Below are 288358 nucleotides of genomic sequence, written 5' to 3'. Positions count from 1 at the left end.
AAGCCGGTCGGCATAGGGCATCTGCTTTAGGCCTGTGATTCTTTTAGTGAGGTATTTCTGCGGCATTTCCAGTTTTTGCAGATGTCTTGAGAGGTACATAACAAACAGGGTGTTGTATTCTATAATGGGTCTAATGAGGGATGAGTACAGTGGGACAATGACCTCCTTTTTCCTGGATGAAAAGCCCTTAGTGATGAGGTGTGCCACATAGAAGGATTTCCTGACTGTTGTGATGATGTGGTTATTGAAGGTGAGACCACTGTCCACCTGTGTCCCCAAGTTTCTTATCACACTTTCAGTATTTAGTGTACTGCCACCTATGTGGTAATTCATGGGTGCATGTTTTTTTCCCAAAGGGGATAACTATACATTTCTTGGCATTGAGCTTGAGCCCATGGTTCTGGCACCAAGCATCTGTTCTGTAAGGCCCTTTTGTAGAGTATCCACATCATTTGGAGATTCAATAATGGTTCCCAGTTTTTAGTCATCTGTGAACATTGTTATCCAGAGTCCCTTAGTGTTGGCCTGTACTTCAGAGAGGTAGATGCCAAACAAGACCGGTCCCAGGACTGAATCCTGAAGTACTCCAATTGTCACTTGTCTGGAGCTGGATTTGGAGTCAGCTACTTTTGCAGTGTGGGTTCTGTCAGTAAGCCAGTTGGCAACCCATCAAGTGACATAGTTTCATAGTTTCATAGTATAGTACTAGGCTATCTGCCCTGGGGCATTTGTAAGCCTAGCCATAGTGATGTGGCTTTTGCCACCCCATGAAATGGTACAAAAATGTACAGAATAAATCTAGAATACTGTGCCTCTGTCTAGTAGTGACACAATGAAGGTCCCCTTATATAATAGAATTAGTTTACTGTGCCCCTGTCTAGCAGTGACACAGATGTGACCCCTGGGATAAACTTACGATCTCCCATCCACTCATCAAGATTTCTCTTGAAGAGAGTCAGTGAGGCGCTCTGCCTAATATGAACTGGGATCATGTTCCAAAGCATGGGAAGCCTCTGGGTTACGAATCTATCCCTCCAGCATGTCCTATTCATACTTGTGCCGAGGTTTAAGTCTTTAGCTCTCGTGGTCCTGATGGATTTGGATTTTTGAGGTGGAGCATATCCATCAGATCCTGACTGGACATGGCCTTGTACGTCAGGCAGAGATCACCTCTGAGCAGGCGGTATGCTACTGAATAGAGCTGAAGTTTCTTTAGTATGGCAGAATAAGACATATGTTGGAGACCCTTGATCCTTTTGGTGAGGTACTTTTGTGGTCTCTCCAGCTGTTGCTAATGCCAGGTGAGGTACATACCAAATGGGGCATTGTACTCAATCATGGGTCTGATGAGGGAGGAATATAGGGGTACAATGACATCCTTGGATCTGGATGTGAATCCCTTCATGATGAGGTGTGCAAGGTAGAATGTTTTTCTAACCACTTTGGCAACGTGGGTGTCAAATGAGAGGTCACTGTCTACTTGGGTCCCTAGGTCTCTGATTACTTTTCCATACTCAGTGGGTTGCTGTCTATGTGATAATTTGTGGGTACTTTGTTTTTCCAAAGGATGACTATACATTTTTTGGCATTTAGTTTAAGGCCGTGACTACGGCACCAGTTGTCCGTTTCAGTGAGGCCTTTTTGTAGGATGTGTGTCTGCTGGTGTATCGACTATGGCGCCTAGTTTGCAGTCATCTGTGAACTTTGTCAGCCACAGCCCTCCCATGTTTGCTTTAACATCTGAGAAATAAATGCCGAACAAGAGGGGTCCCAGGACAGATCCCTGTGGGACACCACTTGTGACTGGCTTTGAGTCTGACATTGCTCCAGCGATTTTAACTTTACGGGTTCTGTCCTTTAGCCAGTTTGCAACCCATCTAGTGACATAAGGGTTTACTTTTAAGCTGTTTAGCTTATCTATGATGCCTGAGTGGGGTATTGTGTCGAAGGCCTTAGCCAAGTCCAGGTATGCTGTATGGACTGCTTTGCCCTCATCAATGGCTCTAGTGACTGTTTCGAAAAAGTCAACCAGGTTTAAAAGGCAGGATCTGCCCTTTACAAAGCCGAATTGGGTGGGGTCAAGTGTCTGTAGGTCCCCTATGTCTCAGTTTATGAGTTCCATAATGATTCTTTCCATAGCTTTGCAGACCAGGCTAGTTAAGCTTATGGGGCAGTAGTTTCAGGGTCTGTAGAGGCACCCCTTGTGGAGTGGGACCACTGTTGCTGTACGCCAGTGTTCAGGTACATATCCCGAAGTAAGGCTAAGGTTAAATAGCATTTTTATGTGTGGGTTTAGCTCCTCTTGGAGTTCACGTAACACACACCCCGGGATACCGTCAGGTCCAATTGATGCTGTGTTTTTTGCTTTGTTTAGGGCAGTTCTCACTTGGACATCTGAGATGACAGGGAGATTACATTCTGCTGGGATAAGTATTTCTTCTTTTGGGGGTGAAGGAGGGGAGAAATTTGCACTGAACCTGTCAGCCAGAATGCTGGCAATATCTGTGGGTTCAGTGTATTTTTTGTTGTTGTGAACCAACTCTGAGCATATCTGAGGGTTTCTGCCCAGGTTTCTAACATAGCTGAAGAAGGCTTTGTGGTTATCTTTAGTGTCCTTAGCGATTTTTCTCTCAAAGTTTGCCTTGGATGTTTTTATGAGAGAACATAGTTTTCTGCTAATGTTGATCAGAGATGTCTTCCCTTCATGGGATTTCGCTCTGACGTGCAGTAGCTTCCTTCTTTTGTTATACAATTTGTTTATGGCTGAGGTCCACCAGACAGGACGCTTACATTTGGTGGAGAGGGACTTGGATTTGTTTGGGATTGCATGATCCATGCATTCTTGGAGATGTCCATAGAAAGCATTTGTGAAGGATTTGGCATTGTGGGATGTGGTATCCACTGGCACAGTGGGCTTAAAGGATACCATTTCAGTCTTAAGAAGAGTGAAGTCTGCTTTTGAGAAGTTTTTCACTGTGGTCTTTTGTGCTGGGGGTGGAGGTGAGATATGTATATCCAGGGTGATTAGTTTGTGGTCAGATCTCACTAGTGAGGGGTATACTTCCGGTGTGGAGCATTTTGTCCCCATGTTTGTGATGATCAGGTCTAGTATATTATCTCCCCTAGTGGGAGAGGTGACTAGTTGTTCCAGTGCATTTGAATTTATGAATTCCAGGAACCTTTGGGCTAGGATATTAGTGCTAGAATAATGTACCCAATCTATGTTTGGGTAGTTGAAGTCTCCCAGTATGATGGTATTTTGTGATACATTCATATCCTCCAATGTCTTCAGGAAGGCTGAGTGGAGTTCTTGAGATTGGGAGGGTGGTCTGTAACATGCTACCAGTTGTATAGCAGTTTTGCCTATTGTTAGTTGCACCTGTATGGTCTCTGATGCTTCATGTGTTGCTACTAACCTGGAGGTGTGGGTGTCCTTTATGAATATGGATACTCCCCTCCTTTGTGGTTCAGCCCGGTTTTGGGGCCGAAAAGCATGATACGAGGTATAGCCTGGTAGTGCTGGGGTGCTCTCAGGAGCCTTGAACCAGGTTTCAGTTACTGCACAGGATACCATTTCTGTCTTAAGAAGAGTGAAGTCTGCTTTTGAGAAGTTTTTCACTGTGGTCTTTTGTGCTGGGGGTGGAGATGTTCTCCATGTTGAGGAGTGCATCAAGTGCCTGCATCTTGAGATTTAGACTTCTGGCGTTGAGCAGCATTACCCTTAGTTTTTTTCCATTTTTGTTTTCTAAGGAGGTGGGTTTGTCTTTTGAGCCTTGCCTAAAAAAGGCACTATGGGGGTGGCAAGAGCCTTAGCCAATATCCAGAAGCCCAGTGGTGACAGGTGTAAGCCATCCCTTGCGAAGCAGCGTGGCTTGTCCAACATATCATCCCAGGCAGACAGACATTGGATCCCCTTAGAATGACACCAGTACTTGAGCCAATTGTTAAAGCTGATCATATTGTCTTTGTATTGTGGTATCATTCTTGGTGAGGGCAAGATGCTGCTCAGGGTCAGGGTCATACCAGCCTGGGCTACATAATCGGAGAGCTCCTCTATGTCTCTTTTCATGTAGTCCAGGAGATACATCTCAGGTCATTCACACCAGCATGGACAATGACGGAGTCATATTTGTACTTGCTTTGGAGTGACCTGAGTGCGTGTGTTATGTGGTGGATCCTAGCTCCCGATAGACAGCTCACAGTCACCTTCTCCTTGTTCAGCCTGGTCAGTGGGACATCAGTGTGTCTGACTATGGAGTCACCTATTACTAGTGTATCAGGCAGGGTGTTTGGCCTTAAGGGCTGCGATTGGTCAACACACTGATTTATTGAAGTATGTGTTGCATGTGTTTTGTTTTGAGGTGGTGGATTTTTGGATGTCTGCTTTAGGAGCCTCTGTTGTTTTGGTAAGTTTTTTATTAGAGCCTCCGAGTATGTCTTTGTGTTTTTATGTGTTTGGTTTGCAGTTGTGTTAGGTCTATGTGGGACTGGGATTGTTGTGTATGTGGTTGCCATCTCCTCCTGTCTGGTCATGCCAGCCCTGAGTTGAGAGAGGTCAGCCTCCAGTTTGGCTATATAGTTGCATCTCTCACATGTATTTGTGTTTGTTGGGAGGAGGAGAGGGTTGTCTGTGTACATGAGACAATTGTAGCATTGTCTCAAGATACCCAGATTGACCAGCTGAACTGGAGACAACGCCAGTAATCTACCACTCGACATGCTAGAACAATATAAGGGAGTGGTATACCTTTAAGGGAAGTGGATATTCACAGGGGTGGTAAGTAGATGTAGTGCTTTACTTAGTACGAGAGTGCTTACTTAGTAGAGAAGTATTGAGAACAAGTGCTAGGCTTATACTACAGTGAGTAGTCTGGTTATACTAAGAGTAGAGCTTCCTTAAGGGAAAATTTGAAGAGCAGACTTGGCGGAGCCAGGAAAAAGTTTAACCTTATTTAACCGGCGCTGCACTATGCGCACGACTGTGCAAAGCCGTGCAAACGCGGATTTTAAACAGTGAACTACAAAAGAGCTAGAAATGGTCCCAAACAACCAATTACTACAGCTTCTTATGCTGAGGTCACTTCCCCCAAGGACAGGTAGGCTGCTCAAGGTTCCCCACTCCCACTGATGAGCAAAGAAACTTCCTTCTATCCAAGTAAGGTAATGGACAACACAGGAACTACACCACAGCCCAGAATACAGCAATGTCTGTAAACTGGTCTAAACTAGTCGAGGAAGGCGGGAAAACAAGGATTATTTTTTTGTTTTTTTTGGTAGAAACATGCAGAAAATGCAGAAACAGTGATAAATTAGTTACACAGGCTAGAACACTTTAGTGGGCAGCCTCCACCGTTAAACAAACAAGCAAACTTTCGATCAAATTCGACTAAAATGTAACTTTAAGTGCAGATTTTAAAATAATGCAGCAATCAGTTAAAAAAAAGTTCAGGCTAGTTCAAGGTAATCTACAGAAGCTATTTCAAGTGAAAAAAAGCAAAGATACTTAAATCCAGAAGGTAGTCACTTTTCTGAGTTCCCTGCTGCTAGGACCACTCTGTAAACCCACGTGGAGCTTGTCTGAGCAGTATAGCCAGAAAAAAATGCCCAGAGGTGGATTTTAAACAATGAACTACAAAAGAGCTAGAAATGGTCCCAAACAACCAATTACTGCAGCTTCTTGTGCTGAGGTCACTTCCCCCAAGGACAGGTAGGCTGCTCAAGGCTCCCCACTCCCACTGGTGAGCAAAGAAACTTCCTTCTATCCAAGTAAGGTAATGGACAACACAGGATTAATGCCCAGGTTAGTAAGTCTATCTATGATTCCAGGGTGGGGGATGGTGTCAAAGGCCTTAGTGAGGTCAAGATAGGCTGTGTGGACTGTCTTACTCTCATCCACGGCTCTGGAGACTGATTGGAAGAAGTCAATCAGGTTCAGGAGACAAGATGGTCCCTTCAAGAACCAAAACTGGGTGAGGTCCAGTGTTTGAAGGTTGCCAATGTCTTTGTTGATAAGTTCCATGATAATACGTTCCATGGCATTGCAGATCAGGCTCGTCAGACTGATGGGGCGGTAGTTCCCAGGATTCAAGGTGGATTCCCCCTTGTGGAGTGGGATAACTGTAGCTGTGTGCCACTCAGTGGGCATGAAGCCTGAGGTGAGGCTATGATTAAACATGACACTTAGATGAGGTGCCAGTTCATTTTGTAGTTCATGTAGTAGACAGCCCGGGATGTCATCTGGTCTCATGGATGCTGTATTCTTAGCTTTGGAGAGTGCGTTTTTTTTACCTGTGTGGCCATTATTACATGAATTTGACAATCTTCTGGTATTGAGATGGGCCATTTAGGGGATGAGAGGGGGGTAAAGTTGGCACTGAATTGATCTGCCAGGATATTGGCAATATCCTTGGGATCAGTATATTTAATGCCATTCTGTGGTAGCTCAGAGTAGATCTGAGCATTGCCATTTAGATTCTTGACATAGTTATAGAATGCCTTGTGGTTGTCTTTGGAATTTTTGGAAATTTTATTTTCATAACTAGCTTTGGAGGATCTTATGAGGGATCTCAGATTCTTACTGAGGCTGGTACGGGGGTTTTTTGCATCCTGGGATTTTCCTCTTTTCTGCAACCATTTCTTCTTTTTGTTGTAAAGTTTGTTTATGGCAGGGGACCACCAAATTGGCTTCCTTTTTTTGGAGGAGAGCATCCTGGTTCTATTTGGGATGGCACGATTCATGCATGAGTGGATATGTTCGTACAGTGCCTTAGTGTAGGATTCAGCAGTCAAACTTTCAGTTCCCATCTGCATGGCTGTCATGAAGTTTTTCACTTCTGACTTGTGTAGCATGAAGATGGCTTTGGAGACTTTTTTTAATGAAGGTTTCCTTACTGGGGGATGAGGGTGGGATGCGGATGTTAAGGCTGATTAGCTTATGGTCAGACCTGACCTACGAGGGGATGACCCTAGGTGTGGAGCATCGATTTCCCATGTTGGTAATGACCAAGTCTAGGATATTAGAGCCCCTTGTGGGACTATGGATTAGTTGATCCAGGGCACTGGAATTTATGAATTCCAAGAACAGTTGGGCAAAGGTGTTGGTACACGAGTAGTTTTCCCAGTTAATGGCAGGGTTGTTGAAATCACCCAGTATTAGGGTGTTTGGTTGTATCTTAATATTTTCCAGTATGTTTAGAAAGGTGTAGTGAGAATCTTGGATTGCTGTCTTACCTAGTGTTAGTTGCATCTGGAGAATTTCAGACACATTGTGTTGGGCAACTAGCCTGGTGGTGTGAATATCCTTGGTGAATATGGACGCTCCTCCACCTTTAGTGTTTCGGTCCTGGTTTGGTGGCCGAAAAGTGTCGTAAGAGTTGTAGCCTGGTATTGCAGGGGTGCTCTCTGGAGCCTTGAACCAGGTCTCAGTTACTGCACAGATATTGATGTTCTCCATTTTTAGGAGTGCCTCCAGAGAGTGCATTTTGAGGTTTAGACTTCTAGCATTGAGTAGCATTACCTTCAGAATTTGCATGCTTGTACCTGTTACGGTGGTGGTTTTGTCCTTTGAACTTTGCTTAAAAAAGGCACTATAGGGGTGGCAAGAGCCTTAGCCAGTAACCTGAATCACAGGGGAAACAGGTGCAGACCATCTCTGGCAAAGCATCGTGCTCTGTCGATCATGTCATCCCAGGCAGACAGATACTGTATCCCCTTTAAATGACACCAGAAGCTTAACCAATTGTTGAAGTCAATCATTTTGTCCTTATATGGTGGTATTATTCTGGGCAAAGGCAGGATGCTACTCAGGGCTAGGGTCATACCTGCCTGGGCCACATGATCCGAGAGCTCTTCCATGTGTCTTCTCATGCAGTCCAGGGTGGTATGTCTCAAGTCATTCACTCCAACATGGACAATGTCAAAGTCATATTTGTACTTGCTGTGGAGTGACTTGAGTGCATGCTTTATGTGGCGGATCCTGGCCCCCGACAGGCAGCTGACTGTAATTTTCTCCTTGTTCAGCCTGGTGAGTGGGACATCAGTGTGCATGACTATAGAGCCACCTATGACTAAAGTGTTAGGTACATTGTCTTGCCTTAGGGGCTGTTGCTGGGTGGCACACTGGTGTTGTGAGCTATGTGACACTTTGGTTGTTATTGGTGTGTGTTTGCATTTCAGCTTCGGAGTTCCTTGTTGCTTGGGCAGGTTACAGTTAAGGGCCTCTACATATGTGGATTTAATGTTGCTATGTGTAGGTGTTGGTAGTGTGGGTTTATAAGGGCTATGTGTTGCTTGAGGTGTAGTGAGGGTGTTAACTGTCTAGCACAATCTTGGGTGGAAAGAGCTTTGCTTCCAGTTTGGCTATGTAAGTGCATCTCTCACAGGTTGTAGTGTTGGGTGGTAGGAGGAGATGGTTGTCTGTGTACATGAGGCAATTCCTGCATTGCCCCAGTATGCCCAGATTCACCAGGTGGACAGGAGAAATCACCAGAATCTGACCCTTGGACATGCCTGGTTTGGTGCTTTTTTTTTTGTAATGTACAGGAGCTGTTTTCCCTTGCCTTAGCAAGGTACTTTGCAATTATAGGCTTAGTGCCTACAATTAATTTCTCCTTATTAACAAGAAGAGTTGAGTGTTTGTATCAGTTTAAGGCTTCCTAGTGCTTTCCAGCAGATATTAGAGCAATTGCTAGTCACAGGGATGCTTAAAGGTAAGATGAAAAAAAAAAAAAAAAGATTTATCCTAAACACTGCAGTGTGCACTAGATATGTTAAATGTGAAAGTAGGTAACTTAAGTTTTACCTGTCTAAAAAGTTAAGTTTTAGTTTAGAGTCACTATTTTTAAAACAGCAAGATAGATTGAAAGGGGGTGGTCACTTTTGTATTTTGGTATTTATGGAATACAGTAGGATGGCCAACAAATTTAAATAGTTGAAGGGGAGTGATTTCACAAAATGATAATTTTGTGCTTACTCACACAAGCCAGTGAAAGCAGAATGAGATATATGGTCAAATTAACATAAGAGACAGGTAACTAGAAAGACAGTGGTATTTAAGAACATGACAGTAACTGGGTGGGTGGTGGGGAAAAAAATTCTGCCTGACTCACAAGAGACAGAGCTGTGGTTTCTTTTGAAGTTTTAATGTGCAGTTAAAAGCAGAATACATGTAAAACACAAGGTAAAGAAAAATCACAGTATTCAAAATATAAAAAGGCAATAAAGTAATACAAAAATACAACAAATAATAAGCAAACTAACCTTTACTTCACAGCAAAGTGTAACAGAGTCTGGTGAGCTTTTCTGGTAAAGCTCTAAAATGTTTTATTTTAACAAATAGAAGGTTTAGTTCCTAGTTCCACTCCCTCAGTTTGATTATTTCTGACCTAATTCGAGTTGCACCACATAGATTTACTGATGACTGTACTAATTTGAATTTTATATGAGAAAATAAATTAATATAGCAGTGACTTAAGGCCATATATCTTGTACCACTAACTGCACCAGGACTAGCTTTTTTTCTGGCTTTTATTCATGAATTATGAATACATAGCCAGTTAGTTCCCCTTTCTGGTCATTATATTATTACTTAAGACTGGTATTGCAATTTGTAATATATTAATTTTGATGTTACTAATACTAACCCAGCAGTTGTGCAGTCTTCCACTAAATGTTGATTACTAAACATACTATAGATTCATTGGTTTACTGAAAGGCTCAAAGCTTTTTGGCCATCAGGTAGCTTGAGTATATTGATCTTTTATAGGTACTTGCAGGGCCATGTAGTGATACAATCATTTCTTGAAAGTATGAATTGATAAGCTTGGTTTAACTGCTAGAATAATTGTAGTCCATAGAAATGGAAGTAAGTATTTAATATGTGGAATTTGGAAGATAATGCTGTGAAAGTATGCACAGCATTTTTAGAACAACATAAGCTAGTATCTAGAAGTCCTTTAGATTAAACATATAAACGGAATGCACTCATTACTAGGATATATATTTTCTAATATGCGTCTAATAATGGGCGATTTCAACTACCTCACCATTAGCTGGGAAAACTACTCATGTACCAACTCCTTCGCTCAATGCTTTCTGGAATTCATAAACTCCAATGCCCTAGATCAACTTATCCACACCCCCACTAGGAGCAACAATATCCTAGATCTAGTCATTACCAATATGAGTGACCGGTGTTCCACACCTGAAGTCAATGCCTCATTGGTCCAATCCAACCATAAGCTAATTACCCTAGATATCCACATCCTGCCTCCACCCCCCATTAAGGAAACCATAATAAAACATTTCTCCAAAGCCAACTTCATGCTTCTTAAGACAGAAGTGGTGAACTTCATGACACCCATGCAGATGGACAATACAGTTACGACTACTGAATCCTACACAATTGCACTTTATAAGCACTTACATGAGTGCATGGATCGTGCTATCCCAAACAGAACCAAGACGCTATCCTCCAAAAAAAGGAAGCCAATCTGGTGGTCCCCTGCCATAAACAAACTGTACAAAAGAAGGAAGAAACTCTTGCAAAAGAGAGTAAAATCCCACGAGTGGAGGAGCTCCCTGGTCAGCCTCAGTAAGACACTGCGATCCATGACAAAATCCTCCAAAGCTAGTTACGAAAACAAAATCATCACTGATTCTAAAGACAACCACAAAGCATTCTATAGCTATGTCAAGAATCTGAATGGCAGCACTCAGATCTGCTCTGAGTTACAGCATAATGGCACTAAATATACAGACCCAAATGATATTGCCAACATCCTGGCAGATAGGTTCAGTGCTAACTTTACCCCCCTCTCACCCCCTAAAGAGCCCATCTCTATACCCTAAGAATGCAAAGTTCCTGTAATCACAGCTGCACAGGTAAAAACCACACTCTCCAAAACCAAGAACACAGCATCCATGGGACCAGACAACATCCCAGGCTGCGTTCTACACAAACTACAGAACGAACTGGCACCCCACCTAATTACCATGTTCAATCATAGCCTCACCTCAGACTTTGTGCCTGCTGAATGGTGCACAGCAACAGTTATCCCACTCCACAAGGGGGGAGCCACCACGGACCCCGGGAACTACCACCCCATTAGCCTGACGAGCCTGGTCTGCAAGGCCATGGAACATATCTTCATGGAACTTATAAACAAAGACATTGATAATCTCCACACTCTGGATCCCACCCAGTTTGGGTTTGTAAAAGGCAGATCATGTCTCCTAAACCTGATAGACTTCTTTGAAGCAGTCACCAAAGCCGTAGACAAGGGTAAGGTGGGTCACACAGCCTATCTAGATCTTGCCAAGGCTTTTGACACCATTCCCCACTCTGGAATTATAGATAATCTCACTAAACTAGGTATAAATCCCTATGTCACAAGATGGGTTGCCAACTGGCTCACTGACAGAACCCACACTGTGAAAGTAGCAGACTCCAAATCCGACTTCAGACCAGTGACAAGTGGAGTACCACAGGGTTCAGTCCTGGTTCCTCTCCTGTTTGGTATCTACTTCTCTGAAGTACAGGCTAACACAAAAGGTCTTTGGCTAACGAAGTTCACAGATGACTGCAAACTAGGAGCCATAATCGAAACTCCTAATGATGTTGACATCCTACAAAAGGGCCTCACTGAGACAGATGCCTGGTGTCAAAGCCTTGGCCTCACGCTCAATGCCAAAAAGTGCATTGTCATCCCCTTTGGTAAAAACTCTGTACACATGAAGTACAACATAGGTGGTAGTATACTTAACACTGAAAGTGTGATAAGAGACCTTGGGACACAGGTGGACAGTAGTCTCTCCTTTGATAATCACATCGCCACAGTAGTCATGAAATCCTTCTACGTGGCACACCTCATCACGAAATGTTTCTCATCCAGAAAAAAAGAGGTCATTGTTCCCCTCTACTCATCCCTCATTAGACCCATTATAGAGTACAATGCCCCTTTTGGTATGTACCTCACAAGACATCTCCAACAACTGGGAAGGCCGCAGAAATACCTCACAAAGAGGATTACTGGCCTCAAACAGATGCCTTACGCTGACCGTCTCAAAAAACTCCAGCTTTACTCCATCGCATATCGCCTACTCAGAGGTGATCTCTGCCTAACATACAAAGCTATGTCAAACCCAGAGCTGTTGGACATGCTCCACTTAAAGAAATCCCAATCCCTCCGAGCTAGGGACCTAAACCTTGTCACCACAATAAACAGAACATGCCGGAGCGATAGATTCCTCTCCCAGAGACTTCCCATATTCTGGAATAAACTACCTATCTATATTAAACAAAGCTCCTCATTAGCACTCTTCAAGAAAAATCTTGATGATTGGATGGGAAATAGGAAATTCACCCCGGGGATCACTTCTGTGGCTCTGCTTGACAGTGGCACAGGAAAATAATTTTCTTGGGTGGCAAAAGCCAGGGTACCTTTTTGGCTGGGCTTGTATAGGCCCCAGGGCCGATAGCCTAGTACCTACCTATGAACCTATGAACCTATTTGACCCTTGAGGTCATCTACTACTGAATGAATTCTCTGAGCACAGATTAATTATGGTTGAATTACAAATTAGTAATATTAGCATTCAACTTAAAACAAAGCAGTATAATATTTGATAAGATTTATATCACAAATATGAAGTTCAGAATTATGTCAAGATGTGAAAAGAAAATTTAGGCTTCAATTTTCATACAACTGATGGTTAGAATAGTGGGTACAGTAAAAAAAAAAGTTGTACATGAATACAAATGGAGGATTTGTGTAAGAAAAACTACATAGATAAATAAACTTGCTTCATTAACTCAATCTTATAATGATGCCATTATAGAGAAAAGAAGTACATTACAAACGGAAATACAACTTCAAGTAAAATTGTAAGATAATGTTCAGCACTTATTATGGCAAAAAAGCATTTGAAACAGAGAATAATTTTACTGATTAATATGCTAGTTGATATTGCAAAAAGAATGGTGCCAGATGTAATGGATGAATATATTAAATGAGAGAAAAACTTGTATGCAAAACTTCTAAACTAGTAGAAGTAGTGAGTGAGTATTTTTTTTAGGAAATAAACGGATAGATGTGCTGATTTCTTTATGATAAAACTCACTAAGTGTTTTCCTTGCTTTCAAAGCCAGGAAAACACTTAGTTTCTTTCCCCTGTAACCAGTAGTAATGGAACAGATAATCCTCCATGCACTAAGAAGAATTATGATCGGGTCTCCAATCATAACCATTATTATGTGTTCTTGACATGGATGCTTCACTCTCAAGGTGAATTTCTTGGCATCCACGTTACAAATTCATTATAAGCTGGTTATGATCCACAACCCAATCATAATCCTCTTTGAGTATCATATGATGGAGGATTATTGTGATGAATGGATGCAGTAAAGCATATGATTCTGTTTTTTTCTCTCTTTTGTTTAAATTAGGGTTGTGCTATTAGTTTATTAGTTGGCTTACTGATAATCTTTTCACTAAGCATCATGGGACTTTTTACATCCACAAACTCAGGCAGATGATGCTTTAGTTTAACATCTCATTTGAAGGACAGTGCACTCTGGAGTGCAGTACCTCCCTTATGGTCCACTGCAGTATCAGTACTGGAAAATAATCATAGTACCTGTGGTTAGTAAAACAGCTCACGGTCATCTGATCCTCCAGCATCAAAGGCAAACAGACTACTGGTTAAGCCACTGCATTACATAAAATGGGTGAAGAGCTTTGCCACTGGTTTATGTAAATATCTACATCCCACATACTTGATTTATTGGGCCCAATTAATAGAAATTGTCAGTGAGTATCAAATAATGTATTATCTAAGGACTTGTTGAAGCACAGGTGCCCAGTAGGAAGGTAGCTGGAATAAAGAAGCTGAACCACGGCAAAGTAAAATCTTCTTTTTTAATACAAAATGGTGAGCACTTTTGCAATGGTAACCATTAGTTAACCAAGGGCAAAACATAACCATAGTAATTAATTGATTGCTGAGTGCTGAATTGATTTTGAGTGGTAGGATTGGTTGTTCTTGTAATGAATTAAGGTATTTAAGTGTTGTTGCCCTTTGAATTAACTGACTGATGAAGCAATGGTTACCATTGCGAAAGTGCTCACCATTTTATACTAAAAAAAGAAGATTTTACTTTGTCGTGGTTCAGATTCTTTATTCCAGCTACCTTACTATTGGGCATCTGTGTTTCAACATTTTCAACATTTGGGCTGGTTTGGATTTATTTATTATCTAAGGAGCCTGAGTGGAAGAAATATGGAGATTAAGAATTCATGTCTTCCTGGCATTGTAGGATAGGAGTCCATAGAATTAAGATGCAGATGTTAGGCTAAAAAGTTACAGGGAGATAGTCTTTTAAGTTGAGTCAATGAAGACACCATCTATGGCATTGCAACCATTAATTGGTTAAGTAGACATTACTGATGCCAGAATCAAAATAGCATCAAAACCACAATATATCATAACACAATATGCAACATTTGCCACTATTGTCAGCTGGTGTAACCAAGCTTTTTTTGGCTAAAGATCTTGATCTGGGTGCATAACCCAAGCTACCTCAGACTAACTTATAAAGACCGTTTGGGCTTGCCTTCCAGCCCAAGGACAACTTGCCTTGTCTAAGTCTTTATACTCAAACCAGCCTAACCCAAAGTAGAGGCCAGTGAAATATATATGGGAGGAACACAAGGGGTTGAATGCTGCAAGAAGGTCACCCTTGAAATAAAATTTTAACCAGGGGATTGTGGGTGATATCCTGTGAGCCACTGCTGAAAATGGGTCTTTGCTCAGGGAAACTTGCCTAAATAGGGCATGCTTAATGCTCTGTCCCACTGCTCAGACTTGAGGACAACCAGGCTTACAAGTAAGTCACCCTTATCCACTAAGCTGATACACCATCTATGCCATTTTGACAATTTCTTTGTTAAGTAGACAATATTACTGATGCATAATGAAAATAACATCAAAACCACAACATAACAATAATATGTGACATTTGCCACTATTGTTGGGTGGCATAATCAAGCTTATTCCAGCTAAAGTTTAAAGTCTCTGTGATTAACCCAAACTGCCTTGGTCCTGCTTATAAAGAGTCTTTAACCTTGCCTCCCAGACCAAGGACAACTTGCTTGCCCAAGGCTTAATTCTCAAACCAACATAACCCCATGTAGAGACAACTGAAATACAACCAGGGGAAAATGGTGTGGGGGGGTACAAGGCAGCATCTCACCTGCATGCAGGCCATGCAGTTCCTGTCCAAAAAATCATCCCTATTAGAACTGAATCAACATCCCACAGCAGAGGTAATATCAAAACCATTCTTTAAAGAAATCCTCAATTGAAAAAGTAATGTCCAGATTTAATAAACCAAAACCAATGTTGTTGAGGCATACTCTAAAAAGGATATAGTAGTCTTTATCAGCCTTATCCAGGTCTTTGTATTCAATTACTTTGAAAACAATCTGGTCAACCACCCAGGCCACTATGTGGTTAATAAATCATCTGGAAATTTCTGCAGCTGCATTTCTTCTAGCTCCTTTCCAATGGAGATTTGGCACAATTGAGGATCAAAACAAAATTAAATCAGGATACGGCAAATGAAGTCTGTGCAGGTCTGACTACGAGAATTTCGTAGGGGGTTATGGTTAGATTGTTCCCCCTAGATGAATAACCAATATACTGGGTAACACTATTCCTGGCTCCACAAAGTCTGCTCTTCACTTTTTCCCTTAGAACTGCTCTACCTCTCAATTTAAACACCATATTCTCATTCTAAGGCCCTTCACTGGTCCAATTAAGTAATCCTACAAGTTAGCACTATTAAACCATAAGCACTACTTACTCTTATAATCTCTACGATCACCCTGTCCTCTATTGGTCCATCTTAAATTCAGTTTCCCTATTACTCTAGCATGTCCAAAGGTCAGTCAATGGTTTCCTCTCCAGTCCAGCTGGTGAATCTGGGAATTTTGAGGCAATGTTACAACTGTCTCATGTACACGGACAACCCTCTCCTCCTCCAAACAGGTTCAAATATATGTGAGAGATGCAACTATTTAGCCAAACTGGAGGCTGAGCTCTCTCATCTCAAAACTGGTGTAACCAGTCAGGAGGAGAAGGTAACCTCACACAACACAATTCCAGTATCACATAGTCCCACCACATCAGCGAACCAAACACATAAATACACAAAAACATACTCGGAGGCTCTAAATAAAAATCTACCTAAGCAACAGAGACCTCCAAAGCAGACATCGCTACCTCAAAACAAAACACACACAACACATAACCCACAAAGTCAGTGTTGAATAACACACTTGATACTCTTGTTATAGGTGACTCTATTGTCAGACACACTCACCAGGCTGAATAAAGAGAAGGTCACAGTGAGCTGCCTGTAGGATCCAGCACTCAGGTCACTCCAAAGCAAATACAAATATGACTCAGTCATTGTACATGCTGGTGTGAATGACCTGACCTCCCTGGACTACATGAAAAGAGACATAGAGGAGCTCTCTGATCATGTAGCTCAGGCAGGTATGACCTTGACCTTGAGCAGTATCTTACCCTCACCTAGAATGATGCCACAGTACAAAGACAAAATGATCAATTTTAACAATTGGCTAAAAATTTGGTGTCATTCAAAGGGGATCCAGTGTCTGTCAGCCTGGGATGACATGCTAGGGATGGCTTGCACCTGTCACCACTGGCTGGATATGCCACCCCATAGTGCCTTTTTAGGCAAGGCTCAAAAGTCAAACCCACCCCATAGAGAGCACAAGGAACAAGAAACTAAGGCTCAAGATGCCTCAGTATGGAGAACATCGATATCTGTGCAGTGACAGAAACCTGGTTCAAGGCTCCAAAGAGCACCCCAGCACTACCAGGCTATACCTCATATCATGCTTTTCGCCCGAGTTTCCTATCAAGGATATCCACACCTCCAGGTTAGTGGCATGGAGACCATCCATGTGCAACTCACAGTGGGCAAGACTGCTTTTCAGTTTATAGCATCCTACAGACCACCCTCTCAAAGTCAGGAATCTTTCCTGAAAACATTGGAGAACATGAAGATCTCAACTACCCAAACATTGACTGGAAGCACTACTCAAGCCCCAGCACCTTAGCCCAAAGATTCCTGGAAATTATAAACTCAAATGCTATGGAACAACTAGTCACCACTCCCACAAGAGGGGACAACATACTAGACCTGATCATTACCAACATGGGGACTCAATGCTCCACACCAGAAGTATATCCTCATTGGTAAGATCAGACCATAAATTAATTTCACTGGATGTCCACATCCCAAACCACAGTGAAAAACTTCTCAAAAGCAAACTTCTCACTTCTCAAAACCGAAGTGGAATCCTTCAAGGCCACAGGGCCAGTGGAAACTACAGCCCAAACTGCAGAATCCTATATAAATCGTACAGACATCTCCAGGAATGCATGGATCATGCTATCCCAAACAAAACCAAGACCCAATCATCCAACCAGTCTGGTGGACCATAAATAAACTGTACAACAGAAGGAGGAAGCTACTACATGATAGAGCAAAATCCCTAATAGGAAGGCATCTCTGATCAGTACTAGCAAAAATTACAATCCCTCATAAAATCCTCCAAGGCCAGCTTTGAGACAAATTGCACAGGACACCAAAGGCAATCATAAGGCTTTTCAGTTATGTTAGAAACTTGGGATGCAACTCCCAGACTTGTTCTGAGTTGATTCTAACGACAAAAATACACTGAACCCACAGACATCGCCAATATCCTGGCAGACAGGTTCAGTGCAAACTTCTCCACCCCCCCCCAAAAGAGCAAATATCTATCCCGGCAGAGGGCTGCCTCCCAAACATCTCAGATGCTCAGGTGAAGGCTGCCCTCTCCAAAAAAAAACACTGCTTCCATGGGACCAGATGGCGTCCCAGGTCATAAACTACAAGAGGAACTAATCCCTCAAATAAAACAGCTATACAATCTCAGCCTCACTACAGGATATGTGCCCACAGAATGGCGTACAGCAACAGTGGTCCGACTCCACAAAGGTGGAGCATCTATGGACCCTGGAAACTATCGCCCATAAGCCTGACTACCTTAGTTTGCAAGGCTATGGAGAGGATCATCATGGAGCTCATAAACAAAGACATTGGGGACCTACAGACACTAGATAGTTCGGCTTTGTCAAGGGCAGATCCTGCCTTTTGAACCTGGTTGATTTCTTTGAAACAGTCACCAAAGCCATAGATGAAGTATCTGGACCTTGCAAAGGCATTTGACACAATACCCGGGCATCATAGATAAGCTATCCAGCTTAAATATAAACCCCTATGTCACAAGATGGAACTGGCTCAAAGACAGAACCCACAGAGTGAGAGTTGCTGGAGCCATGTCAGACTCAAACCGGTCACAAGTGGCATCCCACAGGGTTCTGTCCTGGGACCACTCTTGTTCGGTATATACTTTTCGAGGTACAGGCAAGCGTGGGAGGACTATGGCTCACCAAGTTCATGAGCGACTGCAAACTGCGCCATAGTCAACTCTTCAGCTGACACAAACATCCTTCAAAAAGGTCTCACAGAGACAGATAACTGGCCAGCGCCATGGTTTAAAGCTAAATGCCAAAAATGTATAGTCATACCCTTTGGCAAAAACAATCTGCCCACAAATTACCACATAGGCGAAACCCATTAAGTACAGAGAAAGTTATTAGAGACCTGGGGACCCAAGTTGATAGCAATCTCTCCTTTGAAAACCACATTGCCAAAGTGGTTAGAAAGACCTTCTACATAGCCCACCTCATCACGAAGGGTTTCACATCTAGATCAAGAGAGGTAATCGTGCCTTTATTCATCCCTCATCAGGCCCATCATAGAATACAATGCACCTTTTGGGATGTACCTTACCCGACACCTGCAGCAATTAGAAAGACCCCAAAAGTATCTCACCAAGAGGATCAAGGGTCTCAAACAGATGCCATATGCTGCTCGGTTAAAAAAACTCCAGCTCTACTCAGTTGCATACCGCCTACTTCGATCTATGCCTGACATACAAAGCTATGTCAAATCCAGAATTAATGGACATGCTCCACCTCAGTAAATCTAAATCCGGGACTTGAACCTCAGCACAGAAATAAATAGAACTTGCTGGAGGGACAGGTTCATAACCTGGAATAGAATTCCAGTTCATGTGAGGCAGAGCACCTCACTGAATCTCTTCAAGAAGAATCTCGATAAGTGGATGGGGAGGGATTACTCCTGTGTCACTATTAGACAGAGGCACAGTAAACTAAACCTTAAAGGGCACAGTATACTCAAATCAAGGACTGAATCGGGAGGGCAGATAGCCTAGTATGAACCTATGAACCTATGTGCTACCTTCTACTTTCAAACCTCCTAAAGTTGGAACCAAGACAGCCCAGAAAAAAAAAACACAATGGACTACCCAATGACTATGTTCTAATGACCCTTTATGATTGGTTGTGTGAGACAGTGCTTGTCAGGCTGCTCTTTGGATGAAGGAATTTACCAGGATCCAAAGCATTTTCCTCCCAGTTTCAAAAATTCATAGTATTATTTATTGCCTAATATAAGAGAAAAATGTGTCAGACAGCCACCATCCTGTTCTTTTCAACACTCCTGTGGAATGTGCCTTCATTGCTAAATCAGATGTACGCCATTTACAAAAAGAATGTGAAGAGTCCTGCTGGGAAGCTACACTTTGACATGAAATGCTTTAGATGTATTAGCCTCTGCTAACTTAATGGACCTACCCACAGATGAAGTAAACACAAGCCCAACCACCATTACCTTGTGAAGTATAGTATTCAGCAAAGTAAACTGATGGATTGGGCAAATAACTGTGGCATTGACTTGTCTATGTGGATATGATGTCCTTTACCCTTCTGATCAGTCTTGGATTTACCCACCCATATCAGCAAAACGACATTGTGGGTAATCACAGCTACCAGACTCTGATCGGACAAAGCTCTTTTAAGGGCAAACATACTCATCTATTTGTTTTTCAATAAAGAAGTTTTGATTTCTAAACAAGTTAGAATTGATTGATTATTTTGAAGTCCCAACTGAGCCTGTCTACAGTGCATGGTTCTTTCTTTCGTGATTTTTTAGGATTCACAGCCAGCAGCTTTGTTGCTCACAGTACCAGTTTCCCTGTGGTCTGTTGTTTTTCCTTATGGGAGGTAGACATCTTGCCACTCTAAGGGTGGAAAACTGTTGCACCTCACTACATGGACCTGTGCTTTATATGTATGTATATAAAGATATATATATATATATATATATATATATATATATATATATTTCATATAAAATAACCCTTTACAATTCTTAAGGCCACCAGCATAAGTTCTAGGCTGCAGAAAGTGTATTGCTTCCACAATCACTACTAATTACCTAATGTTAAAATCAGTACAGCAGGTGAGCACCAACTGGTACCAAATATCAAGTCGTAACTCTACCTGTCTGAACTACCTGTACAAATAACGAATTTTGACAGAAACTTCAACATCCATAAAGTAACCTGTCCATGGCATCTAAAGAGAAATGTGGTAAAACATCTATGGTATTTGAAGAAACAACCCAGCTGTATTCACTTCATCTTGGTGAATGAGTGCTCATTCCCACTCCTGACCACCAGGACTCAATTCAACCAAGTTTCATCTCTGTGGGTGTTCCTGGACAAACCAAACCACCCTTGAGTCAAGAATTGCCACACTCATGCAAGCTGTGCCAAAAGAGATGTTTCTGCACAACCAGATAAATACATTGAAGCAATTAAAATGCAATTCTTAAAACTGTCTTTGCTGTTTAAATAGCACCAATAATTAGGAAATAATGCCTAAAATGTCACTGGAAAAGAAGCAACATTGCGTTCTCCTTCATGAACTTTTTTTAAACCTAAAATCTTACCATTATGTAATAAGTGACCTGTGAGAGCTGTAAATATCTACATAGCATACCCACTTAATACTGCACTGATCTGAACCTACATGCACCCAAATCAGCATTGAGCCTTGCCACTCTTGTGCTTAGAAATACTGGCACAAGTGAAAGACAAACAAGCCAGTCCAGCTGACAATCTACAACAGTCATCATCTTTAAACAATTCCCCCAACAGCCTTACAACACTGCACAAGAACACTCAGTGACATAACCATGGGATAAGGCTTCTACAGCCTCGAATCACAACCTTATTCCCACTCCCTCAAACACAAGTGTAAGAAAAGCATCATCTAATTTCATTCACCATATCTGGATGTTTGAAACAGTGAACACTGTACTCTAACCTGATTGACCACTGACAGATGGCTCCATGCATGCATATGTGACAACTCTCCTAATCCTACAAGCCACTGCAAAAAGTGAAACTTTGTTCAACGAAAGTCTTCGAAATAGAGGAAAGCTTAACATTCCACCTCATCACTCAGCTCAAGGGTAACCAAGCTTGCAGGTAAGCCATCCTTATATGTTTTTCGCATTTTTATCACTACATGCAGGCAGGTAGCAACTCAGTCAAAATATAAAATGCGGCTAACAACAACGCATCATTGCACTTTAGGTTATTATTATCTTCATTATTATTATTATTTCTAACTAGACCTTTTCTATTTTCTTCATGAGATAAGACTACAAATGAAGTTATAAATTTAAAAGAAAGCTGGAAAAGGGGGATAATATAGTAGGTACTAGAATGTTCATAAAGTAGATGACATACCTATCAACCTCTTAATGCAAGAAATCTGAACAAAACCAAAAATAATGAGAGGGCAAAGGTCAAAACTTAGGGACAGATTTTAAATATTGTTCTTATAAACTTAGAACGTTCCTAGAATAACAGGTTTTGTGTAAGCATGCATTTCCTGATGGAAATGAGGTCTGAAACATAAATGTCTGCCAGTGCTTCATGACTTCAGTTTTCAATGGTTTTCCTGAAAAACACAAATTTTATAAAGAACTTACCAAAAATATGAGGCCAACATCTGGACATTATCTTCAGCTTGCTTGTCCATCAGGGCAGTATTTGCCAATCAGGAAGCAGCATGCCAATATTTGATGGTAGGGGGAGATCAGAAGGCTGGGTAGCCTGTCCCCATATTAACTGCTTCTATTCTTATTCCAGTACTGACACTGTAGTGCATCATAAGAGAGGGTGCTGCACTCCTGAGCTGCCATTGTTTAGCTGAGATATTAAGCTAAGGTTCCACCTGTTTGAGTTTTGGTAACAGAAGAATCTGTTTAACATCCCACAATAGTTATCCAATCATCATCATCATCATCATCAGCCCCCTTTTTCCCATTTTTTCTACATTGGGTTGGGGTATCGTTTTAACTGTCACCAGCTGTCTGAATTCAGTGCCACACTCCTGCCTTCTTCAACATGCTCGCTTCCTCTTACCTTCTTCCTGTCTGTCCCAAATCTTCCTCACCAGATTGTCTTCTGCTTTTCTGCACATGTGTCTGAACCACTGTAATCTGTTCTCTTTGATCTTTTCTACAATTGGAGCTACTTTGGCTTTTGCTCTTATGTCCTCATTTCTTCATCTGTCCCACAGTATGCATCCTACCACCCTTCTCAGGCAATTCATTTCCATCACCTCTAGTTTCTTCAGCTGTTCTGCCTTTACTGCCCAGGTTTCTGTACCATACAGTAGTACTGGTTGCACAACTGTCTTGTACACCTTACTTTTCAGCTTCTTTGGTATTCTTCTGTCATACACTACACCTGACACACTATGCTATTTGGCTGCGGCCCCTCTGATTCTAGCTTTGATCTCTTCATTCAAACATCCTTTCTCCTCAACCACCCCTCCCAGATACTTGAAGCTGTTTACCTGTTCCACTATCTTCCCTTCTATCTCTATTCTCAGCTTCTTCTGATTTCCCCAGTTTGTTGCCATTACCACCATCTTATCTGTGCTTACTTTCATCCCATGTGCCTTGAGTTTTGCATTCCATTCTTCTATACTTTGCTGAAGTTCTTGCTCAGAGTCTGCCTGCAATGCCATATTGTCTGCATACAGCAACTTTGTTGATTTGTCCCCTCCATTCTGTGTGCTAATGTAGTCCATCACCAGTATGAACAGCAGTGGGCTCAGAGCTGAGCCATGGTCTACCCCCACTCCCACTGGGAACCCCTCTGTGAGGCTCTGCACTATTCATACTTGAGTCATTGGGTCCTTGTACATAGCCTGCACTAATTCTACCAATGTTTCTGGGACTTCAAACCACCGCAGTACTGCCCAGATCAGCTTTCTTGAGACCTTCTCATATGCTTTCTCCAAGTCTAGGAATGCCCAGTTGGACTCTCCCCTCATCTTTAACTTCTTCTCAAATATCACTGCAAACATCAGGTCAATTGTATTACAACCTGATCTGAATCCAAACTTCATCTCCCATCTTACATTCTACTACTCTGCTTATCCATTTATCAATCACCCTCTCCAGAACTTCCATGCAATGTGATAAGAGTTTGATGTCTCTGTACTGGCCACAGTTCTGGATGTCTCCTTTGTTCTTGTACACTGGCACAAGTATGCTTATTCCCCAGTCATCTGGAATATGCCTTTCTCTCCACACTGCTATGAGTACCCTCAAGAGCCATTTCTCCCCTATCTCACTCAGCATCTTTATCATATCTGTTATAACCTCATCTGAGCCTGCTGCTTTCCCTGACTTAATTTTTCTTAGTGGTGTTCTTATTTCTTCTAGGGTGGGCTCCTCTTCTTTGCTCATCATAGGCTTTTTCTGTGGCAGTACAACTTCTGTGGGGTTTTCTTCATTCAGAAACTGCTGGAAATAATCCTTCTATCTGCCTTTGATGTCTTGTGGAATGGTGAGCAGGTTGTTGCTGGCATCTCTTATGAAGGGTGTCTGACTATCTTCTTTATCTTTCTGTCTTTGCCTTGCAAGCTGATATAGTTTCTTTGTCTTTGCCTTGCAACCTGATATAGTTTCTTTGTGCCACTTACTGAGACACTTTCCAGAAATTGGTACAGTGCCTCCGATGCCCTGTTCTTTGCTATTGCAACTTCTTTCTTAGCTTCTTTGTTAGCCAACCAGTAGTCCTTCCTAGCCTGATTAGTCTTTTCTGTCTCCCTCTTCTTCCTATACTCCTTCTTTCTTTTGATGACTTCCTGGCCTTCTGCATTCCACCACCAGCTTTATGTACTTTATTTCTATACCTGGCTTGGCCACATATCTTTTCTGTAGTCCTAACACATGCTGTTCTTGCTCAACTCCACCTATTTCCTCCTCTTCTTGGGGTGCTAAAGTCCTGAGTAATTCCTTGAACTGCTGTAGGTTCTTTCCGGTCAACTTCCAGGTCTTCAGCCTAGTCTCTGTTTACCTTAGAGGCTTCTCTGAGCACTGCTTACAGCTGATTATGGCAACTAGTGGTTTATGCTGTGGGCCAACTGGGGATGACTTGGCAATCATGGATTCCACCCCAGTGTTTTTCCTTACTAAGATGAAGTCTACCTGAGTTGCTTGTTGGCCACTCTTCTTTGTGACTGTCTCTCTTTCTGAACCATGTGTTGGCTACTATCAAGCCATTTGCCAGATAGAAGTCTAGAATGGCTTCTCCTTCTTTATTCCTGTTGCCCCAACCATGTGGACCAAGGCAATCCTCATATCCTGTTCTGTCTGCCCCTCATATCCTGCCCCTCATATTCTGTTCTGTCTGCCCTGATATGTGTATATAAGTCAAGTCACCCATTATTAACACCAATTCATGTTGTCCTGCTTTATCTAGTAGGTCCTGCAACTGCTATCTGAATGCACTCTTTTCCTCACTATCACAACCCTGCTGTAGTCCATATGCTGAGATTATGAATACTGCCCTATCATTACACTGGAGCCTGGTTGCCATGAGTCTGTCATTAATTCTGATGATATACCTCACTGCCTTCTGAAGCCTCTCTCTCACCACAGTTCCTATACCATTTCTAGCCTGTCCCCCTTCTGAGTAGTAGAGTACAGATCCCAAGCCAAGTGGTTTGCTGCACTGCCCTTCCATCTTGTCTCTTGGATATATAGGATGTCCAGCCTCCTCCGTATCATCATGTCATCCACTTCCAAGCTGTGTCCTGTCAGTGAACCTACATTAAGCATAGCAATTCTCAGTTCATGTTTGGCAGGTTGATTGATTTTACATCCAGCTTTTTCCTAACAGAGCTATCCCAGGTAACACAGGCTGGGCAATTAGACACCAGCCAGCCAGTAGCTGGGTTTTATGGCAGGAACACACTGGCCAGTAGGGGCACATATCCCTCTCACTGTTAGCATGGGTCCCTGGTGTAGGTCAGAGTAGGCCAGGTCCTCAACACTTATCACCGTTAACTACCCATGCCCATTTTGGAGGCATTATTCAACATGACCAAATCACCTAGAGCCATATTTCGCACCTTCGAGTTGCTAGCCCTGTGATCCATTTTCTCCTATCTTGAGGATACTGCACACCACAGTAGATGCCCCAAAGTGGTTGGTCTGTACAACTCTTTCCCCTATAGGGCACCATGTAGAGTCTGTGCTGCAGTCCACAGCTCCATTCATTGGTGAGTTTGAGATGGAAACACTTAGCATGTTTTTTGGACATGGGAGGAACCCAAGAGAGACACAGGGAGTACATGTAAGCTCCAAACAGGCATTGGTCGGAGGTTAGGATCAAACCTTGTACGTTGTGCATGGGAGGCAAAGAACTTAACCATTATGCCAACTGGTCTGAATTATCCAATCAATAGGGACTATATTTATACATCACAAAAATACTTCAGCGTACCAAAATATAGAACAACAAAATCAAGCCCAAAATCAAGCAGGCAAGTATTTTCTCACAAGAATATACATTTCTAGAACAGGAAATAAAACAAAAATGCAAGTCATTTTAGAGAGGATGTCAAACCATAGATTTTAAAACCCACTTCACAGGACTTGGACAGGTACCCAAAAATTTAGCTCCTAATGAAAAAGTTATTTTATTTCTGCTTAAATATTTATACAAGACACAGCTGTCATGTTCCATCAATGTGATACATATTTTATTCAATCTGATGTTCAGAACATCTTTTGTCTACAAAACCAACCCATATCTCACAAGCCACATGTTTTACAAAATGAATAACCTGTATATTTGTTTATAATAGTTTTCTTCAGGGAAACCATAAAAAATAATATCATCATCTAACATTGACAAGATTATTTTTAATTGAGTAGACTGTAACTTATATTTCAATAATGTTCAAAACTGATATGCTATTTTACATTGTCAAAAAAAAAAACATACTATAATCTCAGATTCAGCACAAAAGCACTTCTGTTTGCTCATGCAGTTTTAACATATTTGTCCTTTTCCTGGGAATTTCTAGTTCAAGTCTCCACCAGAAATCTTAGCTAGGATTCAAAAAGGCCTACAAGGAGAGGTATGCCATAACACAAGGGGCCAACTACTCATGAACACCCTTTCCGATTTAAAAAAAATTCCTACTGCAGTGATTTTACATAGTTGATAGAATTAACACAGTGGGCCATCTTCACAGCCACGCTACTTGCTAATGAGGGAGTGGATAATGCTAATTACCCACTTGATTTACCTCAGCAATACCTGTGGGAAGGGACTTCTGCAACCAAGCAATTCAACAAATTGCTCAGCTGTGTAATTTGGAATAGATAGTCATGTTAATTGCCACAGCCTAATACCCCATTCCCACATTATTTCCAGTGGAAGAGACAACATTGAAAGTTAAGTGTTAGGTAGTTCAGCAGAGAAGTAGTGTTGAGGGGTGTTTGAACATGTGAGTGTGTGGTTGTGTATGTGCATGTGTGTGAATGTGTGTGTGTGTGTGTGTGTGTGTGTGTGTGTGTGTGTGTGTGTGTGTGTGTGTGTGTGTGTGTGTGTGTGTGTGTGTGTGTGTGTGTGTGTGCATGTGTGTTTGCATGTATATGACTGGTGAATACGTTTGTGAGTGCAATTGATTGGGGGGTGTCATGTACAGTGAGTGTGTGGGGTGTGGGGGTGGATGTCTGTAAATGTTTGTGTGTGTGTGTTTGTGTGTGTGTGTGTACATGTGCACATGTGTATATGAAGGTCTCTGTGCATGTGTATGTGTGTGTGTGTGTGTGTGTGTGTGTGTGTGTGTGTGTGTGTGTGTGTGTGTGTGTGTGTGTGTGTGTAGGACAGTGAAAGAGAGGGGTGCCTATGCTTACAAGATGCATGCACTACCAGTGGTAATTGCCTCTGAAAAGGGCTGTTTATCACTGGTGGTAATTACACCCATTCAAGGACATACAGATTAGCCGATAATGTGATCTTTCTCATTGCAGCTAAATCTCTCTAAATCGAAATGTAAGCTGTTATGTAAACTGCGGCTTGCTGTGGTTGCAGCTTACTTGAGCATAAAAGATCCCTTCTGAATCTCAGGGATTGTGTATAAATCTGCTTCAGCCTTTTACAAATACACTTCTTTATATCTTGTCTAAAACATCCAATATAGCTATTATATGTATTCTTTAGTTATTTATGAGGCAGGCAAATGCCAATATTTCATATTTTTTCTCAACATTTTATACTTTTATCTTCTTTTCCTTAATGCCCATCCAATAATGCAAAGTCACATCTGAATTGTATAGTATCTCTACGAACAGCTGGCACCATCTATTGAGCTTATTCAACATGCAGGGAGTTGAAATCGAGTGCCATGTTTTCTTCTATTTCATTTAAAGGACATATGTTTTTCTCACACAACATAATGCATTTTTTATATCATCTACAAAAAGTGTGACGATAAGATAGCAAATTCTCAAACTGACAAATGTTGTTCATATTGATCACTGCTGTAGTAGCCTTAGCTATATGGGTTATATCCTGCAGGCCAGCTTCCAAAGCCTCAGGGTACCTTCCATGTGTCCAATCTGTTAAGGGCTCGAGGTGAGCTGACTAAAAGACAAGCTTCAGTGAGAAGCCCTTCAGAGTTTTACTGCCACTGAAGAGTTCACTCCTCTGAGACTTTTGAGGATCGACAGTTAGCTTGTGCTTTCCTTAGCAGGGCAGATTGGTTTCTTTTGGGAGAACCTTCAATTTTCTTATTTTTTACTGATGTTTTATTACTTTCCTCTTCAGGAAAGTTATTTTAAAGCTAAGAGTGTTGTATTTTGTCTCAGGACTGTAATATACTTTTAAATGGAGCACTCATTTCTGTACGTTTAAAAGTGGTGTTATCTAACTGATACACTGCTTTCTATGGAGAAATTAGATACACCCCAACATCAGTCATCTTGAGTTGTCTGCCAGGATGATAGGGTCTTAACTCATTTTAGGCACCTGGTTTCTGAGGATGTGTAGCAGCTACTAATGGAGGCAAGAAAGCCTGCTACTAAAAAATCATATATTAGCAAATGGAAATAGTTTTCTAATTGGTGTAAACAACATAACCTGCACCCATTCAGGATTAGTTGCTCTCTGTGTTTTATAATATTTATGTGAATTTCTATCCTATGGCCTTTCTTATTCTTCTATCAAGGTTCATTTATCAGCCATTTCAGCAAGGTTTCCCATGGATCCTCCTCTTTTAAGGCAGTCACATGTCAAAATGTTCTTGAAACAGATTTTGCATAAGAGGCCTCCAAGTAAACCAGTGGCCCCTCCTTGGGATCTTAATTTTGTGTCAGATAAACTAACACTTGTTACATTTGAACCAGGTAATCTGTCTGACTTGAGTTTTTTAACATGGAAAATAGTTGTATTGATTGCTCTAACCTCTGCAAGAAGGATATTTGAGTTGCAAGCTCTTATGATGAGTCAACCTTATCTCATTTTCCACAAGGACATGGTTTCTTTGAGAACTAATCCTTCTTTTATGCCTAAAGGGGTATCTGAGTATTCTTTAAATCAAACTATATTCCCATTTTCTTTCCTGAACCTAACAATGAGGGGGAAAGGACACTCTAAACCCTGGTTGTCTACAGACAATGGAGATACTATTTTGATAGAGCTAAATGCTTTAGCTTATTGGATTAATTATTCATTTCTTATGAAGGTAAGAAGAAAGGACAACCGGTGTCACAACAGACTATTTCCAATTGGTTATCTAATGCTATTAACTTTTTTTATACTCACCATGACAAATCTATCACAGACAGGGTCAAGGCCCACTCTAATAGGACCTAGGCTTCTTATATGGCTTTTTGGAAAGGGTTGGATTTTAGAAATATTCTAGAAGCTGCTAGTTGTCCTGATGTACATACTTTTACAAATAGCACTATAAGTTGGATTCCTTCTGTGGGTCTAGATCATGCTTTAAAGGCAACATTCAAAACATCAACAATAATAATGAATTTATAAAGTCCCTTTGGGTAGCATCATTGTATTTATTTAATATTATTTAATATTTTTTATTCATTATTATTTTTAATTTAAATATGATATTATCACAAAGCTTAATCGAATATTTTAGTTAATAACTTAATTAAGTTTTTAATGACTTAATACAAGTCATGTGATTATAGATTCACTATTTAATAGGAAGATATGGTTATGTCAGAAATTATACCTTCAAAAAGCCTGGTAGTGACTGGGTGAAAGCGCTTGGATTATATGTGTGTACATCTTGTTTGTTTTTTTATTAAACGCTTGTGTTTTATCATCAAAATGTTCTGGCTCTGGGTCCTGTTGCCATTGGATTTATCACTTGTTACTAGATCATGCTTTGCTACTACCATTCTCTAGGTGCTCCTAGACCCTTCTTCTTCCACCTCCCAAATATGCTTAGCTATGTTAACCTACCCATATAGCTAATGCTAATGCAGCAGTTATCATAAATAGTCTTGTTATTTTTTGCACTAATTGTATGTGTTTTCCACTTCTATGTCCTAACTCGTTGTTTTGTTTTTATATCAATTGGGTATATCATATTTTTTTAATATTAACTATTAACATAATTGTTTCCCAGGAACTTTCCTCCCTAGACTCCACTGAAAAGGGGTTTTATGCCCAGCTGGACTTTCCCAACTGTAATAAATAAAAATAAGATAAATATTCTCTTTTATCTTTAGTGAGAGAAAGTATTCTTTAAGTGGTAGTGTTTAAAAGGCTACCTCCCCCTCCCAAAAAAATTAACCTACTTTTTTTTTGTTTCAAGATCTTCTGGAATAAAAAACTCAAATAACAACCTTCTCTAGTTAAATATGTTTTGCTCATAAAATGATATGATTTCTTATTAAGAGACAATAAAAATAGCTATATTGCACATTATGTAATAACATGTTCCATTCTTAGCTATTTGTGTCATCTTGACCAAATTTTATATGTAGACATTCACATTTATATAAGTTAAATTTCTCTAGTAACTTCATCAATACCAAATCCATCACATTTCTTTTATTAGTACCCAAACCATATTTTAAATCTGAAATTGAACCTTAACAATATTATTTTGCATATATAAAATTAAATCATCTGAGTAAGACCATATACTAGGAAGCCCATTTACTTCATGGTTTCATACGCAAAAGCCTTTATACTTCCATACAACTAGGAAAGGATTAAGTTCATCCACAAACCAAAACGAATAACATTTAGTGGATAACCCTGCCTTATTCCTTTATAAAAATGTATATAATTTCCTGTATACCGATTAACCACCAACCTCAGTTTAACTTTTCGGTATTCCTCAGATACTCATTCCTGAAGAAACACTTCCAAAGCCATGCATGTCTTAATAGTCTTTCCAGGCTGAAATCATCAAGGTAATCATATTTTTGTGTCTGTAATCCAACTCTATCTACTTATTTTAGAAATTCGTATTTTTATACATTCTTTAATCAGCCATAAGACCTCTTATTTAGTAGGTTCCAGACTACTATCTGCTAGCACATCTACTACATTTATTATTAAAAAACTTGGTCAAAACAGAATTGCAAAAAGGATGCGTACTTCAAGACAAAATAAAAGCAAAAACAAATGAATATTTATGCACTTTTGTTCCTTTTTATTGATCACTGGAACTTATTCAGAAAACTTAAAACTGTTAAAGATTATTGTGTATTTATAACCTTGAGTATATTTTGCTTTATTAAATATGAGTTAATAAATAATAGGAAGGTTTCTAGGAAATTACATAATTTTTAGATTTTTCCGCTGTGGCTACCCCAAAAGCCGAAAGATACAACAACATTTGTACTGTAATTGGTTCGATTTTTTTTTTGGGGCGGAAAACGTTTTAGATATATATATATATATATATATATATATATATATATATATATATATTGAAGTTTTAACAGTTTTAAGTTTCCCGAAGAAGTTCCAGTGATCAATAAAAAGGAAAGAAAGTGTTTAAATATTCATTTGTTTTTGCTTTTATTTTGTCTTGAAGTACACACCCAGTTTCTGATTCTGTTTTGACCAAGTCTTTTAATATTAGTGCTTGTACTACGGTTTCAGGTGTTGTTCATTAGTTATATCTACCATATTTTTTTAACTTGCAGACTGATTTCCTTCTTAAAACTTTCAGTAAATAACTTATAGACACAGGTGATTAATGATATTGGTCACCAAATGTCTATGTTTAACATTGTTCTGAATGATCAAAGTTCTTTATAAGCACTTACATGACTGCATGGATCATGCTATCCCTAACAGAACCAAGATGCTATCCTCCAAAAATGGAATCCAATCTGGTGGTCTTCTGCCACAAACAAACTCTACAACAGAAAAAAGAAACTGTTGCAAAAAAGAGTAAAATCCCATGATTAGAGGAACTCCCTGGTCAGCATCAGTAAGAAGCTGAGATCCCTCATAAAATCCTCCAAAGCTAGTTATGAAAACAAAACCGCCACTGATTCTAAAGACAACCACAAAGCATTCTATAGCTATGTCAAGAATCTCAATGGCAACACTCAAATCTGCACTGAGTTACAGCACAATGGCACTAAATATACAGAACCAACTGATATTGCCAACATCCTGGCAGATAGGTTCAGTACTAACTTTACCCCCCTCTCACCCCCTAAAGGGCCCATCTCTATACCAGAAGAATGCATAGTTCCTATAATAACGGCTACACAGGTAAAAACCTCACTCTCCAAAGCCAAGAACACAGCATCCATGGGACCTGACAGCATCCCAGGCTGCATTCTACACAAACTACAGAATGAACTGGCACCCCACCTAAGTACCATGTTCAATCATAGCCTCACCTCAGGCTTTGTGCCCATTGAATGGCGCACTGCAACTATTATTCCACTCCACAAAGGGGGAGTCACAACAGACCCTGGGAACTATCACCCCATTAGCCTGACGAGCCTGGTCTGCAAGGCCATGGAACGTATCATCATGGAACTCATAAATAAAGACATTGGTAATCTCCAAACTCTGGACCCCACACAGTTTGGGTTTGTAAAAGGAAGATCATGTCTCCTAAACCTGATAGACTTTTTTGAAGCAGTCACCAAAGCCATAGATGAGGATAAGGTGGATCACAAAGCCTATCTAGATCTCGCCAAGGCTTTCAACACCATCCCCCACTCTGGAATTATAGATAAACTCACTAAATTAGGTATAAATCCCTATGTCGCAAGATGGGTTACCAACTGGCTTACTGACAGAACCCACACTGTGAAAGTAGCAGACTCCAAATCGGACTTCAGACCAGTGACAAGTGTAGTACCACAGGGTTCAGTCCTGGGTCCTCTCCTGTTTGGTATCTACTTCTCTGAAGTACAGACTAACACAGAATGTCTTTGGCTAACTAAGTTCGCAGATGACTGTAAACTAGGAGCCATAATCAAAACTCCTAATGATGTGGACATCCTACAAAAGGGCCTCACTGAGACAGATGCCTGGTGTCAAAGCCATGGCCTCAAACTCAATGCCAAAAATTGCATTGTCATCCCCTTTGGTAAAAACTCTGTACCCATGAACTACCACATAGGTGGTACTCTACTTAACACTGAAAGTGTGATAAGAGACCTTGGGACATAGGTGAACAGTAGTCTCTCCTTTGATAATCACATCGCCACAGTCATCAGGAAATCCTTCTACATGGCACACCTCATCACAAAAGGTTCCTCATCCAAAAAAAAAGAGGTCATTGTTCCCCTCTACTCATTACCCATTAGACCCATTATAGAGTACAACGCCCCTTTTGGTATGTACCTCACAAGACATCTACAACAACTGGAAAGGTTGCAGAAATACCTCACAAAGAGGATTACTGGCCTCAAACAGATGCCCTATGCAGACCATCTCAAAAAACTCCAGCTTTACTCCATCACATATCGCCTACTCAGAGGCAATTTCTGCCTAACATACAAAGCTATGTCAAACCCAGAGCTGTTGGATATGCTCCACTTAAAGAAATCCCAATCCCTCTGAGCTACATGCTCTAGGGACCTAAACCTTGTCACCACAATAAACAGAACATGCTGGGGGGATAGATTCCTGTCCCAGAGACTTCCCATACTCTGGAACAAACTACCTATCTATATCAAACAAAGCTCCTCATTAGCACTCTTCAAGAAAAATCTTGATGATTGGATGGGAAATTAGAAATTCACCCTGGGGATCACTTCTGTGGCTCTGCTTGACAGGGGCACAGGAAAATAATTTTATTGGGTGGCGAAAGCCAGGGTACCTTTTTGGCTAGACGTATATAGGCCCTAGGCCTAGGCCAATAGCCTTGTACCTACCTATGAACCTATGACTCTATGTACCCTAAGCATTCATCTTCTAAAAAAATCATTTCTTATTCATATAGCAAAGAATAATGTTCTGACCCATTCTGGAACTATTCTGTAAGAACTTTATTTAATGTATTACCCTCGTAGTCATTTAAGGTTTTATAACACTGCAAACCTATGCAATGCATGTCTAGTTTATTATCTTTATCGTCAGACCTAATCCACATTTTATGTCATTATATATGATTTCTTTGTCAAAATAGTGATTTCTTCTGTTGTAAAACATTTATAATTATCCCTGTGTTAACAACTGGATTCTTTCATTAATGGTTGAAACTTGTATCTCTGAAATGTCTTATTATATCATAAAATAATTATATTTTTTGTGAATGTAATCCAATCTCTCCAGTCAAGTTGAGTTCTCTTGTTCTTTCTGTTCAGTCCAAAAGACTAAGTAAATCATCTCATCATCTTTCCAGTGTGATGTCCATATATTTTCTTTGTTTCTTGATTATAATTATATCTACACAATATACCCCTCTTACAATGTTTATTCTGTGTTATTTAAACCATCCCTTCTTTTTCTGGCTTTTTGTCAACTCATAGATATCAAGCAATTTTCCTTTTAGAGCCACCCACCATTCCATTCAATCGTCTTTGAATAGTTTACATATAATTTATCCATCCAGATCCTATCCAATGTACAGTATAATTTTTCCTTGAATTTCTGAAGTCTAACACTATTTATGAAGTCCATGATCTAAGTGGGCTTCCATCACCAGTTTGCATATTTTTTCACAAATGTACTTTCTATTAATGTTTTATGCACTTCTTCTTTGATAATTTAGGACAATATTAAACGCTGATCATTGTCTTCAATTCCATCTACTTAAAGTGGGTTTTGAAGGACCTAAAATAAACACTTCAATTTGTTTAATTAATTATTTACATAACATACATCTTTGTCATTTGTCTTTCTACATTTTGTCCTAGATATCAGAAACATTTTTCTAAGTTATTTTGATTAGTAAGATGCAGTATATACGTTTGTTGTTAGTATGGTAAATTGCCCACTCAGCTGTTAGTATGATAATTTGCCCAGTCATTTTGGGTGATTAATGTTCCTCCTTGCACATTCTGTCTTTAATTGTGCTAGACTGTTAAGCTTTTTTTTCTGTTTAATAAGCACCTCTATTTAATTATTAACAGAAACTAAGAAGAACAAACTAAATATCACAGAAATGTCAGGTCTCATTCCTCAGCCTTTTCTTATTTATGTAGCCATGTTTTTACTTAATTTGTGATATCTCACAGCAAACAACTTACTAAGTCCAATATATCCTTTTTATATCCACATGCACAAAAACTAATTATATTCAATACAAAGAAGGACAAAGGAAAAAAGCAATAATAATTCCCCACTAAATTTGGTCCAAGTATTGATTGCAAGAGTGCCATCTGTTTAAAACTTTTTTTTTACTTTATCACTACCACTTTTTCCTTTCCTTCTACCAATGAAGTTATTAAACTCTCATTTTCTCTAACACTTGATGCCATCTCAGGTTTCCAATGCTGGGTTATAAGCCACTTTACAAATAACACACTTAACGATAGTAGTTGATGATTATGGCTAGATGTCTCCCAAGTCCAAGGAAAATAAATCACTAGGGTGAGTGTGAACCTTAACCCAAACACATTATTTACCAGTTCTCTAATATCTGAACATTTCCAGTTCTAGACAAGCCAAAAAATATTCATCCATTCTAATGATTTCTCCTTGATACATGTCCAACAAATTCCTTCAACTAATGGAAATATTCTAGCCAACTTAGCTAGTGAAAATACATATTTGTGGATGCAGTGCCAGGCCAAGATTCTGAACATTTGTGACTTTGTTACATATCTAGTCATGTTTTATATCTGAGTCCATGACTGTGACTGGATTTTCCTATTCATCAAGTTTATTAGGCTTGCTTTAACTTTTGGATTGCAGACACTTTAAAAAAAAAAACATAATGCTTATATACTATACCAATCTTATTCCTTATGCAAGATCATTTCTCCATAATTGAAGTCACCCAACTAATCATGTCTGGTTAAGTCTCAGAAGCTGACACAGCTCACAGTATACATTTAAACTTTTATACTACAGCCAACAACTTCAACTTGAGTCCCAGGTGAGCCCTATATTTTTCCTGCAGATGTTGCCATGTTACTCCACATTATCTTCTGCTACTTGACATCGATAACATAATACCCACCTCCAAAATACAGCATAATTGCAAAAATATAGTCTGTTTCCTCCTACTGGCAGCACATCCTTCAACTAATGCTATAACACTTTATTTGGGAAAAAAATCACATAAGTGCCTCATGCTAAGTAACCTGGAGTGAGGACTTTTTCCAGTTTTTTCCTAACTCTAGAAAAACAACTCCTACCAATCTATCTCTTGCAGTAGGCACTTTTTCTCATATACTATCAAGTCTCATCTAGCAAAATATGACTGTATCAATCTGACTACATAAATACATCAAAAAATGAATAGCTGTCATATAACTGGTATGTCAAGGGACCCTCAATCGTACATATTGCTTTAAAATTTAACCTTATGCCATATTACATTGTACTGTAGCCCTTCCCTAAGATGTTTGCCATCGTTTACTTCAGTCTAATTGGAAATATGTTTAGTAGACTATGGCAAACAACTTCTCTTACATATAACAATTGTGGTAATTAAACCAATTGCACTATTTGCACTTCCTGATTAATTTCTAATGTCAAATACACATAAACAGGAAAAAGAGAACACGTGGCAAGCATACCTTTCCATAAAAATGAAAATGTGTCTGATAATCTGGCAAAAACTTTCCACTGAATGGAGTAACCCCTACAAATATTCCTAAGGATAGTTATACATCCTTTGTTGTGTAAGTCCTAAGAAATCCAAAAGATTAGATAGTTGATACCAAATCAATCAAATTTATTTTTCTGCTTCCAAACCAACCACAGTTAATCATAAGCATTTACAGAAAATGATCAAATGTCTGTCATCCTTCCACAAAGTACACTCCAAATTAAGGAAAAAAACTACAATTTATTAAGTTCTTTCATTCACAAAAGTCGGAACTTCATCAGAAAGACACCATTAAAACTCACCAGCTATTTAAATTAATCACAACTATTAATTAATTAAAACCAACCAATAAAATCTGCTTATATAATTAAAATTAATTTTTATCCAAATGTTTGTCTACTATATAACCCCTGGTATCAAAAACAACCTGCTCCACAACATTAAGCATGAAGCCATGAGTAGGATGCTGTGCTATATGCCTATAAAGGGCATTTGTTGCTTACCCTTCCTAATAACTAATAAATGTTCATATTTCCTTTCTTTAAATTTTCTGGAGGGTTTGTCCACATAATATGCTGGGCATAAATCATAGCAAGCAATATATACAAAATGTTTTGAAATATATGTGCAATGCCCTTTAATGCTATATACTGCCCCTCCAATAATTAAAGTGGCAATTATGTTTGACTGCCACAAGCCCCCCTGGTTTAAATGACGCATGTTCTATAGGCCCCATTTTAAAGTTAAAAAGAATGGATGTGTAACGTAGTCTATTTTCGGCTATTTTAGATGGATTTTTTTACACAATTATGGACCCACAGTTTTTTTTTAACTATTTGAATTATGTAAGCAGAGTTTATTGGTTAGTTTTAATTAACTTAATTAATAGTCATGGTTAATTTAAATACTCAGTGAGTTTTAACTGTGTCATCCTTATGAAGTTCCTACTTTTGTGAATGAAAGAGTTTAATAACTTGTAGTTTTTATAAATTGTAGTTTTTCCTTAATTTGGAGTGTATTATTGTCTGCCCAACTACCAACATACCAGATTTACAGTTAGGTTGTGTTTTTGTTATCCCAAAGTCATGTTCATGTTTATCCTTCCACAAAGTCTCAATGGTCCACATGTATCAACTCTGGCAATAATGACACCACTCTCTCAGTGAGTGCTATACTGGTAACATTGTAGGTATGATTTAATGCTGAAATTGGTCTATAGGATGATGGTTGAAGTGGAGTTTCCCTTCTTTATTATAAAAGAAATTCTCACCTTATGCCATTTGTAACTGAAGTCATATCTGAATGATTGAATCATCACCTGATTTCCAGACCTTTATTATTAATCTCTCTAAACTCAAATATTGCCTGTCTAACCCATCTAAACCCAAACATTGCCTCTTTTGCTGTTTCATCAAAGCCTCTTTTAGATCCCCTAATGTTATTGGCAACATTAATAAACAGGCCTGCTCCATTGTTACCTTCAGTAATTCTAAATGTGCAGGTTACTCTGCAAACATTATTTAAATTAATATTGCTAAACTATGCAATATAACTATTTGAAAAAAATATCTCTAAATATTCATTATATCTCCTTAAGGTACCTTATCACCGTCCCTCTATTTCAATTTAAATGTCACCCTCTTGGCTTTTTGCTGTTCAAGTCTTATTGATTTTTAAGGCTTTATAAGAAATTTGCAAAATAGAAACACTGAATTGTCATGACTTGACAAATATATATGCGAAAATATCTAAAAAATAAGAAAAATTATATGCTCACCCATGCATCTTTGCATCTTCTGCTTCACTTTTTTGATTGCATTTTCTAATTTGGGTTCATTGCTGATATCTTGCCATTAAACATCACGAATTAGACTCTCTAAATCCCTGTTATTGTTATATTTCCTATAAACAAAACGTTTTCATGACATGTCAGCTAGGATCTATATCAAATTATCTCAAATTTAAAATGTTGAATGTCAAAAGAGCGAAAGTGCCGAAAACTCGAAGTTCCGTTTTTGAGATTGTAGTACAGTGAAGACTGGGATATCTGCCCTTTCCTCACTGTAGTGCAATCTCATCTCGGAGTTGGAACAGATATTTAGCAGGGGGTGTGGGGGCAATACAGAGTTCGAGTTTCGGCATTTTTGCTCTTTTGAGTGGTCGACATCTTACATCTTTGATAATATGATATAGATGCGTCAGCTATGCATCAGTGAATGCTATATGTGCCAGCTGCTTTATAATTAAAAATACCTTACAAATAACAATACAATACATTGCTGAACTGTCCTTCACTCCACATAAAGCAGAGTACTTTTCTTACTCTATTCAAATGAATGGGCAACACAAATCTAGTCCCAGTTTAGCCCTGCTCTTCAATACAGGAAGCATAATTTTATTTATTTTTTTCATTTTATTTTACATTTGTTTACTGGGAAAGTCCAACTGAACACATGTCCATTTTCATTGAAAGCTTGGGGAGAAAAGCTCCACATGAAATAAAAGACAATCGGAGGTAACATATAACAGTAGTTTACATACAGGTAGTATTTAGTCTTTCTGGATAGTACATTTGTAAGATCAGATTGTACACAAAGCTACAATATTTGATTCCTGAGTATAATTAACACCTAAGTATAAGAATCACCACATTACAACACATTGTTTTTCCTAGGAATAAGAAGTACAACAATATTAGACTTGATTACAACACAATGCTTTTCCTAGGAAATAGGTGGGGAAAAAGTGGCTACGTTGATTCAGAATTTCCTTGGCTCTAAAATGCACCAATTTAAGTGGTTTTAGTGTCCAAGTTCCTATGTAATACATAGGAGTAGAGGTTCTGGTTAGTCCAGATGAGAGGAGGGTGGTAATAAAAAAGAGATTAGTCATGAGCAGAACAAGGGTACAGCCATTTGTTTAATAGGTGTTTTTTTCAGGGTTGCTTTAAACTGGTCAAGAGATGTAATGGATGTCATATTTTCTGCCAGTGCATTCCAGATTTGAAGAGGGAGTCCCGTGCTTGTTTTTTCTTATGCTGATTTTTATATGGGATTTGTTAGTGGATCTTAACATTCTGTTGGTGGCATAGGGTTGAAGTAAAGTTTGTAGGGCAGGTCTTTTTTCAGGTTCTTATAGTATTTTGTGGGCCATAGTTAACTGTTTGTAATGAAGGAGGTATGGGAACACTAGCAAGTTGAGCTGTTTGAGAGCAACACAATGGTGGGCTCTAGCTGGAAAGTTTGAAGTGAATCTGGCAATTTTGTTATAGCAAGATTCAAGTTTTGCAAGCTCAAATTTCTTTAGGTTCATGAGTATGGGGTCTGCATATAGGACAGTAGAGATTAAATGGGCCTGGGCAATGGTAGCTTTAGTATTTTCGGTGAAGTACTGTTTGTTCTTGTATAGAGTTCCTAATTTTTTGTGTACTTTTTTAACTGTTTGCGAAATATGAATGTCGAACTTTAAGCTCCTGTCAATTTCGACACAGAAGAGTTTGGTGTGCAGAGTTGGGGAGATAATGGTATTGTTTACTGATATAATGTTAAAGGTTTTAGTGATTAAGGTTGATTTAGTGGGTTGGAAAATTAAGTTTTGTTTTTCTTGGGGATTTAAAATTAGTTAAGCATTAGTAAGTCAGGTTACATTAACATAAACTTGTTCAGCCCATCTTGGTATACCTGTGCTACAAAATATAAGAGTGAATTACCATGGGAATGTAAGGCTAGGTTTCTTAATATACTTTAAGATCAATAATCTAGTAAGTACCTAGGAACATGTTATCTAATTTGACCATCTCTTCCTTTTATTTCACCTAAGTGAAAATCCTTCTTAGCCAAACATACCAGAAGCTATTTAACTATGAACACTTAACCCAAATTATTTATATGACAGTAGTTCATTCTTTCAAGGGATGTACATCTCCTCATTTTTAACAACTCCATATTTGTCTTCTTCTACCAATGACATGGTATCAATGATACTTATGTAGCAAGTTACGATAAGTGCTTCACCCCAGTATGACAGGTCACCAAGGTCAAAATCCTATGCTTTTCTCCAACTCACACAATAATCATTGTTATGTAACTCAAATAAAAAACACCAGCAAATTTGATCAAATATTCCAGGCATATGATTCTGTAGGATGTTAAAAATATTTCAGGCATATCTTCAGTATATGTTTTAGCCTATGGATTCTGTATGCTGATCAATTTCATTATAAGCAATCAGATCCAACAATTACTGTTGACTAGATAGGCAATCAATTTTCTAATTTTCATTAGATGGAAGCACAAACTGTGAGTCTCATTTTAATAAAAATCAGAACTTTATAAATAATCTTTATTAATATAAAACATCTGCCATCCATATTATAATGTTGTAAATGTCTAGAAAAGCATACACTCAATGGCAGAGAAACAGTAATTTTGCCAAGTACATCTCTCCACCACTATGGTTAATTTAAATGTGATTTATTCTGCATAACTTACATAATTTATATGTGTGTGTGTGTGTGTGTATATATATATATATATATATATATATATATATATATATACATATATACATATATATGTGTGTGTGTGTGTGTGTGTATATATATATATATATATATATATATATATATATATATATATATATATAGATAGATAGATAGATAGAGAGAGAGAGAGAGTGTATGTGTGATACAAATGCAATTCATTCACAAGTGCCTTATAGCCTATGCATCGGTTGCCCATATGATAGCACATTGTTAACAAAAACAATAAAGTATGTATCAGTAAATCAGTGACTGCTCTGTGTTTGCTCATACTTGTATTACAGTGCATTATTCATCTAAGTCCTCTGTAGCCTATAAAGTCCATTTCAGCTGCAATGGAAAAAAAAATAATTTAATACATTAACAGGACATTTAGATGTCTTAATCAACACAGACTTAATAGTTACAGATTCTGTAGTCTCACTGGAGTCAATAAATTCTGTCTAACTTGTAAAGGTTGAGACCAATAAACTACACTTACAATCCTTTATACCTCAAACTCTGCAGCTGTTAAAATTGGACCACACTGTAAAAAATGAGTCAGCAAGCTGTATACTAGTGTTTCTACTCTTGTGATTAGAAATGTTTATACTTACAACTTTACTGCTGTGAGAACTGCCTGAACTGGCGCTACCCCCTGCTTCCTCCTCATGGCTCATCTCTATCATTTGCTGCCAGCCAAACATAATAAACCTGAGTAGTATTCAGGATTTAATGACATTAGCGCAGGTAGGGCCTCATTAGCATGCATAAAGAACTTAGCAACAGTTATGGGAAAAAACAAAACCTTTCAAAGTAGCTGAATAAACTATTTTAAAGTAGAGAACTTTGCTTTTACATATTTTAATTGCAAGAAAAAAGAGATCTCTTCTTATGGACATTTAAACTCACAGTTTGGTGTCTAGCTCCATTTTTACCATCTCTGTTTCTTGCTATTTGATGTTTTGGTGGTGTGCTACAGCTGCTATGGAGAACCTATTACATTTTGCTGTATGAACAGTCCTATAAGGCGGTAAACAATTATTGGAATCCCAGCTCAGACCTACTATTTTCAACTAGCTCTTCCCACAGCTGCACAGTTAAAATCCATGGGCACTTACTGTTACTGATGTATGTTATTACACTATATCTAAATTATGTTGTGCAGCCTACAGCTCCTAACACATTACCACACCTAATACCCACTCCCCGGCAGTTCTTCCATTACACTTTCTCTTCTCTGTCCCCCCTCCCCTGCACTCTTTCGTCTCTATTATCTCCTGCCTTATAGTCTCGTCTTCCCTTCCTTTTTCACTACCTCATTGCAGTTTTGACTCTACTTACCTTCTTCCAACTGTAATTATCTTGGCTTTTCTCTGTATTATAGTTTTGGTTTTGACCTTTTCATTCTCCAGATTGTTTTTTTTTTGAGTTAGTTCTGCCTGTTGTGTCCCCTGGTTCATGTGGGCAGTAACTTTCTTTCTTCACTGTCTGTGCGTCCTTCCACTTTGCATTCTAGCTTTCGCTTTCTCTCCCAGCATATCTTGCAGCATTTAAACTCACAGTTTGGTGTCTAGCGCTATTTTTACTGTCCCTGTTTCTTGTCATTTGGTGTCTTGGTGGTGTGTTACAGCTGCTATGGAAAACCTATTACATTTTGCTGTACGAACAGTCCTATAAGGTATAATGCTAATTGTGATGTTTAATACTGTTTATCTATATTTATTCTGTGATTAACTGTCTAGAAAATGCTATTTAGATTCTCTGAAATTCTTATGACGTCTGTACATGTTTGTGAATAACTGAGTTACTGAGCTGTTATTTGGTAATTGATTTTTGCTACTGCTGTTTCCTACAATATTTACTCTCTGCGGACTATTTTTTGTACTTGGGTGATATATCGACTGCTTCCCTTCACAGTGCTCTTCTGTACTAATGCAATGTGTTGAATTATTTTTTGGACTTCGTTCACTGTTTTATTTCCCGAGCTTATATATATATATATATATATATATATATATATATATATATATATATATATATATATATATATATATATATATATATATATATATATATATATATATATATATATATATATATATATATATATATATATATATATATATATATTATTCTGCAGTCCATGGTTGCTGTCTTACTTAGCTAGTGTTTTTCACTCTCTAGTCATATTAGCAGAATCTATGAATTGGCTCTCATCCTAGTAGATCAAATCAATACTCACAGCAATTGTGCTGTGTGTACTATGTCTTTTATACCCTATTTTATTTGATAGTTTGGGTTACCACTACTATTAATTTTTTTAATATATTTACTATATTATCTTCTTACCTTTTATTGTTACTGTCGCTTGTACTATATATATTGTGTTCCATTGCATGTTTTGTATTCAGACTGAATTCAACCTATCTCAGCACAGTTTTAAGAGGTATACATGCTAAATTGTTTTTGTACCTTTCTTATACATTTAAAGTGACTGATAATTACCTCTACAATGTAATATATTGTTATATGCCTGAAACATGATGTTTTATTTGATTAAATTATGTGTATCCTTTGAAGTGATGTGCAACAGCTGCAAAACTACTTTCCTTGTACATTTGTAATTCTAAATCTATAACTCATCCTCTACTTAATCTCTCTTTCTTACTCATACCCCCTTTCCTCTTCCCTCTCCTACTTTCTGGAGCTCTAGACTATTGTATGTAGATGTTACCTTTCATTTTTCTTTCTAGCACACTTTTACACCCTGCAGCTAATTGCACACCTAATTACTCATTTTATTATTTTATTTTACTTTTATTTAAACTTATTTATTTTTCCTGTTTCCTTTTTAGGCAGAAAACAATTATTGTAATCCCAGCTGAGACCTACTATTTTTCAACTAGATCTTCCCACAGCTGCACAGTTAAAATCCATGAGCACTTACTATTACTGATGTATGTTATTACAGTATATCTAAATTATGTTGTGTAACCTACAGCTCCTAACACATTACCACACCTAATACCCACTCCCCGGCAGTTCTTCCATTACACTTTCTCTTCTTTGCCCCCCTGCACTCTTTCTTATCTATTACCTCCAGCCTTAAAGTCTCATCTTCCCTTCCTTTTTCACTACCTCATTGCAGTTTTGAATCTACTTACCATCTTCCAACTATAATTATCTTGGCTTTTCTCTATATTATTGCTTTGGTTTTGACCTATTCATTCTCCAGATTTTTTTTGTTAGTTCTACCTGTTGTGTCCCCTAGTTCAATCCACTCCATTCACCCTCACTGTGCTCGGGCTCACTCTGCTCCCCTACCCCCATTTTCACCCACACCCATGCCAATTACATTTATACTTCACTAAACCCACCCAATCACTTTAGCAAATAGCATTCACTCTCATTAACCAACTGTATCCATTAACTAAATCTCACCTACATAGGACTACCAATCCCAACCCAGTAGCTATTAATTTCTCAGCACTATCTACTAGTACTTTCTTCTAACTAGCTCTACCCATATAGTACCATTTAGCAGCCTCCAAGATAATTTGATAACCAACCTATTCATTATTTATCCAACACTTGTACAATAAGGTCTGACTAGTATTTACTTTTATGTAATTTCTCCTCTGTGCTAGTCTAAGTTTCACTTTTCACTTACAAGTTCATTGTATTTTCTGATAAAATCTATCTGAAAGAGTAAGTTTCTCTACCTACTATCCACATTCTTTGTATTACTTATTAATGCTATTTGATTTCAAATCTGTAACACTTTCTACTTTCCCAAGTATCTCACTATACCAAAAATATGCTTCACCTGTATAAGATTCTCTCAGCCCTAAATACTACCTCTGCTTCTCTTCTTTTGTTTTTATTCTACCTCACTTCATTAAATTGCCTACAACTATCAGTCAGCAACCCTCCCTGGAAAACCACCTCACTACACCACCCAGACAACCCATTAAACTATACCATAGCTCCATGTCTGTTCTGTACCAACCACCTAGACTATCATGCAAATAAATTCTAACCCCCACCAAACACCTCTTGAACCTATCTAAAAACTGCCAACCTGCACTACAAATTCACTAAACTGCTTTTACACCTCTTAAAGCAATAATGCCAATTGGGTGACATTCACCTTAATCCTGGCCCCCACCTCTCTACCTCACACAGTTAATTGCCCTAGCACAACCAACTTTTCACAACTACATAATAAAAACAAATCCTCACTTCTCCTCCTTAATATGAATGTAAGAAGTATTGCAAAGTTCACAAACTACATGCTTTACTTTCCCTCTATGCTCCTGATATTGTAATATTAACAGAAACCTGGCTAAAACCCACCAATAACAATAATGAAATTGTCGGTCCTGGATACAGTATACTATGCAAGGATGGGATTACCAAAAAGGGAGGGGGTTGCTATCATATTCAAAGATCACCTAACACTAAATTACCTGGATCTAGACATCCATGACTTTGGAAATTCAGAACTAATCTTTACCAAATTAAAACCCATCCCAAAAACACATCAACATCTTTGCTAGTTATATACCTCCAGGTAATAATACCCCTACATTAGGAGACATACTACAATGGTCCTCTACTTTCCTGCCACAAGAAACAGTCCTGATGGGTGATTTCAATATTGAGTGGATGGACTACTCATCTCAGAATCCCAGATCTCATATTGACCTTCATGGGTTCACCCAAATTATTACATCCCCCATCAAAACTGATAAATCAACCAAGCAACAACCTATCCGTGACTGCATACTGGTTAACAATCCCTCCCTATATTCTCAGGCAGAATGTCTTACTGATGGTCTAAGTGACCAAATACCAACCTTCCTTGTACGTAATAGCACATATCACAATAACCAAACCACATACCGCACTATTAGAAACAAAAAAGACTTCAACTCACATAAATTCATCACTGCCCTTAAATGTTGTAATTGGGACTCACTCAAACAACTTTCTCTAGAAGATGCTGTTAACTCCTTTAACACTACATTTTTAAACATATTAAACTGCCACACTCACCCAGAACAATGAGAGTTACGGTCAACTATGCTCCCTAGCTAAAAAAGAATGTAGATCCCTTGTCAAATCTAGGGCAAGGCCTGGGAACAACATCACAAACATAAAACCCAAATTACTAAACAAGCATTCTTAGAACTATGAAACAAAGCTAAGAAACTTGTAAAAATAGTCAAAATCAATTGCTACCATACCTTTCAGAAAAAATATCACAACAACCCTCAAAAGTTTTGGGCTGCAGTCAATAGTATACTATCACCACGTAAAGCTATGACCCCCCACTCCAATCTCAAACAGCAACTCTGATAATATAGCAACACAATTTAATAAGTATTTTACAGAAACTATCTCATCCCTCACCAATTCTTATAACACCTCCAGTAACCTTGCCCCTGTTGCTCCCCAGCTCAGCAACACCCCCCAAAATAGCCCCTACCAATTTACATTACAACCAGTGTCTGTTGATACCATAAAAAAAACTACTGCCTAAACTTAAACCTAGTACCCTAGCTGCAGATAAACTCCCTGACAAATATCTGCAGATTGCCACTGAAGGGATAGCATATCCTGTAGCAATACTCATTAACAGATCCATAAAGGGAGCAATTTCACTGAACTTACTAACTTTTGATCAATTGCCATTCTATCTCCCTTATCTAAAATTCTAGAGAGAGTCATCCATACTCAACTCATGGATCACCTTCAAACTGAAGAACTACTTTCTAACACACAACATGGTAGTCGTCCCTATCACAGTACCACCACTGCCCTACTCTCCTTAACTAGTACAGTTAATTACTTTAGAAATCAAGGACAATTTGTATCTGTCTTATTTTTAGACTTGTCCAAAGCCTTTGATATGGTAAATCATAACAAATCTTTTGAAGTCCTCACTGCCCTAAATCTTTCCTCTATCACCTGGTTTCGAAATTATCTGTCTGGATGTCAGCAGGCAGTACTTTGGCAGCAGCACCTCCCCACTCCCCTATCAGTTGCCTTAGGGGTCCCTGAAGGCTCCATCCTTAGGCCGCTACTCTTCTCCCTCTTCACCAATAAACTTCACACCTCCAGTCCTCATACCTCTGTGATACAAAATGCAGATGACTCTACCCTTGTATGTGCAGCCTCCTCCCTACAAGACCTCCACATCATAACTCAAGATTCATTCCTATCTGTAGAAAAATAGCTTACCAACTCTCAACTTATTCTAAACCCCAATAAAACAAAACTTCTTATCTTTTACCCTTCAAGAGCTCCCTCTTCTTACTTAACTTTCAGTTTGGAATCCAAAAATAAAAGCATTATTGCTCCAGTAACACATGCTAAACTGTTAGGCATTGAAATTGACAATAATCTGAAATTTAGCATTCATATTGCACAAACTATTAAAAAGGTTCAGGAAAAATAGGCCTTCATTACAGAAACAAGCAGCTCCTAACTAGATCCACAAAAGCTACTATTGCCTGTATCCACCTCCTGTCAACACTCTTATATGCCCCCCAATACTAACCAAACTCCATAAAACTGACCTTACAAAACTTGAATCATGCTACAATAAAATTGCCAAATTTGCTAATGATGCCTCACATAGGTCACATCACTGCACTGCTCTTAAACAACTTAGCTGGCTAGAACTTCCTCAGTTGCTTCAGTATAAACAACTTATCTTTGCCCACAAAATCCTACACCAGCCAGATAAAATCCCTGCTCTCAACAATATTATGCAACCATATACTACTATTAGACCCCTACGCTCTAGTAACAAAGTTATGTTAAAGACCACCAAAGCTAACAACTTAGCTGGTGAATCTCTCTACTCAGATTAGTGGCACAGCATGATACCTCTGAGATCATCCATGTGCAACTAACACATCCGAACAAATCTGCAATGCAAATTGTGGCCTGCTACAGATCACCCTCCATGACCCAGGACCACCACTCCACCTTTCTGGAGACACTGGAAAACATGAAGGTCCTACCAAACACCCTGATATTGGGCTTATTTCAATTTACCATACTATTCACTGGGATAAACTACTTTCGAGTAGAAATTACTCCCGGCCCAGCACTTCCTGGAATTCATCAACTCAAATGCCCTGGATCAGCTAGTAAGAACTCCCCTACCAGAGGTGAGAAACATATTGGACCTGGTCATCACCAACATGGGCGCTTACAGGTGTTCCACACCAGAGGTCAACCCATCACTTGTTAGATCAGACCCTCATAAACCTTAATCCACTCTGGATGTCCACACCCCACCACCACCCCCTGACTAAGGAAACCACAGTAAAAAACTTTTCTAAAGCAAACTTCACCTTACTTAAGACAGAGGTGGTAAGCTTCACAGCCCCCACACTAAAGTATAATGCTGGCCAAGATGCAGAAACCTTTACAAATGCACTCTATGAGCACCTACAAGGATGCATGGATCGTGCCATCCCTAGCAAAACCAAGACTCATTCCTCTAAGAGAAGGAAACCAGTTTGGTGGACCCCTGCAATAAACAGGCTATACAATAGAAGGAGGAAATTAGTTCAGAAAAAAAGCAAACCCCAAGAAGGAAAGAAATCCCTGATCAGTATCAGTAAGAAACTGAGGTCCTTCATGAAATCATCCAAGGCTAACTTCAAAAGAAAAATAGCCAAGGATTCAAAAGATAACCACAAAGCCTTCTTTAGCTATGTTAAGAATCTAACCGGCAACTCACAGATATGCACTGAACTAGTGCAAAATAACACAAAATATACTGAACCTAATGATATTGACAACATACTGGCGGATACATTCAGTGCAAACTTCACTCCCTTTCACCTCCAAAAGGGCCCACAACAATACCGGAAAAGTGTACTGTCCCAAAAATCACAGACGCACAGGAGAAAACAGCCCTTTCCAAAGCCAAAAACACAGTGTCAATGGGACCATATGGTGTCCCACGCTGCATCTTGCACGAACTACAGAACAAATTAACCCCCCACCTAAACACGCTGTTCAACCTCAGCCTCTCCACAGGCTACGTGCCCATAGAATGGTGCACAGCAATGGTTATTCCTCTCCACAAAGGAGGGGCCACAACTGACCCTGGTAACTATCGCCCCATAAGCCTGACTAGCCTTGTCTGCAAGGCTATTGAGCGCATCATAATGGAACTCATTAACAAAGACATTGGGAACCTCCAAACACTTGGCCTGACCCAGTTCGGCTTTGTTAAGAGCAGATTATGCCTACTAAACCTGGTTGACTTCTTCGAGATAGTCACCAAGGCCATAGATGAGGGAAAGGTGGTTCACACAGCCTACCTTGACCTCGCCAAGGGCTTTTGACACCATTCCCCACTCGGGTATTACAGAAAAACTCACCAGCCTGAACATAAACCCCTATGTCACGAGATGGGTTGCCAACTGGCTTACAGACAGAACTCACACGGTAATAATAGCAGGCTCCAGGTCCAACTTTAAACCAGTCACAAGTGGTGTCCCGCAAGGCTTGGTTCTGGGACCCCTACTGTTCAGCATATACCTCTCAGAAGTACAGGCAAACACAGGAGGACTATGGCTAACCAAGTTCGCCATTGACTGCAAACTGGGAGCCATAATTGACTCTCCGGCTGACACGCACATCCTCCAAAAGGGCCTTACTGAGATGGACACCTGGTATCAAATAATGGCCTCAAGCTAAATGCCAAAAAATGCATAGTCATCCCACTTGGGAAAACAAAACATCCACGAATTACCTCATAGGTGGCAGCCCCCTTAATACAGAAGAGGTAATAAGAGATCTGGGGACCCAGGTAGATAGTAATCTCTCCTTTGACAATCATATTGCCAAAGTAGTTAGGAAATCCTTCTATCTGGCCCATCTAATTACTAAAGGGTTCACATCTAGAAATAAAGAGGTTATAGTGCCCCTCTACTCATCACTCATTAGACCCATCGTAGAGTACAATGCCCCATTTGGGATGGCCTCTACAAGACACTTCCCAACCAGCAGGAGAAGGGCTACAAAAGTACTTCACCAAGATGATTACTGGTCTCAAGCATATATGTCCTATGCAGCCCGACTAGAGAAAAAAACTCCAGCTGGCTACTCAGTGGCATATAAGCTTACTCAGAGGTGATCTCTGCTTTGATTTACAAAGCCATGTCCAACTCAAAATTGATGGACATGCTCCCACCTATAAGAAATCCAAGTCACTTTCTGAGCCACACACTCAAGTGAGCTTTTAAACCTCACCACAACAATAAAGCCTGCGGACATGCTGGAGGTATAGATTCCTGTCACAGAGAGACTCCCCCATGCTTTGGAACAAAATTCCAAATCACATCAGGCAGAGCCTTCACTCAACACTCTTCAAGAGAGAAAACCTTGACCGAAAGTGGATGGGTAACAGAAAATATACACCCCTGGGATCACTTCATTGGCTCTGCTTTGACAGAGGATCAAGTTAATTAATCAATGGGATGGTGAAAGCCAACTTACTCCTGGCTCGGCTTAAGAAATGCCCTTGGGCAGATAGCCTAGTTACCTACCTATATGAACCTATAAATGTTGATTCTTCCTAAGCTGGCTGGAACAAACTCCGTCAAGCATTTCCTCTCTAACTGCTCCCTTAGCACAATTTAAAAAGCTCCTAAATTCTTACTTCATAGAAAAACTTTAGCTCTGTTCCTGTTATCATCCTGGATAATTGTTAGCTCTTTTTATTTCTATCTTGATCTGTCATAGCCGTCTCTGTCATTTTCATATAACTCATTATTTTCCCACTCATTCTATACTTTAATTCCTTATTCTTGTTCAAATGCAACTAACATTTTTGTTATTATTTTCACTAGATGTTATATTGCCATTTTTCTGTTTTTGTTGTATTGGTATGCTACTTGAAGTTTTTTGTATTTTATCTTATCAACATGTTGTTTACTGTTTACTGGAGCTTATCTCCTTGGGTCTCCACTGACAAAGGACATGGGTCCAGTCAGACTTTCCCAGTGAATTAAAATAAATAAATAAATAAAATAAATAATAATGAATACTCTTATGTCATCACAAATCAATTATTTTATGGACCAGGTTATGCTCACTTTAAGATGTTATTTTTAGAACTTTCTTTTGATTTTTAACTCCTCCGGTTTTTCTTACTTCATTACTTTCTTCATGTATTACTTTTCCAAGATACCACATTTGCACTCTACATTTCCTGTGAACTAGTATCATTACAGTTTGCTGGGCTAATCTAAGGAAGGGCGAGTGGGGTTCCTGGGTTTGGGAGGGTGGTCTGTAGCAGGCTATAAACTGGAAGGCAGTTTTACCCACTGTTAGTTGCACATGGATAGTCTCTGATGCTTAGTGCTTTGCCACCAACCTGGAGGTGTGGGTATCTTTGATGAATATCGATACTCCCCTCCTTTTGCGGTTCGGTCCAAGTTTTGGGGCCGAAAAGCATGGTATGAGGTATAACCTGGTAGTGCTGGGGTGCTCTCGGGAGCCCTGAACCAGGTTTCTGTTACTGCACAGATATCGATGTTCTCCACGCTAAGGAGAGTTTCGCGTCGTGCATCTTGAGGTTTAGACTTCTGGCGCTGAGTAGCATTACTCTTAGTTTCTTATCCCTTGTGATACCTATGGAGGTGGGTTTGTCTTTGAGCCTTGCCTAAAAAGGCACTATGGGGGTAGCAAGAGGGTTTGCCAATATCTGAAAGGGCAGGGGTGAGAGGTGCAAGCCGCCCTAGAAGCATCGCGGCTTGTCGAGCATATCATCCCAAGCTGACAGGCATTGGATCCCCTTTGAATGACACCAGTACTTAAGCCAATTGTTGAAATTGATCATCTTGTTTTCATATTGTGGCATCATTCTTGGTGAGGGTAAGATGCTACTCAATTTCAGGGTCATACCGCCTGGGCTACATGCTCAGAGAGCTCCTTTATGTCTCTTTTCATGTAGTCCAGGGAAGTACGTCTCAGGTCATTCACACCAGCATGGACAATGACTGAGTCATATTTGTACTTGCCTTGGAGTGACCTGATTGCTTGTGTTATGTGGAGGATCCTAGCACCCGACAGGCTGCTCACCGTGACCCTCTCCTTGTTCAGCCTGGTGAGTGGGATGTCAGTGTGCCTGACGATAGAGTCACCTATTACAAGTGTATCAGGTGTGTTGTTTAGTCTTAAGGGCTGTGACTGTTTGGCACACTGCCTTTGTGAGATATGTGTTGCACGTGTTTTGTTTTGGGTAGCGGCTGCTTGGGTGTCTGCTTTGAGGTCTCTGCTGCTTCGGCAGATCTTTATTTAGAGCCTCCAGTATGTTTTTGTGTGATTATGTGTTTGGTTTGCTGTCGTGGTAGGTCTATGTGAGACTGGAATTGTAGTGAGTGTGGTTTCCTTCTCCTCCTGACTGGTTATGCCAAGTACTGAGTTGAGAGAGCTTAGCCTCCAGTTTGGCTATATGGTTGCATCTCTCACATGTGTTGGAATTTGTTGGGAGGAGGAGAGGGTTGTCTGTGTACATGAGGCAGTTGTAACATTGCCTCAAGATTCCCAGATTCACCAGCTGGACCGGAGGAGATTGACAACTGACCTTTGGACATGCTAGAATAATATTGGGAATTCCTTAATAATTGAAAACCAGGGCCAGTGGGGAGTGAGGATGTAGTGCTTTTAATTTTTAGTGCTGACTTATATAATTGCTTTAGTGAGCAAGTGCCAGGTAACTTAAGTGCAATGTGTTACAGGTAACTTAAATGCAAAAACGACAAACAGTAACTTTCTTTCAAGTGAAACAAGGAAATAAGTACAGTAAGCAATGCAGATATCACTAGTGATCTGCAGAAGCGCTGAGAAGCCAAGTATTAGGTGGAATTAGCGTTCCAGGGAAATAACAAGCAAACAAACAACAAGCATATAAACAAAGCTATATTCAGCAGGCCTGGATCTAGTCTATGCTACAGCAAACAAGGTGTACCAATTTCAGTAAGATACAGTTCAAATATTCAGGCACTATAAACCTTTAACCAGAAATTCCCAGCTCAGAAGGGCAGAGTCCAGCATCTTCTCCCACAAGAATGCAGACCACAAACCTTCTTAATGTAAAATAACTGGCCTGAAGCCCAAGTGCTTAAACCAGAACTAATACACTTTAAGAATAACAGACACTGGGCTCTCAATCAGCAGTTCCCAACTTAGAAGGATGAAAGCTACCTGTCCTGCCACCACAGTGCACGCCACAAACCTTCATATTGCACAAACTATTAAAAAGGTTCAGAAAAAATAGGTCTTCATTACAGAAACAAGCAGTTCCTAACTAGATCCACAAAAGCTACTATCGCCTGTATCCACCTCTTGTCAACACTCTTATATGCCCCCCAATACTAACCAAACTCCATAAAACTGACCTTACAAAACTTGAATCATGCTACAATAAAATTGCCAAATTTGCTACTGATGCCTCACATAGGTCACATCACTGCACTGCTCTTAAACAACTTAGCTGGCTAGAACTTCCTCAGTTGCTTCAGTATAAACAACTTATCTTTGCCCACAAAATCCTACACCAGCCAGATAAAATCCCTGCTCTCAACAATATTATGCAACCATATACTACTATTAGACCCCTATGCTCTAGTAACAAAGTTATGTTAAAGACCACCAAAGCTAACAACTTAGCTGGTGAATCTCTCTTCTCAGATTAGTGGCACAGCATGATACCTCTGAGATCATCCATGTGCAACTAACATCGGGCAAATCTGCAATGCAAATTGTGGCCTGCTACAGATCACCCTCCATGACCCAGGACCACCACTCCACCTTTCTGGAGACACTGGAAAACTGAAGGTCCTACCAAACACCCTGATATTGGGTGATTTCAATTACCATACTATTCACTGGGATAAACTACTCGAGTAGAAATTCCCAGGCCCAGCGCTTCCTGGAATTCATCAACTCAAACGCCTTGGATCAGCTAGTAAACTCCCCTACCAGAGGTGAAAACATTTTGGACCTGGTCATCACCAACATGGGCGACAGGTGTTCCACACCGGAGGTCAACCCGTCACTGGTTAGATCAGACCATAAACTAATCACTCTGGATGTCCACACCCCACCACCACCCCTGACTAAGGAAACCACAGTAAAAAACTTTTCTAAAGCAAACTTCACCTTACTTAAGACAGAGGTGGTAAGCTTCACAGCCCCCACACTAAAGGATAATGCTGGCCAAGATGCAGAAACCTTTACAAATGCACTCTATGAGCACCTACAAGGATGCATGGATCGTGCTATCCCTAGCAAAACCAAGACTCATTCCTCTAAGAGAAGGAAACCAGTTTGGTGGACCCCATGCAATAAACAGGCTATATAATAGAAGGAGGAAACTAGTTCAGAAAAAAAGCAAACCCCAAGAAGGAAAGAAATCCCTGATCAGTATCAGTAAGAAACTGAGGTCCCTCATGAAATCATCCAAGGCTAACTTCAAAAGAAAAATAGCCAAGGATTCAAAAGATAACCACAAAGCCTTCTTTAGCCATGTTAAGAATCTAACTGGAAACTCACAGATATGCACTGAACTAGTGCAAAATAGCCCAAAATATACTGAACCTACTGATATTGCCAGCATCCTGGCAGATACATTCAGTGCAAACTTCACCCCCTTTCACCTCCAAAAGGGCCCACAACAATACCGGAAAAGTGTACAGTCCCAAAAATCACAGACGCACAGGTGAAAACAGCCCCTTCAAAAGCCAAAAACACAGCTTCAATGGGACCAGATGGTGTCCCAGGCTGCGTCTTGCATGGACTACAGAACAAATTAACCCCCCACCTAAACACGCTGTTCAACCTCAGCCTCTCTACAGGCTAGGTGCCCATAGAATGGTGCACAGCAATGTTTATTCCTCTCCACAAAGGAGGGGCCATGGCCCCATAAGCCTGACTAGCCTTGTCTGCAAGGCTATGGAGCGCATCATCATGGAACTCATTAACAAAGACATTGGGAACCTCCAAACACTTGGCCCGACCCAATTCGGCTTTGTTAAGAGCAGATCATGCCTACTAAACCTGGTTGACTTCTTCGAGACAGTCACCAAGGCCATAGATGAGGGAAAGGTGGTTCACACAGCCTACCTTGACCTCGCCAAGGCTTTTGACACCATTCCCCACTCGGGTATTACAGAAAAACTCACCAGCCTGAACATAAACCCCTACGTCATGAGATGGGTTGCCAACTGGCTTACAGACAGAACTCACACGGTAAGAATAGCGGGCTCCAGGTCCAACTCTAAACCAGTCACAAGTGGTGTCCCACAAGGCTCAGTCCTGGGACCCCTACTGTTCAGCATATACCTCTCAGAAGTACAGGCAAACACAGGAGGACTATGGCTAACCAAGTTCGCCATTGACTGCAAACTGGGAGCCAAAATTGACTCTCTGGCTGACACTCACATCCTCCAAAAGGGCCTTACTGAGATGGACAACTGGTATCAAAGTAATGGCCTCAAGCTAAATGCCAAAAAATGTATAGTCGTCCCACTTGGGAAAAACAAAACATCCACGAATTACCACATAGGTGGCAGCCCCCTTAATACAGAAGAGGTGATAAGAGATCTGGGGACCCAGGTAGATAATAATCTCTCCTTTGACAATCATATTGCCAAAGTAGTTAGGAAATCCTTCTATGTGGCCCATCTAATTACTAAAGGGTTCACATCTAGAAATAAAGAGGTTATAGTTCCCCTCTACTCATCACTCATTAGACCCATCATAGAGTACAATGCCCCATTTGGGATGTACCTCACAAGACATTTCCAACAGCAGGAAAGACCACAAAAGTACTTCACCAAGAGGATTACTGGTCTCAAACATATGTCCTATGCAGCCCAACTGAAAAAACTCCGGCTGTACTCAGTGGCATATCGCTTACTCAGAGGTGATCTCTGCCTGACTTACAAAGCCATGTCCAACTCAGAATTGATGGACATGCTCCACCTAAAGAAATCCAAGTCACTGCGAGCCACACACTCAAGTGAGCTAAACCTCACCACAACAATAAATAGGACATGCTGGAGGTATAGATTCCTGTCACAGAGACTCCCCATGCTTTGGAACAAAATTCCAAATCACTTCAGGCAGAGCCCCTCACTAACACTCTTCAAGAGAAACCTTGACGAGTGGATGGGTAACAGAAAATACACCCCTGGGATCACTTCATTGGCTCTGCTTGACAGAGGATCAGTTAATTAATCAATAGGGTGGTGAAAGCCAGCACTCTCTGGCTAGGCTTATAAATGCCCTTGGGCAGATAGCCTAGTACCTACCTATGAACCTATAAATGTTATTCCTAAACTGTGGAACAAACTCCCGTCCAACATTTCCTCTAACTGCTCCTTAGCACAATTTAAAAAGCTCCTAAATTCTTACTTCATAGAAAACTGGCTTTGTTCCTGTTATCATCCTGGATAATTGTTAGCTCTTTATTTCTATCTTGATCTGTCATAGCTGCTCCTGTCATACTATATAACTCATTATTTTCCCTCATTCTATACTTAATTCCCTTATTCTTGTTCAAATGCAACTAACATTTTTGTTATTATTTTCACTAGATGTTATATTGCCATTTTTCTGTTTTTGTTGTATTGGTATGCTACTTGAAGTTTTGTATTTTTATCTTATCAACATGTTGTTTACTGTTTACTGGAGCTTATCTCCTTGGGTCTCCACTGACAAAGGACATGGGTCCAGTCAGACTTTCCCAGTGAATTAAAATAAATAAATAAATAAATAACAATAATGAATACTCATGTCATCACAAATCAATTGCTGACCAGGTTATGCTCACTTAAGATGTTATTTTTGTTTCTTTTGATTTTTTAACTCCTCGGTTTTCTTACTATTACTTTTCATGTATTACTTTCAGATACCACATTTGCCTCACATTTCCTGTGAACTAATCATTACAGTTTGCTAGGCTAATTCTCCTCCTCTTCCAGAATCACTTGCCTACACTCCATTATGACTTTTCCATATTATTTTTAGTTTTTCTTCTTCTACTTATCCAGTATCACTGACAAGTAATATTCAAAGTCTGACCTAAAGCACATCATTTAATCTCTTTCCTTGTATGATTTCATTTTCTTCTCCCTGACTAGTGGAGAAAGACAATGAGTGTTCTGCTCAAGGGAATACCACACCAAAGCCCTCCCTGTTAATATTATTGTCATGCTTTGTGGTATTCATAAACGTGGTTATGTTGGTTCTAATAAGGACTGCATTGCTCAGCCAAAGTGCCACTACAATTGTATGCCATCTGCTTTGTGGTGGTACACTAGGTATATATCAGTGACTTGTTATAAAAAGCAAGCCACAACAAAAAAGAGCCATTAAATAGCCTAGCTTCACACGAGTCCATTGCAGCATTACCGACCAAAAGCTAATTATAAACACATCTGAATACATGAACATAGATTGTCACCCCATCCCTCAAATTATAATAATCAAGCACTTCTATCCAAGTGGCCTGAAGTCTGGCCCAAAGAGACAGATACTGTATGTGAGCCTATTACTTTTCTAAGAGTAGAAAGCCAATCTAAGTGGCTATTCAGTGTTTACTTCTTCTTTTTTCCTTTTCATTGTTGGGCAGGCAAGATTTTCCCTCTTAGATCTAATAGCTTGATGCACAATATTTCATTTTTGCTGGCCACCTGACTCCTCTTCTGCAATACCCCACCATGTGAAATTTTCAAGATATGCTTGCGCCTTTCTCAGAAATCTCCTGCCAAACTTTGTTTGTTTCATACTATTGCCTTCTGGCCCACTGGTATTTTCAAATCATGTTTCTTGCCAGACTTTCTGTGCCACATCTCTGGTATGTGTCATCATTCTTTCTACCACCCTTCCAAAGCATTATCATAGAAATGTGACCTACGGAAAGCCTACATTTACTTGATCTATTAAACTTCTTCATTTCCCAAAGATACCTGTAACGTTCCTTGTATTCTACACGCTAGTAGGCCCTTTGACTATACCTTCCTCCGTTTCAAGTCTCTTCGGTAAAGCTTGCATAATTTTCATGCCTACTTTGTACCTTATATCTGCATAAATCATGTTTAAGAATTCTAGACAAAGGCAAAAGTAATGGAAGAAAAATGTCCAAAATCAGGGACAATTTTAGATATTGCACGAATTCAATTAAAAAGTCAGTAGAATGAGAGGTTTTGCATCAACATGCATTTTCTGAAAAATACTAAGTATGAAACTCTGAATTATGGCATTATTGACTAACTGTAATTCACAATAAGTGGCCATAAAATAAAAAAAACTATATGTGAGACAGAGAAAACATATTGGGTAAAATCAGTCTGGGACATTCTTTAAAAAAATGTAAGATCGGTGTATGGTAATTTAACTGTAACAAGCTGATTATTACACTTGCATCAAGCAGCTTGCTGTAGTCTGAGAGCAGAAGAGTTCTTTTTTCCTTTCATCTTCAAATTGAAGACCTTTTTTCTCTCCCTCCTTGCTCTTGAAGTTGGCAGAAGTCACAATTTGCTGGTGTCTATGGTATGGGCATACAATATTGGAATTTGTTAATGAATGCCAGTATTGAATGTGTGGCCACAGCTGAAACACTTGCTCTCTAGTAGGAATGTGCTGACTTTTAGTTCTAGACCCTATTCTAATGAAACATGAGCATACAGTTAGTGGTGCACGGGCTTACACACCTGTGTGTTTTCTGTATACAGTCACATTCCTTCTGGTGCAGTTTGTCTCCATTGCAGGCCCAATATCCCTGCTGGACATCAATGCCAAAATGTGTTGTCAGTAAACTGAGAAGAGGTGCTAGGCAATGTCCCTTTGAAATAACATGTACCCCTGCTCACCTGAAGCATCCCCTACAGACACTCTGGCAGTCAGAGTTTGAGATGCCAGGGCACTGAGTTACAGCAGTGATGTTCCTGGATGTCATTAATGCAGACAGTCATGCCAGAGTACATTAACTTTCAGTATACTCAGGGATATAATTCCTTCTGTATTCTGTGTTCCTTGCTTTATCATGCTCTTTCCCCCTGCAAAAATGGCAGCTACACTTTTTACTGCAGTTGAATGGGGCTCATGGCAAAGCTATTATACCTATGAGGTGATTTAGTGCGATCGCTTCTGAATCATACCAATAATGCAATGGATAATCACCTATATTCCATGCTATGACACCCAATCTGCCATCAATTAATGCACATGCTAGCAAGGAGCCAGGCTGGGCTGCTAAACATTGCATTGGCTAACGACCATGATCATTGCACTACTCAGCTGTCTTTTAGGGCTGTGCTGAGGCATATGGGTGGCATAGGGTGTAAGTACTTGTGGAGAACAGTTGCACAGCTGTCACCCACCAGTGCTACTGGTTATATGCATTGCACCTCTATAGACAGACATCATACTAGTGTCCTGTTCATCAATGAAGTCTATGCAACAAGTGCCATTGCAAACCAGCTATTATTTTTACTCCTGGTCTTCACCTAGTGAGTGGACATTACCTCAGCAGGATCAGACTCTGATAGGTCTCCCACATGGAGCAGGAGGGAAACCAAAATCTTTTTTACATCTGCTACACACACAGAGAATAGGGGGTGCCAGTTGGAAAACTATGATTTGCCCTTGTATAAGGTGAATTCTTGGCATGCACTCTGTAGTGCAGTGAGTGATGGAATAGTGTCACAGATTTTGGCAAACAGTAGTGGCATAAATATAGTAATCTGAAGTGGTGCAACTAGACCTTCTCCATCAAATGTAAGGAGAGGTTTTGCAGAGGCAGCCTCCTTATTACTGTACTTATCTGTCTTTGCTGAGTCATTTTACAGAAGGCCTGAAACTGTAAGCATACCTGCTGTCTAGTATCATGACTATGCTTTGCTCCTTAATGTGTTATTTCAGTTTTGTAGCAGAGGACAGAATAGCAGAGAACAGGCTCACCTGGAACAGGAGTCAGATCAGATGCTTTAGGTGGTGGGGTAAGTATACCATATTGCTGCCATTACTGTATCTATGTATAACTTGTTTGCCACAGCACTAGGCATTTTATTTTATGTTGCATTTTACTATTTCACTATTGCCTACTTGTTCATTGACATCATAGTTTGCTCTTTGCCATCCATTTTTACTATGCCAATATCCTAAACTGTGCCACTTATCCCTAAATTTTCCTAAATTTGCTGTGTGTTTAACAACTGTACTGAACCTGTGTGCCTCAGCAAGGAAGACTTTCTTTTCTTGGTTATTTACCCATCGCATAGCTGTTCCTTGTCTGTGCAGAATTTTAGTTTTTAGCCATGTTAGCTATACTACAGTTCTAAACTGCATCAGTTGCCCCTACATTTATCATTGTGAGTACAATGGCTGTACTGAACCTGATCACCACAGCACTGAATGTATTTTTTTTCAGTTTGATAATTTCAGTATTACTTCATTGCTCATTGGCTGTGCATACTGATTTGCATTTATACACTCTGCTACTATCCTACAAGCCAGTGGTAGTCAGACTGATATTCAAATCCTCTGCTGTTGTCCTCAGTCATATAATAGCTGATGTCCTTCTATATATCATCATTGGTGTATTCTACATAGAAGGGATCTCCCTCCCAGGGCAGTTCTATCCTCTGCCAGGATGCAAAAGCCTAAAAGATGCACCGTGCATCACACTTATGTTCCCCACGCAAAAATTAGAACATAAAAGGGACATATGGATGCATCTACCCAGAACTTCTTTACCACAAGTTTGAATGCCATTTTTGCCAGTTGGTCTGAATGCCTTGTTGCTGTACTGAATATTTAGCAACACCAGATAAGTGCCCCATTGTTTTTATTTATTTATTTATTTTTTGTTCTTTTTTTCTCGGTCTTGTATTTTATTTTCTATCTAGAGTTCATGTCATCCAAGGAGAGAAAATGGCAGATTCCCCATAAGGATAATCACAAACAGTCTTTTTTGTTCGGGTGCTTCCCACAACCATACCTCTTGCAGTATCTGTAAGTCATTTGTGCTTAAAACAGGCAGAAGCCATTTGTCTTCCTAGGCCATTTATCTTGAAAACGCATGCCCAAGGGTACCATGGCAGAATCCTTTAACCCTGAGATACTCCTGCTAGGTAAAAAGTAGGCTAAGAAGTCTCAGCTGGATTCTTTAGGTATCCAGCCTCCACTGGACATTCTTTTAGAAAGAGGTAATAGCTGTATTTGGCATTCAGCATCTATTTTGGATTCCTCTGCCGCAACCCCTTTGGATGCCAGCATGGTTCCGTCTTTTCACACATCCTGAGGCTTTGCAAGTATCTGCTCTGGATGTCAAGGGGGAACCATGATTGATTATCTTGGGGAGTCCTAGACGGATTCCATAGATAATGGTCAGACAGGAAGTTCCAGGTTCTATTATTGAATATCGCCAAGGGTCAGAACCTTTGTTAGGGCTGACATCCTTTCAAAGAAAAGACAAAAACTGAAGCATGTTTCAGTCCATCCTAGGGAATGGCACGAGTTTACTCAGGGCTTGTTTTCTGCCTTAATGGCCCCAAAGCCTTCTCAAGGGGTTTTGGTACCTGGTCCTTCTTGGACCTCTATCCTTTCTAAATGGCTCAGGGAACCAAGTTCCACAGATGAGATTCAGTGTCTGATGAGAGGTCTTTGTACTTTTTTCATAAATGCCTTTGTCTTTGGATTATGTTCTAACAAAAAAGTTCTCTGTTAACACTGAGTTTCCTTTCAAGGAATTATTCTTTGAGGGCACAGTTGCTAGGATGATGGAATTCTTTTGGTGGGATTCTTCTCAAGTGTCTGATATTCATAAAAGATATTATGAGTTGCTTCAGGTGGATACTCCTAAACCACTGGCAGTTCCTCCTGTGTTGGCTGCCTTGTTAGATACTTTCATTACTGTCTCCCTGTCTCCTGATTCTCAACCTCCTACTCCTAAGAAACCTGATTGGTTCTATAATGTTTCTGACAATTGTCAATTTTTTATTTCAATGTCCTTCTGCTGATCCTGAGGTGGTGTCAGTCCATTCTGACAAATCTTCTAAACTTCTGCCTTCTTCCAAACTTTTGCCTTCTGATAAGGATAACAGAGCAATGGAGAAGATTTGCAAGAATGTTTACACTGCTTCAACTTTGGCCTTCAGGGTTATTAATTACCATTCTCACATGACAAGATATGCCCTGACCTTGGTTGCTCAAGCTTGTCAGGTTATCTGTGCCCTACCTGATTCTGATGGCAAATCCTCTGCCTTATCTTTTTTATGTTCTGCTTCTTAAGTTGCTCACCACTCTATTAAGTGTGGCTATGACACTGCTGATGCATCTTCTAGGTCTGCAGCTTTTGGGTTTGCCATGAGGCATTATTCTTGGCTTCATCTCTAGTCCTTTTCTGAGGACATTAAGGCCGAGTTGTTGGATGGTCCTTTGGATAATACTCACCTTTTTGGAACTGCTGCTACTGACTTGTTTAAGTCTCTTCAACAGAAAGCCTTGCAGGACCTTAAACATATTTCTGACTCTCCTATCCCTAAGTTGTAGAAGAATTATCCTTCTAGGTCTGCTTTTATTTGCAGGCAACCCCACCAGGCCTCTAAGGGCAGGAAGGGTGGGATGCATGCCTCCTCTGCTAAGGCTTTTCAGATTTATGTGGCCCAGAAGCCTCCTTTATCTGATAAGCCTGCTTCTCTTTGACAATTCACCCCCTACCCTTCTTTTAGACCAGGTTCCTTTGTCCCTTTGTCTCTCTCTCTCTCTCTCTTTATCTTCTAAATTGGCATTGTATCACTTTAGACTCTTGGGTTCTTTGTGTCATCAGCCGGGGTTGCTTCATGGTATGGAAATCTCTCCCTCCTTTTTCAGGATTTCCTCAACCTCCTCAAGAGCAACTTCCTCATTTCCCAGAGGTTCTAGGGTCTCTGGTGAACCCAGGAACCATTCAACCTGCCCCCCCTTTCCAAGTGGGAAGGGGTTTATATTCCAGGATGTGCTTGGTTCCTCAAAAGTAAGGTACTTGGAGACCTATTTTGGATTTCTCCCAGCTCAACACCTTTCTTGAGGTCCCTTCTTTTCTGATTCTTACTCTTCAATCTCTGTTTCCAATTTTATTACCCCAGGTTCTCTGGTGCCCTTGGATCTATAAGATGCTTACCTTCATATCCCTATTCACCCTTTTCTCTAGAAGTTTTTATGTTTCTATCTGTCTTCTTCTCATTTTCAGTTCTCTGCTTTGCCCTTTGGTCTCTCTACTGACACTAGGGTATTCACAAAGTGCTTAGCTCCTGTGACAGCCTTCTGCAGGCTACAAGGCATTCAGATGTTTCCTTATCTAGATGACCTGTTGCTTCAGGTGCCTTCTCCCAGTTGCTTGTTACAGGATCTGTAGTTCACCATCTCTGTTCTTCAGTCTAGGGTTTACTACCAACTTCCAAAGGTCCATCTTGACTTCCTCTCAGGATCATGTGTAGCAGGGATGCGGGATTTAGATGGTGCCAATGTTGGCCTCTCTTCAACTTCCAAAGGTATTGTCGTTGACAGCCTTCTTTCAGTCTCTTCTTCCTCTGACTACCATGCTAGCCAAAGAGTTTCTTCAGGCCCTGGGATTCATGGCTTTTTCTATTCCAGTGCCTCATCTTACCTGACTACATATGCAGAAGCTTCAGTGATAACTCAAGTCAGTTTGACTACTGCATTGTCACCCTCTGGATTTCAGTATACATCTCCTTCTTTGTTTCAAGAAGGAATTTGAGTGGTGGATTCAACAGTTCACTTTATTTATTTATTTATCGGACCTTTGTTTACCGGGGTGATCTGACTGGGTCCACAGAACCTGTTTTTATCACAGCTGTGAAACTAGTGGTTTGGTTTACCTAGCTTTATGCCAAATGTGTCAGGCATTCTACTTAGGGAAAACTGAAAGAAAGCTTAAGAAGAGGATTTATGAACACACATATGACATACAGACTAGGAAAGACAATAATGCTTTGTATAAACACACCCTGGAATGTAAAGAAGCAATTTTCAGGTTTTATGTAATTGAAAAAATCAACAAGGACAAAAGAGGGGGTATGTGGGAGGAATCAATTGAATACAGAGAACTGTGTTGGCAAGTTACTCTTGATGCCAATAAAAGGCCAGGGTTAAATGAATATGTGTCACTTGCTCCACTTTTAAAATTAAGGGCAGCTAAGCTGTAGAAATTCAATTTTCTAATCCACTTGCCATTGAAACATAAGTATGTTACATTCTACTGTATTGTTTTATATATATATTCAACATGATGTATACAAATTAATTTTAAATTATTTATGTTTTTAATTTTTTATCTAATGTATAGTAATTCTACACACATTCCAACCTATATTTTATAACATCATATCTTGGATGCAATATTTATGCTGCTATTTTAATATTTATATAACTGAAAACTGAAACTAAAAAAATCAAAAAAACAACAAGTCAGCACCAAGTATCGTCAGGAAAGCAGTGTCTGTGCTTTGCTGATGATACTTGGTGCCGACTTGTTATTTTAATATTTATGTTACAATTTTAAACATTATGGTTTTAAATTAATTATTGGTTAATTGGCTTATGATGTCACCATTTCACATTATTCATTGAGTTGGTTTGATGTAGGCGCACATCTGATGAAGTATGTAAAATGAAAACCAAGTGCTGAATACGTTTGTGTCTTTATTTTTCTAGTTTGTGGCAATAAATTGTGTTTTTGTAACTGTGTTGAAATATCCAGTGGCATTATTGCTTCGCTAGTACGAGTTTCTTGGTTTTTACTGGAGCTGTTTTTCACTCAGTTTGCCTGCATTTGGATACATTGGGGTGTAGCCATGTTTCAGTAAGGGCTAGTATGTCAGGATTATTTCGATCATTCCAAGCATGCACTGGTGCTATTTTATCACACATGCTTCTAAGGTTAAGTGCAAGTATGTTTAAGTCTTTGGGTTTACCCTTGTGGTTAGCATTAGAGGGTGGGCCAGGGTTAGGATGTGTGTATCCACATTTGAGTAGATAGGTAATGAGGAATGCATACCATGGGAAGTGTTTTTATCCCTAGGTGAGAGTACTGGTGTCAAGTGTGGTTTCATAGGAGGTGAGGAGGCCAGTTTGTGGCTTGAATAGAATGGGAGGGTATAGGGGAAAGGCTGGGAGTGGATATGTGAGAAGCTGTGTGTTTATTGGGGAGAGGGTTAGAGGAGGTTGTTGATGTGTATTGATGTGTGGGGGTTATGCACAGATATAGCTGTAGTGAGGCTGAGAATTAAGAGTAAAGAGGCTGGGCAAGTTAGGAGGTGCATGTCAGCTGTGATAGTGGGTTTAACAATAGTAAAAGTGGAATTTGTGTGATTGAATTTAGTACAGTGTAAATAAAGATTGTTATCTAAACCCAGGCTGGTCCTTTAAGCCTCCAGTTCCTTCTCAAGAGCTGTTCATTGATATTTCAAACATGGGGTGGGGCTTCTCTTGATCACCTGAAATTTCGGAGTCTTTTGTCTTCCCATCAGAAGTCAGACCATATCAACATCAAAAAGATGAGAGCTCTGATTCTGGCCTTTCAGGCTTTTCACCCCATGTTCTCTTCAGCATCCTTGAAGGTGCACACAGACAACACTACAGTGATGTGGTATGTCAACAAGCAAGAGGGCATGAAATCTTATCTTTTCAGCAAGATGGCTCCTCAGGCTTGGGAAGTGTCTCTCAGTAAACAGTTAACTCTTCAGACAGTATACTTTCCTTCAGAGCACAGTCTAATGGCAGACTCTTTGAGCAGGTCCAAAACACAAGCTCATGAATGAATGCTTCATAGAGACGTGCTTCTGGATATTGTCCATCGGTGGGGTATTCCTCAGGTAGATCTTTTTGCTTCTCCTCTGAACAGGCATCTTCCTCTCTTCTGTTCCAGATTGCAGTGCCATCTGGTATGGAAGATGAACATTATTTTCTTTCCTTTCCTTGGAAGGGGATGTTTCTTTATGCTTTCCCTCCTCTTCCTCTACTTCCAAGAGTCCTGTAGATGATTCAGCTAGACTCCGCAGAAATTTTGCTAATCACTCCCTTTTGGCTGAGACAGTACTCAGTACTGGTTCCTTGTCTTACTGCATCTGGCCAGGGGCATTCATCACATGTAACCTCATTGGTTGGATCTCCTCACACAAGACAAGGAGTCTCTCATCCATCCCCACTTGTCCACTCTGCAACTGACACTCTGGGTGATAAGGCTTGGATCCCTTTCATGCATCGGTTTTCTGAGGATCTGCACAGAATTTAATAGGAGGCAAGAAAACCCGCAAACAGAAAATATATGTCCAAATGGAAAAGATTTTTGGTCTGGTGCCATGCTCGTAACCAGGACCTTTTTAGAAGGGGTCTTTCTTGTCCTGTCATATTTGTGCGAGTTGTTTCAGTTTGGCTTGGCTTATTCTTCTGTGAAGGCCTATCTGTCAACCATTTCTGCTTATCTGCCCTTGAATCCTCCTTTGACGTTTCATTTTGAGGTCAAACAATTTCCTAAATGTGCCCTGTTTAATAGGCCTCGCAGAAAACGTATTCTTCCTCCTTGGGACCTTAATTTTATTTTGGAAAAATTGACTCAGGTTCCTTTTGAGCATGCAGATTCTGCTTCTTTGCTAGATTTTACCTAGAAGACTTGTTTTACTGCTGGTTCTTACTTCTATTTGCAGATTTCTGAGCTTCATGGCCATCCCTCCTTTTTTTTTTTTTTTTACAGGGACAAGGTGTCCCTTCATACTAATCCTTCATTTCTGCCTAAGGTAGTAAATGAGTTGTCCTTGAATCAGTTGGTACAACTCCCTTCCTTTTTCCCTTCTCTTCAGTCAGCTATTGAGGGGGGTCCTGCATACCTTGCATTTGTATAAACAGCTCAGTTACTATTTGGATAAAAGTAGGACTATTTTTAAGTCTGATCAGCTTTTTGTTTGCTTTCATCCCATGTCTTTGGAGTTTACAGTTTCAAAGCAAACCACCTCCTCCTGGATATCTATGGCCATTTCATTTTGTTATTCTTTTCATGTCAAATCTCTTTCTACTTCTGTGAGACCTCATTTCATTAGGGCTGTTGTCTCTTCTGGTGCCTTCTTCAAGGGGTTGGGCACCATTTCCATCCTTGAAGTTGCTCCTTGGTCTTCCATCTATACCTCTTCTAAGCATTATAATTTGGATATGGTTTCTAGGTCCAGAGCAGGTTTAGTGGAAGCCATTTTATATGGATTTGATGAGGGTTCTCCTCAGATTTCCACCTTCCATTCTGTTTCTTGAGCTTTTTTACTCTCCCTTATATGTAGAATACTGCAACAGTGATATAGAAGGACATAGCTCAGTTGTGTAAAATCTTACAATAACAGTAGATATCCTCTTCACTGTTGCAGTATTTGCTCCCTCCACCCCCTTGTTTGTTTTGCATTTTTTTTCCTTCTGGATGCGCCTGACTCCTTTGTCCTATGGAAACTGTTCTCTTCTGGGGCAATTCAGTTCTGTGTAGTTGTGTCTGTTCATCCCTTTTATGCCCTGCATTCTGTGTGGGGAGCATACAAGTGACATAAGGAGCATACAAGATCTTTTAGGTTTTTACATACTGGCTGAGCATCAGATTGCCCTGGGTGAGATATCCCTTCTTTGTAGAATACTGCAACCATGAAGAGAATGACATCTAATGTTATGGTAAGATTTTGCACAGCTATACATTCCCCTGACATTATTCCACATTGTTGTACTGACACATTTTTCTCCTCCCGCAGGTTGCTTTAATAAGTGTACCACATCCAACTGATCTTTGTATCTCTGTCCTTTTCTGTCCACCTTTGTATTCTTGTTTTTAATTATGTTGCTTTGTTGTTTGAGTTTACCTCATTTATTTTCATTTCTTCTGCAGAATCAGCTGTGGAGCAGTCAGTGGTGAGACACCAGCAACTGCATTCTGCAGCATCCACAGTTTTGACTGCTGGTTTCCCAACAAACCATTGGACTGCCTCTTTACAAGATAATGATCCTGTGGAAGATGATTTCAATGGCTCACTGGTAGCACCTAGTGCTGCTTCATTAGTGGGTGGTGTAAGCTCATCATCATAGACTGGCAAGGATGGGCCCTACTATGTCACCTGCCATGAAGTTCAGTGGCTGGTGAGGTCTGAGGTTTATTGGCAGCTAGATGCCCATACTGGCATCCCAGAGCACCTCCTCTTGTGACTGACAGAGTCACATAGTTGCCTGCCCAGACCATCAGACTGACAGTCATGCATCCCCCTCCTGATGTCACAGATGTGACTGACATTTGGGTGTTCCCTTTTGGGATGGCTTGGCATGCTGTTGTCACTCCACATTATCCCTCATCATGATGTTCTCCTTCCTTGTGTAGTCCAATCCTCCTCATCACTACTTGTCGTTCCTCTATCATAGGTTCATAGGTTCATAGGTTCATAGATTAGTGCTAGGTTAACTGCCCTTGTGGGCCATTTTAAGCTTAGCCAATTATCTCATGTGAGAATCAAACCATGTACCTTGTGTCTATAAAGTAAACACTTTAACTATTATGTCAGCCTTCCACCCTATCTACATATCCCCATTGTGCTCACTTTTTGTCAGTACCTCCCCTGTCAGTCTTTGTATGAGTTATATGTTTCTGTCTGCCCCTACTGCCATCCCTGTACCCTCCATCCTACCAACAGCTTCCTCCTGCTCCTTTCTATTCTACCTTTCTTCCAAAGAAATGAAAAAATAAATGCAAAATAAAGGACTGCCTCTCTCATACCACTCTTTCCTTTCCTTTGTCCATCTGTGCTTTCCACTGGTTTCTCATCCCTGTTTCTGTCCATCCTTTCACCTTCTTTTGTTCATTTTTACAAAAGACAGCTTATTAGCACTTCACTGTACAACCCACACGTGTTCCCAGCTGTGCAGTAGATAAATGGCAATTTGATGGAAGTGGTTAGTCATGTGACCACTCATAATGCAACCCACTCACTTGTGCAGTGACTGCTGCTTTCAAGACTGCACGGCTTCAGTATAAAACATTGTCCCAGGTCTATATTGTCTTTCCACTTATGGATGCCTAATTCTGTCTGGGCTACAGAGTACCATCTTGACTGCTCTGTTTATTCATGCCTCATGCCACGTTCATGTCATAATTCTTCTGACTACCCCAAAAATGTGAAGAATGAAGCCCTTGATATTTAAGTATACACAAAAGAATATACAGTAACAGTTTTCTGAAATTCACCATTTCTGTATGTTTTTATTCTTTCTCCATTTAATCACTCTGTCATAAATATTTATATGCCCCCTTCAGTCAGCTTTGGACTGGCATTATGCTGTGTTGATGATGCAGTTTTTATCTTCTTTACTTGGTCTTTTTTCCACATAGATAAAACTCTTTTAAGTCCTAGGTATCACACTGAAATATTGGTAAATAGCTTCATGCTTTCAATGGCATATGTTATGCCTCCTTTTAAGTCACTGAAATCCTCCACCAATCAAAACTCCCTGTTTTAACAGCATAGCTAGGAGGTAGTCAGGCAAACTAGTACACCAACTCTACTTCCAACAAAGCCCATAAAAAATTAGTATTAGTGAAATAATATGGAGAAACAAATAGATTTAACAATATAAAATAAAAATAAAATTGAATCTGGTACAACAATGGCATTGCTGTTAGAGTGGACCTAAAATGATCAAACATTAGGCTGACTAAAAAAATAAGTTATCCCTTAAACTAGATATATTGTTTCAAAACTATTTAAATGTAAAGAAAATGGCTAAAAAATAACAGGTGAACAGAAGAAAATTATTCACAAGACTGTCCACACAGATTATGCAGTAAACTTTTGTAACTACAAAAATTATCTAACCTAAGAAAACAGTTAAAAATGCATAGATGAAACAACAAAATTGTTGAGAACATGGGCTATGTGATATTATAGCAAGGGCCAAACAAAACAAAGACAACCGTAAATTATCCCCTACAACCACAGAAGGTTATGGTTATTATTATTACTAAATGACATTTTTAGAAAATAAATAATTACTTTCTTTAAATGATTAATTGTATACTCTTTGCTGCCCCCCTCCAGCTGTCTGTCTGGTATTGTCTGGTATAGTTCTGTACGCGGCATTCATGATCAGTGCTTACATCAGAGGAATAGCAAAAAAGCAACGGAGACTTAAGATCAACAAGCAGCTCGTTATCCGCTATAGTTAGTTTAACATTAACACAGCTTGAAAAATAGCAAGCAAAGATCCGGCTATTTATTTTTTTAAGTAAAAGCCATCTAACCCATTTAATATATTTTATAGCGAGACAGGTTTAAATAAAGATACGGAGAGATCGTTTTTACCATTGTCGATACTGTCGAGTTTAGTATAACATACCGATTTTAAAAGAAAAGTTTAAAAAGCAGATAGAGTTTTTTTTTTTTTTTTATCCTGTATCGCATGTTAAACTCTTTAACATAGCGTAGATTATGTTAGCCGAATATTAACGTGAAATCGAACGAATCGGACCCTTTAGTAGTAGTATAGGATTTTTAACGCGGGCGCTGGTTGGGCTGGCCAATCAGCGTGCACGTTTTAGAGGAGGAATTGTATAATTGGAATATCTGCACTTTTTTGTCAAAAGAATAATTTTTATGATGAGTGGCAAGTCATAAAAGTGTTCCCTAATCCAACAGGACAGATGTTTCATGTATCACACAACCTAAGTAACCCTGTATTCCAATATTCAGTGTGTGCATAGTGGACTAGTGCTTAGTGTCAGTTCCTCTCAAGACTTGGCTGACCAGTTTAATTCTCAGACATGGCAGTTCTCAGTGCATTCTACACATTCATGTATGTGTGTGCTTGTTTTTCTCCTACTGAGTGTTAGTTTTCTACCACTCCAACAGACACATTGTAGGGGGAAACAGGTGATCCTTCAAACTGGATGTGGATACATATTCCATGGGCTATCACCCAGCCTCTGTCTTGTACCCAGTGAGTGCTAGGTTAAACTCCAGCTTCCTTGTAATGCTAGATTGGAATAAACTGGATAATTAATATAGTATATAGTATAGTATAATCCACCTATTGATATATGTGTGTGTGTGTGTGTGTGTGTGTGTGTGTGTGTGTGTGTGTGTGTGTGTGTGTGTGTATTGAATGTACAGCTAAGTTATTGACAACTACTTCTGTTCTCAACACTTGTCAAATGCACTTGCTGACAAGTGAATGACTGAACAAAATGTGCAACCTTGAATGTTGCTTTTACTGAGCAGATCTGTATATCATTGTGGTAAGTGGCAATGGGTGGTAATGCCAAAATTTTGGATATTCTGAATGTTTCAGCATTGAGGCTGAGAGTGTATGCATGAGTGTTCACTGATTATTTTGTTTTCTGGGCTGCCATTCTTCAGACGGAAAAAGTTACGTGTTTATATGATTTGACAAGGATTGGATTCCATCATTTTAGCTGACATTTCCTTTCATTAACTTACTGTGGCACTGCTATGAAACATGGACTTCTTAGTTTGTTACTGGAGGGAATGTTATTATTTCCTTTTTCACAGTGACACACTGATTTGTTTTAAACGTGAGGTATAAGAATGCCTTTTGTGGTACAAGTAAAACATATTTTAGTTGAAGCAGATTACCTACTTTTTCACTATGCTTCGCAAATTTTTATTTTTAGTGACATTATTCAGACTTCCCTGCAACATTTCTGCCTGAACCACTCATCATAGTGGTTTAATGTTTAAGATTCTGCCTTTCAGCCCCCAGGTGGGTCTAGTTTTAATCCTGAACTCTGCACAACTTCTGTGTGGAGTTTGAATGTTCTTTCCATGTTAATGTGAGCTTTTCCATGTGCTATGCTCTCTTCTTACTTCTAAAGATACTATGCTTAATTAGTTACTGTAAAATGTCCACATATATTTCACATAGTCGTATCCCTGTTGACCAAGTCATGGACAGAAATGAACCAGCTCATTTATCAGACTAACAAATGAATGAATTAAAAAAATGTATGGCAAACATTTCACACATTAGAGACCTGCCTGGGGTTTATCAACCTTTTAGTGTCCTTTCCAAGTTCCGCCATGTAGGCCAAAGCAAATTCCAATGTAAAAAAATATGCGGTAATCCAGGTGAATAAGGATTTTGGGATGTTAGCTATGTGCTTCCTGTGATAAAAAATAAAGAAATTATTAAGTAGTTAGTACTTTTTCATTGATAGGTTAAAACAAGTATTCATATGGAAAGAAAATATATTGGCTGAGGTGAAGTGCATTAAAGAGATACCCATATGGTTAAGTCTAGTTTCTCAAGCCATCAGGCATCAGATATGCAAATTCAAGGCTGAGGCATTACTTCCATCACTCTTTGTCTTCTGTGCTGGACAAGCAGCACTGTTTGGTGCTGGTCTGAACATGAAAAGTTCTCAACTTCAACACCTCACAATCAACTGTATGCCTCTCTGTCCCTTCAATGGTAAAGATGAACAAAAATGTCAGAGGTAAAACCAGACATACATTTATGTATCCTTCTAGCCATAATCACTTTCATTAAAAAGATTGATTAATCAAAGTCATTTTGATAAGATGCAAAAACTGAGCGACTAACCTGTTAAATAACTTTTCTGTTTACTAGCAGGACAAGTGCCTCCTTCTCCCTTGCAGCAGCTTTTATCTAGTTGTCCATTCAGCCTCTCAGTCCCAGGTGAGAAGGTTCCAATTAGTATGTCTTCAATGAAGTGTACAAATACCATGACACATTTCTCATTTATTCATCCTTTACCCAATTAAACCACTTAATCCAAGTCAAGGTCATGTGGACAGCTGAAGACAATTTTAGTACTCAATGGATGCAATGCAGAGGAAATAATTTGGAATGGGGAACTGCTCCTTTCACCCGGCACACAGATGTGCACACATGTGCATGCAAGCACACACGCAAACACATGAACTTGTGCCTGTATTCTCATATGGCACACAAATTTAACAACAATTTAAATGAATGCCAGTTCACCCACAGCACAGGTTTGGGATTTGAGATGAAAGTAAAGTATTTGGTAAAATGCACAAAGACACTGGAAGGATGTGCAAGTGTGCTCAGAAAGATCCCCACAACTAAAAGTTGAGGGAGATTATATATCTTGACTGGTCAGCTATCTGTTCTACTTATATGGCATATGAAGGCAGTTTCCCAGCAGTACACATGATGTTTTGTTTTGCAGAAGCAAATGGGTTAATTTAACTGTATTTCAATAATTATCATTCCAGCTGATATCCTGCTTGCCAAATAAATATTTTTGCAAACCTTACACAGATTCTTTTTATAGTAATTGGTGTAACCTAATGAAAGAACTTTTTATCTTTATCAGTTAAAACATAGAAACTGTGGAGTTTATTCTTAAATAGCGCACATATAATTTCAAGTAATCTAAATTAAATAATGCATTTTTGATAATAAACTAAGCCATCAAAACTGCATTCAACAAATGTGCCTGATTTTAAAAGGGACAAATTCCCCAAAGACAAGGACTGTGTCTTCTGTACTATTACAACTATTTAATTAGCTTCAGGACTACTGCTGCAGGGAGGTGAGGGATCCCCAGTTTCAGCAACTCCTTTTTCTGTCTATGTTCTTGACGATTTGATCAAAAGTCATGATCTGCTTAAATGACATGCATGAAACTTGCTTGAACCATGTGTATTACGACTTATCTTGGGAGTAGTGCATGACAGACAGTTCCCTTTGTGGAGTTTATCCTGTTCTCAAAGGATGTTTTTTTTTAACTAACAGTTTAATGGCATAAACATCCTATTGTTTGAGGTCTATGTGCTTACAATGTGGGCTACTTTGGAAAACTACTGGTCAGAATACAGGATCTGCACACACATCATCTGTTAAAACTTTTAACACTGACCCGTTTGGGACTTTCATATTAAGGTCTGTTAATAAATATGTTTGCATTTATCAGCAGCTCAGTTCCCTGGGCTACATGTGCATTGCTGGTTTTATACTATGTTATGAATTGTGTAATCATCCTATTAAACTCAGGTTTAATGTGACAAATGCATGTACCTGACATCTCGTTCTGTGATTCTCATAGTATACCTGCATATAGGGGGGAGACATGATACAAGCTGAAGTCATAATGCAAATATGTTAGTCCACCAAGGCATGTTGTATGTGGAACTACTCAGGACTTTAAGAGTTCCTCATCTTTTGCATTCTGTAGTTAGACATATTTCTGAAACATGAACACTCACATCTGCCCTGAGATTCAGAACAATTTGCTGCATTGCAATCATCATTATTGCCCATTACAACTGATTGTGTGCATTTCATAAATATACTAAGCTTGGGCGAGGTAAAACAAAATAGCTGCCTGTATTGTATTCTAATAGTGGTGCAATGCTGTGGTAATGAACAAAATTATTAAAATGAGGGACTTGGCAGTAGTGGCGCACCTAACATATTTGACAACTGGGACAGAGATTTTTTTTTAACACCCCCCCCCCAGAGATTTATTTTGAACACCACCTCTTCTATGACAATTTTTTTTAGTAATAATCATGAAATGAAACAAAATAATAGCCAGCAAGGAGCAAGCTTGGACCAGTGATCAAACTGACAAAAGACGCAGCCATCCTACAGAAAGGCTTGTCCCAAACAAATAACTAGTGCCAGAATAATGCACTAAAGCTAAATGTCAAAAATGGATTATTGTCTCCTTTGAAATTTGAGTACGACATTGACAACACACCCTTAAGAGCTGCCCAGTACATTGGGATTTGATAACTTATGTGGACAGTTGTGTCTATATTACATAATCGAACTTTTAAAAGTTCAATCGTCATATGCTCGACACCATATGGTTGAACTTTTAAAAAGTTTGAAAATGTAATAAAAAAAAAACAAAAAAAAAACAAAGAAAAAACCTACCTGAATGCCCCCCTCCCCGTGTGGGGAGTGGGACTCCCCACACCCCTCGCTCTTTAAATATACCAACTCCAAGATCACACTATAGTGCAGAAAAGGAAAATCTTCCCATTCCGCACTGTACGAAGATCTCCGTTGAAACATTTGTACTTTTAAAAGTTCAGTCATATAGTGTTAACCATATGATTTTCAAACTTTTAAAAGTTCAACAAGGTGATATAGACCTGGACAGTTGACCCCAAGTTCTATTAAGAACAGATGAAGATGAAGCAAACTTAGGGACATTCTGTAAAATCAAGAACAGCTTCAATGTGGTTTTACAGATACAGCACCCAGACAGAGAAACTAAAGACTGCAGCATATTTCATGCAAAGGCACACTAGTAATTTAAAGGCAGATAATAAGTTCAGCAAGCAAAATAAGATTAACTTGCAGACCCCCCCCAAAAAAAGCACAAGTATTCTAATTTAGTTCTCAAAAATGCACAATAGCCATCCCTTAAGACCAGTTTTTAAGCTCAACATTGAAAAGGATAAATTCCCATAGCACAGCTAACCACCCCACACACCCCCAAAAAATGTTGGTTTATTTCATACAAATGCACACTAGCCAGCCTTCAAAATAATACGAATGGGGCAAAGTTACTGCCCCCCCATAAAAAAGCATACCTATTCAGATTTATTCGCACAAATGAACCCTAAAGGTGGAATTTAAACCAACCAAGTAAAAAGGACAAGTTATATTCATCCACAGCACAGTTGGCCAACCCCCCATAAAAATATAAATATTTGCCAGCCTTAATGGCAGAAATTAAGTTGAACAAATGAAAGAGTAAGTTACTTTAACCCACAGCCCAGCTAGCTACCCCCACCCCACCAAAAGAAAAAATAGAGTACAGAAAAGTACAATGAAAAAAAAAATGCAAATATCCAATTTTAAAACATTTAAACAAATATGCACACACACACACACACACACACACACACACACACACACACACACACACACACACACACACACACACACACACACACACATACCACCAAAAGAAAAAATAGAGTACAGAAGAGTACAATGAAAAAAAAAATGCAAATATCCAATTTTAAAACATTTAAACAAATATGCACACACACACACACACACACACACACACACACACACACACACACACACACACACACACACACACACACACACACACACACACACACAGTAGCCTAGCCACCACACCTTCCCCCTTTCCAAAAATAAGAAAGAAAATCTGGTTATATTCACAGTGAAAAAAATGCTTACCTTCTGTCTGGTAGTCCACAATGCCATGGCTTGATTCACTTACATAGATTAATCCAGTTCACCACTTCAACTAAAAAAAAAAAAAGAATTTCTCCAATGCAAAACTCTCTATTGCATTGTATTACTGTACAACAAGAACTCTGCTGTGAATTTTAAAAATAACTTTGTTCTCTCTGGTCCTGTCTGTAGTTCCTTCTGTGTTTCCACAAATCCTGTACCATGTTTTTACCCATGGACGCATGGACACACACAAGAGAAGAAATTAAGTACAGCTGGATTATGGTCAAATGGGGCTATAGGTAGGGTAATGGATTGCAAATTAGGAGCTGTCATTGAATCACTTACTGATACAAATGTTCTCCAGGAAGGACTGACACAGACATACAACTGATGCCAGAGCCATGGACTAAAACTAAATCCCAAGAAATGCATAATAGTATCCTTTTGGAAGTCATTCATCCCTGATAACTATCATATTGACAACAAACCCCGAAGACTTGACCCAGTAGTCTGGGACTTGGGAACACACATAGACAGTAATCTAGTCTTTGACCATCATGCGTCTCCAGTATCGAGGAAATCATTCTATATTGTGTAACTTATAAACAAAGGTATGGCATCTAGGTCCAAAGAAGTAATTGTTCCACTGTATTACACATTCACCAGATCTATCATTGAGTACAATGCCTTATTTGGTGTGCACCTAACTAAGCATATCCAACAGCTGGAATGTCCACAGAGGTACATGGAGTAAGTAACATGTCATTTATGCACTCCATCGCAAGTCCCTGTCCCTCTATTCTGTCTATTACAGATTGTTGGGGAGGAATCTATGCCTGGTATACAAGGCATTTTCAGACCCTACTCTGATGGATGAAAAAAACAGCACCAGAATTATCCATTCTAAAGATGTAATCCTTGTTTGTGATATAAATAAGACCTGCTGGAGAGACAGCTATGTATCCCAGAGACTATCCCTTCTCTGGATCAGGCTCCACATTTGTGTGATGCAGACTTCTTCCCTAACCCAATTCATGTATAGCTTGGATAATTGGACTGGGAACAGAAAATCCATCCCTAGCTTGGCACGTATGTCTCTAATGGACACTGGCAGCCTGTAAATGGTTTATCACCCAGGCCCCTGCTTGTAAATGTTTCCCCTCCCAAGCCCCTGATTACACTTTTTCAAGGGTACTAGAACTTGTCAGAGATTAGGAATGCATGGCTAGGCTTAAAAAGGCCCTGTGGTCATTAGCCTAGTACACACCTAAGAACACACACACACACACACACACACACACACACACACACACACACACACACACACACACACACACACACACACACACACACACACACACACACACACTGCAGTCATTCCATTGTCCCATTACTTACTTATTTCTCCAAATTTACCATAAATACTTTTCAAACCTCACAGTGTGCAGACTATTTTCTTCTTTACTTCTGCAATGAATACAGATATTTGGATTTAATTTAAAACTTTTATTTCAAATTTTATAGCACAAACACTAATTGACATTTGCTAAACAAAAGAATACAGTGTCACTTTAACAGCAATCGTCTCTGCTCTTGAAAATGACATTCATTGAATCAAGATTGAAGCCCACATTCAAAGAAAATGCATATGGCCAGTGGCAGATAAAGTTTACCTTTGGGCTGCTTACAAAACATAGGTCCCTTGCACACATTTGCAGAACCATGCATACATGCATGTGTTATTTGATTCACCTTCCTGATTGTAATAAATTATATTCCCTGTATAATTAATACAGCACCACTTGTAAAAGGGTATTTTAAATTTATAGTTTTGGATATTTTTCCAGTAAGCAATGAAACAAAACTTGTGACCCAATAATGACAAAACTTCCCATTTCAGAACATTTCAACCATAAAATGCTACTCAGACTTGTCTCATTGCAATCCACTAATACTAGTCAATATACACAATCTCTTCAGAAGTAAAAGTCATCTGAATTATTCTACATTAAAAAGATCTGTAACTAATGAAGAGGTTGCTGCTAGCAAACAACTTTATATTTCAGTGTTTCATCTACAAATTCAGTGCCTGCTCTCCTTAAACAATAAACTGCCTATGTTACATAAAAAATGATAAGCTAGTAATATTGGAAAATGGAATGGATGGAAACCGACCTGTTCATATTTACTAGGCATCTCATCCAAAGGAGGACAAACTCAGGACTGAAACATCCACTGCCCCCTCCCCTTAAAGTACAATACAGTATCACCAATCCATCTAGATGCTGTGGGAATAGAACCCACAGCCTAGCCTTCTGCATCAAAAGCAAGTATGCTACTTGTTTTGTTATGACAATTTTCTAAACAAAATAGATGCACATTGAAAACAGACTTGGTATGAGCGGCAGTAAACCTGTATTCTCTTGAACAGCACAATTCCTTGCAAATGCACTGAAACTTGGTGTAGAGGATACAGGCTCTTTTTCCTGTAACTAAGGTAGAGGGTTTGAGCCTGAGGATATTAACTCATTTGTATAGCTCTCAACTGTTCAGATTTTCACAGAATGCCCAGATATTTGCCTCACATTTTTGGTTTGTTTTTCATACAATTTCTGTTTTATTCTGATAAATCACTGAGGAGTGAAGTTTCAAAATAATGGCACATCTAAAAGAAACCTCCTGCACGAAGGCAAATGCATGGCTCAAACCAAATTACCAGCAAACCAAAGAATAGACCCAGCATACTGTGACCTGAAAAACTTTTATTAATAAATAAACAACAAATGAACAGACGGGTTTCGGCTGGACAATATCACAGCCTTCCTCAGTGTGAAACAAGTAAATCAATCGTTGTTTAAATATACCCATCTCAGAGCTCATTGGTTCTTCCTAAAATTGTTCATTGAGACCAGGTGGGAATAATCCCCCTAGTTTAACAATCCACTGCTTTTCTTTAGCATTTAGAATGGAATGCCAACCTGTCTTATTGGATCGATTCCCTTTTATAATATCAATGACCATAAAAGAAAATTTGGCAGTTTTTTGTACCAATTGGTGTTTGTAAAGTGCATTATTAACCTTTTTGTTCTTGATATTGCTAATGTGTTCTGATATTCTTAGTCTTAGAGGACGGGAAGTTTGTCCAATGTAGAATGAGCCACAATTACATGTGGCCAAATATACAAGCCAGTCACTACTGCAATTGGCAAAAAAAGTTTAGATCATAAACCAGAGCACAATTTCTGCTAGTAAATTGTTTTGATTTACATACATGATCACTATTAGTGTAATGGCGACAAGGAAAACAACCCGTCAGTGGTTCACCAGTCAGTGTGGTCTGTAAAAACTTTGAATGATTATTCACATTACTACGTTTGTAATGACTGAAGCAGGAACTTAGACTTTTACCTTTGCAAAAAGAAAATAAACATCTGTCTGGTATAATACTAGCCACCTCATAATCACGTTGTTGGATATTCCAGTGTCTATGCACACTTTGGATCAGAGTATCCGAGTTTCTGGCATAGGTAGTTACAGACCTGATGGGTTGTGGTGCAGTAACTGTGTGATCCTTATAACTCAGTAATTCCTGTCTATCAAGTGCATTGACATAATTGATGGCCTTCACCACATGTCCCATACTATAACCACGGGATCTAAACCTGCTGGTCAAGTCCTTCCTCTGTTGCTGGAAAGAAGAATTGTGAGAGCAAATACGCTTCATTCTAATAAATTGTGATTTGGGCACATTGAAAACAGACTTGGTATGAGCGGCAGTAAACCTGTATTCTCTTGAACCTCACAATTCCTTGCAAATGCACTGAAACTTGGTGTAGAGGATACAGGCTCTTTTTCCTGTAACTAAGGTAGAGGGTTTGAGCCTGAGGATATTAACTCATTTGTATAGCTCTCAACTGTTCAGATTTTCACAGAATGTCCAGATTTTTGCCTCACATTTTTGGTTTGTTCTTCATACAATTTCTGTTTTATTCTGATAAATCACTGAGGAGTGAAGTTTCAAAATAATGGCATACATCTGAGTTTCAGACTTAATATTGCAAAGAAAATACATGGTAACACAAGTTCTGTTATAGCAATTAAGTTTATAAGAGCAATATTTAAAATCTATCCCTATTTTTGGGCTTTATTTCCCACATTGTTTTAGGCTTTGCTAGATTTGAGAGGTATGGTAAAGAAGACTCTACCTATGAATATTTCTGAAAAACTCTTTCCACGTGCTGTGGCAGTGGCCATAGTTGCACTTAGATGCTCACTCACTCTTATGAACTTACATGAGGACCTGCCGAGTGCAGTGAGCATACACGGGTGAGCCGATGACTTCAAGATGTACATTATGTAATATTGTTTTCCATCAGGAGCCAATCGAGGCACTACAGAGCAGTTTTGCTCTCCAAGCTATGGCCTCTGGAGGTAGTGCATAAATTTTATATGATTTCTCACACCATTATGTACTCTGACATGCCAATACTTTCAGTGCTAGAGTTCAGACACCCTACCACATATAACACTACTAAGATGCCCTATGGTGTGTGTACATGTTGTGAAGCCTGTGCCCTTGCCCAGCAATCAAGGAGCCTCAGTCCTCACCACTAACACCAGAGAAGGTGTCTCATATATGAGAAAAGGATAACAAATATGCATAGTAAAGTGCAATTTCCCTTAAGAGCACACAGAGATCACAGTCAGTCCGGGGCTGGTCGCTGCCTTGCTCCCCAGGTCCCCAATAAGACTCCCCACTGGCACAGCTATAGGCTCCAGATCACAGCCTAGGTGGGCAAGCTAAAATCTCCAGCACCCTCTCTGTCCAGCCAGTGCTTTGTGTCCCTGCCCAAGTAGCTGACGCACATACTTTGAGATATGAGTTTACACAACCACACAGACACTTCTGGGGAAGGCTGGCACAGGTTCTCCAGCTGTGCCCCTTTTTCCCAGACTATACAATAGAAATCACTGCCATCACCCAGCTAATAATTACCAGCTACTCAAAGGCCCTTAAAAGGGTGTCCAATTATTACTGTGCAATATTATTATCCAATTGGTTGTCTAGCGCACTGTTAAAGCTATAGGAGAGGCTTTGCACAATTTTATCAAAGGCATACAAGTACTCTAAAGAGCTTAAGCTATTTCTACACAAACCAGCCACAGTTAAATTTTTTTAAAATATTTAATAATAATTAATTAAAACCACAAGACAATACTTTCTACTAAACAGTGCTAGTCAGAAGTTCAGAGATCACACAGAAACACTTAAATCAGTAGCACAGTTCTGACATAACAGAAAAACACTTAGTCTAATATTTTCTAATGTCTAGCTACTTCTAGGAGAAAACACAGTTCTAACATACTACTTACATAAAGAGAGCATAATGCAGTGCTGAGTTGAATGTTTCAAGACAAAAATGCTTACTAATCTCTGGTTCTCACTGTTTAAATTGCTATTGCAGTTCTGATAAACATTACATCATCTTTTTACACTTTCCTGGTGTTCCCAGGCTGACAGAAACTGTATTTGCATTCTTTTACACTTAGAGCAATAAAGGACATTCCACATGTAAATTCTGGTCATTAATTTTAGCCTTAAAACAATAGACAGGATGCTTACTCCAGACTCATCGACTTCAAATTCTAACTTCAAAGGAACACACATAAAGTAATTTTAATTTCAAAGGGCCAACAAGAAATGCTTGACTTAGCTTTCTTTACAGCAGAGGGCAATGTTGTCACATTGCTTTAAGCTCAACATTTACAGTATTTACAAATGATAGAATTATGTACCAAATTCTATTTGACTAAGCTGGCAGCCTTCACCCATCTCTACCAGTCTTCACATCCCCCTCACCCCCCAGAGAACTCAAGCTAGTTTTTCAAGTGACACTTGAGAAATGCCACTTGAGAGGGTTAGGTCTGTCTGAGTATACCTACCCCATTCCCTGTCTTGAGAGCCCATCTGCATTGACATTGCTATTCCCCACTGTGGTGCTGCACTGACATATATGCTTGCAACTCCAGGCTCCATCTTAGCAACTTAGCATTTTGCTGACTGGCTCTGTTTAACCATGTTAGAGGGTTATGATCTGTCATAACAGTGAATTTCCTTCCATACAGATCAGGTTGAAGTTTCTGCAATGCCCACACTATGGCTAGACATTCATTTTCTACAGTTGCATAGCATTCCTGGGTACCTGTTATTTAATCAACCATCCTAAATGTCGAGTATTGGAAGATCAAATGGGGAAGTTCGAAAAATAGAAGTGTTGAAGCTGCGGAAATTTGAATTCTTTCCCAGGGAAAGAATTCGCTTGGCTGTTTCCACGGCTTCGATATTTTCTGTACTGTGGTGCAAATGTTACGGATCAGGTTAAGGTAAGTGAGTGAGTGTGACGGATGTTGGGGTTAGGGTGTGGGTAAGGTAAGTGTGCAAAAGTGATGGACATTAGGGTTAGGGCACAGGTAAGGTAAGTGTGTGATAGTGACGGACTTTAGGGTTAGGGAGCGGGTAAGGTAAATGTGCAATAGTGATGGACTTTAGGGTTAGGGAGCAGGAAAGGTAAGTGTGCGATAGTGACGGACTTTAGGGTTAGGGCGCGGGTAAGGTAAGTGTGCGATAGTAATGGACCTTAGGGTTAGGGCTTGGGTTAAGGTCAGTACATAGATAGTTGTGTATGTAAGGTGTAGTGTAGGTTTATTAGATTTTTGGTGTGCTTGTGTTGTGTGTGTGTTTTATGGAAAAGCAAATTTTTCCCTGGGAAAAAAATTGCTGTTCTGAGGTTTCGTTGTTGTCATCTTTTGAACTTCCAAATTCAAACATATGGTGTTCGAAATTTTGGAAGTTCGATTATATAACATAGACCCACATTCCTCCCTGGGTTGGAGCCTATGACTGAGATAAACCACTGGGTGTTCTTCCCCCTCTGAATAAATTTGACTAAGTACAGCCCCCACCCCATGGTTTGAAGCATCCACCTGCACAACAAATTATTTGCTGTAATCTGGACTGGCTAACACAGGAGTCCTGCCAAAGCTTCTTTAAGCTTCTGGAATGCCTGCTCATATACTGGGGTCCACACTGCCTTATCTGGCCTGTTTTTCCTTGTCAGGTCTGTAAGGGGAGCAGCTACGGTACTATAACTGGGGATGAACTTTCTGTAGTACCCTGCTGTCCCTAAAATGCCCTCACTTGCTTTTTAGTAACAGGTGCAGGCCATGCCTGAATGGCTTCCACTTTGGCAGGTTCTGGCCTTAGCTTACCACTCCCTACTCTATGTCCTAGGTAGGAGACCTCCACCATACCCACCTGACATTTGCTCGGCTTACTGGTCAACCCTACCCTCTGTGGTCTACCCAACACCTCCTAGACATGCTGAAGGTGCTCTGGTGCTAGGAATGGCTGTAGATGGCAATATCATCCAAGTAAGCAAGGGCAAACCTTCCAGCTCCTGCTAGTATAATATCTACCAGCCTCTGGAAAGTCACTGGGGCATTCTTTATCCCAAAGGGCATCTTTGTGAACTCATACAAGCCAAAAGGAGTCACAAAGCTGACTTCTTTCTAGCACTGGGAGTCAAGGGCACCTGCCAGTAACTCTTGGTAAGATTAATGGTTGTAAGATACTTAGCCCCTCCCAGCTGCTCTAGGTCCTCCTCTGTCCTAGGCATGGGGTAAGCATCCAACTCTGTGTGACTATTTAATTTCCTGTATTCCACACAGAACCTGGTGCTGCCATCCTTCTTTGGCACCAGCACTACTGGGGAGGCCCGGGGACTGTTGGACTCTTGAATCACCCCTAATTCCAACATCTCTTTTATCTCCTCCCTCAGGGTCTGTCTGACTCTCTCAGGCACCCTATAAGGGGCCTGCCTAATAGGCCTTTGGGGTCCTATATCCACCTGGTACTGCAGGTTTTCCAGTGTACATGTCCCAAATTCCTGCAACACTGCTTGGATTTCTTGAATCTGGGTAGGGGATAGTTGCTGGGACATTGCTACCCCTTCTACCGAGGTGTCAGCCCAAGCCTCACTGAGGAGATCAGTCCCCAGATCTCCCTCAGACTCTTCCTGCAATCCACTGCAAATGCTCAGCACAAGGCCTCCCTATCATGGGAAGGTTTCACCATGTTAAAGTGGTACAATTTGTGCCCCTGCTGTCTGCCTAGCAGTCCCACCATGTAGTTAACATCACTTACCTTTCTTACCACCTTGTAGGGACCCTCCCAAGCTGCTTGCAGCTTGTTGTGTCTGACAGGAATGAGAACCATTACCTGCTGCCCCACTGTATACTCTCTAGCTCAAGCATTCCTGTCATACCACACCTTTTTCTGTTGTTGGGCTTCTGCCAGGTTCTCCTGGGCCAAGCCCATGAGTTCCCTGAGCCTTGTCCTGAGGTTTAGGACGTATGCCACAACAGACTCACACTCACCTTCCCACTCATCTTGAATTAAATCTAGAGGTCCCCTCACCCTATGCCCATACAGCAACACAAAGGGTGAAAAACCTGTGGATTCATGGGGAACCTCTCTGTAAGCAATCAACAGATGGGGCAAATATTTGTCCCACTCCCTCTTAAACTGATCTGCAAATGCCCATAGCATGGACTTGATTGTAGAGTTTAACCTCTCAACAAGGCCATTAGTCTGGGGATGGTAGGGGGGGGGGTGGTCATCATGTGCTTCACCCCACAGGTCTTCCACAGACAAGCTAGCAGGTCTGACATGAAATTGACACCTCTGTCAGTCAGTATTTCTTTTGGGAAACCTACCCTGCAAAAAATCTGTAACAAAGTATTTATTTATTTATTTCCAGTTTGATAACCGGGGAGGTCCACTGGGCTCATAGGGCCCGTTTTCAGTGGAGGCCCGGGGAGAAAAGCTCCACATTAAAAACAATTGCACAAGTTAAACAATTAAGACAAGTAATTGCACAAATTGCAATTAAAACAAGCAAGCAAGGAATTATACATTTGTACAAATTGCATAGATTAATGCAGAAAAAAAACACATACAAATGAAATACATAAAATAATAGTTAAAATGAGAAGTAGTGTAATGAGGAGGAGAAAAAAAGAATAAAAAAGAGAGGTAAAGGAAAAGAAAAAGAACTAGAGAAAGATTCAAATTACGTTCAAGGTCAAAGAGCCATTTGCATGTAGAGCCATTTACAGAGAGTAGGGATGGGAACATATATACAGCATATACATAGAGTGTATACAGGGGAGAAAATTCATTATATGATGGAAGCTGAGGGTGGGGAGCTGTGGAACAGAAGGATGTAGAGGTGCTTGAAGGACATCATGTTTAGTTGACATTAGTGAAATTTAGGTAGGAAGAATACAATTACATTTCCAGTTTTGGGAGAGGTGGGAATGGAGTAGGGATTTGAAGTGTTCAGAGTTTGTAGTATTTCTTAGCAGGGGAGGGAGAAAATTCCATTTTTTGCTATAGAATAAGATAGGAGAGACTGGCCAGGGGGTCGTTTAGGTTTGTGTACTGAAAGTAGATTTTGATGGGCTGATCTTAGGGGTCTGAGCGGTGTGTAGGAAGGCAAGATATTAGTTAGAGCAGGGCATGCAGTGGGTTTAAAGATTAGTTTGTGGGCTGTAGTAAGTTGAAGATAGTCAAGATGATTAGGAAGTTCTAGCCACTGCGGAGAGGGGTGCAATGGTGGGTGGAGTGAGTGGATTTAGTAGCAAATTTGGCGATTTTGTTGTAGCAGATTTCAAGGAGATGGAGGCTGAGAGGTTGGTTAGAAGTGGAGCACCATACAACAGAGATGGGAGTAAATAGGTGGTGGCGAGGGTTTGTCTTGTAGCTGTGGAGAGAAAGTGAGCATTTCTATATAGCATACCAAGCTTCTGATGTTGTTTTAATATTTAGTTGGACACGTGTATTGAATTTTAGGTGTTCATCAATGGTAACCCCAAGACGTTTGGCAAAAGAAACAACTTCTATAGGGGAGTGGGTATGGCTGGTGATCTTGAAAGACTGCTTGTCAAGAGAGGGCTTTTGTGTGGGAGAAAAGAATGATTTTGGATTTATTGGCATTAAGGGAGAGATGGTTTTGAATCACCCAGTTCTCTGTAGTTGAGAAGGCCAGTTAGGTTTTGGTCTGGAGCTCATGAAAGCTAAGCGCAGAGTAGACTAAAGTGGAGTTGTCTGCATATTGCACTATTTGAGTGTTTGGAATTGCAGAGTGAAAATCATTGATGAATACATTAAAGAGCATTGGTCCGAGAATAGAACCCTGGGGCACCCCGGTAGGGGTAGGTAGGAAGGTTGAGGTACCAGTTTGCCATTTGACAGCTTGGGATCTGTCAGAGAGATAACTTTTGAACCATGCAAGTGAATCTAGGGAGAGATTGTGGTTAGCAAGGTGATTGAGAAGGTGTGTATGGGATATAGTGTTGAATGCCTTGGATAGGTCAAGAAGGACCATGGAGACAATTTCTCCAGAGTCACAGGCATGGTTAACAATGTCTAAGAAGGAGAGGAGAGCAATTATAGTACTGTGGCCAGGATGGAAGCCGTGTTGAGTAGGGGTGAGGAGTTGGTTATTGAGGAGGTGGGGCATAAGTTGCAGGTGGATACATTTTTCAAGAACTTTTGAAATTGGGGAAAGAATGGATATTGGGTGAAAGTTAGCTATGCTATTATTTTTGCCTCTTTAATGAAGGGGCAAGATGTAGGTGGCTCACCATAATTTAGGAACATAAGATTCCTGGATGGATCTATTGATGAGAATGCTGATGGGGATGGCGATACCATCTGCAGCAAGCTTGAGAAACAGTGAGGGAATATTGTCAGAGGCATTGGAGCATGGCTTAAGTTTGGAAAGAAGCTTTTTGATATAGGAGGTTGAGACAGGTTTTAGATAAAAAGTGGGAAGAGGATTAGGAACGCAGGATTGGAGAGAGGAGGGGGAAGGGGAATTAGGGGTATGGGAGGGGAAGCAGTTGGGAAAGGTCTTACTACATTCAGCTATAGAGTTAGTAAAGAAGGAGTTAAAAAGGGTTGCTATTTCTGTGTCAGTTTTACTGTTGTCAGGACAGGGACTGGATTTAGTACCAGGGTGCAAAAGAGCGTTGATGGAGTTCCAGAATTGTTTTGGATTTTTGGAGTGGGTAGACTGTAGTTTGGTGTAGTAAGATTTTTTTATCATCTGTGATAAGCTTTTTGGTTAGATTACGGAGTTGTTTATATTGAAGAAGGGTGGCTGGGAGTTTATGTTTGTAGTAGAGTTTCCATGTTTTGTCTCTTTGTAGCATAAGCGATTTAGTGTCCTTTGATAGCCAAGGGGCAGAGTTGTATTTTATTTGTTTTGTTCAAGGTGGAGCTTGGGAGTTTAGGATTCCTAGGAAGGTAGTATTGAAGATGTCTGTGGCTTCATCTAGTGGAAGTGTTTTTAGGATATCCCAATTTGTTAGTTTAAGGGTTTCGGAAAATATAGAAAGGTTAAAGTTAGTGAGGTTGCGAATGTGGGCATATTGGTGTTGGTGAGGGGTGTATTGGGCAGCTCGGTGAATGAAGGCTGGGATATGGTCACTCATTGTGTGTGGTAGTATACCAAAGTCAGAGATCTTATTAGAGTGGGAGACTAAGATCCAGTCCAGGATGGACCCTGGGGGGTTATTTCTGTTAGGTCTGGTAATGTCATTTATTAGTTGGGTAAAATTACATAGATTGATAGATAGAGTGGGATTACTGTTATTAATTTTATTCCAGTCGATGTTGACATCACCTAGAATATAAGTCTCTAGTTTAATGTTAGTTGAGGCCCATAAGAGAATGTTTTCTAGGGTGGAAGTATTGTCACCAGGGGGATATAGATGGCCATAATACAGATACGTTTATAGTTATTAATTTTGAGGATTCCTATGACTAGTTCAGCACTGTTGAACTGAGGAATGGGATTTTGGTAAGGGCAGAGGTTCAGTAGGCTGTTATAGAGTAAGGCTACTCCACCTCCTTTTTTGTTTTGTCTGTCAAATCTAGGAGCTTGAAAGCCAGGGGGTACAATTTTAGAATTAGTAATGTGGGGTTTTAGCCATGTTTCTGAGACTGCTACTATATCAGGTAGAGTATGATTTAGCCAAGCATGGAAGTTTATTTTGTTTTTTACACTCTGGGCATTAATGGTAATAAGTTTGAGGTATTTATGGCTGGTTCCATTTGAAGAGGTAAGGGAAGAAAGATTATTACTAGATGTGGGTCCAGGGTTAGGGTGTATGTCTCCTGCTAGAGCAAGCCCAGTAGAGCCAGAATAGAGGAGAACCTTTGGTTTGTGACGTGAAGTAAGAGGGAAAAACAGTTTTGATTTGGTTGCAAGAGACTTTAAAGAAATGGTTAGGAGTTTTAATCTAAAATAGTGAAGAGGGTTAGATTGAAGTAGGGAGGGGGAAATGTAGTAAAAATGGAGTGTCATTGGGTGGGGTTGGGAGAGAGTAGAGGAGGAGGGGAGGGAGAAGGAGGGTGGTAGTAAAGAAGAGGAATAGGAGGTTGCATTATAGACAGTTATTAGGAGAATACATATCGAAGAGGTGAGGGAAGTTTGTTGAAGTGGAAGAGCCTTGGTTAATTAGAGTAAAATAAGTTTAGTGGTTAATTAGAGTAAAATAAGTTTTAGTGGTTAATTAGAATAAAATAAGTTTTAGTGGTTAATTAGAGTAAAGTAAGTTTTAGAGGAGGAAACAGGGTAAATAGGAGAGTGATTATAAAGAAAGGAACAGGAGTATAGCTGAGAGTACAGGCTGGTAAGGGAAAGAGAAGGGGTGGGACTACCTATTGAATGGATGCAGGGAGGGGGAGGGGTAGAGTATGTGATTGGCTTTGGGAATGGGGAGGAGATTCAAGGTGAGAATAAAGTTAAGTACACTGGGGTTGGGTGGGAATTGGGAGTAGGGTAGGGGAGCAGAGTGAGCCCGTAGGGCAAACGGAGTGGGTAGAGCCACTGAAGGAGTAAGCCCTAGGAAAACAATCAGTGGAGAGCTGGTTGGTAAGGTAAATTTGGGTGGTATGGGTAGGAGGTAAGAGCCTTGGTAGTAGGGATTGAAGGCAGGGTAGATAAGTGAAGTAGAGTACAGGTAGAAGGAAAATAGTGGGGCTGCAGTTTTACACGTTGTGAAAACTGCAAGCCTAAGGGTTGTGTTTAAGTCAGTGGGATAGGTCTGGGAGAAGGGTGCCACCTAGTGGACAAATGCTATATAGCAAACAATAGCTTCTCATGGAAGGGTAGCAGGTCTAGGAAATATGAGGGGGCAAAGATTTCTGTTATAAACAGAGGGCACAAGAGGAGAAGGTATGCAAGTTGTTGAAGAGAAGGGCTTTGGCTACTGGTCATCCTAGCTAGGGAGTGTACATAAAACCTCGAGTATCTAAGCAAAAATAGATGTTGTACAGACTGTAGTTTTAAAACACATATTTTCTTTTCTTAGAGGGACTGATGCACAGTTTTAAAACACATACTTTCTTTTCTTAGAGGGACTGATGCACAGGGAGTATATTGCTTCGATTCCTCAGTTTAGGGAATGGACAGCAGTTGACATGGTGGGTTAAGGTTGTTGGTCAGCAACAAACAGGGCAATCTCCCACTGAAGAATAATACAAGCAGGTTGGACAGTTTCTTTTCTTAGAGGGACTGATGTACAGGCAGTATATTGCTTCAATTCCTCAGTTTAGGGAATGGACAGTAGTTGATATGGTGGGTTAAGGTTGTTGGTCAGCAATGAACAGGGCAATCTCCCACTGAAGGACAATACAAGCAGGTTGGACAGCTTATTTAAAGTATGGACTCCAAAGCCAGGGATGTACAGCAGCTTTGCCACCTTCTCTGCCTCAATGGAAAAGAAAACCACTGCCTCAGGGTATCATGTAGCATAATCCACTACCATTAGGATATACTTTTTCCCTGTGGAAACTGGGGTACTCAGAGGACCCACAATATCCATAGCTACCCTCTGAAATGGCTCCTCTATCAAAGGCAAAGGTGTCAAAGGAGCTCTCACCTTGTCTCTTGCCTTGCCTACCTTTTGGTACTGCTCACAGGTCCTGCAGTACCCTGTTACATCTCTGGAAATTCCAGGCCAATAGAAGTTCTGCATAATACGCCTCTTTGTACATTTTATGCCCATATGACCTGCAAAGGGAATATCATGGGCTATGGCTAGAAGCGCCAGATGGTAGGCTCTAGGCACTACCAAATGCTGTACTCTCACCTTCTAGCCCTCCCTCAGGGGTCCACTCTCTGTATAGTACCCCTTTGTCCCAGTATATAGATTCCCCCTTTCCTTGAGAATCTGGTGCCTCCCTAGCTACCTGCCTCAGGCCTTGCAATGTAGGGTCTGAGAGCTGAGCCTGTCTCAACTCTCTCCTTGTAACCCTTCCCAGCTCCCCTTCCACAGGAAGTCTGGCATCCTCTGACATGGGTGCCTCACTGTCAGCCTGGGTATTTCTATTCAACTCTACATTTGCAGTCACTCTGTCCAAGGGACCATCAGTACCCAAAAGCAGCTGTGGCTCACCTTCAGTTTCACTGCTACAGAGTAGCTCCCTCCCTGAAGTAACCACCTCACCAGTCCTGGCTGCAAGTATGCAGCTGGTCTGGGTGTCTCAGGCTACCAGACCCACATTCTTGTCCACTAGCCTCACTGCGTGTAACTGCATAAGCTCATGGTACTGCCTCATCCAAATCCTTCCCTTTCAGGACATCTTCAGGATGGTAGTTTAGTACCCCTGTTGTCTCAAGGCAACCTACTATTGGCATTTTGTCTTTCCCACATACTGGCTCCCTCACCTTTGGTTCCCCATCTTGCCTCCATGGACACCTGTATGCCACATGGCCCCCACTGGTTGCATTCAAAACATTTAACCCTAACCCCTGGATTTGTACCTGGACTAGTGGCTTCCCCTGTTACTGGAAGATTCTGTTGGGCAGTCTGTGCTGTCCACCATGGGTTCCTTTAGATCCATGAGCAGTACTGGGGGTCCCCTTCCTGTGCAGGGCTACCCTGCTTGCCAGGAATAGGTCTCCTTTCTTCCCCAACTCATCTGACGTAGCACATTGTCTATCAGCTAGCCAGATCCTCATGTCCTCAGACAAAGTGCTAAGGGCTTGTTCCCTCACCAAAAGGTCTGCCAGCCCTTCAAAAGTGGTGACCTCACATCCACTCACCCACCTATGGAAATAAGTGCTCAATTCAGCAACATATTTACAAACACTTTCATCTGCCTTGCGTCTATGTTCAACAAAACCTTTTCCTATACATTTCAGGTGTTAGCTTAAACAGTTCTAAAAGACATTTCTTTACAGCAGTATAATCAAAACATGCAACATCAGGCATTTTACATAATGCCATTACAGCTTTACCACAGAGTAAGGGGGTTAGGAACCATACCCAGAGCCCTTGGTCAACTTCAAACTGTTTACATAACCTCTCAAACATATGAATGAAACTATCAAAATTATCCCCCTCTTTAAACTGTGAAAGAAATTTACTGACCTTTTGTGTTTCTGGGGTCCAGTTACTCCCTTCCTCATTATCTCCATGACTCTGGTAAAGAGTTAGCATCTCCTTCTCATGCTGCCTCTGTCTCTCTTGTTCCTCATCTTGCAGACATAACAGCTTCTCATTCTCCTCAGCCTGAAAATGTTGCAGTCTCTCATTTGCTTCTAATTCTACATGCCTGGCCTCCAACTCAAGTCTCTTTAGCTCCAGCTGGATTTTTAAGTCCACTGCAGAAAGGTTGAGCTGTCCATTCTCCGAGGGAATTATATCTCCACTGCCAGTCTGATTGTCCTCCTGGTTGATGTTTTCTGATGCAGCTGTAACCAAGGCTGCAATCAGGTCTGCCTTAGTCAGGTTTCCATGCACCAGTCCCCTAGCCTGGCACATCTCCACCAGCTGGCTCCTTGTCAGCTTTCCATACTCCTCTGCTGACATGCTGCCTGCTCACCCTGAATAACTAAGCTAACAAAAGAAATAAAACAATTGTGATCTTTACTCTGAGTATTCACTGTGTGGCTGTTTTAAGAGTACAAAACACCTTCAAAGCTCACTGTACACAAGCTACAGGATTCACTCTACCCACACCACTACAAGCCAATTAGTATTTGCCAACTAATTAATATGTGGTGTGGATATCCCACCACTGCCAAACAATTAATATGTGAGGATATCCCAACCACTGCCACCATAAATATGATGTGGATATCCCACCACTGCCTCCAATTAATATGTGACACCCGTGCCCTGGCCCAGCAATCAAGGAGCCTCAATCCTCACCACTAACACCAGAGAGGACATTTCATATATGAGGAAAGGATAACAAATGCACACAGTAAAGTGCAATTTCCCTTAAGAGCACACAGAGATAACAGTCAGCCCTGGGCTGGTTGCTCCCTTACTCCCCAGGTCCCCAATAAGACTCCCCACTGGCACAGCTATAGGTTCCAGATCTCAGCCTAGCTGGGCAAGCTAAAATCTCCAGCACCCTCTATTTCCAACCAGTGCTTCGTGTCCCTGCTCAAGTAGCTGACACACACACTTTGAGATAAAAGATTACACAACCACACAGACACTTCTGGGGAAGGTTGGCACAGGTTCTCCAGCTGTACCCCTTTTACCCAGACTATATAGTAGAAATCATTGCCACCACCCAGCTAATAATTATCAGCTACTCAAAGGCCCTTAAAATGGTGTCCAGTTATTACTGTGCAATATTATTATCCAATTGGTCGTCTAGTCCACGGCTAAAGCTATAGGAGAGGCTTTGTGCAAATTTACCAAAGGCATACAAGTACTCTAAAGAGCTTAAACTATCTCTACACAAACCAGCCACAGTTAAAAGGTTTTAAAATATTTAATAATAAGTAATTAAAATCACAAGACAATACTTTCTACTATACAGTGCTAGTCAGAAGTTCAGAGATCACACAGAAATACTTAAAATAAATAAGTAGTACAGTTCTGACATAACAGAAAAGCACTTAGTCTAATCTTTTCTAATTCAGCCTGGCAGCCTTCACCCATCTCTACCAGTCTTCACACATGTGACAGCACACAATGTGGGTTACTGCAAGTGGCCAGCCATTATTCTTTAGAATGAAAACTAGAGTATGGCCATGGCTTCCAATGTCATGATGTCTGGCAGACTACTGTTATGATGTTGCAAGTTTTAAGAAATCTTCCATTATTTCCTGCAGAGGAACCACAGGGAGTTTCTGCTTGGTGAGATCTATGAGGGTCTCTGCTATAATGTGGATGCATAACATTGTCTTGCCAGAGCTGCCACTGATGCCACTAGCATATCTGACTCTGGTGAGTAGTGCAGACACCACTATAGTGACCTGCAGAAGTACCATCCTGACGTTCTAAGATGATAGGAAGAAAATATCAGAATAAGGTCACCTGAGATGAATGCATATGACCACTTCATGGGAATAATAATTGATTTCCTGCTTAATAAGTATAAGTTGTAAACAAGTAATAAAACTGCTTTATTTTACTCAAAAGCTCAGGACGCTTTACAAGAGAATCATCACCTATATTGGAGAGCCTAGCAAGGATTTCCAGGAATAGGGCTGTATATTACTTTGCATTCTTTATTTAAGTGTACGTAAGTATTAGAATAGCAAATTGCAGCCTAACACCCTTTACATATCAGACACCAGCAGTGTTTACCAGCTTTTTACTTGCTTTCAGCTGTACTTATATTGCATGTTATCATTACTGATATGTCTCAAGAGTTAACATGGATTTTATGCCTCTTTGTATCTCTCTCCCTTCCTTGTTTTGTTGCTATCCTTTTTTTATAAGTTACTTGTTTGTTATGCTATGTCTTTCCCTTTATTTTGGAATAATGTACAGCAGCAATCATGGCAGTTCTAGTGGCAAATCTTGGGTGCATCTTTTCGCACCCTGGTGTTGCTTCACCATCTTGGACCACCATCATTCCTGCAAGTGGGTCTTTCAGCTGTGGTGAGTTTGCTACTCATATGGAGGTAGTGGAGCTGTTGGAAGAACTGGTAGACAAGCAGCTAGATTCCAGCACTGGCTGCCTGGAATGGTTCATAATGAAACTAGTAGAACTGCATGTCTGCCCATCCCTGCCAGCAGCACCTTAAGCAGGACCCAGGCAGTGGGTGGTCACACTGCTGCCTCACCTATCCCTGGGGATTGCCCAGTGATTGTGGTATGTTAAATATGCCCACCCTATCCCCTATCCTGATGATGCCCTCCTTTCTGTGTCAATGCCTTCACCCATGGGTTGTCCAGTCCTTCTCCCCACCTGTGGGTTCTCTCTGTTAGTGTACCTCTGGTTCCACTGTTCTCTCATTCCTTCAGTGTGTCACCATCTCCCATCAGTCTTTCTTTCTGTTATGTGCTTGTGTGTTTGCCCCCATTACCTACCCTTGACCTCTTACCATACCTTCACCTTCTCTTATATCCTTTCCTATTTTCCCTCATGAGAAAAACAAAATAGAAAGCTTTCCAACACAAAAAATGTACCCACCCTCCATCCTTCTCCTGCCTTCCTTTCATACTTTCTCTGCTTTCATTGTGTATTCCTGCAGCTTGTTGTCCTCTATTTTCTACAGTCCTACATCCCCATTTCCAGCCTTTAATATGGTAAAAAAAAAAACAGATTTAAGCAGTGCACTGGCCCTTTAAAGTAGCATACTGCATTTCTTATATTATTGCTTCTTAGCTTCTTAGTCATGTACACCCGCACAGCCATTACTGTGGATCCCCCTCTCTCACTGCAGATTCTGCTCTGGGTGCACATAGGTCTACCTATTAGCTGCAGCTAGAGTTGCTAGCTTTCATTTTTTGTTTATTAATTATGACATCTGGCCCCCATCATGTCCAAATAAGTACCTAAAGAAAACAATGTACCATCATGATGAACATGTCTTTGAACCCAAGGGTTGCTGTTACTGTTGTGTTATCGTAACTCATTTAAATTTTTGACCTGGGGCAAAATGGATAACAGCAATCTCATAAAAATACAGATTTAGTCACTGTCTTGTGTACTATCAGCTACATTTCCAATTATTTTCAAAATCTATGTTGCTTCTTTGAGCAAACTCCAGTTAATGAAGAATTCAGAAAACCAAAATTGATGAAATAAATATGACGTCACAATATTGAAATATGTCTGTGGTCAGATGAGTCCAGCAAGTAAAAGTGATTCATATTGCATTCATTACTAATTTAAGTTCTTATGACTAAATACTATTGTAGATACTTTGATAAGCCAATCAGCTGTTGTTTTGTTTTATGTAGTTGCCTACCATGTCTAGCTGCATATGTCATTTTGTCCTTGTGCGCACACATATGCATTTGGCTTATTCTGTCATTAATTATTTCCTGCTTATCTGACCATCTTAAAGAAATGAAAAAAAAAACAGAAAATATGAGTGACAGTTGTTATCGTCCTAGACAAGTACTGCAGTATTGTGCATTGGGAATATTTAGTATTCAGATCATTAAATTGCTTATTAGGCAGATGTGAATAGAAACCTTCCCATGTCCCAGATCATATATTTTGATTAGATACACCTGTCTTTTGAAGTGTTAACTATCCAAAGATGTTTTGCTTTATGAACATAGTTTTGCAAACATTAGTGTAAGACTGGAATCAATAAAATATGTTTTAAAATCATTGACTTCAACTTCTAAGATGATTCTGTGTGTAATTTTTTGGCTGAATGGCATTCACAAATTGTATTCAAAAGCTTATAAACAACAGATGTAGTGAGAAAGTTTTGGAGTTATCAGGCATAACTCGCTCCTAATATAATTCTCAGTAGAAGAGTAAGCGGGGGTGAATTATAACAGTATGGCTACCTCTGCAGGGAACACTGAGAGAATGTACCAATAACATACCTTCAAAAGCACAGACATTTACTATCCAGATAGGAAATTCTGCAGTATTTTTCTTTCCAATGCCAATGATGTTGCCCTCCATTGCTGTGAGAGTGAAAAGAAAGGTGTTAGTGCAGCCTTTTTTCCACAGCCATAAAGCAACAGGGCAAATTCTAAACTAAAGTAAAATGCACTATATTTAAATTAATATTCAAGCATTATGAAGATGTTTCAGCTGTTTAGATTATGTATGCATGTGTTTATAAGTGTGCTTGTATATGTATGTATATGCGTCACGGTGTGTGTGGTTCTATACAGCATGAAATAATTTTGTGTGTGTGTGTGTGTGTGTGTGTGTGTGTGAGTGAAAGGGAGAGAGAGACAAAATACTTAAATATACTTAAAACAATATTTATATGTGATAAATACATCACATCTATGAAGTGGGCCTCCTGAATTCTAGTTTTGTCAGTGATGGTCATTATTTTCTGCTAAATCGTCATTCTTTTGTGTGTGTGTGTAATACACACACACACACACACACACACACACACACACACATATATATATATATATATATATATATATATATATATATATATATATATATATATGTATATAAATATATATATATATATATTTATGGCTCTATTTCTAAGTTTGAAGAGACCATAAGATCGAAGCTTTGAAACTTCAAACCATTTAAATGGAGATCACCTTACAGTGGGGGATGGCATATTTACCCTCTTCCTTGCTGTAGTGTAATCTCAGAGTTGGGATATTTAATTAGCATGGGGTGTGGAGGGGCGGCTAGCAAAAATAAAAACATAAAAATCTTTTTTTTTTTTTACATTTTTTTTTCAAATTTCGAACTTATGGTCTTGACCATAAGAAATTCAAAGTTTGAATCTCTGAAATTTAGAAGTACACCCATGCGTGTGTGTGTATATATATGGGTCTATATTATAACATCGAAGTTCAAAAACTTCGAATGTTATAATATCGAACCCAGTAGAGCGAACGCTTGAAATAGCGAAGCTGCAGAACACCGAATACTTTCCTAGGGAAAGTATTCAGTGGGCCATTTCTGCAGCTTCGCTATTTCCTCAACTGTGGAGCAAAGATTACGGACAGGGTTAAGGTAAGTGTGCGAATGAAGGTGAGTGTGTGATTGGGCATGGGTTAGGTGAGTTAGGGTTAGGGCGTGGGTCAGGTAAATGTGCGATTGTGTTTACTTGAGGGTTAGGGTGGGGGTAGGTGAGTTAGGGTTAGGGAGCGGGTAAGGTGAGTGTGTGATAGTTAGGGACCTTATGGTTAGGGTTGGGTTAAGATAAGTGGGTAGCTAATGGTGTATGTCTGGTTTAGTGTAGGATTTCGTGAAGTGTATGTGTGTGGATTATTTATTTTGGTGTGCTTGAGTTGTGTGTATGTTTGTTGGAACAGCAAATTTTTTTCCCTGGGAAAAAATTCGCTATTCTGACTGTTCGGTTTTCTGGTGTTTCAGTTCAATGGGGTCGATATTATAACATTCAATGCTTTTAGACTTCGATGTTATAGTATAGAACCATATATATATATATATATATATATATATATATATATATAAGTTACCTTCATTTGATCGACAGCCCATTTGACTGAAACCCATTTGATTGAAATTTCATTTGAATGACAACCAGTAATTCAGTACACTTCAAGGCAAATAACAGGGATTGGTCCCCCTCCCCAATGTCGTGTGACCCTGGAGTTGGTATATATAGTTAGGGGGGTTGTGGGGGGGAGGCTAAGCTCCCCATTTAGTTTCCTTCAAAAGAAGAAAATAACACAAAAAGTACAGATTTTGAATTAAAATAGGTGGGGGTCTTCACCCCCACACTCCCCTAACTATATATACCAACTCCAGGGTCGCACAACATTGGGGAGGGGGACAAATCCCCATTATTTGCCTTGAATACTGGTTTTCGATCAAATGAACTTTCGATCAAATGAGTTTAGATAAAATGAAATTTCGATCAAATGAAGGTAACCTCTACATATATATATATATATATATATATAAATTGTAGGTAAACGCATTGTATAACAACAAAATATGAATCATCTGCCAAGAAAGAATTGTGTGTACATAATGTAAAAAATCTGCTGTAGCATATATTAATATACAAAAAAGATTTGTCTATATATCTGTCATTCTCACCTGTCTTACAGACCCATCAAATGCAATTCAATGGCACAGTTCAAATGGGGTCATAACAGTACAAGTTCACGTTTGAAAGTGTATCCAGCTTCATGCTTAGTTCAGTTAACTTCTACAAATGTGCAGTGTTCACAAAGAAATCATTAGACATTCCACGTGCATACACACTGTCATCAGAGATTTTAAGATCATTTAAGAGAATACCTCACCAGGGCACTGAAAGTGGCATTTCGTTTCCAAATAATGAGCAGTATCTTTGAATCTATACAACAGTAACATTCAACAGCTGTGCTGTATGTCTTCTGGGAAACCATTACAGAAGGTAAATTGACCTCTTAAGTCTAAAACTAGCATGCTGCAGTCTGCTGATTCTTGTCAGTGAACCCAGAATTTAGCTTCTTCTATTACTTTTTGTGTATCTGTTCAGCGCCAGCACAGCTCAGTTAAATGACAGACTCTGAAAATACCTATTAGTTTTTTGTTGTTGTTTTAGACAATTTTCCAGATTTAATGGCCAAAAAATGAATTTGGTTCTAAATAGTGATTCCCATTCAGCTATTTCTTAATGCTGCTGGGTGTCCATTTAGATTTAAACATATTCTGCAGTGTGTGCTGTTTATTCCATAATGTACAGTATCGGATGGGTGATATGAAAAGACATGCTGCTCAGGAGAAAATAGAACCGTCGCTTCTCATTCATGTATGCATATTGTCTTGTCTGTAAAAATGCTATAGTTGCCAAGCAGAACTTTGAGAAATTACATTACTTCCTAAATAGAAGTAAAAATGCTTTACCTTTTTCCTTTATTATTGTTATTATTATTATTATTATTATTATTATTATTATTATTATTATTATTATTATTATTATTATTCAGATTAAGTGTACCTGCTATCAAAGTGTTTGAATCTTTCAGGAATACTTTAAACCTGTGCTTCCATTAGTTATTGTTACAAATGAAACATTGTATCATCAATTGTTTGTAAGTGCTTTACTAGTATTATGTATTCCAAGCTACTTGCACATAATAACTTGAACCCTATTATTATATGAGCTTATATATTGCATGTTTGGTTATGTTTCTCACCTGTAATTGTTGGGATTTTCCCCCGGGCATCCGCTGAAAAGGGTATTGCACCCAGTCTACCTAAGCTGGTTAACAAACATTAAATAAATAAATAAAACAAATCACTTCCAAATCAGAGCTGAAATTGTTTACTGATTTTTTAATCATCTATTTATGACTCCCTTTTCTTTTATCAGTCATCGTGTCTGTCAGGTTTTCAAAAGCCCATTTGCTCCTATTGGAATCTAGAACAGTGAATGGATCTTGTTTAAACATGTAAATGTGACCTTGCAGACTTTCAACTAATAGTGCCACTCCTTCCTCTAGAACTGCAATGTGAGAGCCTAGGACTGACTACCAGGCATGCTGCTCTGGGGATGTTATTTTTATCTAAATGGTTACCCTTACTAGAAGGAGTTAGGTTGATGTGAGCACCACCAGATGTGTCACTCTAGTCATCATTCTGTTACTTTTCTGTAGGTGATTGGCTTAGGAATCATATCACCCTCTACCAGTGATGTTCTTGATCACAGATTCCCTCCTCCCCTAAGATATTCACATCCATCCTTTCATGCCACAAAGAGCTGCTAATTTAACAAAAGTCAGCTGGGAAATAGTCAGGGTTTTATCCCTCTGTGGCATAGACACGCCAAATTGTTTACCATTTGAGGTAGAACAAACAGGTAATAGGCAGAGTATTAGTTAAATACTTTTGTGGCTCCAAAACCTTTCTCAAATCTATGTCATTTTAATAAGGTTGTATAAAAATGTAACTGCTTGAAGAATTATGTTCAGACTTGTCCAGGTTCCTGTTGAAAATCAAATGACTGCAGCTGTAATCTTGAAAATAGTGGCCTGAAGATATGAAAAGAGGAATAAACATGGTCTAGAGTTGCAGTAGCCCTGAAGAGTTCCCCATAATCTAAGGTGCAGGGATATTAGGGTATAGAAAGAGATACATCCCTTAATGTCAGAGAATGCAAGTGTTGAACCCTGACTGCTGCAACAACACTTTATCAGCAATGCAAAGAGTATATAGATTTTGCTGCATTTCATCCTCAGTCATACTTTTTTTATAATTCAGGAACTCAGCTTTGCATTAATGACAGTTCTAATAGGATGTCACCTTCTGTTGTATTCTTAGAAATTGTGATAACTGTAGAAAGCAATATTTATCTTTCCTGAAAATATATACTTACTATGTTGTTTTATGAGTGACCCTCTGAATTACAAGGAAACTACTCACCAAATCCCTATTGTGTAAAATTAAGCCCTTATTGAATCAGCTTGAACCCGGTTGAAATCCATTAAGCACCAAACAAGTTAAACTTTAGCCTGACACAGCTGCATGTCAGAGAGTAGAGGTAGATTTGAAGAAAAGAATAAAGAATTTTGTTAACACAGCTATTGTCATCAGTCTGACATCCAGTGGAATGATTGAATTATATGAGGATAACAGAAAAGGCTGACGCTGTGATAGAATTAGTCTACCCACCACACAAAGCAGTACCTGGGGTCCTCCCTTTGGTCTTTACTCCATACAGTTTTCCACTGATGGTTGTAAGTTGATTTTTCCATGTTTGGAGGCAGAAGGTCTGCTGCATCTATAGCTATTACTATCTGATTTTTTCATGTATCTGGAAATAAGCTGTGACCAAACTATAGCTTAGTGTATATTGAATTTAAGTCCTTGGTATAAACTTGGGTAACGTTTCATGGCTATCTCAGTCAGTTTCACATCTTAAATAAAATCATTAATTTCCGGTGAACCAAGATGAAATACTATCTACAGTGGTGCTGCAAAAAGACATTGAAGATAATCCAGTGTGTTTTTATGGAGTATATCTTGATGCTTGCTAGTAAAAGAAAGGATGAGTGTGTCACTACGCTTTGAGGACACTATATCCCACAGTACAGGGTTACTATCATTTCTAGATGGTTCTAATTATATATGGTGCCATGTAGAGTTGGGGGAATTTACATGGTGCACGCAGAAAAGAGAAATTAAGGGATGTGTTAAGAAAAGACAAGAAAAAATAGCAGTCTAAAATAAGTGTATTACATTCCTCACCAACAATAAGTGAAGGAATTTTGCAATAGATATTGTTGTTGTCATCAAGTTCTGTTTCATCAATGAGTCTCTTCTGCTAAGTTTGTAGAAATAAAACTACAAAAAGACTGCCATAAGGAAATCAAGGGATAACCCCCCCACACACACACACACACACACATACACACACACTCCCATGCAGAAGGTTTCACTCCACACATTCCTTTACTAAATGTAATCATCACTGAGGTTGCACCATTTTGTGGGGATAGGAGCATATACAAGAAAGTCTTCTGTCCATGAGATGGGATACTGTATAAATAGTCATAATTTCAAACTCTGAAATCTGATTGTGCATCTAACCCAGAGTAAATCACCCTTCAAAGAAGTATGATGTCAGATTGTACCCAAATAGTATAAAATGCATAAAGAGCAGTAGAGCATTATGTAACATTATAGTGTAAAACAACCACAAGTAAACTTTAATATCATTAAGTACAGAGTCCAACTATGCCATTAGGTAGTTTATAGAGCATGTGCACCACCAGGATATTACAGTATGGTACAATGCTGAATAAATTGGTAACTTAATTCCAGTTAACATGATATCTCAGTTTTATGTAGGCAAAACGGACATTAAGCACTATGGAATACATGGCAAAAAACAACAACAACATAACAGAACAAGTTTTTTGATCTGAAGCAAGTATATTTGAAAACATTTCTGTTAAGTATGGTTTTGAACAAGCTGGAATACATTCTAATTGGATAGTTTAGGAGCAGGTATAAAAACAGACAAGAGTCATAGTATGACAGCATGTTAGCAGCATTGTGAGGGTGTCTGTTAAGGGAAATTAAAGTAATAGTTCTTGCTAATTAATAAAACATAAGATATTAAGGAGTGTGTATTGCTCTCTAAGAAAAGAGAGTGGAGTGTATAGGATCACAGAATCATAGGAAGTTACTAGGCTAATGGTCCGAGGGGCCTTACAAGCATAGCCAAATTTACTCTTGTTACCACAGTCAGCACTTATTGCCCCTGTTTAGAGGGACACAAGTGAATGCCTTGGGTGAATTTGTGGTTACCCAACCAATCATTCAGATTGCATTTAAAGAGGGCAAATGACGTGCTCTGTTTGACATGAAGTGGAAGTCTATTCCAAACGTGTGGTAACCTCTGGGAGACAAGTCTGTTCCTCCAGCAGGTTCTATTGATGTCACATACCAGGTTGAGGTCCTTAGAGCAAGTAACCTGTGTGCCATCTGACTTGTGGATGTGCAGCATTTCCAATAAAGTGGGATCAGAGATTGCCTTATATGCAAGGCAAAGATCATCTCTGAGTAGTCTGTATGAAACAGAATAAAGTGACAGTGATATCAGCCAATCCACATAGGATAGCTTGAGCAGAATCTTTGTGGTCTCTCCAACTGCTGCAAGTGCTTTGAAAGGTATACACCAAAAGGGGCCAAAAGGGGCATTGTACTCAATTATTGACATAATGAGTGAAGAGTACAGGGAAGTGATAACTTCACATTTTCTTGAGGCAATGCCCTTACTTATGACATGATATATATTCTATATGTCATATAGAATGCCCTTCTTACCACTGTGGAAACATGGTGAGCAAAGGCAAGGTCGCTGTCAACCTGAGTGCACAGATCTCTCATCACTGAGTGTGTACTTAGGGTATTGGCATTGATCTGGTAATTTGCAGGAATATCACTCTTACCAAAAGAGATGATAATACACTTTTTTGCACTGAATTTGAGGCCATGACTTTGGCACCAATCATTTGTTTGCGTAAGACCTTCTTGAAGGATGTTGACATTGTGTGGAGATTCTGTGATCACACCTAGTTTGCAGTCATCAGCAAACTTTGTCAGCCACAGTCCCTTGGTTTTAGCTTGTGCTTCAGAGAAATAGATTCTGAACTGTAGAGGTCCCAGGACCAATCCCTGTTGAATGCCACTTGTTATAAGTCACAGTTTGAGGTGGATTCCCCTATTTTGACTGTATGGGTTCTATCAATAAGCCAGTTCTCAACCCACCTTGCAATATAAGGGTTGATATGTAGCTGGGAGGGTTTGCCAATGATGTCTCAGTGAGGGATAGTGTCAAATGCCTTGATTAGGTCTAGGTAGGTTATATGCACAGATTTCCCCTCATCCAGGGCCCTGACAACTGTCTCAAAGAAGTCCACCAAGTTTAAAAGGCATGACCTCCCCTTGACAGATTCAAACAGAGTAGCATCTAGTGTTTGGAGATTACTTATCTTTGTTAATAAGGTCCATGATGATTCTCTCCATGGGCTTGCAGATAAGGCTAGTTAGGCTAATAGGCTGACAGTTCCCCAGGTCAGTAGAAACACCACCTTTGTGCAAGGGGATAATGGTGGTTGTTTTCCATTTAGCTGGGATGAAGTTGGTGCTTAGACTATGATTGAAAAGAGTACCCAATGGTGATGCTAATTTTTGTTTGAGCTCATGTAGGACACAGCCTGGGATGTTATCAGATCCCATTGATGCTGTGTTTTTGGCCTTACAGGGAACGTTTATGACCTGCTCTTTAGAGATCCAAGGAGATAGAAGGTAGGGGACAGGTGGTAGGGATGTCATGAGGTATGTGTGGTGGGGACAGGGGAGTTTTAACCAAACCTGTCAGCTAACAGGTTAACTATGTCCACCAGCTCAGTATATTTGTTATTATTAACTACCACTTTGGCACAAATCTGGGCCTTACCTTTTAGGTTACAGATTTAGCTAAACAACGCCTTATGGTTGTCCTTTTTGGAGGAAACTAACATGGATTTGAAGTTTGCTTTGGAGGACTTTGCAAGAAATCTTATTTGCTTATTCAAGTTGAGGAAGGAGTGTTTCCAGTTAAAAGCCTGCTCCTTCTTACTCATAGACAGCAGTTTCTTCCTTTTATTGTAAAACCTGTTAATGGCAGTTGTCCATCAGGTGGGTTTGCTCTTCCTCAAAGAGCTTGTTTTGGTCCTAACAGGTACTGCCAAGTCAATGCAGTTATACAGGTGCTTGTATATGGCATTGGTGTAGAGCTCAGCATAGTTACCAGTTCCGTCTGAGGGGGGAAGTGCCATGAAGCTATTTATACCATCCCATAAAATGATATAATCTGCTTTGGAGAAGTTTTTCAGGCTAGTTGCTGCTGGGGGGGGGGGGGGTCACCTGTGATAGTAACTTCAAATGAGACCGATTTGTGGTCAAATATCACTAGGGATGAACTCACAATGAAGATGCTACTTTGGTCTCCCACATTTATTAGCACCAGATCCAGGATGTTGGCACCCTCAGTGGGGGTGTCAATCAGCTAATCCAGGGCATTGTAGCCGACAAAGTCAAGGAACCTTTGGCCAGGTGAGTATGAGCACGAGAAATTCACCCATTCAATGCTAGGGTAGTTAAAGTTGCCCAAAACTATGGTGTTAGGATGTATCTTGATAGACTCAAGTTGATTCAAATAGGCAGACTGGGAGTCTTGATTCATGGAGGGGGTTCTGTAGCTGGCAATGACTTGGATAGGTGTCCTACCAACAGTTAATTGCAACTGAAGTATCTCTAGGGCATCATACTATTTAACCAATCTGGAGGTGTATTTATCCTTGATTAATATTGATACATCATCTCCTTTAGTTTTCTTGCCTTTTGTTTGTGGTCTGAACGTCTGGGAGGAGGTGTAACCTGGTATAGTTGGGGTGCTCTCCACAGCCTTGAACCAGGTCTCTGTGTCTGCAGAAATGTCTGCATCCTCCAGGGAGAAGACTACTTCCAGTGAATGCAATATCATGTTAAGACTCCTAGCGTTTAGCAGCATGAACTTGAGGGTGCTTTTGGTTGGTATTTTTACATCTGCCTAAAAAAGACAGTACGGGAGTGGAAGAGCCTTAACTAATAGCCGAAATTCGGGGTCTATACCACGTTGTCAAACTCTTAAAAGTTCAAACGTCATATGGTCAAAACCATATGATCAAACTTTTAAAAGTTCAAACGTTTCAACAGAGATCTCTGTGCAGTGCGGAATGAGAAAATGTTCCTTTTCTGCACTGAAGTGCGATCTCGGAGTTGGTATATTTAAAGAGTGGGGGTGTGGGGGCTGCAGGGGGGCTCCCCCCCTTCTTAAACCATTCAGGTAGGTTTCTCTTTGGTTTATTTTTTTATTACATTTTCAAACTTTTAAAAGTTTGATCATATGGTGTCGACCATATGATATTCAAACTTTTAAAAGTTCGATGATGTAATATAGATGCAAAATCCCAGGGGTGAAAGATGAAGACCATCTCTGACAAAGCATTGAGGTCTGTCAATCCCCTTAAAATGACACCAAAACTAAGCCAATTATTGAAGTCAGTCATTTTCTGTTTGTATTGAGGCATCATTCTAGTTGAAGGTAAAATGCTGCTTAAGACTAGGGACATACCTGCCCAAGGCACATAGTCCAAGAGCTCAGTCATGTTTCTCTTCATATAGTCCAGAGAGGTACGTCTCAAGTCATTCACACCAACATGGACTATTGCTAAGGGAATTTAATTCCAGAGTTTGAGCATAAGAATCAACTTCATTTTCTCAGTCTGAAATGTACAGTTTCATCCTGTCATAGAATATGAAGGGAATGGGAAGTCATCTGCTTGAGATTCAGTGAGCAACATACAAATTTCCATTTAGCTGGATTAACTTGACAATAATGTCAAAAGGAAGGCTGGTATCAAAGGCCTTGGCTAGATCTAAATAAGCAATGTAAATCAATTTGCCTGAGTCTAATGCATTAGCTTAGATCTAGGACCTGTAGACTGCCCTCTGTCCTTGCTAATATGTTCCATAATGACACATTCCATTACTTTGCAGATTAGACTGGTGAGGCTTATAGGTTTAAAGTTTCCTGGATCAGTACTGGAGCTCCTCTTGTCGAGCAGAATGACTACAGTAATTCGCAGTTCCTTTGGCATGAATCCAGTGGAGAGGCTGAGGTTAAATAGGCTTAAGTACTGAGTCTAGTATACTGACAACGAAGTGGCCTGGCTCACTATCAGGATCCATTGAGCAAGTGATTTTGACCTTGGGGAGAACATTCAGGAACTGTTTGGAGGTAATAAGAGGAGGTGCTGTGGCTGTGAAGTTAGAAGGAGATATTGGAGTAGAGCTAGAGTTGAATTAGTCCTGTAATATATTGGCTATGTCCTCTGGGTACAAGTAAGTGCTGTTGTTATCTTTTAGCTCTAAGCATTGCCGGGCTAAGGTTTCTGGCACAGTTGAAAAAGGATCTATATTAGATCACCGAATGCTTAGGTAAATGAACGGTGATTAGTCAACCCCATGTAAGTGAAAGCTTACAAAACCAAACTGTCAGAACAGCGATTTATTTCCTAGGGAAAAAAAATTGCTGTTCCAACAAAAAAAAAAAAAAAGAAAGTAAACACTTTAAAATATAACATTAAGTGGGGGGCTTTGCCCCCCATATCCCCCATACTTAAATATACAAACTCCGAGACTGCACTACAGTGTCGAAAACGGCAAGCTACCAAAGCGGCCAAGCAAATTCCTTCCCTGGGAAAGAATTCGCTTATATGCTGCTTCGATATTTTGCCATTACATTGTTTTCAGTTCGACCAAGACGCATTCGGAAACATGCATCTTTGGTCTGCTGATAGGAACCCTTGAAGAAGGCTTTGTGGTTGTCCCCAGCGAAGAAAGTAATTCTCAATTCATACATACTTTTGTAGGATTTTATTTTATTTTTGAGCTCTTTTTTTAATTTTTTGACTTCATCTTTAGATAATTGTGTATAAAATTTGTTTTATGGGCTATGAGTTTCTTCCTGTTGTTGTATAGATTATTTATAGTAGGGTTTCTCCACAGGGGTTTATTCCTAAATTTGGCACTGTAGTTATGTCTAAGGAGGACACATTTCTTAATGCATATTTTGAAGTGGGCATCAAAATTATTACATCAGTTGAAATAAAAGTATGAATACAGCAAATGTAGTTCAAAATAAGTCTGAGAATAAATGTAAAATGCATTGTGTATAAATAGCAAATGTTGATGGGAAGATAATGCATACTATTAATAGGTGGGTACATTTATTAGCAGTTGGGATGACATTTTATAATTGCACATGGAAAACAGTATGGGGATTGACTGGAGTTATAAAACAGAAGATCAGATACTGGACATTTTCTCATAGTAACTTAGATTATGATACATAATGGAGGAAATAAATTAGAGAAACATATAATGGAAGGAAAAGAGAAAAGATGGAAGTAAACTGTTAGTAAAATAGAAAGTGTAGAGAAAAAAAGTAAGATGGCTCTAGTAGAGTTCGAAAAAAATGGGTTTGTAGTCGAGAGAGAGGAAAGGGGGAAGAGATTGAGGCACTGTATGACTGAAGGTGAGGGAGATATAGGGTATGGAGAAAAAGGGGTAGAGGATGGAAGTGGATTATAGTAAGTTTCTAGTTTTAAGGGATAAATCTTCAGTTAGAAGTGATAAGAAAGAAGTGTGACAGTGCATGGATAAATGCTGTATAGGCAACGGATGAAAAGGATACATGCATATTAACTGCTGCAATTATAGTTTATCCAGGGTCAGTGGCTCATGAGTATTGTCAATATGTTTCAGAAGTGATGTGACTTCAGTTGTTGATTGAATGTGTGCATGTTTTTCCGATGTCTGACACTCATTGGAGTAGAGTTCTGTAGTTTAGATACAAAGACAGAATGCAAAGCATCTCCAGCATTCAGCACTTGGAAACAGCCTTTTTTGCCTGAAGGTCAGTACAGGAAGAAGACCGAGCCCCCCAGTGCTGTAGTCCATAAGGTAGTTCAGCTGTGGAAGATAGGACCACTCTACATTTCAAGTGAAATGTATTTTTATATTTTGATGTTTTATCCAGTTATTTTATACCATACTGTTCTTAGCTGGAATGATCCTTGCTATATCAATTTAAAAGACTTTTTTAATATTTAGAGAGAAATACATGAGCAGTAGCAATAATATCCTTTTTATTTGCTAGTGATGGAATGAGTGAGACCATGGAACTTTGTAAAATCTCTTGATCTTGCTCTTCTGTAAAATGTACATGGGGGAGAGGGACTTGACCAAGCACTTCACAGATAGTGAGACCATAATAGGTTCATGCGTTCATAGGTTAGTACTAGGCTAACTGCCCTTGTAGGCCATTTTAAGCCTAGGCAATTACCCTGTGTGAGAATCAAACCCTGTACCTTGTGTCTGCACGGTATAACCATTATGCCAACCTCCCACCACCCCCAATGTGAAATAGCTTTTCCTTCTTTACACAGCTGCTAGTAGAGAAAAACATAGTGTCCTCTCTTGGGTTTGGATGGCAAGAGTGCTGTCACTTCTAAGATAAGTTTTGTGCTGTTTCAGAAATTTAAGTTGTTATTTTTTCCTTTGTGCTCTAATCAGCAGTTACTTGAAGGGTACTGATACTGGCTTAGTCAATATAATTTTTTTTTGCTTAGTTATGGAGTTCACCATTGTACAATTAAATCTCAGTACATCAGCCAAAATACAGAGGATTTATCAAATTTATAGCTTTTCCAGACAGTATCCCATTAGATAATCTAGGCTTTTTAATAGCAGGAGACTCCAGTTGTAGTTCACTCAAACTGCTGCAGTTTTATCATCAGACTATTTAGACAATTTAATTCAGTTGTCCTCCAAGTTTCTTACTGAAATAACTGGCAGCTTATTCCTGCAGATGCAAGGAAGAGAGGGGCCAAATCTATTGATGTTATTAGTTGTTCTAATACCAATTATCATTAGCAGGTATTTAACCCAAAAGAAGAATGTCAGAGAAAGTTTAATGTGACAAAGTATCCAAGTTGCAAAGGTGATAGGTGGTCACCACAAACATCAGATATGTTACCTGCAGCCTTGATATGAATATATTGTGATGTTATTATTTTATCCAGTAGATCACCACTAGTTTGTTGTATTTGAAATGGTGGATTTCTTAATGATATAGAGATGTTCATAGTTTAGCATGGCTAGTACAAGTGTTAATGTCTTGGCATTCCAGTTCCAATTTTCATCATTTACTGTGAGAAATTTTGAGAGGAAAAGTTTGCAACACCCATTTAAGGTTTACACTGAAAACAACTTAACTGGTTTCAAAAATGAGGTAACTGCCCACTAGAATGAGTGATATACAATGATATTGCTGAAGACTGATTATGTCCCTGGCTACCCAAAAGAGCAATTCTCCATTGGAAGGAAACTAATAAATTAATCTTTTAATCTTGACAGACAAGTAAACATCCTAAATCATTTGGCCACTTTATCACAACAGAAAAGCTTTGGCTTAAAGCAGATCTGTGCTACTGCAAATACACCTGGCTGCTAATTGGCTGTCTTGGCTATCAATGGGTCAGTTCATTTGCAGAAGTTTTTCATTCTTATGTGAATTATATGTGTTTCAGCAGGGATCAAAGGCAAGCAAACTTAATAAGGTTATCCCATAAGCCAGCAGTAGTTCTGTGGTTAGGCTGATCTTCATAACAGAACTAAATCCCTGTACATCTGAGGCCTAATTGCCATTTTATAATATAAATACATTTCAAGCCTGGCTTTTGACAAAGAGGATGGATCTCCTTCCTGCACCCCAGATGACCCAAGTTTGACTAGATGCATGGCTGCAGGAGGAGCTAGATGGGGAAGGGAAGATTGAGTGGGTGATGCTGGCTCACACATCCTGAGTGAGGTTTGTGGTTCATCTGGCTGCCTTGGCAATACCTGGATGAATGTTGTATCATTTGCAGCAATGTATCTGTCGATCCTACATTGCAATATTTGCAGCTTAGGAAGCGGATGGTATATTTACCTGTGTTCTGCACCAGAAGAAATTTCTATTTTACTGATTAACAGTTTAATTCCATATTTTCTTTTTTCCTTCCACACTCTTGTCTTGGTTGCCACAGACATTAAAAGCCACTTGTTACCCAGTCAGCTAAACATAAAGGTATTTGATTAAGGCAAATGGAGCAGAGACTTTTTACTGTGCTGACTGACTGGTAGATTACTAAATTGTGTATCCCTCTGTATACAAAGTAAGAAATTGATATAAAAAGAAGCAGTTGGTTTGAGAGACCACTACATGCATCAGTTGTACAATCTTAGAGGAACAATACGGAGCAGAGCTGAGTATTTACTGACAAGATCACCTAAAGGAATGCAGTGGAAAATATTGCACAAAATTAACTAAGGAACCCAGCAGGAATACCACATGTAGAAAAGCATACTCAAAAGAGAGGAGGGCCATAGAAGTCCAAACCGAGACTGTCATGCGGCATGCATCAGCAACACAGGCATCCAGCGCACTGATCATGTGGGCTTTAACTCATTGCAGTGTGGTCATATTTTCACAATGAACCTAATTAATAAATATCAAAGTGATTTGCCTTCCTTTATCAGACAACTGATACAATTCCAGGTGAGTAGTAACATTTAAACATACAGTTATTAGACAAGACAAGCTTTAGAGTGCAGACAAGAACCATCAAAAACTAATTACATATGAAACCTGTGGCTGCAGTAATGATGCAGCAGTCAGTAATCCTCACATTAATAGCTAGAATAGATTAAAAAAACAGTAAAAGCTAATTATAAAACAATAATCAGCAGTAACATATCATGACCCAACAAAAGTTAACTCCTGAAAAGAATCTGCGTACATTGCTTGCACTACCAGCCTGCTATTTGGAATTCGGCTCCTTAACATCTTTAATAGGCATGTAGTTTTGCTGATGGTATAAGCTTAGGACAAATATGATATGCAGCTATTAGACAGCATACCTCTGACAGGAGGTGACCATACATCTTTTAACTAGTTGTCCAAAGAACCTCAAATAAATCCTCACAACTATAAACTGCAGTTATTTGACTCTTAAGATCCATCCAGATTGTCAGAATGAGCAATTAAGTCCACCAACCTGACAAACAAACCTAACTTTTTATTACTTACATCTGTGGCTAGTGATGAGGATGGGGCACATAAAATGACTTGCAGATTAAGAACTTTTTTGCTAGCCTCAGGAGTCACTTTGTCAGAACCCATGCAATGTCTGTAGTAAACCCAACACTGTCCCAGTCATTTGGTAAGTCACAAGTACTTCCCTGATCTTACTAATAAACAAGATAGTGAGACAATATATGAATAAGGTATGGGTGAAAAAACATCAATAAATAAAGAAAAAACATGTAATGACTAACAGTGACTGGAAATTTTGTTAGAAGGCCTTAAAATTGCTTTTTGTCTATCAATCAAATGTGTTTTTAGCTATGATTTAAATTAGCTTTATAAGTTAATCAGATTACATTTATGGAAATGTGACCAGAGAAAGGAAAGAAATTATGTCAAGTATTGCAACTTATGTTTATGATCTATTAAATATATTAATTAAGCTATTCTCTGATGTCATATTTAATCTACTGTAGAATCGGGGAGGGTCTGAAGCCTATCATAGCATCCAATGTGCGACAGACATGGCAGATTATCCTGAATGTGATGCAAGCTACATGTTAACTCTCACACAATGTTAACCTGTGAGCAGTTTTGAATAATATTAATGCATCTGTATCATATCTTTGGGATGAGAGAACAAACCAGAGTGGTTGCCAAAAACACGTGAGAACAAAGGGAGCATGTCCAGCCTACACAGAAGGTACAGCAGCTGAGAACTGAACAGGAGAACAAAGCAGCATAAGGCAGCAATTCTCTCCATTGTAGCACAGATTTTGTGAACTGCACTTCAGGAAAGCACTATAATCCATTAGCCATGTGGCCACTATAAAGCATTTTAAATACCTTTTAAGGGACAGAAGGCTACACATGGAAAACTGGGCTACTTATGACAAGAAGTAGGAGCATGCCAAAAGTTTAGTACTGTTATTGAGTTGCGTCCAATGTTAATAGTTACATTAATATGGAGTTTGTTTGTGCAAATAGATCCTGCTGATTGTAGATGGATTCTTAAATGTTTGAAAATACTATTTTGCCATCACACTCAGGGTTTAGTTAAGATGCAAAGGCACTCCCGATATAACAAATAAAATTGTCCAGCTGAGTATACCTTTCATAGGTTCATAGGTTCATAGGTTCATAGGTTGGTACTAGGCTATCGGCCCTAGTGCTTATACAACCCTAGCCATAACAATTCCCTGGATATTTCTTCCCACAATATTTACTTCTCTGGACCCCTGTCTAGCAGGGTGACTGACATGATCCCTGGGGTGAATTTCCTATCTCTCATCCAATCATCAAGGTTCCTTTTGAAGAGGGCCAAGGAGGCGCTCTGCTTGACATGTATGGGCAGTCTATTCCAGAGTATGGGGAGTCTCTGGGTCAAGAACCTATCCCTCCAGCATGTTTTGTTCATTGTTATGACAAGGTTTAGATCCCTGGTGCATGTGGCTCTGAGGGATTGGGATTTCTTTAAGTGGAGCATGTCCAACAGCTCAGGGTTTGACATGGCCTTGTATGCTAAGCAGAGATCACCTCTGAGTAGACGATATGCCTCAGAGTATAGCTGGAGTTTTTTAGATGGTCAGCATAAGGCATCTGCTTTAGGCCTGTGATTCTTTTAGTGAGGTATTTCTGTGGCCTTTCCAGCTGTTGTCTTGTGAGGCACATACCAAATGGGGCATTATACTCTATAATGGGTCTAATGAGGGATGAGTACAGTGAGACAATGACCTCCTTTTTTCTGGATGAAAAGCCCTTAGTGATGCGGTGTGCCACATAGAATAATTTCCTGACTGTTGAGGCGATGTGGTTATGGAAAGTGAGACCACTGTCCACCTGTGTCCCTAAGTCTCTCATCACACTTTCGATGTTTAGTGTACTGCCACCTATGTGGTAATTCATGGGTACATGTTTTTTTCCAAAGTGGATAATTATACATTTCTTGGCATTAAGCTTGAGCCCATGGCTCTGGCACCAGGCATCTGTTTCTATAAGGTCCTTTTGTAGAATATCCACATCATTTGGGGATTCAATAATGGCTCCCAGTTTACAGTCATCTGCGAACTTTGTTAGCCAGAGTCCCTTAGTGTTGGCCTGTACTTCAGAGAAGTAGATGCCAAACAAGAGTGGTCCCAGGACTGAACCCTGAGGTACTACACTTGTCACTTGTCTGGAGCTGGATTTGGAGTCGGCTACTTTTACAGTCTGGGTTCTGTCAGTAAGCCAGTTGGCAACCCATCAAGTGATGTAGGGATTTCTGCCCAGCTTAGTAAGTTTATCTATGATTCCAGAGTGGGGGATGGTGTTGAAGGCCTTGGCAAGTTCCAGATAGGCTGTGTGGACCGCCTTACCCTCGTCCACAGCTCTGGAGACTGATTTGAAAAAGTCAATCAGGTTCAGGAGACAAGATCGGCCCTTCACAAACCCAAACTGGGTGGGGTCCAGTGTTTGAAGGTTGCCAATGTCTTTGTTTATAAGTTCCATGATAATGCATTCTATGCCCTTGCAGATCAGTTTAAGAAAATAAATAAATAGGCTCATACTAAGCTAACTGCCCTTGCGGATCATTTTAAGCCTAGCCAATTATCCCTTGTTTGACTCAAACGCTGCATTTTGCGTTTGTAAGGTAAACACCTTAACCATTAGGCCACCCTCCCAACCAAAGCTTTAGTGCAAGAAATCTGGACAAAGTCCTACAAAATGGGGAGATAAAGGCCCAAAAATAGGGACAGGTTTCGAATACTGCTCTTTTAAACTTAGAAAGTTGATAGAGTAACAAGATTAGTTTTCACTTGCATTTTCTGAAGGATTTGAAGTCTGAAACTCAAATGTATGTCATTATTTAGTGACTTCAGTCTAAGATCATCCAATGATTTGCCAGAAAACCACAAATTTTATGAAGAAAAGACCAAAAATATACACCAAAAATCTGGACATTCTGTGAAAATCTGTACAGTTGAGAGGTATGCAGTTGAGGCTGGGAAAACTGAGAGAGGTTGGTTGTATAGTAAAACAATTTCATATGTTGTGTATAATAAAAGATCAGTACTACCAGCAGCATTAACACACTAAAGTAATAAACCATCAATGGAAGATATTGTTTGCATTGTCAAGTCTCTTTAGGCGCATGTCATTGAGCAGGAATCTTAGTGCTGACAAAGAAAATCCATACAAGTTAGATAAGTAGACATGAATGTAAAAGCCTCTAAACTCACCTCAAGCATCAGAGGTGAATGAAATCCTATAGGTGAAGGGAGCAAGGACTAAACAAACTTTTTTAAACAGAATCCTTAAATGGTAAGTATGAATCACTGAATGATATATTAGATAGCCGAGTGCAATTTTATTTGGCAATTTTGCAAAGCAGTTTTGTTAAAAGTATGCTTACTCTCACCACATGCCATTTGCTCAAAAAAAATATGAAAGTCTATTAGATTCTTTGGTTACATCAAAGCAAGGTCTCTTCAAGGCAACGTTCTTTCACTCTAAGTAAAAATATGCCCAGGCAGTTATGGTTGGCATAGCAGGTATTAGAGAGTTGACTGTGAGAGTTAGGCCTGAGTATAATGAGATCCCTTTCCTTATCCCTGGAGAAAGCCTTGGGACAGCTGCTACAGGATCTTCTTCTGGTGAAGATAAGAAGATGCTAACAGGCTAGGAAGTAGTAGAAGGACAGAGGTATCCATCTTGCACTGCAGATACACGAGTATGGGGACTACATGTTGACATCATTATGTGACTGTGTGCCCACAAACAACAAAGTGAGACAAAATGGCATACAAGGAATTCCTTAACTCAAATCTGAGTGAAAATCATATTTCTCCCTTTGTTGAGAGTGGCAGGGTATACTGTGAGATGAGAGGAAAAAATAATATGTAAATTCCCATCTATTAGGAAGCCTTACTCTCCTTGATGCCACAGTGAGGCTTTGCAAAGCTACCATCTGGAAACATAGATGTCAAACCAATGGCAACTGGCAGGACTTTCTTTATTAAATTATCACATATGACACAGGCAATCTTGCATTTATATAAATAAAAATAAACCATAACTACACAATTTCAGGTGCAAACATTATACATTACAAACTATATTGACACATCTGTAGCTGCAAACATTATACATCAGTTATAATATATCAGTCATTGTCAGTCAAACATTACATAAGGCATTCAAATCCTTGCCTTCTTTTAAACCTTGTTCCTCCTCTGCATGTATTGTTCTCACAATTTCTATTTCTTCCTATGTAATTTGCTCCTACCCTTTTCTAAGGATCCCAATTCCAGTTGTTTTATCTCTGTTACTATCTTTGCTATTTCTAGTAAAGTTGGTTTAGACTTTGATTTCCATTTTCTAGTAATTACTTTTATGGCAGCCATCATAATTAGACTCAGCAAGGCCTTACTTTGTTTAGGCAATTTCAATTCTGAATCATAGCTCAAAAAATCATTTCCTTAGTTACACCAGTTTGCTCACCCATTATCTCCAACACAGCAATCTGTAGAGAATCTTTAAAATTTTCCAACTCATTACACTCCCAGAAAATATATTCCCAGTTATCTCTTTTTTCTCTATCACACCTCCAACATTTGCTGTCTACTTGAGAAAAAAATTTTTGGAGTATATCTGGGGTATAAAAATACCTATGTAAACATTTCCAAGCAAAGATACTAAATCTTCTAGACTTTGTTGCATATTTGGGAGACATACATATATCCCTCCATCATTTCTTTGTGAATTGCTAATCCAGTCTCTCTTCTCAATCCTTTCTAACCTCCTCTGATTGATTCGTATAGTCATCATGCAATATTTTATACGGTCTACTAATTATTCCTTTCTCAATAGCAATTTCTTTTCTAGATTCCCATAAAAAAACTCTACCAGTGCTAGTCTTTCACTCTTTCCACTTTGGATAGATATGAAGTCTCTAAGAGGGTTTAACCTGTGCATTACTATGCACCTCTTTTGAAGTTACAAAAGCCAACCTTACAAGCCAACCTTATGGTTGAGTGGCTACAACCAGTTATGTAGCCACAGGCAAGTTAGTTCTTACTGGTTAGTGATTTTTGTCCAAACATTCTAATGAACATTGCAGATAGCAACTTTGGATGCTCTTTTTTGGGCTTATAGCTATCCACTTTAAAATGTCTGTGTGAGAAGATATATTAGCTTGACAAATGGCACATTTGGGAAACTCCAAACATTTTACAACAAATCAACACTTTTTAGTTAATTTGCATAGGTTTCAGAGGTAGATGGCATTAACTTTGGGGCTCAGAAGTACATGCATTTTATATTAAGGTGATGAATGTGGATGAAAACATTATTTATCCTCTTCTGAGAGAGGTATGATATACTGTATGTATTGGAGACAAAAATACAGATAACACTGCCTTTATAAAATACACCTTCTATATCAGCTTCTTCCTCTACAAAGACAAATGGTTACCTGACTATTTTTATTATGTCAATACAAAATGTATTATCATGTTCAGGATGTGCTGAATATGTTACAAACAATGTTTTTACTTTAATAATATTGGGTATTTTCATCTGCAGAAGGAAAACTCAAACATTTTTAATGCCATAGGGGGATCTGTCCAAATATGCACCCTCATGGCTATGCATTTGTTGATCACAAAAACTTTTCTTGAATATGGTGAATTAATTTCCACTTTTACAGATGTACCCACATTCTGTGGAAATTTCATCCAGAAGCCAAAAGTGCTTGGTGTGAGGTTACCAGCATTTCATTTAAAAGCATCTCCACTCACAATATACTGTGGGAAGAAGGCAGTTCTGTTAAAGACTCAGATGAAGTGCAGTTATTAATGTTGCTGGGAGGAAAGGATGGCTTGAAAATAGATCTGTAGTTTCCATGTCACCAGTGCTTGGAATGACCATCTAGAATTCCTCTTACTGATACGATAATTTGCAAGACATATACACTTACTGACCCAATGAAGAGTGATATTGGCAAAGTAATGATGGGGCCCTGGACTGACTGCCTTGTAAACTTTACGATTTATGATTCTCTGTATGAAATAAGACAAACATGGTAATAACATTCCCAAACACTATTGTGTAAGTGAAGAACTGATGTGGACTTTGGAGGAGTAGGATAACAGAAAACAGAAAGCATACAGATCTACCTCACAGATGGATGATTTATATTTGATTTACAAAGTATTTTTGAGAGTGAGAGAGAGAGAGAGAGATGAAAAAATGATTGACTGTAGGTCTATGGCTAGACAATTGATTGGTGAGAGTGAGGACAATGTAGGAGCAGCCATGTAAATCTTAACTCCACTAAGTGGAAGGACTTGATATGTCTGCTATGCTTTCCAGTGCATGATATTAATAACTAGTATTTAATCATCTTTCCAGTTGTAGATTGTCCAAAGAAGCTAAGTGCCAAAAGATTTAACTTATAAAAGCTGTTCTAACTCAAAAAACAGAGCAAAATTCTGCTTCAGCTGGTAATTCATTTTCACCACATTTCTTAGAGATCATGAATTCACATGCACAAATGCACAGAGATACTCACATAATAACACACGCGCGCGCGCACACACACACACACACACACACACACACACACACACACACACACACACACACACACACACACACACACACAAATATACAGACACAGGAAAAGATCAGCCAATAACCTGAATGTAACCATAAAGACTTAAAAAGTGAAAAGAAGCCATGGACATTCAGAAGCCATGTAGCTGAAACACTTGATGTACTAAAGGGAACATTTGCATATATCCCATAGGGCTATACTACAGTAGGTTTAAGGCATCACACACTGAAAACTTTAGCTTGCCTGGGTTTTCCTTTCCATTTTTACTGGATGCCTTTTCTTTTTGTCCTTTTTATCCTTTGGTTTAAATCAATCTGTTTCATAATTTACCCATACAATGGATGCTATGGTTCAGAGGACCTGCTGTAAAAAAAATCAAGGGCACATACTCACAACAGAAGGAGGTGATTACCTGGGAAATATAAGGATATATGTATTCAGTGTCTGAGCAGTGAATACACTGAATATATATCATGGGGAAGATGTGGAATCAAAGCAGTAGGAAAATTTAAGAATATAATCATATCAATATTCCACACAAGTTTACTTCTTTGTTTTACCACTCTCTGGTATCAGCCATTGTCCTGTCTTTCACTAGTCTCTGAAACATACCTTTATCTTTTAAGGTTCATTTCTTTTCACTAGCATGTGGCTCTTTGTGATCTTCCCACCAAGGTGAATCTATTCCTTTATGTAACAATGATGGTGTTAATACTGCTCTTAACTTTACTGTTGTGATCTTTTTTCCTATACAGAATCATATCCACAATATAGAACAGTAGCTTATCAGATGCAACACATGCCATTGGCTTAATGAGGATCTTAAATTACTTTTCCTTTTCTGAGATAAGGCCTGGCATAGACTGAAAACTATTAAACATCTGTCTGTGAGCTATAGTACTTATTTGTCCCAGACATGATACAAGAATACCAACATAAGCTGTAAAATGCATTTATCATAAAAAAAAGACAAGCCATGAATAAATACATTCTACATCATTCATGCAATAGTTAAATAAATCATAGATGAGTTTAATGCACATACTGGTGAATCCCTTTCTTCACAATCATGACCATTTGGTTTGGAGGACTGTGCTTTTTTTTTCCCAAAGGTTAATTCTTATTGCTCAGTTGTTACACTTCTCCATTCCCACCCAATTTCCCACACTTTGCAGCCAGTTATATGAATCATCAATTAGATTTACCAGATTTTAGTTCAGAGTCATCTTAGCTTATGCAGTCCTCAAACTTATGTTAATTTTTAAGATGCTGATTCTCATGATAAACCAATGCTTCACTCAAAATTCTTCAAAAAGACACCCCCTCTTTCATTATTAAACCCCTTTGGTACATATTTTACTGTTCCATCTGCTGTGAGATAATATGTGCTTCCTGGAAAATTGCTGAAATTATTCCCTTACTGCTAATCTTTCCTTCCCCAAACACTTTTAGCCAATAGCATATCTCGCATTTCTCTCTAGCACACTGCAGAAACGAACAAACATTTTTCACCTTTATTAATGACTGTTACCTACTATATAATTCCTTATATGATTTTACCGGGCTTTAATGCTACAACTGACACTAAAAGTGACTGCTTGGAGCAAAGGTTTAAGACTATCTACTGCTAGCCTCCATCTTTGCAATAGTCCTGGTTTTGATTCTTACAGTCTACATTAATGTGTGACTCTGACCAAAGGGCAGAACATTTATTATTTACTAATATATTATTAATATTTTTACCACAAGTCAGTGATCACATCTTTCCTTATATGGACAAGGACCTTCTAACTTGAATATTATTCAGAGGCAAAACAAGGACATTTGACAGGTTGGTTACTCTTGCCTAATTTCTCAGGTAACTGACGTTAGTTTTACTGAGGAAAATCTATACTGGTTCCGTAATTATCTGCCAGACAGAAGCATTCTAATTCATTTTGGAAATGCAGAGCCTAGAATTTGCATACCATCTGGAGGAGTACCCCAAATCTCTGTCCCCGGGGCCATTACTCTTCTCCTTACGCATCAGTTATCTTTTCAAAGAAATACCTAAACTAATTAATTTTATACTCCAGTATGTTCTTAGGGAAGGTTATCACCCAATAAAAATACAGAGGGACTTTTATTTGATTGGTTCTTGGATAATAAGTTACAAGTTAATACATTTCAGCTAATTTCATGCTATTTTTGCACTCCATGAAGACTGACTTCCTTTGCTGCCTTTAATATTGCTGACTTTTAATGAACTGTTATAATACCAGTAAAGACCTACAAATACCTGTTCCTCACTCTTGATCCTTCCCTCACATTCCACTACCATAGGTTCATAGGTTCATAGGTTGGTACTAGGCTATCAGCCCTAGGGCCTATACAAGCCTAGCCATAACAATTCCCTGGCTATTTCTTCTGAATTCTTTCTCCCATCCAATCAGAGTCTGGGAGTATCTGGGTCAGGAACCTATCCTCCAACATGTTTTGTTTGTTGTGATGACAGGGTTTAGATCCTGGAGCATGTAGCTCTGAGGATAGCTGGAGTTTTTTAGCGTCTTCGTGAGGGGCAATCTTTTTAGGCCTGTTTTTTTTTTTTTTTGAGCTTCTTGGGGCCTTCCAGTTGTTGCAGATGTCTTGAGAGGAGGTACATACAATGGGGGGTTGTGTATTCACAATGGGTCTAATGACGGATGAGTACAGTGGGACAATGACCTGGATAAAATTTGTGATGAGTGCCACCACATAGAAGGATTTGACTGTTGTGGTGATGATGTGGTGAAGGTGGGACCACTGTCCATCTGTGTCCCTAAGTGTCCTATCACACTTTCAGTGTTTAGTGTATTGCCACCCACTATGGGTAATTCATGGATACATGTTTTTCCCAATAGAGTATCCACATCATTTGGGATTTTAGTAATGGCTCCAGTTTTGCAGTCATCTGCAAACTTTGTTAGCCAGAGTCCCTTAGTGTTGACCTGTAACTGAACCCTGAGGTACTCCACTTGTCACTTGTCTGGAGCTGGATTTGTAGTCGGCTACATTTTTTATATTCTTTGCCTCTGTTTCCTGTCTCCTATAATTGCTCTTCCAGCCAATTGTCCCATGTGTTTCCCATCAATGAGGAGGTCATCATTCAAACAGCCATCAGGGGTAGTTTGATGGGTTTTTTTCTAATTTTGCCCTTATTTTCCTTTGAATGTTTAGCATGTACAGCCAAAGGGGGGCATGCATTGGGCTGTCTCTGCTGGTAGTCTTTCACTAATAAAAGTGACATTACCAGAAAACAACCCCCCCCCCAAAGCATGAGAAGTAGTTTCACCGGCTTGAGTGGAGAAATCTCACTTGCCTACATGCTCACTGAGTGCCTGCAACCATTCCCTCCTCCTGTGAGAGGTGAGTCTGCTATGCTGATTCACTGCTCTCCTTCCCTGCCTGGGTCCTCAACTGTTGTAGATGCTAACCGAACTCTTGCAACTTAGTTCACAGTCAGGGCTGCATTCTCAGCACTACAGAGCTACGCACTTTCTACTACCACATTGAATCAGCTATCTTTGAAATCGTAGCCCAATTTAAACAAGAATATAAAATTACTAGATTATTATGACTCAGACTTCTCTAGCAATCAGCAAATTGATACAAAAACTTGAATCCCAGTAGATGCACTAAGTAGTTCCTAAAACACCCTTACCTTACAAAAACACTCTCACAAACATGTAGATTTATCATTCTAGGCAGCTGCCATATACATTAATGTTCTTTTTTGAATGCCACTAACAGCCTACCATTTAGTGAAAAGGTTAACCTTCTCTTCAACATAGCCATCTGCAGATTGCAAAATGATCATATTTGTCCACAGCTGGCTAACAGGCTAACATTAGTATCAAAAAGTATTCACTTAGATGTTAAACACAGGTTGCTGCATATTTTACAGACCCCTGCCCAACTGCCTATCAGTCTCAAAGCAGGTATCTGCCAAGCTTGTACATGTTGTTTGGAATTCAAGCTCTACCAACATCAGGGCTCTTATTACTATCTCATCTTCTACATTTTCCATATGTTATAATTCCTGCATTGACCTGCTTTAGAAACATGTTAATTTCACTCTTTCACCACTTCACCACATCTTTAAAAATGCCCATACTTCTTTTCCAAACTTTTCTTATCCTCAACTGTTTAAGCTCCTCTTCCAGTATTCTTGACCTAAATTACTTTTTTATATCAACTAATGGGTCAATCAGTGCTTGTATATCTGCACCAGATTCCATTTACTGCTGTAGTTACACCTTATATTTGTACTTATTTCTGTATATAATCTCTCTGAATCTATATATTGCTTTCGGTCCTGATTTTTGTACTGTAAATATTCAGTGTGGTTTTCACAAATTTGCAGCACTTATTGACCATGAACCTATGTCTCAGGTCATGGTTGAAAAGGGTCTTTTGGACCAGTTCCCATACAAAGTTATTAAGCACAATAAAACTGTATAAATGAAATAAAAGTAAACATAGGGCCACCATTAGGCTTTTTCATGAAGGGGCAGAAGGGTATTGCTCAATGAAGAATCAAACAAGTTATCCATCTTGTAGAGAAACCCATAGATTACTGTTCGAGGCTGCCTTATCTTGCTTGTAAATTATCTGTTTCTTCAATTCACCAGCAACATTTGCATATGAATGTATTTGAACTCCATTGCATTTAGGCTTTAACATTGATAGAGCCATTTGATGAATCCAGAAGTGATTATTACTTCCACATGGCTTAATAGTTAAGGTCTTCACCTCCCATGCACAAGGTACAAGGTTTGATCCTGACCTCTGACCAGTGCCTGTTTGGAATTTGGATGTTCTCGCTGTGTCTCTGTGGGGTTTCTCCCATGTCTGGAAAACATGCTGAGTGTTTCCATCTTAAACTCTCCAATGAGTGGAGCTGTGGGGAGCAGCACAGACTCTACATGGTGCCCTATAGAAGAAAGAGTTGTGCAGACCAACCACTTTGGGCATCTACTGTGGTGTGCAGTATCCTCAAGATAGGAGAACACGGATCACAAACTGCTCACTGTGGCAGGGCTGGCCACTTGACGGTGTAAAATATGGCTCTAGGTGATTCAGTCATGTTGACTAATGCCACCAAAAATGAGCATGGGTAGTTACCAGTGATAAGTGGACTAAGGACCCGGCCTACTCTCACCGATGCCAAGGACCCTTGCTAACGGTGGGAGGGGTATATGTGTCCCTACTGGCTGGCCGGTGTCTAGTTGCCCAGCCTGAGTTAGCTGGGATAGCTCTGTTGAGCGAAAGCTGGATGTAAATCCAACCAACCTGCCAAACATGAACTGAGAATTGCTATGCTTAATGTAGGTTCACTGACAGGCCGCAGCTTGGAAGTGGATGACATAATGATACAGAGAAGACTGGACATCCTATGTATCCAAGAGACAAGATGGAAGGGCAGTGCAGCAAAGCCACTTGGCTTGGGATCCAGACTCTAATACTCAGGTGGGGAACAGGCTAGAAATGGTGTAGGAATTGTGGTGAGAGAGGCTTCAGAAAGCAATGAGGGATATCATCAGAATTAATGACAGACTCATGGAAATCAGACTCCAGTGTAATGATAGGGAAGTATTCATAATCTCAGCAAATGCACCACAGCGAAAAGAGTGCATTCAGACAGCAGTTGCAGGACCTACTAGATAAAGCAGGACAACATGAATTGGTGCTGATAATGGGTGACTGAATGCACATATTGGGACAGACAGAACTGGATATGTGGACTGCCTGGGTCCACATGGGTGGGGTAACAGGAATAAAGAAGGATAAGCCATTCTAGACTTCTGTCTGGCAAATGGCTTGATAGTAGTCAACACATGGTTCAGAAAGAGAGACAGTCACAAGATCACACACAAAAGTAGCCAACATGCAACTCAGGTAGACTTCCTCCTAGTAAGAAAAAGGCACTGGGGGTAATATCCATGATCGCAAAGTCATCCCCAGTGAAACAAATGGCCCACAGCATAAACCATTAGTTGCCACAATCAGCTGTAAGCAGTGGTCAGAAAAGGCTCTAAGGTCAACAGAGACCAGGCTGAAGAAACTAAAGCAGTTCAAAGAATTACTCAGATCTCTAGTACCCCAAGAAGAGGAAGAAATAGGTGGAGTTGAAGAAGAGTGGCAGTGCCTAAAAACAGCATGTGTTAGGACTATAGAAAAGATATGTGGCCGAGCCGTGTATGGAAATAAGGTACATAAGGAAAGTTTGTGGTGGAATGCAGGAGTCCAGGAAGTTATCACAAGAAAGAAGGAGTGCAGGAAGAAATGGGAGATAGACAAGACTGACCAGGCTAGGAAGGACTACTGGCTGGCTAACAAAGAAGCTAAGAAAGAAGTTGCAGTAGCAAAGAATAGGGCATTGGAGGCACTCTACCAACTTCTGGAAAGTGACTCAGTAAGGGGCACAAAGAAACTATATCAGGTTTCAAGGCAAAGACAGAAAGACAAAGAAGATAGTCAGACACCCTTCATAAGCGATGCCAGCAACAACCTGCTCACCAGTCCACAGGACATCAAAGGCAGATGGAAGGAGTATTTCCAGCAGTTTCTGAATGAAGAAAACCCCACAGAAGCTGTACTGTCCCAGAAACAGTCTACAATGAGAGAAGAAGAGGAGCCCAGCTTAGAAGAAGTAAGAGCAGCACTAAGGAAGATGAAGTCAGGGAAAGCAGCAGCTCAGAGGAGGTCACGGCAGATGTGATAAAGGTGCTGTGTGAGATGGGGGAGAAATGGTTCCTGAGGGTACTCATAGCAGTGTGGAGAGAAAGGTGTATCCCAGATGACTGGAGAATAAGCATACTCGTGCCAGTGTACAAGAACAAATGGGACATCCACAACTGTGAGCAGTACAGAGGCATGAAACTCCTATCACATTACATGAAAGTTCTGGAGAGGGTGATTGATAAACGGATACGCAGAATAGTAGAATGTAAGATGGGAGATGAACAGTTCGGATTCAGATCAGGATGCAGCACAATTGACCAGATGTTTGCATTGAGACAGATACTTGAGAAGAAGCTATAGATGAGGAGAGAGTCCAACTGGGCATTCCTAGACTTGGAGAAAGCATATGACAAGGTCCCAAGAAAGCTAATCTGGGCAGTACTGCGGTGGTCTGATGTCCCAGAAACATTGGTAAAATTACTGCAGGCTATGTACAAGGACCCAGTGACTCAAGTATGAACAGTTTTCGGCCTCACAGAGGGGTTCCCAGTGGGAGTGGTTGTACATCAGGGTTCAGCTCTGAGCCCATTGCTGTTCATACTGAGGATGGACTACATTAGCAAACAGGTTGGAAGGGACAGATCAACAAAGCTGCTGTATGCAGACGATGTGGCAGTACAGGCAGACTCTGAGCTAGAACTTCAGCAAAGGATAGAAGAAAGGAATGAAAATCTGAAGGCACATAGGAAGAAACTAAGCACAGATAAGACAGCAGTAATGGCAGCAAACTGGGGAAATCAGAAGAAGCTGAGAATAGAGATAGAAGGGAAGATAGTGGAACAGGTAAACAGCTTCAAGTATCTGGGAGGGGTGGTTGAAGAGAAGGGTAGTCTGAATGAAGAGGTCAAAGCTAGAATCAGAGGGGCTGCAGCCAACTGGCATAGAGTATCAGGTGTAGTCTATGACAGAAGAATGACAAAGATGCTGAAAAGTAAGGTGTACAAAACAGTGGTGCAACCAGTACTACTGTATGGTGCAGAAACCTGGGCAGTAAAGGCAGAACAGTTGAAGAAGCTTGAAGTGATGGAAATTAAGTGCCTGAAAAAGGTGGTAGGATGCACACTGTGGAACAAATGAAGAAATGAGGACATAAGAGCAGACGCCAAAGTAGCGCCAGTTGCAGAAAAGATCAAACAGTGGTGGTTTGGACACACGTAGAAAAGCAGAAGACAATCTGGTGAGGAAAATTTGGGACAGATAGGAAGAAGATAAGAGGAAGCAAGGACGTCCAGCAAAGAGGTGGATGGATTGTGTGAAAGAAGATCTGTGACAGTCAGGCATGAATGTTGAAGAAGGCAGGAGTGTGGCCCTGAACCCAGAGAGTTTGCAACAGCTAACATGATACCCCGACCCCATGTAGAAAACAAATTGGAAAAAGGGCCTGCTGATGATAATAATAATAATAATGATATCATTAGTGAGTTCTAAGCAATCTAGTAATAAAAGAAAACCGGCTGCAGAAGAGTCTGTAAATGTTCCCTTCATCTTCTTCATCGTCTCCATAAGAATCTACCACACTTTGCAAAGAGTTTATTTATCTCTAACAAGTCTACAGCACATACATGGTTGCTATATTTTTTTGTTCTGCTCTGATATTTGTTAACTACAAGGAAGGAACAAAAGGTTTTTGCAATTGTTATGGGTTTCTAATACCATGACAAGTATGGACCCCATTCCTGAGTTAGAGTCTATGAAATTAGCATTGTTTCAGTTTTGTTGGTGTCTTCCAGCAGTGCTGGCCATGCAATGAGCCCAGAATTTCCTCTGTGTGGATTTAATATGCAGATATATGTACTGACAGCATATTTAAGCAAACTTCATTCTTTTTATTAGACATGTTGCTCTTACTACTTTTGTAACTATCTAGTTATGTTTTCTGCATGCATTTTCTGATATTTTCTGACTTTAGTTCACTCAGCATGCAGGACACTAGCCCCAGCTATTTCAGTGAGTAATGTTACTTTGCCCTCTTTTATTTGTATACTATATCTGTTTTTCTTGTTTTTACTTTCTTAGCTGTTGGTATTAGATGATCCTTTATAATCAGAACTTCTTAATTTTCCATAATTCTGTGTGGATTGTGTCTTCATTGCTTATCTATTTGTATACTGTAGAGCGTGCACAATCCCCATTGTAATAGTTGTGTCATGTATGGGCATATTTAAAGATGTGGTGAAATGGTCAAAGAATGAGATTAACCTTAGTAATGGATAGTAACCTTAACCATAATGCTAACCCTTCCCTCAACCCTAACCCTACACACAAACATTCACAAACATGCAAACAACACTACATCTATCTCCTAAACTAACCTTGACCTTAACTCATTACATCCGAGTGGCGCCTCCAGGTGCATCTGCAGTTAACTCCTACTGATGCCTCTAGGGGTCAATATTGATTGTTCATATTTGCATCAATAATTCCAAAACCATGCTATGTACAAGGTTTTTAAAATAATTTTTTCTTAAAGCTTACACAATGACAAACTCAAATGCATTAATATTTGATTTGTCTAGTACAGGTAAAGAGATATTAACTGTCGTTTTTATGATATTAATTTATGTAGATATAATGTTCATATTTTTTAACTATCTCAACAACCAAGTAACAGGCAAAACTCCTTAGCCTCATATGAAACCTGTTAGCTAGATCAACAAAATGCTGCCGGCAGTATGTGTGTAACTTGAACGGTTGCTGAGATATTGTGAGTTGTTTACAAAATACTACAAATGTAATAGTTACTGTGTTTACTGCTCCTTATAAAGAATACTATCATTATAAAATACTTTGTACTGAAGACATTGCTATTTACACTTCTTGCATAACCTGTATGGTTCCAGAGATATGAACATTTGTTTGAAATGAGAAGACATAATCTGATTCTATCAAAAGGCTTAGGCTCCGGCCAATGGAAGTTGCAATGCAAACTTCATGAGCTCCATTGGAGTGAATGAGTTAACCCTAAAATATGCGAAGTCGCACACAAGCATACACCTATCCATCACTCATACCCTATTTGAACCCTCACTCATATACACATGCACAAACACTCTTAATCTTCCAGCCCCACATATCCATTTCAACATTTCACATCATCAACATTTCCACCACTCAACTATCCATACTGTTGGCGTTAAATCACACCCCCCTGCATTTGTCAAACAACAAACAGCATTCAAGCAAACAGAAATGAACTATATATATATATATATATATATATATATATATATATATATATATATATATGTGTATGTATATATAGATTCATGTTTATATATATAGCTATAGATGGCTTTAGATAGGTAGATATATACATAGACAGATGTATACATAGATATAATCTTGCCATACACTGTTTTTATATATAGTTTGATAAGCATGAAATACTTTTCTTCTGTTCTTCTCCAACTGGTCCAAACATTTTTGAGGCCAGTCATTCATACAAAAGTTGTAAGTCAGAACAGGAAATGGAAGCAGATTTATAGTTTGAAATTTATTCGAGATGTCAAGGCATTTTCAATATTAACTTTACTAAAATCTATTCTCATTTGTGAATGTTTTATTTCTAACCCTTGCTCTATTCCTAAATATTTTGTTTAAGTTCTTATTTACCACATTCCTACCCCAGGATGATATTTTCTTGGTGCTTCAGATTTTCATTTTTATATTATTTAAAAAAAGTTTTAACCAAAGTTTCAGGTGCTTGTCTCATGAGCTATATTGTTTTAAGTAACCCACAAAAAATAGATGAGATGCTATTGGACAAGGTTATTCTTTAGATGTTAAGCTGTAACCTGTAACCATAGTCTTGCCTCTTAAACAAACAGCTTAATGGGGCAAGGACTATACAAAACACCAATGTAACAAAGAATCACCTGAGAATATCTCCTTTGGATGTTTCTCTCTGCAATAATAATTTCCCCTTTATCTTGACTCAGCTGTAAAGTGGTTTGCCACTGTTTCATAATAGCTGTTATGTCGTTAATCAGTATAGGATGTTTCCCATGTCTGTTTAAACATTCCATAATCCATGAATGTTGCATACTGTCAAGTGGTGTTTAGTAATCTATCCATGCCATACTTAGGTTTCACCCCTACTTGCAGCTCTCTGTTATGGCTCTAACAACAGAGGATCCTTTGTTCCATGTGTTTTTTTTTTCTGTTACCATTTTGTTCTGCTGTGTGAAGACCATGCCCTGGCCCAGCAATAAAGGAGCCTCAATCCTCACCACTAACACTAGGGAGGTTGTCTCCTAGAAGAGGAAAGGATAACTGATACACACGGTAAAGTACAATTTCCCTTAAGTGCACACAGAGATCACAGTCAGTCTGGGGCTGGTTGCTCCCTTGCTCTCCAGGTCTCCAATAAGACTCCCCACTGGCACAGCTATAGGGTCCAGATCTCAGCCTAGCTGGCAAGCTAACCTCCAGTACTCTCTCTTTCCAACCAGTGCTTTGTGTCCCTGCCCAGGTAGCTGACACACCACACACACTTTGAGATAAGTATTTATACAACTTCACAGACACTTCTGGGAAAGGCTGACACAGATTCTCCAGCTGTGCCCCTTTACCCAGACTATACGGTAGTAATTCTTGGCACCACCAGCTAATATTATCAGCTACCCAAAGGCCCTTGAAAGGGTGTCCAATTATTACTGTGTAATATTATTATCAAATTGGTAATGTGACTATTCAGTCTTAAGGCTTATTAGAGTGGCTTATTACGATAATGTCTATAAATATGCAATGCACTCTAGAACCTATCTCTATACAAACCAGCCACAGGTAAAGGTTTTTAAAATATTTAATAATAAATAATTAAAACATAAGACAATACTACTACCCCACAGAGATATCTAAGAGTTCAGAGATCACACAGAAACTTAAAACACTACAGTAGGATAGGTCTGATGTCAAAGAAAAACACTTAATCTAACTTTCTAATCTTTAGCTATTCTTAAGAGAAAACACAGTGCTATAATCTTACTTACATACATAAAGAGCATAAGCAGTACTGGGGTTTATGGTCCAAGACAAATGCTTTCAGTCTCTCACCGAACCATAGTTTTTAAAACACTAACAAACAGCTCTGCTAAAGCCCTCCCAAATTACATAATTTTGACAGTTAGCTTTTCCCAGTATTTACATTACATCATTTTGACCCTTAGTCTGGAGTTCCCAGGAAAACAAACTGCATTATTTAGCAAGCTATCACCTGCTCAGGAAACTACAGCAATAAAAGACATTTCATATGTATACACTAACAATTATTCCTTAAGTTAAGACAGCAGAAAGAATCTGTTCAGCCAGTCGCTTTGGCACCATTTTTCAGATAATTGTAACTTCAAAGAACATTTGAAATGCTTGGCTTGATTTTCCTTACAGCAGATGGCAATGTGGCAACAATCTTAAAGTTCACATTTTACAGTGTTTTCTTTCATTTAAAAACACAAGCTTGTATTTTACATTTATTTATACAAATGATAGAATTATGTATCAAATTCTATTTGACTAGGCTGGCAGCCTTCGCCTATCTTTCCCCAATCTTCACATCTCTTATTTGACTAGGCTGGCAGCCTTCACCCATCTTTCCCCAATCTTCAGATGCTGCTATGATTTCTTTCTAAGTGACTATAAACTCTGTCTGCATTAATTCCAGTATATAATTTTATATACTGTTGGAAGGAAAGTTATTGGTCTGTAGTTCTCAGGATGGCTTGCAGGTTCACTCTTAAGGAGTATGTGTTTTCCATTTGTTCTCTACAGGATGTGCATATAAATACATTTTACTCAGGGCTAAATCTTTGCTTGAAGGTAGGTACAATTTCTCTGCCTGTTACTTAATGCTGCTTTGTATCCTCTATAATAAAGCTTCTTATTGCTTTTATTTTCAACTCTTCTATATTTGGTTTATCTGTTATGTTCAATAGGGTCTTTCTCACTCAGATAGAAGGGGGGGAGGGGCACATGATAAATAAGTTATTTTCTCCTATCACTGTCAAAATCCAAATTTTCTAGCCAGATCTAGTGACCCTTATGACGTTATTTCTAATAGTTTTGCTGACATCAATGCTAATAGGTCTGCAATTGAAATGTGTGGTTAGAATTGAGAATTCTTGTGCCTCTGCACATAGTCTTTACTTCCTGAACCTGAAGAGAAATTTTGCAATGCAGAAGATAATATTCTACTGAGAAAAAATCGCAACCTGTCAGCCATGTCCTAAACTATAAGACAATGCCCAGATATGCTAAAACATATGAAGTGTCCCCTGTTAAACATCAGTGGCCACATGGTCCAGCTGCATTAAACATATGTATAATTAAAATCACATTTGACAACATTTTTTCTTAATGCTGTCAAAAATATACATAGTACATATTTCTCCATTAAGTGTTATGCTTGCTGAAAGCTATTCAAACCAGATAAATATGTATTGACAAATCATTTAAGTTACAGCTGTTGACACAGTAAGAATAAGTTTAATAAATAAGTATTCTCAAGTTGCAGCCAGCATTGCCCAACACTCTTTCTTCACATGTAATAGTAAGGAAAAATGCTAAACAAAGTTTGATGAAAGAGAAGTTTCGTAGCTTACAATATTCAAGTTTCTGCCTACTGGGTAAGGCACCGTTAATGAAATAATAGCAGTCTGTCTTCTGTTTTGCCTTTTCAGAAGCACTTTTTTCAGCATATAGTCATAAATATTTTCACATTTTAAATATATTTCTGCCTGTCAATACCCTTCTCCATGCCAGGCAAATTATATTGCATAAAGGGTTAGGTGTGACATTTTCTGTGACAAAATATTGTTTCAGTATTGACTGAGAACTACTTCAATCTCCTTTAACATTGCATTTGAATTTCTCCAGCGGGATGAAACCCTAAGTGTGACCCAGATGATCCCAGACTGATTAGTGGTTCAAGAAACTGGTAGGCCAGAAAGGGGTGGATGAGAGATGCACAACTTATATTGGTATGCGCAGCTGGGTGGGAGTGTCCTGTTGGATCCTCACCCAGTGCTGAAAGAAAGTAGAGAATAGGCTATACTCTCCTCAGTGATGAGAAAGCCAGGAGTGGGGTAAGGCTACATTAAAAAAAGAATCCCTAATGGCTGCCAGGGTGATATCTCTATGACAGCCTATCACCCTATGAAAACAAATGGGTCAATCAATTGTGGTGAGGCTGATGGTCGGCAGGTAGTGGGAACTAAAAAATATTTAAATTAAAAAATGTTTTTAACTTGGATATATATATATATATATATATATATATATATATATATATATTCTGGAAAAAACACTGAAACCAGGTACAACAAAAAGGGTCTATATCACAATGTCGAACTTACAAAAGTTCAATTGTTGTAATATTGAACCCTACTGTCCGAAACCAACAAAATTGAAAGCACAGAACAGCGATTTTTTTCCCAGGGAAAAAAAGCACTGTCCCGTGACAAAAAAAAGAAAAACTTAACCTTAAACTTAAATTGAAGTGGGGGGCTTCGCCCCCACACCCCCCCCTACATAAATATACCAACTCAGAGATCGCACCACAGTGGAGGAAATAGCAAAGCCACAAAAATGGCCCACAGATTTTTTTCCCATAGGGCTATCCCCTTACCATGACACGTGCCCTAACCCTAAGTTCCGTAATGACTGCAGCGCAGTGAAGGGCATAGCATTGTCCTCCACTATGGGGTGACAATCACGAACCTTAGAGTTAGGGCATGGGTTAGGGTAAGGGGATAGCTTTACTAACTATCTCCTTACCCTAACCCGTGCCCTAACCCTAAGGTCCATGACTATCGCACCATAGTGGAGAACATAGCTTGTTTTTATGCCCTCCACTGTGCTGCAGTGTTTTTGGTGAAGTGCACTTACGCAAAAGTTCACTTTCGTTAAAGTGAACTTTTGCATAAGTGAGGCTTCCTATTACAAGTTCGAAGTAGTAAACTTTTGTTCTTGTTCTTGTAATAGGAATCCATATATATATATATATATATATATATATATATATATATATATATATATATATATATATATGTATGCATATATATATGTATATATATATATATATACATATATATATATATATATATATATATATATATGTATATATACACATATATAGATATATACATATATATATATATATATATATATATATATATATATATATATATATATATACACACACACACACACACACACATGCTATACATATTGATAATCTTTGTTCCAGAAAAAGATGGTATAAATGCAATATGTGTTCACAGAATGTGCTGCAACTGTTATGAGCCCTCAGGATGGAGCTCTATAAAATACAATTATTTTTTTTCCTACTTTGCTCTGTGTTCTAACCTCATTCCTTTTTATTATGTATTTTGTAGTGCATAGAGCACACTGATCACACTCAAAAATAAGCAAAAAGAGAAGTGCTTTACTTGCTCTGATGTACCAGTAGCTATAAGGGAAAAAGTATATGAGCATGAAGTGTTTTACTTTTTTGAAAACTTTTACTTAAAACTGACAAGCACCAGCCAAACGCTAAGTGCCCCAGTGATGAATAAAATGGCTTCAAAAGTTATGAGATATTTCACACAGTGTCTAACAGGTTTAAAGCAGCTTTAGCTTCATGCCCTTTTTCCTGTTGATGGCTGTCACTGGCCACAGTTATGCTCTAGTATGAGACTAAAAGGTAACAACATTGAATGGTATTTAGTAAACCTATGTTTTGTACCTTTCTTACACTAGAAGTGTGTTTAACAAAGGCTGGCTATGTACTACAAGATTTCTCATGCTCATATAGAGCTTTTTTTTTGCTACCCCCCACCCCCCGCAGCTGACCATCAACTCCCACCAATTCCTCTGTGTTTACCTACTTTAGCCTGTCTTAGATTGAATCTAGCCCACATCTGAGCTCAGTGAGGACATCAAGGATGCTGGTGAAGCTTCATACTGCTGCCATGGATTGTGTCTTAACCCCATCCCATCCCACTACAGCTTTGCAAACTCTGTAATTGTTACCCACAGGAAGCACATCCACCGCTCTGCACATGCACAACCTCCCACCCAAAATGCATACTGCTTGCAGCATGGAGCTCACCTATTTCTTAATGCTGCTGTTGTAGTAAGCATGGGTAACCACACTCTAAATGATGGGCAAGTCAGCATCAGCTCATCATTCCCATCCTCATCCCATCCTATCTCTGCAGTGCCGGTGCTGCTAGTTTAACTCGGATCTAAACTAAGGGGGTGGCTACTTTAGGTGTAAGCTGTTAGGAGTAGTAATTGGCATCAATGAAGAGATACCAGTCATTATAGCTGAAAGTTAGTGGTGTGAATCTGATTGCTGTTCTTTGAGCAGTGCTGATTTGTCAGTGAAAGTCTGTAAGAAGTATCAGTAATTATACAAGCAGCAATCATAAGAATGTTTTATTCACAGTTGTATGAACATTTTCAGCACTTGCGGAACTGCAAGGAGTTTGTAAAGTGTTTAATTTACAAACACAAGCTGCAGAGGTTGATTCTCACGTGGGGTAACCGGCTATGCTTAAAATGGCCTACAAAGGCAGTTAGCCTAGTACTAATCTATGAACCTTTGAACCTATGAATTTGCAAAGATAGCAAAGAGTTATTGTGTAGATGCCTAACAGCGCTCTCCCTAAAGCTTGTTTGCTTTGCTCCTAAACACATGCAATCATTTTGTCATCCTCAGCTCTAGATGAAGAGAATGTCATTTAGGGGACTGCCCAGGTTGCCAAATGATCTACCTCCAGCTTTGCTCAACAGATTAGTATAGCCAATAATTCACCATTATCTTCTTAGGCTGATTTACTTGCTGCAGTAATTATATTATTATACTGTTATTACTGGCATGGGAAATTTGACTAGTGGCTTGGTTTTTTTGCTCAAATTGATGTGGGGAGGAAGAGAGAAATTACAAGGTTTAGCCTGCTTTCCATTTTCAAGGGAGGGGAGGAGTATTTATTTGTGGCACACTCTACAGCAGAAACTTATGGTAAGCTTGAGATTAATGAAAATGCTTATCTTTAAGGAGAACAGACAAAATAATCATATCATATAGAAATGTGGTGTGCATGACACTGTCCAGTACATGCCAACCCGATGGTCACTAATGAGTATGTACGAGGAGTAAGGGGTTTAACAGGAAAAATAGATCATCTCTACTGTGAATGGAACTGATCTTGATATTCTGGAACTTTAACCTCAAGGGAATGAATGAATCCCCAAGTCTTTTTACTACAGGAGGAATAAATGGATCAATAGATCAGTCATGAAGGATAAGCTTTTTGGTTAAGAGAAGGATCAGAACTAAAATAATATATATATATATATATATATATATATATATATATATATATATATATATATATATGGTTCTACCTGACTTCACCGAAACACCAAAACACCGACAACGCAATCACCGAAACCACATAACCGACAGTACAAAAACACGAAATTTCACATGCCCGACAACGAAATAACCGACGGTACACAAACACGAAACCTTATACACTTCACACACCACAATCAACAAACAAAACACATTCCCCATCCAAAAACCACATACACAACACAAGCACACCAAAATCCCTGCAAACCCACACTAAACCTCACATACACAACTACCTACAACCCTAACCCAAACCCTAACCCTAAGGTCCGTCACTACCGCACACTTACCTGACCCGCTCCTAACCCTAACTCACTTATCCGCCTAACCCAAACACAATCACTACCGCACTTACCTGACCCGCTCACTAACCCTAACTCACTTATCCCGCCCCTAACCCAAACACATTCACTACCGCACACTTACCTGACCCGCTCCCTAACCCTAACTCACTTAACCCACCCCTATCCACACTTACCTTACTCACACCCTAACGTCCGTCACTACCGCATACTTACACAGCCTTTTCCCATTTCGGCATCCTCAGCGTCGGTGCTTTCATCCGTCAGGTCGGTCTTCTGCACTGTCGATCTTCTGGGTCCCGTCGCGTCGGTCTTCTGCACTTTCGCTCTTCTGCGGCTCTCGATTTCCCTGTCGATGTTCCGGCGTGTCGGTGAAGTCAGGTAGAACCATATATATATATATATATATATATATATATATACATATCTTACTATGTGGTCTTAAAATAAATTAAATTCACAAATAGGCATATCTATCTATGCGGTCTACTTAAAATGAATTAAACTCACAAATATGTAAACACAAATCATCAACAAAACTAAAGTTATACTAAGGCAGTGTGTTGTATGTGTGTGAGCGTGTGTGTGTGTGTGTGTGTGTGTGTGTGTGTGTGTGTGTGTGTGTGTGTGTGTGTGTGTGTGTGAGTTAGTGACATCCTGTTGCAGTCATTGAAATTCTTTATACCCTTTCCTGAAAATTACTCCAGTATGCATTGGGGCCCCATACATCAGGATAAATAGAATTTGTCTAAAAAGTGAGTGCTACTGCATAACACTGTGCTGAATATCTTTTTTTCCATCCACAGGCCAGCCAGCAACTTGACCTCCAACTTGTAACTTTGCCTTTTCCTGATAATTACTAGGACCCCCCTCCCCCCCCAAATCAGGATACCTAGAAACTGCAAAGAAGATGAGTGCAACAGTATAACACTGTGCTGAAAATTCTTTTCTCCATCCATGGCAAGCCAACAACTTGACTTCCAACTAGTAGTTGTATGTTTCTTTAGTATAAAGCAAGTGCTGTACAACCTTTAACTAATTAACTAATTTTATTGCTACAGTGAAAGCCTAATGCACTTCTATTTCTACATTCCTCTACCTATTTCATATACTTTTATACACACCATAGTGTAAGTACCCCCTATAACTGTAATAATATAACCTGAAAAAATAAGGTTCCCAGTGGAGTATAAGTCTTTTTTAGGGACTTTGATATATTTTTCCATTTTTTAATCAGTATATCATTTGTTTGGATACAAGAACATCTACCTGTGCATAAAATTCACAGATTCTTTTCTTGGTGTTTGACTTTTGCTTCTGCTACAAGGATAAACCCCGTCCATTCATCCTCAATCAAGATGTGCAATCTCCACTACGCTACTCCCAGTTCCTACCCACCCCCACATCATGTACCCCTCTCTCCTCTGCACTGGCTGCAATTTCCTCCATTCCTCTCATACAAATCATTAAACTGCTGTACGTGTCTTCCTCAATCCTCATTGCCTCACCTTCTGCCTCCCCCTCCTTGTCTCACTCTTCTCCTTCACTCCTTAAGTGTCTCATACTCCATTTAATACATTAACTTCTTCTTTAGTCTTTTATACTATTATTCTCACTCTTACATAAACCATGCCACTACCTTCTCCTCACACACTTTATATTACTCTAATCTAAAATATTAAAAATACAATCAACTCTCTCAATCGCTATAATAAATGAATATTAACAATTTCTATGATATTTCCCCAAACATATTTCACATAGGCCTCATTCTGCTAGTCCAGACAAAAATACTTTACACATACCTTTCTAACTATAAAATAAAATTAACAGCCATCACAAGGAAGTAAGGTAACGTAAACAGATTTTACTTCTCCTACATCCATCGGTGCAGCGACATCCACTAAACCTTGTTCCCATCCAGCCTCCAATACACCCACCCTCACTGGGTTCCTATTATATACTTGAAGAGGCATTTCATCGACTGCCTCTTCATCGACCATTAAATAATAAAAGCACAAAACAGTGAATGGTCATATAAGCAATTTCTTTCCCTGGGAAAGAAATTGCTTGGCCACCTCTGTTACTTTGCTGTTTTCCCCACTGTAGTGCGATCTCAGAGGTGGTATATTTAGTTAAGGGGTGTGAGGGGCACAGCCCTCCACATTGGGAGTTCTGGGGGGGCAAAGCCCCCCACTTTGTATTGTTCGTAGTGATGTGTTTTTTTGTTTAGGGTAAGCGATTTCTTTCAAGGGAAAGAATAAATGCACGTTCACTGTTTTGTATTTTCATGGTTTACGGGTCGATGAAGAGGCATTCGATGAAACATCTCTTCGAGTATCTAATATAGACCCACACACACACTAAGGCCTTAAAGCTTGTTATAGGAATTTTCAAATCATATATAATAAAATTACTGGTTTCACATTTGAACAACCCATTATACCCCTGATGTCCTAGCCATTACTGAGACTTGGCTTAAGCATAATATAAAAGACTCTTATGTTTCTTTCCCAGTGCTATATCATAATCAGATAAGATAGAGCACTAAAGAAGGCAGGAGGAACAACCTTACTTTGTATTTTTACTCCTTACAAAAATTTTATCCCAAAATTTGTCAGTGCCAAATTTCTTATTATCTTCTTAAAACTAAATGATACAAAAAGCATATGCATCAATGTGCTTTATATCCTTCCTGGACTCAACATTCCCATCCTGAAAGAAATACAATCCTGGATATCAGATACAGCTTCCAGTGCAACTATCATTCTTGTTGATGTTAATATCGATTGACAGAACATAACCTCTGACATCCCAAAATCCAGCATGAAACTATTCGGCTTCACTAAACTTATTAAAACATCAAGCAAATATAATAAAAATTATAATCCATCACTGGATTCTAGTTACCAACCCATGTATATTTACTATAGCTGGTAAACTTCCAAGTTCTGTAAGTGATTACTTACCAACATATGTCCATAAAACTACTCCCTAATTAGCCAAAGAACATAATATAAAACAACTCCCAATCTTTCAAAATTTAAGCAACAGTCTTTTGTTAATTCATTAAAAGCCATGAACTGGTCCATTCTAAAAGTTTTACTTTTACTTAAAGCTATAAATTATTTGAGTGTAACAATTCCAGACAATCCTAACAACTTTGCCCTTCTGTGTGCAAAACAAATCAAGTCCAGTCATACTCCTTGATATTCTAAATCATGGAAACACCTTCTGAATGACAAGGACAATGCATGGAATGAATGACAAAACAGCAAAACCAACAAACTTTAAAACTTTTCAGGCAACTCCATTATCAGGTCAAAAAACAAGTAACCAGAGATAAAAACATTCTTATACTCTTTTTACAAACCATCCATAAAAATAATTTCTCGAAAAACTCTGGCCTTACTTAACTCAGGATCAAAAAAGACCCCAGTGCTTGCTCTGAAACACCCAATCAAACAAGGAGCCATCTGATGCTTATTTTATTGAATGCATATCTAACTTAACTGCAAGCCTCTCACACACTCCCACTTCTCCTACAAAACTCCTCTAACTCTGTTCCCAACTCACTCCCTCCTCATAACACACACAACTATCCTCATCATACCTTTCTCCAACCAGACTTCTCTCATGCTAATCTCAATATTTTTTTTTCTCCTTTACTCTTCAACCTGTTCTGACTAACCTTGTAAAAAACTTAAACTTAAATCTTGCTGTACCTCTGCTGGTAACCTCCCACCTGAATACCTCAAACTAGCTGCAGAGGCCATAGCCTAGTTAATTAGCATCCTTATCACTAGATCGATTCCTTTGTCCTATGTTGATAACTTATTCCACTGCATAAGGGAAGTAACTCGACCAAATTTCCCAACTTTCAGCCAACTGACATTTTTGTTCCCTCTCTCAGAACTCTTACAAAATTGTGTACATAAACATTTTCTAAAGTTTCTACTGCAAAATCAACTATTAATAACCACACAACATTGTTTTCAGCCAGCCCACAGTACTATAACTGCCTTAATATCATTTATGATTATTGTAAATAAAGACAGAGGGTCTGATAAACTTGTTTCTGCACTATTTCTTGACCTGTCAAAGGTTTAGACAATGTCTCCCATTCTAAACTCTTACATGAACTTTCTGTTCTTGGACTATTACCTCAGACTCTCAAATGGTTTAGCAACTACCTATATAACAGACAGTAGTCAGTGAAATGGCAAGGCTCCCTCTCACTGTACATACCCAATATAACTTGTGTCCCTGTACGGTCCACCCTTGGCTCCTACTCTTTATATTTTCATCAATAATCTTCATACATCATCCTGTCAAAGCTCACTAATTCAATATGCAGATGACTAGACAATCATCTGCTCTTCAACCAGTCCTGCACACCTACAGCAAATAACAGAAGAATCTTTCATCTCTACTGAGACCTGGCTTACTAATGCCCAGCTCTTATTTAACCACAAGAAAACAAATCTTATCTTTGCACCTAAATTGCACCTTTCCAGACACATACAAGGTCAAGATTTGCTACTTGAACAATACAGAAATAGAACTACTTTCCGATACCAGACAATTAGAGGTGACAATAGATGAGAATCTTAAGTTTGACCTACACATCTTAAGCAAGATTCAAAAAAAAAAAACACCAAAAACGTGGAATGTTATACAAACATAAACATTTCCTGAAGTATCTTCTACTTTTACTAGTATTTGGAGCTCAAGTCCTTCCTAACCTACGATCTTCTTTAAAAACAAAACTTGAAACTTACTATACCGAGACTACTAAGTTCGCAATTAATACAACATACTATTCCCATCTGCAGTCACTGTGGCTCAAACTTCCCTACCATCTCTCCTACCTTCAACTAATATCTGCCCACAACATTATCAATAAACCATCAGCCAGACCTGCCATGCCCTTAGCGCTATACTCATCAAGTACTTCCCCCAAAGACCTCCCTGATCCACTGATAAACAAAAAAAATCTCATTATATAAGATGACTAAGTCATAGGGCTAAAGCCTCTACTCCTACTCTGTAGCCAAAAGTTGGAACTCCCTACCTCTAATCAACCCTAAACTTCTAACATTCAAACACTCTTTAAAGGAATTTTTATCCAAATTATTAATTTGCTCCTGCTATAACCCAGGTTGAACTCTATAGTGTTCTACCTGTCTACTTGCAAGTCATGCTCCTATCCATTTCTGTATTTTTCATAAAATCCTCAACGTTTTCACTATTTTATTCTTTTCCTCTCCCTTGTAATGCTCATTCTCTCTCATATTGCACTTTACATCTGTCCTAGTATCCCCCTCCTAGGCCTGTCTTTCCTTACAGCTGCTACTCTTTGCTATTGGGACTTATCTCCTAATTGCCTTACCATGCTCCTTTCCCATCTTCTTGCTTTTGCCTTGAAAATATACTCCTCGCTCAATATGTCTTCTCAAACTGTAATACTTATTTGTCTGCCGTGGATTGTAATTCAGCTTATGCTTAACACTGTACTTATTTCTCAGAGCATAGTATCTTAATATTATACCCTTCAGTTTAATACTATGTTATTGCTACTTTCATCATGCAATGTGATAGCATAGTATCTTAATATTATACCCTTCAGTTTAATACTATGTTATTGCTATTATCATCATGCAATGTCATATACTATGCTTTTTGTTATCATGTGTTTATAATTGTGATGTACTAGGAGCTTTTTTCCGTAGGCTACTACTGAAAATGGACATACTTGACCCAGTCTGACTTTCCAATTGGTTTTGGACATGGCTAAATGTGTGGACATTTTGTAATAGATATAGATATTTTTCAGTTAGATTTTTTTTGTGAATGAACCCCATATATATATATATATATATATATATATATATATATATATATATATGGATTTGTATCACTTCACTGAAAGACCATTTCACTGACACCCATTCACTGAGACCAAATCACCTAAAGTTCATTTCACTGAAAGTTAATTTCACTTAAACCTCATTTCACTGACAAATAGTACTCTAAGGCAAGTCAAAGGTATATGTCCTTTTCTCCACTGTAGTGCGATCCTAGCGTTAGTATATATGGTTATGGGGGGCCCAGCTGCCCACATTGGGAGGTGTGGGTTGTGTAGCCTCCCACTTAATTTGATTTTCTGTTGTCTGGTTTTGTTTTGCATTATTTGGTAAAACCCAATTAGGTGGGGAGCTACACCCCCCCCCAACTATATATACTAACGCCAGGATCGCACTACAGTGGGGAAAAGGACATACACCTTTGACTTGCCTTAGACTACTATTTGTCAGTAAAATTAGTTTTAGGTGAAATGAACTTTAGGTGATTTGGTGTCAGTGAAATGGTCTTTCAGTGAAGTGATACAAATCCATATATATATATATATATATATATATATATATATATATATATATATATATATATATATATATATATCTATATAGGTATATGTATATATATATATATATATATATATATATATATATATATATATATATATATATATATATATATATATATATATATATATATATATATATATATATATATATATATATATATATATATATATATATATATATATATATATATATATATATATATATATATATATATATATATATATATATATATATTAGTATTTGTCTACTCTTCTCTGGCTGTGATTGTACATGCATTTATTGTATGGGATTGTCTCTTACAGTACAGTTGACTGCATATTCTATGTTCTGCTGTACATGTGCATTTATTCTGTTGACTGTACTTGCATTTTTCACCTCAGTCTGTGGCTTAAATGGGCAAGAGGGCAGTATACTAGGGCACAGGGACAGTCCATGTCCCAATGAGTGCCTCAGTCAATGGGGAGAATAAAGAAAAAAGTGCATTTTTAAGTAAATTATATTACTAAAGTGAATTAAGTAATAGCTGTCCAGCATGACCACAATTCGGCAGCAGTCATTGCAGGTGTGATAGTGGTTGCAAACTTGCACATAGCTGAGTGACAGCCAGGAAAATCAGGGTCAGAGTTGTACATACATGCACAATTGTGCAAGCATGCCAACACAGGTGATAACATATTCATTTCACAGCTGAAACAGTGAAGGGTTCAGAGTTTCATTTAGTTTTTATTTGAATTAAAAAAATGCAGCAGGCAAAGAAAAGCTTCTCGGACTTTAATGATGGGTTAGAAGGGGTATGACAAAGTGATTGCTTTCAGTTGTTCATAGATTTACACTGGGTGTGACGAGGGTGGACAAGATTAGGAATAAATATATTAGAGGGTCAGTCCAGGTTGGAAGGTTTGGAGACAAGGCCAGAGAGGCAAGCTTACATTGGTTTGGACATGTGCTGAAGAGGGATGCTAAGTATACTGAAAAAAAGATGCTAAGGATGAAGCTACCAGGTAACAGGAAAAGAGGAAGGCCTAAGATAAGGTTTATGGATGTGGTGAGAGAGGACATGCAGATTGTTGGTGTGACAGAGTAAGATGCAGAGGACAGGAAGAAATGGAAACAGATGATCCGCTGTGGCAACCCCTAACGGGAACAGCCAAAGAAGATGATGATGATGTCCATAATTATTGCAACAGTTCAGTATTTTTATGTAGACTATCTCTTGCTCTCAAGTTGCTACAGGTCTCATATGTGTACAAAGGACAAAAAATACAAGGAAAATCAAAATGGTTCTGCAAAATCAGGGACTAGACAAAGGTATGGCACTTTGCATATTTCTCAACTTCTTTGCTCAAGAATTCTGGGCAAGCACAAAAATAAAGGAAGAACAAAATTGTGATTTTTTTTTTAAATGTTACTCTAAAGTATCTATCTGTTTATTTATTTATTGATGTTTGTTTACCAGGAACGTCCGACTGGGTTAGTAGTGTCCACTTTCAGTGGAGGCCCAGGGAAAAAAGCTCCAGAAGTATATAATTTACATATTAATATATTTTAAGTTTTACATCTTCTGCAATAGCAATATTGCATTTTACAATAAAACACACTTAGACAACAATAATTACATTATTGCAAGGATATGCTAAAGATATAAAGAGAAAGTAAGAGAGAAGAGGGTATGGATTACAAATATAAAGAAGGAATTAATCTGAGGAGAAGTGAGAGAGTCTGAAGTTTAAAGTGGATATGAGGAAGGAATTAATAAAAGGATTAGCTAGGACAGAGAAATGGATACATTAGGTTGGAAAGATTGTACAAGAAGAAAGAATAGGTAAGAAAAATTCTGTATTCATTTACTTAAAAAATTAATAAAACAACTTAAAAAGTTAATAAGGCTACCAGATTTGCATTGATATATATTGCTGAATAATAACAAGCATGAAATCCTATTGTCTGACATTGGCTTCTCCGAAGTTCTCAGTGATTTACCAGAAAATCAGAGATGACAACAATATGAAGCAAAATCAGAGAGTTGGGAGACATGATTCCCAGTATCCCTCTCAACTTCTTTGCTTAATAATTCTGCACAGAGCTAAAATAATGCAGGGACAATGACCCAGAGTCAAGTACAAGTTTAAGTATTACTGTAATTATAGTAAAAGTTAATAGAACAATAGGTTTGGTATCAGAATGCATTTTCTGAACAATAAAATGTATGAAACTGGAATGTATGGTGTTATTGACTTGTCTGTGAAACTCACTAATTTATAAAACTGCAATGTCTGTCATTATTGAGTTGTCTATAACCCTTAGTGATTTATCACATAATCAAATACAGGGTGAAAAATATGAAGCAAAATCAAGGAAACTGCAAATGTTGGGAAAGCTGATGGGTACCGTTCCCTGTAGGAGCACCTTCAGTCCTCTGCAGTAGTATACATTTCTGTAGTTATGTTTTACCATTTTTTTCAGTCACAGGAAATCATTAAAAGTGGCTCTCTATTTAGGAAAGAGAGGAAGCATAGCGTTCAACTGTATCTCATTAAGAGGGACATTTCTCATTCTGAATGCATAGGATCCCATGATCTTCATTTTTCCACACTGAAGAGATCTGTCAGACTTTCATTGGAAAACTAACAGATAGTCTTGGCAGTTGGCTGAGCGGCTTAGGTTGTGAGCTATAGTTCCTGTGCCACACGGTTTCACTCCCGCAGCTCTCACTTCTTTGTTACTTTTTTTAATTTCTCCAAGTCTTTTTGGTTTCTAATGCCATGACAGGAAAGGACCCCATTCCTAAGTCAAAGTATGATTATGAAATTAGTATTGCTTCAATTTTTGACTTCAGCCTAAAGTGCTCTTCATAGCACCCGCAAAGTGCCCAGTAATGTCTCCTTCTCCAATTCATATGGGGTTACATGCATTGGTAACATATCTAAATGCCATTGTAGATTCTTTTTTATGAGACCCATTGCTCCTACTACTATTGGAACTGTCTGGGTATCTTTCTTCCACATTGCTCTTATTTTTACCTGCAGATCCTGATATTTTATTTGTCTCTCTGCACACAAAACACTGTAGTCACTAGGTGTGGCGATTTCAATGATCAATGCTACTTTTGCCTTCTTTTCATTGACTACTATATCCAGTTTTGTAGCATCTATTTTTTCAACTGTTGGTAATGCGTGATCCCATGTGATGTTGACTTCATCATATTCTATAATGCTTTGTGGGTCATGCTTCCAATGTTTTGCAGCCACTTCACTACCATAATGTTTGCACAATCCTCAGTGCAACAGTCTTCCCACATTATTATTTTTATTATAATATATATTTATTATTATGCCTTTCAGTATACAGTCCTTCTGCCATTAGTATGTCACAACCAGCAAAAAGGTGTGCAACTGTTTCTAATTCGGTTTTACAAAATCTACATTTGTCTGTTTCTCCTACATGTTCAATGGACTTTGTAAACCAATATTGATGTAGCCTATTATCTTGGGCTGCCAATATTAACCTTTCATCTCTGGGTTTGAATTTGCCTCTCCTTAACCATTCCTGCATCTGTTCATTATTGACATGAGGTTCTTCCAGAAGTTTTCTATATGTGCAACTATATTTATGCATTTTCCACATTTCTTTCCTTCTCATCTGGTCCTTCACCTTATATTCTTTCTTTTGTTTGTTGGCGCATTCAATTGCTACCTGATTTTTATCTACTTCTAATTTGATTTCCATTCCTGCTTGATGCCGATATGCTTCTGCTAGACTAAGCAGAGAAGTCAGTTAAGATTTATTATCCTCATGTTTCAAAACTTTCACTATGTTTGGGTCTTGTGAGGTCAGTAGATATGTGTGCAGTCCCATGATTGCAGATCTATACATGTAATCAATTTCAAGGAGGCCATCCCTCTTTTGGAATGGGAAATAAATATAAATATATATATATATATATATATATATATATATATATATATATATATATATATACATACATACATACATACACTCTAGCAATATCCCTAAAATATATACACTCTAACAATATCCCTAAACTTAGTAGCACAACAGTATATTATGCACTCTCATATACAGACACCGCACATTATAATAATATCTGCCCACAAATAAGAGCTACATAACTGACCAATTCAAAACTAAACAGGTATGTTCTCATTCCTTCTCCAAAAAACACAATACTTTCTCACACTCATCACCAAACTCAAACATATGTATCACTATTTCAACACCAGGTTCGCCATAAGTGGGGACATCCACCCCAACCCAGGCCCAAATCCATCCTGTCCAACACAAACTTCTCCAACCCAATTATCAGAACATAAAACCCCCACTATCTTCATCCCTGGGCAAATCAGCAACAGCAGCAAAACTAACCATCTCTTAGTGCTAAATATTAATATTAGAAGTATCAAAAATAAAATACCTAAACTCTAGGTCACAATAGCACACTACTCCCCAGACATAGTTGCTTTAACAGAAACCTGGCTAAATAAAAACATAACTAACTCAGAAGTTCTCCCTACCAGCTACAATATCATTAGACAAGACAGACCACTTCGTAAAGGGTGTGGAACTGCCTTACTGTATAAGTTCAACTTAACTTTACATCAGATACCAAACTCTTACCCCTCCCCCAATAATTGGGACATACTTAGCTCACAACTTCAACTTCACCCTAAAAAGATCATCACCATGATTGTGATCTATATTCCACTTGGTAATATACCTGCTAGGATTGAAGATGTCTTATCCTGGTGTTCGTCCACATACTCACAAGAAACCCTTATTCTGGGGGATTTCAACCTAGATTGGATCACCTGTATATCAGAACCACCAAGTAATCTAATACATCTCCATGGCTACCAGCAGCTAATCCAAATTCCAACTAAATGTGATAAAAAAATCTAAAAGGGAATCCATCCTTGACTGGGTCCTAACAACCCTACATTGTACCCCCACAGAGGCAGTCTCTCAGATACCTTAAGTGACCACAACATAATAAACCTTATATGTAGTAGAACAAACCTATGCAAAACCACTAACTATAAATCCATTAGAAACACAAAAAATTTCTCTGCTGAGGTCCTCAATAGTCTACTCTATAACTGTGACTGGACCCCCCCTAAAAACTCTCCCAGTTGACAAGGCTATAGCATATTTCAACAAAACATTTTTACAACACCGAGACACTGTCACTCCATTGCGCAAAATCAAGGTTAGAACCTCTACAAACCCCTGGCTCAGTAAAGAAATCAAACACATCCTCAAGTCCAGAGACACTGCCTGGCTTTACTATCATAAAAACAAAGAAACACAAACCCTAACTAGATACCAAGAACTACGCAACCATGCAAAAAAATGCATTAGGCTGGACAAAAAATCCTACTACATGACATTACAAACTAAATACCAACACAACCCCCAACAATTTTGGAAAAATGTAAACCAGCTACTAAAATCCACCCAAAAGGCTACCCCCAAACCAACCACCCCTGACACTAAAGTTTCCATCGAAACACAATTCAATTCCCACTTTGTGAACTCAGTTCTTTCCTTAGTATCACAAGACAGTTCCAACCTCACTATCCCACCCAACACAAATAATACTAATACTAGATTTACTCTCAAAACAGTTTCCACCACCTCAATCAAAAGCATGCTCTCCAAATTAAAAACCTCGTCAACAGCAGCTGATCTATTCCCCAAGTATTTCTTGTAACTCACAGCAGATGCATTTGCTATCTCAATCTCCACTCTCATAAACATATCAATTGTTGAAAACTACATGCCCAAACTCTGGAAAATATTCTGTGTTACACCCATACATAAATGTGGGACCTCCACTGAACTTAATAACTATAGACCCATTGCTATACTCTCCCCCCTGGCCAAAATCCTAGAAAAATGCATCCATACCCAGGTGCTAAAATATCTCCTAGACAACAACATCCTGTCACCTACTCAGCATGGTTTCAGACCTGCCCATAGTACCACTACAGCCCTCCTCTGCTTCACAGACACAATAAACCATCTCAAAAACAAAGGCCTGCAGGTGTCAACTCTTTTGTTGGATATGTCCAAAGCATTTGACACAGTCTCACACCAAATCCTGCTAAACAAACTAAATCAAATCACCTATCAAATTCCACTTACCTGGTTCCAAAGCTACTTAACTGACAGGTACCAGGCTGTGAAATGGGAAAATTCTCTCTCTCCTCAGCTGCCCATAACTATAGGAGTCCCACAGGGTTCTATCGTAGGACCACTACTATTCACAGTTTTCACAAATGACCTCCATACCTCCACACAACATGCATCTATCATTTAGTATGCAGATGATACTACCTTAATCTGTGCTGCACAAAATATTCCCACCTTTCTGCAAACAACTCAACTAGCATTCTCTGACATTGAAAACTATCTTACCAAAGCCCAACTTATACTTAATCCAATGAAAACTCAGCTTGTGATTATAACCAGTTCTAACAAAAACACTGATAACAGTCAGTTCACTATCTACTCCACAAATGCTACTCCAATCTCTCCAGTGGCACAAGCTAAGCTATTGGGAATAAACATAGACTCCCACCTAAAATTCGATAGTCATCTCAACTTAACTATTAAAAAAGTACATGCCAAACTGGGATCACTCTACCGTTTCAAACCGTTTCTTATAAACAACGCAAGATTAGCCATTGGTCGCTCCCAGCTTCTATCCACCCTACTCTATGCATCTCCCATTCTGACTAATCTCAACAAAACTGAACTAAGCAAAATGGAAGCCTGCTATAACAGAATTGCCCACTTTGCTGCAAATTGCTCATATAGAACTCATCACTGTACTGCTTTGAGCCAGCTCCACTGGCTTGAACTGCCCAACCTCCTAACCTACAATCAGCTCTACCTCTGTCACTCTATTACTTCCCCAATAAGTGTCCTGCCCTCAAAAACCTAGTACATCACTCAGCCCAAAAGGCCTCTATGATAATCAAGCAAACTACTACTAGAAGTCACCAACAGCTATAATAGCTTTGGAGACACACTATATAGTAGTTTAGTGTCTAAAAAATTGAACTCTCTCCCCACTAGCATACAAAACACATCATCCATAGCCTTCTTTAAAAATCTCATTAGGCAGCATCTCAACCAAAGTTGGCAGTGCAATGACTGCTCCCCAGGCTAGTGAAAGTGGATAAGGTACACATACTAAGCCAAGAGTACTTGATAACAGTTCTCACTCTTACTCACAAACTCTGGCTAATGTACAGTGTATGTACTGTACCTATGTACTATGAATGTATTCTACCTGTGTTCCAAATTTCAGCTGTACACCACAAATCTATTAATTACCTTTATTTTTAAATTAATGTTTTCTTGTTTCTTCTCTCCACTGTAACTGTTGATGTGCTGCATACTACTGTAAAAACATGTCCGTTGTAATTTGTGCGTATACTGATCATGTCTAAATATCTAAACGTATCTGCAATTATTTTTCTGTGTGGAGCTTTTCTCCCTTGGCCTCTGCTGAAAAAGGACCTTTTTGGCTCAATCAGACACCCTCGGTTATCAAATGTAAAATAAAATAAAATAATCTTGGTATACACTGATTTTTATAAATCATTTGGTGAGCATGAAACATCCTTCTTGTTTTCCTGTGTAATCTATCTAGCACATTTTGGGACCAATCAATCACTCCAAAACTGTACGTTAGGACAGGAAGAGCAAACTGATTTATAGCTTGAATTTGTTCCTAGATGTCAATGCTGGTTTCAGGATTAATTTAAGTCTTCTCAAGTATTCCTTACTAAGTTTTGTTTGCATTTGTTCATGTTTTATTGTTAATCCTTCATCAATTCCCAAATATTTATGCACTCCCTCTTGCTCAAGTTCTTTTATATCACATTCTTGCCCCAAACTGATGTTTTCTTGGTGTTGCAGTTTTCCAGCTTTAAAGGTTGCTTTGCACATTTATCAAGACCAAATGCCATTCTTATATCATCTGAAAACGTTTTGACAACTTGCAGTTGTGTTTTCAGTTCCTCACTGGATGAGTTATACAGTTTTAAATTGCTGACAAAGAGAAGATTAGACGTCTTTACACTTTGTTGTTTTCTAGGAGCCAAATTATAGCCATGGCCTAAGCTGTTTGCTTAATGGGTTAAGGGCAAGACAGAATAGCACTGGTGACAGAGAGTCACTCTGGAATATCCCCCTTTGAATTTTTATCCCTGGAATAATAATTTCTCCTTTATCGTGGTTTAATTGCAAAGTAGTCTGCCACTGTTTCATGATCACTGTGATGTAGTCAATCAGTGTAGGGTGTATCTTATACATTTTTCAGCACTCTTTTATCCATGAATGTGGGATATTATCAATTTTTTTTATAGTTAATCCATGCCATACTTAGATTCTTCCCCTTTTTACAGCTCTTCACTATTACTTTATTTAACATCAGATGAGCCTTTGCTCAATATGACTTTCTTTTATTGCCCTTTTGTTATATTGCCATAATTGAGTTTTCTTCTAAATGACTATAAACTCTGTTGGCATCAGTTCCAGTATATAGTTTATACATTGTCGGAAGCAAGTTTTTATTCTATAGTTTTTAGGGCAGCTTGCAGGTTTACTCTTAAGTAGGAACATTGTTTTTCTTGTTGTTAGCCAGGCTGGTGTCTGTTTAGGGTGCGCATATAAATAGTTCTTACTCATGGCTAATTCTTCATGAAAAGATGTTAATACTTTTAACCAGAAGTTAGGTACTGCATCTGGATCTGGGGTTTTCCAATGAGAGGCTTTTCTTAACTTTGTTTCAATCTCTCTGGCTGTTACTTCAGCACATTTCATATTCTGTACCTTTAAACTTCTTATTCTTTCTTTTACTTCTTCTATCCATTTAGCATCTTTATTATGTTCCACAGGATCTTCATAAACACTTCTCCAAAATGTATCTATTTCTTGTTTTTTTTTTGGTGGTCTTTCAACTCCTTTTACTTTATTTCCCATTTCTCTGTAAAACTTTTTTGGGTCATCAATAAATTGCTTATTTTGTACTTTTCCTTTACATTTATCGTGCATATCTTCTAAGTTTTTCCGCCCATGTTGAGATTTTTAGATTATTTGAAGTAGTGCATGACAGATCCTGGTCAGTTCTAATGCTGCACATTGCTTTTATTAAGTCTATCTTTCTTAGTATTTTTGTTGATCTGTTCCCACTTCTATAGTCTTCTGACAGTGACACTTCTTATCTTAACTGCTTTATAGTTTTCTCTGTGCAATACTTCCATGATGGTATTCAGTGTCCCCCCTTCCTTTCCCTTACTACCCTGTGTTTTTCTGGCATGACTTTATCAGTTATTAATTTAGCTGCACAGTAATATATCCTTTTTACTTCTGTTATATTGCAGGAATCTCTATGAACAGTCCTAATCACTGTACTCATGTGTTTTATCAAACTTCTGACTTTTTGGGTTTTATTGACTTTCTGTAGTCTATTTCTTTTATTGATTTTAATATGTCTATATTAAATCAAACAACTTAGCTCATTTTCTTCTAAACTGAGGACACATTTTTTGTTTTACATTTCCTGCGGGCATTCTATAAAAAGTTCTATAGCATCTTCCTGTGGCACATTCTCTTCAATTTCATCCCGTGCCATCCATTGCTCTGTCATATTGGAACTCACTGGCCTATCACTCCTCAACAATGCCTGCGTCAGAGTTTCCACGGTTTACTGTTCCTTCCCTTGCTGTCCAGCTTCAAGTGAGCGTTTGTACTGGTTTCCTGTGGAAGGCTCCAAAACATCTTCATATGGCACCTGACCAATTGCTTCCCATTCCACTAGTGTCCCCTTAATTTGAAAATACATTGCTCTATCCTGTTGTGGTGCTTTCTGAATTAGATTTTCTACACTGAATCCTTCACTTTGCAGGTACTCCATAACCTCAGTTTCTATTTCTTTAACTTCTCTGTTACTAATCTCCATTTCTGCTTTTCCTCTTTGTCTTCTTATTTTTTGTATTCTAAAGTTTTCCATATCTGGATTCCTTTGCCTGTATTTCTCTTCAGATATCTTTGGTACTGCTCTTTTTTATTGGTTAGTTTTGCTTTCTCCTATGCATAAATATTACACCATTATTAAATCTTTTTTTTCCCCATGTCCATATTTTTTTCTTCAGATGTCTCCTGGTCTTCCTGCTTCTCCTTACTTTGGAGGCTTGCTCCATCATGCTGTGATGTAACCTGTGTTAGACCTTCTACACCAAATCCTTCACTTGGCAGGCACTCCATAACTTCAACTTCTATTTTTTTAACTTCTACTTTACTGATCTTCTTTTGTACATTCGTTCTTTGTGATATTTTATTTTTTGGTGAAATTTTCCATATCTGGATGTCTTTGTCTGTATTTCTCTTCAAATATCTTTGGGGCTGCCTCTTTATATTGATTAATTTGGCATTCTCCTTTGCATAAATATTTCACCATATCAAATCTGTCTTTCCTATGTCTATATTTCTTTTTTATACTTTTCAAAAATCTCTAGGTTTTGTTGTTTATTTTTTCACACTTCCTCAGATGCTTCTTTTTCCATAGAGATCAAAGTTTCTTGATCTATAAACTGTTTTTCACAAATCTGTTATATTAATGAATACACATTTTTATTTGAAGCTTCTGACAGTTTTTCTTGTGAAATGATTAATGTATATCAACATGAAAGGATTTCTTTTAGGTCTGAAATCATACCAGTATTATACATTTATGTTGTTGGTAACATTTATTTATTTAGTCTGAACAGAACTGAAAGATACATCATTTGTTTCTAGCAGACTACTTTTGTAAAAGATTGACTCTGTCAATTTACAGTCTATTCTTTGATTTTAAATGGTTGGTTGCTTATGTTTGATTAGAATGACAAGAAGCCAGGGACTTCTAAAACATGTATGTTTTATTATCCTTAATATAGTCAAACATTTTAAGCCCTTATCTACCGTTTGGATTTTTAGTTGGCACAGACTTCCCTGTAGTTTAGCTATATATTAGGTCAGAATATTGCTAACTAGTGAAACGGGTCTATATTAGAACATCGAAGTTTCAGAACTTCAAATGTTCTAATATCGACTCCTAATAAGCGAAAGCTGAAAATAGCAAAGTTTCAGAAAAACAAATTCTTTCCTAGGGAAAGAATACGGTTGTCCTTTCCTGTCGCTTCACTATTTTCAGCATTGTGGTGGAAAGATACGGGTCGGGTTCAGGTAAGTGTGCGATTGTGTGGACGTGATGGTTAGGGTGGGTTAGGTGAGTTAGGGTTAGGGCGCAGGTCAGGTAAGTGTGCAAATGTGTGGACGTGAGGGTTAGGGCGGGGTAGATGAGTTAGGATCAGGGTGCAGGTAAGGTGTATGTGCGATAGGGTTAGGGTTTGGGTTAAGGTAAGTGGGTAGATAGTGGTGTATGTACAGTTTAGTGTAGGTTTAGATGTAAGATTTTAGGTGTATGTGTGTGGATTGCTGTTTGTTTGGTGTGTTTGTGTTGTGTGTATGTGTTTTGGAAATTCGCTGTTCTGAATTTTCTATGTTATCAGTTTTCGGTTACTAGGGGTCGATATTAGAACATTCAAAGTTCTGAAACTTCGATGTTCTAATATAGACCCAGTGAAACAATGTATATAATGTCACTGCATTTCTGTGCACTTATGTGCATGTGTGCTTTTTCTTTTAGTCATACTGTAGCCTTTGCTAAACCGATAGTCGGCTTATAAAAAATATGGAAGGTGATTACAGAAAAACACAACCTGTTGAGTATGCTTATACCAGAATTTAAAATGCAACGTTTTTTACAGGTGGCTATATATCATTTATAGTCTGCATCTTCAAGAGATTTAGTACAACATGTTTTATTATATTCTGAATAATATGGAACTTAATTACAGCAGATATCAAGTGTCCTTGTCATCCTTTAAACTGTGAGTTTTAGAAAGGTGACAATATGCAAGACTATGTGCTTCCAGATGTTTAGTGTCACATGTTATCACACATATTGCATTACTTCTGATAGTCACTTTGGTAGTTTGAATGATGCAATGAAGTCTTTGGGTATTGTACATTAGAATCACTCAGTAAAAATGACAGCAGCAGTTCTCTGTATTAACGTTAAGGCTCTAAAGTGGACAGCCACAACATTTGACATTTCTTCCATCTTTTTCGACATCTTTGGTAAGCACTAAAGCTTTATTTTCTTCTAATACTGGTGATTTCTACTTTCAAAGCTGTTAAGTTAAAAACATGGGCCATTCTTTGAGGAATTTTATTTTGCAAATTTAATTTATTCAATAAATAGAAGTGCATTAACACAACAGCTCATGCTGATCTTCTTTGAAAGGTCAGTCAGTGAGATCCCCATAAACTTCTGTTATACTTTCACATGACAAGCAATGTTTTTAGAAAATTATAAATTAAAATTTCTTTGTTTATTCTTGTATTAAAAGGGCTGGGAAGTTTAAATAAAGAATAAAGCATTTAAACGACATTGCAAATTGTACTCCATTTAACTAACAATACATGTAGAGGACAAGACCAGACATGGGATACAAAGATGTTCCAAAGTTTAACTACAGCAATTGTTTAATCTTGTCTAGAAAACACATTGTACATGAATAAAACAGCATAATTAGAAAATATTACTGTGATAAAAACTACATTTAGAAAAATGGTGGCGAAATTCTACTCAGCCCATAAGGACAGAACCTGGTGAAAAATTATTACACACAGCAGCAGGATTAAATGTTGCTGAAAATAAAAGTATATTTCATTGTGTCATATGTACTGTTTTGATAGCATCATGAAATGTCAGTGTATGCAGCACAGGATAAGCAATGTTCTCTCATAGCAAATGATATTCTATTTGTGGATTGTCATATAAAGCTATTGGATATAGAAAGACAAATTATTAATTTTGATTTGGAAGGAAAATCAGTATATGGCATTACTATGGAGCTTGTTGAGTCGCATCATTGTACATACCGTTTCAAAAGTGTTTTTTCTCAACAGTAATAATAAATAAAACTCACTGACTGGTCATTTAAAGTATCATATCTGGTAACTAACGTAAGGAGACTTTATGAAAGCATGTTAAAACAATAAACTACTGGAAGGTGAAATGCAGAAGAGTATATGTTGTAAAATAGTAAGTGCTTTTTTTCATTTATTGCTAAAAATGGAACTTCATCAGATTACAACACCTCGAAAAAATTATCAATAAATACAACAGTTCATCCAATCAGCTTTGAATGTGCCATTTAAACATAGTGACAATGTAAAATTCAACCGGTGAATAATCAATATCCATTAGTTCTCTAGTAAATGTTCTTAAAATGTATTACAATAAATATTAATGAATAAATAGTGGTAAATGCATACAATTAAATAAAGACTTTTAAATTTCAAGCACCAGTTGTAAAACAGTACTCCAATGAACAACAAAAATTAATTTGTTAAAGTTTATCTAGCCTAAGGTCTAAGAAACTGTATATAGAAATATTCTCATTAATTCCTGGTGATTGTGTAGTGTTAAGCAAGACCAACCAATGCAGTTTCCTGTGTACCAAATATGCTGATGAATTTACACCCCTCACATTGATGTCTACTTTTTCCAGAATAAAAAAAATGTTGAAATTCTGACATTCTTCAGCATGTTTCCTTAGTGTATTAGTAAAATCATTCCTTTTAATCACATATATATGCTGATATATTCTCTTCCACAAATTCTTTTCTGTCTTTCCTATATAAAAGGCTGAACAGGATAAACAATTTGCTGCATGTACCACCCTTGCCATTTTATAAATAAACCTACATTGTTTACAGGAAATGCATTTCCTCATAATTCCCCTTTTGTAAACCATTTCCTTGTTTTTTTTTTCAAATAAGTTCTTAATGTTCTTGTCTTTTTTTGTATTCTATTATTGGACGTTCATCAAGCTTGCTAGTCAAGTCAAATGCCTCAAATACTCCTCTCTGGTTCCTCTCGACAATGGAATTTATTTTTACAAAATTGTCATTGTAGGTTAACACCAAGGTCCTATTAGAATTAATATCTGACTTGACTGTATTTTTCTTGGACTTGGGATAAAGTGGAAGCAGGGCGTAGTGAGTACATCTACCTTCCAGGATATTGGTGGTCACCTCTTTCAGGAGCCAGTTGGGATAATTTCTTTGTAGAAATATTTCTTTTATAATATTTAACTCTATGTGAAATATGTCATTGTCTTTAACTAACCTGGACAACATAAGAATTTGCCCCTTGACCAAGTTCATCTTTTGCCCAAAAGGATGGTTACTATCATAGTGTAAAAATCTGTTGGACTAAGTCAGCTGTCTGTGAATTGAATATTCGAGACTTCTGTCTTTCCTATACTTGTAAATACACACATCTAAATAGTTACAAATATCAAGGTCAACTTTATGGGTGAGCACCAAAAAAGATGTAGATGTATTAATGTAATGCATAAACTGGTGTATTTTGTTAACTTCATCATCCCATAAAATCAAGATGTCATCCAAGTACCTGTAGTATTTATATATGGACTTCATAAATCCAGAACGATAAATATATTTAGTTTCCTAAAGCCATAAAATAATGTTGGCAAAAACTAGGGCAGAAGAGGCTCCCATGGTCACCTCTTTCATCTACTTGAAGTATTTGCCCTCAACATAGACAAAGTTATTTCTCAACATAATATCCATAAAAATGGTCAAAACATTTACAGTATTTTTTGTGAAATTAGTACCTACTGTCAAGGCTTCCATAAAATATCCCAAGCCTTCATCATGAAGAATTGCAAGAAAATCTTTAACATTTGTACTTAAAATAAATTTATTCTTAAATTCATGTTAAGCTAAATTCCTCAAAAGGTGCCATGAATCAGTCAAAACATGATGTTTGTTAAAAAGAAATAATTTTACAGTCAGGTCAATAAACCTGGCTAGGAGTTCTTTAGAACCTCTTGCTGCAAAAATAGGTCTCATGGGGTATCTGACAATGGCTTCTGGATTTTGGGTATCCTGCATATGGAGGGAATTAAAGGTGTTTTGACTCTTAAAAAAATTAATTTCTTCAGAATCAAACTTATATTCCAAAAAAGTTCACCAATTGTTACGTCTAACCTATAGTTAGCAATATTGACTTCATTCAATGAAACAGGTGTAAAGAAAAAAGTGAACATTTTTGCTAGATAAGTCAAGTGATCCATAAAACAACTCATCCTATCTTGTCTGGATGTATAATTATTTTATTTTTATTGTTGCTTAACTGAAGCAGTAAATTGTACTCATCCTTGTTTAAATTAGGTCATAGCCATTTTCAGTTCCTAGTATACATAGCTCTCAGCTCTGCTTCACATAGTTTATCAAATAATGCAAATGGAGCCAAGGTGAGGTTGAATGTACTCAATCTATCCAAGGGATTTAATTAATTTTCAGATGGTTTACTCTCAAGTAATAACTTTAAGTTCAAATTTCTAATGCAAATTTTTAATTCATCATGTTGAGTGTGACTTTTAACAGAATAAATATTGTGAACAAGATGTTGATTTTCATAATTTATTTTGATATATAGTGCATTATGTTCTATTACAAAGAATTTATACTAAACATCTTAATACACGTTAGCCTTGTTTAGTGCTCTTTTACCAATAATAAGACAGGAACTACTAGACTGATGTCTCTATGGTGAATATAGTCCCATGATGCTTAAGACATTTGTTAAAAACATCTGAACCTTTTTGCAGCACATCATGATGCTGTTGTGCTGCTCACAATTCCATCAACTAATATTATTGGTATGCTTAGCACAAGCATAATCCATATGCATATCAATATCACTCATGTGGATGTTAAATTTCAAAGTAATCATTACCACTATCCCCTTATCCCATTTTACATGGGGTCAGGGTAAAAAATAAACTGCTGTCACCTCTCTCAATTCAGTACCATGTTCTTTCCTTGTTAGGCCACTATTCATGACTTCTCAAATGCAATGCTTCAATTCTGCTGGCTGAACACCTCTTGCCTTGTTACTTCTTTCCCAAATCTAATTTACTAAATCATCTTTTGCTTTCCTTGATATGTGCCCAAACCATCACTAATCTTCATGACATTCCACATAAAGGTTTTGGAAATGATGTCCTCATTGCATTGTCCCATAGTGTACATCCTACTGCCCCTCTCAGGTGCTTCATTTTCATCCCCAAATACTTAGCCTTTACTGTCCAGGTTTCTGTTCTGTACAAAAGCACTGATCATACCATTGTTTTGTACATCTTACATTTCAATATTTTGTCATTCTTCTGTCACACTTTGTGCTATCTGGCTTTTAGCAACTCTTATTCTAGCATTCACCTCCTCATGTAGACTTTTCCTCTCCTCAACCACTCCTCTCAGATAGTTTAAGCTGTTAACCTCTTTCACTATTTTGCTTTTAATTTTCAGCTTTTTCTGTTCTCCACCATTTGTTGCCATGGCCACTATTTATTCTGTACTTATTTTCATCATATGTGCCTTCAGAACTGTAGTCCAGTACTCTGTTAAACAATGAAGTTCCTGCTTAGAATCTGCTAGTAATGCCACATCGTCTGCATACAGTAGCTTTGTTGATCTGATTTTTCCAACCTGTTTGCTGTTATAGTCTATCCCTATTAAGATCAGAAGTATTTTTACAACTGAGCAATAATGTGCCTGTGTTCCCAGTGGGAACACGTCTGTAAGCCCAAACACTAGATTTGTGTCACTGGATCCCTGTACTAATTTAACCAATGTTTCTGAGACTTTGAATCATTGCAGAACTTCCCAGATCAGCTTTTTGGTACTTGTCTTATGCCTTTTCCTTGTCTAGAAATGCCTAGTTGGAGCCTCTCTCTCATCTTACTTTTCTTCTCCACTATCTGTTTTATTGCACACATTAGATTGGTTGTCTATTGTCCTGTTCTGAATCTAAACTGATCTAAACTGCTTATGCACATCTTACTTTCTGTTACTCTGTGTACTAACTTATACATTAGTCTCACCAACACTTTCATTCAGATTGACAACAGTGTGATTACATCTCTAGTGCTCATGGTTGAGAATATTGCCTTTGTTTTTGTACTCTGCTTACACTTATCAAGGATATCAGAATTTTTCAGAGATTTGCTATGCATGGCTAGGTTTAAAAAGGCCTTTGTGGTCATTAGCCTTACAAACACCTATGAATCTATGAACACTGACATCAGACTGCTTATTCTCCTATTGCCTTGGATATATCTTTATCTCAACATATCTCTCTGAGTGCCATCAGGACCTGTGTCTTCCATTATGCACCCAGCATCTTTTTAATGTATCCAGTGATGAGTTCATGTGAGCCTGCTGCTCTGCTTGACATCATTTTCCGTAGTGCAATTTGCACTTTTTCTCACGTGGATTCTCCATCATTGATCATCGGAAGCTGTCCATTTGACAGTACAGCGTCTATGGGGTTATTTTCATGCAGAAGATTCCTGAAATATTCTTTCTTTCTACCCTTAATCTCGTCTAGACTTTTGAGCAGATTTTTGCTGGCATTCCTTATGAATGGGGTCTGTTGCATATCTTCTATGTCCTTGTTTTGCTGCCTTCCATACTAATAGAACTTCTTTGTGACATGTAGTGAATCACTCTCCAGAAGCTTATAAAGGTTTACTGATACTTAAATATCAAAGGAGCCAATAACTTCCAGGATCTATTTGAAAGCCAGTCTTTGCACAATCATTAGAGTAAGCCTAATATACAGAGCATCCTTTTCCTATGAAATCTGATGATTAACAGAATCAGATATTTACTTTCATCAGCATAAACTACAACAGCCAGAATGCTGATATCAACTATCTTAGAAACCTAACTTCAGGACTATGATTGAGATGTCCCTATAACAACTTCATTGGTCATTGGGTGATACCTGTCTGTCCCTTCATTATAAGTCTATATGTTAATTTTTTTAGAAGAGAAACTACTATTGTCTGCATGTCTTTAAACACCCAAGTCAACAAACTTATCATTCCATGCAATCAGAATATTGTCACCCACACCTTTGCAAATCACACTAATAGGGGCATTTTCCCAATGCACACTTACTACAATAATATATGCCTTGATCCATGGTCATTTGATTTACATTTCAAAACTTGGATTTATCATCAGTTTCAAAGTTTGCTGTTCTTTCTGTTGCAAGAACTACTTTCACATGCATTTTTATGTCAGTGGCACAACAGGTAGTACTCTTGCCTTTGGAGGAGATGGCTATGGGTTCTGTTCCCACATTAGGTAGATCAGTTGCTGGTACTGCAGTGTAACATAACAGGATGCTGTGCTGATGTCCTTCAAATGAGATGTTAAACCAAGACCCCATCTGCTTGAGTTGATGGTAAAAGATTCCAAGGCACATATCAAAAAGAGGAAAAGTTGTTCCCTGATGCCCTGGTGAAATTTCCCCAAACAGTATAAGTACCACCTTAGATCTCCCTTGAAAAGACACTACTAGCTTAGCATGACTAACCTGGTCAACAAAGGATAAATAAAAGAATAAATAAATACATTTATCAGGAAGAAATGAGAGGATTAATCTGGGTGTGAATAAAGGATCTTTTGTTAGTATGCAATCTTTCAATGACTTGGGGCAGGATTCACGAAGCCTCCGTGTAAGAGTTATAACTCTTACACGGAGGCTGCAGTTAAACGGAGTGATGTCAGCATGCTTTGTATATTCATGAGAGCATGCTGAATCACACCTAAGTCTAACACGGTCTGTGTAAGACAGTAGGGGGTGTGTCCGTAGGCTGAGCCCTGCAAGCGGACACGCCCCCAGAAGTGTAAAAGTGCCCAAAGTAAACACCAACAACAGAGTCCACGGAAATGTGAATAAACACAACACAACACATGCCCCCACAGACTATGAACATAAAATATATAAATGAACATGTTATATATTTTTTTTAAATTGTAAAAATGTTTAACCGTGAGTGCACTTGTTTGCGCGGGCGTGCCCATAGTGCAGCTACAGTTAGCAGTCAGTGGGAAAGCATATAAGAACTAAATATGCAAAATAAGCCAGGAAGTAATAGCGTAGTGGTAGAGATGTTGGCTGAAGAGCAGGCATTCATGGTTCGAGCCCCCATACCACCAATTTTTTTTTTTTTTGCAAAATAAGCAGGAAACAAGTCCCTGACAAATATGTACACATAAAACCACAATTTATGTAAAATGTAATAAAATAGCCCATTTATATTGAAGAAATGTGAGGTAACAAAAGAATAAAAAATGCCAGATGTGCTCATAGCTGAGCTACAGTTTAACAGAGTGAGTGCATCTGCCCGTAGATGAGCAGTGGTTTAACTGGTGCAAAATGAGTGCCCGTAGCTAAGCAGTGGTCTAACACATTAAATCTATATGCCCCCAACTGAGCTGAGCGTAATATGCGTGCTGATAGCCAAATGAGGCTTAAAGCAGCTTACCCCATTTGTGTGGAGCTGCGCATAACGCAAACAAGCTAACCGACAGGCAACGTTGAGCAAGCCGTATCAAAACTGCCTTTACACAGACACACCCATCAGCATGTCTAGACAGTCATGAAAAATAAAAAGCACTGGCAAGGTTCGAACCCAGGATACTATACACCATAGTCAAGGTACCAAACCACTATGCCATGACAGCGGTACCTAAAAATGCAATAATAGCTAATATATAGGAATGAATACAAACTGAAGCATTACAATGCAGGTTTACTGAAGTTGATACAATTCCAAAATGGCCAATCACAGATATGTGTGGGGAAAAATGGACTATATAAGCCCCATAGGCAGGAATACACAGCATAAACGATTGTAGAACTGACCTGCAGGCAGAATGACAGGAGTAGGAGAGGGTAGTTGCTTTCGAGCACAGAGGTGAGGTGTTGAGGAGTCCAGGTACATGGTCTGGCTCCTAGTCCATAATCATGAGGCCCAACTCATGCAGGGCCAGGTCCTCTGGGGAGCATACAGGGCCGAGGCGTGGGACCGGTTGGCACATGATCTCACCAGTGCCACAGGGATTCCAAGGACTGGTGAGCAGGTCCGTCACCACCATGCGGACCTGAAGAGACGCAAGCAGGACCAACTGAACCTTTGGATCCAGGAGGCCCGGCAAACACCCAACGCCCCACTACTAAGTAACATTTAATTATGTATGTAAGAAATTAAACTAGCTGATATTATGGAGATGTGTATTCCAATATTACTTCATTTATATTACAGCTGCAGGTGTCCGTTCTGTGAACCGCAGAGCCTATGGCGATAGGCTGGTGCAGTTATGCCACCAGGCAGGTCAGTAATCCACTACCAGTAACTGTAAAGAAATATAAAAGTATGACAGTCAGCAAAAGAGTGCAGTGTAGTCAGTAAGGAATAAAATCTGCAAGTAACAGTGTGAAAGTGTATGCAAGTATTGCTTGATTACAAAAGTGTGTTTCAGCCTGTAAGTTAAACCGAAAAATGAAACTGTCTGACATATATTCTGAAATAAAATGCCCTACCTGTAAGAAAATAGTACACAACCTGCAGCAGGCTGAAAAGTATAGCTGCAGAAGATGATGAAATCACATGTGTGAAATATATCCCTGTGGAAATACTGAAACATGACAGAAGTGAGACTTCTGGAAAGGATTGTAATAACTACAGGTAAAACATGTCAATAAAGCCTAGAAGTAAGTACCATCCTGAATAGTAAAATGAAAGCAAGTGAGAGAGTGTGAGAAAGTGTCATGAATCCAGCAATACAGTAGTAATAACCCCTGAATAAAGTATACTGCAGTCAAGACAGAATGAAATGCATGTGAGATTCAAAACCAAACAGCAAAATCTGTTCAAAGTGTTGCTGCATCTGGAATGTGTATCCCAAAATCTGGATATGTTGCTCTCAGTCTGCAATATGCAGATAGGATGATTGTCTGATATACCAAACATCCACACTTGTCTACAGCTATATAAAGCAAATGTAGCAGGATGATGTAGCTGAACAAAGCTAGATATGAATGTGTATGAAGAACCATAAAATGTATATTGATGTTGCAGTAACAGTCCTATCACAAAGTTGAAATAGTTATCATATAAGAAACTGTAGTCAGAACAGTAGTGTGTATATAACTGTAGCTATTAGAAATGTACAGCATATGTATTGTTATTCAAAGGTGTTAATATTACTTTCTTTACCCCACCCTATAACCACATATAACCCATTCCACGTGAAAATGGTATGTGCAATCACAATTAACACCCCTGGACGTTTGTCCTGTTGGGTCATATATATTTGCATGTCCGTTGATGCATCTGCCCTGTTCATACATCCACACCTGATGGCCTGTTGCCATCAATTAACCCTGCATGTTTTTGGACTGTGTATTTCTGTTCAAATTATGCATGTGTTATGCACGCTGTTCAATGGTGTGAATATCTGGGTGTTTGGTTAATGGGAATACTAATGCATGCTGTTACAACTAATTGTGAATGGTATTATATGTCACTAAACCAAACTGTCATGACATAATGCAAAACATAGGACGACAGGGAAGGTGGGTTCCAGCGGACCCACCTCTCTCACCTCAGCTGGCGAGTGCACCTGGCCCTAGTGCCGAGTCCGGACCCTCTTCCGGTGGCCCTGTGCCACCTGCGGGTGGAAGCGCTGCAGGGGATGGGGCTCACCCCCCTCTGCAAGTGTGGCCGGAGGAGAACCACCACTCACCCTCCATAGCGTCCGGACTGTGGTGCGTAGGGAGATTCGGGACTCTGTTCTCGAGCCCCTACGCCAGCTCAAGGCATGGGTGGCACAACTAATGGGCATGCCTGTTGCCCCACCTATACAGCCCCCAGCACAGCCCCGTCCTGGGCAGTGAAGGAACAGTGGCAACTGCCTATGGGTGGGGATATCAGTTCCACTGTTGCCATCTGTGGGCTCATGGGCTCTGGATATCCAAACCCCCGTCCCTGTCAATTGTGTAACCCCCCCCACACATGTCATACACCGCCCCTGTATGCGTCTTGTTTGTCTTGTCTGTTTACCTACCCAACCTACCTCCCCAGCTGTACCGACTTCCTTCACCTGACATACCACTCTCACGTGAAAAAAAAAAAAAAAAAAAAGGCACTCTGTACCCACAAAAAAATTATGCCCCATACATAGCTGCCCATTCCGCACACATGTCTGCTGGACATGGAACCTATCAATTACAATTGGCTGTACAACAAGTATTATTGTTGTCCTGACACCTCTCTCAGGGGTGGAAGGTTTCAAATGTCACCAAATTACAGACATATGCACAGCTGTTGCTGATGAAGAAATGGGCAGCTATTGGCCTTACCTACATCCCTCCTGCACATCCCAAGCTTGTTTCCCTACTGTCTTACCCTCTTTGTGACCCCTTTTTCACCACTTTCCTGTCTCCTCATTTTCTTTTCTTTCAAAGAAAATAGCTGGTGCGCAAGAGTAAGCACGTTTAAGCGGTTGTAAGCGGGTGTGCGCTTGTGTGCACGGAGCTAAACGCCAGTGCGCATGTGTGAGCTCTGCGCAAACCAGTGCTAACCCAGTTACAACTGCTTAAAAGTACCTTAGTAACTTTGATTGACAGGTCTTGTAGTCAGTTCAGAAGCAAAATAAAATCCCACGGGCAGTCCCGAACCCAGGAAACAGTAGTCTGCATGACTTACCACTAAGCCATGAATCTTATACAAGAACATTGTGCTAAAATAAATATATCATGTAATAGTAGGAATGAATGTAAAGGGAATATAGATGTGTAGTACACAAAGCATGCCATTTAGAATTACTATCAAAACTAGTGGATTTCCATAATAGTAGTGTGTGAACAGAAACAGCCATGCTAGTTGGTAGCTAGTAGGTAATAATGTCACTATAGCACCTTGCAAGCCACACACATACTCACAGCAGGATAATCACTGCCCATACCCCACAACCTCTTACAGGAACACATCTGGACCAAGTAATAAAATATGTGGAGCAAAGGCCCAAAACCAGGGACACATTACAAATAATGTTACAACAAATGCGGACAGTTCAGAGAGTAACAGGGTCTGCATTTTGTGGGATGTTTGGAAGGGTATGAAGTCTGAAACTTGAATGTTTGTCACCATATTCTGACTTGAGCCCAGAGTGATTTGCCAGAAAAGGTGTGCATGAGATATTGACCAAAATATGAGGCAGAAATGTGGACAACCTGCAAATATCTGTACACATGACGGGTCTGACAGCACCATATTTGAATAGTTAAGAGCCTAGACATAGCAACAGTGAATGACTTACAGGGATGCCCCACAGACTCCATGTGAAATGTACAAACAGTAGGCAGAAAGGTGTAACACATGCAATGGTAACTATGGAGTCCTGAAAGTACTCACCACTTGCATGGCAGAAAAAGTGTAGTAATACATATGCTCATGCTAACCCACAGTCACAACTGCAGCATACCAGACATTTTAATGGGTGTACCCCACTGATATGTACCATTCCATGAGGCAGATAACAGATGAACCAGAAAGTCTCTGGGGCCTGCTCAGCAGCATACTCAAATACCCTAATAGATGTCAAGGCCCACACCATGGCCAGACTACACTGCATGCTGTAACACCCTAGCAGATATAGCAAGCATTCCAAGGTGTGAATGTACATGGAAAATAGGAAAGCTACAGCAGCACACTACAGTCAGGACACCTAGCAGGCATGCAAGTAGTGACTGTAAAGGGCAAATATTGAAGCCTTAGCAACAAAGTGCAAGCAAAAGTGAAAGGAAAGCACACACAACACATTAACAGTAGTAGTAGTTGTAGGTGTCAGTGTACATACACAGTTAGTACAGGAAACTGGAGAAATTAATGGAGGAATGTTAATCTACAACACACCTGGAAATATGAGAGAGATACCAACCTTTACACTCACAGAACATTGTCCACAGCATAACAGCATGGTCCCTGCCCTTAAAATCTGAAAGGGCTACGCCTATCTCACATACCTTTTTATAGCACTGTTCTGAAATCACAGTGAGAACTGCAATCAGTACACAACTGGCTGCATGCAATTAGCAAATGCTGGCTAACAATTGGTGCAGAGGCCATCACATGGGCATATGCAGATACCTACAAAAGTATGCTGTACTCCCAGTCCACACATGCAATACTTTCATTGCACCCTGAGAAGGACGTGAGAGACAGACAGACAGAGAGAGAGAGAGACAGAGACAGAGACAGAGACAGAGACAGAGAAAATTGCAATTAAGCAGACACAAACAAATTGTTCAGCAACAGCCACCTGAAAGCTGACAACTGGGAAGTGGAGCAGCAGGACAGAGAACCAGACGGCAACACAAGCAGCTGTGACAAACACAGGTAACGTAAAGTAATACTATAAAGGTCTACATACTGTGAACCCTCCATATGTGTCATTGGTCTGTATCCATATGTATATGAAGATGTGTAAAGGGCAGGAGACATACAGCAACTATCAGTGAAGGCTGTACATACATTTGTATGTGAGAGCATCTATGTGCACATATCAATGTTGGTTGATTGTAGGTTGTAGTGCCATGTACAAAGTAGGTTTCACAGTTATGTATGTTTAGCAGTATGTTAGTGTGTGTATACAGTATGGTAGACGAACATGTTGATATACCTGTCTATCATATGGATACGTATGTATGTCAACATATGTATGTGTATATATATATATATATATATATATATATATATATATATAACATGCATATATGTATACATACATAGAGAGAGAGATGTAGGAATACATAGACAGATGTAGACAGAATATTGTACAAACATATATATGTAATGCACACATACAGATATAGATATATGTAGATACATATACATAGACAGACTGATCTGACTATCTACAGGTATGACTGTATATGACGACCTTCAACACACCCTGTCCCACCCCCTCTGTCACTCTCACCCCCTCTGTGCCCCCCTCCACATCTATAGCAATATATGTACATCAATATATATATATGTGTATATGTATACAGACATATATATATATATATATATATATATATATATATATATATATATATATATATACACATATACATATAGATATATCTATATACATAAAGAGAGAGAGAGAGATGTATATAAATTCTGAGTGAGGCACATGTGTACAGATGTATTGTAACAGGTGCCTGGTGACAAAGGCATGGAGTGAACACCAGTGTCAAAACCGGAGTACCATACCACATTCCAAATCACCTACACCAGTAATCACCAGATATGTGATTGGCTGCCCACCACTGCATGTGCCAGGGGTGAACAGGGTCATAAATGTGTACAATAGTGGCCCCAATGATATTCACAGTGGCACACTATCCCTGGAATACCTGCACATGGTATGTGTCAGCAAACATGGTATGTCAGCTATGGACATGTAGGTCGGTGTACCCCTCCACACCACATAATGGATGCCATGGTATGGACCTCACATGACAGCTACAGATATGGAGAAGGGCACAGTGACATGTACAACACTGTGACAATGCACTCAAACACATTATCAATGCACAGTGACTGACAACACCACAGAGTACACACATACTACCCACATAGAGGTTACCACTCCCGGATTTACATATGTAAGTCACACCCATGACAGATGTCCAACAACCATAGTAACACCTCACACCATCCACAACCTAAATGACTGCTGTGTGTCGTCCGTGCCACTGCAATAGAGTGCACATGTGGAGGTAAAAGTTCCTACCCACAGATAAGACATACCCTGCAATAAACTACACAGTGTTAAGAAGCAAGACTCCCCATGAGTACGTCACACATACCCCTGCTGAATGTTAGTCAGATAGGTAATATGCCATATGAGTCACCCTGTGTAACTGTGTGACAGCAGCAGGTACCATCACACCACATGTGTCACAATGGTCAGGGTAGCAGAACAGTACGCTGCTGTAGTCCCAGGGGCAATATCATATTGTATAGTATTGTATTGTAACGTAATGTATTGTGTTGTATTGTATTGGTATGTTGAGGTGCCTCCTTCATGGAGTGGAACCACTGCTGCTGTGCGCCAGTGTACAGGTACATATCCTGTAGTCAGGCTAGTGTTATATAGCACTTCTATATGTGTGTTTAGCTCTTGTCAGAGTTTATGTAGCATGCAACTGGGGATACCATCAAGTCCCATTCATGTTGTATATTCTGCTGTCCTGAGGGTGGCTCTCACCTGGACATCTGTGATGACAGGGAGGTTACAGTCAGCTGGGATAACTATGTCTTATTTTGGGGGAGAGGGTGGGGTGACACCTGCACTGAACCTGTCTGCCACAATGTTGTCAATATCTGTGGTGTCAGTGAAATATTTGTTGTTGTGTACTAACTATGGGCATAGAGGATGGATCCTGACCAGATTGCTAACATAACTGAAGAAGGCCTTCTGGTTATCTGTAGTGTCCCTCTTGATTTCCCTCTCAAAGTTGCCCATGGATGTTTGTATGATGGAAAATAGATCCTTACTAGTGCTGCTCAGACATGCCCCCCCTTTATGGAATTATGCTCTGTCTTGCAGTAGCTTCCATCTTCTGTGATACAATCTGTCTATGGCTGGGGTCCACCAGACAGGATGCTGTCCCTTTGTGGAGAGTGTCTTGGTCATATATGGGATTGCATGATCCATGCATTCTCGGAGATGTCTGTAGAAAGCAATTGTGTAGGGGTCAGCATTGTGGGTTGTATCTTCCACTGGCCCAGTGGGCTGAAAGGATACCATGTCACTGTTACAAAGTGTAAAGTTTGCATCTGTAATGTTATTCACTATAGTCGTTTGTGCTGGTGGTGGAAGTGGGATATGTATTTCCAGGGCAATCAGTGTGTAGTCAGCTCACAGTAGTTGATGATGTAGGCCATACTGTACCTAGATACAAACCCCCAGAGTGAGGAGGTGCTCTTGACCTGAATCAGTGTTCTGATGCTGGGGTTTGGTAGTATGCCGTATGGAGTGTGCCAGGTACTGTTGCACAGTTGCTGGCTGAGCACTGATACCTGGCCATTTACATGTGTATCCACCAATAGACAGACAGATGCTATATATGTGAGATATGTTGTATCATAACAGTCGAGTAGCATGTGTAGTATGTGTGCCAAATTCTGCTGACATATATTGCTGATATCAGGTTATTTTCTTTCTCAGGTACATGGCCCACCCACGGAATCCCACTTACTCCACAGCTGAGGATGAGGAGATACACCAGAGCCTGGTGCGGGATTATGCAATACTCTTTTCCCGCACCAGCCAGAATCAGCAGGAGAGGGCTGCACTGTGGCAAGACCTTGTCCGTTGGGTAAATCACATAGGCACGCACAATAGGACATATGAGCAGGTACAACATCACTGCAGTGATTTAATCAGATATGTCCATCAGCGTGCGTCAGATATCCACAGGCAACAGGTCGCCACAGGTGGTGGGGTGGCTACACATCCCCCACTCACCAGACTGAAGGGACTACTCATGAGTGTAGTGGACCCAGTCCGCCAGCAACAACAACAGCAGCAGACATGCATTATGATGGAGGCTGGAGCCACGCAGCAGCAAGACAGTGAACGTGCAGGTAATATGCCATATGTATAGTTGACTGTTGTGTACACTGGTAGTTAATGCATGTGTGAGGTGTGTCCTTGGTTTGTAGCTGTCACCATAGTATTTAATGTGCAAGTGTGATATCCTCAATATTAGCAGCTGACCTGTGAAAGGCGACTATTGTACTACTGACCTGTATCATACTCAGTAACAATGGCACAGTTGTGCCCACTGACATTAGTTTCTTCACGTCTGCAGGTCCCTCTGGTATAACAGCAATGCAGCCTATCCATGCTGGTGAGTGTGTATTAACAATTCCTGTAATAGTTTTGATAATAATAGTACTATTTGGCTCACTTAGTAGTGCTCTTTGTATGCATGTAGGTGTGTCTGTGTCTGTGTGTTGATATCACACATACTGAGTACTGTACAATTGTGTGAAACTGTGTGCATGTGTGCATGTGTGCACGTGTGCATGTGTGCATGTGTGCACCTGTGCACGTGTGCATGTGTGCACCTGTGCACGTGTGCATGTGTGCATGTGTGCATGTGTGCACGTGTGCATGTGTACATGTGTGCACGTGTGCATGTGTGCATGTGTGCATGTGTGCATGTGTACATGTCTGCATGTGTGCATGTGCACATGCACATGTGCATGTGTGCACGTACATGTGTGCACCTGTGCATGTGTGCATGTGTGCATGTGCACGTGCATGCGTGTACACCTGTGCATGTGTGCATGTGTGCATGTGTGCAAGTGTGCATGTGTGCATGTGTGCATGTGCACCTGTGCATGTGTATGTGTACATGTGTGCATGTGTGCATGTGTACATGTGTGCACCTGTGCATGTGTGCATGTGTGCATCTGTGCATGTGTGCATGTGTGCACCTGTGCATGTGTGCATGTGTGCATCACTGGTAATGTGTAGACATTGTAAACTGTGTTTCCTGTTTCCCTCCCACAGGTTCTGGTGCTGCTCTTGTGTCATGTAGCAGGGAACCTGAATCAGGTGTCATGGGTACTGATAATGATGACATCTGTGTAATGGCACAGGAAGGTATGCCAGGGTCCGCCATTGGTCAGCCGATTGACAGTACACAGCTGTCGACCCCATCAATGCGCACAGTTATCCTGCCAATACACCCTTTGTCACCAATGTCCCTAGGTGATGGAAAGCATACAGTGGGCATTGACCAGGGTAATGTGGTATCTGTGGAACATGCCTCCCCACACAGCAGCCATGGGCATGGCCCAGAGATGGTACCACACAGACAGATGTCCAGGGGTTCTCGTGGGAGCATCCATGGGCGTACTGCCCCTGTCAGACGTGCCCACAGAGGTCTTACAACCTCAGCTATGTTTTGGGCTGTCATGCAGGCACAGTCACATATGGAACGGTACACCAGACAGGGTCCGAGGGAGCTGACAGCATGTCGCACAGCCATGACTGACAGTATGCGTGACATTGCGGCTGCCATCCGTGATTTCACCGATGTCATAGACAGACATTGTGGGGACATATTAGACTGGTTCCACAACTACATGTCCATGAGCCAGGGCGATGGTGGGAGGTTGAGGCGTCGATGTGGCCGTATGCCAGCAACAGCCCCCGTAGTGCCCCCGTAGTGCCAGCAGCAGCCCCAGCAATGCTGGGTCTGTGCTGTCATCAGACCGCCCCAGGAGACCATGTGCACGTGGCTCTGGCCAGGCCCGACAAGGATCTGTGTCCAGTCAATGAACACCTGCTTCTGATGACAGTACCCAGTCTGGGTTGGTACTGGATACGGTCTGTAGCACCCCTGCAAGGCACAGGTACCATGTCCATGGCCAGAGACACTGATCTGTATGACCTGGCAGGTACAGTCTGTGGCTGTCCACAAACACCAGTATATGGCAGCCATGAGGTGGAACTGTGTGCTTCCATACACACATGCAAATTGACAACACCTAGGGCTACCGCATACACGCACACACTGCATCAACATTGCCCCACCTTCTACTGCTGTCCCTCCCCAACACATATACACATACATGTCAATTGGTGGTATCGGTGACTGACTCAGACATACCAAGTTCACACCCTGTGCATATGATGAAACTGTGCCACCTCCTGCAATCTGTAAAAACTGTGCAGGTACAGGTTAACATGTTGCTGATGCACAGGGTGACCACATAGATGTGTAGTAATAGTACTGTTGTTAACAGTACTGTGTGCTGAATTAATTGTGGGTATATCACAGCATGCCTGATGCAGTAAGTGTGTGATTGTCATGTACTGCTGTCTACATCCATGGTAATTACCATAGTGTATCATCTGCACATGTTGGCATACTGGTGGTAATGATGTCAACAGAAGGCTACATACATAGGTAGCACAGGGGATAAGGTAATGAATGTAGTAATATGCAATGATGGACATGTAAATTGCAAGTGGCATGTTGCCCACACTGGACTCTGCAATGCAGATGTTTGAGGATGTTGATATGTGTGCAGTACTACACGACTGGTACAGGACACACAGGAGCACCCTAGCACTGCATGCTCACATCTCATACCATGCTAGACAGCCCCAACACACAAAACTAACTGTCACAGGAGGGAGAGTCCCCATATATGTCAGGGATACTGTGGTGGCAGGCCAGGTAGCGTACATCCTACTAAGTATGGAACCACTGAGTGAAGGCTCAGTGCCTGTTATTTGACATGTGTATTACTGCAGGTATGAGCACATGGGTTTCCATCCAGTTATTGTACATCCTGACAGTACACTTGTGTGTGCTGAGACTGGACCCTAGCCATCTGACCCGTGTATTTCCATGTACATGTGCATAGTGCCTGCATATTTGCAGTGTTACCTACTGGAAGTGGTACAGCTTGTTTGTTGTACAATGGACTACATGCAGCCCTGTTTACTGTAGCTTTGTTTGCATGCATGTTTGCTTGCAATTACCCTGGAATACTGATCACACCTGCAATGCATAGTTATAGAGCTTTTGTGGACTCCTAGTGCCATCTGCATAGCCTACTATATGTATGTCCATGTCCCACTTGAAAGGATGTCGCTGTTTGTCCAGTTCACATGTACATTGCCTGTGACACAGTGAATATGACTTACCTGGCATGTGTCCACGTGAGCAGTCATATATGCTACTGCTAACTAATCACAGGCACTACACCTTCACATATTCATCTTCTGTTGAACTACCTGCTTCGCTAGTGATGGCCTGCACCTGTCACCCCTGGGCTTTCAGATATTGGCAAAGGCTCTTGCTACTCCCATAGTGCCTATGTTAGGCAAGGCTCAAATGACAAACCCACCTTCATAGGTATCACAAGGGATAAGAAACTAAGAGTAGTGCTACCCAATGCCAGAAGTCTAAACCTCCAGATGCATGCACCCGAAACTCTCCTTGGCATGGAGAACATCAATATCTGTGCAGTAACAGATGCCTGGTTCAGGGCTACTGAGAGCACACCAGCACTACCAGGTTTAACCTGGTTGATTTCTTTGAAACAGTCACCAAGGCCATTGATGAGGGGAAGGTGGTTCACACAGCCTACCTGGACCTCGCAAAAGCCTTCACAACAATACCCCACTTGGGCATTCTAGAGAAGCACACCAGCTTAAATATAAGCCCCTATGTCACTAGATGGATTGCACAGTGGCTCAAGGACAGAACCCACATGGTTAGAATTGCTCGAGCCATGCCAGACTCCAAACCAGTTACGAGTTGTGTCCCACAAGGCTCAGTCCTGGGACCTCTCTTATTTGGTATATATTTATTGGAGGTACAGGCCAACAAGGGCGGACTGTGGCTGACCAAATATGCAGATGACTGGGAACTGGCCACCATAATCGACTCTCCAGCCGACTACAAGCATCTTCCAAAGGGGCATCATAGAAACAGATAACTTGTGCCAGAGCCATGGCCTTCAGCTGAACAGTGTTTAGAAAGGGAAATGTGCATCCTGTAGTCTGTTCTCCTAGTTGCCAAAAGGGACATTTCTCTCATACGCAATTGCACACACACTAACCCCCCTCAGACAAACACACACACTTGCCATTTACAGAATTCAAACCCCTACCTAACTATGTTATGACAGTTGAGACAGACGCATTAGCAGAGTGTGCTATTCGCATTACTGGGCGGTTTCACTTCTCTTGCTATACTTATAGAGTGCTGACATTATCAGTGTTTAGAAAGGGGAATGTGCATCCTGTAGTCTGTTCTCCTAGTTGCCAAAAGGGACATTTCCCTCACACACAATAACCCCCCTCAGCCAAACACACACACTTGCAGGATTCAGACCCCTACCTAACTATGTTATGACACTTTAGACGGACACGTTAACAGAGCGCGCTATTTGCATTACTGGGAGGTTTCCCTTCTCCTGCTATACTTATAGAGTGCTGACATCATTGGTGTTTAGAAAGGGGAATGTGCATCCTGTAGTCTGTTCTCCTAGTTGCCAAAAGAGACATTTCCCTCACACAAAATTGCACACACACACGAATCCCCCTCAGCAAAACACACACACTTGCAGGATTCAAACCCCTACCTAACTATGTTAGGACACGTGAAACGGACGCATTAGCAGAGCACGCTATTTGCATTAGTGGGAGGTTTTCTTTCTCCTGCTATACTTATAGAGTGCTGACATCATCGGTGTTTAGAAAGGGGAATGTGCATCCTGTAGTCTGTTCTCCTAGTTGCCAAAAGGGACATATTCCTCACACACAAGAATCCCCCTCAGACAAACACACACACTTGCAAGATTCAAGCTCTTACTTCACTATGTTATGACACTTGAGATAAACGCATTAGCGGAGCACGCTATTCACATTAGTGGAAGGTTTTCCTTCTCCTGCTTTACTTATAGAGTGCTGACATCATCGGTGTTTAGAAAGGGGAATGTGCATCCTGTAGTCTGTTCTCCTAGTTGCCAAAAGGGACATTTCCCTAACACACAATTACCCCCATCAGCCAAACACACACACTTGCCATTTTCAGGATTCAAACCCCTAATTAAGTATATTATGACACTTGAGACGGACACATTAGCGGAGCGTGCTATTCGCATTACTGTAAGGTTTCCCTTCTCCTGCTATACTTATAGAGTGCTGACATCATCTGTGTTTAGAAAGGGGAATGTGCATCCTGTAGTGTGTTTCCCAGTTGCCAAAAGGGACATTTCTCTCCCCCAGACTTACACACACACCAACCCCACTCACACAAACACACTGAGCATTTGCAGGATTCAAACCCCTACCTAACTATGTTATGCCACTTGTGACAGATGCATTAGCAGAGCACGCTATCCGCATTACTGGGATGCGCTTTTTCTCCTGCTGTACTTATAGGGTGCTGACATCATCGGTGTTTAGACAGGGGAATGTGCATCCTGTGGGGAGGCAGACGCCAAGCACACTCTGGCTAAGCTGTCATTCCCTAGGGCAAACAGCCTAGTGTTGACCTCTACACCCATATGTTTAATTGTCAAATGCACATTATTTGTTGCTGATAGACTGTTTGCACATCTTTATTGCCATAGCATTCCCTGTTTGCATGAACAACTTGTGCATCTGTGGAAGATGTTTGCATATGGGAGGGATCCACTATATCACGTATGTCTCTGTAGTCATTTAATTGTGTGCACTGGGCAGACTGCTGTAACGTGGTTGGTTCCTGGAATAACGCGTAAAAATACCAGATATGTGTGTCCAACTGCTAAACTGAGATTTGGCCTAAGTGTGTGAGCATGCCCAGTTCAGCCTTCCCATGGCATGTTGTCTGACATATGTCTCATTTATCAATGTGTGTGAGCATTCCATATGTTGAACTCTGCAGCCCACCACATTTGTGGATGAGTGTGAACTTCAACAAATATCACCAGTTTATGGTTGTGTGTTGTGTGTCATGTTGTGTAGTTACTGTACAACTGCTTTGTGTGTGAACACAACAGGATTACACTGTGCCTGCAGTGTTTGCATGGGATACTTTGCATACAGTTGTCAACATCCTTTCACACTGACCTAACACTGTAGTACTGTATAGTGTACTGGTAGTACTTTGACTGTGGTGGACAGTATCCTGGGCTTTAGTGCTATCACTGCTTTACATTTCGATAGTGAGCACAACAGTCTGGTTAGGGGCCAGTTGTGTACATCTGACCATGTTGCATTCTGTTCAGATATGAACTACTTAAACCAGGCTTGTCCAAGATTGGTAGTGTATTCCACAACATAAGTGTACATTTGCAAACACTAGTGATGTGCCCTAGTCCATGTCTAATGCTAGTTGGAGAGTGTGATTGTCCTTCAGCACACATTGTAAGTGGAGTTTGCCATGACATATGTCATGGTTAGTATACTGTGCCTCTGTCTACCTGTGACATGACAGTGATACCCAGGATAAAGCTACCATCTCCCATCCACTCATCAAGATTCCTATTGAGGAAAATTGATAAGTGACTCTATGGGTAGCATGTACTGGGAGTTCACTCATGGGTGGGGGTGGCTTCTGTGTTATGGATCATGCAGTACAGCTTGTCCTATGTAAGCCAGTGCTGGGGTTCAGGTCTCTCATGTGCATAGCTCACTGCCATTCAGATTGTACAAGGTGCAGCATGTTTATTGATACCAGCAACACAGGCAACACATGGCATCTGTGCAAGCTCTTTGATACTCCTGGTGAGGTACTGTTGGGGACTTTACGGTTGATGGAGGTGTCTGCTGAGGTACATCCCACAGGGACTATTGTAGTCAATTGTACTGCTGATGGAGGATGACTGCAGAGCCACAATGACCTCCCCTTATCTAGATCTGACAACCTTCATGATTAGGTGGGTATATGGTATGTTTCTGTAAACACTACAGCACATGTTTGTCTAATGCAGGATATCTATCACCTTGTGTCCCCAGGTCTCTCATTACATGTTAACTACATAATGGGTTAACACCTATGTGGTAATTGGTGGGCACTTACTGTATATCCACGGGGATTGACTATACACTTTTCTGCAATTAGCTTGCTGACATAGCTATGGCACCAGTTGTCTGTTTCTATGTGGCCCTTTTGTGGGATGCTTGTGTCAGCTGGTGGATCATATATGGTGAGCAGTTTGTAGTCCTCTGCAAACATGTTCAGACACAGTCCTTCCATGTTTGCCTGTACCTATGGGACATATATACCAGACGAGGGAGATCCCAGGACCAACCCTTGTGGGATGCCAGTTATATCTGGTTTGTAGTCTGACATGGCTGCAGCATGTCTGACCATGTCTGTTCTGTCCTTGGTCTAGTTTGCAACCCCTCTACTGACATAGGGGTTTATTTTTTAGCTGGTGAGCTTATCTATAATGAACAAGTAGGGTATTGTATAGAAGCCTTTGCAAGGTCCAGCTACGCTGTGTGGACCACATTGCCCTCATCAATGACCTTAATGACTGTTTCAATTGAGTCAAACATGTTTAGGAGCAGGATCTGCACTTAAGAAAGCTGCACTAGGTAGGGTCCGGTGTCAGTAGGTCCCCAATATCTTTATGTCTGTGGTACATGCTGATCCTTTCCATAGCTGTGCAGACCGAGCTTCTCAGGATTCTGGGGTAGTAGTTTTCAGTATCCATTCAGGCAACACCTTTGTTGAGAAGGACCACTGTTGTTGTACACTGCTCTTTGGGTACATATTCTGTGGTAAGGCTGACATTGAGCAGTAGTGTGATTTGGCATTCCATTCATCTTGGAGTCCATGTTGCACTCAGCCCAGGACACCATCTCATACCATTGCTGCTGTGTGTTTTGCTTTGTAGATGCTGGCTGTTACCTCAGCATCTGCAATGTCAGGGGGCCAGCAGTCTGCTGGGATAGATATTCTGCATTCTGGGGGGGGGGGTTTGCACTGCACCTGTCAGGATGTATGTTGGCAATATGTGTGTGTGTTTGTGATATTTGTGTGATTCAGAGCATATCTATGAATTCCTAACACGGTTCCTACCATCAGTTGTGAAAGCCTTGGGATTATCCTTAGTGTCCTGTACAATTTGTATCTTCATAGGTTCATAGGTTCATACTAGGCTATCCACCCTAGGGCATTCGTTAGCCTAGCCAGAGTGTGTGTGGCTTTTGCCACCCCTTGCTATGTGAATATTATGGCCATTTATGATTTGCTTTGCTGTGCCTCTGTCTGGACATGACACAGTGAAGACCCCAAGTGTAACTGTACAATCATCCATCCACTTGGCAAGATTCCTGTTGAAGAGTATCAGTGAGGGCTCTGCCTAACATGGAGTGGGATTCTGGTCCAGGGTGTGGGAGCCTCTGGATTATGTATCTGTCCCACCAGCACATCCTATTTCATTATTTGTTGAGGTTGACATCTCTCACTCTCACAGCTCTGATGGCTTTGAGTTTTCTGGGGTGGAGCATGTCCATTACTCCTGTGTTGGGCATGGCCTTCTACAACAGGCATGCAATGCCTCTGTGTAGGCAGTATGTGACTGCATTCAGCTGGGGTGTCTACAGCCAGGCAGCATATGACATGTATTTGAGACCCTTTATCCTCTTGGTGAGGTACCTTTGAGGTCTTTCTAACTGCTGCAGGTATCAGGTAAGGTACATCCCATATGAGGCATTTTACTAGATTATGGGTGTGATAAGAGAACAGTATAGGGGCACAATGACCTCTGTTGACGTAGATGTGAATCCTTTCCTGATACGGTGTCAAATGTAGACAGTCTTCCTAGCCACATTGGCAATGTGAGTGCCACATAACAGGTTACTGTCCACTTGTGTCCCTAGGTCCCTGATTACTCCTTCCATACATAATGGTTTACCACCTATGTGGTAATTTGTGGTACCTTGTTTGGTATTTGGTGGGACATTCATACTGTCCAGTGTCTTCTGGACGGCTGGGTGGGGTTCCTGTGTGTGAGAGTGTGGTCTGTAGCATGCTACAGACTGTACAGCAGTCTTGCCTACAGTTAGTTGCACATGGGTGGACTCCAATGCCCTGTGCATTGTCAGTTACCTGGACGTATGGGTGTCTGTGCTGAATATGGATACTCACCCTCCTTTTATGTTTTGTTCCAGGTTTTGGGGCCATGACACATGATATGTGGTATAACCTGGTAGTGCTGGTGTGCTGTCAGGAGGCTTGCAGCAGGTTTCTGTCACTGCACAGACATCGATGTTCTCCATACTGGGGATGGCCTTGGGAGCATGCATATTGGGGTTTACACATCTGGCATTGGTCAGCATTACCCTTATGTTTCTTTCCACTTATGTTTTCTAGGATGGTGGGTTAGTCTTTTCAGCCTTGCCTACAAAAGGCTCTATGGAGGTGGCAAAGGCCTTATCCAATATCCAGACACCCAGGGGTAACAGGTGCAAGCCATCCCAAGAACAGCTGCGTGGCTTGTCAAGCATGACATCCCAAGCAGACAGACATTGGATCCCCTTGGAATGACACCAGTAAGTGTGTCACTTATTTATTTTATTTATTTATTTAACATTTGTTGACCGGGAAAGTCCAACTAGGTTCCACAGATCCTGTTTTCAGCGGAGGCCCAGGGAGAAATGCTCCAGATGCATGTATTTAGAATGTGGGAGGAAACTGGAGTACCCGGAGAAAACCCACGCGAACACAGGGAGAACATGCAAACTCCACACAGAAGGCACCCCGGCCGAGAATCGAACCAAAGAACCTCTTGCTGGGAGGCGACAGCATTAAACGCTGCACCACTGTGCCACCACTTGCTATGATTGATCATTCCGTGTTTGTTCTGTGGCATTATTCTTGGTAAGGGTAGGATGCTGCAAACGGTGAGTGTCATACTGGCCTGGACTACATAATCAGAGAGCTCATCTATGTCTCTTTTCATGTAGTCTAGGGAGGTACATCTCAGGTCATTCACACCAGCATGGACTATGATTGCATCATATTTCTACTTGCTTTGGAGTGAACTGCATACTTCTGTTATGTGGCGTATTGTGGCAGCCTACAGGCAGCTTACTGCACCCTTTCCCTTGTTCAGTCTGGTGTGCAGGACAGCAGTGTGTCTGACTATGGAGTCACCTATTACAACTGTATCAGGCATGTTGTTTCTCCTTCTGGCCTGTGACTCTTTGGCACACCAGCTTTGTGTACTATGTGTTGCATGTGCTATGTTTGGAGGTTGTTTGATTGGGTGTCTGCTTTAGAGGCCTCTGTTGGTGTGCTGTGTTTGTAATTTGTGCCTCCGGGAATGTTTTTCTGTGTTTATGTGTTTGGTTTACAGTTGTGATAGGTCTATGTGGGACTGTGTTTGTGGTGTGTGTGGTTACCTTCTCCTCCTGACTAGTTTTGGGAGTACTGAGTTGAGGGAGCTGAGCCTCCAGTTTGGATAGATGGTTGCATCTCTCGCATATATTTGTATTTCTTGGGTGGAGTTGGGGGTTGTCTGTGTACTTGGAGCAGGTGTAACATTGCCTCAGGATTCACAGATTCAACTTGTTGTGGCTGGCCTTAGTGGATTCTATGTGTGAACATATTTTATTGCCATACTACTGATCAGTGATTACTTCATTGTTTATGTTTGCTCTATCATGTAGTAGCTTCCTCATTCTCTTGCATGGTTTGGTTATGGCTGGTGTCCACCATGCCAGATGCCTGCGTGTATGGCATTGTGTCTTGTTTTAATTTAGGATTGCATAATCCAAGCATTCCTGGCAGTGTTCATGGAATGGCTGTATTACAGGTTCTGAGGTGTGGCCCATATTTTGCACCTGCACAGGACCTTTAATGGATTCCACATCAGTTTGGAGGAGTGCAAATATTGCTTTACACATGTTTTCCACTGTGGTTTTCTGGCCAGGGACTGTGGTCAGGATTTGTATATCCAGTGTGATTACTCTATGGTCTGGCTTTACCAGTGAGCAATACATTTCTCATCTTGCCATCCAGTACCCATGTTGCTGATTATCACATCCAGTATGCTTACCCCTCTTGTGGGAGTGGTACGTTGTTCCTGGGCCTTTTGGTTTATGGATTCTATGAACTTTTGTCCTACACTGTTGGAGCTAGTATAATGCTCCCAGTCTATGTCTGGGTATTTTCAGTCACCCAATATAATGTGGTTTGGAGGACTTGATATATTCATGTATTCCAGCATAGGCCAGGTGCAGTTCCTGGTGTTGGGACAGTAGTCTGTAGCAGGCTATAAACTGGGGGGCAGTTTTAGTCACTGTTACTTGACCATGGCTAGTCCATGCTGCTTCTTGTTGTGGTACCAACATGGGGGTGTGGTTATCCTTGAAAATTCTTGCTAGTCACCCTCCTTTTGTAGCTTGTTCCATGTTTTGAGTCTGTATAGCACAATATGAAGTGTAACCTGGTAGTGTTAGGGTGCTGTTGTGAGCCTTGACTCAGTTTTCTGTTACAACGCAGATATCAACATTGTCCATACTGGGTGAGTTTAGACTGCATGCATCTTGCTGTTTTGAATTATCCCTTATCTTATTCTTATCCCTTCTGATACCTATGGAGATAGGTTTGTGTTTTGAGCCTTACCTATTCAGGGCACACTGTGGGTAACAACAGCCTTTGCCAGTATCCATACGGCTTGCACTGATAGGTGCACGCCAGTCCTAGCAGGTGGAGCATCATGTCATGCTCAGCATGTCATCCCAGACTGGCACACATTGGATCCCCTTTGACTAACTGCGATACTTCAGTCAATTATTGCACTTGATCATCTCATTGTCATATTGTGGCATGATGCTTGGTGAGGGTAGGATGTTAGTCAGGGTCCTCAGGTGTGCATATAGTACATGGTGTTACATTACTTAACACATGGCATTCATGCCTCAGGTGGTGCTGCAGGGCTGCCTCTGTCAGATGCTCATATTACACTTCCCTGTACATGTTTGTGAGCAGGTCATGTCATTGTAGGCATCCATGTTATTATTCGAGTGAGTCAGAGGGGGTATCATTCCCAGGGTTCCTACTGAGCCAGTGTATGTGCTATGCGTTGCCTCTTTGCCAAGGCCAGGGCAGACTGGGCACGCCTCCTTCTGCCTACTGGGGCAGGCTCAGGTTGTTCCTCCTCCGAGTCACGCTCTGCCTGTGATGGCCTTGGCAATGATGGGGGCTGTTTGGCCCAGCCCTATGCTGGTCCTGCTGCAGCTGTTTTCGCAAGATCATATTATGTAGCATAGCACATACCATGACAATTTGGGTACATGTAGTTGGTGTGTACTGCAAGGCTCCACCAGATGTGTCCAGACACCGGAACCGTGACTTGAGCAGCCCAAACACACGCTCTATTACATTACGTGTTTGTGCGTGTGCCTCATTATGGCTTCCTGTTCAGGTGTGTGTGCGTTTCTGATGGGTGTCATCAGCCACGGCTCCAGTGCATAACCTGCATCCCCCACTAGGTGTCCGTGCGGGATGTCCCCATTGGCAAATGTCTGGTACAGCTGCGTCAAATGCCAGATGTGGGAATCATGGTAGCTCCCAGGACAGCCAGCACACACATTCATTATTATACCCTGGGCATCACACACGACCTGGCAGTTGATGGAGGGGAAGCCCTTGCAGTTGATGTATGCCCTACCCCGCTCACCGGCTGGTGCTTTGATGCGTATGTGCATGCAGTCTATTGCACCCACTACCTCAGGGTATTCCGCTATTTGCTGGAAGAGACGCATATTGCTGGCCAATACCTCACGGGCATTGGGGAAATATACATGATCACCGACATGTGCTGACATGGCATCCAGGAACTGGTGCAGTACCCTGGAGGCTGATGCCTGTAATATCCCCATCATATCACCAGTTGGTCTCTGGAAGGTACCTGTTGCTAGTATTCTTAGGCCAACACATACCTTGGTTTCCACTGGGATGGGTTCCCCTCTGTTGGTTCTGTGTGAGTCTTGGCCTGCACAGCTCCACTATTTGCTGCAGGAGGTCTCTGTCCACTCTATAGCGCTCTACTATCTCCAGCTCATGTAACCCATGGTAGGTGACCCTGGGCCTGTACACTCTTCTCCGTCTCCTCACTGTGGGTTGTCTGGCACCATCTGCATTGTCACCACCCTCAGCAAGTCGCCTATGTCTCATTATGACAGCTATGGCAGCCCCTAACATTTCTGCTCTGAGTTCAGCTTCTTCAGTTTTCACTTCTAATAGCTTACTCCTGTCTTGCAGTGTCTCTTGAGAGAAACATCCTGCACTGCTGTTTGCAGAGTTTTAAGTGCTGGGCTGGGCTACTATTCTGCCTGTGTAATTACCTGCTTCTAATTGTTTTCACCTGCTAGCTCCAGCAGTATTCCCTGCTAGCTTCCTACTAAATCTGTTGCTTCCTTTTTCCTCTCTGTTTCCTCAGGGAGGAGCCATGTGCAAACCAGCAGAAACACGCTCACAGTGACTTACATGCGCGCACACATGCTTACACGGTTCAGAATCTGCTTATTCAGATTAAAACGCGTGCACACCCACGCAAACAGTGTTAAACATCTCCCAACACGCTCCCACATGCTCAGTCTGCCTCACACGTGTGCACACTGCCTTACTCGCGCTTCATGGCGCGCACACGTGCGCATGCACGCCCAGCAAGAAACTTCGGTGTAGGCAACAGTGTACACATTCCATTTCTTGACTTTCTCATGCTTATCTAGTGGCACACCTCTTTCCATGATATCTGTCTGACATCTGTCATGTAACTCTGACCTCCAATAAACTGCATTTCTTTCTACCATTCCCCCCTGTGATGTCACCTATCTCCTACTCTGTTCCTCCCCCTTCTGTAACTCTTACACTACTCAGACTGTGCTCATTTGCTATGTGACAGTGGAATTCAGTATTCTAGCACTCATTTGCATCAGATTGCCTACTAATGCTTAGTTACATGTCTTAGACTCAGCTTCCCCCCTTAGCAACCACTACACGGTGGCCATGTTGGTTTTGGTCTGCTGGTCCCTGCATTGACATTCCATGTATTGCATAAAACCCACATTTGTGGGTTTATAACCTTCGTTTTTATGTTTTATACAGCGCAGCCCATTTGCGCGGGGCTGCACTGGGTTGAAACATCGGCAATCGCTGAAAAAAAATATATATATTTTTAATATATTTGCATCAGGTTACTTTGCCAATGGCCACATATTTGGCCATTGGCATGCTGCCTGACACATATGCACCCTTTATTTGGAGCTGACATGACTCCATTGCAGTTTTTGCAGAAACATACTCAGTTGTCAACTGAGTACATTTCTGCAGCTAAAACGGCTCTTACACGGGCTGTTCTGGGCTTCCTGGATCGCTAATCATCCTCATTTGCATGCTATTTGGCTGCAAGTGAGGTGATTAGCTTATCCACACCCACTCCATGTAAGAGACGTTTTAGCTTGTCTCTTACACGGACTTTGGGCTGTTCCTGGATCGCGAAGGCTGCATGGAGTCTTACACTACTCTTAGACTCCGTGCAAGCCTTCGTGATTCTGGCCCTTGGTTTCAACTTTTGTATACATGCTTCTTTTGCTCCATCTAATAAGAATCTAGGTGTTGAAACTATAGATTTATTGCAAATATATGTTTAATAAAACTGGAAAACATTTGCAGGTATTACTGGAAAATACAAATTTAAATATGCTGCACCAGTCTTGTTCCTATTTCAGTTGTTTGCATTCAACAAGTTATGTAACAAAACTGGGAAGAAAAATGGCTGCATAAATCAAATAATTTGATCTATCACACTGCAAATCTGTTTAAAATTCCAAACTAAATGTCATAAAATTGAGCACAGTGGAAATGAATTGGTAAAAAAGAGATAACTGCAAAACAGGCTCATTTCCTTGGTGTTATTTGTGGGTATTTTATAGTGGAAGGATGCTAGAAGAGTTTATGAAATCTGAAGTAAGCATGGAATGTTATGAAGGGTGCTGTTAGGAAAAGACAATCTCAATCTGCAAATGAAAGAAACAATAAACTTTCATGTCAATGCTAGTGATAGATTTAATCATGGAATATTAATTTACTGTGTAGTTCAGTAAAGAAATATTTATATTCACATATATTAACCAATCTATACCTGAGTTTCTTTGACCAAATGGGCCACATCTCTCCCTGCATGAGCATAACTATCTGGCTCAGAAGATTTTCAAGCATCAGGCTTCATTGATTAATAGAAATATACCTGAGGTGCCTTTATTACAATCTCTACATACCACCTGTGTCTATATAGCTTTTCAACAGGTTCTTGTTTTTTCTCCCACATATCAACTAAATGTTGTATGTAGATTGTCAGTCAGTCTCACCATTGGCCATAATTTTGTGTGACATATCTGAATAAGTGTGTATATGTATTATCACGTGTGTGTGTGTGTGTGTGTGTGTGTGTGTGTGTGTGTGTGTGTGTGTGTGTAGACATGCTTGCACGTGTGTATGCATGTATGTATGTATGTATGAATATGTATGTATGTATATGGTTGTGCATGTGTACCCAGTGCTGTGGTGGTAATTTGGACCTACTGATTGCTAGTATAGGATACAGTTCCACTGCAACCCTGAAACGGATTAAGCAAGTAATTAAAGAATGACTGAATGAATGATAGAATGAATGAATTGTGCGTAGTACTTGTGCTTTTGGGATTCTCAGAACTTTAAAATGTCTTGATTGCAATTAAAAGGATACGGGGAATAATGAAGACTACTATAGTGTTTATGGATGGAAAGTTGATTAAGGAGTTTGGAATGATATACTGGTGATTAGCTTATTTTGTAAGAGATGCTGGAAAAGCCATTGGTGTATATATTTTTCTTGGATTTTTGGGAGTGGAGACAAGATAGTTTGCTTTTTCAGTAGAATTACCTCCTTTATGTAAGGGGATAATATGTGACATTTTCTATAATTTGGAATCATTGGATTCTGCAACAGCTTTACTAATGAGGATTTTAATTTGATATACTATTGCTTCTGCAGCTAGATTTAGGAACTATGGTGGAAGGTTGCTGGCTGATGTATAGCAAGTTTTAGTTTATGCAATATTTTTTACTATACAAAACAGGCTGAAAGGGGAAGTGGGCATACTCAGTTGTTAGAGCATTGGAGAGGTGGCTGTAAAGTGAAACTTATGAAGGAGGTGTGCTAGGACCAGAGATGGGGTAGTTTAATGGTAAAGACGGGGATTTATTAAAGGGCTTTGAGGTTGAATTTAGTGCGCATTCTTTGAAGTATGTGGTAAATTTAGTGGCTGTTGAAGAAGGGGAATAGCTGGGCTTGGGCTCGCATTCTTTTTTGTTTCCTGAGTTAAGGACAAAGGAAATGGAGGACCAAAACTTTTAGGGTTATTTTAATGGCTGTTTTATATATGGACATAATAAATATTTGTCTTGGTTACTTGTTTTTTTTTTTCTTTTTTTGACCTGGTTACGTAGTTGCTGGAATAGTTGTAAATTTTTGTCATTTTTTGTTCTTTTGCCAGGTAACCCATGCTCTGTTTCCATCTTTCATAAGGAGGCTACATGATTTGGTGAGATACGTGGTATGGTTATTTCTAATTCTTTGTATACTGGGGTGGTAAGCTACTAAGAATGCATAGAAGTAATGCATTGAAATGTTCTACTACTTTGTTATGGTGAAGACTTCTTAGAATGGACCCATTTATAGCTTTCAGAGACTCAATGAATGACTCTTGCATGAATTTTAAGAGATTATGGGTAGTTTTAAGCTTATGTTCATTTGTTAGTTGAGAGATAGATCTATACGCACAGGATGGTAGGTGGTCACGTTGGGTGTCTAGGAATGTTTCTGAAGAAGTAAATTTAGATGGGTTACTGATTAGAATCCAGTCAAGGATGGATTGTGTGTATTATTGCTGCTATATCTTTTTTGTGTATTTATAAGTTGTGTGAATCCATAGAAGTTCAACCTATTAAATGGGCTATTTGTTAAGTGTCTGGCAGTCAGTGTCGACATCATTAAGGATGATGGTTTCTTTGGTGACTGAATCTGAAACCCAGGATAGTATTCCTTCTAATATGGCAATGCTCTGTCCTGGGGGGATATATAGTATAGTCATAGTATTCCTTGTAATATGGGAATGCTCTGTCCTGGGGGGACATATAGTACAGTGATAGTATTTCTTGTAATATGGAAAGGCCCTGTCCTGGGGGATATGTATCATAGTGATAGTATTACTTATAATATGGGAATGCTGTGTCCTTGGGGGGTATATATATATATATATATATATATATATATATATATATATATATATATATATATCATAGTTATAGTATCCCTTCTAATATGGGAATGCTCTGAGGGGGGATATATATCATAATGATAGTACCCGGGGGGCTATATAGTATAGCAATAGTATTCTTTCTAATATGGGAACGCTCTGTCCTGGGGGGGCTATATATCATAGTGATAGTATTCCTTCTAATATGGGAATGCTCTGTCCTGGGGGGATATATATCATAGTGATAGTATTACTTGTAATATGGGAATGCTCTGTCCCGGGGGGATATATAGCATAGTGATAGTATTCCTTCTAATACGGGAATGCTCTGTCCTGGGGGGGCTATATATCATAGTGATAGCATTCCTTCTAATATGGGAATGCTCTGTCTTGGGGGGGTATATATCAAAGTGATAGTATACCTTCTAATATGGGAATGCTCTGTCCTGGGGGGGTATATATCATAGTGATGGTATTCCTTCTAATATGGGAATGCTCTGTCCTGGGGGGTATATATCATAGTGATAGTATCATTCTAATATGTGAATGCTCTGTCCTGGGAGGTGGGGTATAGCATAGTGATAGTATTCCTTCTAATATGGGAATGCTCTGTTCTGGGGGGGATATATATCCTAGTGATAGTATTCCTCCTAATACGGGAATGCTCTGTCCTGGGGGATATATATACCAAATGGAGAAAAAAATCACACTGGAACAAAGTGAATATTTTAGTAAGCGCTTTCGTTTATTGAAATGAGTAAACTTCCTCAGACAAATTCCCAAAGGAAATCGATGTTTTTAAATCCAAAAAGTTATGACATCATTTCCTATACAAAAGTCAGCCTAAGAAAATCTCATACAGAACCAGTTAAAGCAATTCCTATACGAATATGTCAATAAACATACATTAAAAATCATCCAAATCAATAAACTATACAGAATTAATATACATAAAAGTAAATATATATATATGTGTATATAAAAAGAAGTATGTCTCACATAAAATGAATAAATAAAGAAACTCATTAATCCTATCTAAGCAATGCTTTCAATTTAAAAACACTCATAATAGAGATTGTATCATTTAGCCCTGGCAGACCTGCAGCGTTTAATTTAAGCTGCAACATTAGTTCTTTTTCCTCAAGTTGTAAACTAACTGGACCTCCCCTGCTACTTTCAGGAATCTTTTCAATGACCAAAAAATGGAAATCATGATTAGGAAACATTGAAACATGCCTAGCTAGGGCATTGTTAATTAATATTACAATTGAACTTATCAGTTATTTATTTATTTTATTTTATTTTACATTTCTTGACCGGGATTGTCCGACTGGATACATGTCCATTTTCAGCGGAGGCCCGGGGAGAAAAGCTCCACAATGCACCTTTTCAAAGGATGCGCCCCTCCTGAGGTCCATTATTTTTAAAAACTGTTATTTTCTACTTGAAGACAATTTAATAAGGAAACATGTAGGTGAACATCTATGTGTTGTATTTAGGAAAGGTAAAAACCTGAAAACTTTGTTGGAATGTAGTAACATTAAATGCCATCTCCCACATTGTGGCATGTTTAAGTGTGGGGCTTGCCATTGGTGTAAATTTATTTTTGTGACTTCTTTTACAGTGAATGGCAATAAATATTTTATAACTGATAAGTTCAATTGTAATACAAAGGGGATGGTTTATATAGCATTTTGCTTAAAATGCCCTGCATTTTATGTGGGCAAAACTGATAGACCCCTTAAGAACAGGATTTATGAACATCGTTATGCTATTGCTAAAGAAAATTTTAATAATTAATTTTCTGTTGACTTCCTTCCTGATTTCCTCTGGTATTCTTTTTTTTTGGCCTACTGTACTTTTGCCTGTATTATCTCTCTTTCTTATTATGTGTAGCCTTGCATCCCTACCATGGTTTCATGTTCTCAGACAACTCTTTTTTATTTTATTTTTATCTTTTCTTTATTTTATATATTTGTTAAACAGGCAAGCCCACAGGACACAAGTGCTCCTTTTCAGCAATTACCAAGAAACAGTCTGGTTAAATGACTTGCACAGATTCACATAGTATGCAAATGGAGGTGGAAGAAATCAAACCTATGTCACTTTTGGTTAAAGGAAGCAGCTTGTTAACAGCTTAGATCCTTAATACTTTGCACAAACCGCCTTTTTTCTTCCTCCTCCTCCTCTTCAATTCCTGCATCCTTTCTATACTCTCCCCCTTGCCCACTTTTTCAGTTTTTCTTCTACTTCTTCTTGTTTACATTAGTTTCTTCTCTACCTACAACTCATCAAGTTATCTTATCTTGTTTCATCACTTGATGCAATATCTAGTTTTGTCCTCGCTGTCACACTTCTCTTATCTTTTTTCCAGCCTTCTATGCTTCATTGTTTCAGATTATTGAAACAATCACCATCTGTACCTCTAATATCATTTACTATAGCTCTCTAAGTCTTTTAAAAGTAAGACATCATACCTACAACACCTATACCAAAGTTCTATGAAGCACTATTCTGCCCGTCATCTTGTATCTTATTATTTTGCCTTAAATATAGATTGTTTCCCTACATTCCTACTCTTTCTATAAGTTCTCTGCGTATAATGCTGGTAAACCTGTAAAATCTTCCTTTCTCCTGTTATTATATTACTGTCTGGGTAACAACTCATCAGTCAAAGCTTCCTGTGTTGAAACTTCATCTTTAGAGAAAAGTGAAGCTTTATTCTTTTTTTCTGTTTACTATACAGTTCTGTTTAACACCTCATTTCCCATGCTTCAATGTATTTTACTGAACCAGAGCTTACATTCTATCAGACATCTCCTTTGTATCCCCATTCTGTCTGCTTCCAGTTACACCTATTCTTCCATTTGTTTTTTCTTCCTTTTCTGACACACCATTCTGAATCTATATTCTAGTGTAAATTTTAAGACTTAGCACAAATCTACTCATGTACCATAAAAAGAGGTTCATCCCTATAATCATCTCAGTACTGTGTAAAACAATCCTTTATACTTTCCTCCATCAAGACAGTAATATCTACATTAAACATTTATCTCCAATAGGCATCCTCATTTCCGTTATTTGTGTTGTTAGATCCCTCTTGGCTAAAAAATACAAGAAAATACCTTTCATTTTCCTCTTATCCTTTGTTTCCAAAAAGACTACAGAAAGAAATCTTTCCATTCTAATCTCATCTTTCTAATATATATTACCATTTTAACATGAAACATAATCTCAGCAACAGACTTTTAAAGTTTCCCATTATATGCTCCTGCTCCATGATGAACTGAAACATCTCTGCTTCAGACAAAAAGTTTATTCCTCTAACACGAATAAGGTCACAAATGATAAAAACACACGAATGGTTGAGCGCTTTCACCCACAAACATAGTGGGCTTCTTCAGAACATTTTTTACTAACATTGTCACGCCTTATATTTAAAGTTTGGCACCAATAATTAACGAATACAAAACTAACAAATGTGTATCCATTTAAAACATTCATAGCATTTAAAGCAATACCTACAGAATACTTGTTATTTTTCAAACTCGTCCATATATATCGTATCCATTAAAAGCACTTGAAAGTGAATAAGGAAGATGATTCCTCTAGATAAATCATAACTTCTTCTGAAGACTACTATTTATATATCCATACACTTTAAAAAATAATATAATATATATTTCTATACACTTTAAAAAAAGTGGGTACTGGAACAAGTACCATAAATAGTCAATAAAAAACATTAAAATTAACCTGAACTGATAAAGCATATTGTGCGAGACAAGGTTAGTAAAAAACGTTCTGAAGAAGCCCACTATGTTTGTGGGTGAAAGCGCTCAACCATTCATGTGTTTTTATCATTTGTGACCTTATTCGTGTTAGAGGAATAAACTTTTTGTCTGAAGTAGAGGTGGTCGTGCACTTATTGGTGAGTCCGTGACTGTGAGACTATCGGTTGTTGTTTTCTTCCTTGTTTACATATGAACTGAAACATGTTTCTAATATTTTATTTAGAAAGGAAGCACGGTTTATTTTTATGCATGAAACTGTCAAACCCACTGGTTTAAATCATAAATCAATGATGAGGTTTTTACTTTAAGATAATCTTTTGTTATAATTAAATTTATGTTAGTGTGTAAAGTTTAGTATTTTGATTTGTTATTATTTTCCAGGTATAACATACTTAAATAACTGAAGCAATGATGGAAAATCTAACCTTGACAATGTAATAGCGGGAGTGCTAGAAACTTGTTCATTTTAATGACTTCAGATAAAAAATGTTTTAACTCCTACAAAAGAGGTTGCTATTTTGTGTCAAGAACATGTTTTATGTGATATTATTTAATGACTTCTATTGTGTATCATAGTTGCATTAAATTCTGTGAGCCTTATCTTTGCAGTGTCTTTTTCTCATGATATTTCCATCTTTCTTCAAGTATGGTAGGATAAATAGGGAGGGAGAACATCTTATAACAAATGCTCTCTAACTTCTACTATGGCTTTCCACTACACCCCCTGTTTCAGCTTTATCAAATACTAATATAATAACATCCATTTGTTAAAAATGTCTGTCTTCCTTCATCTCTTATTGAGGCCACTTAGTCATCAAACAACTAAATTATCTAATACCTTAGATCCTTTGATTTTGGAATATTCTCACTTTCAAAACCAAAGGAAGAAACTCAGTGCCTGACAACACCTAAAAAGGTGACATCATGGGAAAAAAATAAAACAGGCAGTGTAAGAGGTCCAGGAAACACTCAGCCGTATAGACAGAAATAAAGGGTTTTTTCTAATACAATCCTTTAACACATTAACTAACTCACCACATTTTTGTACCTATACACACAACTTTATCAGCTATCAAACAACCTACCCACAATTCTTTAAATTCACTTACAATTAACTTTTTTCGAATTCCATGCTCCATTTTAGTAGTTGTCACCCTTATCACCAGAAGAAGGGAATCATCAAGGGGCAGATGGTCAGACTGTTGAGATTGGTGAGCAACTTTGATACTTTTAAATGTGAGTTGTTTCAACTTGTAGGAATGTTTTTAGATAGGGGGTACCCCTTAAAATTAATTTTGAAGGTGAAACATGAGATTTTAAAGAAGAGAGATACCCTTTACCAACCTATAATTCATGCTAGGTTACCAGTAAAACCACCCCAACAACAGTCTGATGGTTCATCTACAATGGTCCTTAGATACAATCACCTCTCCCAAGATATTGTTTCAGCCATTAACTATACATGGCACTTTGGTCTTAAGGATGAAAGTAAGGAAATTCTTGGCCCGAGACCTAGGATAGTCTACAGTCGAGGGAGAAATGTTAAGGACATTATGGAGAATTCTACTTGCAAGTCTTTTATATCTATAATGTACAAATTTGGGACCTGTAGGGTATGTAAGTACATCAATGATGTCTCATATGTGTCCATACCTGGTTACAGCCATTCTTTAAGCTGCCCAGGAAGGTGCAGCTGTAACACTAACATGTTAGTATATGTTGCCACCTGTTTCAGCTGCACCAGTTTTTATGTGGGCAAAACTGTACGAAGACTTAAGGAAAGGATTATTGAACATGTTAGGGCCATCAGAAATAAAGATGCCCACAATGCACTCTATAGACACAGTAGATGTACTAATTTTAAAAAGTTTATTTTCTGTGTCATTGACAAGATGAAAAGTAGTGAAAGAAGAGGTGACTTGAAACTAAAGGTGGAAGATTTGGAGACCATGTGGCAACCTATGCTAAATGCTATGCATCCACCTGGCCTCAATGACAGTATTGCTATTCTTCCTACACTTAAGGCTAAAGCAAATGTGATTAAATAAAATGTATTTTTTATATATTTAACAACGTATATCAGCATCACAATATTTTATATCTTTAAGCATATTGTACAAGTGCATTTTTATCTTGTATTTTGGTTCAATTATGTTTTTATATTTCATGTATAATCAACAGTTTTTTTTTATTTTTTTCATGATGTCATTCAATGTGGATTGGTCAGCAGGTAGGGGATGAGGTATTTAAATGTTGTTTGTACTAACCAACATTACTCTGATGAAGCCATTTTCATGGTGAAAGCGCTCAGTCATTGGGATCTTTGTGTTTTCTGCTATTAAATCGGTGAAACCACATTTGTGTTGGGACTTTTTTATTTTTATCGTATAACAAATGCTCTCTAACTTCTACTATGGCTCTCCACTACACCTCCAGTTTCAGCTTTATCAAATACTAATATAATAACATCCATTTGTTAAAAATGTCTGCCTTCCTTTATCTCTTATTGAGGCCACTTAGTCATCAAACAACTAAATTATCTAATACCTTAGATCCTTTGATTTTGGGATATTCTCATTTTCAAAACCAAAGGAAGAAACTCAGTGCCAGACAACACCTAAAATGGTGACATCATGGGAAAAAAAATACAACAGGCAGTGTAAAAGGTCCTGGAAACACCCAGACGTATAGGCAGAAATAAAGGGTTTATTTCAGTACAATCCTTTACCACATTAACTAACTCACCACATTTTTGTACCTATACACACGACTTCATCAGATATCAAACAACCTACCCACAATTCTTTAAATACACTTACAATTAATTAACTCTAATAAACAACCATTGAAAACAGTGTGAAAAAAGGCAGTTTCAGAATAACAGTTTCAAATCACTAACCTAAAATACATCCAAACAATAAAAACATTCTAAAAAATCTCTAAACATTTTTATAATACATAAATACATGTATTAAAAATACAAATTTCTTTCTACAATTCATATAAAAGAATAATATAATAATCTAATATAAGCATAATCACAAATACAGTCAAACTGAATTGAAACATAAACCACTACCCTCATCTAGTGTCATAATGAAGAAAATTATATTAAAAAGTAAAAGTAAAATTTTTGTATAAACACCCTTATGCCCTAATGCAGACATAATGAAACACTTTATAATCTGGCTGCTCTGAGCTTAAAAACAGGGGCAAGAGAGTTCTATTTGTTCAAACCCAGGACTTTGTTGTCTTCAAGAAAAAGCTGCCAATATATTTCCTTGTATTCTATCCTTGTCTCCCATGGTCCCCCTCTAGGGTCTTGTACTATTTGTTCTAATATAAAAAAAGTAAATATCACCTGCTTACAACTTAAGGGATGCTTGAATAAAGCATTCTTATCTTCTTTAGTCCTAATTTCATACATATGTTCATATATCCTTCTTTTGAGCCTGCACTCAATTTTCCCTACATAAAACGCATTACATTTTTGACACAAAGTAAGGTAAATAACTCATACACTATCACAATTCATAAATGTCCAAGCCTCTATATATTTATCCTTGTTTTTAACATATGCAGTTTCACAGTTCGATACAAAGGGACACTGAGCACAAGCGCCACACTTGAATGTACCAAGTCTTCTCTTATTAGAAACCTTGCACTTATAATTATTATGCTCTAAAATATTGTTAATGTTGCATCCTTTCTTAAAAACAAATTTGATAGGGCACTTGAAAATTGGATTGAGATCTGAAAAACTAGCAAATCTCTCCCAGTTGCTCATAATAAGATTTTTGATAAGGTTTGCTTCACAGTTATAATTCAAAACTAAGGCCCCTTTGTGTTCTTTACACTGCTACCTATCGCCTCCAAAACACTGATGCTCTGGTACTTTAGTACTCACAAATGTGTTCCCTAAAATGGGGCAAGTTTATCTTTTCTACCTTCCTTAAGCTCCTTCAGCACTTCTTCCACCAATAAATAATGGATATTTCCTCTCCAGAGACATTTTTTTAGCAATGCACATTCATTATTAAAATCTTGTTCACTTGTTGTCATTCTTGATGTCCTAATGACCTGTCCTTTGACAATACTTCTCTTCTGCCTATAAGGATGAGCACTAGTGTAGTAAAGGTAGGAGTTAGAATACATCTCTTTCCAACATACCCTATATTTAAATTTCTGTGGCTGTTCAACTTTCTGTATATTTATATCCAAATAATTCACTGAGTCTTTAGAAATCTTGTAGGTGAATTTAAGAAAGTCTGTGGTGGAACCTATGTACTCTATAAACTCTCTATTTTTTCTTCTAGGCCACTCCAAAATATATATGTATCATGCAAATATTGATTATAGTATTTTAAATATTTAACAAATGGGGAACTGAACACAAATTTCTGCTCCCAAACCTGTAGTATGGTATTCACATAAGTGGGGGTGCAGCATGCCCCCATTGCCACCCCCACTTTCCTGTTTGTAGTATTCACCATCAAAATAAATAAAATTGTTTTTGAGTACTAACTCCATCAGTTCAACACACACCCTAAATTCATTCTCATTCAGGCCTCTCACCTCACCTAGGGCTTCTTCAAACCATTCAAGTCCAGCATAATGTGGTATAACAGAGGATAGGTCTACAATAGCTATCATCAAAAAAATGAACTCATCATCATATAATTCAGCTCTAATACTTTTTAGGAAATCCCACAAGTCTTTTGAGTTCCCTGTATGTTAATCCCGTATCTTCTATAGTTTATTGTCCAGATATTTTGCTAACAGGTAAGTCTTTGACCCATTTGCAGGCACATTGGGCCTAAGTGGGGGATCTATCACATTCTTATGGACTTTGGGAATTCCAAAAATAGATGGGATGGTAGGTCTTTCTATCCGCAACTAATTAAATGTATCCTTATATATCATAGCTTCAAATAAATATTCAAGAGTGAAGTCTATTTTGTAATAAGCCACATTTACTTCATTTTTAAAACCCCAGAATATTTATCTTCATCATTCAAAATATCAACCATTTTACGCACATAGAGCATATTATCCATCAATACTATCCTGCCCCCCTTGTCTGGCTTCATAACCCTAATTTGTTTATTATTTCTCAATTCTTCCAATAAAAGCCGCTCTTCTAAAGGGAGGTTAGTGAATATTTTGTTATGGTGTAAAGCTTCTCTAAGTTCCTTTTCTACTACATTTTCAAAATTCTTAAGTTGAGAGGGAATCAGTGGGTTAAATGCTCTTTTCTTTTTAAGCATCTTTCCTGGATTCCCCTCCAGAGGATTCTCTAAAAATATAAGTTCTATATTTTTCTTCCTAATAAATAATTTCAAATCTATTAACACATAACTAATATCACTATTCCTGTTAGGAATAAACTTAAGACCCTTAGTAAATAACTTAAAATAAATGTTATCCACTTCACAACAACTATATTGAAATATATTACAACTGCGATAGGTAAATTTGTAACCATCCTGCAAAATCTGTTCTTTTGTACTAAAGGATCCCTCCCTGGGTACTTCTCTATTTCCATTAATAAACAATTTCTCCTTTAAACTCTCCAACTGGGTGGTACCTCCACCTTTTATTGTAATTGTAACAAACCATGCTCTTTTTCTTTAACCTCTCCAAACTCGGTATAGGAGAAAATTCTAAAGGGTTATAAATATCAAATTGATTATTAATGTCATAAAATTTGTGTGACTCAGTCATTCTCTTAGAAATATCTTCCCCTTCCCTCCACTGTCAGTCATGATCCTCATAATTCAAGAGTGTGTTAAGCTTATCATACTGAAAAGGGGGAACCTTGGGGGCTCTAGGCTTAGGGTAACAATGCCCCCTGTTCATATTCCACCCTATCTCTTTCAAATTTTTTATATTTCCTTTTGATTAGAAAGGAATACTTTTCTTCTATATTGGTCTTAATACAATCATATTTCTCCCTCTCTTTTTCTACTGTGTGCACTAAATCATTAATTGTACATTTATTAGTAAAGTCAGTCTGTTCAAAAAGTGTTTTCATTTCTTTCTTATTCTGCTTAATTATAACTCACATAATGTCAAAATCATGGGCAGGATTCACGAAGGCTTGCACGGAGTGTAAGAGACGTGTAACACTCCATGCAAGCCTCGCGATCCAGGAACAGCCCTAAACTCCGTGTAAGAGACTAGCTAAAACGTCTCTTACACGGACTGGGCGTGGATGTTAAATACCTCACTTGCAGCCAAAAGGTATGCAAATGAGGTATATTAGCGATCCACGAAGCAGAAACCAGCCAGTGTAAGAAATGTTTTAGCTGCAGAAATGTACTCAATTGACAAATGAGTACGTTTCTTCAAATTCCACAACGGAGCCATGTCAGCTCCAAGTAAAGGGTGCATATGTCTCAGGTAGCATGCCAATGGCCAAATATGTGGCCATTGGCAAGGTAACCCGATGCAAAAATAATAAAAATATAATTTTTCGCCGATGTTTAAACTCCAGCGTGAGCCCGTGACAAACAGGCTGTATAAAACATAAAGAAAGGTTAAATTTTTAAAAAAAAAAAAGAAAAATTAAAAAAAAATTAAAAAGGTTAAAAAAAGTAAAATTAAATTTTTTGTATAAACACCCTTATGCCCAAATGCAGACATAATGAAACACTTTATAATCTGGCTGCTCTGAGCTTATAAACAGGGGCAAGAGAGTTCTATTTGTTCAAACCTGGGACTTTGTTGTCTTCAAGAAAAAGCTGCCAATATATTTCCTTGTATTCTATCCTTGTCTCCCATGGTCCACCTCTAGGGTCTTGTACTATTTGTTCTAATATAAAAAAAGTAAATATCACCTGCTTACAACTTAAGGGATGCTTGAATAAAGCATTCTTATCTTCTTTAGTCCTAATTTCATACATATGTTCATATATCCTTCTTTTGAGCCTGCACTCAATTTTCCCTACATAAAACGCATTACATTTTTGACACAAAGTAAGGTAAATAACTCATACACTATCACAATTCATAAATGTCCTAGCCTCTATATATTTATCCTTGCTTTTAACATATGCAGTTTCACAGTTCGATACAAAGGGACACTGAGCACAAGTGCCACACTTGAATGTACCAAGTCTTCTCTTATTAGAAACCTTGCACTTATAATTATTATGCTCTAAAATATTGTTAATGTTGCATCCTTTCTTAAAAACAAATTTGATAGGGCACTTGAAAATTGGATCGAGATCTGAAAAACTAGCAAATCTCTCCCAGTTGCTCATAATAAGATTTTTAATAAGGTTTGCTTCATAGTTATAATTCAAAACTAAGGCCCCTTTGTGTTCTTTACACTGCTACCTATCGCCTCCAAAAAACTGATGCTCTGGTACATTAGTACTCACAAATGTTTTCCCTAAAATGGGGCAAGTTTATCTTTTCTACCTTCCTTAAGCTCCTTCAGCACTTCTTCCACCAATAAATAATGGATATTTCCCCTCCAGAGACATTTTTTTAGCAATGCACATTCATTATTAAAATCTTGTTCACTTGTTGTCATTCTTGATGTCCTAATGACCTGTCCTTTAACAATACTTCTCTTCTGCCTATAAGGATGAGCACTAGTATAGTAAAGGTAGGAGTTAGAATACATCTCTTTCCAACATACCCTATATTTAAATTTCTGTGGCTGTTCAACTTTCTGTATATTTACATCCAAATAATTCACTGAGTCTTTAGAAATCTTGTAGGTGAACTTAAGAAAGTCTGTGGTGGAACCTATGTACTCTATAAACTCTCTATTTTTTCTTCTTGGCCACTCCAAAAGATATATGTACCATGCAAATATTGATTATAGTATTTTAAATATTTAACAAATGGGGAACTGAACACAAATTTCTGCTCCCAAACCTGTAGTATGGTATTCACATAAGTGGGGGTGCAACATGCCCCCATTGCCACCCCCACTTTCCTGTTTGTAGTATTCACCATCAAAATAAATAAAATTGTTTTTGAGTACTAACTCCATCAGTTCAACACACACCCTAAATTCATTCTCATTCAGGCCTCTCACCTCACCTAGGGCTTCTTCAAACCATTCAAGTCCAGCATAATGTGGTATAACAGAGGATAGATCTACAATAGGTATCATCAAAAAAATGAACTCATCATCATATAATTCAGCTCTAATACTTTTTAGGAAATCCCACAAGTCTTTTGAGTTCCCTGTATGTTAATCCCGTATCTTCTATAGTTTATTGTCCAGATATTTCGCTAACAGGTAAGTCTTTGACCCATTTGCAGGCACATTGGGCCTAAGTGGGGGATCTATCACATTCTTATGGACTTTGGGAATTCCAAAAATAGATGGGATGGTAGGTCTTTCTATCCGCAACTAATTAAATGTATCCTTATATATCATAGCTTCAAATAAATATTCTTTAAGAGTGAAGTCTATTTTGTAATAAGCCACATTTACTTCATTTTTGAAACCCCAGAATATTTATCTTCATCATTCAAAATATCAACCATTTTACGCACATAGAGCATATTATCCATCAATACTATCCTGCCCCCCTTGTCTGGCTTCATAACCCTAATTTGTTTATTATTTCTCAATTCTTCCAATAAAAGCCGCTCTTCTAAAGGGAGGTTAGTGAATATTTTGTTATGGTGTAAAGCTTCTCTAAGTTCCTTTTCTACTACATTTTCAAAATTCTTAAGTTGAGAGTGAATCAGTGGGTTGAAAGTGCTTTTCTTTTTAAGCAACTTTCCTGGATTCCCCTCCAGAGGATTCTCTAAAAATATAAGTTCTAAATTTTTCTTCCTAATAAATAATTTCAAATCTATTAACACATAACTAATATCACTATTTCTGTTAGGAATAAACTTAAGACCCTTAGTAAATAACTTAAAATAAATGTTATTCACTTCACAACACTATATTTAAATATATTACAACTGCGATAGGTAAATTTGTAACCATCCTGCAAAATCTGTTCCTCTGTACTAAAGGATCCCTCCCTGGGTACTTCTCTATTTCCATTAATAAACAATTTCTCCTTTAAACTCTCCAACTGGGTGGTACCTCCACCTTTTATTGTAATTGTAATAAACCGTGCTCTTTTTCTTTAACCTCTCCAAACTCGGTATAGGAGAAAATTCTAAAGGGTTATAAATATCAAATTGATTATTAATGTCATAAAATTTGTGTGACTCAGTCATTCTCTTAGAAATACCTTCCCCTTCCCTCCACTGTCAGTCATGATCCTCATAATTCAAGAGTGTGTTAAGCTTATCATACTGAAAAGGGGGAACCTTGGGGGCTCTAGGCTTAGGGTAACAATGCCCTCTGTTCATATTCCACCCTATCTCTTTCAAATTTTTTATATTTCCTTTTGATTAGAAAGGAATACTTTTCTTCTATATTGGTCTTAATACAATCATATTTCTCCCTCTCTTCTTCTACTGTGTGCACTAAATCATTAATTGTACATTTATTAGTAAAGTCAGTCTGTTCAAAAAGTGTTTTCATTTCTTTCTTATTCTGCTTAATTATAACTCACATAATGTCAAAACCACATGTATCAAAAATCTTAAGAAGATCTAGATGAAATTCAGAGACTTCAGTCACATTATTGGGATACTTGTAAACTCGTAAGTCCTTTAGGGACCACACCTCTGTTTTTTTTTTCAAATATTCATTGTCTATACCTAAAGTTTTGTATTTAAGTATAAAATCATACAACCTATTGGCAATAAAACAATATGAAACAGTTTCACCTGATGCATCCAACAATTTTCAGCATTACCAAAGAAATATTTGCTGTTTAAACAATTTCCCCACAAGTGGGAAGAAAAAGGGATAAATTTACCATGTTTGGAAGCAGAACTAGCAAGACAGTCACCATTTCTTTTAGTCCATTTTTCTTTTGGTGCCAATCCTTCTCCTGCACTTCTGCTACTGCCAATTTTGGACTGTCCCTCTTGTAAAGTAATAAAAATATTGGGAAGTCCAACACACTCCAAATTCAATGGTGCAGCTGCAAACCCACCCAAGGATGCCATCATTACTCTCCATATTCATTTCTGGTTAACATCCTCTCCTGTATAAAACTTCTCCTTGTATCATTTCCTGATTTCTGGGAATCATTCCCATGGAAACAATCTTCCCCAGTCCCTGATGATTCTGGGAAAGTAAGTACACTAACTGGGTTAAGACACCCAGAACTTGATGAATTTAATCACCAAAACTCTCCTGGGAACTTTCTCTGATAGGGAAGTTGATCTAGACCTCAAAGTCCTCCATAAATAACTACAACCAAATCCAAAGGAAGAAGCTCAGTGCCAGACACCTAATAAATTGATAAGTCAAAAAAAAACTACAACAGGCACTGTAAGAGGTCCAAGAAACACCCAGACATAAAGGCAGAAATGAAGTGTTTCTTCCAATACAATCCTTTAATTTAATTTAATTTACTTTTTTGACATTTGTTTACCAGGAAGGTCCACTGGGCCAAGAAAAACCTATTTTCAGTGGAGGCCTAGGGAAAAAATCTCCACAAAGAAACAGTTGCCTTTTTTTTTTTTGCTCATTTATACTATTTACTGCACTTTTTTATTCCCTGCTGCCTACTTTTTACTATATTTATTTACTGTGTACTAAACTATACTGTTGTACTGCAATTGCCTGCTACATTGTGCCTGTAAGATCAAATGTTATTGCGGTTTTCATCATTTACATTTTTTCACTGTTTTAAAGTCTTATGTTCTGCCTATTCACGTTTTTCCACCGAGCAGTGTTTAGATTAACTAATCTGTTAACTGTTATTTTCAGTGTCTCACTGCTATTTTTCTGCTGTGTTAAACACTGTCTAGTGTTTCCCACTGAAACTAGGGTTGCTAGCAGCTGTAGCATAATCCAGATCTAGGCCTGTTGTTTCTGAGCACAGTTTCCAGGCTGTCTTGGATTAGAGGGGGGGGACTATCTGCACTTTTGTGAGAGAATTGTGTTGATTGGGACCTATCTGGTTAAGAGAGGCTGATCAAGGGCTTGTAATAAGCATCCTCATTGTCGTTTTGAATCTTTTTTTCAAGTGTTAGCTTCTGGTATTTAGGCCCTGCATTTGACCAGGTTTCTGCTTGTTTGTACCGAGCTGAACTGAGGTGGGATACCAACCACAACTTTGAGCTGAGATACAAAGATGACTAGAGGCTTCTGAGCTTCCAAAAAAAATAAGTTGCCTGTTTTTTATTATTTTTTGCTTATTTAAACTATTTACTTCACTTTTTTATTGCCTGCCACCTACTTTTATACTGCATTTATTTACTGTGTACTAAACTACACTGCTGTACTGCAATTGGCTGCTTCATTGTGCCTGTAAAAATCACATTTTATTGATGTTTTCACTGTCTGTTAAGTATTTACTGGTATTGTTTCACTGTTTTCCATTACTGATCTCCTCCATGATCGTTTCTGAAAAGCCAGCCATAGTGACAAAGTCTTCAACCTAGCATTATGGACAATTAGACTACCCTTATTTCTTCTGTCAACCTTGTTGACTTGGGTCTCTTGAGGGAGTGTAGCAATTGCTTCATGTACACAGACAACCCTCTACTAATAACACAATCTCAGTTGCTTCATGTACACAGACAACCCTCTATGAATAACACAATCTACTACTGAGTGCGAAAGATGTATTTACACCAAGAATCTAGAAGCATTGCTATCTCTCACTCAAAACAGTAACACAGAGAAGGTTTTCAACTCACCCATCACTACATATTCAGATACCACTACTCATACCCATACCACTACTGATAAACACAGTATGAATCAAACATGCCAATCCGCATACACAGAAGTTCTCTCAAAAAAACTTAGTGAAACACCAGAGACCTCCAAACCACAAGTCTGCTACAGCTAATTTAGCCCCACATCAAAAAGGAACTGTAGATATACCACCAAAGGCTGCCTGCTCACAGAAGATTCCAAAGGAAAGAAGAAAAAAGCAGGTACTAGCCACCACACTGAACAGCTTCAAAATGTTTATTTAAAACACAACTGAAAACAAAAAGAATAAGCGCTTATGGGACAAGCCCTTCTTCAGATATAAAACTCAAATGAAACTGCAGTTTTTATATAGCTTTTCAGTTAACATTCAGTACCGCACCCTCCTTTTCCTTAGTGCAAGTCTTAAAGGTATAACCCCATTTAAACCTGGGGTTTTGTATGCTACTAGTGCAATGATCCATTTAGTCTCGTTCAACTCTGTTTCATTAATCAAATCACCTCCCCTTCTGTTTTTATTCTCACATTGTATAACCATAAACTAAAACTTATGATTTTCATAGTTTGAAATTTGCTGGAAAAGTACACTATCTTCATGTTTTATCTTGCAGAAGACAAATGGTTCAAAATTCTGTTTTTCAGCATACAATTAGTTTTTCCTACATAGAATGAACTGCAGTCTTGACAGACAGCCAGGTAAACAACATTCTTTGTTCGGCAGTCTGCATACAAATCAAAATAATATTGTTTTCCTGATACAGGGTGTACATAAGATTTTGCCTCCTCAATATACTGACATGCTTTGCTATTTCTGCACTTTCTTGTACCTGCAAGTTGTGTAAAGATGTTCCTACTTTTTTCTGTCTTCCCTTCATGACATAATAGAGCTTTCAAATTTTTATTTCTTCTGAAACCAGACAGTTTTTCCCCAATACCTTACCTATTTTTTCATCTGTTAGTAAAACATTCCAATTCTGTTGTATTATGTCACATATTCCCCCTATGTTGTTACTGTATGTTAACATTAGTCTCATATTATCCATCTGTGAGGCTTTTGACTGAATAGATGTTCCATCCTGCTGTCTATGGGAAAACCATGGCTTAGACCTATTATTCTGCACTGTTTACTCTTAGTAATAACATCCTTAACTCTATTCTCATTATACCCCTTCGACAAAGGTTATTCTCTAATTTATCTATTTCTTCTTCAAAGTTTGTATCCTGCGTACATATACGTGAAATTCTATCAACCTCCCCTCTTATTATACTATATCTTGGATGCATGCTGTCATAAGAGAGCATGCTTTTCTTCCAACATTTTTTTCCGAATAAGGTCGTATCCAAAACTCCATTCTCATCCATCAGCAATTTAAAATCTTAAAAGCGGGAAGGCTGAGTGTCAGTTTTATAACCATACAGTAGCAGTCAGTTTTATGCAAATGATGGGATTGATACTGAGTCACAGATTTCCCCTCAGTGTTACCTTTCACCCAACTGTGTAGGTGCAGCAACACCATGGTATAAGCATAAGAGGTTGATGACTTCATAAGGGGGAGTGTCATGCATGCTGTAAGCTTATTGGAGCTCTAAGCACAGCTAAGGAAGGAGTGTGTGTCTGAGGCTGCCTAGCAGTGTTTACATTGCCTAAACAGGTGTGTGTGCCATGCACCAGGTTTTAAACAAACAAAAAAAATAGGAAACAAAAGCTCTGTTCAAATCTGAGCACAGGGTATGCACGGCTTGCCTCGGGGCTTAAACTGGAAGGCAATGGGAAGGGGAAAACAACAGTAGGAAGGCAATCAAGGAAAACTAGCATAGCTGGCAGGTGAAATGTATCAGAATCAGCCAATTACACAAGCAGCAGCCCAGCCCAGCACACTACTATAAACTATGCAAACACCTTTTAATCTGTTTTTTCCCACACACTCTACACCATCGGTGTACACAGACAGGGAAATTTTACCTGACAAAACTAACAAAATGATAGGAGCTGCTGTTACTCTCATACATCAATATGTGGAAGAGGCTGAGGGTGGTGAGGATGAGAATGCTGATGACCAACCCACAGTGAGGAGAAGGAGAAGAGTGTACAGACCCAGGGTAACCTATAAAGGTTACATGACCTGATAATAGTGGAGAGCTACAGGATGGACAGGGACATCCTACAGCAAATTTTTGAGCTGTGCTGGTCACGCCTGACAGACAGAGGGGAACCCATCCCAATGGATATCAAGGTATGTATAGGCTTAAGAATACTAGCCACAAGTACCTTCCAACTGGTGATATCATGGGGATCTTACAGGCATCAGCATCCAGGGTACTCCACCAGTTCCTGAATGCCATGTCAGCACATGCTGGTGAGCAAATATCTTTCCTCAACACCCATGAGGTGTTGACCAATACACATCTCTTCCACCAAATAGCAGAATACCCTGATGTAGTGGGTGCTATAGACGTTATGCACACACATGAAAGCACCACCTGGTGAGCGGGGTAGGGTCAACATAAACCAAAAGGACTTCCCCTCCATCAACTGTCAGTTTGTGTGCGATACCCAGGGCATTATAATGAATGGTGGGCTCGCAGCCCTGGAAGCTATCATGACTCCCACATCTGGCATATGACACAGCTGTACCAGAGATTTGCCAGTGGGGACATCCCATATGGCTACCTAGTGGGGGATGCTGGTTACGCACTGGAGTCATGGCTGATGACACCCATCAGAAATGAACACACACCTGAACAAGAACTCCATAATGAGGCACATGCACAAACCAGAATCATAACAGAGCATGTGTTTGGCATGCTCAAGTTACGGTTCTATTGCCTGGACATATCCGGTGGAGCCTTGCAGTACTCTCCAGCTACATGTACACACATTTTCATTGTATGTGTCATGCTATACAATATGATCCTGTAGAAGCAGCTGCAGCAGGAACAACACGGGGCAGGGCCACACAGCCCCCCAACATTGCCAAAGCCAGCACAGGCACAGAGTGCCTCAGAGTAGGAACAACCTGAGCCTGCCCATATAGGCAGAAGGAGGCATGCCCAGTATGTCCAGGCTTTGGCAAAGAGGCAACACATAGCACATACACTGACACGGTAGGAACCCAGGGAATTACACCTCTCTCGGACTCACACATTCAGTAAAAGGGATGCCAAACATGACACTACCTGTGCTTTACCATGTATATGGAGTGTACTATGTGCATCTGACATAGTCAGCCCTCCAGCACCATCCTCAGTAGTGGCACAGCCACAAGGTAAGTCACTCTTCCTATCAATTACCGAATAGAGTAGTATGTTCTGCTAGTTGTATCTATGGTATGGATGTGAGCATGCAAGGGAATTGGGTGGTTGAATGGGATGGCAGCAGATAGTGAACACCTATATGGGCAGCATGGAATCCATAACAAATACTGGTGTCAACAAAGTAGGCAGTACTAGACAAGGTGACAAATCCCACTGTAGTACATGTGGTGGCCAAAATGGTGTGTCCATAGGACACACACATGCATGTCAGTGAGGCTCACATACCCAACACCAGCCTCAGCCAGCAGGACAGGTGTAGATGACCATAAAGAAAGGCTGTGCTAAGGCCTCTAATTGATGGCAATGGAGAACAGCCCCCCTCCAAACCTACACAGACAGACTACAACAGGTCAGGCAGTTGTATGTTAGTTTTGAAGGCTAAGAAGTCTGGAACTGAAATGTAGGTCAATAAAACCTAAGATATGTACTCTACTGATATGCCTCTAGTCTGCATGATAGGTCAGAATACAAAAGTAAATGGAAGCCAACAGAGTACCTGAAATACCAATACAGTCATAGGAAATATTTACAGTTGTCAGGTGTGCCCTACCTACACACAGTCCTATGTAGATATACAGTAACATGTACATGTGGGTTTAATAACAGTGAAGCACAGATTACCTGAGCTGGCCCAATTTACAGGATAGATTGTTGCATGTCTACAATATGCAGGGCTCTGTGTGTTAGGTTGTTGTGTGTTGTATACTGTGTAGAAGTTGTCAGCATGTAGGCATGAAGGGTTGTGTCCTGGTGGGCTATGGCCAGTACTGTTGATGACATGACCATGTTCTAACAACTGCAGTGCCAACCACAATGCATCCCAGCAAGACCCAGTTCAGCAGTCATCCATACTCATTGTTCAGATGTCAATATCTTTCACCATCTGAAAAATGGACACGCCATGAATGTGGGCCCAGACATATACACAGTACACAGGTGGAAGTATCCTAGACAAAGTACATAAAATTTAACTGTCAACTGCACACACCTTTGAAATTGTACATCCAGGTTAGCAGCACATTAGTTGGCTGTGTAGTATGAAACACTGATGTAGTCTGGCCAGTCACTGGCAGACCACAAAAGGCAAAGTTATGAAGTAATGAGAGAGTGCCTATGTCCGTGTACAAGGCAGCATAAGGGGAAGGTCCCAGGTATATCTGTGAGTCATCTGCAAGAAGCTTCCATATCACACATGCACTCAGCTCATCCCACCATCAGCCACAGGTACTTCACAGGTTATATCCGTGCTGTTGGGAATGAGTACAATATGACCCCCATTTCTGTATGGGAATACCCACAGAATGCAGCATGCTGAAGAGGTGTCCCATACAAGTGTGCCCTTGCTGTAAGCAGCACCCTGCCAGCATCCACACCAATGGAATGGATTAATATGGACAGGAACTATTGCCATTAACACCTTGCACACTTAACCTGTCACCCCAGGGCAATCCAGTGGCTCACAGCCTGGGACTGTAGGAGTGACAGAATGCACTGGCCTGCTACAGATGGCCTGCATCACTACCAAATGCCCTACAGTCCTCTGTCAAAGGCCTGTGCCTCACCAGTACTGCCAATGTATGTTATCTCATGGGGTCCCAACTAACAACATAACACAGTCCACAGGACACAAATGCAAGGCCATGTCAACAAATCCCAGTAGCATGCCCACCATGTCCTACTGCATGAACTGTGGACCACCCCCAAATACCACTAGGATGAAAGGATAACTATAGGGATACCTCTCAGATATCACTCTCATAATGTTAGGAAGAGGATAGAATAACAGAGTGGGGGAGTGTAGAAGCATGGACGCCATGGAGTGTGTGAAGTCTGAAACTCTGATGTGTGCTCATACTACCCCTGCCTACAGACCCAGTAATGGGTGGCTACAAACCTGCTCATAAACAACAATGTGAAAGGGACCTGACCAGATATATGAGCCCTGCCTCTGGGTAACCTGGGTGAATCTGTACAGCTTTGAGGTATGGCCACACCAGGATATGGCCATTCTGTAATGTCGATAGATGTACAAGTAGGGGATCCTTAGCCACCACAGTACCAAGGTGCTGGACCATTTACACAGACCCATCAGCAAGTGTCTGCAGCTACCTCTCCATAATGGCATGAGTGTGCAAGAATATGTAGGCTGCAGACCCCAATACTGGACACAGCTTCATTCATCTTGTATTTCCTAAGAAATAACTGTGAGCAAATAAGTATATCTGTCAGTAGTTGATGACATAATACATCACAGTGTAAAACAGTACATATGTCTGAGTATCTCTGCTGACACCAACCATGTAACACTAGCAGCACAGACATAATAGTTACAGTATCCCACTATCTTTCGCCCATTTGACTCCATATTGTCAACCTATCTACAGATATACTTGCTAGTTGCTAGCTGTAGGAGCAGAACACAAAACCCTGCACTGGAGTGCAACGTACCTGGAATGGATTCACACACTCAATACAGAAGGTCATATTGGGCATGCTCCAACACTTAGAGAAATGAAGCCCATGTCTGACAACAACAGTGGACTATACATATCTGTCAGTTGCAGATGTGTGTGCATGCACAACACACTACACACCATTCATGCTTTGCACATACATTGGATAGGAATACTCACACATATCCAAGACCAACATACTATAATATATCAAACATATACACACAGAGATGTGGAGAAGAAAGAGGCAGACAGTGACAAAGAAATTGCCATCATGAGGCCTGTCCCATCTACTACACATCTAATTGGCCAATATCACATGATGTGCCAATGTCAATCACTATAGACATTTGCTTTTGGTAGCCCTCAGCCCTATAGTGTCTTTGGTGCGTGTGATAACTGTGTAACATGATAGTACAAATCAGTATTCATCTAGCATTTGTACACCCAGTCCTATCAATTGTAAAGCTATGTGTGACTGAGTGTTGTGTGTGTGTTTCCAGAGGAATGGTTTATGGCCCATTCACACACACTGCACTTCCCATTGCCTATGTTAGCACTCATGCTGATGTCAGTCACCTTGAAATAACCCTCTGGCCAATTCTCAGCCCCATAATCACTGTGGCACTTGCGATAACTGCATAATGATATAGTGTAACATGCTAGTTAGGTGGGAGTTCTAATCCCAGACATGGCAGCTATAGAACTCTGTGTGTGTGTGTGTGTGTGTGTGTGTGTGTGTGTGTGTGTGTGTGTGTGTGTAGAGATTAATGATTTTGAGGCCATTTACAGTCACTACACCTCCCGTTGCCCTACTTTAGCAAACCTGGTGGTGTCAGTCACCTTGAAATACCCCTTTGGAGAAGGGACAGCCCTATGAGCTCCATAGTGTGTGCAATAACTGCATAATGCTATAGTGTTAGGTAGGAGTTCTAATCCCAGACATGGCAACTGTGAAACCATTTGTGTGAGTGTGTGTGTGTGTGTGTGTGTGTGTGTGTGTGTGTGTGTGTGTGTGTGTGTGTGTGTGTGTGTGTGTAGTGATGAATGATTTTGAGGCCATTTACAGTCACTACACCTCCCATTGCTCTACTTTAGCAAACCTGGTGGTGTCAGTCACCTTGAAATACCCCTTTGGAGAAGGGACAGCCCTATGAGCTCCATAGTGTGTGCAATAACTGCATAATGCTATAGTGTTAGGTAGGAGTTCTAATCCCAGACATGGCAACTGTGAAACCATTTGTGTGTGTGTGTGTGTGTGTGTGTGTGTGTGTGTGTGTGTGTGTGTGTGTGTGTGTGTGTGTGTGTGTGTGTGTAGTGATGAATGATTTTGAGGCCATTCACAGTCACTACACCTCCCATTGCCCTACTTTAGCAAGCCTTCTGATGTCAGTCACCTTAAAATACCCCTTTGGAGAAGGGCCAGTCTTATAAGCTCTGTTACATGTGTGATAACTGCTTAATGCTATAGTGTAACATACTAGTTAGGTAGGAGTTTTAATCCCAAACATGGCAACTGTGAAACTGTGTGTGTGTGTGTGTGTGTGTGTGTGTGTGTGTGTGTGTGTGTGTGTGTGTGTGTGTGTGTGTGTGAAGATTAATGATTTTGAGGCCATTCACAGTCACTACACCTCCCATTGCCTTACTTTAGCAAACCTGCTGATATTAGTCACCTTGAAATACCCCTTTGGATTAGGTCTAGCCCTATAAGCTCCATGGCGCGTGCCATAAATGCGGAACAATGTAGTAGCAGTAACTACACAGGTATAGGTTTGTATCTCATCTGTGGCAAGTGTTTGTCTGTGTTCATATGTATGTGTGTACCCCAAAGATTTTGGTCCCATTTACACCCAGTACACATCTCAGAACCTGACTTTAACAGTCCTGCAGATAACATCCACCTTAGAAGTACCTGTTGCCAACCCTAAACCATGTCAGGTCAGTGGTGCATGTGGTAAATGCATAGCATAATGATCTGTAAAGATTGTTAGATAGAGGTTTGAACCTCACATCTGGCAAATGTAATTGTGTGTTTAGGGTAAAATTATTTTTTGGATCTCTCACCCACTACATCACCCAATGCCAGTATTTACAAGGGCTGGTGATGTTCCCCATCTTAGAAGTACCTTGGGACAACATCCATCCTATAAGCTCTATGGCACGTGTGTTAAATGCGGTACACTGTAGTAGCAATACATAGCTAGGTAGGGGTTTGAATCTCAGTACTGTCTCAGTACTGGCAAGTGTGTGTGTGTGTGTGTGTGTGTGTGTGTGTGTGTGTGTGTGTGTGTGTGTGTGTGTGTGTGTGTGTGTGTGTGTGTGTGTTATTAGTGTCCTACGTGGAGGTTGTGATTGTGTAATAACAGTATGCATTATGGGGTGGGTTTTGCTAAATTATTATGTTGAGGACCTAGTATATGTCATAATGTCCACCTTACAATGACAACAGATGTCAAGCACAAGAGAGGCTGGTGTAGACAATCCATAGCCCTACTTGTGACATTATGGATTAGTGAACAATATAGGCAACCCTTGTATTACTCAGAGAACACTCTCCACCCATGCCTCATACAAAAACATATTTGGCTAGGCAACAACCACTATATTGGTAGTTCACTGCATATTGCTTCACAGATAGTAACCATGGTGTGATTGCAGTGGACTACATGCCTGTTAACCACAACTATACCACTGACATCAGAAAGTACTGTTACGTGTTGCATCTCTTGACTGTGTGTTATCCAGCAAGTAAAAGGACATGGCACCCTGTTCCATCCCTACAGTAGGCAAATAAATGCTTACAGTTGTCCTTTTGCTATGTTCCCCACTGGACACCTGCAACAACTGTAGAGTCTGCAAATGTAACACAGAAAGGGAATACCATGCCTTATATACATGCCCTGTATGGACAGATGCCACTAACTCCACTAAATACCTGTATCATGCTGTCAATGTAGGTGCAAGCATGACCTCAGTTCCATAGCCAGGTCTCACCAAATGAGGTCAGGAATGCTACATCAGAAGATAACAATCTGTCCACACAACATGCCCCAGAAACCTCAAGTACACTTCCACACATCAAAGAACATGCGTGTGGGACATGTGCACAACCCAGACACTGTCCATGTTATGGAATACAGATTACATATATGGGAAGCAGTGCACATCACTGGCCACCCATAATAGTAACCCAGATGAGTACATGGTGAATACAATACCCACCTGTGGGGACCCCTCCAGGGACTACACCCCTGAGACACACTGGAGACCATTGTCATTTAGCCACATGCCAAGGTATTCCCTTTGCCTAGCCTTGTACAGCCTTCAAGCCCATTCACCTACTACACACCTCTGAAGCAATGAACCTATGCATCTCAGTACTGGCAAATATGTGTGTGTGTGTGTGTGTGTGTGTGTGTGTGTGTGTGTGTGTGTGTGTGTGTGTGTGTGTGTGTGTGTGTGTGTGTGTGTGTGTCTTCATTGACACCTGTTTTTGTGGACATATACTTCCCTTATCCCTCCTTTAGCACTGTTGCTGATGTCACTCACCTTCAAAGATACCTTTGGACAGCTTTCCAACATGTAAGCTATGTGGCACATGCGATAACTGCGTAACACTGCAATAGCAATATATAGTCAGGTAGGAGTTTGAAACTCAGTACTGGTAGGTGTGTGTTTGTGTGTATGTCATTAGTATCCTCTGTGGGTGTTGGGTTGCTTGTGTAATGACAGGATCCAATACAGTGTGGATTTTGCTACATCATTAAATTGAGGACCTATATGTCCCATTGTCCACATTACAAGGCCAACAGTTTTCTAACACTGTAGAGGTTGTTGTAGACAATCCTCAACCATAAATGTGTACAGCCATGTGCAATTACTATGTGACAGTATGGATTAATAAGCAATATAGGCAACCGTTATAATACACAGATACCATGCTCCACCCATGGCACATCTCTCTCTCTCTCCCCTTCTCTCTCTCCCTCTCTCTCTCCCTCTCTCTCTCTTCTCTCTCTCTCTCTCTCTCTCCTTCTCCCTCTCTCTCTCTCTCTCTCTCCCTCTCTCTCTCTCTCTCTCTCTCTCTCTCTCTTTCTCTCTCTCTCTCTCTCTCTCTCTCTCTCTCTCCCTCCCTCCCTCCCTCTCTGGTGGATGTGGAAAGGTACATCTGTTTTGCTTAGGCAGCAGCTTGAGTTTTGTAAGTAATGATCATGATCAGCTGATGGCCTGTGCATGAATTGCAGTCCCCCACTTGCTGATTGCATGTGGAACAGCTGTGGTATCATTCCTATAGCCAATTGCATGGAAACACACTCCTATCTAAGCACTTCATGTGGGTGTTGGCCCTTTTCCTTCACTGTGAGCAGGACTTCATGTGGATGTTTGGCAACCTGCATCACAGAGAGTTGTTGGAAATACTTCTTACAACATACACTGTGGAGACAGGCCAACAAACAGGAGGGGGATGTTCCAGACATGGGGACAGAATGTAAGTATTGCTGTTCTACATTTGAAGTAATGTTTGTTTAACAGGGTTTGTGTGGATATGCCTGTTCTACATGATTTAAAGTCTGGCATGACAGTGATATGTGGTTGAGGAAACTCTCACCTGTAGGGCTATCTGCAGACTGGCCAGAGTTTGGAGTCTTACATGTGCTGTGTTACTCACACATTTCCTATCTTTAGAAACGCAGTAGCATACTCTGATTATTGCTGTCAGTACATGGTGACATCCATTTGAGTTACTGACTTCATATCCCTCAGAAGAAATATGTCACAACAAACCCTGTTACACTAGGAAATGTCTCAGTTTATCACAGCAATATATCAATAGTGGCCCTGCATTTGTGCCTCTGTCCCCCAAGTCTGTCACCCTTTGTCCATATGTCATGCAGTAAGAGGTGCATATATACAGTACATCATTATTTACTGACATCATACTTGAAAACAAGCCAATGAGATATCAGACATGTTATGTACAGTAGGCCTTATATTTGAGGACAAAACCTAGACATTATGTTGTAGTGTGTACGGAAGTGAGGTCTGTGTACTTATGGTGATTGTTGACAGAGTGTGTATTGTGAATATGTTACTTGGCCTGTGTACAGACTGTGGTAGAAGTCATTGCTCTTGATCCTGTTCTATCTGATGTTGCATGCTGCTCCAGTTTATAGTACCCTATCAGCATACATGTTTGTAGGGCCAGAATGACATATGTCCCATACCACAGTTAGGCATCAGACTACACCGTATATTGGCCCAGTATATGTAGGGTTAGTATGTGAGTGGCACATATGAGGATGGTTTTGTTCACACAGTCCATTTACTGCAATATTAATTAGGCTTACCATAATGTGACTGTGTTCAGATTGGTTGTGGGTATGCACTTTCACACTAGTGTCTGTTACTCTGTGCTGTTACATGCCTGTAGTGCCTGCTATATTTGCAAGTACATGTGTATTCCCCAATAGGAAACTTGGGTCAGTGTTATGACAGTCTGCCTGTAGTTTGCACAGTGCTTTGTGACATGCCTAGCAGCTCAGTGTATTCACCCTAGTGTGATGTTATGTCCAGATATTTGCCAGATGTACTGCTGCCTGGCCACCATAACTGTTGTGTATTTCTGACAAAGCAGTGGAATGCTTTAAAGATGTATGTCACTAACTAGTAGGAAATATGTGGCTTGGGACCTCCACTCCTCTGGTTAATATGTGTTAGGACAGACAGGAGTGTGTGAATGCATCAACTGTATGAGTTCATCTAGTCCATTATTTTTGTGATATCCCAATTTACTTGGCTGTAAACATCCACTTTGTCAGGCTTGGTCCACATATCTTACACTAAGGAGTTCTGTGTATATCACTGGACTGAACAGATTGTGTCAGACTGTCCACATCTATTAGTCATATCTCTACTGTATTCCATAGGATCATTACTGTGATTTGTGTGGTACTTCACTATGATGATCTTATGATGTCTGTCAGTAACTGATGGCGTACATGTCAGTATCAGAAGTGACTTCCCACACAACATGTCTGTAAACACAACCCCTGTTACTGTAGCAACATTTTACATTTTTACCTGCAATACTTAAATTGCATCCCCTTGCACTAAGAGGTTGTGACTATTGATGCTGAGGTATGACTCCACTACATGTTATGGGCATATGTTATTTACACACACATATATAATATCTATGTATATATATATATATATATATATATATATATATATATATATATATATATATATATACACACACACGCACACACGCACACACATATACACACACATATATATATATATATATATATATATATATATATATATATATATATATATACATATACACACACACACACACACACACACATATATAGACTTATGTATATATATATATATATATATATATATATATATATATATATATATATATATATATATATATTTTTTTTTTTTTTTTATTATTTTACATTTGTTAACCGGGAAAGTCCGACTGGATACATATCCATTTTCAGTGGGAGCCTAGGGAGAAAAGCACCACGTTGCAAAAAATTTTGTAACACTTAAAAAGCAGGTTACAGAGATATCTAGAAAGTTAACAATAAATCAAAGACAAATTCAAATTAAGGTTACATTTAGATAGGAAATAAAAAAATTGCTGCTGATGGAATAAATACACAGGGAAAACAATCATTTAAGAGAAGTGTGTCTATAAAAAAGGATTTTCAGTTAGTAAGTAAGGAAAATGAATAAGAGAAGGTAGGTTAGGTAAGAATGAGTTTATTTAGTATGGGCAGAATAGTAAGTTATTTTCCTGATATTGGGAATTAGAGACATATAAGGGAGTAAATAAATATCTAGTATGAGGGTGTGGGGAAAAAAAGGGTAATCACATTTGTAAGCTAGGTTTGGGTTAATAGTTTCTTGGTATATTTTGGGTTAGTCTGGGTTTAGACATGAGCATGACTATTGTTTTGTCTTATCTCAGTCTGATTATTGTATGGGTTAGTCAGGGTTTAGACATGGACATAGCCAGTCACTGTGCATGTGTGTCTTTAGAGATATTTTGAATTGAGGCAAGGAGCATTTAGTGGTTAGTTCAGCAGGAAGGGAGTTCCATTGTTTTCCAGCAGAGTTGGAGAATAAGGAATCTCCAGCTGAGTTGTTGGCTTTGGTCGTTTGTAGTAGCTTTCTGCTGGATGAGCAGAGGGACGCTAGGTTGCTATAGGGGGTAATAATATTAGTCAGAAAAGGGGTATTGGTAGTTTGGTAGAGGATTTTATGAATGACTACGAGTTGGTTATAGTATATTTGATTGGGTAGTTCTAGCCAGCCTAATTTGTGAAGAGTCGGCAGTGGTGGGTTCTGTATGCTGAGCCTGTGGCAAATCTTGCTATATTGTTATAGCAGCTGGTGATTTTGTTAAGGTTTGATTTAGATAGATTAGTGAGGATGGGTGAGGCATAGAGAAGGGATGACAGAAGATGTGTGTGAGCTATGGCGGTTCTGGCAGTTGGGATTAGAAATTTCTTAATCCTATACATGGAGCCTATTTTTTTGTTTACTGTTTTTATGGTTTTGTCTATATGGGCATCGTAATTCAGATTGTTATCAATGATTATACCTAGTAGTTTAGTGCAAGGTTCAGGAGAAATTATGGTGCCATTGTTAGAAGAGACTGTAATTATTGGTGATGTTAGCTTACGGGTGGGGAGAAAAGTAGTAGTTTGGTTTTGTTTGGGTTCAATAAGAGATGACGATTATTAAGCTAATTCTCTACTTTGTTGAAGGTGGTTTGGGATAGGGATTGTAATTCTGTGGGAGTAGAAGCAGAGCAGATTAGCGTAGAGTCATCCACGTACTGTATAGAAGTTGCCTGTGGGATAACTTCGGGCAGGTCATTGATGAATATAGAGAAAAGGAGGGGACCTAGAAAAGAACCTTGGGGTACTCCAAGGGTAACAGGTAAAAGGGGGGATAGATTATCTTTCCACAGGACAGCTTGTTGTCTGCCGTACAGGTAAGAGTGGAACCAGTTAATTACTGGGTTATCTATGGACAGTGATTTGAGAGAGTCTAAGAGTAGGTTGTAATTTACCATATCGAATGCTTTTGATAGATCAAGGAAGAGGGCAGAAGAGAGCAGTTTTTGATTATGGTTGTGATTTATTGTGTGAGAGAAGGAGGGAAGGGCAGTGGTTGTATTGTGGGCTGGTCTGAAACCATGCTCGGATGAGGCTAGGAGAGAATTGTGAGTAAGGTGGGCTAATAGTTGCCTGCATTTCTCCATTATTTTAGCTAAGGGAGACAGTATGGCAATAGGTCTGTAATTAGAGAGTCCAGTGGAGTTTCCTCCTTTATGAAGTGGAATAATATGAGCAATTTTCCAAATGGAGGGGATGTAGGATTCTTAGATAGTACGATTGATTAAGATGGAGATAGGGTAAGCTATTAAATTATTGGCCTTTTGTAGAAACTCTGCAGGAAGTAGGTCGGCTGCCAGGGTGGGAGGTTTTAATTTCTTAAGTAAAGATTTGATATAGTCTGTGGGGAAAGGCTCAAATTTTAAGGGGGGGGGTTCACCTGAGTAGGTGAGATTGTAGTAGAGGAGGAGGGAGATAGATTATTAGCTAGGGACTTGACAGTTTTGGTGAAGAAAGTGTTAAAGGTATTCACAACAGATTCAGGGGGTAGTTGTAAGGTATCTGAGGGGGTGGGGGTAGAAGATTTACCTGGGTGGAGAAGCTTATTCAGATCTGACCAGAATCTTTGAGGCTGATTTTGTTGCTTTTGCTGTAAATTGAAATAGTAGTTTTGCTTGTCTAACACAATAGACCTTTTAGCTTCATTTGTTATTTGTTTGAATGTTATGTGGGCTTGTGGGGATTTGGTGGCTCTCCATGAGGTCCATGCTGTACTTCTAGCAGTAAGTCTTTGTGTAGTAGTATTGGTTAGCCATGGAGCAATTTTGTTTTTGGTTCTGATTCTATGTGTGGGAGCATACCAGTCTAAGATGGCCATGAATCGTGTTAAATTCCAAGACTGCTTGGTCAAGGGGAAGTATTTTAAGATTGGCCCATCTGCATGAGTCTAGATCAGCTTGGAAACTATTTAGGTTAAAGTTCTTTGTATACCTAAGGGTTTTAAAGGTGGTTTGGTGGGACATGTCATCTCTTTTCCTCATTATGTAGGTTAGGAGGTGGTCGCACATGTCTTCAGGTAGGGTGCCTGATTTGTATAACTGAGGTTTGTTATTTATTAAGATCCAGTTTATGATGCTTTCCTTTTTGTTGGGCTTGTTGATTCTGGTGAGGGTAGTAATAGTTTGGGAGAAACCATGTAAGTTAATATGGGTGGTGGTGAAGTTTGCTGAACAAGTTGTCCAGACGATGTTGAAGTCCCCAAGAATGATTGTTTCTTGGGGATGGGTGGAGGATAGCCACTGGAGGGTGCTTTCTAAGGTGTTTATGTTATTGCCTGGAGGAATATAACTACATACTATGTTTATAGATTTGTTTTTGTTAAGATGGATTCTTGAGATGATTGTTTCGGTGTTGGTAGTTATTAGGTCTTGTGGGGTGCTAATTGTGGATAACTCAAGAGAGGATTTATATAGGATGGCTACTCCACCTCCTTTTCTACCTTTACGATCCAGTCTTACTATATTGTAGTCGGGGGGGGGGGGTAATATTTCATTGTCAGGGATAGTGGGTTTGAGCCAGGTTTCTGTAAGGCAGAATACATCAGAGGAGTGCATGTCCAGGAGTGCATGCAGGTAGTGGAGTTTATTATTCATACTTCTGATATTTAGGTGACAGACTAGAAATGAGTTGGGGGCATTATGTGAGCTTCTTATGTTGGTAGGAGTTCTATCTATGGGGTTAGTGGTAGCTGGTGAGTTTGGGCCAGGATTGGGATGGATGTCACCGTCGGCTATGAGGTTAGGTAATATACTCCTTATGAGTTTGGTGAACTTTAGTAGGAGTTGGTAATAGTTCTTAGTCCTTGGGTTTAAGTATGTAGATAGTATAGGATGGAGAGGTTTTGGAGTAGTGCAGTAGGTGAGGAGGTGGGGTAGTCTTGATGGAGGGGTGTGTATTTGGATATAAATGGTTGTAATTGATGTTGGATGCTGAGAGTTAGGCAGGTAGTGGACTTCATAGGCGGTGAGAAGATAAAGTATTATAAGTGGGGGTATGAGGTAGTACAATGGTTTCAGTTTTGGAGATGAGGAGGGAGTTAGTGGATACATAGTGGCTAGGGTTGTAGATAAGTTAAGAGAATATGGGTGTGGTGATAGAGGAGATTGAATGTAGGAGAATTGAGCATAGGGGATGGTTGTGTGGAAGGATGAGTTGTGACAGGATGAAAGTGGTAAGTGGGAATGGCCAATTAAGTAGGGGTGTGGTTAGGGTAGTACTAACACACACTATAAGCAAATTACTAGTAAAGACAGTACATTTGAAAATCACATTAGCCATGAATACACATGCTATTATACTAAATATGCTTTTTAGGTTAGTACAAGCATGTGCAAGGTAGATGAGTTTCTAGTGAGACTTTAATGCAGTAAGTTCTAACTTTCAGCTTATCAATAACTCTACAGGTCCACTAAAATAAACAGTAGAAGAGTACATTAAATGACCAATGGTCTAACATTCAGCTTAACAACAACTCTAAAAGACCGCTAAAATAAAGCAGTAGGAGAATACACTAAGCGACCAAAAGTACAGCATTCAGCTTAACAACAACTCTACACGTCCGCTAAAATAGAGCAGTAGAAGAAATACATTAAGTGACCATTCGTCGCATGGTGCAGATTACAGTAGCCCAGAACTGAGAGAGGGATGTTAGATGCTTCAATGAGTGTTCACTGAAAACTGCTTAAATTCTCTTGTTCACTAAATACTACTAGAGCTATCTTGTTAAGGAAAGAACTGCTATGTACTTATTATTGTTTAACTAAGGCCAGTAAAACATGAACGCTAAACAAAAGTTCAGTGTTCTAGCCAAAGGAGTAAATGCAGTTGTAACACTCCGTTTTATCGTACACAGTTGTAGACCAGACTACAGAGCAGATCTCTAACGTGGTGTAATCATGTTAAAGTAAGTACCGCTACCTTTTAGAGAGTGAATCAATCAGTTTTATTTTAGCGTGTTGGCCCAAGGAGTCCTAATACGGCTTTAAAGTCCCACTTTAAGTCAGGTAACTCACACAAATGGAGGCTAGCTAGCAGAGCTACTCTAATCCGGTGTTCATGAGTTTAATTAAATAAAAAAGAAAAACCGGAGGTTACAAATCACGCCAGTCGAGGTTGTGGAAAAATCCTTTTACTCGGTTTGTTAGAGCTTTCATGCAATGAAATATTTGCACTTCTTCAGACAAACTTACAATGAAAAACTGAGCATTTTATCTAAAAACTTGTAGCCAAGCCCCCAAGTTAATCATTTGAATCATTGTTCAATTGATGCTTGTTAAACAATTACTTTGGGCTTAAATTTATAAAACTCTACAATGATACTCAAAATACTGTTGCTTTACACTCTTGTGTTACTTAACCTACCAACTAATAAATTCATGTACATCATTTACAGACATTTCTCTATAAAAACACACAAACAAAACAAAAATAGACATAAACACATCATATTGAGGCCTTCTTTAAAAATTCTACCTAACTACATTGTACTGATTTGTAAACAACTGATGTTGTTAATAATGTGAAAAAAATATATATATGTGTTTAAATCTATATGCTTTTCTTGGCAGCTTCGCCAACACAGTAATGGCGTATTGGGAGCGGACCCTGCATTTTCCACACAACCTTTTTTGCAAAATTACAGTGTGGTACACACGATATCAGGACGATATCCTTATGATAGTTAATGGGACACATGATGAAGCCACACAGTTAATTAAAGAAATGAATTCTTTTTCCTCTTTTTTGGAATTCACTTATGAGTTTAGTGAGACATCAATTAATTTTTTGGACATTAATATCGCAAAAGATTTAGTAAATGACACCTTTACTACTAAAATTTATAGAAAGCCAACATACAGCAATTCTTTCCTACATTTCACTAGTTGCCACCCCTACCATCAAAAGAAGGGGGTGGTTAAAGGACAATTTGTCCGAGCTTCTTGAATGTGTTCTACGGATGAAGCATTTGAAGAAGAATGTTGGCATCTTTGTGATATGTTTTCCAATAGAGGGTACCTGAATAGATTGGTGAGTGCAGTTTTCTGGGAAATCAACAACAAAAGGAAAGCCGGACTAATTAGTCCGATTTTCAAAGGAGCAAGTGGCAACATTGAACAAGTAAGTCAGAACATTCATATAGATAGTAAAATTATTGAAAACAACAACAGGACCACAATTAACTATAATATCAGCTTCTTGACTCAATTTAACTCCCAAGCCAGACAAATCAGGAGCATTCTACAGAATAATTGGGAATGTATTATACAGGACAAAAAACTTCATTCTATACTGGGTACTAAACCTCTAATAGTACATAAGAAAGCAGTGTCCATAAAAAATCTATTAGAGTTCCCTCTAAAAACTTTTAAAGTCAACAAAGGCATGTTTAAATGCGGTCATTGTAAATACTGTAAGTTTATTCAGACAGGTTTAACTTTTACCATTAGAGGCACCAAATACTACATTAATGATAAATACAATTGTGAAAGCCAAGGTGTAGTATATCTCGCCAAGTGCAAAGAATGTCCGGCTTATTATTTTGGAAAGACAGAACGGTTATTAAAGACCCGTATTTATGAACATTTGTATGCCATATCAAAACAGAATTCATCAAATGCTTTAGCTAAGCACATTATGTAAAATAGCTCACATAGTTTCTTGTTTAATGTAGTAGAAAGAGTTCATAAAAATCCTAGAGGTGGAGCATGGTATTTAAAGTTACAAGAACATGAACTTCTTTGGCAACTGAAAACCAATGCCTACACCTTTCCAGGGATCAATGGTATGTGTTCCATTAAATGTTTACTTAATATTAAAGCCTTAGACAGATAAATGTAAAATTCTTTTAGAAATAACGTTCACATTCGCGTTTTTTTATATAAACATAAATTTTGAATTACTATATAAATATATATTTGAACATATTTATTTGACTAACAATAATTGCCATATACAAAATATAGTATATATATATATATATATATATATATATATATATATGGATTTTTCAAGAAAAGCATATAGATTTAAACACATATATATATTTTTTTCACATTATTAACAACATCAGTTGTTCACAAATCAGTACAATGTAGTTAGGTAGAATTTTTAAAGAAGGCCTCAATATGATGTGTTTATGTCTATTTTTGTTTTGTTTGTGTGTTTTTATAGAGAAATGTCTGTAAATGATGTACATGAATTTATTAGTTGGTAGGTTAAGTAACACAAGAGTGTAAAGCAACAGTATTTTGAGTATCATTGTAGAGTTTTATAAATTTAAGCCCAAAGTAATTGTTTAACAAGCATTAATTGAACAATGATTCAAATGATTAACTTGGGGGCTTGGCTACAAGTTTTTAGATAAAATGCTCAGTTTTTCATTGTAAGTTTGTCTGAAGAAGTGCAAATATTTCATTGCATGAAAGCGCTAACAAACCGAGTAAAAGGATTTTTCCACAACCTCGACTGGCGTGATTTGTAACCTCCGTTTTTTCTTTTTTAATAGTTTATCAGGTTTTCTGTTTTTTGGTTTCAGAGTTCAATTAAATGTCAGAGCCACTTTGCTTATATTGACTGCATTACTAGAGCATACATGGTCTACAGTGGTAGATTAAACAACTATATTCCTTATAAAAAAGTATGGGGTCTACAGTGGTAGATGAAACAGCTATATTCCTTTTAAAAGTAGAACAGCGACCAAGATAGTTCGCTAAGCAGCCCTCGGATGTAAGTTACTCAGTGTTAGAACGCTACTCTGACCTTCCTGAATATGTAAATAAACAGTGATCATTTACTCACTTTAAAGCATGTCCTCATTCAAAAAGCAGCACGCAGCAGATTCACGTGGCAAAAACAGTATAAGTATAGTATCCACTAGAGATAGAGCGGCTAGCACATCATTTACAATAAGATAATGTATCTTGTATTTATACAGAGATATTTACACATACTGAAGTGAGATTTCATCAAGGAAAACTACAGCAATAATATTACTTACACAGGTGGGAACACCGAAGGCAGGAACGCACAGCAGCCTGGGATTACTCTAGGATTAAAGATGGCGCCACTTGGGAGCAGGTATATTTATGGGTTAGGTGAGGAAATAGGGTAGAAGGGGGAGGAGTGCAGTGGGTTAGTGCAGGTACAGTCTGGAAGTGAGCTGTACACCTATACTATAGGGTCGGCTGAAAAAGGATAAGAACTGTAGTGATTCAATATATATATATATATATATGGGTCTACCTGATAACACCGACATGCCAAAACACCGACAATGAAATAACCAACACGACAAAACCGAAAGAAACCGAAAGTTCAAAAACACAAAACTTCACATGCCCGACAAACCACAATCCCGACAATCAACAAAACAAATACCTTTCCCGAAACACACACACACACACAACACAAGCATACCAAAAACCTTACAAACCTACACTAAACCTTACATACACAACTATCTATGCACTAAGCTTAACCCAAACCCTAACCCTAAGGTCCGTCACTATCGCACACTTACCTTACCCGCACCATAACCCTAACTCACTTAATCCGCCCCTAACCCTTAAGTCTGTCACTATCACACACTTACCTTACCCACATCCTAACTCTAACTTACTTAATCCGCCCCTAACCCTCAAGTCCGTCACTATCACACTTACCTTACCCGCACCCTAACTCACTTAACCCGCCCCTAAACCTAAAGTCCGTCACTATTCCACACTTACCTGACCCACACCCTACCCTAACATCCATCACTATCACACACTTACCTTACCCACACCCTGACCCTAACGTCCATCCCTATCGTACACTTACCTTAACATGTCGGTGTTCTCAGAGTCGGGATTCTCAACTTTCAATCATCTCTGTTGTCGGTCTTCCGGTGTTGGTGTTCTCGTTGTCGGCTTTGTGGACTTTCAGCGTTTTCAGGTAGACCCATATATATATATATATATATATATATATATATATATATATATATATATAAATATATCTATAAATCAATATACCGATATATATATATAAATATATATATAAATATGTATATGTACATGTATACATATATCTACATATGTGCATATACATATACATATATACATATATATATATATGTGCATATATATATATATATATATATATGTGTGTGTGTGTATATATATATATATATATATATATATATATATATATATATATATATATACACATATATATATATATATATATATATATATATATATATATATATATATATATATATATATATATATATATATATATATATATATATATATATATATATATATATATATATACATACTTCATACAGGCATACTTCCTGATGATATTAGTGACCACTCTCTTACCTTTATAACTAGACAAAAGATCACCATTCCCACTCAACTAAACTTTAGAACCACCCCGGAACAAAAAGAACCTGAACCTAGGCAACTTTCAAGCAGAGCTAAAAGCCTGCAATTGGCCACCTCTAAAATATCTATGTCTCAATGAAGCAGTCTGTTTATTTAACAATACATTCCTAAAAATCCTTGAGCACCATGCCCCCCTCTCATACTTTTAAAATTAAGAACAAACCTGCTCCCTGGCTCTCAAATGAGACAAGGCAACAAATGAGACTGAAAAATAAAATCTGGAATATATGGAGAAGTAACAAAGACCTTATTGATCATTTCAACTTTAGATAGCTCTGGAATGCCACTAAAAAATCAATATTCCTCGATAAAAAAATATCACCTTACATTCCAACAAACACAGTATCTAAACCCCCAAAAATTCTGGTCAGGGTTAAATAAATTACTCCATTCTGGACAAGCCAAAACATCTACCCCCTCTAACTTGACTCATAATTCTCCCAACCAAATTGCTGATATTTTAACAATTTTTTTTCAGAAACTGTTCAATCTTTAGCAAATACCTTACCACCTGTTACCACCACTGACTCATCCATGCCAACCACTGACTCATCCTTGCCAACTACCCTATCCCAAGTATTACAACTGCAGCCTGTCCTAACATTTCTCATACACTCCCTACTTCTTAAGCTTAAACTATGCACTCCATCAGCTGACCTCCTCCCAGGTGAATACCTTCAAATGGCAGCTGGAGTGCTTGCCTACCCTGTTTCCATCTTAATTAACAGAACCATTACAGAAAGTTACATCCCATCCCTCTGAAAAGTCTCACATTATCCCACTGCATAAGGGTGGAACTCAAATGAACTCTCAAACTTCTGCCCCATAGCCCTACTTTTCCCCTTAGCAAACATTATGGCGAGCTGTATTCACCGTCAGCTACTTGATCATCTCCTCCAAAACCACCTGCTGGTTGACTGCCAGCATGGTTTTAGGCCTTTCCATAGTACTACAACTACTGTACTATCCTTTCTGACTGCATTAATAAAAATTGTAACAACAGCTTAATGTCCTCAGCCCTCTTTATTGACCTCTCAAAAGCATTTGATATGGTTAATCATCAATTACTGTTAAACTCACTCAAATCACTTTCACTAGATACCCAGACAGTTAATTGATTCAAGTCCTATCTAGGAAATAGACAACAAGCAGTCCTCTGGGAAAATAAACTATCTGCTCTTCTACCTATAGCTCTTGGAGTCCCACAAGGCTCTATTCTGAGACCCCTCCTCTTCACTATGTTCATAAATGATCTAAAAATCTCCCTTCCACAAACCACCTGCATACAATATGCCGATGACACAACATTAATATGTTCAGCCTCCTTGGCTGCTGGACTTCATTTGAGTACCCAAGCAGTATTTACCTTAGTTGAAAACTGGTTCCATCAATGCTGTCTCTTCCTTAACCCAAAGAAAACTAAATAGGTACTATTCTCCCTCACTCAGAAGTCTCCTACTATCAACTTCACAATTACATCTAATAATGGCACTGTAATAACTCCGGACACAACCACCAAACTTTTAGGTGTAACGATCATAATCTAAACTTTGACACACATATCAACCTAACCATTAAATCAGTTAATAAAAAATGTGGTTTCCTCTACAGACTTAAACCCTATCTCACACCTCTAGCTAGGACTGCTATTGCCTGAACTCACTTAATCTCCACCCTTCTCTATGCATCCCCAATCTATACCAACTTATCCAAAAATAATCTTCATAAGTTGGAAACATCCTATAATAACATAGCTAGATTTGCCACTGGTGCCCCTTTTCGAACCCACCACTGCCAAAATCTTAAATTGCTAGGATGGCTGGAATTGCAAAGCCAGATTCTTTTCCAGCGAATTATTACTATACACAAGATCTTACACTATCCCACAGATACACCCATACTCTCTACCCTTATCTGCCCATATAAAAATCTAACAACCCTTCGATCAGCTAATAAGGTACTAGTAGCTACCCTAAAGTCCAACAACAAATCTGGAGATAGCTTATTCTCAAACTCTACTGGTAACTCTTGGAACACTCTTCCAACTGAACTAACAGCCCTTTCTTCTACCCCACATTTCAAGAAGCAATTAAGAATCTTCCTTAAAGCCCAATGGCTTTGCCCATGCACAAATCCTGACTGACACTTTCTCTCCTAGCAGGACCATTCTTTACTATCTATCTTTAACATGCTATTTCAGGTGCTCTGATATTCTCTATTAATTCCTACTGTATTAGCTCATCATCTAAGGTTTGGTATACTTTATAAACAATGTTACCCTCAAAAAAAATGTTTTATTAATCCTTTTACTCAAAATTTTTAACTTATTTAGTCAGGTATGTTGATGTTACTGTAAAAGTACTATATAAATGTTCCTGTATTTGAAATGTTTTACCTGTCTGACATTATCTGTATTGTATATAGTCAAGATTTCTGTCTTGCAAATTGTCTTAATGTGGAGATTTTCTCCCTGGGCATCTGCTGAAAATGGACATACATCCAGTCGGACTATCCCGGTCAACAAATATAAAATAAAAATAAATAAAATAAATAAATATATATGTATATACATATATATATATATATATATATATATATATATATATATATATATATATATATATATATTTGTACATGTATACATATATCTACATATGTGTATATATATATATATATATATATATATATATATATATATATATATATATATATATATATATATATATATATATATATATGTGTCTACCTGAGATAGGCATTTGGCCAGGCCATATTTGGTCGACATTCATTGGTTCAGATTTTTCATTATCTTTGTGATTTGTGCAATTCTGTGTTATATATATAGTTTGGGGGTGATGGAGGAGCCCCATGAGGCTGGGGCTTTGACAAATCAAATGAACCTTTTACAAATGACAAATGTGTCATAGTAATCAATGATCCTGTTGACCATCTGTTTGTGAATATATGTATATATATATATATATATATATATATATATATATATATATATATATATATATATATATATATATATATATATCCATATCCTTATGTGTAAACATGAGTGTTGTATATACCTTCATAGATGTATCCCACCATATTTATCTGATGTGTATATTTGATATAACAACATACTGATTCAATAACACTATTGTCACTAACAAGTACTACACAATTGTAGATGTTAAAGCAGTTTTTTACTACTGACAAAAGAGAAAATTGAAACAACACCACAAACTGTTGAACAAACAAACAATGCAGGACAAAGCACTTCAAGCACCCAGTAAATCTTCAGCTATTCAGCTCTTTATTAGGGTTAAAACCAGAACGTAGTACCACACTGAAAGAAAAATGAAGTAAAGCACTTTTCATCTGGTGCAATGACCAAACTTCTTCAGACAAGTAACAGCAGGCACAAAGGCAGTTCATATATAAATACACACACACACCAGAACACACTTCCCTCCGCCCCCTAATTAAACAATTAACTCATACAAAAACAATTCTATACATAAAATGCAATTTGGAAAATCAGTTTAAAAATCAATCTTTAAAACCAGTTAGTTCATACTAATATTACAAACAATACCACATCTACTACCATAATTGTGGCAACTATTAGTTAGGCAACATGAAACAAAATGCCTGATTTACTAGGAACTTTTTTATTATGGTAGTCGATGTGGTATCGTTTGTAATATTAGTAACTAACTGGTTTTAAAGATTGATTTTTAAACTGATTTTCCAAATTGCATTTTATGTATAGAATAATTGTTTTTGTATGAGTTAATTGTTTAATTAGAGGGCGGAGGGAAGTGTGTGCTGGTGTGTGTGTGTATATATATGAACTGTCTTTGTGCCTGCTGTTACTTGTTTGTTCAACAGTTTTTCACTACTATTCAGTATGCGTACTAACAGGTATATCTGAAAAAACAACAAACATCTTCACAGCTGTGATGGCTTAGTGGTTAACTGGTATGACTATAGTGTACAGGGTCCTGGGTTCAAGACCTGCAAGGGCTGTTTATTTTGTTGCTAGGCAGAACAAGGACTGTTGGATACAGAGTGGTTAAGGCAGTTTTGAGCAACTTTAAGTGGGTTTGTGTGGGTTTGCCTGATGGTAAGCAGAGCTAATGTACAGGTAAATGAAAAGGCTCTCACATCGTGTCAGCTTCGCTTACCACTGCGCAAATCTGCTTAGCATTTACATTTAAGCAATGCCTACTCCTGCTAAGCTTAGCTTAGCCTTGGTAAACAGTGATCACATTACAGACTGAGAAAATAGCAGGGTAATGACACCTTTAATAAGTGTATTTAATTCCATGTACATAACATGCTTCTATGTCATTACAGTAGCAAGGGGTGTGAGTATACTGTATGGGGCACCTGAGTATATATGGCTAGTACAACAATCTGTTCTCTTTGTATATGTTTCATACATGGGTATTATCCCAGGTTATATGCAGTTACACTTGCATGTATTGTATCATAGGTTCATAGGTAAGTACTAGGCTGTCTGCCCGAGGGCATCTATAAGCCTAGCCATAATGTGTTGGCTTTCACCAACCCCTTAGATTAGTTCCCTGTGCCTCGGCCAAGCAGAACCATTAGTTTCCTGTGCCTCTGTCCAGCAGAGCCACTGCAGTGATCCCCAGGGTAGAGTTTCTGTTTCCCAACCACTTGTCAAGGTTTCTCTTGAAGAGTGTTAGTGAGGGGTTCTGACTAATGTAGTTTGGGATCCTGTTCCAAAGCATGGGGAATCTCTGGGACAGGAATTTATCCCTCCAGCACATCCTATTTATCGTTGTTGTGAGGTTTAGATCCCTAGAGTGTGTGGCTCTTGAGGATTTGTTTTTTTTTAGGTGGAGCATGTCCATCAATTCTGGGTTGGACATGGCCTTGTATGTCAGGCAGAGATCACCTCTGAGTAAGCAGTATGCAACTGAGTACAACTGGAGTTTTTTCAGTCGGGCTGCATAGGGCATATGTTTGAGGCCAATAATCCTCTTGGTGAGGTACTTCTGTGGTCTTTCCAGCTGTTGCAGGTGTCTTGTAAGATACATCCTAAATGGGGCATTGTACTCTATGATGGGTCTGATGAGTGATGTGTAGAGGGACACAATAACCTCTTTTGTTTTACATGAGAACCGTCTTGTGATTAGGTGGGCCACATAGAAGGATTTTCTAACCACCTTGGCAATATGATTATCAAAGGAGAGATTACTATCTACTTGGGTCCCCAGATCCCTTATTACATTTTCTGTATTTAGGGGACTACCACGTATGCGGTAGTTCTCGTGTACTTTGTTTTTTCCAAAGGGGATGACTATGCACTTTTTGGCATTTAGCTTGAGGCCATATTTTGACACCAAGTATCCGTCTCAGTGAGACCCTTCTGGAGGATGTCTGTATCAGCTGGAGAGTCAATTACGGCCCCCAATTTGCAGTTGACTGTGAGCTTGGTCAGCCATAGTCCTCCTGTGCTTGCCTGTACCTCTGAGAAGTAGGAGGGGTCCCAGGACTGAGCCCTGGTGGACGCTACTTGTAACTGGTATACAGTTGGACCTCGAGCCTGCAACTCTCACCATGTGGGTTCTATCCATGAGCCAATTGGCAACCCATCTTGTGACATGGGGTTTATGTTCAGGCTGGTGAGCTTGTCTATAATACCAGAATGGGGAATGGTGTTGAAAGCTTTTGCTAGGTCTAGGTAGGCTGTGTGGACCTCCTTTCCCTCATCTAAAGCATTGGTAACTGTCTCAAAGAAGTCCATCAAGTGTAGAAAGCATGAACTCCCCTTAACAAAGCCAAACTGGGTAGGGTCCAATGTTTGAAGGTTCCCACTGTCTCTGTTAATGAATTCCATGATGATGCGCACCATAGCCTTGAAGACCAGGCTAGTCAGGCTAATAGGGTGATAGTTCCCAGGGTCCATTGTGGCTCCACCTTTGTGGAACAGGATAACTGTTGCTGTGCTCCACTCTATGGGTACATAGCCTGTAGAGAGGCTGAGTTTGAACAGTGTGTTTAGGTGAGGGGTTAGTTCATCTTGGAGCTCATGTAAGACATAGCCTGGGAAACCATCTGGTCCCATTCAAGCTGTATTTTTGGATTTGGATAGGGCTGTTTTAACGTGTGTGTCAGTGATTGCCAGGGCACTACATTCTTCTGGTATGATTATGGGCCCTTTATGGGGTGAGAGGAGTGGTGAAGTTTGCACTAAACCTGTCTGCCAGAATGTTGGCAATATCAGTCGGTTCAGTGTATTTTGTGCCATTCTGCACTAACTCAGAGCAGATCTGAGAGTTTCCACTTAGGTTCTTGACATGGCTAAAGAACACTTTGTGGTTATCTTTAGAGTCCTTGGCAATTTTTCTTTCAAAGCTAGCCTTGGATGATTTTACGAGGGTTCATAGCTTCTTGCTGATACTGATCAGGGATGTCTTTCCTTCTTGTAATTTTACTCTTTTCTGCACTAGTTTCCTCCTTCTGTTGTATAGCTTGTTTATGGCAGGGGTCCACCAGACTGGTTTCCTTTTCTTGGGGAGTGAGTCTTGGTTTTGCTTAGGATAGCATGATCCATGCATTCTTGCAGGTGCTCATAGAGTGCCTTTGTAAGTGATTCAGGAGCTTGGACAGCATTGTCCTTTAGCATGGGGGCTGTGAACCTTTCCACCTTGGTCTTAAGTAATGTGAAGTTTGTTTTTGAAAAGTTTTTCACTGTGGTTTCCTTGATTGGGGGTGGGGGCAGAATGTGGGTATCCAGAGTGATTAGTCTATGGTCTGATCTAACCAGCGAGGGTTTTACCTTCGGTGTAGAACACCGGTTACCCATGCTGGTGATGACCAGGTCCAATATGTTGTCACCTCTGGTGAGGGTGTTGACCAGTTGATCCAGGGCATTCAAGTTTATAAATTCTAGGAAGCGTTGGGCAAGGGAGTTAGTACTTGAATAGTTCTCCCAGTTAATGTGTGGGTAATTGAAATTACCCAATATTAGGGCTTTTGGTAGGACCTTCATATTTTCCACTTTCTCCAGAAATGCGGAATGGGGGTCCTGGTTCATGGTGGATGATCTGTAGCAAGCTACAATTTGAATTGCAGTTTTGCCAGTTGTTAGTTGCACATGTATGACCTGTGAGGAATTGTGCTGTGCCACTAAGCTGGAGGTGTGGGTATCCTTGATGAATATGGATACACCCCCACCTTTTGTGTTTCAGTCCGGATTCTGTGGCTGAAAAGTATGGTATGAGTTATAGCCTGGTAGTGATGGGGTGCTCTCTGGAGCCTTAAGCCAGGTTTCTGTTACTGCATAGATATCAATGTTCTTGATACTGAGGAGTGCCTTGATTGCATGCATTTTGAGGTTTAGACTAATGGCATTGAGCAGCATTACCCCCAGTTTTTGGTTACTTGTGCTATTTACGGTGGTGGGTTTGACTTTTGAGCCTTGGGGCAGCAAAAGCCTTGGCAAGTATTCAAAAGCCTAAGGGTGACAGGTGAAAGCCATCTCCTGTGAAGCAACATGGCTTATCAAGCATGTCATCCCAGGTGGACAGATACTGGATCCCCTTTGAATGACACCAGAAACTTAGCCAATTGTTGAAATTGATATTTTTTTCTTTATACTGTGGCATCATTCTTGGTGAGGGCAGGATGCTACTCAGGGTCAGGGTCATACCGGCCTGGGCTACGTGATCTGAGAGCTCTTCCATGTTTCTTTTCATGTAGTCCAGGGAGGTACATCTCAGGTCATTCACACCAACATGGAGAATGACAGAGTTGTATTTGTACTTGTTCTGGAGTGACCTGAGTGCTTGTGTAATGTGGCAAATCCTGGAGCTCAATAGGCAGCTAACTGTAACCTTCTCCTTGTCCAGCCTAGTTAGTGGGACATCAGTGTGCCTGACTATAGAGTCGCCTATTACTAGTGTGTTGGGTATGTTATTTTGCCTTAAAGGCTGTGATTGCATAGCACACTGATTATGTGAAGTATGTGTTTCATGGTTTGTAATAGGGTGTGGAGGTTGCTTGGGTGTTTGCTTTGGAGGTCTCTGTTGCTTTTGCAGATTTTTATTTAGAGCCTCAGAATATGTTTTCGTGTATTTATGTGTGTTATTTGCCGGTGTTGGTTTAGTAGGTCTATGTGAGACTGGTGATGTGTTGCAAGTATTTTCCTTCTTCTCTTGACTGTCAGTTCCAGTCTTGGGTTGAGAGAGCTTTGCCTCCAGTTTGGCTGTATAATTGCATCTCTCGCATATATTAGTGTTTGGTTGTAGGAGGAGAGGGTTGTCTATGTACATGAGGCAATTGTAACATTGCTTCAAAATGCCCAGATTCACCAGTTGGACTGTAAAGTACAACTGAAACTGCCTTTTGGACATACCTGAATAGGTAAAGTGAACTGTTTTACTGATTAGCTGGTAGGGACAAATAGAAAGCTTTGTCCTTCTGGACAGTATAGGGGGTCCAGTGCTAGGGTTAATTAGTGCTTGTTATGAGTTTTGAGCAAGTGCTGGGCAGTGAAATGAATGGTGTGAGTGCTTAAGTTGAAAGTTTGTCTAGTTCCAAGGGAAAAATTGATGAGCAGACTTCGTGGAGCCGGGAATAGTTTAACCCTTGCTAACCGACACTGCCCGGCGAGCAAAACTGCGCAAATGCGGTTTTTATAGCAGGAAAATGAAAGACATAGAAATTAGCCCAAAATGGCCAATAAACTAATAACTTCTGTGCTACAGCAAACAAAGCGCACAAATTTCAGAAAGAAATAGATCAAATAAGCAGGCACAATAAGCCTTTAACCAGAAATTCCCAACTCAGAAGGGCAGAATCTAGCCTCTCCTCCCACAAGAGTGCAGACTACAAGCCTTCTTAATGTAAAATAACTGGCCTGAAGCCCAAATACTTAAACCAGAACTAATGCACTTTTAGAATAACAGACATTGAGCCTTCAATCAGCAATCCCCAACTTAGAAGGATGTAAGCTACCTGTCCTACCACAACAATGCTGTCCACAAACCTTCTTAATGTAAAACAACTGGTTTGATGCCCAAGCTCCTAAACCAAAAGGCTTAGAATAACAGTTACAATTTAATCAGGCTAGTACCATGCAGTAATAACTACAGCAGAATAATACAATGGAGTACTTTTAAGAAGAAACACAAGCAAAATGAGGTAATAAAGTTGGGAAGAAACACAATTACAGTAAAAGCAGATGAATAGAGTGCAATTTATTTATATATATATATATATATATATATATATATATATATATATATATAAACAATAGAAAGTGAGCAAACTGATTTAAGCAACTTACCCAATTAACCAGTTAGAAAACTCAAAACTGAGCCCTTTTCCAGCAGTCTTTAATCTGACAAGTTCTAACCCCACACTCCTGCCACTAGGGTGCAGGGGAACCTTCTCCAAAAAAGATGGCCTGGAGTAGTGCTCAAGTTATACAAACAAAGCTAGATTCAGCAGGCCTGAATCTAGTCTATGCTACAGCAGACAAGGTGCACCAATATCAGAAAAACAGTTCAAATGAGCAGGCACAATAAGCCTTTAACCAGAAATTCCCAGCTCAAAGGGATATAATCTAGCCTCTCCTCCCACAAGAGTGCAGACCACAAACCTTCTTAATGTAAAATAACTGACCTGAAGCCCAAGTGCTTAAACCAGAACTAATAGACTTTTGGAATAGCAGACACTGAGCCTTCAATCAGCAATTCCCAACTTAGAAGGATGTCAGCTACTTGTCCTGCCGCAACAGTGCAGACCACAAACCTTCTTAATGTAAAACAACTGGTCTGAAGCCCAAGTGCAATAACCAAAAGACTTAGAATAACAGTTACAATTTAATCAGGCTACTACCAAGCAGTAATAAATGCAGCAGAATAAACACAACTGAGTACTTTTAAAAAGAGGCAAAAGCAAATTAAGCTAATAAAGTAGGAAGAAACCAAATACGGTAAAAGCAGATAAAGTGCAAATTGTATTTATATATATATATATATATATATATATATATATATATAATAGAAAACAAGCAAACTGATTTGAACAAATTACTCAATTAACTGGTAAAAAACCTCAGAAATAAGCCCTGTTACAGCAGTCTTCAATCAGACAAGTTCAGGGCCTAAGTGGGTATGCCTACTCAAATGTTCTCTCTGTATTAGGCAGGATGAGCTAATGAGACTAGACATGGATAGAGCTGGGATAGGGCTGAAAAGATGGGAATGGTAGTTGTGTCTGAAATCAAAATATGATCTCACTGTACTCGGTTAAGTAAGCAAATGAGATGGGCCCAGGAGGAGTGTTCAAACAAAAATGTACAGGAGAGGTGGTCAATTCCAAAGCCACTAAGATTAATACCACAACAAGAAATGGGAGTGTGTGTGGGGAAAACTAACTGCAGACAGGGAGAGAGCAAACTAACTGCAGATGGAGAGAACAGAGAGAGAGAGCTCACAATTTTCATAAATAAGCAGATAAATGCAGTACTATTTTTAACACAATATTCAATGAAACAATAAACAAAAAAAAATAAAATTCAGTAGTATCTTAAAACACTGCAAGTTTGTACTTATCTCAGCTTGTAATAACATTAATGTAGGGTATGCAAAAGCTAACCAAACAGGTCAAGTATGCAACTATTCATCAGAAATAATTTCAGAGATAAGGGACTAAGACTTTAAGGCACAGAGAATCCCTCTAGGCTAAGACTTCTATACCGAATAACAATGAAGTAAGAAGAATAAACTAACTGCAAACAGGGTCATTACTACTGTTAACAGTGCTTTCCCAAGTAACAGTAGATTGCAGATTGTAGTAGTGGAACCATATACCCCTGCATGCAAAGCTGGACTCTGAGTACTGACTATCATGTTCTTGGTGTGTGAGCTGTATGTTATTAAGTATTTGCTACTGGATATTGATGTGATATGTGGATATTAACTGTAGACTATTATATGTATAAAACATGTAATTGAGGGCTGCTGACATGTAGTAATGGTATACCTATCAGTGTCAGATGTCTATCTGTCAAAACATGCATCCTAATGCATAACCTGTTGGCTAGCTGTCTTCTGTGTGTCCTCTGTACAGATGTGCAGATCTCAGGTATCCATCTTGGCTGCTTACAGGCAATCTATGCTTATCTGACACTGACATGTCTGCCCAGCTGTGTTATTAATGCCACAGCTAGGAAACCCCACCCTGTATGCACCACATGCCATGGATCCCTCAACTAGACTACCACATTTAACAGAACATGCTTGGGCAGAGGTCTCCAACCCAGACACTGGCCATGTTATGTAATATATGTTGTATACATCTCAATTGGAGCACCTCACTGGCCCTCTGCAAGAGAAAACCAGATGATTGGATGTTGCATTTAACTCTTACCATGGGTATCACTCAAGTGGCATCAGTTGATAGATGGACTGCTGACAAATGTCAGGTGGCATGATACCACTGTATCCCCATCCCCTACTCTTCTCATCTCTCCATGGACAATATCCTGATACACACCTAGGAACACCTACACCTATCGACCCCAGTACTGATAAATGTGTAAGTGCGCATTACTGAGAATAACAGTGTATGTGTGTTTGTATGCTTTTAGTTGATAATACCCTGAGGGCCTCCTTACTCACTACACCTCCCCATTGCCATAGTTAGAAATGGCTGCTGCTGTAATGGACAATAAATGTACCTTGTTACACTCTTCACCCTATGGGCTATCTGAAGCTTGCAGTACCAGCAAAACACAGTTGTACAAATGGGAAAATAGGCACGGGTTACACTCTGAGTCCTGGCAAGTGTGTGTATGTGTGTAAGTGTGTATATTTGTAGGATACAGCATTCTGAGGCCACATTCTCCAAATATAATACACCTTGCCATATATTATAAGGGATAGTGATGTTGCTGACATTAGGAGAGCCATGACAAACCATCACCCGACTATCCCTGTGGCATGTGCAATAAATGCATATCCGTGTAATAGCACTGATAAGATAGACAATGGATTGTATTGCAGTCCTGGTCAATGTGTGATTGTGGGTATGTCAGAGTATTATCATGGGTTTCAGTGAGTAAAATATCCACTGTGGAGTGTGGGTGCTGGGTATACTGTCTTTACAACATGGTACCCCCAGTACATGTCCCAAGGTCGACTGTATGAGGACCACTGTCACCATCAGCAATACAGGTAACTGATTATACTATCCAGCCCAATGATGCATGTGCTGTGTGCAAATTATCTGTAACAGAATGGACTCACTGACAAGGTAGTTAGCACTGATAAACCCAGATCTCTCAGATGTGTCTATGACTGTTATGTGTTCATCAGTGTGTATTTGACAGTATGTCATACTATGTATTGTTCATTAACACCCAGTACATCCCCCATTACCATACTGTACAAGGCCTGGTGATGTTCTTCACTTAACAAGAAACTCAGGACAGACCTCATGCTAAAAGCTGTGTGGTGTGTGCAATTAAGGCCAGACACATTAGTAGCAATAACTGCCTAGGTAGGGCTTCTACTCTCAGTGTTGCCAAGTAAGTGTGTGTGTGTGTGTGTGTATGTGAAGGGATCTACTTCAATTTGCAAAATATACATGTCACAGGAGGTCATCTGTCCAAGAACTGACTGGCAAATGCTAACATTTCAAAGGAATCATCTTGTGGAAATTCATTCCATCAAAACTAGTAGTAAATGTGTAAATGCCCTCTTCCCCATGGCACAGTTGTACAGTGATACTGGAGTTGGTATATATAGTTGGGTGTGGATGTTGTGGGCACAGCCACTCTCATTGGGGTTATTGTTGTGTGTATCCCCTGCTTAGTCTGCTGTAATACTGTACAGTTTATGTTAACAGGTTAAGCAGTTGTCAATCACACTATGTGCAGTTGTATGCCACCCCACACCCTCCAAAGTGGAGGGCTGTGCCACCCACACCAGCACACCTATGTTTACCAACTCCAGGATTGCACTACATTGGAGAAGAGGGCATATATCCTGCCAGTACCATTGTCAATGACATTAAACTAGCAGACTGATTATTTACTGATGTGATGTTTTGCCTGTTTTGTCTTGGTGGAATTACATAGGCTAAAATGGGTTCACTGCAAAATTAAGTACATGCATGTGTATATTATTCTCTGTGCATTGCATCATCACCAAAGCCTCTGTGTGTGTGTGTTATATACAAACATGTGGTGTGTGCCACCCAGTTCACTTACCATTGTCCACCATAGAAGGGCTGCTGACATCAGCTACCATGCACTCACCTGTATACACCCCTCAGACCTATCAGTCATGTGGCACATGCAGTAACTGTTATACAGACCTGTTACTTGTGTACCCAGGATATAACACAGTCAATGTGTCACCATAGTGCCATACCCCTTGTAGGAAACAACAGCAGACCAACATCCTGCTGACACCTAGACACCTACAAGACAAACTGAATACATTAAGGAGACCACAATCAGTCAGTATTAATAACAGATATAATGCATCATGGCTGGACAGCTACACATCCTGACATATAAGCATTAAACTTTCCAGCTGAAAACGTGTTGCACAGCATTACATTGCTAAATGTTAGTATATTCACATTGTGCATCAGAACCATATTAGCCTGTCCCTGCATCGATGGTATGGATGATAGGGATGTGGCACAGTATCATGGTAAGCACAGGGTGTGTTGTGGATTTGCCAGAGACCTAGGCTGAGCCATTTGATTGACACTGTGTGCGTGTTAGGTGGTTTTGTTATCAATTGGGCTGTGCAGATGTGGTGTGTGTGTAGGTATGGAGGTGCCCTAGCTGTTTTTGTAATGTGTGTGTGTGTGTGTGTGTGTGTGTGTGTGTGTGTGTGTGTGTGTATGTATGAACACAGTTCCGCCATGTGGCTGCCCTATACAAGGGTTTGTTGGACAGCTGCACACCGTACATAGCAGGGTGTGCAGTTCTCTGTCTCTGGTCACAGACATGAGAACTATGTCTGCCAGGGGTTCCACGGGCACTACCAGGTACAAGCCCAGATATGGTACTCTCCCCTGATGATGACAACGTTTTGCTTGATCCGGACCCCTGTTGGGACTAACCAGGACCATGTGCATGTGGCCTGCTGTGTTGTGGTGTGGACAGCACCCCCCGGCAGTACTGGTGCTGGTACTGCCATTACGGGAGCAGCTGTGACTTGTTGCACGTCCACGTAGACCTCCAGCTGTTGGTGTTGCTGACCTACATCCACATGGCTGTCGCCCTGCTCCCACCATATGTTCTAACACAGACATTGCATGGTCGATGATTCCCACCATCTCACCCAACCATCTATCCAGGACCTCTGCAAGATAACGGTGGGCACCTGCAAGATCAAGGATGGTGTCAAGTACAACAGAATGAGTAGCCCTCTGGAGCCTCAGACTCTGTCTGGTATAATGTTCCATACATGCCTGTGCCTCCATGATGGCCCAAAACATATGTCTGGTGACACCTGCTGTTACACTTCTGCCAGGGTCATGATGGCCAGCAGCCCTCCTATGAGCACCCCTGTACATCTGCCTGTTCGGTACCTCGCCAGTCATCTGACTATGGCTGCTGTGTCCAGACACACATATGGGCACTAACATCAGTTTGCTTGCAGGAGGGACCCTGACCCAACTAGCCACCTATGAGGGGAAAACAAAAAATATAATTTAAGACCTGTACTTTATTAGTTACCACTACACACACTCACACACACACACACACACACACACACACACACACACACACACACACACACACACACACACACACACACACACACACACACACACACACACGCACACACTTACAGGTGAGGCGGCCCAAATATATTACACAGACCTCTAATTACCCAACAGTCAACATGCATGACATATGGCACTCAACAGCATGCACTGCAGCTATACTCAATCCCTGTTACCAAAATTATACATCTCTGTGATGCATGAGTTGTGTTAGTAGGTGATGCCCCTTCCCCTGGAACACACTGCACCCATATACACATTATTGTTGTGCACATGTTCAGCACCCTGGCATGTACTGTGCACCATACCTCACGGGTTTACACACCATTGTTGAATGTGTACATGTGTGGCAGTTATGTTTGCTCTGTTGCTCACAGTCCCTATGTGTCTGACACATACCTGGGATGATATGAGAACAGATGTCAATAGTGAATGCCTGACCTCTTATTTGCAGATCTCATCATTAGCAGTGTATGTTTGAGCAATAAAATCCAATTACACTGACAACCTTCAAAGCTTACTGTGGCTATGAGGAGTGTACACACCCTTATTGACATGCCAGCCTCTTCCCTGATATGCAATGGGGCCACAATACAGCATATGTTAACATTACACACACCTGATATGTGACATATGACCTGTGCAATCAAATGCAGTATCATACAAATGTGTTAGTTGTGCAGATTTTGATTGAGATGCATACAATATGTGGGTTGCATAAGTGTGCACACCCTTAACACGATGGTTTGTTGCAGCACCTGTTAAGTGAACTACAGCAGTCACTATTCCTGGAAGGGGTATACTCACATGGCCCATATTCACTTGTCATTATTTGGTCACTCCGCCCTACAAATGTCCCCCAACTCTGATGGATTGCAAGGTCAGCTCATGTACACAGCCCTAGGAGATCACATAGTGCCTTCACTATTGCTGTGGAGTCAGGGTTATGTCTGGCACAAGTCATGACCTTGACTGTGTTCAGACGCAACCATTCTTAGTGAGCTTTGGATGTATGCTTCAGTTCACTGTTGTGTTTCAGGATGACACCCCTCCCCATCCTCAGCCTTTTTGCAGATGCTTGACAACTATGGGCCACACGAGTGTCATTTTGCAGTGTTCCAAATTCAGAACATCATGTCTAATGACTTAGTTCCTGCTAATGAACAGCAAACCTAAAGATGTACACTGGCACCAGCAAGGTACAGATGGGGGTGGTGGGCCGGAGGTGGAGTGAGGTGTTGCATGTATAGCATATGTATCTTTATTAATACTGTCTGTAGGTTTCAGCCTTGGTCTCAGTACACCATTACACATTGAAACACATGCCTTTGGGAGACTTGATGTTATGCATATGCTACATGTAGAGAGCCCTGGATGATGTTTCCTGTGGAATGACTCTTCTATCTGATTACCCTAACCCATAGGCCAGACATATGCAGAGTCCAGGCAATTGTCAACACAGATACTGCACAGGCAGTACTTGTTAGACTTTCCTGCAAGTTCCTCATTGTTGCTGCACCTTTCTGGATAGCCTCCAGAACCAGTTTGCAACATGTGTTGTCATCTGTCTTGGATGGGCATCTGTTTATTTCCTACATTAATGTTGTCCCATACTTCTTAGTCACATACATGACTGTCTGCACTGTTTGTCATGGTATTTGCAATGGTGAGGTAAGGCTATGTCTCCTACTCCTGAGTGCTACCTTTTAGATGTGGGATCCATTCCATGGTTTGTAAGATGTGTGCAAGCCATAGCTACCCCTGTTGCAGATGAGTGGGCAAATGTCATGGACATACTTCTTGGACAGCAGACCATTACTTGGTGTGGCATCGAGGCCCTGTACTTGATGGAAGGTGCGTACTCAAGAAGAGTGAATGATGTCAGTACCTCAAAAGCTGCTTCTACAATATGCTATTTGGAGTGTGTGCACACATATGCTTCCAGTGTTTGTTAAGGTATGTATTCCCCATATTTGTTGTCCTAACATAGGATTCCATATTACACATTCATTGCTCATGTTAGGATCACATTACAGGTTGTAAAAGGTGTGGAATGTGGTATTGTGATATGCCATTCTGTAGATCTGTAACAGTTGCCATTGTAATAGTGGTGTATACACTGTTGTAGCCACTGTATATGCGTAATATTTCAGACATGTCCCTACTGTAGGCCATTTGTCCCACCATTATGTTCATCTCTGTCAGCACATCTTGCACTGACAGGTTGTTAGGTATACTGCAGGACTCTTACATACCCTTCAAATATGCCACCATGGTAACCACTGTGATGCATTGCAGTTAACAGCAACAATAAGTGAACATGTACAGCATGCATTATGGTTAGGTGTGTTAAATGTGTGCATGGAAAATGCCATGACCATCACATGGCCAGTGTATTGGCAAACCTGAACAAAAAAACTCCATACTCACCAGCTACAGCCTGTTGCCCCAGAGGTATACCAGAGGGACTTATATAGTTGTGTGAAAGATGTAATGTCAGTAACTACACCTGCGGCATTGGTACAGGGTGGGAGTAGCATTTCAGTACATCAACAGTACAAACCCACAATATATGAGATTATGCACATCTGTTTATTGCTACACTGCAGCAATAAACTATGTTATCTGACATACAGATGAAGATGGATAAGCAACAGTGGTCTACTAATGTGCCCTGGGGCCTTACCTGTATGCTCCTCATCCATTGTTTGGGTAGCACCCACCTCCACAATGCTATCATCAGGTTCCTGGCTTGGCTGGCGGGTAGTTGCCCCAAGGCTGGGGAGGGGTTCCTCAGCATGTGTCATTGGGGGCTGGATGGTATGACCCCCACCTGTAGCTAGCTGGTCCCTCCTAACTGCAGCAGCACGCTGACTGGCATGGCAGGTGAGATCAGTGTGATGATGTTGCACCTGCTAATAACTACGGTTATCCAGGCTGACATCGTTTACCCTGTGGATGAGCTCGTTCCACAGGGCAGTCCTCTCCTGCAGATAATGGGCCATATGCCCAAAGAGGGTTCTGTGGTGATGCACAAGGTAGATGATTATTATTTCATTCTCCTGTGGAGTATAAGCATGGAGACACTCCCAGGACATGGTACCTGGAAGACATAAACATGTAAAAAAGGTCTGAGGACCTCATATTGCAAGGATATAATAGTTGTTAATTGACATCTCTCCCTCCCCCCACCATATCTGCAATAATAATCTGAACACACAAATCAATTGGGTATGTTTACACCAAACCTAATGTTGGGACATATATCCTATTGTGCAACAAATATTGAAATGTGTTTCTATTCATGTTCCATGTTGAAACACTATCAATGGTGGCCTGTTACTAACAATGTAACTTGCATGCCACTGTAATGGCCACTGCAGTTCCATATATGCATGGGTTCTGTTTGCTATGCAACTGTTCCAAATCTGGTGTTTTGGTTTAATGGGAATATCTATGCATGCTATTATAACTAATCCTGGATTGTGTTGACTATTACTACCCACATATGTTCTAAAACTGCAACACAATAGAATGTTTGGGAAGGCTGTTCCCAGCAGAACCACCACTCTCACCTCATCTGCCCATGGCACCAGGCCACAGCACATTTGGGATCCACCCCAGGACCTCCTCATCTGCTGGTCCTGCAATATATTTAGGTGGAACCACCCCAGGGGATGGTGCTCGTCCCCCCCGGGAGCACGGACAGACAGGATACTGTCACCTGAAGTCAAGTCCAGGGTCTGGTGCATAGAGAGCTCTGCAGAGAATTGGGAGATCTGCAACACTAGCTTGAGGCCCTCATGATGCAATTAGAGGGACAGCCTGCCCCTCCTGCTCAGCCTCCAACCCAGCCACCTTCAGGGCCGTGAAGGTACAGTGGTGACTGCCCATGGGTGGGGACCTCAGTCCCACTGTTTCCATTTGTGGGTGCATGGGCTTTCAATTTCCAAACACCCATCCCCTTCCAAGTTCTTTACCCACCACATGTGTCATATACCACCCCTGTATGCTGTCTTGTCTGTCTTGTCTGTATTCCGACCCAACCTACCTCCCCAAATATACCTACTATCCTTACCTTAAGAAAAAAGGGCAATCTGTTCCCAACATGAATTTCACACCATACATAACTGTCCATTTCACACCCACTTACAACTGCTTACACATGCCTTAATCACTCTGTATTCAACAGTCCTTGTTCTGGCCAAAAAATAAATTATCAGCCCTTGCAAGTGTCTAACCCAGGACCCTACATACTATAGCCACAGCAATTTACCACTAAGTCATCTGAGCTGCAGATATGTGTGATGTTTTCTCAGACATAACATGCAGCACAGTCATTCAACAGTAGGGAATATATATATGTATATATATATATATATATATATATATATATATATATATATATATATATATATATAAAATATATGATGGGTCCACTTTTAAACGTCGAAATTCCAAAATCTCGACTTTTAAAAAAAGTACCCAAAACATCAAGATTTCCAAATCTCGCCATTGTAATTGTAATGTATACATATATACATTGTGAACAGTGTCCACATTTGTATGTTCCATTCCTTCTCATACTTTGATTCACTTGCCCATAATCATTTTCTATTAGTTTCTTTAGGTTGTGGGAATTTTTATAGACAATTTTTAGATTATCCTTTGATATTTTGTCTGTCTGTAAAACTTATAAACCTTTTCCATTCAGTTTCCATGACTTCTCTTATATTAGCACTGGCATTGTATTCCAAAATCAGTGCCCTTCCAAAGTTTTCTTCTTCATGATGTATGTTCCTATCATTTTTGAGATTAACACCCAGAATGGGTTTGAACCTATCCTTTCTCCCGTCCCATACTTCCTTCTTAGTTTTTTTCAGTCATAAATTCAGGATATTTCCTGGCCCTAAACATTGTCTCTAAGGTCTGCACCTCCTTTTCAAAATCTTTATCAAGTGAAGTCATCCTGCATGATCTGACAAATTAACCCTTTACTATATTCTTTTTATAATGCCAAGGATGTGCACTGTTAAAGTTTAAGTATGAATTTGAAAACGTGTTTTTTCTGTATACCTTAGAGTTGAATTTTTTTGTTTTCTTTATATATCTCCACATCCAAGTATTGCAATCTTTCTTGGGAGACTTTGTGTGTGAATTGTAAAACAGAGGTACTGCTGTTTAAAAAACTTTAAAAATTCTTGTATTTTGTCATCCGGACCAACCCATAAAATACATATATCATCTAAAAACCTTCTGTACATAGACCAGCATTCCTTATAAATGGATTTTAAAACAACTTCTTCTTCCCATCTAGCAAGGATTAAGTTCGCTTAGGTAGGAGAACATGCTGCCCCCATCACTACTCCTTTTATTTGGTGGTAAAATTTGCCTTTAAAATAAACAAAATTATATTTTAAGACTAGTAACATCAATTGTAAGCATGTCAAACAGTCATTATGTGTCAAATCTTTTTCATTAAAATAATTTCCTCTAATAATTTAAAACCGTCTGTATGAGGAATGCTAGAAAAAAGGCCTACTACATCAATAGTTAAAAACAACATGTCATCTCTGAATAGGTCGCCTTTTATTTCTCTTTAAAAATCCCATGAATCCCTCAAAATATGTTTTCTCTTTAGCCAAATGCTTTTTAAATTAAAGTCAATGTATTTGGCTAAAGGTAAAGTTTTGGATCCTTTTGATTAGACTATATGTCTCAGAGGTGGATCTAAACCATTTTTGTGTGTTTTAGGGATTCCAGATATGGAGGGAATTTTTGTCTTATCAACCATGAGAAAATATAGTGTTTTTTGATCTATTAATCCTTCGAATAGCATGTCTTCTAAGGCCAGATCTATTTTTCTGTATGCTATGTTGATTTTGTTCATTGACACACTAGTGTATTTAGTAGTGTCCATTAAAATATCATTAATTTTTCCTTCATATTTCAAATTATCCATAAGTACTGTTCCCCCTCCCTTATCGGGTTTCATAACCTTTACATTTTTGTTATTCCTTAAATCACGTAAAAGTTTGTTTTCATTGGTGTCCAAGTTAGCCCTGTATTTTACCTTAGAAAAGCCTTCTCTTATTTCTTTTTCCACCATGAGTTGAAAGTTTTTAATCTGTGGATGTAAGGGAGGGTTGAACACACTTTTTTCTTTAATATATTACATTGATTAATAACCTTGTCCTGTGGGAAAAATAGTTCTAAATTCACTTTCCTAGTAAACATCTTCACATCCATTAGACTTTTACCTAGGTCTCCCTTTCTTAATGGTATGAACTTCATACCTCTAGATAGAAGGCTAAAATATTCATTTTACAGTTCAATTCCACTGAAGTTATATATACTATCGCCATCCTTGGTGAAACTTTATACATTATTTCCGTCCTGCTTAATCGTGTTGTCACATTCCAAGTCGGGGTGAGGGATACTTAAAATATTTAGTATCTCCCCCTCCCCCTTCTCCCCCCTCTCCAACAGTTCTGTCTTTGATAATGATTATTGCTGTCCATATTCTTTATTCTTTCAGATCTCCTCAAGGGTGGGGGTTTGTTAAAGTCATCTAATTGATTCATATGTTCACCTATTTGTGCGTCATTGTTTTTTTCTACCTCATTCGCATGGTCCCTACCCACTGTTTCCCAGGACCTATAAATGTACTTAGGTTTGAGGTAGCTCAATTTATTTTTGTATTCTAACTTCTTCAGTTTCCTTTTTATCAATTCATCACATTTCTCATCAATTTCAGCCATTATATTATAATATTTACTTTGTTCAGTAGGAATAGAATGAATTAAATCATCTTTAATACACTCATTTAAAACCTCAGTATCCTGCTGTAGTTTACTTTTCAATCTATCATTTTCTTTAACCATAGCATTAAGAATTTCCAGTCCACATCTGTTAAATATATTCAGTAATTCATTATGAAAGTCACTATCAGGTATAACATTATTAGGGTATTTCCATAACCTTAATCCTTTAGGAACAATACCATCCAAAATACATTGTTTTAGATATGAATTCTCAATATCTAAAGTCCTGTATTTATGTAAAAGTTTAGACAGTTTGTGTAATTTGATGTTATAAGAGTCATTGACTGGTGCAGGTTCAAATGTTTAGGATACAAATTTACTAGTAAATCTAACCTGCAACCAGTCCTTCATGTCCGTTTTTTTTATTATTATTAATTTGTACAGGTACCTGGTTAATTCATTTGTCTTTTTCCTTTAACCCGCTTGCCAGTGCTGCCAAGAATGTCCATTCCTGTTAGCCTAAAGGTATACTTCCTCCCAGTTCATTTTCCGGATTTGAATCTTTGAAAATCCGTGGTGTACAATTGAAGTCCGATAAATCAGAAGCTACCAATCCATTGCTTTCCTTAGGCATAGAAGCTATATTATTTTTGCGCGGCTTGAGCGGGAAAGACAAATAACTTCATGGTTCAGTCTCTCTCTGATGTTAGTCACCAATTCGACCATGAATTGGCTGAGTGGGGTAAGGAGGTCTACCAGTTGTGAAAGTTGGCCAATTAACTTCCTCGCCTGTCCAAGCTCCTTCTTAGTACCCCTTCCTTCACTCTCTAGGCTAGTTTCCACATCCATAATGTAAATCCACAAGTAAATCCAAACAAGAGTTCAAACAAGGCACAAAAACAATGAAAAACTGCAAAAAGTGCCAAGGGACATGAAGGAGACCAGCCAAGTGACAGTAAAGGATATTTATTCAACCAAAGCTGAAGTTCCACAAAGCACATTAAAGCTTCACAAATGCAATACGTTTTCGTTCATAACAAACTTCATCAGATGCGGTCTGAAAACATAAAATGCACTTATATATCATCCTAAATTAACACATTTAACAGTCAATTAAGCAAAACGAAACAAACTTGTAAAACAATTCTTTAAAACTTAATAAAATTAATAAATATATAAATTTCATTTATTTACATGCAAATGAATATATTTATAAAAATCACTTTAAGCAGGTTAAAAGCCTTGAATTGTTAATAATTATAAAAAAATAATCTCTTTCCTCAAAAATAATACTTGTTTGTTTGTTAACTTGCGTTAACATCATCAGTGTATTTGTTAATCTAACCATGACCTTGGAGCTTTTCTCCCCGGGCCTCCACTGAAAATGGACATGTATCCAGTTGGACTAGCCCAGTCAACAAATGTAAAATAAAATAAAATAAAATAAAATAAATTGTGTCTTTCGGCTTTTCCCAGTTAGGGGTCACCACAGTGGAACTCTGGTCCGCTAAGATTGGTAGTGGATTTTTACGTACCGGGTTACCAGCCCTGACGCACAACCTTCAATGAAGGCACGCCCCATTCATGTATGCCTCCACACAGAAGACGCTCTAGCTGAGAATCAAATGGGACATGTCTTGCTATGAGGCGACAATGCTACCGCAGCACCACCACCACAGTACTTGTTAATAACCTAAAATCATACTTTGTCATTGGACCTATTATTCATGGAGTTAATACTTCATTTTGTGGCTAAAGCAAGTACTACAGTTAAGTTTCAAATTAAGAAAGCTTATATTTACCTTTCGTAAAAATATTTTATCTATTTGAATAAACTAAAGCAGCAGAATGTGTGTCAAAGGAAGGTGTTTAAAAAAATATATATACACACACACACACACACACACACACACACACACACACACACACACACACACACATACATACATCTACATATATAAAGATATTTTCCCTGTTGAATTACTGTGCTGCATATGTTTGAGGAAATATCACGTTTATGTGCAGCTCAAATGGTTTAGTGGTAAATCACTGTGGCTATGGCATGCAGGTTCAAGACTTGCAAGGGCTGATTATTTTGTTGCTGGGCAGAGCAAGGGCTGTTGGGTACAGAGTGATTAAGGCACTTTTAAGCTGTTGTAAGCAGGTTTGTGGGATGTAATCAATGGTAACTTCAGGTTAAATATGCCTATAGACAGTTAGCCTGTCAGTGCTTAATCTGTGTAGCCATTGCTTGCCGCTGCACAAACAGGCTTAAACCTACTTACTAATGCTTAAAAGTGCTTATACCCGCTTACCCCATGCTAATTTCTTTAAAAGAAAAGAAAAAAGGGGTGATAGGAAAGTGGTGAAAGAGGGGGCATACAGAGGGGAAAAACAATAGGGAAAGTAGCTATGGATGTGCTGAATGGGTGTAGGGAAGGTCCATAGCTGTCCATTTCTTCTACAGCAACAGCTGTGCATATGTACTGAATTTGAAGGTAGATTTGGACACTCAAACCCCCGAGAGAGGGGTGAGGACAACAATAAAGTGTTATGAAACCAATTAGACCAGATTACGAGTCCAGTATACACATGTGAAAAATGGACAGCTATGTATGGGGCAAACATTTTGGGGGGGAACAGATTGCTCTTTTTTTAAGGTGAGAATCAGATGTTGGGGAATGATAGGTATATTTGGGGAGGTAGGTTGGGTAGGAAGACTGACAAGACAGACAAGAAAGCATACATGGGTGGTATATGACACATGTGGGATTAAATACCTTGGATGGGGAGGGGTGTTTGGAAATTGAAAGCCCATGAGCCCCCAAATAGAAACAGTGGGACTGAGGTCCCCACCCATGGTCAGTCACCACTGCACCTTCACGGCCCCAAAGGTGGCTGTGCTGGGGGCCGAGCATGAAGGTCAGTCTGACCCTCTAAATGCACCATGTGGCCCTCAAGCTGGTGTAGCAGATCTCCAAACTCACTTTGGAGCTTCCTACACACCAATCTCTGGACCTGCCTTTGGGTGACAAGATCCTGTCCATGCCCGATCCTGGGGGGGGGTGAGTCCTATCCCCTGTGGTGGTTCCACCCGAACGTGGTGCAAGACCAGCAGATGAGGAGATCCCAGTCTGGGTCCCAGGTGTGCTGGGGTCCGGTGCCACAACTGAGGTGGGAAAGGTGGGTCTGCTGGGACCGCCCTTCCCATACTTGTGATGGTGTTGCAGTTTTAAAACATATGTGGGTTAGTAATAGTCAACACAATCCAGGCTTAGTTATAACAGCATGCACAGATATTTTCATTAACCCAAAACACTAGATTTGGAACAGTTGCATAGAAAACAGAATACATGTATATTTGAAATCACAGTGGCCATTACAATGGCATGCAGTTTACATTGATAGCAACAGGCCACCAATGATAGTATTTCAACATTGAACATTAATAGAAACACATTTCAATATTTATTGAACAATAGGACATATGTCCCAACAGTAGGTTTGGTGTAAACATACCCATTGATTTGTGTATTTGGATTACTGTTGCAGATATGGTGGGGGGGGGGGAGATGTCAATTAACAACATATATATCCTTGTAGTACCCACAACTTTAATGATCATTGCTCTACTGATTAAGGTACATGTATTATTACAATACCCTATGGCCTTTGTCTGGGCATTGGTATGTTTGTACACAGTCTTATAGCTAAATTCTTACATATATTACCTGGTAGACCTGTGGAACTACCTGACTGTTTCTACACATATTCCCAGATTCAAAGTTAATATTATGCACATACCTCTCAATCTCTTAATTCCCAAACTCTGGACAAAGCTTGACAACATGGGGTACAAATAGGGACACGTTTTGAATATTGCTGTCATAAATTGGACAGTTGCATGAGTGACAGGATTTGTTTTAATATACATTTTCTGAAGGTTTTGAAGTCTGAAAATCAATGTATGTCATTATTCCATGACTACAATTCTGAGATCATCCCACTGATTTGCCATGGGGACAGAGAAACAGGCAGAAAATTTGAGCCAATTATCTGGATATTCTGAAAAATCTGTACAGTTGATAGGTATGATTATGCATACAGCTTACTACCACCCCCAGGATTTGAACCATGGCTGTGTCTGCTAAAAATAAAATTTAAGTCACAGTAGAGTGTGCTATTTGGATATTTCTGTCTATCTCTTCTGTGTTTTTTGTCTAAGTTTCTCTTGGTTGTACAATCTGACCTTTTAATTACGACAGTCCTACACAGACATTCCTACACATATTTTTATGTAGCACAGTGTGAGTAACAGTGGTTGATATGTGTTTTCTGTCTAAGTCTCTCTTGATTGTACAATCTGACCTTGTAATTACGTCAGTCTTACAGAGACATTCCTACACATATTTTTATGTAGCACAGTATAAGAAACACTGGTTGACACAGCAGTACTATTCTGATATCAGATGTTACTGATTGCTACATGTCAGGCCATACTATACCAGAATAAACACTACCAGTCCAGGATTTAAATCTTTATTCGCAGGCACAGTTTTCTTATCTAACAGACCTGTGGAGGGAATGTATGTTAACACTACCTCACTGTTTCTACACATATTCCCTGATTCCAGTTAATATTATGCACATACCTCTCAGTGTCTTAATGCACACACTCTGAACAAAGCTTGACAACATGGGGGTACACATAGGGACATGTTTTGAATGTTGCTTTCATAAACTTGGAGAGTTGCATGAGTGACAGGATTTGTTTTAATGTATACTTTCTGAAGGTTTTGAGGTCTGAAAATCCAATGTATGTCATTATTTAGTGACTACAATTCTGAGATCATCCCACTGATTTGCCATGGGAACAGAGGAACAAGCAGGAAATATGAGCCAGTTATCTGCACATTTTGAAAAATCTGTACAGGTTAGAGGTATGCTTATGCATACAGCTTACTACCATTCCCAGGATTTGAACCATGGATGTGTCTGCTAAAAATATAACAATTGAAGTCACAGTAGAGTGTGCTATTTGGATATTGCTGTCTATCTCTTCAGTGTTTTCTGTCTAAGTCTCTCTTGGTTCTATAGTCTGATCTTCTACTTACAACAGTCTTATACAGACATTCCTAGACATGTTGTTATGTAGCACAGTGTGGGTAACAGTGGTTAATACATTACTATTCAAAGAATGCAACAATAAATGCCATACAATACCAGAGTAAACACAACCAGTACAGGATTTAGAGATTTATTGCCAGGTAGTTAGTTTTATTTAAATATGACCTATATGGGACTATTACTGTCATATTGTCTGGTTTATTCCGTACAACCCATACAACAGTTTTTATACTGCCAGATGACTTTATACCACTTTATATTTATTTGGTATGACTACTACAAGCAGGATTGTTACTCACCAGGCTCACAACACAGCCTTTGCAGCCTATTTGCATGGGCCTCCTGATTCACAGCCCGGTCAGCTGCAGCTGTAAAGGAAATAGAGACATATTTAGGCATACCTAACCATCACATACACATGCTGGACTTTAGTAAACAGTAATGGTATGACTACTTACACACTGCTGGGACATCACCCTTCTGCTTTGCTTCTTTGACTCACTCATCCAAGAACTCCCTCTTTCTCCGCTTCAAGTCAGCATAGTGGTGCCTGACCTGCTCACCAGTCCAAGGGATACCAGTGGCACTGGTGAGATCACAGGCAAGATGGTCCCAGGCTTCCACTTTATATTTGGAGCCCTGGTAGCGGCACTGCAGCAGTCTCTCATCATGTTTTTTTTACCAGGAGTCCTACCATGACCTTGGACTCCTGTATGCCCCAGTGCTGTGCCCAGAAGTGCATTCCCTCTCCAACTCCTTCCATCCTGCCTACAGTGGGAAGCTACAACCAATTATGAGCTGTATTCCCACCTGTGGGGTTTAAATACGGTTGATTTCCCACCCTTTGCCATGATTAGACAGTTTTGAATATGCTGAGCTAAGTAAGCTACGGGCAAACCTGCTTAGCTAATGTTGGCATTGCTTAAAGGGACAGGTTCAGCACTGTTTACCAATGGGCAAATCCACTCAGCTAAGCTACTCATTGCTTACCAGTAATATTTACACAATGCTTACACCTGGCAAGCAGAGCTGTGCAATGCTTACCATTGCTTATTTTTTTCATTTTATAGACTATCTGCTGTATGGCATTGATTCATAATTCATTACATATTATAAATGTGTTTACTGTCCCTGAAATCCCCCAATGTGCTTTCATTACATTTATTCATGTGTGACTATACTGTATTGGGCACTTGTGTTTATATGGGGATTTCACAACTTTATTAAACTGATACCTTACATCTGGACCTAATGCAGTACTCTGGTTAACAAATATATGTTATTTAGTAGGTCATACTAAAAAAATGTTTATGCACTGCTTTCACATGCAAAATGTGAATTGTTTATAGTGGGTATCAAACCAGGAATGGCTGCTTGCAAAGCGTATGCTCTAACAACTACATTATTATAATACTGCTTTTGTTAGATGTCTCTTTCTATTTAACTTCTTGTACTGTTTAAGCTGGACTAAGCGTAGCTAAGCAACAGGCACACCCGTGCGACTATGCTTAAACTTTATCTCATTTATAAAAAAAAAGTGTTGTTGTGTTATTTCATCTATACCCTTCAGAATATTCCTGCTAATGCTAAACCTGTTATTTTATCAACTTTCTGCTTTGTGGGACAATTTTCCCTTTTGGCTTTGTCCACCTTCCTTACTCTGACGGGTTGGCAGGTGTCCACTATGTGCTTATGCTACCTGTGTTATCCTAATAACTTTTGGCTTGGTAGCATACCTCTCAACCTCTTAGAGCAAAATATCTGGACAAAGCCTACAGTGATGGGGGAGCAAATAGGGACAGATTTTAAATATTGCTCTTACAAACTTAAAACATTGATAGAATAATAGGTTTTACATTAGCATGAATTTTCTGATGGATTTGTGGAGTCTTAAAAACTCAAATGTTTTGTTATTATTTAATTACTTCAATCCTCAGCTATTTGCCAGAAAGGTACACATTTTAGGGGGAACATACCACCAAAAATATGAGGCAAACATCTGGGCATTCTGTGAAAATCTGTACAGTTGAGAGGTATGCTTGGTAGGGATGATTGTCCCTTTTGCCTTTGACCACATATTTTTGTTTTCCTGATGGATTGGGGGTGTTATGAGCATTCTAGCTCATTTTTAATTGCCGAAAGGCGATTCTGGCAGACAGACAGAGTGTGTGTTGTGAGAGCTCTGCTCTCAGACACATCCCTTGAGCTTGTACATGGAACCATGTCCATTTTAGAGCATGGCAGTGCGCCTTCATAAATATGCATGGTGCACTGCCTTGCTGAACAGAAATGGTCCCTGCCATGCAGGAATAACTTATTCCTGCACAGGTGCTTTCTGAATCCTGGGGCTAGTCTTCCTGTCACTGGAAACTCAATAGTGAGACACATGGATGTCACACTCATCAGGTTGGACAAGGAGAAAGCCATGGTCCTCTGCCTACCAGTGCCAGGATTCATCAAATCATGCATGAACTCAGGTATTTCAGAAAAAGTACCGTTATGACCCTGTCATAGTTCATGTTGGTGGGAATGACCTGATACATACCGCACTGGACTACATGAAGAGAGACATGGTTGAGCTCTCTGAGTATGTGTCCCAAGCAGGTATGTCCCTAGCCCTGAGTAGCATACTGCCTTATGTAGAATGATAAACAAAAAATGATTGATTTCAATAATTGGCTCAGTTTTTGGTGTCATTAAAGGGGATCCAGTTCCTGTCAGCTTGGAAAGCCATGGTCAGCAAACCTCGCTGTTTTGCCAGAGATGGTTTGCACTTGGCATCCCTAAGCTTTCAGCTGCTTGCAAAGGCTCTTGCCTCCCTACAGTGCCTTTTTAGGCAAGGTTTTGAAATCAACATTACTGATGTGAAAATAACTAATCAGAACAAAATAAGGGTCATGTTGCTATATATTAGGAGCTTAAACCAAAAGTGCATTCCCTGCAAGCACTTCTGTCACTAGAAGATGTAGATGTCTGTAGAGTCACAGAACCCTGGTTTAAGGCCTCAGAGAGTATCCTGGTCCTGCAAGGCTACAATGCCTTCCACACTTTTAGATCACAAAATGAACGTTTGAAAACCAAAGGAGGTGGGGTTTCAATCTATATTAGAGATCATAGGATCAAAGGAGATTACTAGGCTAATGGTCCTGGGGCCCTTCCCAGCCTAGCCAGGAGTTTATCCCCAAAAAAGAAACCTCAGTCAGCACCTATCACCCCTGTCAGGTGGCGTACCTCCAATCCAGTTAGACTGGAGAACTCCATGGAGTTGCTCCACATGCAGGTTATGGTGGATAAGACCCCCATTCAAGTCTTAGCCAATTATAGATCCTCCTCCATGTATCATGACACCCACAAACCCTACTTAACCAAACTGAAGACAATCCAAATTTTACCTAACACACTGGTTATGGGGGATTTCAATTATCACACCATCAACTGGGAAACCTACACTAGCACAAACTCGCTAGCACAAAAGTTCCTTGACTTTGTGAATTCAAATGCCCTGGAACAAATTGTCCATACCCTGACAAGTGGAACAAACATTCTAGATATGGTCCTCACCATGTCAAACAGGTGCACTGCTAAACAGGTGCACTGCTGCAACGGTTAGACCCTCATTAGTTAAAACTGGCTACAAATCAAGTCACTTTGGAATGACACTAACACCAGAACTCACAAAGGATGAAATCAGACTATAAAAATTCACCAAGGCAGACTGTACCCTCCTACGTGAAGGTATAAATGCATTTCAAGCCCCACCCCAAGATGGAAGTGGTAACTATGCTGAAGCTTACACTATCACCTTGTACAATCACTTGCATAAGTGTATAAACTAAGCTCTACTGGAAAGAATCAAAGCAAGAGCCCCAAGTAAAAAGAAGCTGCCATGGTGGGCATTCACCATCAATAAACTCTACAATAAATGTAAAATGTTGCTGTCCAAAAAAACAAAGGCAAGGCCCCAACTGTGGAAAAGCACCTTCCTCAGCCTCAAAAGGCAAATAAGACAACTTGTCAAATCCTGCAAGAGCTCCTTTGAGAGAAACCTAACAAATACAGTCAAGGATAACCATAAGGGCTTTCACAGCTATGTACATAACCTAAAGGGTAGGACCCAAGTATGTGCAGAAATAGTGGCCAACGGTATCACACACACTGGTGCCACAGAGTTAGAAAACCTGCTAGTGGATAGGTTTAGCCAAAATATCACTCCCTTATCCCCTCCTAACTTACAACAAACCCTCCCCAAACTCCCACCCACATCCTACATAACAGAAGAGCAGGTCCTCAAAGCCATTTCCAAGACAAAAACACAGCCTCTATGGGACCAGAAGACATTCCAGGCTGTCTTCTGAACAGGCTATAGCATGAACTAGCATCACTACTAAGTAGTCTTTTCAATAATAGCCTAGCTACAGGCTTTGTTCATGTGGAATGGAGAACAGCTATAGTTATTCCCCTCCACAAAGGTGGCCTAGCAGCAGACCCGGAGAATTACGGACCTATAAGTCTGACGAGCCTCATCTGTAAGGTCATGGAACGTATCACTATGAACCTCATAAATAAAGACATAGGTGACCTCCAAACCCTGCATCCTACCCAATTCAGCTTCATGAAGGGCAGATCCTGCCTGTTAAATCTAGTGGATTTCTTTGAAAGCGTGACCAAGGCCATTGATGAGGGCAAATCTTTGCATACGGCATACATTGACTTTGCAAAGGCTTTCCACACAATCCCACGCTAAGGCTTTACCAATAAGCGTGGCAAACCGAATGTAAACCCCTTCATTGTAAGATGGGTTGCCAGCTGGCTTACAAACCAGACTCACACTATCAAACTGGGTCACTCCACATCAACCAGCAGACCTGTTACCAGTGGGGTGCCACAGGGGTCATTGCTGGGCCCCCTACTGTGTGGTTATATACTTGTCAGAAGTTCAGGTCAAAACTAAGGGGTTGTGGCTGACCAAGTTTGTAGATAACTGAAAACTAGGAAACTTCATTGAATCCCCAAATTATGTCAGTATGCTCCAGGAGGGTCTCATGCAGACCAGCAACTGGTGTACTAGTCACTTTCTCAAACTGAATACAAAGAAATGCATCATCATTCCTTTTGGCACAAACAATGTCCCTTCACATTATCAAATCAACAACAATATCCTAAGTATCCACAAAGGGGTAAGGAACCTGGGATCATAAGTAGACTGCGACCTTAACTTTGACCGCCACATGTCTACCATAGTAAGGACAGCTTTCCACATAGCACACTTGATGAGTTAAGGCATTGCATCGAGAGCAAAAGAAGTTATAACCCCCCCTGTACTCAGCACTTATCCGGCCCATAATTGAGTATAACACCCCATTCAGCCTGTACCTTACTAAGCACCTGCAGAAATTAGAGAAACCTCAGAGCTTTCTAATAAAGAAGGTCAAGGGGATCCAGGATGTGCCTTACACAGACTGAGTAAAGTTCCTTTCACTATACTCATTATCATATAGACTTTTTAAGGGAGAGTTATGCCTGGCCTACAGAGCAATCTAAGACCCAAACCTAATGAACTTGCTGCATATCCATAAATCAAATGGGTCTAGGGCTACACATTCCAGGGACTTAAGTATGGCCAGTGACTTAAATAGGACATGCTGGAGGGACAGATTTATCTCCCAGCAACTGATATGTCCTTGGAACAGGCTAATGATTCATGTGAAATACAACACCTCTATGATGCTGTTCAAGAGGAACCTGGACGAGTGGATGGGACATCATAAATTCTTACTGGGGAATAGAGCCCAAAACCCTCCTAGACATGGGAATTCATCACTAAATGCAGTCTTGGGTATTGACTAGCACTTCTAGGGTATTACATTGGGTTGAAATGTCTAGGCTTAAAATGACCTTTGGGTCAATAGCCTAGTAATCTCTTATGATCCGATGGACTTGCTATGAAAGCAATACAATAAAGCTGCATTTATGATGTAACTAGAGCAGTATAAATATGAAGTTGTCAGTAACACTCAAACATGGAAGTCACTAGAGTCAACAGTGTACACAGACTTTAGGTTATGGCCAGCATTTGTAATGGGACTTCCTTGTATGGGATGGCTCATAGCAAAGAAAATATGCATTACATACTGTTTGTAAGTACCCACACCCTTTGCACTGCACCTAGAGTAATGCATCATTATTTGTCTATGAACCCTTATCTATATATGAATTCTTATGTTCTTAAACTGTTTGGTATATAGCATGCATTTTTTACAATTACATCTCAACATATGAGTGATGGAGCCACAGCTGAGAATTCCTAGGCACCATTAAGCACTCTCGTTAAACTTTGAGATTAACTGATCTCTGACTAAACTTTTAAAATTTGTTTCACTTCTTTCTTATAGAGAGCCATGCATCAAAGCAATGTCTAACTCAATTTTTTTTTTTAGCATGCCCTTTACAAAGTTTGATAAGTTGATTATCTATGTAGAGGCACAATGAATACAGCTTAATTATTTGGGAGCATTTAAAATTGTAATCTTTTGTAAAGTTATTGCTATTTTACAAACCATATAAGAACATGTTAATGTTTTTTCATGGCTGTTTTGTGACTGACTATATCTTTATGGAGAAGTAATTGTTAATTTTCTGTTTCTTTAACACTGGCTTTTCCATGGTTTAAAATGCTGACTCACAGCTATGTTAGCTGATCCAGTCAAGATGAAGTCTGATTATTTTAAAACTGAAGTAATTAAAAAATACTGCTAGATAGAGAATTAGTGATTTATATCGACTTTCAAATCCTGTAGTGTTTCCCAACAGAATTTTAATTCACTGAAAATAATGAGTGCGACTGAATTCTAAAGGCATGAACACTCGGGTAGAATAAAAGATAATACAGGAAATATAACAGACACAAGTAGAGTAAAGATCTTAGTTTTATCAGTTGTATTAAACCTGTTCAGCTGGGATACTAGTGCAACTATGGAAATTTGTCAGTACTACACCATACTTCATGTGTTCTGCACATTTACTTCCCGTCTTCAGAATACAGTGTAACTAGTACCTAATGTGTTATATTTAACAACAAGAGCAACTTCTTGAGGGTTTCTGCACAACTCCCAGGGCTATATAGCAAGGAAAAATTAACTACAGCACATGTTTAATATACAGATTAAAGAAAAATAAAATAGAAACCTACCTAACACATTTACACTTGTGGTGCTTTTTGCTTCTACGTGTATTTTCTCTCCATATCTGATATCCATCATCCCACTCTTGAGCCCCCATTGTATTCAATATATGAAATTGCTCAGCATATGGGCAAGATCTGATTAGAGATGCCATCATCTGGACAGATGCAGAAATGTATAAGCTGTTATATTATTTTTTCCTTGTGTGTCACTAAGCTGGGGAGTATTCTTAACTCAGTTGTCTGTGGGTCTGGATAAGAATGGGTAAATCCATGCCCTTAGAATGGAACTTAATTGTCCCCAGGAAGGGGAGCAACACAACACTACCTCATCTGTGAGAAAATTATCCCAGATGAAGGCAATGATAGCCCTTCTGTTTAGCTCTCATCCCATCACTGGTGGAGGTTGTGGGCTATGTCACAGTGAATATGTACTGTGTCCTCCCATTGTTTGTGCGTATTCAAACCCACACACTTAGGAAGAGCTACACTTTTTGGCTTGAAGCCCAGGTAATACATTTTATGCTGTCTTACTAAAGCCCACAAACGTTTACTTGCTGATGATAAATGCAGCAGACTTGAACCACCACTCCTGCCACCCATGATATTTGACACAGCCTCAGCCATTCAATACTACTAAGCCATTACTGAAACTCAGGTCATCTCTGCTGTATACCAAACAGCTGGTAGTTTATGCTTGTTGCGCCTGGAAAGCAAGAAAAAAAGATAGTTTGAGATGATCATAGTTACATTCTCTTTGTCAACTGCCAGTTCTGTAACAGCTTTTCTTGATAACAAAGTCAACTTCCATTTAGCTACACAATATGCTGAATAAACACAACAGCTCAACTTGAAACAAGACATTTTTTGCAAACAATGTTCTCTATCAATGAAAAGTATTTTTAATAGAAATACAAAGTTTCATTTAGCAATGTAGTATTTTCTGAACACGTAAGTGTCAGGCACAATTTTTTGTCTGGATTTAAATGTATTTTAATGATTTATTTTGCACTGAGTATTTAGTTTATATCTGTCTATTCAGATTACATTGAGCTGCTTAATCTACACATCAATCCTTTTATTTATCTGTTTATCCAACTGGGTAGTGAATACCCATTTTCAGCTGAGGCCTCTGATTTTTTTTCAAACAGTTTTTTTATATTGTTGTCACTAATTTGTATCAATAACTTAAGCTAATCATCTGAGCATGTATTACACTAAACAGTGATATGTCTAACTCTGAAAGTTTCAATGAATCATAATGGGGCTCCAAGTAAGTCTTTCCTTAAAACAAAAACTCCAGATCATCATAGAAAAGAAGAAGTTTTCCACAACTTGGCATATACATTGACAGAACTATATGAAATAAATCACATATATAAATGCATTTTAATAAATATTTTTTACACTGAAAATCTCACCATCAAGCTGCAAAAATAATCAGTTACTTCTCCAATTGCTGTTTGTTTATTAGAGCTTAGGCTTAGGTAAGAGTTTGGCATAATGGTTAAGGTATTTACCTTGCAGACACAAAGTGCAGGGTTTGATTCTCACATGAGGTAATCAGCTCAACTTAAAATGGCCCACAAGGACAGTTAGCATAGTATGAACCTATGAAAACTGACAGTTTCTCCTTTTGCTTCCTATGATGTGCAGATCTAGTGCATATTAGCAGATGGGACAACACAGAAATTCTTGTTTTCCTTCTCTTAGCAATTTTAATCATACCCTATATCAAAATACACCCCTTTCCAATATTAATTTACCATAGGACAACTTTAAGAATGCAAAGATTAATCCAACCCTTAAAGAACTGAAAATATATTAACTCAGGCTAAAACATATACTTTTTAACAATTCCTAAAGGAAAGAAAAAAGCTGCCACCCACTGGTATCACTGATTGTCTCAGGCAAACATAAATAAGCAGGACATCTGATTTCCATTCACAGCAAAAGTATTCCAAAAAATAATATGTCTACATGACACATAAATATAAAACGTTTCCTATCAGATTAGTCAGCCATGGTTAACAACCACCTGCTTATGTCTGACTACTTTGGTCAAGACTGTATATGGTTGTGTGATAACTGATGATCCCCAGGGAAGAGAAATATGACTGTTCCCTGGGGATCATATGCAATCTTAGAGTTAGTATATATAATTAGCAACGAGTGTGATGGTGCAGTGTCTCAGATGAGGAGTGTGTGCTTTTTTGTTTTGCAAGTTCTGAAGATTTGCCTTGGTGCAGGATAGTCACTTCTCATCATCCATAACCTGAACCAGAAAACATCAAGAATGGAAATGCTGACAGTGGACTGTGCATGCAACAAGCACTGACCTTGGCACATGCAAAATTGAAATTAATAAAAAAACAATGTTCTTTGAAGCTGGGGACCCTCTGAACTAGCCCAACCTCTCCTGATTGTAGATACTGACACTCAAATATCTATATATCAGGGAAAAGTGTATTCCCCATCCTCAAGAATTGTGCCATCTTGCACATCTGTCAACCATCTGCTCAGCTGACTAAAATTGTGGAAGCAAAACTTATTTTCATGAGGAAGAAACTGGAACCAGCCAAAATACAAAAAAGCCAGAGGGATTCTTCAATTTGCTATAAGGATTTTGTAATATGTTGGTGAGTGCCTAGTTAAAAACAGAAACACCTGAAGGATTGAAGAACTGCTACTTATGTTTGTCAAGAAAAAGTACCTGTTTGATACTGCTATAGTTGTTTTTGCTCTGAGAAATCTCACTGAGAAAAGACTTAATATAATACTTCTTGGTTTTATTGTGAAGCAAGTCATTTCCTCTTCATGTTTGAACTCTGTTGGTTTATTATCAGTAAAGCTTTATCAGAAATACAGTCTGTGGATAATATGAGCATGGAAACAACAAAAATTAATTTAGGAAATGCAGATATTGTGCTACTGGAGCACAAGTGAAGGACTTGGGGGTACACAATCCCTAGTGACAGAGAAGAAAAAAGATTCACCTGATTTATTTTATTTTGTCTTCTATGTGGCAGGGATGTGCTGGCCACCTGGAAAAGTTGACTTTCCTTAAAGATCAAGTTTAAAGTGATGAACAGATACTCTTACTGTTCTCACAATCACTGTGATAACTAACCTATCATAAAAGAAAATCTTTGCCATTTTGCTTTCACCAAAAAAAAAATAGGTTTTGCAATCAATGAGAATACCAGAAACTGGCAGAAAGAACATTTGCCATTGTATTCACTGCAGCAACATTCAGATCACATTGATAATGTCTTTTGTTTGTCGTATAGCAAGTAATTAAGCTTCTTAGCAGCAGTTGAAACCCCAGTGTCCCAACCCCCCCTCCAAAACATGTGAAACAGTAGAGACCTACATTCTTTAATTACATAATGAAGGCATGTTCCCATAATGATGTGAGTATGTCATGATGGTTGTACTAATTGAATAACTATGCCAATTAATTTCCAGGCTCTATTTTTTGGTATGCACAGAAATTTTAAAACTTAAAAGCAAAATGACAAGAATTTTCCTTTATGACAGGTTAGGGACTGAAACCACAAAGATGTGATCGGGAGAACAGCAGATGTTTATTTTATATCTGTTCACTACTTAAAACTTGATCTTTAAGTGATTTGTGAATGTAAATTGACTTTTCTGTTACAAAAACTTGCACATAACAGAAACTGAGCTTGTTAGCCATCTGTACTGTAACTTTATAAACCTCTTTATTTCAGTTGCAGGTACAGTGTTCAGCTTCAAAGTGGATGAATTGATTTAAGCATTAATGAAAACTGCCATAGCCACTAATGAGCACTTGAACAAACGCTGAGCAGCACTGATCAACATTTGTTCATTTTGAATAACACACTACAGTTCAGCAATACCTAGTCACTGTGATCATCTATTAACAATTAGATTGGGAACTCTGTAGTCTACTTGATTACATTGAAAAGTTATGCAGAGAAGGAAAACTGGCTCCCTGACAAATGTCACCACCTCTGGCGGGTGAATCATTGAAGGTCAACACTGACTTGGTGGAAACTGAAGTACAAGATTATCCAAAACTAAAAAATAAATAAATAAATAAATAAATAAATAAATAAATATTAAAATATATTATTTCCCCTGAGGCCTTGGTGTTTATTGTCCACAGCTCTGTTTAAATATTGATAGAACTGTAAAGTCACAAATAATAGACCTAATGCATATTCTTAAATTGTGGTAAGAACTTTGTGTGCATAATGCAAACATTCTAGAAATTCCATTTGCAGGTAGATTAAAACTGGCAACCCCTAGTAATTAAAAAAAGTAAGTATTCTTGATAGAACCCATATGTTCTTAACAGAGGTTGCTTCTGTAGAAAGATTATTCTTAGCTGAAATTTTTAAGACTGAATTGTGTGCATCAAAAATAAGTCTTCTCTGTTTTAGTTAGATATGTATCCATGTCAACAAAGAAACAAAATACATTACGAGTTGAAGTCATTTGTTTTAAATATACTGGAAAGTGACATTTAGATAACTATTTTTCAGTCAATGATAGCAACCTTATACCTGCAAAGACTGTTAATGCCAGTCAACCTGTTGTTAAGTAAACCACACGTAAATGTACGCCAATGGAATGCAGCAATGCTGAATCAAGTAGTGTACCTGTGGAATTGCCTTTTTGCTTTTGTGCTATTTTAAGCTTATCATAATGAGTTTAATTGTGAAGTGGAAAATAATTAAAATGACTGTTAGAGTTAGGGAGTATTATCACACTTGTTAGAATTCAATATGTATGTAAAAACAAAGTTAGTAATAACCAGAAATTGTAGCTATACAGGCACATGGAAACAGCATGCTGTATCTCATAAATAATAAATAAATAAATACACCACACAGAAAAGCAAAATATTCCCTTCAGCTACTTTAGTAAATAACTTAACCTGTAATGTGAAAATTGGTCAAAATTTCCAACATTTTATGAACTCTGAAAATTAGGAAAAGGGAATAATATAGTCAAAGACACACAAGTCTAGAAAAGGCAATGCCATTAAGTTGGAAACATTAAACTTTAGTAAGTTTAGTAAAGGCAATGCTGTTAAGTTAAACATCTTAAAATTTACTAAGATTTGGACCTGGATAGAAGATGTAATATATATGTGATACTGAGTATTGCCAAAACACTCCAGTATAAAAGGTAAAAAAAAAAAAAAGAAATTAGTGTACATACTAATTTAAAATGACTTTCAGTTATATATTTATTTGAAGTTTGTTGACCATGAATGCCCAACTGGGTCAGGAACCCATTTTCAGTGGAGGCTCAGGGAGAAAAGCTCCACAGAGTAAAAAAAAATGAGAAAATACAAGTACAGAGCTATTAAATTTACATATGGGAGTGCTGGTTACAATAAACATAAAAAGCAGACAATTAGTATAAAATACCACAGCAAAGATAGAAATCAAGGAATACAGAGATGCAAGTTTATACAGCTGGTTTAGCACTATAGTTCTTTTTAGGTAGACTTTTGGAATACAATTAGAAAAAGTTTTGCATATTTAGATATCATGTTGGATTTTTTTAGGAAGCCTGGAGGTATACATTTAGGAAAAAGGGGTAGAATAGTCAACTAATATAGAAGGGCTGGCAGCAAATGTATTTGTTATCAGTGTATCAGGTTCTGTCATGTTTCAGTAAAGTAGATGTTTGTCCTTTGGAGGGGAAGAAGGAAATAAGTGGCGTATGGGTAATAGGGTAAAGTCGAGTAAAGAACAGGAAAGGCAGGGGGAGGAGGAGAGGAAGGAAGAAAAGTATAGTAGAGTAAATGGGGAAGGTTGGGAAGGGGGTAGGAACTGGGTTGTTGGGTCATTTTGGAACAGGGGCAGCTACTTGTTATGAGAAAGTGGTATTTTAGTGTGAGTTTAAAATTCTTGTAGTTAGTTATTGCTCTGATATGCGCTGATAAGCCATTCTAGTTTTTTGCTACAGCATAGGAGCATATACACTGTCCAGCTTTGTTGTTTGGTTTATGTACAGTTGCTAGTTGCTTGTCTTCAGAGTGAAGAGTTGTGATGATGTAGGTTTGGAGGAGTGATTTGAGAGTGGGGCAGTTATTGGGTTGATATATAACTTTTTGTGCCATATTGAGTTGTAGGTGGTCTAGGAGATGTGGAAGTTTGAGCCAGTTGAGGGCATTTAGAGCTGTGCAGTGGTGTATGTAATGAAGTGCATTTATTGCAAATTTAGCAACTTTGTTATAACAAGATTCAAGTTAAGTATAACCCACAAATGCCTCTAGTAGTCAGAATGATGAAATAAGTCAATATAAATAATGATTCAGGGACAGATGAAAGCAGTATGGCTTTTATGCATGTAAAAATCAAATGACTGCTCTGTGGACCCTCACTGATAACATCCTTAATACACTGGTAAATATAACTTCAGCTTTAATTAACCATGCCTGGGCGTTTGACCTGGTTGACTATTCCAATTTGCTAATGCATCTGCAACACATTGGTGAAAGCTCAGTACCTCCCTGATGATTCAAAGATTTCCTTACCAACCAATTTTTCACAGTTAAAATTGCACCCTAGTTATCAGATGCAGCCTTTATTCTCTCAGGGGTACCTCAATGATCAATTCTGGCTCCACTACTATTATTAATGTTTATAAATAAACTGAGCTTTGACCTACCTCAACTATAACTCTATCTATATGTTGATGACATGGCTATCTATAGACCCAGTTCTGTAAGCAACATCATCCAAAATCAACTTTGAGTTGACCTACTACAAATAACCAAATGGCTTTTTCAACCCTAGAATAACAAAGTCTATGCTCTTTAGCACAAAGAAAAGACATGCAAAAGCCTCTAGCCCCTTCCATATTAAATATTTACAAGACAAAATAACTGAGCACCCTACTTCATTAGAGTCATTAGCATTTGGCTTTAGTAATCCCTCAACTTCTAAGACCACATTCAGAAAGTCAGATCCAAAGTTAACTACCTGCAGTTCTGGGCCCAAAAGGTATTAAATTCCTCTCAAAACCAGCTAGGGCAGTTTCAGGCAAAGGTACCCTGCTTTCACAACTAGAATATGGCCTCCCCTTATGTGGTCCCATCTTACAGAAAAACAGCACCACTTTAAATCTCTAACAAAATGGGTTTCAGAGTGTAGCCTGCGAGACATTTCCCTGCAAGCTACATCACCAAAACCAGAAGGCTGCAGCACTACTTCACTGTAGAGAGATCTGACTGAAAAGCACAATCACTGCAGCCATGTGCTAGGACTAGCAACATGGAACATCATGGCAAGCCCTTAGGACAGCTATTGTAACTAAGGTTGTTCTTATTTCAGTATGTTTCCCCGCTGTCTTTATAATTAAAGTCATTTGCTTATCAGGGGTCAGGATCCGCCACATTATGTACACACTGAGATCACTGGACCACAAGTACCAGTATGACTCAGTCATAGACCATGTGAGTGTAAATGACCTGACCTGAGATGTACCTCCCTAAACTATATGAAAAGAGACATCATGGAGCTTATGAAATATGTGTCTCAGGCTGGTATGAGCCTAGCATTGAGCAGCATTTCACCTTCTCCAAGGATGATGCCACAATACAAACAGAAGATGACTGACTTTAATAACTGGCTTAGTTTCTTGTGTTATTCTAAGGGGGTGTGCAATATTTGTCAGAATGGAAGGAGATGGTCAACCCTGCTTTGCCATGGATAGTCTGCACTTCTGTCCTCTAGGCTTCCAACATAGCACATCAAAACATGGAAAATCTAAAGGTGTTGCTGCTCAGTGTTAGGAGTCTAAACAAAAAAAACTCCACTCTCTACAAGCTCTCCTCATCCTAATGAATGCTGATGTCTGTGCGATCACTGAAACATGGTTTTGAGCCATGGACAGCACACCTGCAGTGCAAGGCTGTAATGCTTTCCACACATTTCGAACAGATACTACCCAGAAAAGGACCAAAAGTGAAGGTGTTTTTACTTACATCAAAAATAAATATACTTCAAGGCTTGTCAAACAGGAGAATGCACTTGAGCTTCTCCATGTTTAAATAACCATAGGCAAAATACCATACCAATTCCTTGCAAGCTATAGGTCCACTGACAGATAAATTCAGCTCCATCCTTCCCCCTCTTCCCCCTCTTGACCTTCCCTCAAGAAATGCTATCAAATATAATTCCCCCCGCTATCACTAGGGAACAGGTCCTTAATGCTCCCTCGAAGGACAAGCACACTGCATCAACAGGCCCAGGCAGTATCCCAGCATGCCTCCTAAATAGCATTAAACATGACCTATCAGGCCCTCTGGAATTGCTGTTTGACTGTAACCTCCCAAACTGGCTCTGTGTCTCACAAATGGAGAACAGCAACAGCCATTCCTCTGCACTAATGATAAAATCACAGTTCAGCTACTGAGATAGGAGAAGCTTCCAAGTTAAAATCTCTGTTAAAAAGCATTTAATAAACAGATTAAAATCACAAAATTGCAAAATAGCAGTTAGAGGACAAGCGCTTTTGGCAAACTGCCTTTTTTAGATCCATAAACAGCCTTTAGAAACAAGAGAATAAGTAGATACTTTCATCCAATTAAGTTATTACATCATTTCCTGAAGCTTTCACCCTTAAGTAAGGGTTTTATAGGGACCATGCCATTAAGTCCAGGCTGCTTATCTGCTCACAAGAAATGATGTAATAACTTAAATGGATGAAAGGATATACTTATTCTCCTGTTTCTAAAAGCTGTTTATGGATCTGAAGAAGTTAGTCTGCCGAAAGCGCTTGTTCTCTAACAGCTATTTTGTAATTTTAATCTGTTTATTAAACGCTTTTTGCCAGAGATTTTAATTTGGAAGTTTCTCCTATCTCCATGGCTGAGCAGTGATTTTATCATTATTCATTTACCTTGTGTATCATCTGTTCTCTTGGTGAGCTGACATTTTTGTTTCTTTTCTTTGATTCCTCTGCACTAAGGTAGGCCATCTACAGACCTTGGAAACTACAGACCCATAAATCTCACTAGTCTTATATGCAAATCCATGGAAAGAATTATCATATAAATGATCAATAATGATATGGGAAACCTGCAGTCACTGGACCCAACCCAGTTTGGTTTCATCAAGGGTGGGTCATGCCTATTTAGCCTGCTGGACTTCTTTGAGAAGGTCAATAAAGCAATGGATGAGGACAAAAAAGTTCACACTGTCTACCTTGACCTGGCCAAGGCATTTGACACAATACCCCACTTGGGCATTGTTGATAAACTCAAGTGCTTAGGTACAAACCCTTAAGTCACCCAAAAGATAGTCAGTCTGCTCACAGACAAAATCCCGGAAGGTAGAATTGAGGATTCAACCTCTACAAAGAGGCCAGTCACAAGTGGAGTCCCTCAGGCATCATTCCTGAAACCACTCCTTTTTGGCATTTACTTCTCTGAAGTCAAATCCAATGTCAATGGTCTCTGTCTGACTATATTTGCAGATGATTGCAAATTAGGAGAAGTCATAGAATCTGCCACTGACACAAATGTTCTCCAGGAAGGGCTGACACAGATAAATGGCTGGTGTCAGAGCCATGAACTAAAACTAAATTGCAAGAAATGCATAATAATATCCCTTGTGAAATCATCCACCCCTGGTAACTATTACATTGACAACACACCCCTAAGAGCTGACCCAGTAGCCTTTGAGCATCACATGTATACAGCAGTGAGGAAATCATTTTATGTCATGAAACCTATAAACAATGTTATGTAAGCAAGGTCAAAGGAAGTAATTGTTTCACTGTATTTGGCATTCAGTGTCACCTTTGGTATATTCCTAACCAGGCGTATCCAGCAAATGGAATGTCAACAGAGTTTCCTCACTAGGAGAATACAGGGTGTAAGTAACATATCCTATGCAGACCACCTCAATGTCCTATCCATGTATTATGTCTTCTACAGGCTGCTGAAGGGAATATTGGATGGAGATCAGGAAATTCATCCCTGGTTTGGCACCTATGTCACCAATGGACACAGGCAGACTGTACATGGTTCATCCCCAGGACCCTGCTTGTGAATGTGTCATCTCCAAAACCCCTGCTACACTTCTGTAAGCTACCTTGTCAGAGATTTTAAATGCATGACTAGGATTAAAAAGGGCCTTGCAGTCATTAGCCTAGTACACATCTATGAACCTATGAACCAAAGATGCTGATACAAATTATTGGCACCGCCTTGCCTATAATACCTTACTCATGTGGATCTGACACCAGTTATTGTCTATGTCAGTTCCTCCTGGAGAACATTTGTGTCAGTGGGAAAGTCTATGACTGCTCCCAATTTGCAATCATCAACAAATTTGGCCAGACAGACGCCACTGACATTGACCTTGACCTCAGGGAAGTAAATGTCAAAATAGAGTGGTCCCAGGACCTATGCCTGAGGGACTTTGCTTGTTACTGGCCTCTTTGTAGAGGTGAACTCCCCAGTTTTAACTTCCTGGGTCCTGTCTGTGAGCTAGCTGGCTATCCACCTGGTAACATAAGGGTTGATATTTAATCTCTTGAGTTTGTCAACAATGCCAGAGTGGAATATTGTATCAAATGTCTTGGCCATGATAGGCAGTCTGAACTATTTTGCCCTTATCCATTGCTTTGGTGATCTTCTGAAAGAAGTACACAAGCCTGAGTAGGTATGCTTTGCCCAGGATGAAGCCAAATTGGATTCTGTACAGTATCTAGAGGTTTCCTATGTCATTATTGATCATTACTGTTATAATTACCCAGCAAGCATGTACTTCATTGAACATTTTTCACTGCTAACTACTCATGTCATTAGTTAAAAAACAGTCCCAATCATACTTGTGAAAAAAGAGAAGTAACTCAGTTCAGACACAAAGATACCAAAATAAGAACACCACCTAAATTAAAGTCTCAGAATAATGAGATTTCATATATTTAATGTGAAAAAGCTAAATAAAAGAATGGTATTAAAAAAACACAGAATGTAACTAGCTAATGAGAAAAAATGTGTTACTGAACAACTGTAGCCAATTTTATTATCTAAATTAAAATTATACTAACTAAAAACAACCTTAATAACATTGCAAATAAGCTATAAAACTAACATCTTTTAAGATAACTCTCACTATAATTCTAAAGTAGTACAAAAATTATATAACACCATTTACAAAAGTGATTAAAGCTTAGTTATCACAAGCATAAATTCTGTGAAAACTGTGTACAGCCATAGCTATGTGACTTACAGAATTGTCATATCTCTTTGAAATTAATATGAAATAGTATTTCAAATATAAAAATGATAAATGGAATATATAGATTCTGATTTGCATGACCAATAATATCTTGCACAGTAAATTTAGAGAACTTGATTTAATGTGTTATGGTCTTGATACGATTTTTTGGAATTGTATCACTTAAATTATAGAGTATTATATTTCACATATTATACCCAAAGCTGTAATGTATGAAATAATTGTGAAATGGAATGGCAGCAAAGAACAGGTGTGCAATAAATTAAACAGTTCCTGGTTAAGCACGTTATTGCCCACTGCTACCGTTGTAACCCATCTGATTATATCCACTGGAAATAATAATGAACACTGAAACAAAAGCTGGAAGAAAAGAAGCAGCAAATTGAACCATCAATAAAATATTATTTACAAGGGATATTATTCTTCTTCACCGTCTTTCTTTTTGTTCTTCCTCAAAAACTTGTTTCTGTTTAAAACTTCCAATATAATTATTTACCTAAAAAGGATAGTACATTATTGTTATATGTTATGGGATTTATTAGTGTTTTAATTCAGAATACTTGATCCGATTATACTGAGTACAGTTGCTCATTTTGAGAATAATGACATTTCCAATATAGACTTCAAGTCCTAATCATGCTTTAAATGAAATAAAAAAAATATTTATTGCTCAAATACATCAAAGAAAATCACTTTAATATTACTTAAATTATTTTAACATGGTTTAATGTGCGCAGTGGTTCTTCTGCTCTCTACTGCTTCTCTTCATCTGGTTTCATCACTAGCAGGATCCGTCAGTGTGTTGCACCAGCCTCGTAGCGATGTAAATGGTTGCACTCTGACCTTAGACAATTAAATACTCCCCAATTTTAAGCTTTGTAATCATATTAAGTTTAGGTAAGAGATGTGCTAATTCTTTCCTATGAGACCTATTCAGTAATAATGACAGAAATTTATGGAAAAGGGTTAGTACAATGCAATAATTATTTTGATAAATATAAAGAGAAATTGACTCACTGTGCTATTGACTCAACTGCTTGCCTTCATTGTCACAGACTTAATGCTTCAGTAGGTCCTAAACTTTGCTGTCACACTTCAATAAATTTAATTGTGCAGAATAAATGAGCTAATTTCTGAAGTCACAGGTTCTATTTGAGAGATAAGGCCAGTGATTTATTGACCTCTTTAAGTTCTGTAATGGTGTCAGTTCCTTTATTAAATGTCGATGTTGGTATTTGTACTTCTTCCCACATGCATTCCTACACTATTGCATACACTTTATACAGATGCAGTCTCGTGTTGCTTTTCCACATCATGGGACTGCTGTTCCTATCTGCAAAGTTTATTATTTAGTAGTAATGCTTGTTTTACTTAAAGAGCTTCAAGAATTTCCCTTGATGCATTCCATGCTTCTGAATTTGCTGTAACAAATTAAAATAACATATTTTATTTAGGACAGCATACGGAAAATTGTTAAAGATAGCATAATACTGATTACTAAGGTTCTTGAGAGTTGTTTAAATACTCATTAAAAGTAAAAATTATTTTTGTGTTTCTTATAAAATGCATTATTTTACTGATGTTATTTATTTACTGTATATTCTAGTACTTATTTTTTATGTTTCGTGTTCATTTTATATTAAGATATCGATATTCATATAGTTCTTTCTGTTGTCAAGTTTTTATGTGTGGTGTGTGTGTGTGTGTGTGTGTGTGTGTGTGTGTGTGTGTGTGTGTGTGTGTGTGTGTGTGTGTGCAGACCTGTATGCATGTTCTTAAAAAAGCTTTATCTATTGTATAAAGTTTGTTTCACTTTGAAATAAATAGAAAAATGTGTATTCAAGAAATCCAACTACAGATGTCTAACCAGTCATAGAGGGCTACTGTTGTTTTTTTTTAAATGCAACTGTTTTTGTATAACTAAAATGCAATGGCATCATCAGTTCTCTTATGAGGTGTTAGCACACTTATGATTACTTATGATTAATATACCATAGTCTTATCATATATTTGCATGTAACCCATTTTTATGACTATAATTGCTTGAAATGCAATGCCTAAGGCCACTTTGATAGTCTTGCACCACTGTTAGTAGACATAGATATGGTAAATGAATGCTTTGAATAACATAATTTTCTAATAAATATATATTTTTGTACTGGTAGGCTTAAAAAGATGTCACCCATGCCACTCACAAATTACATTGTAGTAGTAATGCTAAAAGGTGAGAGATGAACAATAATATGATTAAATGGTTGGGGGGTGTCTGACAGGAAGGTGCTCAGACATTGATGTTTAAATAGAACTGGTAAGGCAAAAGATGTGTAAGAAACAGAATATTTCAGGGTTCAGTCCTGTCAGCCGAATTTTTCAGTGTACAAGTCATCATCGTTATTATCATCGGCTGGCCCCCATTCTCCTATTTTTATGAGGTCATGGTGTCATATTAATTTTAGTCAGTGTGACCAACTTACCTATAGCCAATGTTTCCACTGCCAAGTGGCTAGCTGTTCAGCATATAAGTGTTAAATATAATGGTCTGAGTAGTGAATCGGATAAAGCATTTTGTGGATGATGGTTAATAGAGCTAACGCCTGGAGATATAAAGCTGATTGTGTGGATTTTTGATTAATAGCAGCTTAAGCAAAATGTGCAGCTAAGCTTTACTGCTAGCAAATGCAAATTGTTACACATACAGAACAACAGACTGAGTAATAACTAAGCAGAGGAGCCCATACTCTGTCACTAGGCAGTGAAAAGGACATTGAACAATATGGTAGTATTAAACTACCAGGAGAAGAGTGAGAAGGTAGCACACACATGCAGTGTATTGTTAGGTTACATAGTAGTTGTTTCAAAGGACAAGGCTATTATAGTCCTGTAGAATACCCATGAATAATGAAACTATTTCAGGACTCCAAACATGAGGAAAGAAAATAACTGGTACAGAGATTGTTAATATTATTCAGGATGGTACATGATGTAGATGGAATCATAAATGAGAAGGCACTAGATACAAAAGGGCTAAAATGGGTCCACAAAGTCAATAATGGAACCTGTTGTGGAAATGGGTTAAGACAAAGAGACAACAGAGGTAGGACAGGATACAGCTATGAAACATAAGGGTCAAACTTGACATATGGGCATACAGAAATGTTTCACATGGAAACAATGACCACTTTGAACTAGCTTTCTCAAAGTTTGGTTAAAATGAAATTAGTGCAAGTATTCAGCAGAAAATGAGAGGAGTGTAAGCACTGCTATATTCATGGAGGGGATACAATTAAGCCTGCACAGTCATTTTTGACCATGTGTGTGTCACAATGCAATGTGCACATGGCTGCAAATATCTTTAGATTCAATAAACTCTGTGAAGTGATGCTCACTCATGTGCAAACATGGTAACTTCCGTGGAATGCTAATTACAGCATAAGTACCTGAACTGTATGCTGATGAAGCAAACCAAAATGGTGGAGTGTTTCAACAAGCTGTAAAGCAACCATGTAGACTCCATGCTCATGTTGTCTGTATATTTGAAAACTTTCCCAATACAGCCATGGAAAGGAGTCTACAAATAAACAACAGCAAGTAAAAGTTCTTAGATTTGTACAGAACTGACCTTAATATGTAACAGCAGACACATTATGACATTATTAGATAGGGTGGATGCTACAAAAGTAGAGTAACAATAGCAACAATCCTTTTTAAGTGCTATGACATAAATGAAGCTTCGCTCCCCCACCATCAAATGAAGAATATATTCGTAACTAATGTAGACAGCTAAATGTGTAATCCTCATGAAAGAGACTAGTCATACTGACATGCAAGCTTATGCAGTATGTAGCTGATGGAATATAGTCAAATTTTATCAAAAATTCCATTCCTCTATGCAGATATATAGCATAGTAATACCCTCCCTTGTGTTTACAACATTGGGCCCCCCTTCAATTTCCCAACTTACATGGTTACCAACCAAGTAGAGTCAGGGCTGTCAGCACAGTGAATATGCAAATGAGGTCAAAACTCATTAGAATTGCTGAATCACAAAAAAATAGTAACCTGGTAGGGATGTTCACTTTATGTAGGCACTTCCACAGTGTTTGTTTTCAGTAATGGCAACAGTGAATCATGACACTGAGTGGGTGGTGTCAGGTTATACTTACAGAGGTGTACATGTAGGTCTGTGAAGGGTGAAAGTACATGTAAGCAGTGCACAGTACACAAGTTCTCTTTCATGCTCTGAATTTTTTGTTAAAATGTGTTATCTCTGCCCACTTTAAGAATTTTTTTTTTATTTTTGTCATTGTTTGCATGATGCTGCTCTTAGCTCCATCACAGGAAATGGAAGAATGAATTGCAGGTTTCACTATGCTTGCCATGTAATTATTCCTGTGCCAGCATGTGTATGTGTAGGGCTGGAGTATAGATGGTCCTGGGTTCTAGTACTGGATGTGCAACCTTTCCTTCACATTTTGTGTTACATGTTTGTGCGATATTACAGGAATGGAGGAAAGCAATACCAGTTTTGCCTGTACTTAACTTATTTGCAGGAAGGTGCATGGAGTTGCACAGAGGTGCTTGTAGGTGCACATAGCGCACTAATGAGCAAGCAGCAGGTGTGTTTAATATATGCTAATTACAACATAAGCCTGTCAATTGCTTTTTAATAAACCAATCCAACATGATGGAGCTATTCAACATGCTATAAACTATCCATGTAGCTTCCATTCACTTTTTTTCCTGAATACTTCAATAAATGCTAGGGGCTTCTGTGGCTTTGCTCCATGTGTAGGTGCTAGAGGATGAAGACAATGCTGCTGGCACTAGTGACGATAGGCCTAGACTGAGATAGAAGAAGTGTTCAGGCCCAAGGTAACTTTTCAGATGCTACATGACTTGGAAATTGTTGAGGGCTACAGGGTGGACAGGGACACATTACAAGAACTCTGTGAGTTCTGCCACCCTGAACTCAGAGCCAGAGCCAACTGAGGGTACCCTATTCCAGTGGAAACTAAGGTATGTGTAGCTTTAGAATCTTAGTTGCAAGTACCTTGCAAAGACCGACTGTGGACATGATGGGTGTGTCACAGGTATCAGCATCCAGGATCCTCTACCAATTCCTGGATGCTATGCTCATACAGACCAGTGAGCACACATGTTTTTCCCATAGATTTGAGGAGAGGGCCAGCAATATGCAACAGTTCTACCATTTAGCCCACCACACTGAAGTACTGGGTGCCATAGACTGTGCACATGTACACATTAAGGCACATCCTGGTGAGCAGGGTAGAATCTACACTAACTGGAATGGTTACCACTCCATCAACTGTCAAGTAGTGTGCAATGCCCAGGGAATCATCTTGAATGTGTGTGCTGGTAACCTCGGCAGTTATCATGACTCCCATATCTGGCACACATATCAGTTGTACCAGATGTTTGCTAGGGGAGACATCCACCAGGGCCATTTACTGGGGGATGCTGTCTATGCACTGGAACAGTGGATGATGACACCCATCAGAAGTGCTCACACAGCCATGGAAGAACACTCAAACCAGAGCATCATACAGCATGTGTTTGGGCTGCTGAAGTCATGGTTCTAGTGCCTAGCTACATCTAGAGGAGCCCTGCAGTATAATCCATGCACATATGCACAAGTCTTCTCAGTATGTGCTATAGTACAAAATCTGATCGTGTAGAAACAGCTGCAGTAGGATCAGCAACTTGAAAGGACACACATACCCTCACCAATTACTAGGTCACCACAGCCACAGTAAGAAGAGGACTTAGAGGGGGGACCACCAGCTGTTGTGCATGGAGACAAACGTAGGTGTGGTTACTATGCACTTACTTTTGCTAAGAGACAACACATAGCACATTCATGGACCACCAAGGTGCCTAATACCTTTTTACTACATATATATATATATATATATATATATATATATATATACATACAGAGAGAGAGAGTAAGTAAAATTGATGCTAGGCAACTCACACAACCTTTACCTCCCCATGTATTGGCTGTGTACTGCTTGCATCAGAGTCGGCTTTGAACTAAAACTGTGTCAACTGCTGCATTTGCAAAATAAGTCCTGAACCTAAATTGTATTCTTTAATAATATCATGACATATCCTTGTATTTCTTAAATTGGTACTGTAATCATGTACATCTTGTTGGATTTCTACAGAAACTATCTTAACAAGTAACAGTAGACCAACAATTTTACTTATATGTTCCCATTAGTAAATATTAGGCCTCAGACATCAATGATTCACACAGTCATTCCTTACAAAAAATATTAATGATCAGTGCATGCCCTCAGTTTAGCAATATACCTTTGTGCTGGTAAATAATTAAAGAGACAAGTTAGAAAGTAATGATACATATTGCAGTTTCTGACTTCACAACCCTTCCCAAGATCAGACAATAGACAGGATGCAGAACAAGGAGAGTAGCAAGGGCATCATACCCTTGTTTGTGCCATAGCAGTAATTCACATTTGCTCCTCACTAAAAGGATAGGATATGCCTGTTTAAGACATAAGAGTAACTGAGTCCTCCCCCAAACAGCAGTGTAACCTTGTTCATGCCATGACAGTAACTCATCTATGCTACCCCCAAAAGAACACTACATGGTTGTGTATGCCATGCAACCTGGTCTTCAGTTGTTGGCAACTGCATATCATATAACTCTCTCCAGTTTAATATCCTCACACAGTTTAAGGCCAGAGATATCAAATGGCTTACACACTGCATGTCTCACACTATTGGTCAGATAAATGATGAATTACCATAAAACACAGAAATGTAAGACATAGCTGTATATTTGCAAGCATCATCATAACAGGCTGTATCCTCAGTAACTGCACTACATCCAAATACAATAATGATAATGAAATGTCAAAATAACAGCTGGTGGTTTGATAGCAGTGTACATTCTGTTCCACTTGGTTGTGTGAAGAATGACTTCAGTCCTTTGCAGCAAAACTGGTTGTATGGCAAAGAGGAATAAGGCATTCATCCTGTTTTTTTGAAGATGCATTGGTGTGAGTGTTCCAATCCTGAGAAAATCTCATGTGTACTATCATGTCGTACTATGTATGTCAAAAACTGGTTTTCCTCAATTCACATATTTCTCCTTTATTTTTCCAGTTTCATATTCACATTGTTTTTACCAGACAACTAATACATTAAAGGTTTGGCTGTGCTCATTTGGTTTATGTAAAATGCTGCAAGGTGGAAGCAGGACAAACCAGACCCCCTAGGAAGCAGATAACCATAAATATAAACTGGATATATTCAATTAATGCTCTTGGGCATTGCAAAAACCAGGCCATGAGTACAGATGGCACTATCAGATGTGGCTTGCATTTGCACACTGCTTATATATGTGCAAACAGGTGCATCTTGCATGCATGTACACTTTGTTTACCATAGCACAAACCCACCTCCTCACTGCACTATGGAACTGTATATACCATGCTTCATTATGTGTGTTTACTCTCCATTTCCTTTGTCTGACATCAAACTACACACGGAAACATTACAAACCAAGGGCCTGATCTAACCATACATCATATATTTACAATAAATCCATGTGTCCCCCCCTCCCTACCCATCTCACCAAGCACTACAAAACTGGGGTCTCAGTACTTTTTCCACACATGTATCAACCACACTACAAAGTGTAATATATAATATTATGTGCTCCATCATGGACAGGTCCAGTTTGTGGTGCCACAACCTCCCTCAGCTAAACTCAAACATCCAACTATGCTCAATAAGGTTATTTGTGTTGCTGCACAGCTAAGCTTCTAAACAACCTAGTGCTATAAATGCTATTAGGCTACTAGCCTCATATAATGCTATGAAGCTATGTGCCTAGGCAGGCCTTCCAAACTGTTGTGCACCACACAGCCTGCTGATGTCATCTACTAGAAGTGCATCTGCACTCTTGTATGCATCAGTCTTGTGTCATGGCACTTATATTAAGTACTGTGTTCTGCAGTCTGTGCACCTAGAGAGGTAGAAGTTCAGTACTCACTGCAGTCAACTGTGTGTGTGTGTGTGTGTGTGTGTGTGTGTGTGTGTGTGTGTGTGTGTGTGTGTGTGTTTATTCAGCAGAGTACACATGGTATCTTACAGTTACTTCTCCATGAGCATGGATTGTGAGTGTTTTGATACCTGCACAGACCTACACATCCACTTCATGCAGTCCTCCCAACCTAGTGTCTCCCACATGACCTGCTACTGTCATCTGCCATAAGTTCACCCACACTCCTGTAAAGGTCAAACTTGTGTCGTGATGCTTGCATTAAGTACTGTATTATACAGTCCATGCACCTAGATAGGTAGTGTTTTTTTTCACTGCTTTCAACTGTGTGTGTGTGTGTGTGTGTGTGTGTGTGTGTGTGTGTGTCTAGTCAGCAGAGTAGACATGGTATCCTACAGTTACTTCTCCAAAAGCATGGATTTGCAAGTATTTTGATATCTGAAAAGCCTACACATCAATTTCATGCAGCCCTTCCAACCTATTGTCTCGCACATGACCTGTTGATGTCATCTGCTACAAGTTCACCTGCACTCCTGCAGAAGTCAGACTTGTGCCATGGCAGTTGTGTTAAGTACTATGTTCTGTAATCTGTAAACCTAGATAGGCAGGGGTTCTATTCTCACTGTAGTCAACTCTGTGTGTGTGTGTGTGTGTGTGTGTGTGTGTGTGTGTGTGTGTGTGTGTGTGTGTGTGTGTGTGTGCCTAGTCAGCAGAGTACACGTGATATCCAACAGTTACTTCTCCAAGGGCATGGAGTGCAAGTATTTTGATGCCTGCATGAACCTACACATCCATTTCATGCAGCCTTCCCAACCTATTGTCACCAACATGGTGTGCTGATGATATCTGCTATAAGTTCACCTGCACTCCTGTAAAAGTCAGACTTATGCCATGGTGCTTGCATTAAGTACTGTGTTCTGTAGTCTGTACATGTAGCTAGTTAGAGTTTCTATTCTCGCTGCAGTCAACTGTGTGTATGTGTCTGTTAGCTATTACTTGACATTACCAAGAGCCTATTTAACCAGTATGTCTGACACTTAGTCCAGCCTCAGCAGACCCTGCTGATGTCATCAGCTATATGATATGTTTGGATATCCAGTAATCTCAACAGGCCATGGTCAGATAGTGGGCTGGAGGTCAGGCAGATGTGACTTCATCCTATAACACCCATATTACAGTGACATGGCTTTTAATGTATCCACATACATCATGGCATGATTTGTAGCCTCTGTGTTATGCTGATGAGAAAAGGCCTGTGATCTATATAGCTACTGCATGTGTCTGGTGAGGGTAATGCAAAAAAGATCATTATACTGTTTTACTGTTCTGACCAGGTTTCACTACAGTGCTGTCATACTATCCTAATATCTGAATATGATGGAGTAACTTATAATGTGCACCATATGTTTGTACTGGAAAATCCTTAAAGACAGAAGTTAGACATTAATGATACACATTGCAGTTTCTTACGTCACAACCTTTACAGTTGAAATCAGTATAAGGTTGTGCCATTTGATTCTATAGACTGTTGAACTTTTCAAGGAGAATATATGTTCAAGGTACAATGCCCACTTAAACAACACAAATGCAGATATAATAAGCAATAGTTACTCTATGCACTGTGAGCATCAGGAAGAAGGTGTTTGTATCCTTGAATCAAAAGGCTAGAAAACAGGGATATGGCACAGTTATCATCACTTGCAGACTATGTTGTTGGGGGGGGGGCAGGGGGTAGGAATCCAAGGTGGTCACACAAGGTCAGTGAGTGTGTGTGAGTAAGAAAGAGAAGAAGGTAAATATATGTATAAAACAGCAACTGAGTAACTGTGGTGTGTGTATCTGTAGCCAGTCTGCAGATAAAATAGTTGTGTGAGTGTGTGTGTATGGCCACAGCCAAGCTCTGTGCTTGCTCTACATCTTGGTCTGTCAGACAGGTGTGATACGTGCATGGTAGAGGTGGCAGTTCATTGATGGTATCCCCAACCAGGAGAACTGTCTCTGACAGGAGCTGCACTGGCATGTTGATGTCCAGGGTCATGGTCAGATGTGGTACTGCAACCTGAATGTAACTGATGTCTGCTTGTCTAGCTCCCTTCATGGGGACATGCACAACCATGGGTCCCATGGCCTGCTACATCAATGCATGGACATCACACTAACTTTTGGACCACTGCAAGTACTGGCAGCATTTGACAGTGATCAGACATGGTCACATTATCTGGCAGCAGGTGATGTGGCTGATCTATGCACATGAGGATGCCATTTCCCTCTCAGCAGACATTCCATTATAGACACTGCCTGTTCCATAACAGACACCCCTTGGTCCATCCCAGACCACCCCCCCCCCATTTCCACATCTCATTCATCCAATGCTGTGAATGGGCAACATGGTGGAGCCAGCCACACATGGCAGACAGTGCCACAGTACTCTGAGACATGAACTGTGTAACCCATTCTATATCATTCTCCTTTAAATTTGTGAGGATGTGAATTGAAAATTATATAATATGCAGCTTTCAAGAAATGAAGGCCAGATTGAATGTTAAGGGACATAGCCTGTGTATTGTGTGCTGCTTAGTTACATTTCCAACTTTACTTGTAACACTTTCTAGATCTAAGCTGACACACCTATTGGAAGTACGGCAGCCTATAGCGCTGTTCTGATTTCTCCCTTTCAAGCTGAAATTACTCACAGCTGCAATCCATTAATAATGTATACCATATAAAAAGGCAACCATGTAGTTAGGCATGTTTATGTTAGTTGTATATGTTTGGAACATTGAGAATAAACATTTTCTGCATGCTATCTCTACAGAGGAGTAATTGTTCTCACAAGGTTTGGTTCCATTTTGTCACCTACATACTGTATATGGTGGAATTTATTTAACAGTAATATAAAACACAGGCTTTTGCAATGTTATATGTATGCATTATATAGAAGTGTACTATGTCATGGCCATGTTTGTCTAGCCATTTCAGAGGGAGGCATAACTGGTGAGACATTAAAATAAATGAAAACAGATACTGTATGAGAAATATGTAGAAATGTTTCAGGAAAAGGCGCTTTGACAGCATTTGCAGCATTCCAAAGATATTTTGTTAGAAATAGGGTCATTTGCCTGTGGTTTTGTGGGGGTGTGGGCTAAATTGAGTTACTGTTGTGGCACTTACCAAGATATCTTGCTCTTGTTACTCCCGCCGGTTATTAGTATTTCACATCTGTAGACTGTATTATGTTTTAGCAGTGGATAATACTGACTGGCTACCTTTTCTGTTGTATATGTAAACAATAATTTGTAGTTGTGTGATATTTATCTGTAATATACATCTGCTTTCTTGTAGTCCATCAACAATCATGGTATTGAGATGTGGAGATGTGTGAATCTGCGTCTAAGACCATTCTCAGATACCAAAAACAATGTCATAATTGATGGTTCACAGCAACATGGTGCCTTCCTCCTGCAAAGGGGAGGGCAAGATATGGGCTATAGGCTTATACTATGGCAACAGATTGTTGTCAATGTCAATGTCGTGGGTGGTCATGGCTGAACCTATGAACAAATGTGCCACAGGGCCACTGATATGCTCACCAATGCAAGAAGGAGAGCAGTAGGCCATTACCTCTTGGGTACAAGTAGAAACCCTGCTAGGAAACCACCAATGACCCCCAATGAGCAGTTGCTAGCTAACTTAAGAACCACACAAAGCTCACAGGAAACTGAAGTTGGATGTGGGGGGCCAGAATGTTGGACATACCAACCTCATCCCAAGAAGAGCTTCCAGGTAGGCCTTGTTATCTTAACTGTTGAATACTGTTGTATACTAAGTGAAGATAAATGAATAATTTAATTCTGTGTCACATGTATTTATTTGTTTGAGTGAACTGAAGACTGCTACTTTTCTAAGCTTAACTTGGAGTTGTCAGCCATGTATTTGTTTAAATGCTTGTTTACAGCAGCTATAAAGGAGCAAATGTGTTACCCTCTGTGTTACAGTTGATTGTGGTGTTGTTGTCCTTGCCTCTTGTTTACCTTCTTTCAGGACCATCAGGCCTCCAGGAAAGCTTGCCTTCTGCAGTTGGTAGGCCAAATAATTTTGATGTCATTTCTGTTGATCAATTTAAACAAGTATTGCAATGTGTGAGTTTGATCTCAGGCCTGTTGTGTGTATTGCTATTGTGTCTGTAATAGTGGCAGCATTGATACTTTGTTAGCATATATTGCATTCTACTAGTGCCGGTATTAATGTGTTTTTGTGTGCCTTGTTCTTTATCACAGTTGATTCTCACTGTGGAACTGTGGTCCCCCTGCCACCTGATGTCAGTGTAGCAGCAGAGTCTGCTGATGGTGGTGGCCAAACTGAGGCACAGTTGGGGGATGCAGAGGCTGAAACTCACACAGAGGTTGACATACAGCCATCTCCTGCATTTACATTGGACATAGCCAGTATGCCTACTCCTACCCAGTCCACTGAGCCCACAGATGTTGGACAAGTGGAGGGCGAGGACTTTGATCAGGAAATTGTGGCTACTGTGGCTTCAGTGCCTGTTGAGTCTGGGTGTAGTCAAATGCAGGTAATGTGCCAAACAGGAGGATTTTTAGGGGTGGTCAAGGGTGCCTGCTGTCCCACCTCCACCTGGTGCAGGTGTCACTTTCCATGCCACTCAACATATGTTCAGGGCTATCAAGGCACAGTTATGTTTCTATACGTTCTCCAGACAAATACTCAAAATTGTGTATGTGGCACACTCTGACATGTGTGGCCACCTCTACCATGTTGCCAATTCACTGGATCAGGTGAATGATACATTGGAATGAGGGGTTACTGTCATGGACCGAGGGGTGCCTGTCTTGGAATGAGCAGTGCCTGTGGTTGAACATCTGCTGGGAGGGGAATGGCATCCTCAAGGGTGTAGGTCAGCCAGATCATCTGCTGTCAGCCAATGTGGCTGTGGCTGATCATGCTTCCATAGTGGCAGTACTTCCGCTGCTACATCAGTGACTGTGCCGTTCACACACAGACTTGGCAGGCCATAGGGTCATGGTCCTGGGCATTCCTGTGCAGGGACCTTGTCATGTTCATAGGTTCATAGGTTCGTACTAAGCTAACTGCCCCTTGCAAGCCATTTTAAGCTTAGCCAATTATCCCTTGTGAGACTCAAACCCTGCACCTTCTGTTTGTAAGGCAAACACCTTAACCATTAGGCCACCCTCCCATTCAGGTAGCAGCACTGCATCTGAGCATGATCCTGGATGTTAACATGCCAGTGCAACTCCTGGCAGAGCCAGTTCTAGTGGATGGGAACAGCAACAATGAACTGTCACCTCTACTACAACTCCTGGCAGAGCCAGTTCTAGTGGATGGGAACAGCAACAATGAACTGTACCTCTACTATGCATGTCTCACACTTGTGCAACACAACAAAATGTAGAGCTAGCACTCAGTTTGGTTGTGTTAATGCATACACTCACAAACAAATTTCACCTGGAGAACCCTTTCAGATACATACACAACTGTTATTTATTTTCTCTATCTGCACATGTGTTGTGTTGCCCAAATGTCTGTTTTCTTACTCTCACAAACTCACCAATCTTTTGTCTCGGCCTAGGTTTCCTCCCCCCCACAACATCCAAATACAGGATCTGTGTCTGATTCTCAGGGTGCATAGCTAATTTATTGCTTACTATATCTGCATTTGTGTTGGAGAACTGTTATTGTACCTGTGACTTATATTGGCCTTGGAAATGTAGAGAGTTGGAAGCATCCAAATGTCACAACTTTATAGTGAATGTTGTAAGGGTCGTAAATTCAGAAACCACAATGTGTATCATCCCTTTGTAACATCATTTTGTAATGTTTGCTTGATGCACCGCTTGGCATAAACACTGGAAGTTGAGAACCTACACACAGTGTTTGTGAAATGTTAAGCATCGCACAACATTTTCAAAAACTGTGCGCTCACCCAGTAAGTGTGCGATAAGTGGAATTGGCAAAAAAACATCAATCTACAAAATGCATTTGGCAGAAAAATCTCATTACACATTGGGCTTGATCTCTGGTAGCCATGTATAGTGCTTGGGGTGAGAGAACATGATTCTGGGCTTAGAGATGGGGTGCCCAGCAGTGTTTGTTTGACTCCTAGTTCAGCATCATGGGCCCCAGTTACTGCAGAGGGACTATTCAGACTCAGAATACAAATCTGAACTATGGGATAATGTGACAGTCCTTTGACCAGTGATACAGGTATCCCCCACTATGGAGAACAATGTAAACACCACTTTGACAACCTCAGGAGGAGGAATAGGGCTACCCCCAACTGCTGGATTGGGGAATTTAGGACCGGGGATACACCACATAAGTATCAATTACAGTAACTACTTGTAAGAGTTAAAATCTGACTATAGTCAAGACTAGTATTCATAATGGTATTCTGTTCAGTTTTTTCCTCTGACACAGAGAGAGTTTTGAGTGTGAAGACCCATGCCACAAGACTGGCAAGGATGCAAGAAGCATGTGGTATGTTTGGTAGTTTGGACTGCTCTGAGCTCATAAGCATGCTCCCTCACCACAAACACCAGACATGACTATCAGTGATCAAACCCAACATAGAATGAGGTTTTTCCACCAATTGCACTTTCTATTCTATTTTGCTATCAATTCCATTTATCAAATGCCATCATGCAAACACGGTGAGTGTGTTCTCCTCTTCCAGTTTTTGTGCTATGCAATGCATTGTGCAAACAGTGAACTCAAAAAATTAAATGGAGAAAACTAAAGAAAGGAAAAAGTGAATGCTGTGCTGTCATACAATCCTTGGGCAAAATCAGTGCTGTCTGTGTCATAGCTCTCAACCTTCCATCTCCAAAATTTGGAACAGTAGCCCTCCTAATGTGTTACAAATGGGCAGAATGCAAAAAAACATACTAATGGCTTACTAACATCTGCAATTAGGAGGGTTATATGATGGTTAAAATGTGTTGGTTTTACTTACATAAAAGATGTTGTAATTAATTACTCTCATGGTCAGCAACCTTATACAGTGATGCTATTTGCATTCACCGAAGAGGTTTTGCAGCCAACTATACTGCTGTGAGCCATGAAACCTTGCTGAGGCATGCTGCACCTCATTAATATGCATTGCGCGATGTCACACAATGAGCAACATCATGGTTGGGGTAACAATCCATGTAGGCTTTGCGCAAAGCCTACACAGACTTTATTGAATCATGTGGCGTATCTTTAAGTCATTAAGTTTGTTTGCGGTAGCATTTCATATCTTTTAAGTTTGTTTGTGGTAGCACTTCACTCCTGACACTACTTTACTTTGTTTTTACATTAGGAGGACTGGGATTATTCATCTCATGGAAGTAGTTGTTTACCTAGTCTATCTGAGCTGGAAAGCACACAAAAGTGATCTAAGTATTTTTTTTCACTTCTCTTATATACTGTGACTGTACGATAGCAGTTTCTAAAAAAATGTACTTTCTGCTGCTGCTTTAAGTAGTTAATTGCAGTGTATTGCATTATATCTGTTAGCTGTAGGGCTGTCGTAGGTAGTTTGTGTGGTCTTGTTACACTTGGGCTCCAAACCAGCTATTTTACATTAAGGAGATGTTTTTCCTGTACCCTTATAGCAGAAGAGTGCTGATCTAACCTGTCTGAGTTGGGGATTGCTGGTGGAAGGCTTATTTGTGTGCCTTTCTGATTGGAAGTTAGCTAAAAATGTGTTTCTCTTTGCTCATATTTAAGCCTCTCATTTGCGAAGTGCTGCTCTTCAGGGAGCAGAGGTTACCAGTGCCCTTTATAGATGCAAAAATCTAGAAAGCTCAGTTTTTCCCAAAACAACTGTCAGTGAGATCCTTCCAAGCTTTTCTGCTTTTCTAAGAGCAACTCAGTTGCGCACTGAGCAGCTCTACCTTATTGATCAGCCTTAGTCTACATAAAGTATAGGTCCCTCTTGTGGTCTTGGCACTACCAGCACAGTCCTGTCAAATTAACCCATTCCCTTCCCTAACAAAACATACAGTAAGAGCCTGCAATCATGGGCGGGCAGTTTCCCATCATCTCTCTGGTCAACCTGATAGACATGGGCATCCTGAAGCAATGTAGCAATTATCTCATGTATACTGACAAACACTTACTCCTGAAACAAACAAATACTTTATGTGAGAGATGTACTTACACTATGAAATTGGAGGCAAGACTCTCACATAAGGGCAAATTGAATGCCAAACAGGTTGTCAGCACACACACACACACTTCCCACATTAAATAAGGAAATGACACTTAAACCCACAAGTGAAGAGGTACTCACTAGTAACTTACCAAAAGATCAGAGGCCTCCCAAACAGAAACCACTTACATATATAGCGATGCAAAACTCAACAAATAAGCCCATAAGGCATAACACATAGGTGACTCCATTGTGACACACACGGATGTTCCCCTCACCAGGCTGAATAAGGAGCAGGTTACGGTTAGCTGGCTGCCAGGTGCCAGGCTCCATCAAGTCACTCAAGCACTCAGGTGACTCAACCACAAGTACCACTATGACTCTGTCATAGTCCATGTGGGGGTGAATGGCTTGCGACATCTGTGCAGTCACCAAGACATGGTTCAAAGATGTGGAAAGCACTAGAGCTGTGCAGGGCTACAATGCCTTCCATACATTCAGACCACAAACTGAGTTTGAAATAACCAAATGACGAGGTGTATCCATATTCATTAAGGATAAGTACACCTTGAGACTGGTCAAACAGTATATCTCTCTTGAGCTACTCCATGTCCAATTAACTGTAGATAAAGCCCCCTACCACATCACAGCTAGCTGTACATCTCCCACAATGAAACAGGAAAAGCATACTACATACCACGACTTATTGAAGTCATTTGCCATACAGCCCAACACCTTACTCATGGGTAATTTTAATTATTCTACCATCGACTGGAAAACATACATGACGACAAACATGCTGGCTCAGAGCTTCTTGGACTTTGTCAGTGTAAATGCTCTGGAATAGTTAGTCAGCATACCCACAAGAGGCTCAAATGTCCTTAATATAGTATTCACTAATATGGGACAGCATTGCACCCCCCTATGTGATGTTCTCTCTGGTAAGATAGGACCATGAGTCTGTCTTGTTTGCTGTAATTATAAGATCAGATACTCCATCAAGCTCAAAAACACTTAAGAATTTTTAAAACACTTAAGAATTTTTCAGAGACAAATTACCTATAACTAAATGATGGTATACACAAGCAATAATGCCCAACAGAGTGTGTGTTATTGTGGAAATAGCACCCACCCAGGGGTGTTCTGAGGCCCAATGCCACAGGCTACAAACCTGGAAGGACATTATTTCCACGTTAACACACACCCTGGAGGGCATTATTGTGTTTAGAGAACAAGGTGTCTTGTGTTTTCCTTACTTATTTATTTTTTTATTACTATATATTTTTATATATATTTTTTTATATAAAATAGTCCCTCCAGCTAAAATTTCAAACTTGCTGTAATATATGTTAATGGTGTTGGAGGAAGCATTTTACATCCAAAATATAACATTTAAAAAACAAATCCAGGTATTTGCTTTATTTTTGGTCGCTTACTTCTAAAGCATTTGGTTTTCTGCCAGTCACTGGTGATTGAAGTTACTAAATAATGGCATACATTTGAGTTTCACACTTTTATGTCCTTCAGAAAATTCAAGGTATCCTATTATTTAAGCGAGCTTATACATTTATAGGAGCAATAATTAAAATCTGTTCCTAATTTTGAGCCTTTTTCTCTCTTTATTTTAGGCTTCATCCAGATTTCAACTGAAGGTCTAGAAGTATGCAAACCTCTTTACTGCTGCTGCTGCCAGTGATTGATCTCACTCACACACTCTGTCTTTCTCTCAGGCACACACACACACACACACACACACACACACACACACACACACACACACACACACACACACGCACACACACACACCTCTGCTTCAGAAAATGGATGCTAACACAAATCCTAATATTCAAGTAACTTTATTTTGTAACAGCAATTTTTAAAATATGTTCATATTTTGAGCCCTTGTCCCCAGTTTATTTTAGGCGTATCCAGATATTTTGAGCTAAGAGGATGAGAGGTAGACAAACCTCTTAAATGCTGCTACTGCTAGGGATCATTTGATCACTCTCTCTCTTCACACACACACACACACACACACACACACACACACACACACACGCACAAACACAGGCACACTTTTTTTTCTGTTTCATTTATTTTTTTACAATGGCTTAAGAACTAAAATGCTGCTTAGTGAGCATAAAATAATGGTGGCTATTAGTCAGTCCAAGCTCCTCAGCAGCTTAATATGCTGCCATGAAGTGGTGAACCCATTTTTCAGTGGGCATTACCTGTAGATTAACCCCCAGCTGAAGAGCATTTGTTCTCAGATCAGGGAGCAATCTACAGTCACCCATTCTCTCAGAAGTTTCAATCCCCCCTTGAACATAGATAACACGGACTCCTATGCAGAGGAGTTCACCAATGTCCTGTATAACCACTTAAGCAGTTATATGCCCCACTCAGGCATTTTTGACAAACACAAGAGCTCAGCTACAAACTCGTATGTCACCCAGTAGATGGCCATCTAGCTCATAGACAGGACCTAGGAAGTTAGAATTGGGGAGTCCACCTCTACAAAGATGCCAGTCACAAGTGAATCCCTCAGGGATTGGTCCTTGGACCACTCCCTTTTGGCATTTATTTCTTTGAAGTCAAAGACAATGTCAATGCTGACTAAATCTGCAGATGATTGCAAGTTAGGAGCTGTCATTGAATCCCACACCGACACAAATGTTCTCTAGGAAGGATTGAAACAGACAAACCATTTGTGCCAGAGCCATGGACTAAAACTTGCTGCCAAAAAATGCATAATTGTATCCTTTGAGTAGTCATTCACCCCTGGTAGCTATCATATTGATGACACATTCCTTAAAGTTGACCCAGTAGTCATGGACTTAAAAGTTGACCGAGTAGTCAGGGACTTAGGGACACAAATAGATAGTAATCTAGCCTTTGACCATCACGTGTCTACAGTAGTGAGGAAATCATTATATGTTGCACAACTTATAAACAAAGGTATGGCATCTAGGTCCAAGGAAGTCATTGTTCCACTGTATTCAGCATTCATCCGACCTATCATTGAGTACAATGCCCCCTTTGGTATTTACCTAATCATGCATATCCAACAACTGGAACATCCACAGAGGTTCCACA

This window comes from Protopterus annectens, chromosome 3.part0, assembly GCF_019279795.1.
Source record: "Protopterus annectens isolate FY-2018-M chromosome 3.part0, PAN1.0, whole genome shotgun sequence".
NCBI lineage: Eukaryota > Metazoa > Chordata > Ceratodontiformes > Protopteridae > Protopterus > Protopterus annectens.
The sequence above is the reverse complement of the archived record's forward strand: the minus strand, read 5'-3'. Positions refer to the sequence as shown.